The sequence below is a fragment of the Corvus hawaiiensis genome, chromosome 8, assembly GCF_020740725.1.
Source record: "Corvus hawaiiensis isolate bCorHaw1 chromosome 8, bCorHaw1.pri.cur, whole genome shotgun sequence".
In the NCBI taxonomy this organism is placed as follows: domain Eukaryota; kingdom Metazoa; phylum Chordata; class Aves; order Passeriformes; family Corvidae; genus Corvus; species Corvus hawaiiensis.
This window is the reverse complement of record NC_063220.1, coordinates 7,287,800-7,531,646: the sequence shown is the minus strand read 5'-3', so window position 1 is coordinate 7,531,646 and position 243,847 is coordinate 7,287,800. Positions and strand designations below refer to the sequence as shown.

The window sequence follows — 243,847 nt, the reverse complement described above, 5'->3', positions numbered from 1 at the left end:
TCAGAAGAGGTATTTTAGCTGAAGCCTCTCCAGTGATGCTTTCTGGCAGGGCTGACTCCCAGCAGGGCTGGAGATAACCTGTGGCTGAAGGATTAAGTGCTGCTTGGATCAGCTCATTGAAGTACCTTCAGTTGGCACTTGCTGGGGACACACTTTGGAGTTACTTTTCACACCAATCTCCTTTGGCATGGCAGGGTGGGAGTGAGCTGCATTGCTTAAGGCTTACAGATGTGGTAACACGTGTTCCCATGACAGACAGGGATCTGTAGCAAGGCCCCTACTCTAAGAAGGGGGTCTGTGCTCTACAGCTGCTAGTGCTGCATGTGATTAGCCAGCCCTAATGCTGAGCTCTGCAGATTAATGTGTTCCTCTTCTCCCATTATATCCCTTCTCCATGAGGCAGTATATCTCTTGCATCAGTAATGACCAGCTGCAGAGCCTCAGGGTTTTCTCCAGCTACTTTTAACTGATCTAGCGCTTCTTATTTTTTCCATGCTCTGCCCTTTCCTTGATTAGTAAATTCCCCAATGTCTTTAATCAAGCTGTGTTGAGCCTAGCAGCTCTGGCAAGTTTTGTTTTGTTTTAATAAAAGGTGAGTTTGTTCCCCAGGCAGGTTCTGCCAGCTCAATTTCAACTATTGCACATTGGTCTTAAAAAAAAAAGGGGCCTCCCATCTCAAAACTACAGGCTATACAATATCCTGGGTGAACTCCTGCAACCTGCCCATTCCCCTTCAGAGGAAAAAGGGACTTTTCCCTCCCATTTCACTGAGGTCAGTGTTTTGCTGAGTGCATTCTTCATTTACAGCTTCAGGCTAATGGACTCAAAGGGTTTAGTTGTGTGGCTGCTGTTCAGCCCAGCCTTACATCTCAGATGACCACCCGGGCTCTCCAGAAATGTCCTCACTTAATATTACTTAAATCTGCAAAGCCAAAGTTAGGTATTCTTGAGGTCTCCATACCTGTCTCAGTTCTCAGCCTCTCCCTTTTTTAGGCATTTGATCAAAGCTGGGAGAAATGTTTCAAGTAAACGGACTTTGGAAAAATTCCCTGAAAAGGGAGACCAAGATTTGTAATGAGTTTTGTCAGCACAGGTGAGTGGATTTGGTTAGCAGATTTTTTTTTATTAGTAGTATTTCAACCTCTTCTTGAGATGCTACCTTTGCAGCAGCTGGTTATGGAACTGGAGAGCAGGTGAGAGGAATCCCAGATAACTCATGGAGACTGAGAAGCCATAACCCTGCAGCTTGTCCTGGCATTCCCTCTAGAATATGATGTTCCTTCTGACAAGCTTGTTTTAAAAACCTTTTTCAGATTTTATATGGTTTGCTTTTTTTAATCTTCCAGGTAACAGTAAGACCAGAAAATTCAAAGGTAAGGCTGATTATTGGGAATACTTCCAAAATTTAGACACTGGAAGTGTGAAAATTGCTATTAAAAGCATCTCTGTAATTCATCTAGCCCTGTATAAATTGAAGTAATAAGTCAAGATGAGTGCAATGTAGGGCTGTTTCAGGCAGAAGAAATCAAAATTGAAATATTGAAACAAACGATGTGAGAAATCACCAAAATTTACAAAATGCAGTAATTTATTTAGTTCCATGCTTTCTGCATAGAGGAAGACGACCTCATTAAAAATTAATTGAGTGGTTTTGCATGAAGCTGTTGGGTCAAAGGTAACAAAACCACCTAACAGCTCTTCTGAGAGTCCTGGCTCAATTTTTTTTTTCCTCAGATGCAACCATCAGGAAATTTGACCTGAATTCAGGAATAGCTTCTGGACAAAAGAAAATGCATTTCTTGGTGAGTTTAGTATTGACTGAAAAAAATATGTTTACCCTGTACCACAGCAATACAAATAGCTTTTATCTCCATTACAAACAGACTTATTTTATCTATCAGTGATGTACTTTAAATCTCATATTTCCATTACAAACAGGTTTGTTTTACCAGTGACTTACTTTAAATCTTGTAGTAGAGTTCTGCCCACCTTAATTTTCTTTATGGGCAGATGCAGAACAAAGAAAAATAGGTGCTATATACTCCACATTCACAATCAGTGAAGTAGCGAGCTCGGCAAGCTTTCCTTCCCTGTCAGATTTTGTACGGAACAGAATGAGAGGGAGATATTGGTGTGATTCCTGAGGCTTTCTAGTTATGGAGGAGGGGGAACTGGAGTCAACATGCTAAGTTGGGAAGCTCTGCAAACAGTGAGCGAGGCAGAGAGGAGCTCATGCCTCAGCCACCGTGCATGGCTCCAGCAACTCCAGTGCTCCCCCTGCATGGGGCCCCAATTACGCAAATGTCATTAGCTTTAGGACTCAGTACGTCTGCACAAATAAACCTCCCAGGCCCAGATCAGGAAATTATTGCACTTGCTTTCTGAGCAGAACAAAGCTCAGTGCAGTGATGAAGCTACACACTTAGCATTGAAGACATGAATGTATGAAGTCAATTACAAAAGGGAAGCTCTGTGGTGCGCAAATAATTGGTACAACTACAGTGGCTTTTCTGTGTGGAATACATCCTTGGTGTATTGCTGCAGCCTTCCAACACAACCAAAGCAAAGTAACTGACTGGAGAGAATAAACACACCTTAAAAAGTAAGTGGGAATGGACAAAGATGGGAAGTTTAGGGGTTAGCAGTGGGATAGATATTAATTAATATTTTGAAAACCTCAACGATCATTTTCCATGCTTTGACATATTTGAAGTTCTTTTAAGTACAGCCAGAACTCAGAATCCTCTTAGCCATTAATGACTGTGGTGATCATTAGTGCTGGGCACCCAGTGAGTTCTAGAAACAAATAAAGACAGTTTATGTTCAGAACTATTTACAGTATGAATTGAAATAGAGCAAAGCAAGTGGAAATGATGACCAAATAAAATACAAGAGACTGGTTGTTCAGTCGGAGTTTTAGAGGTACTCCAAAGTTTCAGTGAGGCTCCTGTAAGTGTGCACGTTGCTATGGTATTGCTGCATCACCTCTCCAGTGGCCAGAAAGTGGCCCCAGCAGAAAAGAACTTGGGGGTGCTGCTCAACAGCAGCTGAATATGAGCCAGTGTGTGTTCAGGTGACCAAGAAGGCCAGTGGCATCCCAGCTTGGGTCAGGAATAGTGTGTCCAGCAGGACCAGGGAAGTGATTCTTCCCCTGTACCACCACTGCTGAGGCTGCACCTGGAATCCTGTGTCCAGTTCTGGTGCATCATTCGCTGGGTTTAACATTCGGGATGGAGGATTTCAACAGCTAGATGAGATCCTGGGGAAGTTTTGGTGCTAAACAATGCTTGATCACAGCTGTATCCAGACAGTGTAAGTACTGCATCCCATGCCTCATCTGTTATTTGTCACAATAACAGGGTCATTTTAAAACTGTTTAAAACCCAAGGAGACTCCTGCTTCAAGCAGCAGAGGAACACAAGAAGTAGTTAAACAGTGTTCAGTATCCAGTACTAAACTCAATTTGAAGAGGGTTCTGTGCCTAAATTCTAGGCAGCCTTTTCCATGGCCATTTAGGATAGACATGGGGCTAGCACAATGCAGACAAGAAATGAAGTCACTATTAAAAAAGATTCAAATGACATTTCAAAGGAACTCTAGCTGCTGATGTAGTCACTTGCACAGTGGATGCTCCATCTGGCAACTCATTAAAAGTCCGGAGAAAAAGGGAAATGGGAACTGAATAACAAGATGGTACACATTTTTTAGACTAGGTGAATTATCAGCCCATTATTGGATCATTATCTGACTGGGTTTTCCTCTGTCTCTCCCTCCTTGTTTTTAGGGTTTATAATTTTGTCCACTGTCATAGCTTGAGTAGATTTGGTGGAGTCTTTGCTATGTCTTGGTTTTGGTTTTTTGGGTTTCATTCAATACCTCTCTCTCCTTCCTTCCTTTAGAGGTGGGAGGGAGAAGTGCTGTCCTATTTAGGCTGGAAGGAGGTGCTGGAGCTTGAATGGCTGAAGTGGCATTTCCCATGTAATTTTTGGCCATCTCCTCTTCAGTGGAGGATGGTGACCATGGAGGAGCCCCCCGGTTAGTTCCTATCACAGCTGATTGCTCCTCTTCAGGAGCAGAACCTGGGCAGGCTGTGGAGCTCTGTCAAGGTCTCCTGGCTCATAGGTAGCACAGCAGGATTTGGCCCACTTTTTACCTTCCTCTGGTGTTTCTACAATATGAGAAACATTATTCTCTGAGCTGCCCTGAATCTGTGGATTTAAGAAGAGGTTACAAACAAAAGTCTTAATTCCCTGTACAGCATGGAAGTAGCACTCAACATCCGGTTGCCAGGGAACAAAGTTCTTCCTAAGAAATAATGGACAATGGAGAAGCCAAAAAATACGATTAAAAACTACTTGGCAATATACCATATTTTTACTTTGTCTCAAGCCTTCATCTTGTGATTGCCTTGATAGAGGTGTAGAGCACAGAATAAAATGATGGAATGGGAAAGGAGCATAGATCATTTTTTTCCAGTTCTATGTCACTGCTTTGCAGAGAGGATGTTCCTGCCAGGGGACATGTTCATCATTTTTCAAGTTTTGTGTCAGTCTTCTAAAGAAGATATCTGTTGATCATGCTCAAATTTATCTAGGGAGTATATCTATCTCAGCAGAGAGAAAAATAATTCATTCTTTAGATCTGCCAGTCAGAGCAAACATCTGTCCTTACAGTGAGGAAAAATTATAGAATCCATATCCATATCCTCTTTGACAAGTTATCCCCAAGGAAGGCATGAGTCTCACTGTTAGCACGTTCTACAGGAGAAACAGTGGTAGGCAGCAGAAACAGGAATCAACCTTCCTAAACCAAAGAATATTTATCCGTAAAATATCTAATTTACACTCTGCCTTACTGCTGGGAGAATTTTACACCATTCCCAGAAAACCCTCAACCCTTTTTTGTGCTCATTACTGTTCAGGTTTAAAGGAATTATTTCTCAATGAAAGATGCCTCACAAGCTGCATGAGAAGACAGACTGCAAGGAGACACTTTCTGTCTTTGAGTCCCAGCCACAGACTTTGGACTTCCCAATCTTATCAAGATGTTCAGGACAATAGAGTGTCTCTGAAAAGTAAGCCAGGCCTTGAAGGAAGAGAAAAAGCCTATGATGTCAAGCAGCAAAACACAGGAGCAAAGGAATAGTGGCTTAGGGGAAGGAGAAAAATAAAATGAGCTATCATCAAGTTGTCAGGTTAACAGTTTTATGATCTGTACAAGCTTAGTAGAGTTAAATAGAGTGGAAATCCACACCTTTGAAGCTGCTGTTGGAATGCATATTGCCTGATGGGGTTAACTGAGGAAGGCCTGAGTTCTGTGAAGTCTTAATAGTGCCACTTAAGTGGGTAAAATATGTATTCATTGTTATGTTGACAAAATAAAACAATTAAAGCAGTAGCTCATGGCTGTACTCACACACTATCTGCTGCATATTATCTTATGCAACTTTAGAGTGTTTTTCTTTATCCTCCCTATGTGCTGGGGCTGTCAAACCCCCCCTCTCCCACTTTTCTGGTCCCTTTTGTAGCTGGAGACACTGTTTTCCTCTCCTCCCCTCTCTCTGCCTTCAGCACTGTGTTCTGTTCCTCCCTGTCTCTCACCATAGACTGTGGAGTGTGTTATGTTTTGGAGTTCTAGTTGTGAGAGACAACACCTGCTTGTAAAGCTCTGGAAAGCCCTTTGCCAAAGCTATTGGGATGTCATATCTATCATTAGTGGCTTTGAAAGTTTACACCAATTTGAAATAGAGCTATTGATGCAAAGCCTTTATTACAGGAGGAAACTTTAAACTTGAGAAACATGGGAACAAGTATGGCTATAATATTTTGGGGAGGTAGGAGGAGGGTTTTATTGTTTTTCTCAGCTGACAGTTTCAGTTTTGACTTGTTTTCTCCTTATTGGGCCCGTTCTGCTAATGCTTCCCAAGGATATACTATAAAATTATAATTCTTAAAGCTCCCTAGCTATGCAGTCATATTTAGACTTTTGAAAACAAGCAACACATTCTTAAGGGCTCTTAAGTACACTAGTGATAATGTTAACTGAAGCAGTGAGAGATCTTTCCTTTCTTGGCTAAAATATTTCTGCAGGACAGTGCCACAGCCTTGGCTGTATTCCATCAGTCTCATCTTCCCTGGCTCGCTGTCATGGCTTGCTAGTCTGGAACAAAACTCTCAGATATGTTGCAAGAAATAAAAAATCTTACGGAGAAAGGGAGTTAATGACCACAGTCAGAACTATTAACACCAAGCAAAGCCGAGTTAAAGGAACATGTGGCAGATCTTCACACTGGACTCCCTTTGTGACTCTTTGATCCTGTGCAGCTGTAGAACAATTCAGAGTAGTAACACCTGCTGTAAAACAGCTCAGCGACTGTGCTAATTGCTTAACTGAGGAACAACAGCATTAAATAACACGAGGGTGACCACGCTGTTTCTGTCTTTAATCATTCAACAAGAGATCAAACACCAAGCCCTGCTGTTGAAAAGCAGTGAGAAGGAACAGGAGACCTGGCACTCATGATGTACTTAGGGCTTAAGTCTCATCTAATACCCTCAGGGGAAGAATTTGAACATAACTTAAACGCATTTGGGGTGTTTGGGGGCCATCTTTCCTGTGTTTCTATCAGTGCGTATTCTGATGGATGTATTTGGGGTCTGGAAGGAAGCAGGTGTCTGCAAAACCCTAAATGCACATCAACCAGCCCCAGTTTCTGAAGAAGGCGAGTCAGTGAGGAGCGGTGAAATCAGCTTTTTACAGACAAAACTTCTGGCCAGAAGGAGTTTTCTGGGTAACAGTTTCCACTCTGCTGTAAGAAGCCTTTAGGCAAAGAGACCTGTAAATTTTTTTGTCTGAGAAACAGAATGGTAGGTGCTGAACTGAACTACACTGAAAAGTGTAATGGGCACCTATCACAGATGTGGATACTTATTGTTCAAAACACAGGCCATTTTTTATTATGAAATTAAGGTAGGTTTGAACTAATGGAGTGGAATGTTACTATTTGTTCTTTGCAGATGTGTAACAGGCAGCCTTTTGTCACCCTCAGACATTGCAGGTGTTTTCACTGTAAAGATCTGGGGGATGCAAGAAGATGGAGACTAATTTTCAGGTCTTACCTAAAATAGCCATGTATTTTAAGCATTCCTTCCAGTTTGAGACAGTGATAAATTAGAAATCCCTGCCCTGGTAAGGCTTGTTAGTAAATCTGATATGCAGTTAGCTGACAACTCTGATGCATGGTGTTTCAAACCTGCTCTTTGGAAACCCTGCCTTCTGCCCACCTCCCACCTCCCTGTGAGGAAGTATATCCATCAAATTTTACATGGGATAGCTCATATTGCTATCTGGATGATAGGAACAACATTTTCTGCATTAGCAACTCTCAACAGATAATGTCTTGAGGATTGAGAGAGGGAGATTAAGTCTGAATAAATATCCTGTGTTATTCATATTTAATCATTTTACTTAGACACTGTCTAATCAGTCAAAGCAACAACTGTTACTGACATATAGGTTCCATAAAAATATATACTAAACTGAAGCACTAAGCCTTGTCCCTTTATATTCATATTGAGCCTGTAAGCAGATCTCAGACAGAACAAACCGACTTAGAAATAGAAACTGATGGCTGTAATGAAAGAACCATGTTACCAAGGAATGACAAACAGGAACTTTGGACACATCTACATTGCTGGAGGAAGGGGGAAGGAGAAATTGTCCTGTGAGTAGCTTGGTCTGGTAAATAGTATATCTTTGTAACCCTATTATCTTCTGAGTTGGGACAGATTAAAGGTGTGAAACCTATTTGCCCAAGTATACATGTTTTAACGTCAGCACCTTAGAATCCTTTTCCCTCCTTCATAAATACCAATAGTATGGGGGAAAGGGGGAAAGCAGCAGCAGGAGAAGGGATGGAGAGACTAAAATGTTTCTGTCTCTCTGGGTACAGAACTACAATACTTGGCAAAAGGCTGGGAAACAGCATTTGAGGGAGGGAGGAAGAAAACAGTGAAGATGAGCTGAGAGGGGGACAGAGATGGGGATTTGAAAATTTCTAGAAGAGACAGAGCAGATATATTGCTGATGTGCTGCAAGTAAAGTGCACCATAACCAGTTCGGCTGAGGTGAGCTGGCATGTGCTTTCACAATGAAATTTGGCTCCTCCATCACATGAAATATTCTCTGGTTGCTGCCCCATCATTTAGCTGCATGGCATTCTACTTAGAACACAGCAAGCTGTTCTCTACCTTTAGAGACAGTATGTGTAGCAATGCCTTGAATGTTTTCATTGTAGCAGAGAGTAGAAAGCCTCTCCACTGCAAGCATTAGCAATGCAATTTCATAACTATCTGTTCAGACAGTGCACAGGAGCTTGAAAAACTGCTTGAGACACTTTTTTCCCCCTGGGAAATGCCATCCGAGAATATGTTAATCTGACAAATATGCGAAAGGCTGTCCCCTATTGGTGAACCATGAGGAAAACCACCTCCTTTTTTTCTGGGTTTGTGAGATGTGCTCCTCCCTGCCAAGACTGGAGCAATCCTTACCGTCTCATCAAACCAGACAGCTGAAAAGTATGGAGACATTGTGCTGCCTCCTTCGACTTGCAATGTGAATTTGATATTATCTGTACCACCTTTGACAATGCACTTGAAATTAATCAGAGGAGAAATGTCTTATTTGATTATATTTGACCATGAACATTGATCAGTTGCATGCAATTTTGACTTCAGATCTGCATGTCCAAAGTCCTTTCTAAAAAGGGCAAAATATTACCCAGAGATACACAGGAGCTTGTATTATCTGAGTCTCTGAAAAGATACTCTCAGGGGAAATGAGTGTACGTCTGGGAAATTAAAAATCATTTGCTACGAAACTCTCAGTGAGAGATGGACAGTATCAGAAGAGAGATTCCCCAAGACATCAATCCTTTGCCCATTCTCTTGTCATTGCAGCTGTGTTAGCTCATCCTACTTTCATATGCTTGCATTAATTTCTGGCAGACTAGAAATTCCATCAGTCCTCTGAAGAGACCATGGCAAAACCTGCTGCTCCTCATTATCTCAAGTGGCACAGGAGGCATCTGACTTCCCTATCTGTAGTCTGAAAAAACCCATGGAGACTATACAGTCCTCTAGTCCTTTTTCAGGCTTCGTTTCTGCACAGGAGAGTTGCTGTGGGCTTGGGTACAATGATAATTTGGTATCCTTAGGGCAGATTACTCAGAGGATTTATCAGGCAGATTCAGAGTTAGGTGAGCCAAGAGCTCTACACAGTACTCTGCTTGAAGGCTTTGCTTTGGATGTTTTCTGTGTCTCCTAGGTTAGAATTCCCACCAAGAATGCTGTTAAAAGCTCTCCAAAGGCCTGGTTGTTGGCTCAGACCATCACGTCCTCCGTGGTGGCCATGTCTGGTCCATGACTGGACCAGAGCCTCAAGTTTAGCTGCCTCCAAAAGCTCTGGACCTTCCATGCACCAAAACTTCTCCACAGACTGAAGCAGCACAGGACTGCCCTGCTTTACTGAATGAAGCAGTTCTGTTCACAAGTACTTTGTAGGATGATACTGGGAAACTTTCTACTGTTATTGCTTGTATCTTAAATGGGTAGAGATCATCACTTGCCATTTTGGCCCTTCCTCCCACCCTGTTTCTTGGGCTAGGGTAGATCACCCAAATTTAGTCTATCCCATGATGCTTGGATAGTCCAGCACTTTTCACTGCTGAAAATAATTTAAATTAGGATGAAGAAAAAAATAAAGAAAATAAATGCTTATTATTGCATGTAGCAGGATAGTGCTCTGATGTCTGCTCTAGTCTAGAGCTTGTGATAACTCACACCACTCAGCTGCATGGAATCTGTGAACTCAAACAGCACACAGGCTCAGGCAACTCCTCTTCTAAAAGACGGTCAGGATTGCCACAGTCCCCACACCTCTCAGAGATTTCAGTGTACTGAGCGAGATTTGCATGTCCTGACAGGTTTTCCTTGACTAAGATTCATCATTCCTTTGTAAAGGGCAATAGCTTTTCTTACCTCTCACCCTGTAACCTTCCTCTCTCCGGACACCCAAAGGGTCTTGGATGGCATTTTCTGGAGGGAGTAGAGTGTCTTAAGCTGTTTTGCAATAGGTTGTTTTTTGGCCAATAGGTTGTTTTTTGGCTTTGGTTTGTTGGGTTTCTTTTTTTTTGGAACCTGAAAAGGAATTAATATTTCACCAAAGTGACTGCGTGGGTGGACGGGGGAGCTTGAATACAAAATCCACTTGTTGATTGGGATTCTGGGGTGGGAGTAAAGGAAGAAAGCATTGCAGGGAGTATTTTCAAGCTCTTAAGAACATGTTTTTCCAAGTGCTGTTCTTAAGCATAAGACTTTTAATAATAAGAGCACAGTAGGGTAATATAAATGACACAAAAGGCACACTCATTGCAAAGCCGAACAGTTTGTGCTTTAGTAGATTTTTATGATAAAAGAGACAAAAGGAATGAAAGTTTTTTCCCTCTCAAAAGCTACCATGCCTAGTAACATCTTTTACTAATAAAAAGATTTCAGCATCCCCCACCTCCTGAGATATGTTCTCACCCAATTAAAGTCCTCCTGAAGATCTGTAGACCTATTGAGAACTTGTTCCAACTCATTAAACTTGGTTTGCTGCCCTGTTACAGAAATTACAATCCAGTGCTTCTTAAATGATCTTAGTGTTTATAAGTGGCAGAGGTGAGGGCAGTTTGAAGACTCTCAGCCTCCTGCCTGGGATCTTCATTCTGTCTCTCCTTCATCTTCCTCTTTGTTTTCCCTTCCGTCTTGTTTGTCAGCAGCAGGGCTTAGCTACCAACGGGAAGAGATTCAGTTTTCTTTTGTATTGTAGCAAAACAACTGTTGTTGTTGTTTGCCTTTTATTCTTTTTGCCAATTTGCCCGAGGCAGGCTGGAGGTGAGGAGCTCTGAAGTCTGCAAATTTGCCACAAAGATACACAAAAAGAGGTTGGTGTCTGTGAGCACATGGAGAGGGAAATGAAACTGTGGGAAACAGTAACCAGCATCCCTTAACATGAAATTGGTCTGTGAAATCTTGATGGGAAGAAGGAAATCCTTTTCTGTGCGGAACACTAGGAGCCTGATTCTAGTTCAAATAATGAAATCCTCTCAGAGTAGACCTGTAGACAAGCTGTGCAAGCAGCGTTAATGCCAACTATCATTTCGCTGCAGCCCACCAGCTGGTGCAGGCTGTTTGTAAATCTGAGTGTGCTGTGGAAAGCGAGGCAGTGTCCCCCATCAGCAGTTCAGTCACCTCACACGAGAGTATGGAATCCAGAGTAAACTGGCTTCTTGCCTTTTTCAACAGAAACAGTAGGAGCAGAGGCTGTCACAAGTTCAAAAAGCTGACTGGTTAATGTTGTGTCCTCCTCAAGCATGGCAAAATCCAAGGGTGAAACCACATGGCCTAAAGGTTAATATATGACTTTAATCCCACTAGAGGGCTTTGTAGTCATTTCCCCCCTCTCACAGACCATGTGAAAGGCTTGGGTGGGTACCTGGTACAGTTTCTGTGAGCCACTCAGATGTGGAACTCCCGCTGAAATCAGGGGAGAGGCCCTAAAGTCTTTTAGGATCTCTGCCATGATTTTTTTTTTTTTTTTGATATATATAAGAGAAATTATAAAATTTTCAGGTTTTTTTCCCTGTTTAGATCTATATGTTCCTTGCTGAATGAGCTTTTTCCAGCACAAGGAGATCTCATCTTTTGGCACCACAGTAGTTTTAGGCACAGCTCTACTCTCTGGACAGAAAGGCCAAAGCAGTTTGTAGCCCTTGAGTCACCAGGATCTACCACAACACTGGCAGCAGAACACTTCATCTCTCTGCCCAGCTGTTGAATCCATTCCTGACCACACATCTGGTACAGTAACCCTGGGTGGATCACCCACGGCTCTGTAAAAAGGCAGGCACGAAGGAAAGAACTGTACCTTGCTGTGTGGCTCCAGGGCAACCCACTCTGCAGCACGAGACAAAATTCCTAATTCAGTATTACTTTGGTCTTTGTTTCATTTCTCTGATTAAAAGCAAACCTTGTCTCTGCTGGATGCATTTGTTATTGCTAGTTCGCTGGCTAGTGCATATACAGCTGGTTTTAGCCTCCATTTAAAATGCAGGGAGTTTAAGCATTACGTGTAGAATACAGCAGGATAAATAAAGACATACTTGAGCAAACATACATTTAGTAATTTATTTTTCTACCAGCAGTTTTAGAGAGCTGTGGGGTTTGTGATTTTTTTTTTTTTTCAATCTACTCCATTCAGTCAGCGGTCTCAAGAGTAAAAGCTTCTGCCTCAGCTTGGGGTTGATGCTTGGTCGAGCCTTAAAGCTTCATGGTTTTTTGACACTGCACTAAGTCTGAAGCTTTGATGTCTGAGGCTGCTGCCTGCACAGCGTAAATCATATTTTAAAGTTTATTGGTACAAAGAGTGCCTTTCCTCAGACATACACATGTGCATCCACACACAGCATCTTTCCACTTTTTTTAGCTACCTACAAGTTTCTGTAGGATTAGAGGATTCTTTCAGTTACTATTCCCACATGGATGTTGCCATCTTTAATTGAAAGCTCGCAGTGTTTGTGGGCTAAGGTAATACATACTTGTGCTTGGCAGTGCTGGTTGAGGAACAAAAGAGAAAGGAAAATGTTTTTCTCACTCCGTTACCATAGCTGCTGGTCCACTTTGGCTGTGTGTAAAAGCTGTTGCCTAAGACGGTGGGACTAAAGTGAAGGCCAGACTTGGTGCACAGAGACCAATAGTGACTTTTGGTGTGTGGATACAAACCAGACCATCTTCCATGGGCCTCCAAGGAGCTCTTTTATGATTGGCACAACAGCTGTGCAGCTCCTTTGGCTGCAACGTTTGCTGCTCCTCTTTTGGCTGGGTCTGAGGAGATGTGTGAGCCACCTTTCTGAAGTGTAGAGTGCCACTAGTGAGGAAGTTCAAGTCTGTGTTTCACAGGCTGATGGAGCACACCAGGACATGGGATTAGCAGGATTAGCAGGATCAGTGTCTGAGTTGTAGCTGTTCAGAGCTTTCTCCAGTGTACAGATGATTGCTGGCAGGAAGGAGACGTGGCTCCCTGTGGGAAGGCCAAGACACTGACTAAGCACTCGTTCTTCTCTTCACTCTGTTACAGTCATTCTCTGTTCCCAAATGTGCTTTATACAAGGAGCAGAAAGTACAGTTTGCACGTGTGCCTTTGTGCCAGATGTAAACTTTCTAACAAGCTATTCAAGCCAGTGGCACTGGTGATTGCCTTTGTGTATCTCCTGGTTTCCATCCACACAAGTGAGAGCACACAAAGAGATTGTGCAGGCTAAAACTTGTGCTGAATTTATTTACACAATGTTATAATTCAAAAAGCAGCACCCAACAAAATTCAGCACACCAAGTGTGGGTGAAATATGTTGTTATCAGTTCAATGTCTTTGGAGGAGGCACTGGAAGGATGGTATCATCAGGGAGAGAAAATAGAGAAGAAGGCTGGAAGTGTGAGTTTCTTGTGACAGAACAGTTCCAGTCCCAGCAACTTGTTTCAGAGCCCAAGAGCCCTCAGAAACATGAGGCCAGGACTCTGAAGAGGTGACCGAGCAGAACTTCATTCCTAGCAGAACTAAAAAGACTCTTAGTGTAATAAAAAATTAAATCTAATCTAACATCACCTGCAGTTATGAGGAATAATGCAGAAAATCTGCTGTTCCAGGTGTTAATTGTGGTGTGGCATTTCAGGGAAAGCCAAGGAATGCAATTACCTGTCAGTGGGACTTAGGCTCTTAAATACCATCAGTGCTTTAAAAAAAAATCCTCACTGGCCCCCTCAACCATTGCAGTTACCACTGCCAATGTCATCTGGAATCTTTTGCACCTACAGGGAATCCCTGGAAGTTCTCAGGGCAAGAAATAAAGCAGAGGGTTTGTCGTCTCCTGTTATTTTTAATAAAACTCTTTATCAGTCATTCTTTAAAGAGCTGCAGTACTCTCTCACACCTAGTGTCTGCAGTTGTCACCTAGAGTAAAAAGCCAAGTATTCAGGTTTTTCTCTCTTTCTTCAGAGTAGCTTCAGAGCTCAGGGACAAGTATATTGAAATACATTAGTAACACAGAAACCCTCATCCACCTACTCTATCATCTCTGTATTTTTCCTCCAGCTTCTACTTATCATCTATGTATAGATTCCCTGAATGAACAAAATTCTTCAAGAATTCATGATTCAGGCTGTAGGGCCAGGAGGTAACTGGGGGGAAGGAAAGAAATGGCAGGCAAAACATAATTAATTGTCCATGCACTGCTTCCCCTCAGCCATTTATACAGCTCTTTCCTTTGGAAGTGGTCATGCCTTGGTATAAAGGTCCAGGTATTAGTGCACTGGGCAGGATTCAGACAACCTTTTTTCAATTTCTGCTATTGACTCCCTGTATGACAAGAGGTAGGTCCCTCATTTCTGTCTGTCTTAGATCTCTATCTGTAAAATAAGGGTAAGTGTATTTCTTTCCATTTTTCTGGTCTATTTGTCAGCTCTTTAAGCCTTGGGCGTTAGGTGTGGATGCAAACACACCCACACCTATGGTTCTCAAAGTGTAGTGACAAATACAAATATGTAAGACTGTATCTGAGCACAGTTTATCTGCTATTACTGATTGTTTTTCTTACTTGTATCCTTCTTTATCCATTAAAAACTGTGATTTTTGAACAGCAAGCTGGCTATGAGCCCATTAGTATAGAGAAGGAATTTGTGATAATCTTAAGCCACTTTCAGACCACTGAAGATGGGAATAAACTTCCCAGCAGCAGGTTCACTTGCAACTGCATCTTTGGGTAAGGTCTTTCTTTAGGAAAGTCTTGCTGGCCAGTGTTTATAACAAGGCACTGGAGTACAGGGATCACAGGCTGATGTGGCACTGCATTCCCTGTCGTCCTCGCAGGTACTGTAAGAAAATGTAGCAGAAAAGGGTATGCTATTTAAATTCACAGCAGTAACAGCAGTAAAATGTTTAAATGTCTCCACAAACCAGCTTCTTAATATCCTGTCAATGCTACTTCTCTCACACCCCTGCTGTAACCGAGAGGAGCAATCAGAGAGACACGGATTTCCACAGCAAAGCTGGCCAAAGACGCGTTTTCCTCTGGCCAAATTCCACCTCCTCCTTGCAGTTCATCACTCCTCAGCTGTGTTGATACAACAGTTTATTATTAACATTATTTTCAGCTGGTTCATTTCAGGAATCCAGGCTAGGGCTCAGCCCCACAATCCTGGTGGCACAAGTGAGGCGTGTAGGACGCGGTGTCGGGAGGGGATGTGCAGCTGGGGAGCAGGGGCTTGTGAGGCTGGGCTTGCTGCTGTGCCAGGGTGCCTGCAATGAGCCAGGTCTCACTGTGTGCAACCTGATGTCCTGTTTGCTGCAAGAGAATGAGTGTGTGTGCTTTCCTAAGAAGCTGGGTACATAGTGAGTTCCTGAGGTTTTCATGGCACAGCATTCCTTGGGAGAATGTGCTAATTCAAATGTTCGTCTCTCAGTGTGTGGGGGTTGGAGTCAATGCTGGGAAATATAAAACTTGCGACACACTGTGATAATGGGGGCATTTAACACAGACCATTGAGAAATCGTAGTCAGGGAAATCAAACAAGGAAAACTATATGAGATGACTTTCCATGAGTTTTTATTTTCCTTTTGCTCTTCTTTAGAGGGTGAATGACTGAGGATGGCGGCTCAGTTTCTGGCCTGTAAGATACAATTTTAACAGTGATCTTACTAAAACATTGTTGAACCTCATTACACCTGAGTTACCAAAACTGACTCCAATTTGCATGCTTGTGCAGAAGCTTATGCTAGGTAGAAGAAGAGCATTTATGGTCTCCAGATGGCAGCTGTTTTGATATATGAAGGTCACATCTTTTTATATCCATTTATTTTGTATCCGTAGACAAACTGGTTGAGACCTGAGGCTTCTTGGAATCAGAATGAATGGATAATGAATAATGGAACCTCCATTTCCATGCAAGAGAAGTAGTCTGTGAGCTACTAAGGATCCACCTATTGATCAACAGATTGGCCAATGCCAGCAAGCACTTTTTTAATCAGGAAAATAAAGACATACCTAGGGTTGCATGCTATGAAAATTACTATCAGAGGGAGGAAGGTATTAACTTCACAAGGAGCATACTGATAAATTTATTCTTCCCCAAAAAAATTGTGGAGATAATCCCATTAACGACCTTCTGTTTCTGCTTCTCTTAGTATTAATTTTCTCTTTCTTAGTTGATAATTTAGGAAAGCATTTAATCTCTTACAAATTATATAGAATTTTATGCCTATTTGTCTACTTACTTCCATTAGCAAGGTTAGAAAGAACTTTTTGTCAGTTATGTCATTAATCCTGGGCTTCTAGGCTTGATTTGACTATTGTGAATAGAGTAACTTCCAGAATCTCTTTGAAAATGTACGTATCCATTCTCTTTTTGAACAGAAAAATTGCTCAGCTTTCTGAAAATGTGTGTGCATAACGTCCAGCTTCAATCTCACAGGTGGAACATGGGGACTTAAAGTGACAGAATCAAAGCCCAGGAGAAAAGAGCAGAACAAGGCTGAACAAGAACTGACTAATGATAAGAGGGGCCTAGAAGATCTGGCTTTCAGCTAGCTTTGAATGTCTAACCTCTGGAGACTTAGAAGCATTTAAGATGTCTCAAACCTGAGCCAAAATTATCTTCAGTCTGAAGTTTGCTCATTGAATGTTCTCCTCTCTTTTGGGCTGATGACTTCATTTGTCCCACAGGTCCTGTAACAATGCATTTCCATATCGTGCCTGTGGTCCTTTCATCCCGCCTCATTTCCTGAGAGTGATAAACTACTTGGAATCCCTTTCTTTTTCCAGTTTGAGAGTTCAAAGTATGAATTTGTAGCAAATTATTCCGGATGAGTGGTTTCATTAAAAGAACAGAAGGGAAATGGTTCTAAAAACCTTCTGTGTTGAAGAGGAGAGGGATAGTGAAATAAAGTACAGCCTCAGACAACACTGAGAACTTCCCAGAACTGTAATACATTGTTTCTTGTAGAATTAAGTGGGTGGTTTGGACATGCTGCTATATCTCTGTGCTGAAATTAAGATGAGCTCCACTAATAAACACAGTGCCCTTCCCTGTTCACAGGGGGGATTTTCCATTGTGGTAACAATGGTTCACTAGAGATGGGACAATTTCTCCACAAAGATCATAGACATAGAGGCAGAATTTTAGTGCATCTCAAGCCTAAGAGATTCATTAAGAGATTATTCTTATGAGAAAATGCAATGTTTCCGTGCATTTTAGTTGTTGAGCATCCAGTACAGTTTCTTCCAATATCCCTGGGGAATTGTAGCTGTACACCAGTCAATAAACACAGTGAGACTTCCTAAGCCTGTGATGCCATCAGCCATTGTCTTCATGAAAGACATGGGGTCTTGTGAAGATTTTCAAATTCTTATTTTGGTAGGGTCAGATTAATTGTACTGTATCTAGAAGGCAAGACTAAACTGGGAGAGTCTGGGGTGTATAAAGCTTAGAAGAAAGGAGAGAACCACTGGGTCAGACTCTCAGAGAAGTCAAAAAAAGGGCTGTTAATAATGGATTTTCATGAGTTAACCTTTTATCTTGTCCTTTTCAAAATTCTGTCATGTAACATGAGCTATGTTCTACCAGATAATTTTCCTAAAGTGGTTGCAGCATGCACCGAAGATCGTTGCACTCTTTGTACTATCATTTCAGAATACACTTTAACTACATATTCTGTAGGATATAGCCACTCTGGCAATCTTTTAGAGACACGATTCACAGCAGACAAATCATCTCTTATGTGTAGTCATGCAAAGTGAAATAAAACAAAGTAAGAAGGAAGGTGTCAGCTGACTTTAAATGTATCCGAATTCTTTCTCCCAGGAGAAGGCAAAAAGGCAGTGGTTCTAATCTTGCTGTAGCTTGTACAACACTTACAACACTGATTAACACTTGTTCATGTTCTCCCTGATTTCAGTGGAAATTCCGTGGGGCTTCTGGGAATTCTGAAACCCTCAGATGAGGAATTCGTGGAGGCTTATCCAGTACAAGGAAAAGACAACTAGCTCAGGCAGCATTACTTCAGCACAGAAACACAGCATGGCCCAGCCTGGCTTTGGCTAAAGCCCTGTGGTTTATACTCCTCTGAAGGGCACAGTATGAATATGAACCTTTTTGGGCCAAGTAGGGCCTGATCTCTGGGTTTCCCTCATTTTGCAGTTGTCTTCAAGAAATGGAAATTAGTCAATGGAGGCAGCATGAGCTCAGCAGCCCAGGCCAGCACTGTTCTCCACCAAGAACCTGGGCAGAGTTGAGCTGTTTTCCCATCTAACCCTGAAGTGTGAAACACTTTAGGTTGGAGACAGGCGCCTTTCTGTTCCACCCAGGGAGATTTCCAGCATGCAAAAGTGCTTAATGAGCTCTGGAGCCCAGGATGAAGGTGCTCACTGAATTAAATCATCTTTGGGACTACGCAGTGTAGAGAGTAAATACTGTACATCACCATCTGAGAGCCTGGCTCCTAACTTCAATTTAATCCCTATTTAGACTGCTTGAATCTTTATGTTCTCATCCATAAAATGGATTTAACAGCATTTTCCTGCCTTTCAAGGCAGCTGGGTAAGCACACAAAGATATGTGCCTTAGCACTAATGAGCTCTTATGAGTACTGTAAATGAGAATCATCTAGATTAAAATGATACAGGGGCTTTTCTTTATTTTGCTGAAAATAACTGAATCGCTAAGCATTTATGAGGATTTTTTTCAGTGGAAACCTTTATATTTTGTGTAGGAAAGAGTGGGGCCAGAATCCATCAAATGTAAAGGTGCATGTATAAATATGCATAGAGCAGGCCAACGTTTTCACCCTGAGGAACTACTGTATAAAACATTTTATTATATTTTATTTTGTTTTATATTTTTTTTTTTTTCACAGCAAGAAGGGTCTAGCAGAGTCAGCTGCACTAGGGAGAGACCTCAGATTGCTGTCTTTGGACTTTGGACCCCAAAAGTGATGGAATAATTCCACAGAAAGAGAAGGTTGAATGAGAAGACAAGAAAATCTGTGGTTTGCACACAAAGAATTTAATCCAAACCCACCAATTATTACACTATGATATGTGCTTGTAGACTTTGACTAGTATAAAACATGGCCACATCTACTTTTTGGACATAATTTATTTGTTGTACAGAAGAAGGGGCAAGCATGAGTTTGAACTGCATATGTAAGAGCAGAGGTACAGAAGAGCCATTCCTCTCACTCTTGCTTCATCTTCTGCCCTTTACTCATGGGTGTATGCCTTGCTATGCTTGTGCCTGTTTAAAGGAATAAATTCTTAATTCATGGCAGAATTAGAAAGCCCCAACTCCAAGAAAGAGAGGAATATCATGGTATAAAAGGACTTGAACTTGAAATTGTTACTTAGGCTTGAATCCAATGGACTTTATTGCTTGCAATTAGAAATTGAACATAGTACTCTCGTCTTGGGTTGGTTTTTGGTTTGGTTTCTTCTTGTTTTGTTTTGGGTTTTGTTGTTGTTGTTTTGTTGGTTTGGATTTTGTTTGTTTTTTTCATCAGGTGTTTGAAATATGATCCTTTGGAGCATCCTCTGCTGTTTATCACAAAACCAGCTGCAGAGCTGAAACATGTGAGATGTACAAGGCAAAATTAAAAGAGATTGTCATCCTTTCTGGTTTGTCTCTTCCTGTAGGATTTCTGAGGTTCCCTTGCAGCGACACCAACCGTGTGTGATTACAGTGAGTATGATTATGTCTGGATGCTTAGTACCAATTTCCAAGCTGAAATTTTATGTGTATTATTTATTGTGAATTATTTATTGTGTATGATTTTATTTTGTATTATTTTATTGTGTATTATTTATAAAGTTCCTGCTAGGCCTAATGCTTGCTTCATGAGAGATCACTGTTGAATATTTGAGCTGAACCTTTCATTCCACTTAACAACTCACTTTATCAACACACTGTCCACAGGTAATGCTGAGCATACTTCCCAACAGGGTATATTTTAACTGTTCCATTACTTTATCAGAAGACTGGCCCTCCTTGTTGGTAAATACCTTCTTGTACCTTGGACTGAGTACACCACCTGACAAGAGGGTCAGGGTTTCCTGTATGCAGTTCAGTGCTACTTCACCACCAGCATTTCACTCTGGAAACTTTAGACTATTCTCAGTTTTCCAAGTCAGCAACTGGATCATATTTATTTAGAGCTGGCTGTGCAAATGTATTGATTTGTAGCCTGTTATTGTTTTGTGCCTTGTATTTATGTGGTTCTAATGGACTGAAAGTGTTTCAAAACTGAAGGGGATTAAAATATAGAGCTTTTTCTCTGAGCAAGTATAGGGAATATTATAACCTGAAATCTGTTCTAAAATGTGAATTTACAGCATTTATATACTGTTATTTTAAAGCTAGAGATACCGTGCCATCCAGTAATTGAATACAAAGCCATGAAAATAGTAGAAAGAAATGAAGGTACAGAGAGGAAACAATGAAGCTGGAAACACAAACCCTTGTCGTATGTGAGGAATGAACTTTGAAACAAGCTCTGACTTTGCCTCAGCATCACTTGCTTGTTGAATAACCTTACCTGTAGGTTAAGGGTGTGGGTTCGGCAATCACGGTGGGCGCCAGACTGTAGGTTACGGGGGTTCTGGGGTCCAATCGGGACGGCCGGACGTAGACGGTGACGGATGGAGACGAGAGATCTCTATAGGCAGGTCTTGGGACACAGCCGGTTTATTGTAAAGGGCGTGGGTATTGGGGCACTGCTCAGAGCTGGTAGACTCAGCTCTGAGCAGGCCCAAGAGAGCAAGAGAGTGAACGGGTGAGAGAGAGAGAGAGAGGGTGTAAGAGCAAGAGTAAGAGCAAGAGTAGAAGTGGAAGAGAGAGAGAATGAATAGAAGTGGTAGTAAGGAATGTCTGAAGTCCTGGTTACAATACAATAAATCATCTTCTGTACTGAATATTCTAATTGTCACTAACCAATCTAATACAAGATACAAATCCTATAGCATTTACATACAGCCTATAAGAGTTCTTATATTACCATAGAGTGTTACATCTTAACTTCTAAAAACTACTCTTTGGACCCCTTCTGCTGAGATAGTAGGGTCTGCTCTGACCCTTGGACCTGTTTGCAAGCAGAGGGTATTGTTCCATCAAGAGGGGATTACTTCAGTGGCCATACCATTGTTTTCTAGTTGTTCAGTAACTAAGACTTGGTATTTCAAAAGTGGCTTTCATTTCGATGTTGCCTGCAGTTTTCATATTCCCAAAATCTTTTGTCAGGCAATCATATTTCCAAGGCTTTCCTGTTTCATCTTCCCCAACACTTACCCCCCAGCCAGATGTCACCATAAGACCGGTGACAACTTCCAGTTAAAGGCCTATGGTGTTTATCATCTCCTTTTACATATGGATAGAAAGCAGTCCTGTGACCTGCCCCTTGCACCCAAGAGGTTTGTGCTCCTTCTTTAAAAGATGTCTGTGCCAAGACTCACTCCCATCCTTGGTGCTGTAAGTTTCCAAGCTCAGTTTTAGTGTTTTGAACCTTGTTCAGCCACTGCCAACTCTGAAAACTGGGTTGAGCCTGCATCTCCAGCAGTCTCTAGGTACTGAGGGTGGTTTTGGAGAAGCTTAGGTCTCAGCTTTTGACAGTGCTGAAAATGTCCCTGTGCAGTGGATTCAAGCCTCACAGCTGCTTTGGCTGCCCAATTCTGCAAGGGGCATTTTCAGAGCACGGCTACACAAATGTGAATGTTGTGTTGTGCATCTCAGCTATGGAGCAAGGAACACACTGCATTGTGACAGCACCAGTCACACTTACCAAGGAGTCCTGGCACCCTTAAGGAATGAGGGACAGGTGCTAATGATCCAATCAGCTGCTCATCCTTGATATTGCGTAATGATTATGCAACAGATTTAATTATAGGAGTTACTTTGGGTTTTAAGTTAACTTTTATGCATGGCTGGGCTTTACCAGTAATCCTATACAGTGCCTGTATCCAAGGCACCATTCAGTGGCTTCTTGCAAATCCCTGCAAAGCAATTACTGTCCTCTCTACATATTCTGGAATTGTCAGTTTCAGGTGCAATTAAAGCAAAATTGCTTTCAGTAGGTACTTGGCTGTGATGACTTTTGCTGGTCATAATTCTCTCTACACTATGTTGTTTCTTCAGATAAAAATTATATTTCTCTTGTGCCCTGGAATCTCAAGCTCATTTTTGACCCAAAGTATCCTCAGAGAGTTGTAAAACTAAGATGTTATAACTGCACATTACCTAGTAATGAACATTGTGAGAGTAAGGCCAGGAAGATGAAGAGAAGAGATATGAATTAATGTTTTAATAATCTTCCTCAGATCAGTACAAGTCATACAGGCAAGGATTCCAGTAACTGCTGGTGAGCAATGCAGCTCCTCCAGTATGGTCTGATATTGCTGTGTAACTCTCCAAGGAGACAGTACTCAGTGTCTGCAGAGACAGATGGTCACTCAGCTACCAGTACAGTTTTGACCTTGTCTCAGCATGTTGGTGCAGCTGTGTACTTTGGACAAAACTGCTGCTTACAGTGCCACAGCTTTTGCTGAAGGTGTAGGAAGCTCACTAGTTTATTTTTACTTCTATTTAATCCTAGGCTGTGAAGACTATCCTTTGTACTGATGCACGGCGTCCCCCATTTTTATAATGGAAAGCAAAGACCTGTTCCATTTCAGACTAAGATTTGAATTGAAACACAGCTGTGAATCATGCCACTTGGTTCTACAGGGCCAGGGCAGGAAACCTGTGGAAGCAGCATCTCTGACTGCACCATGCTGGTGTTATCCTTCTCCAGTACAGGAGCCAACCAACATGAGACATTTTGCAGACCTGCACGATGCCAGTTCTTCCCACTTCCATGTGTGCTGCCAGTCAAGATCTGCTAGGATTCTTCCATGGGTGAAATAACCAGAACAGTGTCCTGTTCTTGCATTTTAGAATACAAAGCATCTCCAGTGACAGTGCAGAGACTCTACTTTAATATCTCAAAGCAGAAACCCCAAACACCACAGAACTATATCCTAAAGAAATAGGTTGAATAGATTAAGAGGCTGTCTTCTGGCACTGTGCAAGGTGTTGGACTTGCCTGAATCATTCCTTGAACACAGCTTTTCTCTGGGAAAAACACCTTGTCTGGTTTTAAAGATTTTGTTCAATGGTGGAGAACACAGTACAAATCTTGTTTACTTGTTCCTGTGTTTACTTACACTCTCTGTTAAAAATACGACACTCTTCTATGCTGAACTGGTCTAGATTTAACAGCCAGCCAGCCTTGTTAAAGCTTTGTCTATGGATGGAAAAGTTTCTATTTATTTTCTAATTTCTGTTCCTTGTTAGGTTCCCACAGTCAGTGTTCATGACAATACACAGTGGGTTTGTGATGAGATTGCACTGCTAGGGATGTACTATTAGCCATGCTTTTCACAGACACTTAGCATCACCCTTTTGGCTCTTCTTGGAACCGTATCAAATTTTTCAGCACCAGTTTGGTAAGATTTACTGAAAAAGGACAGTGCAGCCCCAGATGGCTTCCCACCCAGTGCATTCAAAAGTGGCAACAACTTCCATGTGTGTTACTATAAATACAGAAAAAAAACACTTAAAAGGATTTAATCTTCTATTTTTAAGTGCCTGACTGCTGTGAGATGGGTGCAATGCCACAGAAGTAGTGCTCAGAAAAGCCAGTGTGCCTGAGTTGACCTTATTCCTCCATTTGGTTGGTCCAGAAAATATGGTTCAGTACAAAAGGGAGTACATTTGCTGTGACTTTATCAGATACAGCTTTCTCAGATATCAGTAAACCAGAAAATTGGGAACAGGGGGAAGTTAGTAGAGAAACTGTTATCACTGCAACCTCCTTTGTTTTCTTTAATATACCCTCTGCTATGTTCTGTGTTCAGAGCTACCTTCCAGTTTTTCAGTCACCATTAGTCCAGCTCCTGGTTGTGGGGTGTTTAAAAAAGTCAGTCAACCAATAAAAACCTGAGCCAAGCTCCGAACGAGCAGCTGGCTGTGGTTGTTTGGATGTGTCTGTGAGTAATGCCAAGCTACAGGAAAGCCAAGCCAGTATTCAGACATCAGTTTTTGGAAATGGGATTTGTTGTGTTATTTATCTTCTGTATTAACGGAGAGGGCCTGGCTTTTGTTTTTTAACCTTGTTGTTTCAATGCCAGAACAGTAGAAATATAACCCAAGTTAAAACAATAGCTCTTAAAAGATGTGATTTTTTTTTTCATCCCCTGTTTAGTAAGCAGCCTTGGTAGTGTCATTTCATATAAAGAACTGCAAAGTCACAAGGTCCAGAAATACAATAATTCCAGGAATGATGAAAAAAATGACCTGCTTTGTCTTTTTATTGACTGTAACTGTGGTGAAAAAGGCCATTCTGCATCCTCAGCCGTAACTAGTTAATTACTTTCTGTTGTTTTTTGTGGATGTTTCTAACCAACATTAAGTAAAATGTACATTGTGGAACAAACCATCCATACAGTATATGCCATAATTACTGTTTAGCAATTTCACACTAGCAAAAATTTATTAAAACTTCACGACTCATTAATAGTAAGTGATCATAATCGCTTAATAGAAAAGGAAACTGAGCTAATGATAGAAGTGCTGATTAATGTTTTTGACCTTAAGACAGGAAGTCAAGTGAAATTAATGTCATTGGGTGTTGAAAGTTAAGTTATTGTCAAGTGTAGGTAGCCTGTAATCAAAAGAGAAAACCCACAACTACACGAATTTTGTGTTCTTCATTAGAAAACTATTGCTTTTCTATACTCCAGGACACTTTTTAAAATCTCATTGCCACATTTCAAGTAACAAGATTGACCCATTTATTACAAAAGTCAATTAAAAAAAGGAAGTTACATAGATAGATAGATACAGCCACTTCAGGAGGAGATACCACAGAAATACTTAATATGCTGGCAACCAAGCAGCATTATATGTAGCTATTTATCTCTCTTTTTCTGGTGAACAGCATTGCTTTCATGAGCTCAGGTTAAATATTTTTCAAGAGAATAACAGTCCAGCTGACCAGTCAGTCGCCTCATCACACATCAGATGCTTGGGCACCACTGGAGCTGACAGGACGACTGTCTTTGCAGCCAGCTGTATGCCTGGAAAGCATCAGCCTCAGCTTTGCATCTGGCTGCTTCTGATGCCCACTGGGGCTGTCACAAGTGGTGGCATTTGAGGTGCAGCAGGCACTGGACTGCACCAGGAGGTCTTGTGGCCAAGCTCAGGCCAGATTAATGTGGCAGTGTAACATCTGTGCAAGGGTCCCAATCCCTGAGGTAACTCAGGTACTGGGTTGTAAATGGAAATGACTCTTACTTCAGCTGTAAATATTTTTTATGTGCGCTCTTTTTTCATTTTTTTTTTTAAATGAGACATTACTTGAAAGCAGGATCACCAGGACATACTTGTTCTTAATTATGCCCCAGCCCCGTGTGTAATGTTTCAGGAATAAGGGTATGGAGCCTCTCACAAACTGGCCTAATCCTGTCCCACTGAAAAGGTTGAATGGAGATGCCTCAGCCTTCCACCTGAGAAGGCAAACTTCTTTCTAGATGCTAACTCAGGTTGTGAGCACTCTAAAATTCAGTCTGAATAACCTTCTCTAGATTATTCAACAACTCCCATGATGGGCAGAGAGGGAGGGATGGTTTCTTCCAAGTATGAGCAGAAACCTGGCTACATGTTAGTGAGCTTGATGTTCATTTGACATCAGTCAAAGTCACAGAGGGAAGGACAATCCCTTTTTAATAATGTCACTCAATATTTAGCCTACCTACATTTGTATTAATAATAAAGCCTTCAGGCAGTGAGTTATGTGCAGCCATTGATCTGCTCAAAACAGCACTGAATTATTGACAAATGCTGTTTTGGAGACAAATAAAAGTTAAACTGTATTTATATCCACCAGATTCTGACCTCTGACAAACAAGCAAATGGAACTGCACAGCCAGGTTAATGCTACCTTTGAGCCTCTCCAAACCAGAATGAAGCCAACAGTGGATTGGTGAATGCAGATTTATATTTAGATTTTTGATTTTATACTTTTGTATCTGTGTGTGTACTTTGTAGAAGACTTTCCAACTGCTTCTCTTGAAGATTTTTGTGTTAACATCTCTTCTGAAAGCAAAAGGGATGTGGCACACTTGCAAACCTAGAGATAAATACCATCTGTTTAGTTAACCTCTCTGAGAATCTTGGTGGAATGTTGTTCTTTTTTTAAAACATATACACAAGAGCAATTCAGAGACTTGAATTGCAGGTCCTTCCAAAGCAATTGACTACAAGACTTTATTTTATAATGCTACAAAGCACAAATGTATTTTTTATTAAAGACTCTGTGAACTAGGCTTTTTACCTCAGAGCAAAAGATTTTTTAGCATCCTCTTTGGGGGGGAAAAAAGCCAAAAACAACCAATCCAAAAAACCTTCTGCACAAGTACTATGTAGCAACACTTCCCAGTCCCTATTTTGGCTTTTTCCTCACTGTTGCTCTGCAGTTTTCTGTAGTTAATACAGATAAAAAATTCTGGCGACGCAGAATTAGGGGGTGTAATTTGTATTTGGAGCCAAAAAAGACATGCATCTCACCAAAACAATTGAGTTTATTGTTACCAAAAAATTGTTTCAGGAAATCATACTTCTGTCTCTGAAGGCAAACCAGAACTCAGCATGAAGCAGACAATAACAGAGACAGGGTTTTCTGCCAACACACAGGAGCAGTGCAAGTGTCGGGGCAGGCTGATTGCTTGGGCAGAGTGTTTTGGAGAGCTCTAGGATCATGCTTGGAAAATGGTTAGGATCACCTTTCAAAATCCTTTTCCTATGCAGCTTAGAACTCTGCTGATTTAATGGCACACTGGAAATGCATCTCCAAGAAAACTCCAGGTGGGAAGATGTCAAATTTGCCCTCTAACATGTCCATCTTTGTCCACCCCTGCTTTGAAGATGCCAAACCATTCATCTGCTTACCATGATGTCATTTAAAATGTCTCTGCACAACTCTACCCATTTAACTGAAATTATTCTATAAATGCCATTTAAAGCAGATAACCCCACTTCTCTGGGCATCACTAGACCGTACTACCATTCATTCCTAAAGGAAGTCAGCCAGACTGCCCAGTGTGATGAGTGCTGTTCAACACATGGCACCCAGGACAGTGGAGAGAGAACTCAGTTTCTTCATGAGGGCACTGGTCCCCTCTGTCATGACAAGAGACGGATGCTATGAGGCATCATTCTTTATTAGCAGCATAACCTAAACATGTGGAAGAAGGGCGGTGTGATACAAAGGCTCATGTTTGTGCACCTTCTAGGCAGTCCCTCGGTACCAACTCACCCAGCCTTTGCCCAGGAAGAGCAGCCCTACTGCCATGATCTCTCAGCCCAGAGGGAAGTTGCCAAAGGCAGCTGACATGTAAACAGTAACAATTAAAAGCAAGAACCCCGCCAACCCTAAATCAACAAAGCAAAAGCTAAAAATCAAACCCACAGATGAGGCACACTGAAGAATCCATCTGGTCATGGATAGCTGGCTGCTTAGTGATGTCAAACAGCTTGGTTTCATCTGTCCCAGGAGAGGTTGCTCAGCAAGTCTGTCATGGAGCTGTACCTCTTGAGTGGAGGCTTCACTGCTGTTCCTCCAACCTCAGCCTCCTCTTTCACAGCGCTGGAGCTGTGGCAGCACAGAGAATGAGGGAAAGGTAGAAGGAAAGTCCAATGCTAACTCATACTGGAAAACATTTTGATTGCTTTTGTGCACCACATTCTCCAAACACGTCTTTGAAATGGTTAAACGTTTGGAAGATGGCACTGCAGGAGCTGAAGAACCTGCAGCACTTTATGCACAGGACTTAATAGCAATAGAATGACTCCTAAATCCAAGCAACCTCAATAGCTGGCCCAGGAATTCAAGCTGAGCTGTTGGATGCTGCCAAACAGAATGTGCTGCTTTCCCCTCCCACCTCCTGAAACACAGATAATCTGAGTAGCAAATGATGCCAGGACAGATAAACATCTCCTACTTGCATCACCCCTGCAACTCTAGACCCTCCTGGAGCTGCCAAAGCACGATGATGATTTAGCTGGAAAAGTGTTTTCAGCCCTAACTGAGCAGACCTTTCACCTTGGGTTTTGTGCATCTCTACCACTCCCACCTCTCCTTCTTGCACCCTGCCCCCAAACCTTGCTTCTCTCTCTGAGTAACAGCAATTGAAATTGTTTGGCCTTAAAATGGTGGGAGGCTCTGGCCCTTTGCTGAGCAGCAGCTTTTTCACGGGTGCGTGTGATTGCTCTTTGCTCATAATATATTCGTTAAATCTCAGTTTGAACATGAGTAAATGCTGAAATCATTTTCCTGGTTTTCAGTCACCAACATGAGGAAAGGCATCCTGAAAGCTTGTTTATCCACCTTCCCTTTCCTCTCCCAGCACACTCTGCATTTCCTAAAATACCCTCCTGCAAATGCTTTTGTCTTCAAAGCCTTTGCAGCTCTTCTGCTGCCATTGTGTGAAAATAGGAGCGAGTCCTTTCTTTCTGGCCTGGCAGGATGAAGGGGTGGGATGGGTGTGGAGGCGTCTGTGCATGCCAGAGAGTGAACAAGCATGAATAGGGCCAGCTGGCCACTCTCCTGCCTGTCTTTCCATCATTTCCATCTGATACTGCCTGCTCATTTGCAGGCCACATTCACTAACACAAAAAGACTAGGGAGCAAGAAAATGAATAGATATTTAAAGGGAAAAGCTTTATTTCTTATTTTCTTAGATCATGGTAGACTGCAAAACAACAAAAATGAGATCAGCCTTGTTTTCCTTTTTTTTTTTTTGCCAGTCAAGCTTCCTTTTTTTTTTTTTAAATAAAACAAAACAGAAGAAAAACAACCAGGAAATTGTTCTCACAAAAACATGCTTTTTAATAAAAAAGAGAATAATGTTTATTGAGAGGGATTGTTTTCTGGATATGTACAATACTAATGCTGGAGGATTATGCTAACAGAAAACGCCAAACATCATGGATTGACTTCCAAAGTGTGGACAGTCCAAAGAGCAACGTCCTCAGAGCAATGTCTAAGTAAGTCAACAGGAACAAGTGAACAGTGGTTTTGGTTTTTTTTTTACAACAAATTACCAGCCATTATGACTGAAGACCTGACACGTAATAACCTGCAGTGAGATGTACAGAAATCCATAAGACAACATAGAATTTACACAAGAAGGTAACTGTTTGTGTAAGAATTTCCTCCAGAAAATGGAAGCATGTTCTAGACAGTTTTGGAAAAAGACAAAGAGAAAAAAAAAAGGTGAAAGAAAGTGCAGGAAAATACTAACATTGGATATCCTCAGATCACAGTGAACGTCAGTCTTCCTGGGTCCAAATGCTACCTGTTACCTTTATCTTCACCATACCTGCTTACCCTCAATTAATCGCTTTATCATCACGATGTAAGAAAAATTACTTTTATGTGAGCCTTCCCCTGCTATTTCCTTTTTGCTGCAGCTCTTGTCAACTTGTAGTTTACACAAAAAGTGCAAAATTCAACATACCCTCAGGTGAAAGACACATATACCTTCCCAGCCTGAGCAGTACTAATCACAGCTAATCATTTCAGTACTAGGTAATGCTACCCAAAACATCACACAAACCCTGTCAGAGCAAACTCAGTAGCAATAATTTTGGGGGAGGGGAGAATGTGGAGATTAATAACTGCCACCAGTTAGATTTCCCACATGTTGGAGTGCTTTGAAGCAATTTCTCCCACTGCCTGCATTCTGGATTTATTTCTTGTTCTTATTCAGAAACAATGTAGGGTACTGGGAAGAGGTAAGAGGTTGATTTTAGGCATCACTTCCCAGAGAAGTGGTAATATAAAAATCAAGACCATATTTTTCTTTCAATTTTTACCTGCACTTAGTTTTTATTTTAAGCAATGTGTGACTCAGCTCAGTCTGGGTTGTGCACCCCCAGCTGCCAGATATAGTCCCCTGTGAGGCTTTGTTCCACCTCTAATAACCCTTACAGACATTCCTTCTGTCTCAACTTTCACTTAAAGGTTAAAGCCTTTGTCTCACCCCAAAACATGCAGAGGATGTCACTGCTAATAACCAGGTCTGGGGATGTGAGGGAGACCCTGTGCTCCCAGCATTTAGGTCAGCATATTCCCAAAAGAATTGCTTCACTTCTCAAATGGGGGAACAGTTTCCATGGGCTAATCCACAAAGTCAAAGAAAAAACCCATGATTTCTCTGTTTTATCCTCAGTGGGACACACATTTCTCTCTCTCAGCAGTGTGCCTTCTGCAGTATCTCCTGCTAAAATAAATGGTGGTTCCCTAAACAGTAATTTTTGCATCTTCAGGCTTTCTCCTGTTTCTCCACCTTCCTTCTGTCATATATCCTATTCCATAAACATTACCATGAGAGGACCATGATGTGTTAATCTTGTTTTGAAAATTACCCCAGAGTTTCAGTAGATTTGCTGGCTTCTGTGCTTGAAGGACTTTACACCTCCCTGTGGCTCAATACATCTGTGGGGTTTAGCTTTTGTAGCACTTAAGCTTTGACCTAAGGACGAGTGCAGTGGCCAAAATCAACTCCTTACTCAGCTGAAGAGCTGCAGCTAGAGAGCCTGGCATGACTTATTTGTCAGCATGTAGCTCTGACAGGTTTGTTAGAGTGGGATAAGCTTCCCCCCAGCTGGACAAGCCTGAGTGAGGGAGCAGACATAAAGGCTTTGGAGGACAGAAGTCTGTCAGAAGTCAAATATTTTGGTATTTTGGAGGGAGAAATTTGAAGAAAATTGGCCTTAAATCTAGGACTCATTTTCTTCTGGATTCTAGGAAATTCTCCTTCTGACAGATTAAAAAGCAGTGCCAAGGAATTATAGTGCTGGAATCACTACAAGAAGGTGAAAAGGAGCTAAGGTTTGGGTCTTTTAACCTCGGCAACAATCAGCTCTAATTGTATGTATGGCAACAGCTATTGGCACCTGAATAAGATAAAACAGCAGAAACTGCTTTAACTCTGGTTAAATGTGCTCAGAGGACTCTTGTGAGCAGTCTAGACAGTACCAATTTAGAATATCACAGTCTAATACTGGTAAGAAATGGTACTGAGAGATTTGTTGACTCCTTTAAGATTCAGGTAATTTTTAGGCCACATCTTGAATTTGTTGCTCACACTTTTATGAATGATAAAAAGAGATGGAACACCTTGTAGGAGTTGCAGGAGTTGGCTTCTGACTGTTGAGGTGTCCACATCTAATATGCATCTATTAAGTATAAACATTGCCTGGAGGCAAACATAAGAGGAGAACTTGAAGCAAGGGTGTATAAAAGTCAAGATAATATGGAGTTAAAAATGGGAATTCACCATCCTCCCTGATTTTACCTTAAGAACAGGGCCATCAAAATTTCCCAAAGAGAATTCTTACTCTTGTAAGAATTCACTACTTAGTGAGACTTTATCTATTTGACTGAAATTCCAAGTGAAAAATACATTAGAAGTATTTAAATATTTCTAATAGCTTGTAAAGAGTTTGAAAGTTTTCAACCCTATTCAGTACCAAACTAGATTTTAAATTCCATCTGGGGAATAACAACACAATGTTTTAGCTTATTCAAGTCAAACCGGTGCTAAAGAGATAAAATGGGAACTTTAAATTTCCTCCCCATTACAGGTGTTCTTAGTTCAGTGGAGACATATTCCTGATCACATCTTTTTTTCCTCAAAAGTGAAGGCTGTAATTAAAAAAGAAAACCAGAAAACTAGCACTGAAGCAAATCTATAAAGTTAAATACTGTAGAGTTGGACAGAATGATCTTCCAAAGTTAAAGAGAAGCTGAAATAGCCAATAATTGAAATGTCACAGGAAGAACTGGCTGCTAAGAAAAACCAAATATTTAAAGATGAGAAATATTTAACAAGTCACTGGATTAATTTCTCTGCCAAGTTCATCAGAACCAAACATATTTCTATTTGATGTCAGGGACATCAGGTACAGTCTGACTAACCTCATGGGCATAAAACAACCCTGGAGGCCTCTAGCCCACAACACTTTTAATGCAGAACAGTTTAAAGCAGAAAGAAAGAATGTCAGTGAACATATATTTTTCAGTGAGGTAGATCCACCTTGGTATTGAAGACAAAGAATTACATTTTACGAAAGAAAGTTGTAATTGTTGTATGAATAACTGCTTGTCAGAGATACTCCTGTCACATGACACACATAAGATTTATGTCCCTTCAGGGAGCTGTTCTGAGTTTTGCTCTTCTCCTTCACTGGTTTCTCACCATCTTTACTCCATGGAAATATCATAGTGATTAGCCAACAATTGCAAATTTTAATTAAATTGAGATTTCAAGGTGATTCCTGCTCTGTTTTCTTCATCTCCAGCCTAATTGCACAAGCTTAACAAAAGTAGATACTTTCATGTTTTCGGTCTGCTGATTCAAACTGCAAGAAATTGTGAACACTCATATTAAAAATGCTGGGTCTTGGAGGGACATAATTTCCTTGGGGAAAAAAAAAAAAGAAAAAAGCCTGGGAATAGGTCTCCAGACAAAGTCTGTCATTCTTTGAAATTATTAAGAATTCCACTTCCTCCTAATTCTTCCTACCTCATTCCCATCCTCTTGAGGGAGCTGGGATCTCAGGGAGCCAGGTCAATGATGCAAGAGATGCACCCCTCACCTCTGACCAAATCCCTGCATGGTCACTCCTTGGGGCTGCTGCCCGTGGGTGGTGTCACCACCCACACTGGGGCAAGGGAAACCCTCAGCTGCTGTTATTTTTGCCAATATCTGAAAGGTTCACCTTCAGTGCCTCTTTCACTGGAATAGCTTGTGGAATCAAGACTGCAAAACCTCAGCCATATATTTCAGTTCAGTCTGAATTTTACCTTTGTGTGCACTACTTTTAAAAAGAAGCATAAACATGCTATCAATAATACTAATGACAATGGCTGTTCCAGTACAAGATGATTTGGATATGTTTATGGTAGCCCATGATTTAATTTACATACAACTGAACTGGTTAGATTTACAACTGGAACAGTAGATCATCTCTATGTACATCTTGATTTGGACAGCCTCTATACTATTGTTATATGGATAAAATGAATCTTTCAAAGGATATATAAAGCCCAGCCTAAGCTTGTTAATTAAGCACTCAACACATGATATTTTAGTGACTGAAAGAGGAAAAAAATTAAACAATTTATGTAATTCAGTACTGCAGCAAACGACTGCATTGACAAGGTCACCATGCTAAACTGACATCATCCACACCACATCCAACTTTGAAAAATCCTCCATTGTTTGCATGGTGATGACTGTAAAGGGCTTTTCTTTTCCTTTCTGCCTGTTTAATAAGCAATTAAATTTTTTAAATTAGCACTTCAGTATACTTTTAATTTACAGGACAAAAAGCTTAAGTACTCTGTTGAGCTTTTTTGGCTACCTGTAAAAACTACAATTTTTTCCTCTACTACATCTGCATTTTATTTCCAAAGGTAACTCTCATTGACTCAGATAACCAGCAGTTTCTTTTGTAATCAAAAGCTCATTAGGTTGTTATTTACAGTATAAGTGATCAATAGTTTTTATTCTGGATCAGACAGTGTCAAAGCATTCTAATAATTGGTATTAAATGTAAGAGAGATACTGTAACCAAACCAAACATTAAAAAAATTTTCAAAAAGTATATACTATACTGGGAGATTATTAAAATTCCCAATACTGTCTAAAATGTTTAATGTGCTGAATACAAATGATATTTTAAAGAAAGCTTTGTGGATCAAAGATGAATTTAATAATCATAATGTTTAGGAATTTGTTTTGAAAATATTTTTAATTAGATAATGTCAGACTTCTGAATTACAATGCTATGTTCATTAGCATTTCAATAGGTTATACTATCAACTCCTTTTGACATAAAAGAATTTGATTCATTTTTAAAATCATGAATCTCATAATCTTTTTTCTGCTGCCCCTGGTTTTCAATAATTTGATTATCTTCTACAAGAAGCGCAACAGGAACCACATGGGCTTTGCTGGTAATGATGGTCTATATATCTCTTCTCTGAAAGCAGCTCTGCTGCCTTGGAAAGTAATTTGCAGTTTCTTATCAACACAGAATTAAAAAGTAATATTGTCTAATTTGTTATGTTCAGTGGCACAGAATATTGTAGAATTCTATCACATACAAATCGCTTTGAAACCTGTATTATGTGACCATAATCAGGAGTACATAAATGAATTTCAAAAATTATGGAAGTGTTTATTATTAGCCAAGAAAAATCTCAAAAGATGAACTTGTCAATAGGTTTAATAATCTCTTAGCAAGATGTGTATTTTGCACACTCAAACCTCAGTGCAGTTATAAAATAGTAATTTGTACTTTATAGTTGTATTGCAAATAACTGATCTGGACATTTCAGAGCAGGACAGGGCATAATTGTGTAAGTCTCAGAGTAAATCTCTACATCCAACATGATGAACTCCTTGCTTGCAGAAGTGATCTTCTACTTCCAATAGGAACAGAAACTGATTACTGTTGATCACTTAGACATAACTGCTTGTAACAGTCAACAAGCCATCACAGTAAGGTATAAAGACAGCCCTTAGGAGAAATGCTGCCTATCTGATGACATTTAAAGCTTTAAAGAATTCCTTCTAGATACTGCGGGAAACCATAATGAACCAGCACAGGCTGCCAATGTCACTGAGTGAGAACCAAGTGATTAAATCATGTCTACTGGTAATATCACCATCCAAACCATTAAATTAGTTTATGGAGCTGGTCTTGCAAACAGTTCATCATGTCAGCAATGCCAAGGTCTGTGGTAGGAACTACCAGGGCGAGATAAGCCTGTCACATGGGTACACGTGCATGATGCTGCCTTTTAACTGGATCAACCATCCTTCTGTGTTGATTTTAGCAGTTCTAAGAAACAAAACACAATTTAAATGTTATCCTACTACCTCTTGGCCCTCTACAATGTTTTGATAGGAGAAGTAAGGCATGAAGTTCCTGTAGCTTTTTGATCTGACATTATCAGGTATGTATAAACAGATGATGACTTTAGTTTTAGTAGAGCAAATAAATTGTATGTAATTTTTTTATTAAACAAAGAGTATAATAACTGGACTATATTATCACAATGGAAGCATAGAAGACCATAGACTGTACAGCTGAAACCCTGTAGCAAAATTTTTTCCTCATATTTAAAGAAAGGTATCTTTATCAAGCTTTCACAATGGCTGCTTCTTGCTAATTTAAGGAATCTTCACTCTTGTTAAGGCTAGATGATTATAATTAAAAGATAAATGTACTGTTAGAAGGTTCTACGCCACACTCTATTTTTATGAGAATTTAACTGAAAGACATACATTACACCTGTATGTGAATTATAATGGCTTCTCAGCAGGGAACGCAGAATCACTTACAGTACGTAAACATTTAGAGAGGAAAATGCTAACACACTGAAAGAGTTTAACATCAGTAGCGATTTATCAAATGAAGAAGTTTCATAAAGTCCATTTTCTGGGAGAACATTCACCATTAGACAAAAGCCTGGCATCCTTGATAGTCTGAAGTTCAATCAATTTGAAAACCAAAACCATTCAATGAGATAAACAAGATCTTAAGAAAACCGTCATCTTCTTTCTCAGGTAAAAGCCAGAATTAAAATAATAATTATTAAAATAATCCAACCAGGTCGCTTTACAGGCAAATTTACACACTGTCTCTTTAAAACACTGCATGCCCAAAAAGCCTTTTGGGTTTGGAATGTAGCACTGCACCAAGTATTTCACAAAGCCTCTAAATATCACAAGAAGCTTTTTTTTTAGAGAGAAAAAAAATAAAATTCCAGCTGAGACTGTTCTAGCAGGAGTGCCTCAGCTTAGCTCCCAGACCTGGAATTCCAGATAAACAACAGAGGACAGCAAACAGATTTTTTTTTTTGATTATTTTTTTTTTTAACACGTCCTTTTGTAATGCAGCTACAAGACGACTGATGAGCTTAGGGACAAAATGAGTGAGAGTGCAAGTGTCATCAGGGTGAGCTGTGTGCTTAGATAGAAGCTGGTAGGAAGAGCCAGGGAATTCTCTGCAGATATGTGACTGGTGGAGACTCCCGCTGTGTTGTCCTTCCCGAGAGCATTCTGCAAGATACAACACCTGCCTTGGTCACCATTACAACATTTTCACTGCAAAGTATTTAAGTCTACATCATGAAATGCTTTTGTTTGCTCATGTCCCACCCTCCACTGATACCTATACATCAATCTCATAAAAGGAAAGATAAAAAAGGCATCAAAACAGATGTCAAAATGACAGTATTTTGAAATTAGTTAACATCAGTACTGCACACTTCAAAAAAGAGAAGAAAGTATTAAAAAATGCTTACTTTAGCAATGCTTCCGTGTGTAAAAGTATGGCATTTCTTTAGGGATCCATGTTTATCATGCCAGCTTATTTTATAACAGCAAAAGCAGGACCCCCAGAGAAACTTCACCTTCTGCACAGTCAACAGAACAACTTTGTTTGACAAGTTATTTCTGTATAACAATAAAAAAACCTAAATCCTTGGGTGCAGATTATTAAATAAGTATCCTTGCTAAGTGCAATGGTGATTACTATGGGATCTCCCTAAACATGTGTTGTACAGCTACTGAAATATAAAATCAGCAGAGGACACTTTGAGCCCAGCTCTGAACTTCTAAGATCATTCTTTAATCCATTATGATATCCAAACATAACAAAACTGACAAGACACATGTGAGGTAGCTCATGATAATCTTGACAGAACATCTTTTCTTATGGGGAGGCACGTGTGCTGTGAAATATCCAAGATCCACACTCACCTCATTAAGACAGAGCTCTGTATCTACAGATTCATTGGATTTTCGCTTCTTCTGTGCCTATGAACAAATAGAAAATTTATTCCCTGTAAAATTTATACATCCAGCAGCACAAAGCACTTAGATATTTGCATCGGTTGTCATAATCCTTATAATTTTGACAGTGATTTGCACATGATTAGCAAATAAACTCCAAATGTAACTGCATGTTTTCCAATAACATTCACATTCTCATTTGAATTTACAGCAAAATTTCAAACAGTCAGCTAAGGGTACTTAGTAATTACAATGATGAGTGCCATCAGCTGTAGAGAACATGTTATCTTCTGTGGCCACTTAAAAATGGTGCTGGATATTCATGAGAAGAAATTAAATATGACAGTTAATAATTACCATAATACCACTGCATATTAACAAATAATCTATGATATGCCCCAGTTTTAGGAAAATATGCAACACTGGAGTATTTTATCCTTAATGATTCTTGCAATTTTCCCAGCTATTATGATAAAAATACAAATACTGTTTTAGTATATTTCATGGCTGCCAGAGAACCTCTTCTACAAAGCTGCAAGAAGAACACTGACTCAAGCAAGAAGCACTTCAGGTGATATCATCCAAAATGGCAGCAGCAGCCTGCACTCTGTCCAGCAGCAGGAGGTGTTTAATATTTCCATTCCTCAAGTGAACAAGTCTGGGCTGGGCATTTTCTGCTTTTCTTCAAGAGCAGTACTAATCCCCATGGTGTGGAAGGAGCTCCCAGGAAACAGTGCTATGGTTAACTTGAGCACTTCAGTGGTTCTCAGTATCAGTTTGTTCTTTGCATATTCCAGAAACAAACCCAGCACCCTTTTTTAGGAGGTAACTGGGCTAAAGTAAATCAGTTCTTCTAACAGAAGACTTGGGTTTACAAAACTGCTGACTGCACTGGGCACATCCGATGCTTCTACCTGGAAGTTTTGTTGGACCTGCAACTTTTTTACTGCAGAAAAATGAAGATCTGAATCTCACAGTGCTGCATTCATTTTACACCGCAGAATCTCACTGGTTTAGGCAGTGATGGCCTGGACTAAAGCTGATGTGAGAAGGTGCTGACCAGTCTGATTTTATGCCCTCAAAAGATTCAGTTCCACATACAGCTATTCTACTTCATATCTGAGAGCCACTGGTTCTGCCAATGGATACAAAATAGTCTTTGACCTAATTACTGATTTTAGAAACCAAATGAAGGAACTGAACTTCTTGTTAGGAAACACATTCTCTGCTTTTGATGATACATGAACATATTACAGACAACTGAAAAAGTGAAACAGCTGGGATTTAAGAGAAAGACAGCTCAGCTATAGTAAGAATACATACTGAATATATGTTGATAGTTTTCATATATATGAGAAAACAATAGCTCAATTTTTTAATAAATACCCTCCATAAAATTTCCTTCTTATATACCCTTTCTACTAATTAGTACCATTAAAGTGGTTATGGTAAGCATAAATTTAACTGTCTAAATGGAAAAATAAGTGCCTGGAAGTAAATTTGCAACAAAAAGAAACATCACAGTGAAGCCTTCCTGCCCTGTTTGTAGTGGATAGGAAACTTCTTTTAAAGGCAACTGGGTAGCTTAACTCCTCAATGGCTGGCTCCAAGGAAACAGGTAAAGAAGGAGAAACTAGATTTAAATCCTGATTTTCTTACATCCATAACATCCACACTACCTTGCATTGAAATGTGAGGCTTCAGATAAAGCCTCTGGATCAGAGGTTCAGTTCCTGACAGTGTAAACTCTAAGGATCATACAAGCGTCATATTTCTCAGTTTGTCACTCATTGCTAACTTTCCTATTCCCACAAGTGTCTCTTTATTGGAAACACTGTGCTTTGATGCCTACATCTCCTGTGGATTCATGGCACTGTGCTAACTACAGGTCTACAACTGGTAGTTGGTCTCAACACCAAAGTTAGAATTTATAATCCTTTTGTACTGTGTTTATCAAATGAGAAAAGAGAAAAATATCATTATTTTGCCTCTATGCAGTAAAGTCTTCCTTTACTTACTTCAGCCTGAAAAACAATGGAGTGCAGCAGCTAAAACATATTTACCGCTGAGAACACTATTTTAAGGGTAAAATCAACAGCTAGAAAAAGAACCACCATAAAAAACCTCTTTTCAACCATTTTGATAAACATTCACTGGTTTTCTTTTGGAAAGTGATACTTCTCTGCACCCATATACTTAGTGTAGATATTGTAACATCAACAACACTTATGCACATGCATCCTCTATTATATTGTCCTCCTCTCTTAGCACTGAAAAGCAATTTTAATAATCAGGCAGGCTTTTCCCTTATCAAAACAGAAAGGACAGTATCTTCTATTTAAAAATACAACAAAAATGCAACCTCTTATTGGGAGGATGGCAAAGGGAGAGAAAAAACTGTCATTTTGAGGATGAGATGAGACATTATCTGCCAAGTTCAAATTGGAAGAGTACATTTTTAGTGTTGAGTTATAAACCAGTGAGAATGGGTTATAATGGAAATACTGGCATAGGCTGCACTACTGGAATACAACAGTACATCACTAAATCACAAGTAATGGGATAAAAAACCCAAACCTGCATGCTGAAGAGAGTGCTATAGAACGTGTATGTCCTTTACTTACAACTCAAGGGGAAAATTCTTCCTGCCCTGCTCCTGGGCAGAAACAGCTCTACACGTGGCAGAACTCTTTGTGCTACAGTGAGTGAACATCTTATCGGAGCTTTAAAAAAATCAGGGTTTGGAGGTTATGCTGATAGCCCTGGTGGAAATACACTCAGGCTGGGAGACATGCCTTTGAATTAAAGAGGATGTCTTCTGCTGTTGGATATTTTCCTTTCCAACATCTTCCATTATCCTAAAAACTCAAGAGAAATCAACGTCCATCACGTACAGCTGCAGACAATTCTGGAATAACTGCACCATCACTTAATTTGGGAATTGAGAGCTGTTCATTATGCAAGATGCCAAGGATTCACTGCCAATCCCATCTCAGGCATCCAGCTTGCCTACCAAGGAGGCAAGAAGGTGTTTTCAAATGTTCTAGAAGTACCTAACTCCACCGGAGTAAAAGAGCACACTCAAATGGCTAAGTTGTCTGTATTCAAATTTGTATTCTTTTAAAAATTTATTGCAAAGTTGTTATCTGGTGACAGAAAGATCTATGGGGATTCCATCATTAAATAAAAAGACAAGTAGGGCTGGGCTGATAAAAATAACTTTTAAAAAAAGTGAAAGAAAATCAGCTTAAAATTAGTGGCTAAGAAAGACATATGAGTTCTTTTCTACTGAGGAAGAATACCATTTGCTAATGACTTACTTAATGACACACTGAGCTGTGACATATCTGAGACTGTAAAACAAAGTTGCATAAGATGGGTTGACACTTACTCCTGCTTTGCAGGGAACTGTAATTCATTAATGTGAGCTACTCTGATGAAGCTGCATCCATACAGCCAACAGGCTTGAACTCACTTACGCTTTTCCATTTTTTAAAAATGAACACCTGCTTTCCCAGAGAATCTTCTCACTGTATCAGCACAAGCAACAGATGATATTTAGAGATAATTGTATTTAAGTACCTCCTGACGAGCTTCAGTATCATGTCTGCTAGTCACGTACAAGCCTTGTTTTGGTCTGAAAACCCTTAGCTTTCAATATCAGAACTAAAATATTGGACATAGTCAAGGGCTGATAGAGCAACAAACAACATGTCCAGAAAAAAAAAAATTCTTATTATGAGAAGCAAAATTTTACTTCTTTCTTTCCTAGAAAGAAAGTTAAATCAGGGCCAGCAGAAGAGGTTTTCTGAAATGAGAAAGAAATATTGCTTATAGAGGTGTTTCTCCTTCAGAAGTCTGTGTGGACCTCCATGTTTCCTTCTGATCCCAATGCATCCTACATGAGTTCAATTGCATGTCCCTAATTAGTCTTCTCTTGCCCTGCACCTAATAATTAGCATAAGATCCTCCTAAAGTAACTCCCTTCTTTCCACCCCCAAATCCCTCTAGATCCATCCTTTGCAAATACCATAGCCCTGAGTTTATGCCCAGAAATGCTATCTTGCCATTATGCATCCAGTTTTTGCAAATCACAGCCCTGCATGGTTAATACACGCATTGAACACTGCAGCAGTCTCACGAGGAGTCAGTACACACATTCATGGCTGTCTACCAGCAGTATTTTTGTATGTTCACTACAGCATGAATTTCTGTTATTCACAGCAAGGAAAAGTTCTGACTGGGGATGTCTCCAAATGGAGGTGAGCTTTAATTTGGAGGGAGGGAAGGGAAGAAGAAGGATGTAAAGGGAGCTGAATGCATTGGCTCTGAAAGCAAACAGGCACAGAGTGCCAGAATTCAGAACCCAGCCCCTTTCTTTAGCCATGGATTAATGAGCTTTATGGAGGGTATTGCTTCGACAGGGAGAGGCAACAGAAGCATCATTAGGACAGATATCTGCTATCTAGGCTGTTTATACAGCTGATCTTAATGAGTGAGCCCTTGTCCTCTCCTGAGATCCTGGTTAGTTATGCCCATATTAACACGCCTTTCTGAAGAAGAGGGACACATCTCCCAGGATGCATCCTTGAAATGACCACGCTTCTAACAAATAAGGGTGTTTGTTCTTTTTGCTCTTCTCCGGTGTTGATTAGAGAGATTTACTATGCAACTAACCTGTTTTTCCCAATAGCAGGACACAAACAATAAGCTGAGAAATACACAGACTGAAAAAATGCAATCAGTTTAACTCTTCTGTGCTCACTAAATGGATGGTGCATCTACCACACCTGTCAATAGTATTTTCTTATTAGCACAGGAGTACTATGCCACACTGGAGTATAATTACTTTCAACAGGGAAGATAAGAAAAGTGTGGGTCACAGACACAGGGTACAATTCAGCATGGGGTAATCCTGAAACCTGTACCATCCATCCAGAGTGCAGAGCTATTTAAGCTATAAAAACAAGCAGCTCTGCACAGTCCTATAACAAAGCAGCCAGATCTTTTTAATGCTTCTTTTTTTTTTCCTCTCTGCTGAGTCAACCCTCAAGACACAAGCTTGAGGCATGAAATTATCAATTGTCATTCGGCATAAAAGCACTACAGTTCTGTCATGGCACTTTGTACAGAGAAGAAAGTATCTTCTAGAAACAAGCATCATGAAGACATTACTGGCACTATGCTCCAGAGCTACAGAGATAACACCCAGCACAGACAGAAGAAAACCACAAGTTTTTTAGCTGAGAGACATTAAATAAAGTAAACCAAGCATCCCGTTGTGCCCATATATGCACTGGGAAAACACACACTAAGGGTTTTTTTACAGCATTCCCCTTATCCCTCAACATTAATAAATTCTTGCTGGATTTGATGACTTAAACATGAGAAACAAGAAACAGAGAGCAACCTTAAAGCAGGGAAGTTTGTTTTCTGGACAGGAAAGAGAAAAAGGGATGGCGGGCCTCCTGAGATTATTTTCGTGGCTTCCTCCAGGAGGAAAGTGGTTGAAAAGAAGTCCTCACCCCAGAGCAGTCTAGAGGAATCCTCTGGGAGAGGGGCTGGAACAAACGTAGGTCCTTCTTCTGCTAAAGCCAGCTTCCAGCTCTTCAGCCACCAACAAGGGAGAACTGCCCCGTCCTTCTGGACGGGGCCAGGTGGGCTGGGAACAGCATCTCCTTCCCAGACCACAGAGTAACAACGTGAATCAGATCAGCTCTGGTCTAACAGACACTTGGGGCTCCTGACAGATGCAGATGGAAACACACATAGCAGCAGATATCACTTCAGAAATCTAAGAAACGGGCTGAAGAGCTGATAAAAGTCTGGTAGGGATAGAGGAAAAACTCCCTTCAACTTCTTCAATTTGTGAATTGTTAGAAAATTTGATTGAAGGGTAAGAACTGGAAGTAATCCTCCCAAAAGGGGCTGAAAAGAGTGTGGAAGGAAGGAAGGATGACCTATATGATATTAATTATTGCTGGACCATTCCCAGATCCTTATGTTAATAAACATAAGACCTCATTAAGCTCCATCTCTCACTGCACTTATATGGCTGGGATAACATAGCACAAAAATTGCCTAACAGTAATCTTAAAGATTTTATAAAAAACAGATCCTATCAGAAACACCAAACTGATCAAACAGCTTACAAGGACCAGACACAGAGATCTTCAAATATTTATTTCAAGCAATTAGTCTCCCAGTGAGCATAGCACAAAATATGACACTCAGCTAAGACAACTGAGCTGACTTACCTTTCATGGCAGTACAGTAACTTGCTAACAATTTTGTTTTCATCTTCATTCATTTAGCTGAGTAAAATGAATTTCTATAGTCCCAGATTCTTGCTTCCTATTTTTAGGGGATATTATGCAATTCTCCTAATATGGTCTTTTTATGGATTTGCCACAAGCAAATATTTTTGCATTAAGAAGGGCAGAGAAGGAAACAGAATACTAAAAAGCAGAGACTGAATAAGTTTTATTAGGTTAATATCTCAACATCTCAGGCTGCCTAGGTTGTTGAGTTTTTTCTTTAGTTATAAAACTAAACATCCATGTAATCCAAAGTTGAGTTGTTTTGGATTTTATTATTAAAATGCATTTCCCTAGTGATTCACCACAGAGATCAACCCAGTGCCACGGACAGCAGGTACAGGTAGCATCTGGCAGCTGAGCAGCACCTGAAGAAAAGCAGCAGGAACACAAAGCCATTGCAGTCTCAGTTGAAAGACCTACTCAGCTTTTAATTTTTAAGAAAGGTAAGTAATTGAAGCACTAGAGATCCCACAACACTTCTCCATGCTGGTGTGAGTGGCCTCGCATGTCCAAATACACAAACGAAGTTGTTCAGCTTGGCAGCAGGTGAAGTTCCTGCCTCCAGGATTAGGCTGGGCTGTGGTGCGCTGGAGTGTGGTGGTGGGAACACTCCCGAGCAGCTGTGAGCCACAGCTACTGCGGGACCACCTCAGCCTGCACGGTGCTAACGAGCCTTGGAAAGAGGCACCACATCCATGTGCCTGCAGGGCTTCTCCAGGGCAGCAACACCTCGAGGTGCTCCAGGACAGGCAGAATTCCCTGTGCCTGCTCCTCGCCGGAGAGTCCCCTCCACTGCAGTCACACACCAGCACACTGTGCAGCCAGGACCCTGCTAAGGGAGCCTCCACAGCCGAAAGCAGAGCTGCAGGAGGGCAGCTCAGCAGGGATGCTCGGCCTCATGAGACTCCCAGCTCGGAGCTGGCGGAAGGTGGAAGGGATTAAGCAAACAAGGTCAGGCGCTGCCTCTGCCCGCCGGCAGCAGGACCAGGGGTGCTGCTCTGTGCTTCTGCAGCTGCAAGGGAAGATCAGGCAAGCTTGCTTGAACACCAGTCTGCATGGGGCCCCGAGCTCAGCACGACACGAAGCTTCCCTTCGTGCTATGCCAACCTTGAGCAACTGGGATTACTGCTGGTTTTCTGAGCACCGCGCTCACTCATAAATTTTAAAAGAGAAGGCAAGGGGACGACCATGAACATCTGCTTTTTGTTAAGTGCCTAAAAATGTTAAGGACTTTCTATTAACAGTACGTGTATGGACGTGTGTATTGTGAGTACTGGCATGGTTACACAGAGAAAAATAACACGGAGAGCCTTAAAAGGGTGAAAACACTTCAGGTAAGAAGTGGCTTTTGCTGCAATTACAGAGAGGCAAAGCAAAGGCTACAATAAAGTAACAATGAAGTAACCTTGAACACAAAGGCAAAAGAAACCAGTTAGCTGAGCAGCCACCCCACAGCCGTGCCCTCCCTGCCTCTGTTTAGTTTGCACATTTCAAGCACAATGTATTTATTTCCACAGTGGCGTGGTGGTGTACCCAAGTCCCACTAAATCATGGCATGATTCACAGGCTAGTTCTTTTCTTTTAAAGTAATCCACTCTTGAACAGCTGTGATTTGGATTAATTAGTGAATTTTGCATTTTTGGCACAATCTGCTCTCCAGAAGTGCCACTGAAATAAAAAATTAAAGCATTCTCTCCCTTCTCTAATCCTGTAGCTGAATTTTGCAGGTGCACAGATGTATCCTCAGAACTGGCAGGGCTGCAACTGTAGTGAATGTGCTGCAGTACTTGTCTCAGTTCCTTTCTAGCACTGACAATACCATTTAGAATAAAAAATAAAACATTTTTTTAAATAGTGGAATTAAATCTAGCAAGGTGAGTATTTAAAAAAAACCCAACAGGTTATGGTAAATTGTGGCTTTGATAGGCAGCTATGCCTCAAGAATTCAGCAAGAACCATAACATGAAAATTTTCACCCAAATAATTAATGTTTTGGATTTTTTTAATATGAAATGCAAGACAACTTCAAGCATAGCTGCTAGCAATGTCCATGACAGACTATTTTTATTTTCATTAGAATAAAAGCCTTTAAAAGTGTGTAGGAAGGTGTTCAAATTCACTGCTAGCATTTCTTTTTAGTAAAATCTGATAGCCTTTTAATTTCTAAAAGTGAATTAATATCATACAATTTGGACTACTGCCATTTTATTTTCTAAGGCAAGCATATTTTTCAACATATTTAAGTCATGACTGAAAAAGAAAATATCCAACTGGTCTCGTCCACAGATTTCCATTAGCTAAGCTAGACCTTGGTTTGTCCTGTCAGCTTCCTAAATGTTATTAAAAGGCCCTTGCAAAATGGGTCTTAAAACTCAATACTTGCGAGAGACTTTGAGGTAGCATCCAACATTCATTCTCCCCTTGCTGAAGTGAGTGACGGAGAGAAAAATCACCCCTTCTCAGAAATACTATCAGTGAAACCCTGACAGTAATTCTCTTTAATGGGCTATCCTACAGTGGACCATACTTTAATGGATGGTATTAGAGTGGCCTTCCTCATATCCCTGATTTACACATGAACGATGCTCTCACAAGCAGCCACACTGTAATTAATGAAGCTATTCAAAAAAGCAGAGAAACTCTTGTAGCAGATCTCTGCAGAATCATGGCATTATTAGAAAGGTGCCTTATTCTTTTCTGTCCTGATCCCACCACACCAACAGGAATTTTTCCACTTGCCAGGCAGTACCAACTGAAAATCAGAAGTAACTTCCTAATATCATCTGCATACATGGCCTCAAATTTGAGAAGTAAGAAGTATGGAGGATTTTTTTCCATCACTGAAACAATTTGTTAGACACAGAAAGAATGTTAGATGTTTAACAATTATAACCCTGTTAAAACAAAACTGTGCCTATAATGACCAGATTATGCAAATAATTATCAGATTATGCAAAATTGTATTCACAGGATATAATCCTTTGTTTCATCCCACAAGTTCTTCACAGAAGGACAGAAGGCTTAAATTTATGTTTACATTTAATAAGCTGGAAAATAAAAACAGATGAATGCTAATAATGTCACTAACGCAGATCAACAACATCACTTTGGGTATATTTTGAAACATTTCCATACTAAACTGGAAGAAGCTTTAGAAGCTTAATTGTGACTAGTTTGCCTACTTTTTGAAGAATTATATTGTGGTAGACTGGATAGTTCAGGGGATTATTAATGGGACATACAGACTTAAATTCCAAGGTAGCTAGTTTAATCTAGCTCAGGTCAGTACTGAAAACTATTCTGTTGTATTTTTGAAATGAGGAGGTGGTTCTGAAGCACTCCAAGAGGACAGGTTCAATGCACAAAAGCGGCACTAATTTGCACCTCAGGCAGTGCACTTCATCAAAGAGACTGAGGAATTAATGGGGTACAGGTTTGTAAGGTCGGAAAGCATGCAGGATGTTTTCCCATGCCCTTCACTTCCCTTTCTGTGAGATGAGCTGTTGTGTTACAAAGGGGCAGTCCCACTCTGTCCTCAGATTTTTCTAAATCTACTGCACACCCTACAAGAAAAATCTTGAAGGTGCCCTCTGCCACCAAATTTTACTATCCTTTAATGGAACTCAAGAGAGAGATTAGAAGGTTTCACCTAGAAAAACGTCTTAGGAGTGCTATCTGAAGAGAATCTTGATTGATGATGGTTGGCAGCAAATATTTCCCTGAGTGCATAATGGTTTTATTAATAGTTCTGGACTGAGCTGAAGCAAATAGAAAACAGACCAAGTGAGGGGTGTTTTTTTATGATCTACCTACTCAGATGCATCTAATCCTCACTAGCATCAGCTCTGTCTTCCTAGCAAGTTTCAGTGTCAATACATTGTCATCAAGTATCCAGAGAGGAAGCATTAAAAAAACACCCACAACTCCGTGTGTGCCAACCATAGCAGCAACATGGCTTCCTGTGTTACTCCTACCTACAGAGCAGAGGGTGGAAAGTCACAAGGATGACAGCACTGCTAGAAATGAGGGATGGTTGTGATGCAGACAGTGCCTACTGTGTATTAACATACGCTACTGTATATGGACACCAGCGCTGATACCGCACTATTGAACAGTCCCAGTCAGAAGTGAATTTAATGGGATTAAGAGATGCCTTGTTCACTGGCCAAGATGGCCTAAGCCTCTCTAGTGTTTGAGGACAGCATCCTTAAAAGGGATTTGGGATCTCACTGTGCTGCTCCCATTCAGTGACCGCTTGAACAGCACGAGACATCCCATCGCTGAGATGCTGTGCACAGATGAATGTAACTGCACTCCAGCAGGCTCTGCACAGAACAAAGGGCAGCAGATGATGAACGAGGACTTGCAGAGCACATATGAGCAGATGTGTCTCGCTGGCGTGGAGATTATGGGGAGCTGAAGCTTTGCCAGTTGCTCTGTTTAGATGTCCATGAAGCACCAGAGTCCAGTCCCCTGTTACAGGGACATAAGGCAGCACAACTTGCATTTCAGGGCCTGTCCCTGTGACATGGACCCAGTTCAGCTCCCAGAGAACAGAGCTCTCTCTTTTACTGAGGGCACTCACCAAAGAGCTACACTGATACTAAATATAACATGAGCCACCAGCCTGAAGGTGAAAAGCCTCTGCCTAATTAATTATTCCTAAGTATCCTCATTAAGCTGTTCTCTGGGTATAGACAGAGTGTGTTTTTTATCTAAACCTGCTTAGTTGTGCCTACGACAATCTGAATTTTTTCTCTGCATATAACCATGACTGAGTGCTTAGGAATAATCAGGAAATCTTAATCAAAATTAACAGGGGTTGGGCAAACTCTTGATGAGAGCAGGATTCTGCAAACATTTGCAAGAATTTCTCAAAGTTCAAAACCACTATGAAAAAAAGGGATAATTATTTCCTACTGAATTTGCATTTGGATTCTGAAACTGTATGCAAGCAGCTAGGTCCCTGAAGGAGCAGATCCCTAAATTGGCCCTGAAAACCAGACAAGTGCAGTGCATACATGACTGAGGCGTGCAGAACAGCACTCCAACACAGAAATCATTACAGACCAGCCAAGATGCATGCAGCTGGTAACTGACTACGTTTCCTGCAGAAGGTGAGCCATTGTAAAAGCCATATGGAACACTGTTCATCAGCAAAGTTCTGACCAAACCCCCTTTTATTGCATTTGTGCAGGCGCAAATTTAGGAATGGGTTTTCACGGATTCTTGTAACTGCTTTGCTCTCGTCTGTGCACACCTGATTTATATGGCCATTTATCCAACCCTCTGCACAGATTAGGTACTTAGGGCTGCAGTTAGCTATTTGGAGCCTACCTGGTACATGTCTTACCTGCCACACACGTAACAAATTCAAATGCACACATTTCAAATCTGAGCATGAATTCAGAGCATCCAAACGTTTAGGGTCATGTGGTAATGCGTAACTTGCCTTGAATCAGAGGCTACTTGAGGCTTCTGAAAATGTCAATCTGGAAAACTACAGCACCATGTAATGCAGCATTTACTAAATTACTGCCTGAATACCTAATTCTGTTTTAAGAAAGACATGAGGGAGGATAATCCTATAATTCTTTAGGAAACATGCTGAGTGAACCTACGAAAAATATTCTATGTTACGCGCATCAGTCTATTTACCTGTGACTCATAAAAAGAGCAAAGCACGCAGGAGGGCTTAACCTGAGGAGGGATTATTAGGCCAAGTTCACTGATTAGGAACAGGACTTGGTGTGAAATAGTTAGGCTCACCTCCAAAGCACAGACTAAAATAAACATTTTGAACTCCTATTGATTTTGACAGCAAGGAACTGAAATGGGTGACATTGTCTCATGTTCTGGAACGCAACAGCAAATTGAAAAATGCTGTAGAGTAGATGGTTGGAGGCTACATAAAGATCTATTATTTAGGTAAGACAGCTGATCAGGACTCATAAGGATAAAGATTAAATAGGAGATAAAGGGTGTGATTTATTCCAAGTATTTGATTACTAGTGTACAGTAAGTAGAGTTACAGACTGTAAGTAAAATGAGCAGACAGGGTAAGGGCAGAACAAAAATTTATGTTCAGCTGTTTTGTTATCATTAATGGTTTTTTTATTAAGAGTATAGATTAGCCAATTTGGTTAAAAGATTGTGTTTCATTTTCTGTCCTATAAACTTGGTTTGATTACTTGAAAAATTAATGAATGCTATGGAAAAGGTTCCAAATTTTAGCTCTTCAGCATTGTACTATTTGTGCAGCTATGCTGCCTCGTCAGCAATGTATGGGTTAGAATGATTACTTATTATTGCATTCTAATTTCCACTGGGCTTTTCTATATTTCATTTTCTGGTGGTAACACAGAATAAACTACTCCTAAAACGTCTTCTTTATTACTCCTGAAATGATTTTGATCTTATCTGCCACATGGCAACTGAGAGTCTGGGTAGTTTATTTTTTAAGAATGTTAGTTTCTGGGTTGCACAGAAATATCAAAGAATGATGTGCATGTATGTAAGGCGTAATGAATAATTACAATGTACACTTAAGGATAATTGCAATACATACAACTGTGGAGCTACTCCCTTTTTACAAGTGTATAAACAAAAGCAGACTTTGATTAGGTCATGTGATTGCCTCCTTAAAATCAAATGACTTTATATGCATAAACATACTTCAGGTACTTGGGTTTGCTGTTGGCAGAGGAAGGCAATGAATCCTCCTTAATCAAGGATAAGGAAGCAGGATTGATTCAGACATTTTACCCAAATCAAAATGCAGACTTCAATCTCAACTGGACCCCAGTATGGCCACCACCCTCCTTTGCCTTTCCCTGCTGTGCCTTCTAGGGCAGCCCAGCCAGTGATGGCATGGAAAGTACACCAGGACCATAAAGGCTCAACATCCCTCCAGCTCAGTGGTGCAGATTTTCATGGTTTTTCCCCCTTAATCTGCATTTAGCCATTAAATCATTGGAGGGAATACACAAAAATAATATAAATTAATTTCATAGCAGATTAAGCCTATGAGGCTGTTGAGTGTTCAAACATTACAGAATGGATCTGCAAGAAGAAAGGACAAAACAACCCAAACCAAAAGAAAAGAAAACAAACAAACAAACAAACCACACAACATGGAAAAACAACAAAAACAAACCAAGCAAACAAAAACAGACAGGAAAAGGATCTAATGAAGACTAACGGCTAACTGGAAGTGAGGTTTCAGAGATGGTGTAGATATGCCAGTGAGCATAAGACCATGAACTCTAATCAACACTTTTCTGTAGGATTAGACAAAATACAATCAAACATTTGTCCCAAAAAAGAGCACAGGTTTGCTGTGCTCTAAGAAATAGATAGCTCATCTATGGAAATAACCTGCTGATCATTAAGAAAGTGTCCAACAGTTCTGCAACAATCAGACTTCAAGAGCCATCAAGGGTGACAGTAAATGAGAAAATTATAGCAAAATCTGAATGTAGTTCCCATCTGTGAGCTCTTCTCTACCCACTCATATACCAAGGACTCACAGAAACACCAGGGAACAACACTTTTGGGAAACGACTCTGGGGCAGGCAGCTCCACACCCCTACTCCAGGATCTAGGACCGTTTCTCCCACCTCTGAAGACTTCAGGGAACATAACTAGAGATGAGGCAAACCCCTTGACTCTGCATCAGGACTGTGCACCACTCATCAGGATCCCTCTCTGTTAGTGAGCCTTCTCCACCAGGGAACGAGGAAATTGTACAAGTTGCTACCCTGCTCCCCTAAATTGTCACCCCCTCTACACCATCCCCCTCCAAGTGGGAGAAGGCAGGTAATTCATAGAACTGTATGCATCTGGGACTAAAATGCTTCACTATCCAGAATTTTTCAGCCTCCACACTGTCATTTGTCCTAAGCCGTCACGCTACAAAACAAAACCGTCAATACCACTTCAATAAAAGTGTTTAAAAGGACATTTCAATTATAGAAGTCTGGTGAAATCCTTCTGGCTTGCCTAGGAAAGAACAATTCTTTGCAAAAATGGCAGAATTGATAAAGATTTTATTTGTTAAATTTTGATATATTCTGGCGACTGCTGAGCTATTTTTATACCTTAGCAAGAAACATCTCTTTATTGACAACTGTATTCATTATCTGATATAACACCAGTCTTTTACTTTGGTTTTCCTCATGAATCTCTGTGGATATATTTTTTTGAGGATAACCTAGTGCATTAACACAGTTTATAACAGTAAAATATTTATTGTTTCTAAAGCACAATGTGGTTTTCAGAAAAAATGAAGGCTATAAGGTGATAGCTGCACTAAAGTTAACAGCAATTCACTATAAAGTTAACAGCAATTCACTAGGTTTTTAAGGCCAAGAGTATCTTTTCATTATGAGTTTCTGGAATAACTAGTATGATGGGATTTTGGTGTATAAAAAGGACTCCTTGAAAGCTATTCCTGTTTAAAAAAAAAAGTGTTCAAGATTTCAAGGCTTCTGCTCTTGATTTCAAGGCTTCTACTCTTGATTTCTTTTCCATTAGAAACCTAGTGGCACAATCCCTTTTGCCTACTTGCTTTGCAACAGGGTCAGCCTGCTGGCGTAATCAGAGCCACTTTCACTCCAGCAAGTACAGATGGGAGCAGAGACATGACTAAAACCTAATATTTGCTAATAGCAAACAATATGTCTTAAACAAAGCGCTTTGTCAGGTCCCATAAAGGCACAATATATTCTGAACTCTGCTTCCAAAGACAATATGATTAAACATGTACCATCGCAATGCAATGACCCAGAATTTTTATTGGTAGTAGTTAGGCCTTAAAATTAATTTATAATACTGTACTCCTTTTTATGGCTGTTTTTTGCAGACTGTAGTGAGCTATCTGTTTTAAAAGGGAAATACATGATGGACTAGGTATTTGATTGAGAACTAGAGTTGGCTGACATTAGGAATACCTTTAATATGATGAAGAACCACATAAAGTAATAATAAGGGCTATGAACAGTTTGATTTGGCTTATCTGATGTGATCCAATTTTCTGATTCTGGTTTATTCTAGCACTTTTGCATTTTTGTGGTATTTTTATAAGAGGATGCTCATGTGAAACCTAGAAACGACTGTGGCTTAGGGGAACACTGCAAATGCAAATCTGCTTTTAGTATCAATAATTTGCAAAATTTTTTCTGAGGATAGAAACTATAACCTGTCCATAGAATTTTCAATTTTCTGTAAAGGTGTGCAGTGCCTTTTCATAAAGCTGTATTTTTGTAAGTCATTAAATTGGTTTTTAGTAACCTCATACTCATTTTCAATTGAACAATTATTAAACTATAAAACAAAATTGCACAATTCCTAAAACTGTAGTCTGGAGTTTTACAGTCTGCTATAAAGTGCTGCATTATTATAATACACCAAAGATGCTCAGACTATTACAACTTTTTTTTTTTTAAATGAACCATAAAAAATTTTATCATTGATGAAATAATTCTAAAGTATTGTGCTCTTCAACAGTATACAAGCACAATATTTTGGTCTCATGAAAAGCATGCTAATCAAAAAACCACAATTTAAACTGTAATTCTAATATGCAACATAAACCATGTCACTTTCTTTCAGTAATAGGAGTTTATTACACCCAACTTCAAACATTAAAAATCAGAGTATTGATCATTAAATATAAGGTCCAGTCTTACAGAGAGATCTTCATGCCAAAGAGACTGAGTGTTAAGCAGTGTAATAACTGGTGATAACATCAGAGATGTGATGACTTTCCTGTTGTGAAGTTTTAGCCTGTATTTCACTCCACAAATCACGACTGATCTTGTAAGGGGGCCTGATGTTCAACTCAGAAGTTCAACCAAGCCTGGTAAATGAGAACAATTTTCTCCTGACTACTGATGGCTGATGTGTCATAGCAACACTGACAGTGATATGATGCATCTGCACTATCGGGTTTGATCCTTGGCTACATCCTCACACTGTTCCTCGCTGTTCAAAAGAGAGGCAAAGGACTCCCTGTACTTAGAAATTAATCAGCTGTATGAATCACGTCTATAACTTCAGCAGGATTACAACAAGCTTGAAAACAACCTGTCTTGTGTGGGGCTGAAATTCTTTGGCAAAGACGGTGAAGAGCCCAAGCGCATCCTTGCTCCAAGTGGGAACACCAACGCAACCATACCATGAATACACACACGTGTATGTGCACATTCCCTGCAAACCAGCCTGTGCCACTGGGATCTGCTGTTTGCACAGCAAAGCAGCTGGGTGGGGGCTACCTTCCTGCCTCAGAACACCAAGATTTCCGCACAGACTGAAAACCCCAACATGTCTCTCACTCGTGGTCCCGTCACCTTCCCTGGATCTTGCACACATGCAAGAGTTGTGCAGTAAATGACTGCAGTCTCAAGGAATTGTATGTCCATACTTTTTGAGGACCCACTCCAGCATGGTGGTGAAGAAAACAAGGATTAACCTCCTGAAACCAATGTCAATGAAATCAACAGTCAAAACAGTATCTGTTGTGGCAAAACAGAATTTCGTTTCGTGCTCCCCAAATTATAAGATTAAAGATGAAACTTTAAATTAATCCTGGCCATGAGATTTTAATCTGTACACACAAAGCACTCAAGACTTCTTTAGGTAAAAGGGAATTGCCACTAAGGCAAATTAAAAACATTGCTTTTTCAGGCAGAGAAGCTGCCAATAGGTGCTCTCTAAATCACTTGTACCAGCAGGCTGATCCCATTATGTCAGCTAATCCTGGAAATACAGGAGGTAGATTTAAATCTTTTCATACAAAACATTAAGTCTATTTTTTTTTCTTTTCTTTTGGTTCTGGCACAGCATTGAGAATTTTATATTGCTGTCCATCTTTTGCCCCAGGCTGTATCTTTCTGTGTAGTTGCAAGGCCCAGAGGAAGAGGTCCAAGCATGACTTTTCCAAGGGACAGAGCAGGCAGGGCATTTGAAAGAAAGTGCTTCTTTATCACAAACAGTAAAAGTTTACAGGCTGTGTGAAGGGATGGGGAAAAGAAGGTGCCAGGTGTATGGGTGAGTTAATATTGGTGCTCAGGGGATAAAACAAGTTCCCTTTGTCTCTACCCCAGAGCTCCTTCTCAGCAGTTGTGCCATTCCCTCACCTACACACTGCCTGTGCTTCCAGCTTATGTTCACCCACCGCCCAATTACCAGTCCATGGAGATCCATACCTGCTGTGTCCTGATCCTCAGAATGCTACACTGGAGCTTTTAACCCTCTCCAAACATCTACATAATGCTTTAGAATAATGATATTTAGCACATGGAAAGCAACATTAAGCAGTTATAGAGGGTACTTAAACCACCAGATTAGCAGCTCCCTGCACAGTGCTGGAGGTCTGCACAGACAGATCTACATGGGAAAACAGATTCATTTTCAGCCGGAGTCACGTTTAAATCCTGCTCTCCTCAGAGTACTGTGAGCCCTCTCTCCTGGTTTTGTCCTAAGATTCACCATTATAAATAGTTTTTTAAATCACAAGTATCATGTGTATTTTGTGGAAGAATGCAATATGACCGACATGTGCTATAAACACTCACTAATCTTACATGCAAATAGAAAGAATTGACCTATTTAAGGATCTAGATTTCTCTATTCCCATGTTCCCCACAAAATGTTTGATACTTTCAATTTCTGTCTCACGGTTTTTAAATTCTGCTGCTGAGAGCACAACAAACTTTTACATACTGGACTTGTCTTTAGTCCAAAGGACCATGTAGCTCAATTACATGTGTCCACTGCTTCATTCTTCAAAAGCACAAAACCCCTAAGTTCTCTTTGAACGCTGAAAATTCAAAGCAACAGCAAGACATAATAAATACAGGAAAACAAAGTATAGAGCTAGCTAACAAGATTTTGATGCATCCATTTACTTAAATGTCTTTAACCATCTTGACTTCTACGATTTTTGTCTTTTGCAAACCATCCTTTAAAATATTACAGAAAACCCAGTGTCAAACTCTTAGTTTTTTATTTATCTCTGCGATGACCCAGGAACAACTGGTCTAATCTAGTCTTATCCATCACTTGAGGTTCACTGCATTATCATCTTTCAGGTCTATCCATCCCTCCCAAATGCAAAAGTAGCCTTTTTTTTGAAGAATACATGGTGTGAGTACACATCCAAACTCATTCTTTCGTCCCTTTCAAATAATCCAACATGATGGTTCAGGCAGTGCGGATAGAACATGAGACTGAAAGACCAGAACCCTTTTGTGACTGGCATACTGAATGCAAGTTATGACTGAAAATGAAAGATTAACATCTCTGTCAGTTAAATAGGAAACACTGGAGTGAAGCTACCAGGAAAAAAGGTACAGTTGGCAATCACTTAATAAAATCTGCCTGCATAAGGTACATGCTGTTGGCATTCATCTTCCCTTTGTTCACAATATTTGATGTTATTTTTAAGTGGTGCTGAGGATCCTTTGCAGGATGTCAAGCACCTCAAATATACTTAAATTTAACATTTTGTGTAAAACTAACTACTATTTACTCTCTGTGTTTAGCAAACTTTGTTAGCAGTCAGGTTTGTAAAAAGAGTTTAGAGGATTCTTGACAAAATTAAGCATCTTCCTGGCAAAGATGGAATGCTGATTTATTGAGGGACAGAAAAAAAGAGTATATTACACAACCAGTGCATATGTAAACATAAGGAAAACATATATCAAAAATAAACATTTTGCTGTATCAATTTGAAATAAGAAAATACCCCATAATATGAGAAATGAAAATTCTCATAGCAATGGTAAGTTGAAGTGAAGAACAACTTCTAAACAAAATCACTACAACAAATATTATTTTAAAGTCCAAATCTTCAACAATTTTTTGAGGTAAATACTGAGCACACGTAAACAAAGAGTATCTCATATTTTCTTTAAGCATTCACCACCTTTCCAATTCCCAGCTTTGCTTGTGCAGAGGAATATGGCACAGCAACAAAACCATCAGTGCACTCTTGCTCTTATATGACCATTTTGAACAAGTCAGGAAGAGATGTATCAAAAATTGCTCAGTCAGTGACGCTCTTGGCGGATTAGTGCCCTGTATTTTACAGCCCCTGGAGGTTGGGGTTTGCTCATTTCTATGGCATATTATACTTATCAATCACTTCCTGCTCTTTCTTCCTGCATTGTATTTTTAAACCCACTAACTAGAATATGCAGCCCTGTTGCATCTCAATGACCATTTCCTTAGCCCCTCTCTGCCACTGTCTTTTTGTGCTGAGACTGATGCTTGTAATTTGACTTTTCACAGAGTTTAGGCTATACTGCCTTTTACAAACCTTTCAGCTCAGCTGCTAAGCATATAAAAAAGCTTTTGGCTGCACTAGTTCATGTTTTGAAAACACTACAAAGGCATATTTTCATGGGAGGAGAGACTTGGAATGAATACCCTTCTACAAGTGCAATATGAAAACCAGTTCTTTTATAAAATTTGCATTAGGGTTTAAGTGTCACATGCAAAGTGGCACCATACTGTCCAAAAAACATAGGTTTCTTTTTTAAAAATTGTGGGCTTGTTTTGGCTCTGTTCATAAACTACTTTTTGAAAAATGCTTTAAAATATTAGAGCTTTGTTCTTTGTGTTTCAGTTCTGAGAGAAGGAAGCAGTAAGCATAGAATATTGTACTTCAGAGGAATAAAACTGCTTGATTTACATAACTTCAGTGACCTTTTAGTGCAGACCTTATCTATAGTTTCTACCAAACAGCAGAGATCATTTATTTAAAGGAACCTCTTTTCCCTACAGACCTTTACTTCTTGTGCCAAGTACATCAGGAGGGTACACTTGAAGTCATAGCAGAGTTTTAAACCACAGCTGATAAACTCATGTGGGATGTGACTTCAAAATGCCAGAGTAACAGGAGCAAGGACAGAGAAGAATTTAAGTCATTTTCAAAATACAGGAACATCTATTCAGGCTTAAGGAGCATTTGGAAATTGAAGTGAATCCAATGGGATTTGTGGTCACTTGCCATTTCTTCAGTTCTCTATTTATTTTGTGTACTTTGGTAGCATCTGGAGGCCTTACTCTACAGGGGGCTGTACAAACACTGAAGGAAAATGTGATCTCTCCCATAATACAAGTTTTTAATATAACATGAAGTGACTCAATAATATCCCATCAAGGTCTTTTTCTAAATGCAAGAGATTCCAAGTTTCGTGTTAAAAAGGCTGCGTTTCTTTCAGCATATTCTACTGGTTAAATGACTATTGCAAATAGCAATATATGCCTCCAACTGTCTCTCTTACCAATAACTTACAAAGCTTAAATAATAGTGAATGCACAGGTATGAAAAACAGAATTAAAAAAAACCAGAAGGACCTAAACTCAGCACCATGTATCATTAACCCCCTATACTTTGTGACTTTGTAATGTCCCTAATGTTGATTCAGATACAATTTTCCAATGCAAAATAAATGCAGGAACTGGAAAAGGATGAAGGAGAGAGAGTAGTGCAGGAAAAATTAAGAAGCAAAACATATCTCTGAGAAATAAAAAGTTTCTAGTTCAGTGCACATGGAAACTTTGATACAGTTTAAGACAAAGAAAAAAAAAGAATTTTTTTATAGGGAAGTAAAAAATCAATGCTTTAACAGTGGAAAGCCAGAAATCCAGAAAAAATTATCTTGGTATCAGCTGAGACCTTGAAGTTTGGACACTTACATTTGTGTTACATAGCAATTTTCCTTCTGTAAAGACAAAAATAAACAGGACAAGCTGATCTATCCCTGCCTGACCTAATTTTGCATTTAAACCACCAGGAATTTTTATAGCTTGATTCTAACCTGGCCTAAGGTTGTTTTCATTTTACATTTCCTGCTACCTCTTTCCTGCCTTGATTTTGCTGTTGTCTCCTGCCCAAGTCCTTCAATCTTTCAAAGAGCTGCAACAACTGTCTTCAGCAAGTGATGTGCCTCTAAATCCAAAATCAACGATCCCCTATCAATAGCCTAATTTAAGTGTCAAAGAAAATCGCTACAGCCACTGGCCAAAATCACATCATGACCTTGACCCCAGTTCTAGAAAGTGCCTGATTCAAAATAGTTTTATCTTTGCCCAGCTTCTTCACCATGTAGTTTGTAGCACCACATGTTCTCTAATATCCAGACCTACTCAGCCAAAAAACCTTCTTGAGTTTAATGCCAATAACGTAAGAAAGAAGGCAGCAGGACATGCTAGCTCACATTAAGGGTTCCCTCTGTATTTGGATTACTCAGGGGATTAAATTAATCTGACATATCCTGGCAGGATGTGGAGAGTGCCACATTCATATTCAAACCTGTGATAAGAAATTAAATACCATCCCCTGTTTCTGAGTCAGCAACTGGCAGTAAAGTCCACTTTGAGATAAGCAAATTTCTGATTTAAAATAAGAGTGTCTGATATCTCACAATATATGCAGCTTTTAACCATGGGAATAAACAGATATTCCAATTTAGGCAGGCATCTACTTAGGCAGTGGGAGACTACTCTACAGGTATTTATGAAAAACTTTCATTTTTGCACAACAACAACTACAAAACTCTCTTACCTGCAGGTTTGCACATGCTGGTGAATCATTGTGGGAGGGTATTTCATTGTTGGTGGTCTCTGACCCTGTGTTTTTGAGTCTGGAAGCTGTCGTAGTTGTGGCTGTAGTGGTCTGTACTGGTAAGATTGGCTGCCAGACATTCACATCAGTGCCATTGCCAAAGGCCTGAATTGCATTTTCTGTGAAAATAAATTACAGGCAATTTTCTATTTCTAAAAAAAAAAGGCAAAAAGCAGAACTGAGTTGTTTTTTATTACCATTATAATAATTATTACATTTAAAATATGTATTTAAAGAAACTCAATTTTATGCTGAAAAATGTGTTTTATTTTTGAACTGATTAGAAACGTGAACTGAAAATCTGGGGTCACGTAATTCTTTGGTGCAGCCTCTTCTTTGTAACATTTCCAGTAATTCTTGACAGAAGCTTTAGGACTTACCATAATCATATTTGTTACCATCCAAAGGACTCAAAAATTTACTTTCAAGATTTAAAATACAGTTTGAATGTCACGTCCTAATTCAGGCAGGTAATGTTATATAGCAAACTAATAACAGAGAACAGGATAAATATTTATTTCTACAGCTTGGTGTAGTAAAACTAATATGCCTATAACTACAAAATAGTTTAACTGAGGCAATCTTTTCCTTACCATTTTCAATCAAAATCTGCATAATTGGGTGAGGGAAACATGGTTAAACTAAAACTTTAGAATATAAAAGTTAAAAAGCTTATCACAGTTTCACAGGATTAAAGAGTGTGTTTACAGCAAGAGTAAATTGGTTGGAGTTTTTTATAAACAAATAGAAAAACAGTTCTTAATCAGGTCTTTGGGGATTCACAAGGATTTGGGGATTTCTTATTTCAAATTCTTTGTACAAGAAATCAAACAATTTCACTGGGGACTAACATGTGGAAGTTATTAACACTTCTTCTCAGTGGCATTCCTTCCCTTATAAAATAATTTACATGTAATTTTCTTCTGAAAAAGATGTATTTTCTTCTGATATTAGTTCTTAGAACTCCAGCATGCAAAGAGAAGAACTTGTAAAAAGCACTAGAATGAGCTGCATTAATGGAGACAAAGGGGGAAGACGGATATGATAAGTTTTCTTGTGTTTCCCTGAATAAGGCAATATAAAAAGCAGTTATTTCCTAAATTCACAGTAACTCTTTGTTTCCACTGTTGCAAGAAGGGTCACAGAAATACCTGCAATCCTTCCAGTTTTCAAAGCAACAACTGGCCTTTGAAATTAGTCTTCTTCAATTATTTCATACAATCACACTCGATGATCCTTATGAGTCTCTTCCAACTTGAGATATTCTATGACAGAATCACAGAATTGTTTGGGTTGAAGGGACCTTTCAAGGTCCTCTCATCCAACCGCCCTATAATGAGCAACTTCAACTTGACCATTATTGTAAATGCCCCAAATAACAGGTTCATTTTCCTTTTTGTAGGGGAAATATACTTTAGTGAAACAGACCAGCAAGAAATTCCTAGTTTCTTCCCATCATAGAAAAAGAAGTTTCTGTGTTGTTTAAAAGAAGTGGGAAGGATTTTAATGACATTTTCTCCAGGCAGTGGAAGGCCCACTAATGAAAATAAAATTTTCTAAAAATTGCCCTTCTATGTGAAAGACAATGCTTCATATAAAATCCAGAAACAACTTTAATTTCTTCCTGAAGAAGACATATCTTGCAGCTTGGATGACATAATTTGTCTCACAGTAACCTCCAATGTCTTTGATTTGTCTTCATTAATGCTTTTGTACTGATAGCAAAAGAAAGGACAAGGAATCGCTCTGTCTTTATGTTCTAAAAGGAACCTGTAACACTCTAGAAATGATTACATTCACAAATGAATAAAATCTGAGGTATTGCAATAGATATAAATGGCAACCACCATTAGGCTTGAAGAAGGTCTGATGGCATATTGTTAAATTTTACCCCTTGTAGTTTTGAACTCTTTTCTCTTTTTCTTTTGTTAAATGATCTTGCGTAATTGATTTGTTCTTCCAAAGCTTAATAAATAGTGTATCACAGAGCAACTCAGGTTTTTGTGCACAAAACTCCCTGTGTCTTCACTACAATGCTGCCTCTTCAGAATCTACCAATGGGGATTTTCAGAATCTCTACTAAAATACTGAACACTGTATTAGCATCAGCTCAAGTTTGTAGGGCTGGATGGGCCAGTCTGGATCACTGAGTTAATTTACTGTTTTTGAGAAAAGCAGTGATGTCTGCTTCTTTGCATAAGCTGATGAAATATGACTTTTAAAACCACTTTTACCCTCAAAACTCCCGCTGGAAGCCTATTTCTTAACTTTAGTCTGATGGTTAAAAATTTTTCAGTTTTGAGCCTAAATATGTATGGTCAGTATCTGCATTTTTGATCTTATGCCAACGCTGTCCTGCAGGTGAAGCAATCCCTTCCCCTCCCTGGGCTTGCCCCTCTAATGCAATTTCAGAGGACAATCACGTATCCTTTCAACTTCTGTTCTGCTAGACTAGGGAAGCCAAGCTCTTTCGGTCTCCTCATCTATCTGAAATTAAAACTCTGATGCACACTCCACATCATCCAATTATGCTGCTCCAGGCAGACAGGAAATTTGAAAAGAAAACCTGCCAAAATTGACTCCACTGAGCCATTCTGAAATTTATAATAGTCCCTAATTTGGAAGTGAGTCCGACAGGAAAAAAAAAATCAATAATTTAACAAAATCTTTACAATAGTTACTATCCAAGCTTGTGTTAAAACCAGGCATCTGAGATCAAATATCCTAAAAAAAAGGAAGTTGGCTGTAAATTGCAAGCACAATCAAATTTATACTTACTTATGGCAAATCCTTCATATCCTAAACTACATGTCTTTTTTATATAAAGTTCTTAAATTATACAGAAACCCCTCAGGTGTTGCAATTTCGTGATAAAGATGCTGCCTGACTGTCAGGGTCCAAATATGACCTGTGATGTAAACGTATTTCAGTACCAAACAACTTTGGATTTTGATTTTTTTTCCGAGAGCTTCTCACGTTTGCAATCTTGGCCATAAACCACAGTATCAGGCACACTTGCTCGTTCTTTTAATTTTTACACCTACAACAGAACCACGCTCAACAAAGTGCAAAGTGATGGCCTTGATGTATCATAACACACTTAAGCAGTAAAGGAATTATAGAAAACATCCTGAAACACATTAAAAGACATCTAATTTTCTACTCACTAAGGCATATGTTGTCCTTGAAGAAATTCAGAAATTTCCGGCATTCTTCTATGTCGTTGCCGCTGTTGCTGCAGTCGCACCACGGGGCCACGCTGAGGCTGCTGGAGTCGATGTAGTTTGGTGTCATCACGGTGCCTGTCAACAGAGTGAAGCACAGCACTGTGGGCCACCTTTGCACTGGAACATTCCTTCCACCCTAAGATGGCACACAGCCCTTGTTAAGTCATGTATTCGGGGCTGGATTCACAACACAGACCCACAGCAGGGCTCTGACCTCCAGATTTAACAGTTCCTGGCTGCTCTCACCCTCTGACACCCAGCCCTGTGCCATATTTCACACCCTCTGTGGTCTGAATGCAGTCACTTTAGGGACTGTAACATGAATCACACATTAAAGACACGTTTCTTCCCTCCAAAAAGGATTCCCACAGAGAGCTGCATCAGCAGAACTGACAGGTAGAAAGCCGTGGCAGAAGGGAGGGAGGGGTTGGGAGAGGGTGAGCACCTCTTTAAAGGGCTTTGCTGCCAGATCAAACACACGTGGACTGTATCCTTAAAGCGGCACTTAAAACTCCGATTTTCCTTCCTCGCTTGTGTTTTTTCTGGTTTTAATTCTAGCTGAAAATAAATGGCAGAGACCAGGTACCCAGACCTGTGCTTCCTCCTCAAGTCTGCAGCCAGACTGAAAAACCATTTCTGAAATGCATGATCGAGGAGAATGCTGGTCATGCTGAGGGGAGCCCTACTATGTCTTGGAGCATGGTTAACCCCAGGGTGCTCATGAGGGACCTGCCAGCAGCCTGGGTTATGGTGATGAACAGAACAAAAACCAGCAAGCATGAAAAGGTACAGCAGATTCTCTGCAGGTAATAAATTACTATTAATCCTGATATCTCACTACTTCTCAGTACAGTGATTATTTCCTAAACATTGTCAACAGCTTTCCAACCACAGGGTGATTTTAACTGCTACAAATTCTTGGGTAAATATTCTCCCATTTATATGTCAACTCAAGGCAACCAAGAATGAAATTAAACCAAAGAAGGCATTTTGTGTCCTAAAAGATGTACAGCAACTGTGCATTTCTCATCTGGATCAGGAAACTGTTGTATGATGAGCATTTGCTCAAGCCAGCAATCTCACTGAAGGCATCACTCCAGCAGGTCAGATATTTCAAACTTTCCACAGGATTGAGAAGTTTGAAACTTTATTTTATTTGTCTGACCAAAAGGGAAAAATTAAATAAAAACGGGAAGATATTCCAGACCTGAACAGCTGCCAGCTGCTTCAGGGAACATGTTCCTCACTTGATAATCTGCAATTCTAGGACAGGTCATATATCTTGAGGAAATGTGATCACATCTCCTCAAAACTGACATCAAAGTAGTCATTAAGAAGATGGAAGAGATGAAGGACAAATGTTAGAGACCCAAAGTGTACACTAGGAGAGAAAATTTGGCGCATAGGTCTGGGGTCCAAGAATCTGCAATAACAGACGGGAAGGGGCTATCAAACTCCAAGCTAAAAAAAGAAACATTAGAAATAACACAAATCACAGAGTGATGTCTAATAGCCTTTCTGTCACCAGGCAGTGCTGGGAAATGAACAAATCAACATGCAAACTGCTTCATATGTGACGTGGGAGACAAAGGAGAAGAGGCACTACGGCTGGCCTGAGAAAGACAGAAATGGATGTGAAAATGAATGTGGTCCCATTGTGAAATTCCCAAAAAGCATCTTTTGTCTTGTTTTGGGGTGTTCTTAAATTTGACTATAATCCCATACTTTTGTCTACTTGCAGCATTTAACAGATAGTTGGACTAATACTTGCTCAAATTCTACATGAGATTAGTACATGAGTAAACAGCATGGCTCAAATTTCATTAAATGGAGGTACAGAATTTAGTAAAATAGGGAAATATAATTTGCATTATTAATGAAAACTGGACAGTAGATAAATAAGAAGAGGAATGATATTAAATTAAACACATTAAAATGTCTCTCCCTCATCCATTTGATGGTTCAGAACACTATTTTAGCCTTGCAACATGATCTGAAAAGAAGTGAAAGAAAGTGAGAATCAAGAGGATTTTGCAAATGGAAACAGTAGGCTGAAAAAAACTTCTAATTAGAAAATGCTTAGTGAAGGGTTAAAAAACAAAAAGGTATTAAGGAAATTAAAAAGGTCACTGAGGTAAGACTGTCTTATCACAAAGAGGTAATAAGGTAATTATAATGGGTTAAGACAGGGGTTAAAAGTGTAACAGATACCAAGGTACAATTAGGGTTGATGAATACAGGAAAGACAGGACAAGGAAAGTGTGTACACAGCACACAAACTGTGCATCCAGCAAAAACAGAGTGGCTGAAAGAGCAGCTAGTAGAAAATCAGTCTGTCATTTAAACCTGGGGGCAGATGTGAACCCAAGCGGATTATATGCTTGCTTTCCTGGGGTGGATGTTCTTTTTTCCCTGCAATTGTGTGTGCTCTTCCCTTCCCCCCTCCCCACTGGCTGGCATCTTGGAAATTCTGCTGATGGACACTAAGGGATCAGAGAAACCATGGTGGCTGGCAGGAAAATAGGACATGTTTGGTTTTCTGAACTCTGGGTATCAAACAGCTCTTTGATGGTCTCAAAAGTCAGCAGTCAGACCTCCACATTTTAGACAAAAGTAGAGCTGGCCTAAACACAGCCAAGAGGTTGCTCAAATTAGGGTGAATTAATAAGGAGATGGATGGGGCATCTAAGAGAAGGGGCAAATGGCCAAAGTTTCTTCGGCCCAAAGCAACTCCAGCTTATTCACACAAACTCTCATGGAATTCCTGGGAATTCCAGGGGACTTGGATGGATTTTGCTCAAGACAAGGGAAAATGTGCCAGACAGTGAATGCTAAAGCAGATCTTGAAGTCAGCAGTTAGAGCAAACCTTAATTGATGTGGAAGTGCAGAAGGTCCAGATGCTGTAGTGAGGCTGTAACCAAAGCACTGACTCAAACATGGCTACCCACAGTCTCCTTTTACATTTAATAATTTTTTATATTTTTCTGTTACTTAAAAATATGTATTCATTTATCCCTATACTACAAGGAGCCTAAAGCAATGAATTGAAGTTTTCAAAATTCCTGTGAAGTGTACATATCTTTGATGCAAACATTAAAGCAGCCCCTACAGATCATTCTCCATTTAATTGATAAAGCATCTCGTATGAAAACTGTGCCCAGCTCTATTTCCATTGAAGATTTTAGGTGGGATTCCACTAACTTCAGTGAAGTTAACTCTCATTTACATGCCTGTATATGAGGAGAGACTCACATTCACTATACCTTCCATAGAGAAGCCTCAATTTCCTGAACAAACTCTGTGGAGGTGCAATTTTTGCTACATTTAATGAAATGGCTGAACAAGATAATATTTTATTTTAATGATCAATATTTTATCTTAATTAAAAGGAGATCCTGAAGGTGCGATGGATGAATGGATCTGTAGCAGCTTCTTACCCACAATCTGACTCTTCTTCTTGTGTTTTATATCTACTAAGCAGACATTTGAAAGATTATACCTCTGATTTCTGCCTTACTCCACTTTCATATCAGATTGGTATCAGAAGCAGGAATTTACTGCTTCAGCACAAGAAACATTTTGGTAATCTCTTGGTTTAAAAGAATTAATACAAAGAAGTAAAACTCTTGTAACACCAGTCAGCTCCTCTTTTGCATGTCTCTAGGGGCTAGCAGGAAGGAAGAAAAATGTATATTTCTCCCTTTGAAAACTAGATCTCCTTTTGATTTGAACTCCTTAGGCACCCATTCCACATTTCTGATGTGTGACAGCAGCATGGTCATCCCCACTAACACAAAAACTCCTCACAAGAGGAACTGGGTCATCTTTGGGGTTAAATTGAAAAATGAAACCGACAAAACTGCCAGCAAAATTCACCAGGTCCAGCAAGAACTTCTTGGCAGCTCTTACCCAGAAGTATCTGTTAGTAACAGTTACTCCTTGCCAGCAGCCAGACTTCTTAATCTCATTGACAAGATCAGATTTCAAGGCTATTCAATTCTCTGTTTCAGAGTCAAATGACAGTCTGTCATAACTGTTCAGATGTTATACCCTTTCCATACTGTCTTAATCTCTTCAGTGGTAGAAGAATATCCTTTGAAGCCATCACATCTCATTTTACCCATTGCCACATGGACTTACCTCACTTGTTAGCTGCTAGAGTAATAAGAATGGTAACAATAAGCCACTGAGTATAGCTTTCAGTCATTTTTCAGCAAACCCAACCTATTTTAGAAATATTTTCATTTCAATATCATCTCCAGAGACATTTATTTAACAGCAGGATCAGCTTCAGGGCCTGAGCTGGCACCTTCATGCCCAACAGAAGGGGATATTGCTGCACTGTGGCAGGTGCAGGCTGTAAGCTTAAAAACATCTTATCTGGTGGCCTTTCAAATTTGTTTGTTTCAGAGTTTTGACATTCACTTATTATTTATGGCCCAACTATGATATTTCTACAACACGTTCAGCTTCTTGACATGTTATCTCTCTTTCAGGAATCAAATACTGAGCGTGGCATGTGGAATCTGGCTTCCATAAAGGCATCCTTGTGCCTGTTGACACTCAGGAAAGTGACAACAAACAAAAACAACTACGTTGGGGAGGGAAGAGGATTTCAGATTTGTTCTCAGTTCATCTCATTGACAGGCACTTCTGAAAACACTGTGGACAAGAGTGGACAGAGGGATATCAGGGAAAAAATAGCAGGTGGAATTGATAAAAGGCTGGATTGTTCTATTGTTACATACCTCAAATTCAGGTATCTTTCTCTGAAGGTGTTCATCCCAACCTGTGATGACAGCTGCAAAATCAACCAAGCTGCACTTCCACTTGTTAACTTCCTACTCCTCTGTCCTACATTCAACCATCTTAATAGGCTTTACTTTTTTTAAGCTTGAATTTACTTCAAATTCAAGCACCTTTCTCTCCTTATCTTCCATCCTTAATTTTCTTGTAATGTACAAACTTACCCCAAGAATCTCTGTAAGGCTAAACAGGGCCAGTACATGTAGGTGGAGAAACTGGCCTAGTATCATATCATACAGTATTATATTCCAGTTTTTATTTCACATGGGCCTTCAAAATGCAGTTTGGGATTTTTTCTCATGAGCAAGCCTCCACCCTTCCCTGCCCTCTTACCAATAAGCCCCGAGTAAGCGAGAAGGCAGTCAGCATAGTTCTCCTTCAGACAACTACTAACAGAGCGTGACTCAGGCTGGCAGTTTGTGAAGAAATCTGCAAGGCGAGATCTGCAACAGGAAGAAAAATGTGTATCTTTAAAAATCAAGCCTGAAGGCATTCTTACCTTTTACACTCTCTATTTTTGGACAAGGCTTAATATTCTTTAACTTAAATGCATATTGGACACATCTCAGCCATTGAGAGTCTCTTTCTAACATGCATCTCTTTCCAGAATCTATTTTTGAAGTCAGAACAAAAAAGTGTAAGAAAACAGTAAAAAAGGAACAGAACAACAGGGAAATGCCTGCCCTTTAGTAAAAGAAATGTTCTGCATTTTCATGCCAGGAAAAAAAGACAAAGAGTTATTTTATCATATGAGGAGTCATTTTGCCTGGATCTGAACTCTAACTGGAGTCTTTTCCCCAGAACACAGTGTCTGCTGTTTTACTGATTACACAAAACTGTATGTTTGTGCTCACAGAGTAAGCAAGACTCATTGCAAGACTTGAAGCAGGACCTGCTTTGGTGCTGCCCTGAGTTTCCAGAGAGTGGGATCACCCCTGCTCTGGACTGGCGTGCAGGAGCAGCTGGCTGAAGTGGGGCAGCAGGCAGGACCAGCTGGCATGGTCTCCTTGGCCCCCCAGAGCCATGGCACTGAGAATCTATTTGTTCTCATAAAATGTACATTCATCCAAAGTCCAGAGTATTGAGTCCAGGGCTGAGAGGAAAGGAAAGTGTGCTCTGCATTGAGTGCTGCTGCTGAGTGGCCACGTTATCTTCACTTACCTCATTCTGCCCATGACCAAGGAGGGGAGAGCACTGATTACATACAGGAGGTGCTTTAAGACCAGAGTGAAGCTGTATTGTGATCAACTGAATACTACTATGTTGGAAAATAAAAGGACTAATACACACGGTCTCTTCTGGTTATTTGTGACTTAAAGGCCACGTAATGCTCCCATTCAGGTCTGTAATATTTGCGAGGCATTGATGAGGTGAGGCAAGGTCCCACATCCTACAGGCGCTCCCCTGCTCAGCTTAGCCTTATAATCTTGGAGTAGCGACTTTTGTTTATTTACAAAGTCTTATTTAGACCTTTATCTGCATGGAAAAAAAAAAAAATCACCTCCCTACTTCAATCTTCTCTTCTGTGAAATAGGTATAAAAATGTTCCTTTTCATCTGACAACCCACAGTAATGTCTCAGGATCAGATGCTTAATCTTTGCAAAGCCCTCCCAAAATCAGAACAGTACAATCTGTGAATTTTCATCACTGCTCCAGCATTATGCAGGTTTGCAATATAAATGCACTTTTTCAGTTTTGCAACAGCCCCACAAAAGTTAGCAGAAACAAGTGATTTGCAAGTGATTTACTTTATTTGTTTACATGCTCCAGAGACTCATTATCTTTGTTTGCTTTATTGTTTTACCTACCCCGGAATGGGACTGGATACACATCATTAATTGACCTGAAAGTAACGATGGGCAAACATCAAAAGGTTCAGAGGCTTAGTTTGAGAAAGCATCCTATAAATAAACTCCATGCAACCTATACCTGAATTTATGGGAGCTGTTCTGATGGCCTTATTTCAGTTCCATCTCTCGCTAACTGTACTGACACCAGCAAATCCATGGTTGCCTTCATGTCACAGTCAACTCTAAGCTTCTCATTCCCTCTCTTGCCTTATTTAACCACTTAACCTTGAGATGAAAATCTGTACCCACTTGCCTTTAATAGCTTTAAAAAAGTCAATCTCTCTACCGAGCCTTCAGGATGCCCTACTGCCCTATGTGTATGTGTACATAAACTTCTAAATTTACATAAACCCCCTACTTAGCTGGTGAATATAGACTGTACCTACCAGGAGACAGGCTGAGAAGAAATGGGTCTCAAGGTATGGGAAGAGATAAATAGCAGCACCATGAAGAAAGTCTGGGAAAGGAAACCCTCTGTCACTGCAGTGATTCCTCTCTTTGTCAGTAATTAAGATAGTGGCTCAAATCCAGCTTTTGGATCAATTGGGAACAAAGACAGTTGACAGTTTCAAAGGATTTTTCTAATTCTACTAATACCCGGATGAAGTCAGGTTCAGAACAGAATAGAGCCTATTACACCTATCTAGTATGAAAAACCTCTGCCATGTATAAACAGAAGGGCAAGCCTTCTGTATATACAGTATTCTTGCATTTCTAAAACAAAGTAGCTCCTCAGATCTAAATTTCATTACTTATGTGACCACAAATAAATCTTTTTGGCAGTGGAATTATACAATCAGCGTCTCAATAATCATGAAAACACTTCTTGCAATCATTTCATTCTTCTTAAATGTCCAGCTCTCCCTTAGGTTATTAGATGCATTGGTCCAGAGATCATTTAATACACTCCTCTTCTCTAAATGTTTTTAAGGACTGATAACTATGGAATAACACCAGTCATTTACTACCCAGCCTGCTTAAAGAACTTATTTGTTGTTCCTAAAGGAGGTTAAAAATAGCTCTGCTGATCTCTTTTGCATACAGCTTGATTTCCATGTGAATTTCTGAAGAATTTTTTGCGGTCATAAAAAGTAATGATGTGACAACACTGCACATTTCAGTTTTTGTAAGTCAAATATAGTTCAGATAGCTCTGGTCTGAGCATTACTGGACATTATCACACACCCCTTCCCTAGCAAGTCATCCAAACTTCACACAATCCAAGTTCTCACCCTCTCCTGAGCTGTTAACTACACCTGATACTCATGTGGATTCATTTGTACAGGAGATAAATTGAAGGCCAGAAAATAAAACCAGAGACCTCCATCTGCCATAAAATACTCCAATACTTTCAGTGCAGATCTGCTGATTAACACCCACTGAAGATGTAGCCCGAAACATTTCCAGTCGACTGGCAGTGAGGAAAGTGTGCTCATCAGTGAACACCAAAACAGCGGCATTGCTATTTATCTAGAGAGAAAGACAAATTAGCCTAATGAGAACCATTAATCCTAAAGTATTGCACATGAATATTAAGAACTGTTTGGGTAAAAGAGACAATGCTTTTAGGGATGTGGAATCAGAGCAACCTGATAATAGCAGCCCTATAAAAAATAGGCACACGGTGTTAACTCAGTGCTCCTTCAGCAGGAGGCAACTTGGTAGGCACTTCAGTAGGTGGCAAGTTGGGAGTTTCTAAGCCATGACTGAGCAGTTTTGTTATCTAGAGAACAAACAGAGCTTGCCACATGTATCTTCAAGTGTGCACAGTTTTACATCTGCAATGTATACAGACATATCTCACTGCTGGAGAGAGAAAGACAGGAAGTTTTATATTGTTCATACCACGTACCAGGACCACATTTAAAAGGAACTATTAATTTCTTTTTCTGTCACAAAATCCTCATTGTGCACAGCAGCATTTATGATTTCTTCCCTTTTCCTTGCATAAATAAGGGGTACTACCCAGAAATCTTTCTCCCAGGAAGAGTTAGAAAGAAAAAAAAAAAATCTCTTTGTAGGGCAGAAACTGCACAAATTAAATTAGTCCTATCTTAGCCCTGGAAAACCTGCAGATGTTCTGAAGAGCTTACTTTAAATATTTTGTATACCACTAGCTGGAAAAATAAGAATAATCCCATAATCCCATAGGCAAATTCAAAGAAAATCTGCTCAAACAACAAACAGCCTTTCTGAAAAGAAAAAAATCCCAAACCTGCTATTCTCTAATGCTTTGTATTAGTACCAGTAAAATAATTTGTAATAGTTAAAATACAAAGGAAGCAAAGTTAATTTGCTTTCCTTGTGATAGTGTCTCTTCAAATACTCAGCTGGATAAATCAAAACTTTCATATTTTGCTTACAAATAAGCTTTGTTAATAGCAGTATTGTATTTAATCTGCATATAATTTTTGAGGCAATTTAATTTTATATTAGCACAGCCCGTTGCATAGGTAACATTGATTAGATTTTCACTACTTTTTAGTCTCAAGGTTTTGTGAAAGTTCTTTGATGTCCTGAAGTTATCTTTGATATTTATCAGTGCTCCCTCTTTAAGGCTGGTCAATTCAGCTTTAGCATTGGTGCAATACTTAAAAGTATGATATAAATTGTGAAGTTGCAGAAAACTTTTATACTTTTTAGTTTGGATTGGGTGCAAATCATGGCCTATCAGAAAGCAACTCTCTGAGTCAGAATCCTCCCCAAGAAGTACCCACATTGCTGGGATGGCAGGTGTTGATTGCTCTGCTTTTTTTCTCTCTGACTGTACTGTTGGTACACAAGGGCTGAGCCCCTGAGGAGAGAAATGTCTCCACCTTGCCTTGGCACTGGTGATGTTCAGACCAAGCAAGACACTGAACCCAGGTCTCCTGCTGGCTGCACACATATTAAGTTGTGATGTCCAAGAGAGTGGTTACAACCACTCACCCTGGTGGGAATGCAGAGAGCAACAGCTGTCCTGTGCCACACCTCAGGGATGTCAGGTGAAGTCTGGGCATGCTCACTGCCACCTCTCCTTACATTGCTGCTTGTGTTTAGGCATCTATTTATAGCAGTAACTTAAAGAGTACGTAAATGCCAGAGCTGAGAGACTTGGGGTGACTACGCTAATTAGTCAGAGCTGCTCCAGCGTCTAGACACCATTTGGCAGTGCAGTCACGTAAGGGAAGTGCTGCATCAATATTCAAAACAGAAAAGAAGTATAAATCCAGCACTGAAAAAAGCAAGACTAAGTCAATGAATGTGTGTCATGGTGATAAACGGCACCATTACAGAAAAAACAACAAGTCAAAACACTTGTTCCTCTTTTGTGGGGGTCTACTGCAGTGTCCTACTCTGGCTGCAAATAGCACCCATACAGCTGGGGTGGTGCTGCTTCTGCTGGGATGCAAGAATGGCAGGAGGGGTTGGTGTGTGGCCAAACTGATGGCTTCATTGCTGGAGAAGCATTTCATTTTCCCTTTCATAAACAGTGAGAAAATGAGGCAAAGGCCACATAAGTAACTCTTTCAACCAGTGGGACAAAAAAAGCCTCAGAAGAGCTCCGTAACAAGAGACGACTCTCCCTGCATAAAGTAGCTTTGATCCATCTTTTTTTTCATTAAAGGACACTAGAGCTGTGTAATATTAATAAATCTCACACCTCCTTAGCTGTCTACACACACTATTGAGCACCTGTGAGCAACTACAAATTTTGACATTTTTATCTAAGAGGTCACTTTCCCATGTGTTTATTATAGAGCAACCCTGCTAAATTTTTCCAACAAAAAGGTTGGTTTCTGTTTGGTTGCTACCCTCCTTCTCAAACAATGACAGTGTCCAGGCTCTGAGGGCACTTACGATCCTGCCAACCCCTGGGGCTTCCCCCACCCAGTTTGTGACCCAGGACCCCATTCAGCCCCTGCCCCAGTGGTCCTGTAGGACCTCAGTCTCTATTCTGCCCCCCCCCCGCCCCCGTCCTGCCCTGCCTACTCAGCCATGGTCCCTAATGAGCCAGGTCTGCTACAGGGGATGTCCCAGTCTGTCCCCAGGGAGATGCCCCATGCCTGGGACTGCCCTGCTCCCGAGCCTGAAAGGTTCTGTCCTGCCCATCCCTGGAGTCCCCATGAGCCCCAGGAAGCCCCCACCCCATGCTGCACCCTGACACCTAGCTCAGCATTTGTACCTTTTGGGGAGTGGGAAGGGTAAAAAGTAGATTTCTGATGGCAAACCATTTGCCTCCCAAGACCTGAATATTGAAGGCAGTTTGTCTCACATGAGCTGATCCAAATCTTTTCCAACACTGGCAGAAACCATTACAGGATTTTAGACCCAAATACCATCGACTAACTGAAAGAATCTGGTTTTTATCAGGTTTTGCTGCTGTTTTATTATTTTAAATGACTGGAAGCCTAAACCCAAGCAAATATTTGATTCTGGATTCAATTATCTCTAAAAACTGTGTTGTTCATCTGGTACCAAAATATGGACAATCCCCAGTTACACAGAGGCAGCCTATTTGGATTGTGGGATAACTAGACACAGGATCAAACAGCAGGGACCACACAAGATTCATTGAGATGCCTTCTAGCAGCACGAGGGCTTGCTCAGAGCATCAGGCCCAGGCACAAAGCCCACCAAGGCTGGTCCCTCCAGAGCACCCACACTCAACCCAGCTCGCTGTCTGTGCCATGTCCCCACACACTTGCCAGCAATTAGTTACTGCTCAGGCTTCGTGTTTACCAGGGGCCTCCTGGACATCTAATACCGCATAAAATGGAGATCTAACTCTTTGGAATTCAATCACGCAAAATGAAAAGCATTTCCACCTATGCATATCTGTATTTTAAAATTAAAAGTACAAACATTGTGTTCTTTCTATTTTTCTATTAACAAATTAGTACCTTACACCCAGTTCTTTTACTGAACTTAGTGCAAAGCAAAATAAAGTAAGTTCTATTAATGTTATCTGTAAGTTCTGTTATTATCCTTTCCCCTTTGCTCGTGTCATCTGCTGGAGACCAGTTAGATCTTTTTACACAGTACCTGCTATAGAAAATCAAAAGAACTTAACAAAACACTAATGTCATAGTTTATCAATGGTAATTAAATCCTCTAAGCAACTCAAGACCATGCATGAGAGTAATTTTAATTTAATATATTAGATCTCCTTTGGGTTTAAGGGAAACTACTAAGCTCAAAAGTGATTCTAAACAAGTATGATTTGTTTGAAATTGGGTTATGTAAATATTTATATACTACTGACCTTTTGTATAATAAAGCCAATTTTGAGAAATATGGTGAAAATCCTGAGCACAAGGTAATGCAATAAAGAATTAGAACAGTGATTTTTCAGATGCTGTGACACAAAACAGAATTTTCTCTTTCTGTTCGCAGAAAAAAAATTACCTCACATCATTTTTTAGAGGCCTGTTTGAGAGAACATCTGGAAAACATTCTACAGGAAACCAAACCTATATTAAGCATGTTTTGCAGGGCTCTGCTTCCTTGCATCGACCTTAAGCATTCATAACGTGTTTCCGTCTTCTCAGCTGCAAAGAAAACACTTCTGTCAGAGTCCTCTACAGAATGACAGGCTGAATTGTCAGCCTGTGATTTTATCAGGGGATGCTGGTAAGATTTCTATTTAGTCTACCTGTCTCTGTACCAAAGCTCTCCAACAACATGAACAAATCCACCAACTGCTTTCCAGCTACCATGAGTTTGTATATTTTCATTTTGTTTAATTTCCTTTATGCTGTTTAATTTGAAGCTTCTAAATAAAAATGACTGGCATTTTTTAAAGATGCCCAAGCCTCAGCGTCTCCTGACAGGATGCTACTCAGAGAAGAACTACTGCATTATGGGTAGAGAGTAGAGTTGTTCTCACTTCATCAGCTGAGCAAAGAGAATGGTCTTTGAATTACAGGCTGGTAACCCAAGAAAATCACTGTCACTCTCAAAAAGCAAGCCAAGGAAAAGTAGTGCCACTGCAAGTCCTTGAGTGTGCCACTGGACGCTTCAGCGTTTATTAACAACTATATTGTGGGTGCACACTGAAAGGATGTGGTTCCAAGTACCTGAGAAAGACATCCATGGCAATAATATTGCCTGTAACCACTTGAATAAACTATAATAGACTACTACTAGCTCAAGCATGAAACTGATGGGAGTTTGGAGATGGAAAATAATCTAAAAAGTCCAATACAAGTTCTCTCTTTACCAGAAAAGTTTTTGTTGGTAGATGAACTGGAACATCAGGTTTCTTGAGGTTATACAGTGATGCTCTTTGCATAAGAAAATATCTCAATGGTATGTGTGGTGACATTCCTGAAGGAAACAACTCCATGTCCCCTCGTCAGAGAGGTGGCTCAAGGAAAGAAAAGGTGTCCAGTGTGTGCTTGTACTCAACTGAGCAGGGTCTGTAGGCAGCCAACATGGCTGAAACCCATCCTGGAGCTACTCCAAATACTGCTCCGACCTCGGAGTAAGACAATAAATACAAAACCAGAAATATAGAAGATAAAAGCAGAGTAGAGTCTCTTTCGTGTGAACCCGTTTTTTTTCATGCACAGAACAGCCCCACCAAACAGCAAGACGAGAAGTTCTGGCAGCAGCAAACTAAGAGAGCATTGATCTTATTCAGCATGTTTTACTTACTTTTAGAAGTAATATGGATATATAATGATAGTACAGAAAGCACTGATTTGTAGTGTAAAATTGGAAAACAAACCATTTTTACCAGTTAAGGATGATGTGCTGTCTTAAGAGCTTTGTGTTTTGACTCCACTCTCAAAAAATCGTGAACACACGAGGCGGAGAAAAAAAATGTGAGGCCGAGAGCTGACAGCCTGTGATACACACAGACATTTACAGAGGTTGTTCTCAAATGAACTGTCCATTCTGAAAAATATTTTGCAATGTTGCATGATGGGCAGTTACTGAGATGTATCTCCACCATTTCATAATGACTAATTGGCAAAGGGAACATCGTAACTGAGAGGACAACAACTGTGATTTATGCTTGAAATGGAACAAAAGAAAGTGAATTAACATTCAAATAATACAGTTTGAATTTAACAGAGTTCTTAGTCGTTTGTGCTTTGCAACAGAAAAGCTTCCTTTAATGGTTTATAGAATGTGCTTGAAAAAATATAATGTAAGCACAAATGTGTGCACGTAAGGTCATCTATTAATAATCTTAGACAAGGGTCACAGATAGCTCACATAGAAAATCTATCATCAACAGTAAACACACACCAGAAAACCCTTTCTGTGTCACTTGTTTTAAAGCCAGCAGGTCATTAAAGCAGAGGAAACAACCACCACCTCTGCTGAGAACTCTTTGCAGACACTGGTACATTTACATCTGGCTTCCACTTAACAGGAGTTACTCCAGTAACATGGTAGTTTTTATTAATATAATGAAATCAATGCAATTTCTATTCAGTAAACATTAGAATGCTAAAATTTGAAAATATGCATGTGGCTGTCACTTGCTCTGTTGAGAAACAGAGTTTTATTTTTAGCTCCAGTGCTTACATTTTCTTGCAGCTATTTTAATAGATGGACTGCCACCAGAAATATTCTCTCACTGGGCCCTGATGTAGAATGATATAAATAACCTTTACAAAGTCCAGCATAATGGAATGGTAAAATCAGTTGACATTATCCTAATTAGCATTGCCTGAAGATTTACCTACACAGAACAGGAAGAGCCAAATATTCCCCTGGAATAAATCCACTGAAGTAACTGATGTCAGAGGAAGTACACTGGGAATGGACTTGATAGAATAGATCTGTTACATTAAACACAGAGCAGCTTCTTGCCTGCAGCATAAACATGGCGTGAGGTAAACACAAAAACCATTTTGATTTATTAAAGAAAATGCATGCAAAAAGGTGTGATATATACACCCATTCTTTGTCCCAGGAACAGCAAGTTGGCCAAATGTGACTGGGTGTACATAACACATCTTCTCTTCACCACATCTAATAGATCAGGGGGTGGAAACCACTCATGCAAACCAGTGGATGCTAAACTCTTCTCTACAGAAACCTCTCAACTAACAATTCAAAAGATCAGCAGTAGCAGTACTCTTAGTGGAACCCCATCCAGCAAAGCAATTAAGTGCTTGCTAAATGGTAAGGACATGAGTAGCTTCAAATTAAGATCTCTATTAAAGTTTAATGCCAAATTTAACTGTCCTGTATTTCAATATTTTTGACTAAACATGTGTGAAACTCCTTAATTAACATTTGTAGTTTAATCTCTCCCCCCCTGATAAATCAACAAAACAAAATGGGTCACATTAGCCCTGCTGTAACCCCCTTCCTGGCTCATGTTCCCAATCTGCAGTCTTCTTATTTCTTAAATTATACAGGCAGCTTTTCTTTTCCACTTAAGTTAACGAAGTAAGGCTTTTCAAACAAAATGAACATTCAGGGGAGACCTTATTGCTCTCTACCTGAAAAGAGCTTGTAGCAAGGTGGGTCTCTTCTTCCAAGTAACAAGATGAGAGGAAATGGCCTCAGGTTGTGCCTGGAAGGCAGGGAAAGTTTAGATTGGATACTAGGAAAATTTTCTTCATGGAATGAGTTTTCCAGCACTGCAACAGGCTGCCCAGGGAAGTGGTGGAGTCACCACTCCAGGAAGTAGTTAACAGACCTGTAGATGTGGCACTTGGGGACATGGTTTAGTGGTGGGCTTGGCAGTGTTTGGTTTATGGCTTGACCTGTTGATCTTTAAGGTTTTTTCCAACCTAAACAGCTCTCTGAAGGACCACATTTAGATAATACAAATGCCCCCAGGTTCTTAGAGCTGAAATGCAGTGGTCACAAGTACCTCAGTCAGCTCACTGAGTCGTTTTGACAAGAAAGAGACTGCCATGCAAGCAGGGTATCTAAATACAGCCTATAAAACCTGAACCACTGGTATCCAAGTTTATTTTGTGATTGTTGTATGTTCACACATGCACACTTTATTCCCACTTTCACTTCTTCAACCGTGTAGGCAGGTAATCTGGAATATTCAGCGCCACAGGTTATTTTTAACCTGATCAGCAGAGGATCCACCTGACTGGAGGGATGCTGCCTGGAGAGTTTTGAGCTTGCCTGACAAGGGACCTCAGCATGAAGACACTCTCTAGTTACTGCTTCTTGGAGCATGAACACTCTTCATTGGTACAGCACAAAGCCAAGGGAAAGTTGGGTGCAGGACTAAAGCAGAGCCCTTTTTCTAATTACTGTATCCTTGTGTCTCTCCCGCTTTCAGAGAAATGTCAACCACCCAGCAAGCTTTTAATCTTCAAGCCCCTCTTAAGCTGAACAGAGAGAGTATAAAAGAGGGCCAGCCAAGCAGATCTTGGCACTTGCAGAATGAGATCCATCCACACTTCAACAGGGACAAAGCAGTCTTATTTTGCTGGATGTTTGGATTTTTTTTTACTCCAAAGGGATTTATGGATATCTTATAAGGAGGAACTTCTTGATTCGTTTTGAGTTTTACTCAGATGGAAAAAATTTTAAATTACCTTTGTTTCTGTGGGGGAGGGGAGAGCAATATTATGTCTATTTACTCTGCTAACAGAAGACATCAAAGTAATGAATCATGTAAGGGACTGAAAGGGAAGAAAATAATACAATATTGCAGCATTTTCTATCTTTACTTTGCCTTTCTTGAAAGATTTTTGCTTATTTTGCAGAGACTGCATTAATATTTTTTTCCAGGCTAGCAATTCCCCACACACATATTCTTCTACACCATCAGGTTTCCTCTGCAGAGTACAGCAGCTTCTTTCCCACCTCCCCTCAGACCCCATTTTTTGAATTTTCTGGACTGTCACCATGCCTCACTATTAGTTCATTAAAATGAATGAATACCTGGTTGGTTGGTGGTTTGTTTTTTTTTTTTTTTTCACTTAAATAAATAAACCTCTAGCAATATATACATATATGCATACATTTACATGCTTGTATATACATATATGCATAAAAATCACTCTTCAAATTCAGGCTATTGTGAGGTGAGCTTGTGGGCATGGACCAAAAGGTAGATTTCCAATTTTTTCTGTCCTGCTTGGTATTCTAGAGACACAGGAACTCTCCTGAGTGCAGGTGCAGAGAGCTCAGGCTCACCCTACTACACTGCAAGCATCCTACACCTACTGCAGGGTGAGTCAGGCACGAGAGGTTTTGCACCCACTCCCTGACTCAGTCTCCAAACACAGAATGCAGGCACACCCGGCACTTCTCTAGAAATCAAGTGTCCTTTTCTTAATGTCCTTAACAGCATTACAAAAACTGTGCTGTTGTCCTGGTTTTGCATAACCACAGCAAACCAATCATCTCAAGGAGCTGCCGGAGTGCTCCAAGTGCCAAATTGATATAAATGCCCTGGAGGGACTCAAACCCAGCTCTGTTATCCATAACTGTATAATGCTACTGAGTCCTTCATGAAAATACCCACCAAGTGTGCTTTTAACATGCAAAACTAGAGTCAGGCTGAGAGTGAGCTTGCAGGCTTTTATCTGACCAACTGAATTGTCACCAATATCAGCTACAAGGCTCAGAAAGGGAGGCAGCACCTCTGTTTTCCCTCTCATTTGCTGAATTACAGATGATCACTGGACCGTGGCAGGATGTGGAGGGAGGAAAAGCGCAACATGCAGAGAAGCAGGTGAGGAGGCACCGTAAGTGGCTGTAATAGAATTCAACCATGTCAGAGAGGCGCTGAAAGTCAGATAATTGCAGGAAGATCGGGAAAGAAGAGATGAAAGGAGACTAAGCGAGGGGAAGAGGCAGGGGGAAAAGAAAAGTAAGGGGAAAAAAGTGAGAAAAATGGAAGAGGAGTGTGAGGAATAGAAAAGTTGAAGAAAAGGGCTTCTTCTTCCCCTCTTCCATCTCCTCCCACACATCCCTCCAGTGCACTGCTCCCTGTTAATGCTGTAACTGAGGATGGCTCCCTCCTAACACAAGATGCTGGGCTCCCCCCATCCTGGAGCAGGACAAAATTGGTTGCCTGCACATTTATAACATCTCACCACAGACTTGTCTCTAGTGCTGAACCACGAGGGTGCAGGGTTTGCAGTCAGCAGTGGCACTTGCTGCAGGAACAGTCCACAAGCCTCACACAGAAGCCACTTTTACCAACAGGTTACAGGGGTAAAGCACCTGCAGGTTTTCACGTGCCTTATGGAAAAGGAGCACAGACACAGTGACCCCCTTTCCAAGGTAAATGATCATTAAAAGTGTTCAACAGAATATCATGAAGGAAAATTATTTCCTTGGCAAGTTTCTGATGTTTTCAGGAAATGCAGCAAGCAGCTGAGCTTCTGTTCTAACGTTTCCAGTGGATGAACTCTTCTCTGCACTGACAACGTTTGCATATCTTCACACAGTGTTCTGATACCTGCAGAAGCAGATATCTTTCATATAGACGTGCATGGGTGGTTGCAATTAAATTAAGATTGGATAGGACAGGTGACCAGAAACTGGTCAAGAGGTAAGAACACACCAAGGAAAGCGCATTTGTAAAGATTTGGCTCTCTGAACACACAGTGCTGAAAACATTTTTCAATGTATTTTCGAGGAGATGACCCATGTACTGGAACCTAATTGGATATTTCATTATTATCCTTCAGCTATCCCACAAGAAGAAGTTATTTAAATATGTTATGCAACAATTTTGGGGGTTTTTTGTGTAAAACAGCTGCAGAGAGCAACATGTACTTTTTGCAGAACTAAAGGCAAAAAATTAAGAAGACAACTGTCTTCTGAAGTTAGTTAAGAACTTCTTTCCGGCTATTTGAGCTTCAAAAATGAGCCTCAATGATTTGACCAGTCATTTTGAGTATAATTATTGTGGAGGACAAGAAGCATGCTCTTACTAGTTTCTTTTATCAGCAAAAAATGCTGCCATTCTTTTCTGATCTTTGCACCACATGAATGGATTGATAGCATTATTTCAATAAATAATGTGTCTGTATCATTATCATTCTGGTCAGTGCCTTCTGAATATATCCAGGAAAAAAACCCCTAGTATGCAAATTCAAAACACAGATTATTAAAAAGACCAAACTAATGACTCACACTTTTATTACTAAGCAAAATAGTATTTGCAGTACTGTCAAATGTGATAGTGGCAAATATGAAGCACCCTGTCCTGCATTTACAACAGGATGATATTCTTAAAACATGCCAGTCACCTTTCTCAAGTTTCTAATTGTTGGCTGAAGTGATCAGATCAAGAAGTTCCTCAGAGGTTTGTGCTATTCTAAGACATCACTGGTGAAAGTTTTCTATGGTACATTGACTTTTCTTAGATTTGTTTATGCTCACAACAAAAAAGAACTCTAATGGCTTCTTCTTGGATTTTTTTGCTCTTCTTCTCACTGAGCATTGACAGCCATGCCTGAGAGACTACAATTGTTTCAGAGCTGGATGTGGACTGGGATACAAGTAGAGGCAGCAGACAAATGATAATGAAAGTGAACCATTCAGCATTCTGATGAAGTTGAAAATTAGGATTGTTTACATAAGTCAGAACATATTTGCATTTCCTGACATTTCAGGTCTCTTCTTCCCCTTGATCGAGAATTTGTTATATAACAGATAGATTAATGAATAAAAAAAATAATAAAAAAGCAAAGCATCCTGCCATCTCTGTTAGTGGTACCTACAGTTTGGCCAGATTGCTTCCCTGCTCTTAGCTCTGTTTCAAGAACAGATTTGGTGATACATACACCAAGATAAAGCTTTTCAAGAGCATTCAAAACTGAATGTTTAAATACTTTACACAGGCCCAGTTGATATCTTATACAGAGTACAGGCAGACTCACATCTTGTATTTCTGAGTAAGAAGCATTCATAAACCATTTTATGAACATATTTTCAGGAAACCTTTGGAACTTTTACCCCTTGTCTAAACTAGCATTATGAAAAGGCTTTAATAGGTGTAATAGGCATGCAAATAACAGTTTCTAAATTATCTGGCTTCACAGTAGGCAGAACATATTTTCAAATTATTCTGCCATTTAGATACTCTTTCTGATTACAAAATGAAATAGAAGTTATCACAGTAAGAATTACACACCTACTGATTACTGTTTTAATTATTCTAAATGTATCTGGAATTACTATAAGGACTGATATTTATCAGTGCCAGTAGTTTCAACAGCAAGGAGGAGATCTCCCATTTCATTCCTGCCCTGCCCAAGTCCCTGTTTTCCTGCAGGACCAGGAGAACAAATCTCACCAATTTCCTTTAAATGCAAGTCACAGAGAAAAGTCTGTGACAACAAGTCACAGAGAAAAGATGTCTTTCAGTGCCTTATAGGCTGGGATAGCTTTGGTGCCAATTCCTCCTCTTCATGACAGCAGTGAGGGAAGGTATTAAACCACCAGCAGTTTAGAGAGCCCAGGAGGTTGTAACACCAACGTGAGGTGACTCTCAGCAACACATCCAGCTTGCTTGACGTCCACAGGACCTAAGAGCTGCACACACGGAGTCTGTCCCAGACCCTGCAGGCATCTGCCCACCCATTTCCTTGTACCAGTGTTCCCCCTCACCTTCATAGCCAGGTCTCACTGAGCCTTGGAAGAGCCAAAACTTTTTAATTTTGACATTCTAAAGCAAAAGAAGCCACCGTTTATTTACAAATAAATCCATTTTCATCCCAGTGCTGGCTGCAACTTCAGGGAGAGATTTTTACCAAGCTTTCCTCTGCTACATTGCAATGGAGAAAGCACAACACCAGACTCACGAAGCTAAATTAAACAAAATACCATTAAAAACTTAACTGCTGGGACAACATTAGATCAAAACTGATCAAAGAAAAACACAGTCAGGAGAGAAGTAATGGCATTAATTTAACAAGTTAATTCCAGAACACTACGACCCAAATAACAGGGAGAAGTCTCTATATAAAACCCTCTCTCCAATTTCACACTGACAGTTTGGCAGAAAACACACGAAAGATACTGTAACTCTACTAATTAACAAGACCTGTGTATAGGCAAGGCAATACATACAAGTAAAAATACTAATGGGACAACATGGAAATAGAAAATGGGTTGTTCCGAGCCTACACATACCCAGCTTTCATAAACTGCAGCAGCATCAGCAGTGAAGGTGCTGAATGCAAGTCAGACTGCTCTGATTTAAATCTACTCCTGCTGTGGTCAGTAGGAAACGTGTCTCCAGATTCCCCAAAGCCATGGAGCGAAGGGCACTGCTCACCTCCTCACCTCTGAACAACACTTGAGCACATCTGAAGTGCTACTGCAAAAAGCTTAAGACCAGCAGTGGAAATCTCATAAACAAACTTCAAAGTAAATATTTTACCAGGCATAAGTAAGTACTTATTAAGATTTAGATCATATCTTCAGTGTCCTTGACATTTTACAATAGTGTTTATCTCTCTTGTTTGCTAATTCACAGAATTGGATAATCTACAAGAAATTTACACATTAGAAATGAGCAGGATTCTCAGGCACGACTACATAAATATGAAATTAGCACAACAATGCTCTAATATAAACATACACAATGCTAAGTGGGAGCAAAGCATTTCCTGAGGGCAGAGGAGGCCCTGTATGCCACTGGATAAGCGCTGTGTGACAACCTGCAGGGACCCCACGAGGGGAAAGGACCCAGTTTGTCCCGAGAAGCAGGGCTGTGCACTGCCAGAACACACAGGGACAGAGGCTGGGAATTAGGTCAGTGAATCAATGACCCCCCAGCGGCATCAGCCCAGCACTCTTCTCAGGGGAGGGGAGATAAAACAATTTCAAGGCTAGACCAGCTCTATGAAGATAGTGGGATTCTGTCTACAATGTGGATTCCTTTTTTTTCCAGTGAATTAAAAACACATGAGTAGTCTGTGCACTGTGACTATTTATAAAGTACAACGTGAAGCTTGTATGCCCAATTATTAATACTCACATGTACAGTGAAATTAAATCACATTACAATGAAAAATTCTATTTTTACCCAGTCACTAATGGGACATAAAAATCAGAATGAGACATCATTTTGTAGAGACACCCAGTGTTTCCAACAAAAATCTGTAAAAATTAAGCTGGGGCTTTAAAGACTCCTCCATAATGCGAGGGAGTAGCTGTGAACAGTTTTAGAGAAGGCACACACTGTAAGCAAATGAGGGCTCTTGTTACTCTGTTAAGGATGTCAGAGGCATTTGATTTTTTCCAACTCATCCTTTTCCTTAGTGGGTATTCTGACCCTTAGTCCTGGCAAATCCATCAGCACCAAAAAGTTCTATCTAGTACCTCATTAATCACTCCCCTGCCGTGTGCTATCTTACCTGCAGATGTAATTCTTCTTGCAGGACTCTTGTAAATTCAGGCAGTTTGGTTTCTCCCTGTCCTCATATGAACACACAGGAACAATAGTCTGCCGTCTCCTTTCTGTACAGGCTACGTCTCGACAGGAGCAGAAGAGCATCCCGTAGCTGTGCTTTGGGGGGACCTTGTCAAAAAATAGCCGGAGGGCCTTATGACATTTCCGCTTGTTACAGATTTCATTAGACGTGCTGCTGGTGCAGGGGGTTATGTAAGCAGATCTGAACCTCTTGCAGGTATCATTTAGGTTACAAGCTTTGGCTGCATCCAAGCAATTGTTCCCCTTTGAAAGTACTGGCTCCACTAGAAAAAACAACATAACAGCAGTGAGAAACGAGTCATATTTACACTGTGCTTTGTGGTTATTTCACTGTTAACGAGATCCTGAATACATATATTTGTTACATACAAAACTTTCAGTGCCAGATGCTGGGACCAGTCCTTCTGTTTCTTGGGATAATGGTTTAACAAGTGAACAAGAGCACAGGCATGCGGTGAGGGCAGAATGCTGGCAAGCAAATGACACTCTTGACAGGCTGTACTTCATCTTCTTTGTAGCAGACATGCAGGGCGAATATTGGGTAAGACTTGGTCTCACTAAACAGCTCTTAAAATCCTTGGTAAATTGGAAAGCCTATGTCTGGCACAAGAACACAGCGAGAACATGGGCTCCTAACTCTGGTTTTGTAAAGCTCTGACATTTCCCATTTTTTTTTTCCCTTGAACAAGTTAAATGACATGCCGTGTCAAGCCCAGGTGACATTTAAAAGTAATCTGTGTACTGTGCAGAAAGTAAAATAGACATACCCATTACTACATTTTTTGCAGTCTGAGAACAGCCCACCCAGCTAGGAGGGAAGTCAGGTGCAGCCCCACGACCAGGAGCTTTCTAAGGCCACCCACAAGGCCTGCAAGCTCCATGCTTAGGTAAAACACTGCTACAATATCTACAGATGCCGCCTGAACCCTGGAAAATTTATGAACTTTACAAGCTTTGAAGAAGCTGACATAAAATTAAAAGGTGACTGTGAAAGAAACATTTTAAAACAAAGAATATATCCCCTTCTCACACATACACATGTACACACTACAAGAAATTACAGGAAAAATTAAACTCAGATATAAGTTAAGGCTATAATTACACATTTAATTTTGCAATACATTATCCAGATATTAAAACCCAATAGATGCTTTGCTTGAAAACTAAGGCAACTGGCGAAATTCAATTAAGAATAATCATAACGCTACTTTGGATATTAGGAATGCCAACATCACAGATCCAAGAAAATACATTAATTTCTCACAGCTACAGAATCTGCAAGCTGAACAAAACACTTTGCAAATATCTAAAATCTGCTGCAACCTCTTGCAGGGGGCTGGCCAAAGAGAAAACGCTTCAAACGATCCAAAGCTCTAAGTTACTCCTAAGAAAAGGTTTTTTTCCCTAGATCTTTCACCTTTACCCAGAAACTCAGTCCAAGGTCCTTCTATAACTCAATGCCACTCATCTCCATTCTTCTATCACTCTGCCTCCCACTCCCAGATCAGGACATCAACCTTTTCTCCTTTTCCACGGCAGGAAAACACGAAGCAGCTTGGCTGAGATGCTGCACTGAGGTGCTGTATTTGTTGGAACACACTGTGCCCAAGATGGGCCTTGGCTGCTTGCACACACTTCCCATTATTCAAATAGACCACCTTCAACTGTCCCATGCATCTTATGTACCCCAAAATAACACAGAGCTAAGGAGCACTACATTTGTGTTTCCCTCTAGCAGCGTGCTTAACTATGTTCAGTGGGTTTGTGCATTTAACCTTTATAATGTAACAATCATGCTCCAAGTCCTTCCCAATCTCAGCTGCTTGCACAATAAAATGGCAACTTTTTGCATCTTATCTTCATAAATTACAAACTTGTAAACATGCAACATTTGACTATAAATTAAGAGACAAGCATTTCTTATAATAGCATGCTACAACAGATTAAGCAACACCAGATGCAGAAGAGATGAGATGCCCAAAATACAACCCCCTCATAAAATGGTAACATTTTTATATAAAATGTTATACTACATTAGCATGCAACTATAATATTAACTATGAACTCTCAAGGTTTTTTTTACATAGTATATAGAATTATATGTTTAGTACAAATATAATTACTATGTAATCTGCAGGGCATATAATTATGCAATATATGAATAGTATATGCTAATTACTATGTGATTGCAGAGTAATTACATGGTTATTTTTGCCTGGGAGTCAACTGCTGAATTCCACTCTTTAAAACAAAATTCTGTGGAACAGCTTCGAATGGGGTATTGCAATATGAACAAACTTCAGCTTACTTATTGGTATATGCTGCTGCAGAATTGAAAAGCACTGTGAATACCAGCACCTCAAAAATCAAAAGGGACAGGTTAATCAATCTTGTTTAAAAGGCAGAACATAAGCCAAGTCACTGACAGTGCAAAGAGCAGCCAAAGTTATCTTGGGTGAGAGTTGAATTAGGTGCAAAGTGCTCACAAACGATAGTTATGCATATTCATATCTGTCATTCAATTTATATCTGCCCAAGACTCACATATCTCTACATGTCAGCTCTGAATACAGACTGCTTTTGGGGGGTTTTGTTTTTTAAACCTGCCCTGGCTGTAAAGTGCCCCTTGACTTTTCTGTTTTGATAAATATATCTCTAGCTATTGTTTCTGGCATACTTGTTATAACATTATACAAATTATTTTTACCTTTTAAAACCAAGATTAAATGTAAAAGAGATGCATCAACTTCATCTGAATTAAACCAGACTGTCTAAATCAATTCTTCTCATTAATACCAACTTCTCTTAAGCTTTTAAATCATATTCTAATGCAAAATTGACAATCTGCAACACATTTAATGCTTTGTTTTTATTGCAAAAACGCAACATCATTATTCCTAAGTCCTGTGGTAACTACAAATTAACAATACAGGGAGTGTTCCTGAGGATTACTTATGCAGCAGTAATTTATAAGGTCAAAATTCCACCCAGCTTCTGTTCCGCAACGCTTGAATTAATAAGACAGTCAGAAGTTTGGCTCTTACCAGGTACTGACTACTTTAAAAGCAAATGGATCTAATCCAGAGCTACTCTTTATGAGAGAATCCTTTGGGAAAGGTTTGTGTAAGGAGAACCTTTTTCGGTTTTCCCCTCTCTTGGGGCATTAGGATACGGATTGGGGGCAGTCAGGACAGGAGGAGCCTGGGACAAGTAATGATTTCTTTGCACCACCATTTCCCAACCCAGAGCTTCCTCTCTCCCAAATCTGCTTTGCCTGAGCCCATTCTGGAATTCTCTGCCAAACCACACAGCTCTCCACTCTTGCCAAATCACCACCGCCTCCGGGGAAGTCACTTCCAGGCAGGTGATAGGTGACGCCTCATGGCTGTGAGCAAGGCCCTGGGTCCCGTCTGCAGCACGGGGCCCAGGAGAGCTGAGGATGTTGCTCTGATGGGGTGCAGGCAGAGCCCAGGCAGAGCCCAGGCAGAGGCAGGAGCTCTCCCTTGGTGGGAAAGCAGCAGCTCCAGATGCCTGAACCCACCCTCGCACCAGGCAGCTGCTGCACAGCACACACACAGACTCTGGGGCAGAACCCCTGGGTACTGACACTGACTTGCCTTTACCTGCACCCCCAGCTCTTCTACTGCACATGTGACACGTTTTCTGATTATTTTTACTGGTGAAAAAGCAGACCTTGTACTACGTAAGGTCCAACCACTTCAAAGTTTGTTACCTCCTGCATCTCACCCCACCCTGGCCCAACACTTCTACAGCTGCAGCAGTCCTGGACTCAACCTCCCACAGACCACAGAAAGAAGACAGCCAAAAGCTCCAGTCTTTTATTCAGAGGTGCTCCTAAAGTTTTAATAGGGCTTCCTCTACCTTGTTTGATCTTCCTCATGCTTCACCCTCTTTCACAGTCTCTCCACCTTAATCTTCAATTTCCTTGCACCTCCATTTCTATTTCATTTCTGCACCTACTGTGTCTCCTCAACTCCTGTTAACCCATCCCATGGTGCTCAAGAAGGGATTCTCAATGGATACTGGGAGCTTTTTATTTGTGCTCCCACCAGACAGAAGGAGCACAAGGAATATTAGTTGTTCTATAAGATTCTTATTAAGCAGCAAAATGGACACTTAGTTTTCAATTTTCTTACAGCACATAAAAAGCAATTTACTGAGGTTGTCGTTAAAATTACCATTACTATTTGCAAGTAATTAGCATTAGTAGGTTTTCAAGTGGATATAGTGAAGGGAATGCTGTAAAGAGAGCAATAAATGTTAATGTGATGGAAGGCAAAATTACAAAGTGATAGAGGTGACCACATGGGTATGGGCCTTCTCCAACACAGGTGCAGAATATGGCATATAGGAACCAAAACCTGACCAAAACTGAGAAGAGATCCATGATCCCACTTTAACAAAAGTGCTGCTATGGGGTTCAGCAAAGTACTTTTGCTTTGTAAGAAGAGCAGATTAAAAAATAAGGAAAGCATAGCAAATATTGTCATCTGCATTTTAATGGATTAAAATAAACTACCATTTTCCTGGACAAATTATTTCTAATCCCAAAGGGTAGCCAAAAGCTGAGTCATCCCCAAAAAAATCCTGAGACTGATATAAAGTGTTATTCTGAAGTTCTCTTCTGCTCAGCATTTAGAGCACAGGTGGCCTGTTTCAAACCTTTTCCATGATCTTAATAAGCAGGTGACTTAAAAGCTCATACATTATCAGCTATGACCAGGGCTTTCAGAGTACTACCACATACAGCAAGATGCATGTTGAAATTACAGTTGATGGCACCAGATCTGAGATGAGACTGATTCCTGTGTGCCTGTGAAAGGTACAACCAAAGCTACAGCAACAGAAAGACACAAAAATGCCTAAAATGAGAATTCAGCTTCCTAAGACCAAAGCTGAAACATTTTATATTCCTGGTTAGTCATTAAGTCTTTGATCACAAAAATTGCCTCCGTCTCTAGAATTGTTTTCTGAATACCCCCATAAATCCGCTTGAGGAGATAAATACTATCTCCTGTGCAAGCCATTTAGAGATTGGGAACAATCATGTTGCTTAGTATGAACCAAAAAGCATGATTTGGAAGTGTTCATCTACCATGTTATGTTTGGAAGCGTTCAGCTACTGTGTTATGTACAACTGCTGTGTCTGAAGTCTTTCCCAACACTCCCTGGCCTTTGTTTTTATGAGACTCCAGTGGTGAATCGTCAGCTGGGATCTTGCAGACTTTGGTTCAATGCCTTCCATGACATGAGAGTCTCAGAAACACTGCTCTTATTTCCCAGAAGAGCTCTCAAACCATCTCACTGTGGAGGGTTCTCAACAAGGAAATGGTGCCTATTGCAAAACAAAGAGGGAGCAAGGTGGTTCAGCCCAAGAAGGAGAGCTCTCCCCGGCAGGCAGATTGCTGGGTCCTGGCTGGCACCCAGGAAAGAGAGTTATTTCTCTTATAAGAGCAATGACTGGAAACCATCCCTGAAGAAGCCTCTATAAGCCTGCAAAGGCACAATCCCACTTGTACTCCCTACTTCTAATCCCTTCCAAAAATACATAACCCTTTCTTATACCACATCTCCTTCCCTTCCTTCTAGACCAAGCTACTGCCAAACCCACGAGGTACCCTCCCAGGCTTTCTGAAATCCCACAGAGATAAGCAGAGACCAAAGACACCCCACGTGCTAAGGACTGTTCTGATCACTACCTTAGTGACTGAAGCACCACAACATCTTGCGCGGGGTGCCCATTAAAAGAGTGGCTGTCTACCCCCAGGAGCACACACTGACTACTGCATGGACAGATGCACCTGCCTGAGGCTGGGAGTCTGGCTCCTCAGGTCCAAAGTCTTCCAACAAAGCTCAGTTTCTGTATTTCTGTACACCTTTCACTAGACCAGGTTGCTCAAACCCCATTCAACCTGGCCTTGTACACTTCCAGGGATGCGGCAGCTGGTATTTCTCTGGGCAACCTGTGCCAGTCCCTCACTATCCCCTTAGTCAAGAGTTTCTTGTTTCTTTTTTATTTGCTTGCTTGTTGTTAAAACAGTTTTCTCTGTGTACTTTATAAAGATTCGGAGCATCTTGCTAAGGTTTTTAGATATCACCTGGAAGCAGAGGCTTCTGACTTTCAGGTGGATGGATGTATCTCTTGGTCTGTTCCTGGGAGTTTAATTCTATGAATGGGGCCACATTCTCTAAATGCTGTGGGGTTTTTTGTCCAAGATCACCACTGGATCTGGGCTCTAATACTCAACAGGGCTCTTGCCTATATTTAGACTTAGATCCTGCTTCAGTTGACCAGTACCTGGTGCATTTCATTGACAGTGCAAATAAAGGTTGCAGTGAAATTGCAACTCCTGTGCTGAATATGTATTGATTAAAAAGGGGGGAAATTATACCTTACCATTTCTTTAATACTTTAATTCTTTACTGGGGAGGAATGGGGAAAGGCTGAGCAGGGAACTCTGAGGGGGCAGAGCCCTGGGGATTGACTGAGGGACATCTGCTTGACTTACAGGTTATGTAAGAGGAAAGTCTTATAAACCTACAGTGATCTGGATTAAATTTTAGTTTCAAAAGGGTAGAGAGGGAAAGGAAACCCTGCTCCCCAGTGTTAACAACACTGTGCTGTACACTGCTGAAATTCTGTCTTCACTCACAAATACCCTAATCTATCACCTTTCATTTCTGTTACAAATCTAATGACAGGTTATGCCGGGGTCCCTAATTTTCCACACGGCACTGGGGACAGCAGTTGTACTTTATATTCATGCCAGCACAGTTAAATCTATTTTGTTCACTGCAGCTATTCTGAATTTTCAATAGTTGAAGTTATGAATTTGGCTCTTTAAAGCTACTGTTACTTCTGTCCAAAGTATCTCACTTAGGAGGCAGAAAAGCATCAATAAAGTCAGAGGCTGCTAAACAAAGAAACTACAGTTGTTGCAAACTGATCCAGCCACTGTTTCTCACATTACTGCACCAATGATTTCTGTTCTACCCTAAAGAGTTTTAGGGTGTAAAGATCATTTTAACCTATCTACACTGCACTAACACCAGGGATGGATTACGCATGACTGAGGCCATGTACAGCATACATTTCTTTCTGAGGGATTCAGTCATTCCACATACAATTCAAACTCTGTACTGAGTGAGAGGCTGGGTTTGTGATGTGGAAGGCTATCACCAGAGTTTCAGCTGAGTTCTTCTAATTAATTTCCCCTTAAAAATAGTCAGAGTGCAAATGTGTTACTGTATATCTCTTGTTTTATACAGTTCAGTATTTTACTATTAGCTAAATACTAAGTCAACAGAATTAGGAAAGAACCAGCAGACACAGAAATAAAGAATACATCTGTGAAAACATTCAAACCTACATGGTTGCCATGAGAAGTGATTTACTGCACACTAGTTCTCAAGACACAGGGAGGGACTGTTTTGCCAAAGTCATGCCAATTTACAGGGCAACTTTCAGCATTTCTTTTTATTACTACGGAATTGAATTCACAACTTGTTTCCTCTTTTCCTCAGACTTGATTAATTACCATGTTAACATAACTACTATTCTCCTGCTTATAATGGGCTCCCTCTAAAGTGCTGCCCCAGCAAAATAAACCAGGAGACAGCTTCTAGCTCTTTGCTCTAGCATTGCAATCCTTTCTAATCTCACTATTTTTCAAATTTATGTCCCATTCCAATAAGGCTTGTGTGAATATTACAGCAAATCAGATAATACAAGGTTATGACCCTTGTAATTGATCCTTCAAGGTTCTCTTTTCCTTTTTTTTCCAGCTGACGTGGTAAAAATCACATTTAGCTGTGCTTGTTGACACTTGAGAATTCACTTTGTTGGCCATATACACTGTTTCAGAGAGATCACATTACATAATGATGTATTTCTAGTGCTTCATTTCTTCTATACCTACAACCCCATTAAGCTGTAAGCAAACCTCTCATGGGGCTGTAAGACTGCAAGTATCAAGGGGGCAATGCTCCCATCCTGTTCAGAGGGAGCACGGTTGGAGTAGTGTATTATGTGAGGATAACAGGGTTAAACATTAGCTACTACTTAAATAGTTTCAAATAAATAATAGCAGCTTAAAATAAAAAGTTAAATTTCCATTTGTAGAAAAATACACATTTAAATGAACACAGACCATGTATCCCAGCACTAGGAATCATTTTTCTGGAGCAATGGTTTCTGTATCACACAACCTCTGGAATAAAGTGATTAATTGGACTGTCTCAGTAAATGCGATCATTACACTTTTAATTAACCTTTTCAACCTCTAACACCTTTTCGTTTTGTTATGCATTAGATTTTTACAGTTTTCCAGTTATTATGCTTGACTACACTTAAAACAATGTGGAGTTCTGTTAGAAAGATAAGAAAAACAATTGAAACAGCTCCTACTGTTCTAAAAGGAAAATGCCACTGATACTGTCATCATCAGGGTAGTTATAAATCAGGTGGAGGACAGACATTTGGAACTCTGTGGCTATGTTCCCACCTAATTTTTGTTTTGGCAGCACACTGTTATTTAATGGCTCTGGCTACCAGGAAACTAGCTTTTGAAAATTCTTTCTCAACCTAGTTATAATTACTCCATATAAATCATACAATGATCAATTATAATAATCTTAGCTTCATCCATTATTTAAACTTAGCATTTGAATCTACACAGCAGGAGTGCAGGAAATTCCAAAGTCCCTTCTCTGCTCACTCACAACTGCTTTATTCCTGAAGCCATGCCAGCTACAGAAAAGAAGGGGCCAGATACGCTCTTAGCTATGACATCGAAACCCGAACTAACCACAGATTTCAGACAAGCAGCGGCTTCTGGCTTGGTTTTTGGCTGCTTTTTTTCTAACCACACTATCTTACAGTTGGGGAAACTAAATTCAACATGAGATTTTGCATTCTTTACTTTGGTGGACCAGAATCAGAGGAATTCTGCAATTATATACACTGACAGCACAGAATATTCTTACTTTACAATGGCCTAGGTTTTCCTCACATAGATGCATATAGACACATTTGAATACACACATATATATGTACTAGAATGTTTCAGTACTATGTGCCTTCATGTCTCATCTCACAAGATAGCTACTGTACATTTATTAATCAGCATGAGGAAAAAAATAAAAATGTTTTTGTCTAACTTAAGGTTGATCCTAAGATACTTGAGCTCAGTGTGATACCAACACTAAGTCTGATGGAACAAGGAAAGAAGCTTAAATGAACTTTCACAAAGGCTCAAGCAAAACATCCAAACCTTTTTCAGAAAAACTTCAGAACTATAACTGGATTTTGAAATAGTAACAAGGATTTTTAGAGCTATTTAATAAACTGACTATATATTTTTGATTATGCAAAACATTTAGCTAATTATTATTACTTTTTTGCATCTTGTCCTATTTCAGTCAGCCATAATATTTGCTATCCAATGTAAAGACAGTGTCCGTTTTGAGGTTTAATGTTTTTAAATTTCCAACACATATTTTAGTGTTTCAACTACATGCCTAGAATTGCTTTGTCAATAATGCTATATTTTTCTGTGCTTCTCAGCTAAGTCTGCCCAAAGCCCCTCAGATTTTGCAGCATTTAGGCTGAAGCAGAGAAAGGAGATGACAAGGAAGGAGACCTTGTCAGGGCAGGAAGGAAATTCTAGAAATAAAAGGTCTTGTATGTGATAAAACAAGTATTCATATCTGATCTCAGAATCACAAGGTTTTTCAGTAAATCCACAGCCTCTCCAAACAGCTATCCAGTATTCCCAATGCATCCCTTTAAAATTTTTTCATGGTATGTTATCTAGCACTTTCTGCAACATAATTCCCCTGTTTTCTTCCTAAATTTACTCCTTTCCTCTTAACAGTGGCTTTTTAATTTCTTGACGACTCTCCTTCTCCCATCACTCTACTCATCTTCAAGTTAGTCTCCCTGATATTCTTTCTTCACAACTTAAATCACATTTTCTTGATATCAAAAGTTCTGGTATTTATTCTCAGATTGGGGGGGGGGGAGGGGGGGGGTGAAGAGGGGGGAAGAAGAGGTTATTAAAAAACCCCCAAATCATTGCCCAAGAGTTTCTGTATGAGTTGTACTCAGGAGATTGCTACAGACAGACAAAACCTGCTAATGCAAGAGTTGCTGAAGCATGGCTTACTCCAGCCTCAAGCAGTATTGGTGTAGGTAGGGATGGTTTACACGCATTGACTGTCTACTGCAGGAGTATATATTAGCTTATCTTTGACAGCAGCTTGCTCCTGATGGCTATAACCTGAAAAAAAAAAAGTCAAAGTATATAAAACCTTAGTAGAAAAATTATCCTGCTTATTCTGTGGTATTACTCTTTCAGAAGGAAACCAAGAGAGGACAGTGGGCTGCAGAAGTGATTGTGAATCCAGTCTGACAAGAGCAGCTGATGGGATAACTCAGGAAACAGTTAAAAGCAGAGAAAGGGGAAAGATCCTCTCCAAAATAACAAGAGGAAAGCTCCATCCTTCCTAGATGGGAGATTCACAGATGTCTCAATGGTCATGACAAAAGCCCACCAGCACAAATGAAAGAAGAGGCTAAAACCACAGTGAGAGCAGGGGTGACAGACAAGGGGCAGATGCTCAATTAGTGACAGCAGCAGCAGGGGTGGGGTAGAGGGTGCCATCCTGGCACTGGAGAGAGCAATAGAGACAGAGAATAGCAAAACCCACAGCAGCCGGGGAGGCACCAAATCACTCCCCCCGCCAGCCCCCCACCCCTTCTCTGCTACCAGTGAAAACCATTCGAGGCAATTATCTGGCCTATCGACCAAACAATACGAGCCTCATTCCATTAATCCACCACCAGCTGCTCTTCTTTTCTCTATCATTTGGTCCCAACGAAAAACTGTTGAATATAAATAAATTCACCACAGTGTGAAGAGGGCAGAAATGGTAACTCTTGTCTGTTCATGGATTTGGTTATGTGAGCTTCAGTCACTGTGCTGCTGCTGACTTCATCTGAAGTCTCATTGCTGAGCCCAAGAGCCAGTGACAAGGAGATGTGTGCACTGAGGCAGGTGTACTTAATGGATCAAGGGAAACAAGATACTTTGGAAATAAGTAACTTCAATGATACTGCCCTGGAGATTTAATAATGATTGTGACGGTCCCCATCCTACTGTGTGCCCAGAAGATAAAACAGTACAAAATGAAGGTGAGGCAGCTGTGTATGATAAATGTCACTTACCAACAGTGCAGCTGGGGGTTTGTTAACTTGAGATCTCTATGGTATTTAATAGATTACAGCACACTAACAATTAGACCACTGACTACTGTCTAATCTAAATTACCTTTCACTTTCATTTATACCACGTACAACATGTGGCAATAGACAGAAAGCTTCTTTCTGTTTTGTCTTTGGTGTTCTTGGCTTTCCCCTGTTCTGCACAGATCCCTCTCCTGATATAGTCTGGTTACCTTTCCTTAGCTCTTATAAATGGCCAATATATCTTTTTTTTTTGCAAACATAAAAATATGGTTCTTTCGGAAAAAAGGCAAAGAGAAAATAAAATTATTTTGACTTGTTAACTACACTGCATTTGTGTCTCCTTTTCGAGGTGCTGCCCCTATGCTTCTGCTGTCATTTAGTGCCCAGTTTGAAGCTCACTGAACATAGTATTTTGACTTCCTTTTGCTTCAAAAACCTCTGAATCCAGGTTTTACACCCAAATTTATCTTGTCTTTTAAACCCATTTAGATCAACTGAACATTTGATTAAGTGCTATAGGCAACTGGACATCAGCTCATACATCAGCTTATACTCTCCATGGCTCCATTTTTAACTCTAAAATACATATAGAATATACTGGGTTTTATTTTGCACACATGTTTGCAAATACGGGAATGCACAGGTATACAGGACAAAAGTAAACACAGCTGAAAGAGAAAAGCAGTGTTATAACAAAATTAATTATTTTGGTGTTCAAATACTTAAGTCAAATGAATGTCTTCCTAATTAGCGAGGAGTGAGCCTCACTAAGTAAAATGACAACACTATTTACATTTAAATAGTCTATTTTATTCAGAATCACTTCACACACATGCACACTACTGAACTGCAGCCAATTCTGCAGTGGAGAATAATAACTAAACAGCAGCAGTAGCCCTGTCCAAGAGGCACTGGAGAGACATGGAGAAGAGATGAATCAAGAGTGTATAATGCTCCTGTAATCAAAATTATAACATTTACCCAAATACCTTTTTTTTCATTCTCTTTTCAACATTCATATTCCTGACACTGATCAGGTAAAAAGTGTTACTGCTGCCAGGAATTCCTATCTTGAGACTGACATCCCAGTTCACATCCTGTTAGGATGCTTGTGCAGTATTGACTTAAATGGATGGGTCTGAAATAGTAATTGACTAGTGATGTATGGCTTCCAAACAGGCAAATTATGTTTAACATGTCTCAGTAAGTGAAGAACCCATTTCAAGACACCATTATTATTCAACACTATTAATGTATTAACACATTCCCTTCCTGAGGGTGCAGCCAGTGCAGGGCTGCAGAGGGAGCAGCAGTGCAGCTCCCAGGAGTTGTACAGTGTCACTCCTCTGGCCCACAACACTGCCCACTGGTCACTCCATGACGTGGGGACATGGAGACTACAGCTCCTGACCCTCCTTTCGTAAACGCAGCTCTGGCTCATGACTGTAGCTCTGAGTCACTGAGGCCATGGCTGCAGAACCTTTGTATTGTTAATTTCTGCCTGCAAACCTTGATGCTTAATCAAACTGAGCTGAAAACGTTGGTGACCTTCAGCTTCCCAGTCTTTTTCTACTCTTTCTCTTGAAGAATTGATTCAGTAACACTGCTAGGAAAATGCTGAGAGATGGTTAAAGTACTTAGAGCCAGTGTCCCTCACAAAAAGGCTGATGAGGAGTTTCTTCTCAGCCCTGTTGGAGACAGATCAACACAATCCCACATATATTTGCTCTTTGTTTTTATTTACTCGTTCCTTCATCCCCATCAAAAACACAAGAGTTTGTTTATATACCTGATTAGTGTCAACAGCATTATTTTACTTTTGAATACACTTAAAAATGCATACATTCAGTTAAAAATAGTACTCATATTACAGCCTGAGAGCTAAACTAAACCTGCATCTTGAAGCTAGTGATGTTCTAACATTATTGCCATGTGTTAGAGAGACATAAAACAACAGAGCCCCAATCCCAGAAAAAGCACTACACATGGAAGCCCTGAACAGAGAACAGAATCTCAAAATTCATTACACGTTGGATACACACACATTTCTCAATCAGCAGCAGCTCCTGCTCTCCAAGGCCCTCCTACCACTGGGAAAACTTTCACATGTCCAGCTAAGTGCACGTCCAATACAACAGCACAGTTCCCTCTGAAATTCAAGAGCATAAGAAAGAATGATTAAGAATGCTATTGAAATCAACACCAAAACTTCAAATAAAATGAATCATGATTAGCTGTTGAAACTAGAATGATGCAGAAAGGTGAAATATCCACAATACAGCAGTGCACCAGTAAATAAATAACGTACCAAAGTCCCACATATTTGACATTTGAAGAACAAAACTATCCATCAATGTCTTGGCACGGATCGATCAAACAGAATGCTGCTGACGAAAATCTAATAGTATGATGGTAATAATGTAGCCATAAAGCCTCTACTCTGTAATTGACTGCTTCCACTTCAAGCTAACATGTCTAAAAGAGTGACTAATGTTCACCTAAAGATTTCACTTGCATTGAATGACAATCAGCTACACCTCATGCTATTCTCCATAGATTGCTTGCGCTGGGTAATTGCTGAGGGAGAGGAGCCAGAGGGGAAATATTCTTCTTAACTAAGGAAATTTATGTGAAGAATGGTATCATAATCTCAAAGGAAAATATAGTTTCCCATCTGATTTCAAAACACAACACAATAATCCAGCCATAACATTCCTTTCCTAAAGCAGAAGCATCAGTGGTGACTCCATAAACAGGGCAGAGTAGGTTTTATATTTAAAATAGGTATTTAAACTTTCAACAAGATTTTAAAAATACACTGTATGCTTCCCAAAATTACAGCCCAAATTCTTTGAATAAAGAACATATTTCTCAGAGGCTACAGATAGATTGTATGCTTTGGTCAGAATTTCCATTTCACTGAAAGTCAATAGAGTTAATTAGCATTATAAACTGAACAGAACCATACCCTTCAATGACATGTCTTTATAACTTACTTTTGTGATCTTACAGAGCAGACTATTTTACAAATAGTGTGAATTAATACACAGTTCATGTAGATCCAGTTCAAGAGACTAAGATGAATTTAAGCTCATTTTTGTACTTTGCTAAACAAACCCTGAAAATTTAAAGAAACAGTTTGGTAGGCTTTTAAAATTTTTTCAGGCCAGAATGAGAAATTTAAATTTCCTTTGTAAGTTTCACTGAATATAAACATATATTTATAATTAAAATGTTTGGAACTCTTTAAAGGACCATGACTGTTACTCAAATTGCTCTGTTGCCTTTGATACATACTTAAAGGTAATTGGCTAGTCTTAGTGATGTATTTTTAAAGAGCTACCTATTGATTAATAATGTTTCAGTATTAATATAACCACTTTGTATGGATCAAGAAACATCAATAGCAGAAGCCCATATTTATCCACAAATTAACTGGATATAGATCTGTTGCTTTAAGCAAAATGGGGTGCATTCACTCATTGTTTTACAAGAGTAATAAGATAACCGTAAGAGTGAGAATTAAACCAAAATTTGGGTTTATATTTCAGCTGCATACATTAGATAAAGTTCATTTTTTCTGCTCTTGCAGAATGCATGAAAAAAGGACATAAAAGCAAAACTCCCAACTGCAGGAATATGTGGTACTGTAGTTTTGTACTTTTGGGCCTTCAGGTCAAATGCTGGACAAAATGAAATGTACAGTACTAACAGACGTGGCTTTTTTTTTCTTTAATCCAGTTAAAATGGATTAAACCAGTAAATGATCTTGTAATTGAACCATATAACCAGGCCCCTTACAGCCCCACTCTTCCCACTGTCACCAAACAGGTTCCATAAGGACACAGAGGTTTGCTGATTTATAAAGACATTTGAAAAGAATGTCCTGGCCTGTGATGAAGAGCCAACACAGAATTATAAAAACTGCATCAATTGATTTGCATAAGAAATGGCAGAAAAAGAGAGTGTTGTGCCTTCCTACCACAAACATGAATAAATAAATTAGGGAATGCCTCCTTTTAGGTAGCTGACCAAGCAGTTCAAAACTTGTGCATTGAAATTTCAGGAAGATCAGACAAATTCAAGGCTGACAACTGTAACGGCTATCTAGTTCATCCTACTGTAGCAAGCCAAAATAAGTCCATCCTTTGCAAATGATCTGTCCCAGTCTCCCTGTGGTGGGGATGCTACAGCCTCCACAGTATTGCATACAGTGCCTATTTATCTCTAAAGTTAGATTTCTTATCTCTAATATCTAACCTAAACACCACATACCACAATTCAGAACAATTGACAATTACCCTGTCACAAAGGATATTACACTGCTTTGACATTTGTTCTTAATGAATCCACACTGACCCTCCTTATCACCTCACATCCCCTAGACACTTTTAAATCATTTTTTTTTAATACCCTATTCTATCATGCTTCCAAGCACTGTGTTTGGGAACTGGTTCATAATTCCCTGGGCTTTTTTTCTAGGTCTATTTTCTCGAGGGGGGGGGCGGGTATGTGTGTGTATATATATATAGATTTTTTTTTTTTTTTTTTTTTTTTTTTTTTCTTAATAAAGTAGCTTCTATGTTAGTTTTCCAGCAGCCCCCTTGGGCCTTCTTTTTCTTCCATGAATTCTCAAATTGCTAATGGTTTAGTGACAGCTTCAGTTTATTAAGTACACTAAAAATAATTTAATTAGGCCATTGGAAGGAAAAGAATCTAACATCTCTTGAGTACTTGTCTTCTTTTCTATTCAAGACACAATTTAACTTGAAATTTAAAAAGAATTTTTTTTTAATGCCACATCATCTGATGACATACTGCATGTTACAGGTCAAATAGCTTAAAACTGCCTTCCTAAATTGCTTGCTGAGCTATGTTGAACAGTTTTAGATAGTCTTTTATCAATAAAGAAAGTAGTTCTCAAAGTCAAAAATCTGTCTTTTTACCTCCAATACACACAGGTCACCACGGGAAACACAGAGCCAGGAGTGAGGCCTAGAGAGATTGGCAGACTCTGTCTGCAGTGGTTTTGCTGTTCTAGAGAAGGAAGAAAACCTTTCAACCCAACTGAGAAGTTAAACCAGATTTCTGATGGCTTTGTCTCACTACAGTGGCCTGGAGAAGTAGAAGCACTCTGATAAATTCAGGCCTTTGTTATCATAAAGTTGGCCAAAACTTTATTGCTGTTGTTTCCTTTATGAATAAACACATAGATGGAGAGCCTCTCTACCTACATCAACAATACCCTTCTACAGCAAACCCAGGATCTTCAAATGTGCACTCACACCTTCAGAGCCTGAAAGCCCCAAGCTATGAGCAAAGGGTCCTTAGCGAAAAGAGATCACAAAACCACCATTTTAGGACAATCCATCCACCCCCAGTGTTGTGATCACCCTCTTAAATGTGTACAGGACCACCAGGAGCAATACAATAAGGAATTCCTAAATCTGAAATGCATGAAACTGCTTGCCTTCTCTCCTATTGTCCTGAGCAGGAAGATGGAATCTCTCTTAATCTCTCTTCTGGTCAACACATCTGAGCTGGGGCAGCAGTGGCTAAGGCTCCTGCTCTAAAGAACGTGATGCAGCTAAAGAAACACAGCAAATCCAGGTGGAAACAAAACAACAGGAAGCAAAACAGCACAAAGCAGACCCCTCACTGCCCACAGCAAAGAGGGTGCCTGAGTCAGGATCCCCAGCGCTACACGGCTGCGGATCCAGCAAGGCAAGGACTTCCAAAATCCATATTTGACAGTCAGATCAGCAAGGGGCTTTGTCTCAGCATCAGCAATGAGAGTTTGTTGAGCCTTACAAATAGGGGCTCTTTTATCTGTTCAGGAAAGCAGTGAAGACGGACTAGAGGAGCTGGTCAGCTCCCCAAAGCCCTATCCCCACAGAGCTGTCAGTCAGCCAGAGCCTGGGGAGCTCCAAACCCACTCTCCTAGCATTTCCCATTCATCTATAAAATCGCAGGAAGCCAGTGAAGGGACAGTGCCAGGAGCATCAGGTTCCATTTCTGAAGGGCTCCTGGAAGAAGTGTCAGTCTGCTCAGCCTTCAGCCCCTGAGCTGCAGGGAGCTGAAGAGAGATGGGGCCAGGCAATACTGCACCAAATGTAACCTACGGCCTTCGGATGAGGGCCACAGCCATCACACGATCCCCCCAAGTGTGAAACTCTGCAAAGCCTGGCTACAGACTCAGGAGATCTAGTTCCTGGATGAAGCACTTTGTCCTTCCCTAATCAGTAATTCTTTTCAAGGCAAATTAATGTAGAATAGAGCTACTAGAATGTTAGAATGGCTCTTAGAAGAGCTTCCTCCTCTAAGTTTGCAGAAGCTTAGGATAAGCTCAAGACCAGAGTATCCACTCCATATCTGCCATTCTCATTTCACAGCTGGATCCCTCAGGCTTCTGAAGCAGCAGGAGTAGGAATGGGACAGCAAAGGAAGCACAATTTATCACAAGCAACAACTTACTGTGGATCTGAGCATCCTAAAATTGCAGCTACTGCAGAAACAACACAAGGATTAGCTGCTTCAACAAACATACACATTGCATAAAAATTCCCATTATTATTTCTTTCCTAAGAATAATTCTAAGGTAATTTCTTTCCTTTCTTAAATTTTAAATAATCAACTTTTCTAGTTTGTCTTTATCCAAATAGTTCTCTAAAATTCATTAATGATTGTACCACTTCTGAAAAAGTTCAATTTGTATGTAAAGCTTGGTGCTAAGTAAGTTGTGAAGAAGTAACATGGCACTCTAATGAAATTTGACATTTTCCTACTTTCTTTTAACCAATCTCACATGGTGCTTTAAATTTTGTTGTGGTGTTTGCATGCAATGCAGAATCCCAAGTAACAATGACCTACCCAAATTCCCAACGAGTTAAGCAGATACATAAGAAGCCATTCAGAAACAAGCAGTAACACTAAGGAAAAAAGCCATTAAACATGAAGAGAAAGCTTTTACCAGGGCATAGGAATAGGTCAAGTTGTGCAAAAAGGAAATATAAGGAGCAGTTTAATGGTCTTAAATGCATCTATAATTTTACAGCATTTGCTTTTTTTTTTTTTTTTTTCACAGTGAAAGGATGTACTCAGTACCTAAAAGCTACTATATTTAACTGGAAAAATGAGTGACCATTGTTTACTACTACAAAATCCATGTACTAGGTCCACGACAAAAAAAATCTGTATTTACTTCTAATCAACCAGCTAAAAGGCTTTCCTATATTTCAAATACATATTTTTCTGAAATTTCATCCAAGATTCCTTGCTGTCATTTTTGAGAAATTAACAATGAAGTCATTACTCTTTTTATTCCTGTAAATTCCATGAGATCATGAAACAGAAGCACAATAAAAAATCTTTCATAACAGTTGATTAGAAAATATGGCCTGTAGAAATCTAGCTCTCTTTTGCACTTTGCACATTAAGAATCCAAATACATTACCAAAGCTGGGATTTTAACCCCCCACAGCTTCAGCACAAAGAAGCACATTAATAAGTTACACTTTAGATTTGCATTTTTTAATAAGCAAGGGGATCAAAGAAAATATGAATGCTGAAGGGATGCTAAATCATGTGCAAATTCAAACATCAAGGTATACTACAGAATGAAGACACATTTGCACTAAAGTGAGCATAGTAAGGCTTTCCAAAAGTTGTGGCAAACAAAATGAACTCTTTTTGAACTGTTTGCAGCCACCCAGTGAGTCTAGGAGAGCAGCAGATGCACTGAAGTTTCACCAAATATTTTGTATATTTGATTCTGAATATGTTAATGGTTGATGGAAAATTAGCTGGGATGGTGGAGGACCAGCAATGAAAGGATTCATCTTTTTAATAACCAGTACTGTTCTCATTAAAGACCCTGAGCTGTTTCTACATGAATGTACAAGTATCTCAACAGACAAGTATTTCCATGCAGACAGGAGGATGGCCCCCCTCACTGAGGCGGCCACACCGCTGTAATTTACTGTGTGTAACCACAGTCAGGTCACACAGATCAGTCTGGGCAGCCCAAGCACCAGGGGCTGGTACAAAACTCTGCTGAGGCCCTGCCATTAAAAAGGGCTCTGTCTGCACATCCTCACACCCCACGAGGAGGCTGAGATATCTCCCAGCCAGCAGAATGCAAACCAGCACCAACATTTCAGCCGCTCCTACACACCCAGGGCAGTGACAGGTACATAAACGGACATACAGTTGTTGAAAAGGGCACCAAGAAAACAAGGGGGAAACAGCCTTGACAGGCTAATGACAAACATTCTTTTCTGTAAAACTGTTTTACATTTTTTGAAGAATTGAGTTCATAAGCTTTAGCTGCCTCCAGGCGTGACCAGCATTTACTCATCAGATCTCCACAGGCCTCAATGACCTTGGCAGTCTTACAAGGATCATATTTTTACATGGATGAACTGTTCCTGAACAATTTTCCCAAACAGGATTTCTATCAATGTCAGGCACACTTCTCTTTTCATTCTACTTCCCTTTCCCTGATTAAATATATCTATAGTGGACATTAAAGCAAACAAAATGAGTGTTCACCAACATGCAGATTCAGTAAAATTACATCAGTCAATCAATCAATCAATCACAGAACTAAAACAGTATCTGCAGTTATCACACTCCTCACTGTTGCATGCTTTGTCCCTCTGCCATCCTGGCGATTTACTTTTTAAGTTCATCAGGACAGGGTTTGTCTTGCAGTTGTGTTTGTGCACAGCCTGGCAGAATGGTGCCTTGTTCCCAAATGGCTCTTGAGCGTTATGTAATAGACATGATTCACATGTGGATCATCTCCATCACTCTCACAAAGAGGGGCAGAAGATAATACCTTCTGAAGGGATCACTTTCAACACTTCAGTGTCAGCATGCAGCAGTGGTCTGTGCTTATTTTACGCTTCCAGCCCAGGAGTTTCCCATGAATTTAGAGGTAAACTGCTTGATTTAATTGGTGTATACAATGAACTATATTCTCTGCTTGCAATTAGACTCAAAAAAATTCAGAGAAACTTTTTTGTTCAAAGAAATGACAAATTCTGTCTCATTTCGTAGACTTTTCCTATCTTCAGAAAAGACCAGCATAGAACAAGGAATCTAATTTACAGCTCCTGAAGCATCACACTGATGAGGATGGTATTTATTCTTTGTCAGTATAAGCAATGCATAACAGAAATCTATATATTAAATGGAAGAAGAAGTCTGTTCTAGTGCCCATGGAGAAGCCTCTACTTAAACACAAATACTGAATTTATAAGCAGAATTTAAGATTTAGTTCTTAATTAGCATTGTCTACACTGTACTAACAGCAAATTAATTTGATAGCATGTCACATACACACCCATCTTGCTCCAGTGACTTCTATGGAGAGGAAGAAGGTAAAAAATGTCCTGGAAAGCAGCTTTTATTGGTTGCTGTCAGACAGGAATAGATGGACAACCACTCTGATTCACTACAGAAGTCTTTCTGTTCTTAATTACTAACACATGCATAAATCATAAGAGGCTGAACAGAGAGATTACTCTATAGCTGAACAGGTTTTTGTTCTTTTTAGTGGAAAATAAACTTGGACAAAAACATCACCAGAAAAACTTGTAAAAACTTGCCCTAATGATTGCTATTTCCAATAATATATTTATTAGGTCATGTTTTCATTCATAAAAATACAGTAACAAATGGACAAATCTGCCACCTTGAAAGCAATAAATGAGTTAAATTTCTCAATTCAACAATAAGTCAGCTGGTGCCCTGTGAAAATTTTAAAGCTTGGCTGCCTGACTGTAAGATGTCACAGGTATCTCATCTCTGGTATCACATGGCACAACAACCATCTGAATACAAACCTGTACCACTCACTGGGTCAGACCTATCAAGCTTTATGGACTTGGTAAAAACAAATGGCTATAAAAATCAACTTGGGTTTATGAACCTGGCCCTCAGAAAGTAAGAAATAAACATTTATGAAAATCAGTGTCCAGTACAATAGCTGAAAATGAGCAACAGACAATTTTAAAAAATGGTGCTTGATCTAGTACTATTTGATATATTTTAAATATTTTGTAATATGCACTGTTATATGTCTTCTTCAAGAGGGATCCATTTAGCTGTTGAAACAATACAATATATTCACACCAGATCTTAACAAAAGCTGGTTTAGTTCAGCCAAAGGAGAAAACAAAAAACCCCCATAAAATTCTAATTTTTGTAAAGCACTATCACTAGATACAGAGCATGAATACTGAATTGTAAACTAACTAGAATAACAGAAGCACCCTTATAATGAATGTAATTCATCATGACAATGTCAATGTGATTCATGTAATGGGGCCACATGTCAGAAAAAAGGAAATTACAGGTCATTAGGGTAGGTTAAAATTATGTAATGGATTTGAATGATTTTCTTCATTTTGCTAAGAATTTCTCAATTTTTTCTTTTAATATCTTAAGTTTTCCTTTAGAATCTCACACCATCCTTCTAGACTCCAACTAGTTTTAGCTTGGAAAATGATAAGCATGAGTTGTAAGGCTTTGTCTGATTAAATAACATCTGTATCAATTAGAAAAGGAATGAAAAGCCTTCATGAATCTACTACAAAAAACCCCCTTCTTTTTGTTAATATAACTGTACACACAAGTCCCTTTTTTTACCATGGATTTTTAGTAAACATACAGCTGGGCAAATTTTGTGCCTTGGAGATACAAACAAAAAAGACAAGCAAGACAAGGCACAAGAGTTTAGAGGACAAAAATGAAGATTTTGTAGGCAGAGAAGGCAGCTTAGGAATAGTACAGTATAAAAGAACAAAATCAGAACACCATACAAAAATGTGATTTATCCTAAGGTCTTAGTTAACATCGCAAATAAACGGACCTAGGCAATGTCCCAAGCCTTAAAAGAATGTCCCAAATATTAGAAGAATGATTTTTTTGTGGATCCCCAAATCCAAATTCTAAGAAAGCTCTTAATGTAACTTTATGCATTGTTAAGAAAACACTTTTATGCATTCTAGAGGAGAAATTTCAACCAGTCTTGAATGATGTCCGGAGTTTGAAACTTGTATTTCATCCAGTTAGTAATTCATCAGTCAAAGCCATGTCCCCAGTCTGACAGAGCTCCCAGTAACATTTACAGAGGAAGACAAGGTTAATTTTTTTCAAATGTGGACAGTTCAAATGAACTCTTACCCCATTTAAGTCTTTTCTTCTTAAAATGGTCATGACAGTTTTTTGAGGAAACAAATTTGAAAAGGCTGAACACTTTGCTTGCCGGTGGTGAAACAATGATCCATAAACCATAAACTAATATACAACTTTATACAGCATGACAAAGATTACTTTTAAGCCTACTCTGCTGTAAGAGTTATAATGCTAAATGGGTTATAAATCAATGACCATTGTGCAGTTTTTAAAAAAGTACATATACTCTCTTTAAGCCACCATACATTTAGAAATTTCAGAGTGGTATGGACCACTAGGCATTCAGCCATACACAGATTTATGATACTCTTACGCCTACTATTTTTAATTAGTTACTATTTTAACATGTTCTCTTTGAAAGCAGAAAGGCATGTGTCAATAGCAACCATGAATGATTAATTCTGTTGCAGGATCTTAATTTACTAAGCAGGTAACATGAATTTGTCTAAGTTGAGTCCTAAGGATATTATGAATGTTAATAGATGGCCAGGTCACTGTCTGCTTTAATTTGATAAACATGGTGATGTTTTTCATTATTAAAATGTGGTTCCCTGAAGTACAGATTTAAAAAGATGAAAGACTAAAGCAAAGAGAGATTGATGAGATTCAGCTTTGTCTTGCATTGCCTAGAAGTAATCTCAATGGCATGCAATCCAGGACTGTTTCAGAAAAAACAGATGAAATATTTGAGTAGAACAAGCCTCCAATAAGGTGACCTCTTTCCAGGTGTGCATTGTAGTGAGAGAACTCCAGGGAGGAAGGAGTCGGGTGCAGGACATCTGCAGGCAAGGGGTGTGAAGACAAATTGCAGCAACAGGTTAATCACAGAGACAGGCAGTGCCCTGCCAAGAGGTCTGGTGGCATCAGGTCTGCTCTGTGGGTCTTTAATTATTAGCTCCAGCACCTAGGGAACAGTCAGTGCCCCAATCAACCAGAGACAGAGAGTACTGAGTGCATGCTAAGTGAAACATGGCCTCAATAGAACAAAAATATATAAAATTAATTGGCATTTGGGAAAATTATTTCAGTGTCTTTGGATCCTGTAACAATTCTTAGGAAACTAATCAGATTCCTATTTGTCATTAATATTCTTCTATGGCAATACTATTTAAAAACTCTCTTTGCATGCTCTTCAGTATTCCAGCTTGGAATGATATGTTGCTTTCAAGAACAGTCTTTCAAACAAACCTACTCTGAAAAGTAAGGCAAACCACTTTGTGGCTGAGATATGATGTAAGATATTCCCATCCATGATCAAAACTCATGGCTACAGAGCTGCCTTTTCTAAGATTGTTCAGTTAAGCCATACTTGGGCTTGGAATGAAAAAACAAACAAACAAACAATCCCTAAAGCTCTACTGACCATGTTTTTACCAAAATGACACTTAACAGATCGTGTTCTTGTTACGCATAAATACATCAACATATGGAGACATCCACACAGACACACGCTAGGTATCCAGCAGAATGTGAAACTCATCACTCTGCTGTCCAGTAACATTTTATAACCAGGATTAAGTGCAGTGAGACTTCACATTGTTCAGCTGCTACAGCAAGTGAGCTGATAACGCTGTTCCTCCACTCCCTCATGAGAATGTAAGTACCAAAGCACAGCAGTCTCTGCTGTAACATGGAGTACAGAGGGAGACTGAGAGACAGTTGGAGGAAGAGTGTGAAAAATGGCAGAGGGCACTTAGTAATGAATAAAGAAAAAACCCCAACGCTGCTAATTTCCCAAGGGGTGGGTATATTTAACTGTCACATCTGGAGCCCATGTTTAAGTATCATTAAGGGAGTTGGTTTTCAAAGAAGGTTATAAACTGAAGTGTTCTGAAATCACTCTGCAACAGTGTTTACACAGTAGAGTGGCTGCAGGTTTTACAGCTGTGAGTCGGATACCGACAGCCACAGGAACCAGTAACCCCACAGGGATGCTCACACTGATGTTCTCCCCGCCACAAAAAGGGATGCTCACAAAAGCAAAGCAGCTTAACACCAGCCAATGAGTTTGAAAGTCTCAGACACGGTTCTAGAGCTATTAGTACAAGTCTCTCCTGGGCCAAAATAAAACCACTTCAAAGTACTGCTTTACAGATTCTCATCATGATAACTACACTTCAGGCAAGGGAGTGGGTGAAAGAGCCACAAAAGACAACAGTAGGAGTTGTAGTGGTGTGGCATTTGAAACTCACTTCACATACAAAACAGTCTTTGTTTTCAGAGGTATACCAAAATGTAGGTCTCAGTTTACTCAAGAAAATTTTTACTCCAAAAAACATCTTCTAAAGGCATTCAAGGTTACTGGGGACTCTGTATTGGTAAAAGGCTTCAAGATTCAACCTTTATTCATCTGTGCCTATGTGCACTTCACATTGAAATCAAAAGCCCCAAAACAAACAAACAAGCAAACCTCAGTTTTTGTTGGGTTTTTTTTTTTTGAAAGGTCAAAAGCTCTTTAATTACAGATTGCTGAAGAGCTCTGGACTGCTAGTGTAAACACCTTTAGCATTGTGGTAAAAATGAAAAGATAGAGAGCAGCAGACAAGGTACAAACAAAGACACTGAATTTCTTTTGCAAATGCATATGTAAGTTCTGCATGTGCCAGTTTGCTCCGAGATATGTTAGGTCATGCTGTGTGACACACATTTGATTTGATACAGGATTTAGAAGGACACACCTATCAAAGTACGTTTATAAACTGCCTGCAGAATTAGTCAACTGAATTTTGCCTATATTTGAAGTAGATGTGGGATGTTTATTTGTAGACCCAAAGGCTAACCTAAGTCAATGAATGTTGCTGGATTCACTGTTTTTGTAGGAGAAACAACTGGTGTTCATTATATTGCCACCATATTTATCACTATTTTGTCTGAAAATGGAACTTGGATATTTAAGACTATTAGCATAATAGAGTGCAACATATTTGTTTAATTATTGCTTTTAAATTGTAACATGTCAGAGAAAACAAGAAGAATTAAAGCCCACAATGAATTGATCTGTTTATATGTGTACACAGGAACACTGGAACGAATGACATTGCCATTATAAAACAACATTTACGCTTGAGTAAATGAGGTGTTGCACTCTATTGGAAGAATAACTGTATCTTGGAGAGCACTGTTTAAAAGAGCTGCACACATTGTTTGTGTTTATAGAAATTCATACTTTCATGTCCATCTAGTAATGCATGGTTCTGGACCAGCCAGTTTTTACCTGATGAAAAGGTGTTCCCAATAACATCACCTGTGGGCTTTCATCTGTTTAGAGATTTATTTTGTGTCAACGTCCTCAGAAAGGGGACAAACAACAACAAAAAATTGATTGGAAGGGATTACTCCTATATAAGGGTAGTTTAACATACACTCCCATCTTCCTTTGTGTGGTGTCCTAGTTTGGATTGTGTCCATGCAGTCAAGGACCCACAAACCCCTTTCCTTGTGGTATTTCTAGAATGAGGTACCACACACAGCCATGTTGGAGCTGAACTTCTCAGGCTGCAAGAAGAAAACATGCTCTGCAGGTGACATCTGATGGATGAGGGTAATCTGTCCAATTTTAATTTAGTTGACATATCAGGTTAGATTTTTAATTCTGTGTTTATCTGCAGACAAAAGACTACATTCTTAAAAACAAGCCTGAACTGTTCAAGAGAAACAGAGATCAAAATGCTAATTGAGTCTTCTCCCAGAAAGGTTTTGCTTAGATCTGTGAAGTACAAAAGGCCAGTTAATCGAAATATATGCAGTAAATTTTGTTTATTCAGTTCAAATCATATAGACAGGTTAATTAAAAATTCACAAAGGATTTGTTTTCTCTGTATCAAGCCTAAGGGTTCTTAGTGTTGTTTTAAACAGGTGCATATAAGAGCAATGAGTATGATATGATATGCATCCTGAAAGAGGAATTTTAAAAGAAAATCAATATCCCAGGCAAGAGAATAAATGGAATTTGTCACTTGTGCATGCAAATTAGAGGGTAGCTGGGATAAGAGCTAATGCAAATTTCTTATTCCTTTTGTAGTCCAGTCCATTCCGAGATTTCAAATTTCAGCAGCTATAATGAGCTGATAAAGATCTGTATCATGATGTGCTGGGTTTGGCTCCAGAACACAGGAGCAGCATGTGAGAAGTAGTGCATCCCTCCCACAGTGCACAGAGGCCACCTTGCCAGGGGGCAGGAGGCTAAGGGCCAAATAGGGCTAGACTCTACCCCTATCGAGCCCAGAGAACAATTTATGCACTACCAAGGAACAGGTAAGTTAGGTCAAATTCCTTTTGGAATTCATCTGGGATAACAGAACAGCCCAATTTGGAAGTGACCTTGAAGGATCATCTGGTCTAACCTTACTTAAGCATATGCAGGACTGGAGTGAGTGTCAAGAAGGGACTGTACCTACCAGAGGTACTACAGGTCTGACACTGAGACCAGCTCCAGTGGAACCTGGTCTTTCCACACCCTGAAAACACCTTTTAAATGCAAATAAATATTCTTATTTGAGATGTATAGCTATAAGTAATTACCTATTCTTTTGTCCAGATCTGAAGCATGTACGCTCCCAAGAGGATGAAAACTTTGGGGCTGGAACAGCAGCTCAAGAGTGCAGGTACCTTTTGATTTCAAATCACACCATTTTTTCTCCCCTTTTTCACAAGTAAAAAATTTTACTACCTACCACCCATTTTTTACCATTTCTCTGGACACTGTAACAATATTAAAAAAAGAAGTAGGAACAATTAATATCCCAGCAAGCACAGACAGTTCTGCTACTACAGGCTGAGCTGGAAGCTCTCTTTTGCAAGAGCAGAATTGCAACCATTAATTCTTTCAGAATATAAACTTTTATGAAAATAAAAAGCACATTGAGAGGGAACTGGTACACCAAGTTACCTCATGTCATACTTCCCAATAAAAGCAATGTTTTCTTGTAGAGATATTCAAGAAGCCAAGCTCATCTTGAGTTAGTGGTAGCTGGGGAAATATGGCAACTCTGAAAATCACTGTGTTCTGAGTACCTCGAGAGGAACTGAAATGCATATCTTCATAAGCACAGGCTTGACAATTTTGTCCACTCTTTCCCAGCCCTTATAGTTACAAAGATAACCTCCCAAATGCTAAGTGCAGGTAAAGCAAATGCAGAATTTCCTTGCTGAAGCTGGGGTGGAAGTGTTTGACACAAATCAAAACCCCAACAAAAAAAATAACTGTGGAAAGAACACAACCACCTCTCAGCTGCTGCTTACAGCTTTTAACGTGGAAAAAAACCCCTAAAATTGACAACACTTCTGTCACAATACGTTTGCTATTAAGAACTATGCAAGGATGCTGCAAAGCTTTCAAAAGTCATGCCATTTTCATGCAGCTGTAAACTGGGGGATCTGGGAACTGAAGCACAGGTTAGCACCAACTTCACTTTTTAAAGAAAAAAAACCAGTAGAATTGGAACCAGAGGACTCTGCAGTGGCTGGGACCCCTCCTTTCCAACTCCACAAAATAAAGCAAGATTGAACATTAAATATAGAGGGGTTATGATCTTTACCCAGTCCAGAAGGATTGAGGAAAAGGTAGAAGTGTGAAGGCAGAGAGAAATAATCTGAGAAGGACACTTCACTTTCCATTTCAGGGGTGGGTACGCAAATCTGAGAATACAGACAGAAGAAAGTGCAAAGATGCAAAAGAGCTGCCAAAAGAGGTGCAATATTTTAGAGATTAACACGTAAAAGTTTGTGTCAAATGTAGGCTTAGAGGGAGCTGGTAAACAAAGGTGGCAAAAGTTACAAATGCGAAGAAGGAAGATTACATCCCCTCCGAGGCGCTGTCAGGTCAAACTTTTGGGCCTTGGTTTCTTAACTTTAAATGAAGTTCTCTCCTAGTAGTCACCTAGAATCAGTCTTTCAGCAATCTTTCAAAGATATCTGTGCTGGCTTTTAGCTGGAAACTAAGCACTTAATCCAGAATTACTGAATTCCAGACCCCTGCTCAGCTGCTGCTAAAGAGACACACAAAGTCCGTAAGCACTTTATTTACAGGTCCAAAGTTTTCCAGTGTTTGAGGTTAGACCTTGGGCTTTTTGTCATGGCCAGATTGCCTCTCCCATGTTGCTAAACTGCATTCCAAGTTCAGTCTCTGCACTTGTCCATAACCTCACTGCTAATGGGCAAAGCAGCTTTCCATTTAGTTGATAACAATGTCCCTCAAGATCCACAAAGGAAATGTTCTCTCTCTCTCTTAGGCCTAAGAACCTTAAAGTCTACTGGAATTTATTTGAACTTGCTTAATAAACTGTGTGCTGTTAAAATGTGGTCATTTTAACACGGCACCGGGACAGAAAATGAGATAGTGGCAGTCATCCGATTCAATTATTTCTGTTAAATGCAAAAGCAATCCTTGGAGCAGAACTGGAACTGTACTCCACTTCCCCAGGAGAAGGCTGAACACTAGGTTAGAGAATCATTATCACTCTTACATCCTCTCATCTTCTTTTTGTCACAGGATGTAAGTCCTTATGTGGATGTACAGCCTAATTAATTTTGCTACCCTGACATAATGTAAGTGTCCAAATACATTTATGCAGCTTCCAAGTAGGGGGAAAAAAATTTTAAAAAATTAAGAAAGGAGGATACTTGAACCTAGCAAAACTACCCTCCCCCTCAAGTTCTTGAACTGTATCCATCATGGCACTGTCTCAACACTTGAGGGCACAGGAAAATCCTGATTAAATGGACAGGGCTTGGAAGAAATCCAAAACATCAAACCTCAAGCTTAGTTTAAAAGTACCTACTATTGTGCAGGACTTATTCTCAGTCCTATGCAGATCTTAACTAAAATAAAGACAGAATTGTAAGCTGCTTGCTCAAAAGAAAAAACCTTATTTTTTGGGTACAAATTGTATGTGACTTTAATGGTATGAATTCTGTCAAGTTGTCCATAGAATAAATTTGCACACAGTTCAACATAACATGTGCACATTAAATAGGATTTGGCATTAAAAGACCCAACATTGAATGGAAATCGAAAATAAATGCCCACATTCTCCCCAGAAGACTATTCACCCCAAGGCCTTAGGCATTAATTTAAGTGAATGAGGAAGCCACTAGGGCAGCTGTCGGTAGCTTATTTGATTTGTGAATAAACAATGGCTTCATTTTAAATGCTATTTACTCCTACTACATACTAATGTTGGAATCAAAAACACAAAAAAGAACAGACTATTCAAAACCACACATTTTTAAGAAATCTTTTATACTGCAAAGTTCTTCATTTCAACATGGCAGAAAAATAAAATTATAAGAATTTCTGCTGCATTACTAATTTTAACTGCTGCTAATGTTAAGAAGGCCTGAGATTGTATCTTATACTTAATTGATATTGTGCATTTCGCTGTATATTAATGAGAACTTAGGGTATCATAGGTCATTCCAATAAAATCTTTGGGCTTGTCAGCTTGAATTATGTATCTTTACATCTGCAGAAAACAGTGGCAACATGATAATTACAGTAGTTGATATGTGTTGTTATAACTTGCTAGTATAATCAGGTACATCATGTCCAAAGTGCAGATGCCAATCCAGTCTGGCACTAATAATCCATCAAACAGATTATTAATTAAGAACAGTTTCTATGCAAAGAGGAGCATTTAGCTGCACAATGAATTTTCAGATTGGAACACAGCAATTTCTCCTTGATATTATGAAGACTTAATTACAACACAAAACCATCTCCCTGGCACTCCAAGATGAAAATGGAGACCTTTACCCTATACATCCATAAACACAATGCTGAACTTTACGTGTAGGTGTGCCTGTGGGTTTTCAGATAATTACACACAGAACCTCATTCAACTATTTAGGTTTCATCTGAAACATTCTCATAATACCAGGATTCGTATTTATTTGTAGGTTTTATGCTGGGCAGGGTTCAGAAAGAAACTGCCTCGAAAGATGCAGTTCTGTAAAGCCTTTCTCTAGCAGAACATCCACACTAAACACTTTTGGGTTTCCATCTAACTTTGTAACTTAAAAGACAATGAAGCCCAGCTGCCCTTTCCTACTATCAATTTCTGTTTCACATATAGACATCTTGTCCGGTGATCAGACTCTTGCCTGACATGTAATAGAGGTATGGGAGTCTAAGAAAAGACAAAGAATTTACATAAAAGGAAAGGAACTGTTCCAAACAATAAGCAAATTGTATCTGCTCATGAATGCAAAATCTGACTATAAAGCAAACCGAGTGCACAAGTTAATTATGCCTTTGTGCAACTGGCACTTAAAACAGCTGATAACCCAGGACAAAACTGTCACTGAAAGCATTGCACAGTCAGTCTATGGATAAATTGTTCTTGAACAATTTCTCCAATATACATTAAGCACTAAAAGGTTCATTTTTAACACACACACCATTCAAGTTCAGCCTTCTTGGTTTTCTTGGTAAATATGAATATTCGGGCTTGCAAAGAAAAAGGAAAAAGAAGTCCCACTGAGCAGTTCCCATGCTGATCTCTGCTTCTAAGAGGCAAACCTCCAAAAATTGCACTGAGATCCAAAAGCTGCTGTGAATTTACAATCTGTAGTAGCAGAATCCAGCCCTATATATCCAAGGCCATTGCCTCCAAAGGCCTCAGCCCCTAGGCATACAACATAGGAACAAATATTTTTATGTTATTCATTTAAATTCACTCAGGCTGTCCAGCACAAAATATCAGGGTCTAGAGAAAGAAAAATCCCCACGAAGACAAATTGCAGGTACTCGTGTCCACGTGCTATGAACCAGCCAGCAGCTCAGGGTATTTCCATGCACAAGTCAGCTGTGCAGCACATGTGGAGGGAGGGAATCCAGCCCTTCCCAGTGTCTGCTGTGCATGGTTATACCAGATCTCATGTGCACACCAGTTCCAGCTGGGCTGCCAGATGTCTGAGATTAATGGACATATGGCAGTCCACACAGTAGCCTCTAAACTTTTAGGACTTCCACAAAACCCAGACTAATCTGTTAAACTCTTGAAATCTATATGAACAGTACCTCTGTGTGCAAAAGGGAGTATGTCCAGGAGCATGCAGATGACTGGTGCCTGACGTAGATTAATGGCCCAAACTATCTGCAGTCTCATATCCACTGAAAAGTCATGAACTCCTCCATTTTTTCTTTCTGAGTTATGAAGCAGAGCTCACCAGGCTGTAAAATGTTGTATTTGATATATTAAAAGTGTATTGGCTGTAAGCACCCTTTCTTCCTCAGGTATTGCTCAAGTGGTTCCACGTTACCTCCTACATTGGCTGATATTTAGCAAAGGAGGTGCAAAGGAGCCCCACTGGAGCAGAGCTGGTGTATTATGGAAAATAAGTTGTTGCATCTACAATAAAAGATGAAGACAAGAAAAGAAGGTGGAGTAGGTTGCTTGAAAAATTTCTCTTTCATCTATGGCCTCAGACCTACCCTTGTGTTCACACTACACAGCGTTTCAGCACATTATTTCTGGTGAGCCCCAGTGGGGGGCACCCTCTGGGGAGCAGCATCAGGCAGGGCAAATTACATCTGTCCTTAACTTCTGAACCACAGCTTTCTGGGCCAGGCTGCAGAGAAACACAGATCACAGCTGGGGGAGGAGTTCCTGGCCACTAATAGGACTTACCAGAATGATGCTTCTAAAGCATCTGTGTTTTGATTTCCTATTTTGGTTCAAGTGTTTAAGAAAAAGAACTCTGCCTCTGGGTTCTTGGATTCCAAAAATTAAGCACTGAGTCTGTATTTGAGTACCTAAACAGAGCTGCCCTGTTTCTCAATATCATCAAAGCTGTACACTTTCAACAAGTGCTTTTCAAGTTCAACTGCTCTTTCCCAGTCTTCAAAAATTATTCATCATTTTCCTTGCATAAAGAATGCTCAGATTAATAAGACAAGGAAGAAATGCCCTTGTAAAAGAAAAAAGAGGTTCGAACATACAGACACCACACTCACTCAGACCCCAACAACAGACCTTTTCATTAATTATCTTCCTAATGATGCATTCTCGAACAATACTGTAAAATTTCCTTCAAGAATTGAGCTACTCGCCTGGAAAGAGTATATTTTATCTTGTTCCCTCAAGAACTCTGAAGCCATCTTCCTCATATTTATATTCTAATCTTTCTATGCTCACTTGTAAAAGCTGATAATTAGGAAAGCCTCTTTGATGGCCAGAAGCTGCACACTATTTCCGTGTGCATGGTAACAGCATGAATCACTGGCTGCACTAATCCTGTAAGAGCGTTAAAGGTCCCATGTGACACTTACCCTGAATGCTAAACCTGTCCTATATTATGCTATTTCCCACTAATCCTGAGAAAATTAATGTTAATTTATCATGAAAAAAAGGTTAATTATACATTTACTTCTGATTTAGCCACATTACACCAGACTCACAAATAATACTGGGGGCTTTTGGTTTTTGTTCTTTTTTTTTCTTTCTTTCTTTTTAATGGAAGTTTTCTCTTACAGCTTGCAATCAGGGACTATATCCCAAAATGATACCAGGTTGGGAGGCAGTGTTGCAGAAGCAGGACAATGTCAAGACCCACTGGTAATTCTAATGATCCCTCTGATTTGGTTTGTAGAAACTTTAGCTTTTGTTCTTTAAGCAAAACTTGCACACAGTGTCTGATTCATTGTTTCTGCTGGTTGTTTTCAAGTATACATTGAATGCCAGCTCTGGTTCAGAAAACAGATTCAAGATATTTAATTGCCAATTCATTGCTTATTGAAGTAATAACTTATAGAATAAAATTTGCTCCTTTAAGAAATACTTTACTGTAATTAAACCACAGCATTTACTTGAAAATCAAAAAACCCAACAATGACATCCTACATTTTGAATGATTTATTAATATGAGTACGCTCTAATCCCTAAATACAATCCTGGCATTTTACCCAAAGTCCTGCAATAGCTGCATTACACACTATAGAAACCAACTTTGAGAGATTGCCAGGAGACAGTACCAGTGGCTACGCCACTGCTTCCAGACAGAAACCCACAAGAAAAGCAATAATGTACATCACTAATATTTCTGTTACAGAAGTTAAAACTGAATTGATCATAAATGGGAGAAGTCAAACAGACATAAAGTATAGAATTTACATATATCTCAGAGTTTTTCTATGGTAAACCTTAACTTCTCCTACATTACTATTTATAATTAAATGCATACTTTTACCAACAGGATGTGGATGGGGTCGAACCAATATTACTAAAATACCATTTACATTTTTCCTTATTTTTGTATTAGCTATGCCATCATAGGGGGTCATGAAAAACCATTTCAAATTCAGCTGCTTTTCAGAAAATTTGTAACAACCAGTTATTAAAGATGGGGTCTGTCCTGTTTCCTGGATCTTCCAATAGACTTTTGAAACCATTTCTCTGCTTAATATCCTATAAATTTTTCTTAGAAACATTCTTCAGTGTCTGTGATAGGAAAACTGTGCAGAAAATCAATTATCGCCATACTTCTTTGCCTGCAATACCTTATATATCAAAATCCTGTTTAATAAAAGTCTAAAATGAGCTAAAACAGATTCAATTTTAAGATTCAGAATTCAAATTAATAGGTTTTAATATAAGAAGATATCTGACACTGTGAATAGGCAAACAAATGGATTAGATTGTCTGGTTTTATTCCTTAGGCCGTAAGTGTTAATCTCCCAACAGAACCAACATAACACATCACTATAGATTATCAAAAGTGACTACTTGCTGCCATGAATTATTCATTTGAAAAGTTATGCACCAGTGACAATATGCATAATATGAAAAATATTCATATAACATTTTAATAAGCTTTAAAAATTATTTATTTCCCAATGTTTAAACTAAAAATAATATTTAGGACCTCAGAAGGAATTATGGACTTACTGGATGTGTTCAGAAGTCCTGCCATAAGGTTTCTAAGACTTAGGGGGAACTGATCATGTAAATGCTCTTTAAGATGTACTTGCTCCATAAATTAGAGGTAATACATGTACATTTCTCTCAAAGGCCTCTAAACAAAATAACTCCATGCATGTAAAGAGCTGGTCCTGTTAAAATGTATTTACAAGATACTCTAAAATTGAGATCAGTAAGGTTTCCATTTCTGTGTTTGATTTGTGGCTGAGCAAGCAACACCTCCTCTTTCCTACCTTAGTTGTCCAGTGTAGGAGTCAACACATCAATGTTTTCTTTTCCTTCCTTTTGCTTTCACTGATCTCCAGTGGAAAATCTCAGCCAGTCCTCCTCCTCCTTACTCCTTTCTCAGCAGGTTCACCTGCCCTCAGCTTCCAGCACCATTTTGACACTGATGAATCACCGATCTTCACTCGCATCTTTCATTTCCCCTACGTTGCAGGCTATCTCCCTTCTCTGCCTGCTTCTCAAACACACAATTTTGATGTCAAAGCCAGCCTCCTGAAAATTGAACTTCTTATCTTTTCTTCCAGTTCCCCCCTCCTTGCCACTGCTGCTGACAAGATCACTATCTTTCTCGATTCTTGAGATTTCAAATTTCATGGCCCATTCAATTCTCTTCTCCATCCCTTGATCACAGCTCAAACTGTCACTGTACTTCTCTGTGATGTCTCCAATATGCACCCTGTCCTCTCCAATCCTTCCACTAAAATACTTCTGCGGGGTTTTGCATCACTTCTATCAGTTACAGCAAATTCCTGTTTAAGGTCTTATTCCCAACGCTCCAATACAGCTAAAATAGAGCTGCTAAAACAATTACCCTCCTTACCTGCATTGACCACTGTAATTGGCCATTGACCATGACTTTTAATGGTCATCCATGAAAAGAAAAGTTACATAAAGTTAACCATTACTTTCTTCATTAAGCTCAAGGTTCTGACTCTTCCAAGGTTTAGTTCATCTCCCTCTTAATTAATTTTTCTACACTTTCCTTTTCTTCTCCTGTTTCCTACAAATGCACTTCAGCTTCCTTCTTGCTTTTCCCATTTCCTCATACAGGCCACCACAACACCGAATATACAAAAGATTTCTTCCCTCCCCGAACACAACTCTCTTTTATGCTTTCCCAGGTATCTCTTCTAAAAATGCTTCCTTCAACCTCAAGTTAACCACTGGAACATAATCCTTGACTTTATTTTGAAAAAGGAAGTAAGCATCCTAATTGAGCCACTTCTTATTCTGTCCAGAAGAGTTTTGCCTGGAGTTTTTTCCTTTACACAAATATAAGCAAATCATTCCATGAGAGTGACACCTTCAAAGATTTTTAAAAAAAACCCCACAACCAAACACAAAAAAACCTCAAAACCTTCCCCGCCTAAACAGAAATAATCAGTTTAATTCACTGTGTATCTCATTGAAAAATCAATGCTTACTAACAACTAGAAATCAATATTTCTTTAGATAAATCATGAGATGGTAACATGCAAAGCAAAATTTAAATCAATTATTCAAACTGAGTCTACTTTAAAGCCATGATTTAAATCAAGATTGATTAATTAAATTAATCCACTCCGTCCCAATATACTACCATAGCAGGTTACTTCACTTACATAGCACTGCACACATTCAAAGTCCTTTTTATGAAGTTGCACACACAATTTGTCATGAAGGAAAGCTGAATAGGTTTTATTGCCATCAAACAGATTGATAAACTGAGACAGAGAGATCAGTCAGTGAATCAGTAGCACATCTAAAGCTTTGAACTCAGGTCTGCTGCCTTCCCTGAAGAACAAGGCTGATGGTCACCAGCTGAGCCCCTGTGTCTTTGGTCTGCACTTTTGGACATTGCTACTGAGCCAAAAATTAAACTTGTGAAACCTGAACAAAGACTACAGTAACAGGCTAACTTCCCTATCATATAGCCATACATTTCAGATCAGTTATCTGAGCATGGATATACAATATACAGAAACAGAGTTCCGTGCAAAACATTCTCAAAAATGAGATGCTTCCCCCCAAAAAATTCAACTCCAGGATTTTGCAAGATGGCAAAAAATACATAAAAATAAATTTCAGTACAGTGGTCAAATCTCTTTTTACACCACAAATCCAAGTAAAGCAATAAAACCTGAAGTGTACTGCCCTGCAATTAAGTCTTTTACTATTTCATTATTTCAGAGGTACAACCCCAAATTTTAATACCACAAACATTTAATTCTAAGGTTTTTCTGGCTATGAGAACTCTATTGGGCACTAAAGCAAAGGGAAAAACAGATCTAAACTAAAAGTGCAATGAAGTGATTATGATGGTTATGAATCAGCCTTCCATTATTGAGCCACTTTAGCAGCATGTAATAGATTCTGATTAAGCTCTTTAAGCTGAATTACAATGTACTATTAGAAGACTACTCAATTAGTATTTTTCAAGGCCTAGAAGCTAATTTTTCCAGCATCACTAATTTTTACCAAGGTCTGATCAGACCTTACCACAGTGTCCTCAGCAGGAGCCATGAGCCAACTCCAGGTTTACCAGACCTGCTAATAAAAAACCTCAGGCTGACCTCAAACCTCAGAGCTCTGTCACTGTGGGGAAGTTCCACCCCATGTCACAGGTGGGAATTCCAAGATTCCCCATGGGAATACAGACATCACATGCTTGTAAGAGACTGGAGTTTGCCATTTCAGAAGCCCAGTACTACTGTAAGGCTATTAAATGCCAACACAAACATTGAGAAGTGGAGACAAGAGCAACTCAAACAAGTTTTCTAAGCAGTTTATAGGTGCTCCTGGCAATGGAAAGTGTAATCACAGCATACTGCTGCTCCTTGACTGCACAACAGATTTCGAAACACTGCAATCATTCATGTTCCTGTTGCAAGACACAGTATTATCTCCTGTTTTCACCATATAAGCAGGCCTATTCACATCTACTAAAAATGGCAAAAAACCCAAAATGAAACAAACAAACAAAAAAAAACAAAAAAAGAAAAAAACAAACTCACAAAAACAAAACAACAACAAACCAAAAACAAAAGCAAAAACAAACAAAAAACAAAAGCAAACAAACAAAAAACCAACCAAACAAACAAAAACCAAACCAAACCAAAACAACCAACCAAAAAGAAAAAAACTACAACGGCACTGCAGCAGCTCCATCTACAGAAATCCTGGGTAGGAAATGATTGTGTCTGCCTTAGAGACAGCCAACAGCTCGCTCTGACCTATGGGTCATATTAACATCTGGGAGGAAAAAGGGTTTCTTTTATGAAACTCCTGAGAAGATATCTTACTTTAACATTGTAGCTTAATTTTACCTGACAGTTTTCATCCCAGTAAACATTAAGAATTCTTAGTGTAGGTATTTCATTAATAAAAACAAGTGCATTTCCCCCAGAATGCTTCAAAACGCTACTTTTTGTATTGAGAGTCATGTAGCAAAGACAGCACAAGTTTAGCATTCAACAAAGGTTTTTGCTCCAAGTTCCCAGATGTACTTTTGCAGTCTGGAGTATTTACAAGCCAGTGAGGTTCCATGGCTCCAAAATCCAAATTTAATTCAAATGTTTGCACACTGAATGCAGTGTAGACATAGGCAATCTAAACCAAGATGCCTCTCAGATAAATGTACGAAGCAGTGCACAGTCATACACCAATTCATGTGAGACAGATCATAAAATCCCTTAGCCTTGTAATAAAAGGGGCTCCTCAAGGAGGTCTGTCTACATAGATTACCCATAACCATCTCTGAAAATGTACTGAGAAGAGTTTACTTTTCCATTCTACTCAACCATCATCTATTTCTGATAGTACTGTAGTTATTGTTTATGACTTCTACTAAGTAGAGCCTTTGAAGCCAGGCTCTTCAGTTGGGTGGTTTAACTTTGCTGCTATCTTTTTTTCATCTTGCCTCTGAAAAAGTTCATTTTAGCTTCTAAGTAATTATCAGTAATTGATAAAATATGTTTCAGCATCTCCTTTGGTTTATAGCATTTTCTTTCCTGGGCTTTTGTTTCACATGGAGCAATAAGTAACAGGTGCATTTTCTCACAGTCCATAAATATTTATGCATTGTGAATAACAAAGTGCACTGTTTTTAAAAAATCCTCTGTCATATTTTACATACAACAGGAGGAAAAGGAAATTTCCCCTCCAGAGCCCATGTGTGGGAGTGAATGTCTTGGCACTGTGTGTCAAGGAACCACCTGAGACCAAGGGTTGATTATGTCCATACTCTTACAGCCATCCAATTATTCATTTATATAGGTATGCGTGTAGGTCCATGACATCATGCACCTTTAATACATTTCCTATTAATTCAGGCAGCTGGTCTTTGAATCAAGTTAAGAAAACCCACCAGCCTGGAGACAATAGGAATTTGGAGTAGATGAGCATGCTGTCCTGGGAATTTCTCAAGTCCTACACTATTATTTCAGTACTTTAAATTTCCATTAAAAAAGAATTGGGAATAGTTCGTTTACATAATAAAACCATATTTTAGCGCTGGTTTAGTGCCAGCTAAAATTTGTAGAGTCCCCAGATATTCACAGCTAAACAGTGGCTGGAATACACTTCAGGTGATCTGCACTCATGTAGCACTGTCCGAGGCTGTCTCTCAAGGAGAGCTTTCTAAACTTGTATCATCAACTGTGGGGTAAACCAGTGAAAAGGGAGACAAAGCTGCCTTTGGAAAGTAGTGCCATCTACTCCCTGAAGGTGTTACCAGTAAGTAATGTGAAGTTACCCCTAAGCAATGTGCACACTTGCACTAAGGACTATCTGTGAGCTTCCAAACAGCCTTTGGAGTTACCTCAGTACACCTGGGTGCCCTGCAGTACCAAAATGCAGCATTCATATGGGTATAAAGGAACTGTTTCACAGAGAAATGGCTACAGTGAGCGCACCGAAAAAACAGAGTCAATATTTTTTTAAAGGCTATTGTTTACAAATCTGAATAGATGTAAATATCCTAAATCAGCTCTGCACTGTCCTCTCCTCAGCATGGATGGCTTTATGTGCCTCCCAGATAAATGGTTTTATCTTCATTTACCAGAGTTATCTAATTGTCACTTGGGTTTTTATCTTGTCTAGACTTCAGACAAGCAGATCTGCACCACCACCCTTTTGAGTGGAAAAACAAGGCTCAGAGTCACCCACAAAATGTTCAGCACTGTTCACCTACACATCTCTCTGAAGGAAAAGGGAAATTCTGCAACCTACTCCCACTGAAGACCACAGGTGGGTCACTAAAACCTGGATATCATTGTCACAGAGCTGCTGGAATGTTTGCAGTAGCTTTGATTTAAATGTGACTCTTTTAATAATAGTTTAGTTGAGATTCTGTTCTTTATATAAAAACTATTATAAGGAACAGGATAAGCTTCTAAGCACGAATTAAAAATAGTTTTGTGCAATGTGCCTGACCCTAAATCTGTCTATATGGATGTCCTGTCCTTCCTTTGACGCTCAATGGAAATGGAACAGAGCCAGTGACGAGAACCACGCACAAAGTGCTGCTGCACATTAAACACACCCTGGAAAACAGAGGAGCTGTGTCTTCCTAAAAGGTGGGTCTGCAACAGCACAGGTCTGCACAGACACTCTTTTGATCTGTGAAGAAAAGGACATTAAAACACTATCATCTCTCAGGATTGTCCACCTTATTTGCAGATCGGGCTTACAGCAGTTTAATGATTCCTGGTGACTGACAGACAAAACTTCCCTGTGCCCATTCTGCCTAATGGATGAACAGCTGTGAGCTCAGAGAAGCCTGTCTGCCAAAAAGTAACCAGCAAATGGCTTTCTATTGACTTTCTAAGCAGGTTTCAATACAAATATTCCTTTCAAACAAGAAAATTTTTGTTTCTAAAATACATGTTACCAAACTGTACGAAAACTAATTACATTAAACACTACACAGAGAGGGCTGCTTTGCAGATGTGTTACCTCAAGAGCAACCCCTCCAATCTGCCAACTGGATAAAAATACGTGTTTGTAATTGTAAGTATAAAAACGCCACACTTCCTTTTGTAATATTTTAAAAATTCTACATAGACATCTTGAAGTGTCCAACTATGTTTGTACTCCAGGAGAGATGAATGTGATGATTTTTTTTCCCCCAAATATCAAAGTAGCAAGAGGAAGAAAAAGTGTTATTCATATACAGACAGTGACAGTTTCTAATTATCAATGCATCACTAAGCAAGGTTTTGCTAACAGCTAAATGAGCTATTGCACTTACAAAATGAGGGCACGTGGCATATCTGATTAGTTTTACTTATGTCTGTGATATTATGTAATTCTAGAAGGTTGGTAAGTCTTTATCTTTTGGAAAAATGTGCCACTTAAAGGCATTAAATACCACGTTATTTTCAACACAATTACCTTTTGTTTTCAACAAGCAAATGGAAAAATGCTGAGTGGTCATTTTAAGTCCTATACATCATCATAATTAATTGTGAGGTAGCTTCTGCTAGTGCTTGTCATACACAGAACATAAAAGAAATTAAAAATTCTTGGCAAAAGAAGGTAGAGTATTCCAAGAAATCTGCTTTTTGCAAACTAATGAAACTACTTTTAACAATTTTTATTACAAGCATCTGTGAGCTCCCACCAGGCAGGAGCACCAGAATTGTTTCTGCTTATATTGCTCAGATTCAAGCTAATATCCCCTAAAGCTGTTAGGCTGAAAGCCAAGAGAAGATATATCCACAAAGAGACCTGACCCTTACCCCTGCAACTAATAATGTCTCCTGGAAGTTTTAACTTAATAGTCTATGTGAGATTCTTATTAGTGAAACTTTGCCTTTTTTTCCCAGCCACATTTAAAGAATTATACTCGTCAGGCAGTAGAAATCATGGAATCATTTAAGTAGGAGAAAACCTCTATGATCGTTGAGTCCAACCACTAAACCAGTATTTCCAAGTCCACCACTAAACCACTCCCCAAATGCCACATCCACAGGGCTCTTAAATCCTTCCAGTGCTTACAACCCAACAGGTGAAGAAATTTTCCCTAATATCCGGTCTAAACCTCCCCTAGTGCAACTTGATGCTGTTTCCTCTTGTCCTGTCACTGTTTTTTTGGGAGAAGAGGCTGACCTCCACCTGGCTACAACCTCCTGTCAGGTGGCTGTAGGTAGTGACAAGGTCCCCCTGAGCCTCCTCTTCTCCAGGATAAACACCCCCAGCTCCCTCAGCCACTCCTCATCAGACTCATCATGTACAGGAACCAAACACTGACATAAAAGAAACAGACTGATGGGAAATTCTCTAACTACAGAACATTTAAAGCCTTCTAAATAAAGGACATCAATATCCACAATTGTCTTTTCCTTTGTTTTTTACTAAACATGGTTTTACTTCTCTGCTTACCAAATCTCAGAAGGTCATCTCTTGAGTATTTGTGTGTCTGTGAACTCTGTTCTTAATTTCTTTGCTCCCACTCTTCAGATACATGACAGAATATTTCTGTACTATTAGGTAATGTAAGAAGGTCTCAGTCACTGGAATACCCCAGTTGTTCATGTGTTGTGATTTAGGGGCTTTTTTTCACCTGATTGCTGGAAAGATTCTAGCAGCAGAGGCCAATGCACTGACCCTTATCAATGCCCTTTTTCTAGAGACAATTTTGTATTTCCACGACTGCAACCACAAAAATTGCTGGACAAAACAGCATCTGTACCCTCAGTAAGTGAACTGAATGACTGAAAATATTTGACTTTACAGTGGGTAACTTATGTGTTACTTAGGTGGGTAACTTATATGTTATGTGGCTCTGAAAGCTGGAAACTAAAGAGGAAATGAAGCCAAAGAAACCACAGAGGTCAAGACTTCTAGACAAGTCCATATTTAAACACTTAAGCAAAGAGTTGTTTCCTCTACAACAGCTTTGACCTATACCTAAAATGAAGGTAATTACAAGTTTCTGGTTGTTCAGTTAATAGCTGAATTCAGAACAGAATCTAGACTGGTGACTCTGAGGCCAGCATCCAATCTGTGGAAAAGCAGTGTCTAACCAGGAATCATTTAATGCATGACTGTCAGTTCCTCTCACAGAAAGAGAGAGGTTTAAAAAGATAAAAAAAGGAGAAAAAACCCAGTAGGAAAAGGAGCTGAAAATATCATCTGCCTGAGCCAATGTGATATGACAACAATTTCAAGGAGTGGATCAATTTCTAACATAAAGCATTACTTGTAGGCAAGATCTTTCCTCTGAATACTGTCTCCAAGAAGGTCTGCAAGAACAAACTTCTTGTCCCCATATGCAATAAAAGGACGAACCAGCTCAGCCATCTCTGAAGCTGCTCTTTGTACCGTGCTGTAGTGCAGAACACCTTGCACAGGACAAGGGTATTTGTCAAGAGTTTGGAAATTATGGTTTTCAGAGCTGGGGAATAACTCAAAACTGCATTTTCAGTATGTGAAAATTAATGCAAAGGACTTCCAACAAGTCTATCACCACAGATTTCGTAGGAATGGGATAACATCATGTTGTGCAAGTACCTGCTCATCTCCACCTCTAAGTTATTATCAGTGTTTACTGATAAAGAAATGCAGATCACATGAGAAGATAAAATTAATGGGATTTTATTAATTTAACCCAAAATATATCTTCCAACTAGTTATATAGTGCAAGTATACTTCTAGAGATTAATCAAAATGTGCACCTGCAGTTCTAAATTACTTTGCTTGCTCAAATTTTAGGTGTGCAAGGTTTAGGAAAGAGGGCATAGACAATCCTGAGGCTCTACAGCTGCCAGAGCGGAACAGTAGGTTATTCATGCCTTGATCCTGAATATAATCTAGATTCAGGCTTAATTTAAGGGATCATTTATGTCCTGTGTTTCTTTTTAAAGAAAAGCTCTTAGCCCATACTGAAGGATTAACAGATATGCATAAAATAACTATAAAACCAGTTTTATAGAAGGCAGTAACATTACCACCTGAGTCTCGGCACAAGGCTGCATGTGAGTTTTAAAACAAACCAAAAAGAGGAAACAGCTTGAATATAATGAAGTACAATTTATTTCTGTAGTGATCAGATTCCAACACTAAACATTCCCAAAGGTACAAATGTCAGGTAGGCACCTAAGTCACCAGTGAGTTTTCAAATTGCCATTCCTGTAGTAAAACCAACATCACTCCCAGAAAACAGAGGAAGATGTGGCTATTTCACTTCTGCTACATCCTCATGAAAACAGATGATAAAGATCTGATAAAACAATGGAAATGTTAAGATTTAAAGCTTATTCTCTTCCCATACAGTAAGAGAGCAAGTGCTCTGTGCAGAACAGTTTGGCATAAATGAAATAATTTCTGGATAGTTGCCAGTGCTAAGGTTAAAATGCAGGATTACAATGCTTCCATGAGGACAGCCTACAGGGAGACATTTGTTGAAAATTGCTTTACCTATCATTCAGTCAGCAGAAAAAAGGAAAAAAAACCCAAACTTTGCAGTACTAGTTACATTAGGGGTATGTTGAGTCTGTAGCTATAAATGTTACAAACTGTAAGCTTATAAAGCCCCCATACAGGTGCAATCAACATAAAAGCCTAGCATTTCTCCTCGTTTCTTTTGTATCACAAAGATCTATATATTTTCACCATATGCTGTTCCAGTAAGTGCATGTAATTATAAAGGAAGCATGACCTAAGATTTAGATTCAAGTTTCAGAAATTAAATTGATTTTTTTTTCTTGACAACAGGCAATAAAGTTTTCACCGGCTACGCTGAGAACAAGCAGAAGCCTTAAATCTTGCAACATCACGTAGAACAACATGTTTTAACCATACTCTTTTACTCTGCAGGAAATGACAACTTAGGCAGTGCAATACTTACTAAATTGTAGTATTTTAACTGCGCTATACATGTCTGCCTTTGAAAGTCCACTAAATATATGAAAGTCTTCTACAATAGTTTGAAAGAAATAAGAATAAAGAACTAAGTCTCAAATTTTCAAAGAGGTCCATACAGACTGTCATCTGACTCTCATTTAAATTAATGGGATTCAATCAGCTGCTTCCCAGAATATTGCTTCAAAAACACAGGGCTACATGGTCAGAAGGTTTTTCCAACATGGTTAAAAAATTAATATTCATATTCTACAGGAGCTTTTATCTTTATGTTATCTGTTACTGACAAGGAGAAATTAGAATTCTGATCTGTGTTTGGGTATCACTAAGTGATTCAAAAAAATATTATTTGTAGTTTCCTTTTTAAAGAATTAGCCAGATCTGCAAGTGAAATGGGATTTAAAGTGATTCTAATCTGTTATCAATGGGCAAAAGTTAATGCATATACTGCATCAAAATATGGTTCATTTTGCAGCTTTTCTTATTCTTCTGGAACAATTCTAAGACAAAACCTTGTGGTTTTGCAACTATTTCAATAATCCAATTGTTTACTTGTATCCACAACACGTGGAAAACCTCTGCAGTTGAGTGTTATCACTGGGGACCCAAAGTGTGTGCTGATCTTTTTGTGTTTGTTTTCTTTTTTTTTTTTTAAATTTACTTCCTACCTCTTTCTCGAGAAATCACTATTTTTCCTAGAAAAATGAGTGTAGACAGTCTAATGATGAATTCCTAAATCCACAGAGAATTCATAGCTCTGTCACCAGCTCCCCTCTCTCAAAGGATTACTTAGAAAGATTCTCTCCAACGCTTGACTACAGTAAAGTAAAGCAGTAAAAAGTGTTATTTGGTATGAATAAAGGATTACTTTATATTAGATGGATTCATCCTTGTGACAACTGGATAAGTGTTCAGTGTAACTCATATAAAGCCAACAGAAAAACTATATAGCACTTCAAGCATAAATTGGTCTCTTAAGCCAAATTATACTTGTACATGTCATATTTCAAATAAAGGGAAAGACAAAAATGGTTGTCTGATGCTGGTCTCAAGTTAATATCTGCTCACATGGTGTAAGAGAGAGTCTGGTTCTGTGGTAGCACATACTATAAATTTCCCTGTAAGAAACAGGAATCTCTAATATTGTTGGGGTTTTTTTACACCACTGGTACAAACCATACTTGGGTGTTAAAGCAATGAGTTTTCTTATTACATGTTTATGGAAAACAAATGATAAAGCAACTTGGTGGAATTATTGCAATTTGAAAATAATTCTTTTTCACAAGACTTTTGGGTCCTATTGGGACCTCCCATTGTTATGAATCCATACTTTCTGCACTCATAACTATGAAAAAAAAACAAAACAAAACTGATTCTGCAATTCCAAAAATATTGGTATGGGTTGTATTTGAGTTCAATTCATATTCTTTATCAAGTGTTTCTATCCCTAATTAATTTGTATACCGAAGTCCAAATTCAGCATTCTACAAATAGCTAAAAATATGGTGGTGTTTTATCTACATTTACACAAAGTGATGTTGATCCTAAATTTGACCTCTCCTATCATACCAATCAGCCAGTGACTGTCAGCCTTTTTTAGTTCCCTAAAAGCCATGAAAAAAACCCAAATGTCAAATCAGTGCCACCATCCACAAACTGACTAGAAATGGATACAGAGATAGAGGCAGAAATGCTACATGATACTGACAAATTAAATCAAAGAGAAAAAAACAACCCTAACATTTTATGTAGAAGAGAAGACTCTAAAATTAGTTTTGTACAAATAAACCCTGACTTGACAAGAAGTCAGGCAAATGTAGCTATAGTGGGTGACATGCAGCCATGACAAAATTCCAGCTAAGAAGTTTCTTTAAGGAGAAGTGAAGACATTTCCTCTTTTTTTCAGATGAGCATCATATAAACACAAGTGAGAACAACCTTTTGGGCCTTCGGGAGAATCATTCCTACTGCTCTGTATGGCTGTTAACTCCTTTGTATGGATATCATCACCTCCTTCCACTCAGGAATGTCTTTTTCCATAATGTATTTTCCAGCTGGCTAATCTGATTTGGATAATACCACTAATACAAAAACCCAAAGAAAGTTTTCCTATGTCCAACTTTTCAATTAGTTTGGGTATGTATGCTTTTATTTTAGAAGGAGTACTGGGAAAGAAAAACATGATGGAAGGAGAAAGTAATGGGGAAAAGCAGGATTGTGGTGTCAGGGAGGTGCATAAATAAAGGAGGAAAACAACTGGTGTCACTCAGCCTGGAGTCCAGAGTTGCAGAATTATCAAGTGCAACATCAGGATATTGTTGGTATTAACCAAGAAACTGTATACAGAGAGGCTGTTAGGTCAGAGAGCCCAGAGCTCCTCCCCTGAGGAAGCAAAGCTCAATGCAGAGATTAGGTAGGCTTCACTCAGCGTATGACATGTCACAGAGCAGGTGGAACAGCTGTGGAGCCATGACATAGCTATGCCTGCTATGTAGAGGCTGTGCTGGGGTGCCAGCCAGGGATTTGTAATGCTTGTAGGCTCACCCACTGCCTCTGCCAGCCTTCTCAGCATCCTCAGTACATCGTGGAAGTTACCAGCTCTCTACTGCTTACAACTATCCCATACATCCAAATGCTGCAGCTGGGATGTTTTCCATACTTTCAACTCTTGCACTGCAAGGGCAAGTGGGACTGGATTTGGTACAAAGGATGTTACATCTATATGCTTTTAGAAAGATGAAGTAGGTATCAATTTCACTCTGACCCCTAGTGTCATAGAAGCTGTCACCAAAAGATATTAAAACCAGCTACACGTAGGGCAACTGGAAATGAAAAAATAGAAAACGAAAAACCCAAAATCCACTGGCTGCTGCACATACAGTGCATTTAGTCCTGTCTTGATTTTATGTGGTTATTGTGCTGCTGTAATGCAGAAAACACCTCCAGATGGATACAGGCTTTGCTCATGGAACACATGAACACACACGCCCAGAGCCAAGCAGCCTCCTAATTTAGGCTATTACATACCTGTTATTACACTTCAGAAAACACACCTCTGAATGTATTTCACACTGGTCTAAAACTGGAGAAGGGCAACAGGGAATGGTGTCAAAACACAACAGCCCTTTCTCGGTGAATGAAAAATGGCATCTCTAACACATGCAACTCTAAAACCTACAGTCCTCTGGCCCCAGCACTTAAAAACCAATCGCAGGGAGTTTGAGAAGGATATGGATCATGAAAGGATCTCTGTGACAGCTTGGCAGAATTTCTAAACTGAAGAGACATTGGGATGTTATTTATATTCAAGAGTAAAACACACACAAACATACAATTACAAATAAATACTCCACAGGCACCATAGTACTTAATATAAAAATGAAGGTAAATCACTGGTAGGATAAAAATAGGCAGCAGGAAGAAAAAAAAGGGGAATTCACTTACATTTTATTAGTAAAATAAATACCAATGAAATAAAGTGAGTTGAGTAAAAAAAAGACTCCCTTTTCCAGATCCTTCAGGCCTTGTCTCAGCAAGTGTTTCCACTGTTTGTACAGGGTACTAAGCATACACAGACTCCTCTCTCACAATGACAGTAGGAGTAGGAGACAAGACAACCCCAAGCATGGGGGCTCCCAGAGAGAAAATCAGGGATCTGCTGTGTTGAAAAAAGAAAAACCAAAGTAATCACTGATATTTTCCATGCAGGCTAAGAGCTGCAGCTACAGATGTAAGTAGAATTTCAATGAAACAACAACAAATACTATTCAACATCTTGCTTCTCCAGCAGCGCAAAGCACAAACCCGCCAAATCCGTCCTTTTTTACAGCAACGCAGCAGAAGCTGCTCTGGGGATGCTTTTGGCCCAAGGAGGGTTTCTTTGCAGAGTGCTCAGCACCAAGCACAGCAGCAAAGTCTGGAGCAGAGGGTACCAGGTGGTACCAGGCTGCCCGACAGCGAGGGGAGCGCAGATGCCAAGCGGCTCCGCGTGCATCCTGTCTAGTGGCCGACGGAGAGGCATTTCCAGCAGCCTCACAGACTGCTCAGCCCAAACACTGGCCAGAGGGCAAGTGCTGGTTACGGCAGCTGGGAAGGAGTGTGTGGAGAGGGGAAATAAAAATGGGGAAACATGAAAGGTCTCTCTAGCCAAAAGAGATAAACACACACACGACACACAAATAATCGCTGCAGCTTCACAGCCCGCTGGAAAGCCGCACTAGGCTGTGATTTCTGGATCTTTCTGTCATATTCGTAATACTCAGAATTGGGCATAATGGAAAAGATTAATTTCAGAGGATTTCTTAAGTTTGCAATATTAACTGGGGCGAGAAGAACGAAAAAGCCCTCACAAAGGACTACTGTAGGACTTATGCAAATATTTCCATCTGGGTTTAGAATAAAAATCAAAGCCCTGAACCAACCAGCAGACAGTTTCATGCACTGCTAATGAAGAGAGAATTCAATTCTCCTGTTTGCTGAAATGAATACTGAACTTGTATCTTAATATTTTACAAGAATACAGTATGTGTGTCAAAACAGGAGTTTCACAGACAATTGCAGGAGCACTACCAACTTCTCTTAATGTTTAAGGGCTGGATCACAGCTTCAGACTGAGATAAGTAAAGGACATTGAGTAGCCATGCCTCTACCTTGTAATATTTGAAATTCATACAGTAGCAGATGAGAGGGTTAGGTCCTCGTCTGCCCTTGGCAGGGCCCCCTTCCCTACTAAATGGATGATACACACATACAGAATGGGGTACATTTCACAGCAGCACAAGTTAACCTAGATGCTAACACATGCTCTGGCACCTGAACCTGCCAGCTATTTTCCTCAGAAAAAGGATGGGGAAGAAGCTGAGCTGCATAGAGCCCATCCAGCACCTAGGGAGAGTGACAAAGGGCCAAGTTCCCATCACTGGGCGGCAATGGATGAGCCCGAGCATGTTGCTCTTACAGCAGCCTGGAAATAGACAGCAAGGGCAGGGTTAGAAAAGGAGGGGAAAAATCTGTTGTTCCACAATGGTGATAGAAAAACCAGGGAAAAAAAAATGGTAGGATGATAGATGACTCACAAAAGTGTTAGACTGCTGCCAAAAGCAGCAGATTTGGCAGTGATGCAGGACTCGGTGCCTCGGGGGAGCTGTGCTCCAGTCCTTCCTGCAGTGGGGGAGCGAGACGCATGAGCTCCCATCCAGGGCAGGCTCCTTCCGCCCGCCGCGGGCTCTGCCCCAGCGCCCCGAGCCTGCTCCCTGCAGCACCAGGCTGATGGCACCAGCCTGCCTTCCCCTCTCTGCTCCCAGTGCTGAGACAACACTTCGAGTAACCATCTGACAGTAAATTAATAAATGTACTCCTACACCGCTAAGCCTGAAATGGTGTATAAATTCCACTTTTTTCCCCTTGTCACATAATTAAAACTCTGCCTTCCTTCCACCCTCCTTCACTAAAATCTTTTGTAATAAATTTTGCCATTTGTGGCACGTGGACTTGGGATGCTTTCCTCATCCCCCCACCCCCACAACTGTTCAATATAAATCAGACAGGCATTCGGGAAATAAAGGAGATCTGAAAAATGAGGGGAGCTGAACTCTTGGAGATACGCCAAAAAAAACCTCAAGACAAAATTAAGGCCGTAAATACATATTGATTACTCAGGGGAAACTTTTTACAACGTTTTATCAAAGGTTACCTGCTCCCAGTCCTTTCTATTCTAAACTCTGATACTGCCAAACCACAACAGTGCCTCAGCATCTGTCCACTCTTTAAATATAAGCCTACAAACTAACTTTCACTCACCCCAGGCAGGCAAACAGCTCAAGATACTGCTTTGCTTCAGATGCACATATGCTGACTGCAAGAGTCACCCACAACTTTCTCAGTCCTTCACCTATAAATGCAGGTTACTGAAGCACTGGTACATTAGGAGACCCTGGAATATCAGGTTCCGTATCTGTTAGGTGTTTGGAACAGGCTAACAGCAAAAATGTTCATTCATATCAAAACATATTTTACTATCTTTTTGTAACAGGCACTGCTTTGGCTACAGAGCTGCAGAAAATGCAGCAAAAGTAACATTTCCTGCTGGCATTTGAGAGCATAACATTTCTCAAAGAGTCTCCTGAAACACAGTAAGCAAATGGTGTCCTCCTGGTATTCTGAAGTGGTTTAAAGTAAAAATAAGCACCTAACTGGGTTGATTCTTCTGTATAGGTCATGGGGTATGAGGAGGAGACATCGAGGGAGTCAAGGACAGGAGAAGTTTCATGTAGCTTCCAGATTCAGGGAAAGCACAAGTCCACTTGTACTCCTTCATCCACGTGAGGGCTGTTGTATAAAAGGATATTAACAAAAAGCTGAGTTCACACCTATGCTTATGGGGTCTCGCAAAGCCTTCTGGCAACAGTGTCTAATCGAAGATTCCTTCCTGGCATTAGGAACTACCCCCTCTTTAGCTGGCTTCCTGTTTCACACACACATTAGAGCAGAAACCAAGTCAGCAGCCCAGAGAGCTCCAACTTCAGCAGCTGCAGTTATGAAGGCTCAGCCCCTGCCTTGCCTCTGAAGTAAGAATGAAGCAGCTATTGCAGCTGAAAGTGACATATGCTCACCACTTTTAAGGAACATGGACACTGATATCGCTATTCTGCAAGCTAAAGGCATCTTTTGTGTTGTTGAATTTTTGGTACTTCCATTTGGAGCCAAAGAAAACTCCTGAAAGTGACCATCACACTCTGGGCTTTCTAGCCCTGGAAAGCTCCAGTGCAGGTGATGCAGCAAAGCAAACACCCTACAGGCCCAAGTAAAGCAATACATAACTTAAAAAATTACACAAATACAGGCAATTTCCAAAATTTTTATGTTTCTCAAAAACTACCTCCACTTGCCAGTCTTCAGGGGCCTGGCTATGGCCCTTTAATTGAAACACAACCCCACCACTCTTCCTTGCCTTCCTAATATTTCTTCTCTTGGAAGTTCAGAATTAAGCTGTCACTGCATAAAAAATTTAGATTTTATGTGATACTGCCAAACACCCAGCACACAACTGTGCAATGTGTCATTCAGAAAGCAATTGTATTTATAACTTTTCAATTACGCTTGCTGAACCTAACACCAGCTTTATTTGGGTTGTTTTTTCAATGTTCTAAGCAAAGATTGAATTAAAATAGTGAGAGCAATAAACTGTATATCAAGCCCAACAACTCTAACTGCCTTGCATCCCAAAACAGAAGAAAACCATGACAGAATTTCTATGCTTTTATACAGCACTGCCTTGTACAGAGTAAAAATTTTTAAAATGTTTTTCTTACTTTAGTGTTTGTAATGCTCCTTCCAATAGGAAAACTCTTCCCATATAATCATGTGAGAAAGTAACAGTGCAACAACTGTTCCAGTGTTTAAAAAAATGATACTGACTTTCCAATTACGAGAAATTTTCAGAAGATAATGCTTAACAGCTAATCATGTTACTGACTGGCAAATCCTATCAACAGAATGGCTAGTTTTACAAAGTATGGCAAGCTATTTAGTAATAAACCTAAATTTATTCTTTGCACTTCAGTGGTGCTCACAAATTATGCACTTAGACTTTATCACCGTAAGTGATAAATCAGTCTTGTGTTTTGCACACAGAAAGACTTTCACAGTACAAACAGATACTGTGGTAACATAAAAAGTACAGTCTACCCTCTTGGCTGTGGTTATTTCTAATTTATGAAACATATAATAGCCAAATCTGCCTAGATGGCTCAAGCCAATTAGAAACAGTCCCAAAAGACATGCATTCCTACAACAGATATTTCATTTAAAAACAAGCCTCATCCCCTTTTCGGTTTTGTTTGTTCAACCTCAACTAACTACAACCTCTAATGCAACTCACAGGATGCTGGGCTATATACATTACACAGAAAGTCTCTGTAGATAAAGAAGTTATTACCTAGCCTCTGGAAATAAATAATGTACAGCCTACAAACAGTAAGCACCTTCTTTCCCATTCCATATGCCCCCAGTAATCATTGATACATCCTGACTTTCAAGAGACAGACAGACAACTGTGTAAATAAACAGACTCTTATGAACTGCATTTTGATAGCCATATAAATGAAGAGTGCATTCACTATTTAATTAATCTAATTAACGAACCAGCTTCTCAAATCTTTGGGAAAACATCAACATGCCTATAGCTATCCCTTCCCAAAATCTGGTTATTTCATTTACTAATCTTAAAAGGATGTCAGAAAAGGGATGGCACAGATCTGCGGCCTTCACCACTTGCTTGGTGGATTTGTTCTTCCCACCAGAGCACATTCCCTTCTTTGAGGCGTCTCTGAAACACACCAAATCAGGGAGAAACATGAGCCATCCTTCTCTGTGCCTCTTGCCCTCAACGTCCTTGGAAGACACAGTGAAAAAACACTCAGGCCCAATCTGATTTGATGAAATGTTTTCTGCCCATTGTACACAGGGACAGTGACTCCATAAAGCAGAAGGCAGTAGAGACTATGACTCATGAATTGTGAATGAGAATTCTGAACCTCCCCTCTGCGGATGGCAGGACTTGCAGTGACTTTCAGCCAAGAAGAACTGGCCTTCTATTACAATCTGTTATTCATACAGGGAGTGATGCCATACTACAGCATAACGAGATCTGTATATTACATCCAGATACCATTTTGGAAAAACAGTTTTGCCTTATTTAACAAATGCAGTATACACACATTCTCAAATGTTGTCGATTGTTTGTTCATAAAAATCATAGTGTAGTTCAGGTTGGAAGGACTCTTGAGATCTGGATACAAAGCACTGCTAAAAGCAGGATCAGCTGCAGTATCAGACCTAGTGGCTCAGGGCTTATCCAAATGTTTTGAAACTTCCAAGGATGGAGTGTGGACTTCATTGCGTACATTTTACAATCAATGTGCAGGGATGTAATGGAATGGACAACCTTTGCATTTGGCTTAGCAAACACTCTGTCAGGGGGCAGCCAGGAGACACACTGGGCAAAACAGCCAAGGAGACAAATTCAGTTCTTTGTCTGTAAGGTGCATTTCCTTTTTAATGGCCAAGTACCCCTTACATCTCTGGGAGATGCTGCCTTGTCTGCTCTGTGAGCACTAAAAGTTGTCTCAATCTTCTCTGTAAATCAAGATGACACTTACTGTACATTGACACTGCCCACTCCTCAGAACCCAAAAATTTGTCTTTAAAAACATCAGAGGAACAATCACCACTCATGCTACAAAAGCACATTTCTGCTCTTACAAAAATATCCCCTTACTTACAAGAATATCCAAAATTATAATTGTGACCAAATAAAAGGAGTCTTAGACAAGAATAATCCAGAGCACAGCTTTTCTCTCAGAATCTCCCTTTAAGTGGGCACTGAAATAACTCCAATCCGTAAAATTTTCTCCTATGTTCTCATGCAATAATATCAATGGAACTAATAAATCAGGATTCATTTGTCCAAAGATCCATTATTGTATCAATAAAGCTACTGGTCTCAAACAAAGAAGGCAGTATGAAAGCATGAGCACAAGCTTTATGCATGTTGAATAAAGCTTCTGAAAACGTTTTTCTCTAAAACAAATGCTAACAATGTGAAATTTGATGACCTTAGCAGCAAGCAATCATAGGTAACTCTATATGGAACATGAATTCTAGGCCTAGGGATATGGGTCTTTGAAGACAAAATATCCATTCCTGGACTCCTTCCCAGGTTCCTGTAGAGAAGTTGTTTCAAGAATTCCTTCTTTATGTATGTCCAGTGAACCACAGACAGCTGTATACAACAGTTACAGGATTTTTTAGATTTTGTGAGGTTTTTCTGTTTTTTTTTAAATTTTTGTTTTCTTTTACATTTCCTTTGTCTCTTTCAGATAGATTTTGTCTGCATATGTTTATATGGGTTTTATATCACCTGTCTCCTCTTTTCAGGGTGTAGAATAATTAACATTTTCTACAAGAACTTTCAGCCTCGCACCTTCACATTCTGTGTCTAGTAATTGATTCTCACTCCCACCCAAGATCTATTAATTTCTGTAATGGTCAAGAGAATACACAAATATTTCAAACTGCTTTATCTAAGAAAATTTTGAGATTTACCATGACAAAATCTCAGAGGTCATTCATGTTTGGGAACAGAGATGCAGCTCTCAATGAACCACACCTCCTCTGTCCAACTGCGATGTTTAAAAAATTCAACCTAGATCTGGTTTTGTCTGTCCTATACATGAATCCTCAAAGTGCAGCTCTGTGAAGAGAAGACACACATGATTTCAACCATTTTGGTCAAAGAAAAAATGCTCCTCTCCAATTTTAAAAAGATTCCAGTAAATTGAGTTGTACATTTGGACACTAAGTTCTCTGTCTTAAGCCACATGATCCAAGAAGCTGGAGTAGCAAGGGGAAGAGTTATGCTGGACAGCAACACGAAGCCAGTTCATTTGTGTGCCAGATGAGTTTGACCTGATGAACAAGGAGACTTCCTTGCTGAAGGAGTATCTCCTCCTTCCACACTGCAAACCAGCAAAGCTCAACCTTCTACCCTGTAAAGAGGGGGGTATATAAAACAGACCAGGGAAGAAAACTTTCCTTTTTCTCCAAACTGATGTGAATCCCAGACCAAGCTTTCAGCCTGTATTTAATCATTTCCAAGAACTGCCCTATTTTGAGTCTGCACAAATTACACAGTTCCACATGCTCTTTTACAGGATCTGTGCACTTCACACCACTCCTTGTTGCCTCTACCACACAATTATTCTCATTCTCCTTTTATCTAAGTCAGAGTTTAATCACATTTGCCAAGTAAGCAAGCATTAAGCTGTATCCCTGGGTGAGTTTCTAATGCTAACAGCATGCAACAAAAGGAGAACCCCATCACTTTATTGATTGTCTCCACACAAAAGCAAAAACCTGATTTAGCATGAATGGAACCATTTCTTATGTTTAAAGGCTATATCAGAATGAATGCTTATACTGCTTCTGAACGGGATCTGGAGAAAAGAGGATCACATTGCTCAAATGTATAAACACAATTCACATTAAAACTATTTCAGAAGTTCCCCAAAACTGGCTAATTATTTGATTGCAATGTGGGAAATCAACTAAAAAGGTACAAAACAGGATGATAATCCATCTTCCAAAATAAACTACACTCATTAGAATATTGATTAATCCACTTAGGACGTTGTATCATAGAGCACCGAGCTACAAAAGCTGTAACTTCAGATAAAAAAGCCCAAGCAAACCACTTTTCTTAGAATAAACCAAAAGGTATTTCTAAAATAATAACATAAGAGCATCAGCCTAATGCTTATTTTACACTTGGATGCTTTCTAATATCCAGACAACTTCAGTGTGAAAATTGGTCAAGTTCACAAAACTAATTAAGAAGATAGGATAGAAAATCTAGACATTATAAACATTTTAGGCAACTGATCAAGCTTCTTCATCTTTTCTTAATAGGTCTGTTCAACTATTTTTCCACCCACACAATCATCCGGAAGAAAAATTATGGAACAGGACACATTTATAAACAAAATAAAATAAAAATATGAACCCAAAAGACAACCACGTTTTCAGTTCATTTTAGAAAACAAGATTCAGAAGGAAATAATACAAGATGGCACAACAGAGGAAAGATCACCCTTTTGCAGATCATTACACTATGATTTTATGGGGTTCCTGACAGAAATTAGTTGTATTAAATGGAATTCACTGGTGATGTAATTTAGGGATGAGAGATAAGGGGGCTGTGAACAAGGGGGAGAAGTAATTTCATGTAGGGGGCATGGGTGATTACGATACTTAACACTATCTCCCAAAAAGTGATAAGCACGTTTTATCTCTGCTGCAGACAGCTGATTCCTGCCTGCCCTATCCCCTCCTACTGCCTGAGAAGCAGCAAACCAGGCAGTGTAGCTGCAGAGATGGTCAGCTCAGACAGATGTGCTCCCAGCAAAGGGCCTTGCTCTGTCACACCCCACTGCCTGCACCCTGCTCCGCTCACGAGGCGCAGTTGCCTGTGGCAGCTGGTTACAGATCTGTAGATGGATACAGATGAGGTGTGTGTATATATAAATACACACACACAACAGGGGGGACCGAGAGGGGGAGGAGGAGAGACACTGAGAAGCTCTGTGTACTGAACTACTGAATGCAGCACTCCACAATATCAGGACGAGCTCTTCCCATACACACAGAGCGCTACAAAACAAATCCCAGCTTCACTGCAGCTGGCAGCCTGGGAGAAGAATCTCTTGTCCCCACTGTATCCTACAGTGGGGAGACAAAGCTCTGCCAGCCTTCTTTGAAGGCCTAAGTACACTTTTAAACATTGCTCAGGATGTGTCATTTGTACAAAAATAAATCATTAAGTAACCTTATTCCTTTTTCCTATTATATTTTGGAGAAATCACAGAAATTTTCATGCACTTTTCTTTTTATACAAAATGTATCTGAATGAAGAAAGGATGAAGTTGGATGTCTCAGTGTGGATCAACACAAAATAAAAGAGTATCAGTGCTCAATATCACCTTACAGCGTAACTACTGACAGAGCACTCTGCCCAGCATTTGAGGCCCTTACTGAGGATATTCAAACACTGGAGCAGGGTGATTTCTTCACAAGGACACAGTGAAGCAAAGTTAGAACTTTTTACAAGGCCATGTAGTGATAGCACAAGAGGGAATGTCTTCAAACTGACAGAGGGCAGGTTCAGATGGGATATTAAGAAGAAATTCCTCCCCGTGAGGGTGGGGAGGCCCTGGCACCGGTTGCCCGGGTAAGCCCCATCCCTCAGAGCCCCATCCCCTGGTGTCCAAGGCAAGGCTGGATGGGGCTCTGAGCATCCTGGGCTTTTGGAAGGTGTCCCTGCCCATGGCAGGGGGTTGGAACGAGATGGGCTGTAAGGTCCAACCATTCTGTGATTCTTCCTCTGGGTACTCAGGTCTCCCTTTGTTCTGCCTCATGGAAACCAATTATGACAGTACTGTTCCATTTTTTCTCTGCTGAATTATCATGTGTTTTGATACGTGTTGTAAACAGGTTTGCCATTTTTTTACTTTTGAACTCCTTTCATTTTATGATTAGGAACAAGCCTCTGCCTGCCGTTTGCTTTGCTCTGGCATCTATTCTGTCTCCAAGTATCCTGTACAATTGAAGATGTTTTCCATTATCTCAGCCCAGTGCTGTCAGGACTCATTTTCTAGACATTTTGCTAGCATCCCTTGCAATTCACAAGTTTCAGAATATCAGACCCAGATCACTTCCCATTTTCAATATGATGCAATATACAATACATACATAGTTCCATCTTTTCCTTCTCCAAATCTTTAAAGTAGAATTCTCTATTACAAGAGCTATAAAGGCTATCTGTGCTTTCAAAGAATCATGAAGAAAACGTATGACCAAAAGAAATTCCACATACACTTGCTTATGCTGAATGGATTGCTTTTTGTGGGAATGCCTTATAGGTTTGATCTTTTAACAGATTATATATGTAAAAGCAGAGTAATAAAAATAGCAGTGAACTAGTAATACATTTACAACTTTTATGGAAGGCTTTCATTGTTATGGATCATACAAAATTTACAAGACAGCCCTATTTAGTAGTGGTGTTTTTAAATGAATACATTGAAGTGCAATGCTCTCTTTGGTTCATAAACTATAAGCCAAATTCAGAACCAGGCATACTATTATTAAAATTATGAGAATAACACAATTTATATCTATTTAGAATTTCTGAAATTGAGTTACTTTTTAATTAGAATACACGTAATTCAGGCATAAGGAATTCAAATATTATTAAACTCTCTGGGCTATAAAAATATATTAAACTCCATCCCTCTAGCAGCTACTGATGACTTATCTGAGTCTAGCAAAGCAGTATAGATTACTTTTCTTCCCAAATACCTTGGCAAGGTCACTTTTTTGAGAGTTGAAATGTAAATTACTTATATTAAAGCAGTATCCTCAAAAGTTTTTCATTTTGTGCATTAGCTCTACCTCATTCCTTCTATGCTATTTTAGGATTGTGAAGTCTGAACTGCTTGTTTTCATAAAAAGACGTTAGGGCAGCACTGAGACAATCTGGAAAGTGAGTTTCCCCTAATGCTACCAATATTAATCCTTCTTCACCGTTCTTCACCCTTGCCCTACAGAACTCCGTATTTATGGAACAGTTAATCTTCCTTTGTTCCCCATGGCCTCTATTCTTCTAATCTCTCAAGGTCATTGCATTTTTGGCCTGGGCACAAGTCCATTCTTGACCCATCTGGTTTTGTGTCACCAACAAATTTGATCATTGTTGAAACTGTATCAAAGGAATACCCAACAAAGAAGATGTGAAGCAGCTGCAGATCAGACAGAAAGCCAATAGTTTACAGTTTCTGTCATGAAAAGAGTTTCTGTAAATGCAGCTCTCCAGAACAGCCACACACTCTTGAGAACCAGTGCAAATTTCTCATGTATAACAGATGCAGTACACCAGCATGGCCTGTCATGAAACTTGTCTCCAAAAAGGCATGTATTGTGAGCAAGATCTTTCCCAAACTCATGTCACTGACAAACAGTGTGTTTCATTAAATGATAAACAATGTGATATCCCCTCTGAAGATAAAAACACATGCAAAAAAGCCAAACCAACACAAATATGCATTTATAATAAGACCATCTTCTTTAAGCACCCTGTTCTTTAAAACAGATATTCCATTTCTTCCTCCAAAACCACAGGCCAGAGGGAAATACCTCTGCAGCACAAGTGATATGTCCCAAACCAACAATGGATTCAAGTTGCTAAACTTCACAGATGGTTTTTTTCTAATTTTCTGAGAAATACTCTTTCAGCTGTATTTACAAGACAACTGGTAATTAAATCACATCTATATATATTCCCTATGGAGAATACATGAGTTATTTCAGAGGTCCTATTTAGTGTTTGCATCAAGTAAGCTCTGAAATCAAATAGGATGGTGACGGACACTGCACATACTGTCTTCCACTTACTTAGCATTTATTTCAACACACTATTTTAAAAATAAATCTAAAAGACAGCAACCATTACTATACTAAACTGGCACCAAAATATTGCATAATCAGGCTCTCTGGATGTGAAATGCAATAAAAACTTAAATACTGCTTCAGGTTCTAGTATTGAATCCTTATTGTCATGCTCTGGCCCTAATCAATACCCAGGAAGTTTTACTGGTGTAAATGATAACTTTGTTGATAATGATTTTATACTTATCTATCACATTTCCTTCAGAAAAATTCTCAGTATTCTAGCAAACACACATACATTTAATGGGAGAATCAGTTTATACATCACTGATACCCAAACATTTTTTAAGTGGTGCAGGTGATACAGTCCTGCTACACAGCAACAGGTCTAGAATTCAGACAGCTGCATAAAATGGAGCTGGAAGATTCCAAAAGACAGAATAAAAGCCACAAAACTTAATTTGGATGTGATACCACATCAAAGATTTCACAGAGTAAGGAAATACAAATTGATGGTCACTTTAGGAAGTATATCAGAACCAATGAGTAGTTTCATTTCTTTTCTGTTGAATAAATTCTCTGCCCAGTGCTACAAGATGCAGATGGTTTCAGCAAGTCTGTGGGAGGATGATCTTTGTTTTTCACACATACACTATCACAGCTCTTCTTGAGCAAGGAAATACCAAAGACAGCAGCAGCAGCTAAACCTAAATACTAAGAAACCCCTTCATCCCCCATCTGTCCCAACCACTGGCACCTCAGCCAACAGTTAGGATTCAGTCAGTTTTCCTTGCCTCTTTCTTTCCCATTCTTAGATGTTTTAATCCTAGAACAGATTCTCTTTCTAAAACTGGAAACTTAAGGACTTGTTAGTAACAGTAATAATGGCATTAAACTCATAATATGGCCAGCCTAGTCCCTTGGGCATTTTAATGCAATTCTCATAAGCTTCCCAACACAAACACGAAAATGTGCTGGCCCTGGAAACAAAACAGAAGGAAAGAAAAGGAATGCAAATTATCAATGTGCCCTTCCTTTTTTTCATCTGTTTTCCAGTCTATGCAAAAGAAAGACTTTTTGTGTTAAAGTGTTTCAAAAATAACGCAGACACAATTTTTTTTAAACTTGAAAATATTTTTATTTTTGCTTAATCCAGTCAGAAGTAAATACTAAACGTGGACACTTTACAAACCTTTAAAAGCTGTTCTTTATTCCTGAAAGCAGTATGTTTTCCAAATCCTAGAAACTGTAACATGCTCAATTTGTCCACATCAGTTACGTTTCATGGCTTTACGTGGCGAGGCGTGAGACAATGTGCTCAACTACACAGCAAGCTAAACAAATGCTTGAGAGAAATGAAACTTCTCCAGAAGTAGAGGTGAGAAAGTAAAAGCCTACAAAATGATTTCTAAAGTTTTTTGGTTATAAACAAAGACAACTCTGGAACTGAATCACCAGACAATGACTGAGAAGATCTGGTACTTTGATGGAGAAGGGTTTGTGAGTATCATAAATCTGATATAGTCTACACCAGTGATTACACACAGTAATAAGCACTGAGCACACTACTGATGAGTTTTATTTAGCTTGATATGGAAGCAAACCCCCTTCGAAACAATGAAAAATACCTGAAAACTCAATAGTATTGGCAAAAATATAACAATAATTAAAAGTCAGTGGAGGAAGGAAATGCAATTGCCAGGTACCTCAGAGAAAGAACACTGCTGCCCTTATGCTTGCGAAGTTTGAGCTCCATCAAGCCTGGACATAATCAGAGGTGCTGGGGACTGTGCAGTGACAGCCAGAGCTGGTGCAGGTTCACTGCAGTCTGTAAACTACAGGGGAAACATTCACAGAGCCTCCTCCTCACAATTAATCCACTCAGATCAGAGCTTCACAAAGTCCTTATTCTACCTGTGGCACCTTTCCTTAGTCACTGAGCTGATCACTGGAATCACACGTCCTCTACTAGAGGGTAATTCCTACAGTCTGCATACATGATACACTATGGCACACACACCAAATACACACACTGGAACAGTGCTCTGCACACTGCCCACTGCACTGCTTGAAACAATTCTTAAACAACAGTGGTGCTTCTTTTCAGTTAGATCCTGTAAGTGGCCAAATTTAATTGCTCTCAGCCCCTTTACTAAATGTAAGACCTTGGCATCATAAGGTGTGTCTATACAGTTTAAATATACACTGAGTAACTCATGTTTCAGACAGCTGCATTAGCACTTTGTTCTACTCCAATTAATTAGCCCTACTGAAAAGATGCATTTTCTCCCACAGCTTGTGATTCAAGTCTGGCTTCTGACTACAACTCCAGTTAGAGTTGAATAATCGGATGCTATAGGATACTAAACTTTTTTTCAACACATTTTTTTAAATAGAGAATTATTTTATTTAGACTCTAAATGGTAATTAACTTAGGAGTACACTCAGCAGTTGTAAAATTCATGCTGTTCTGCATTTGCAGAGGTACAAAAGGTCCCTTGTTTGCAGTACTATGCTGGTTGATTCCTGTGGTAGAGCTGTTGATTCTCTGCATGAGTTTTCTCAGATAATACATGGCCTTTTAAATATTGGTGCACAAGGTATTTATAAAGCATGTATTTTCCAAAGCTGGGCAAAGAAAGCTTATTGACTTTGATAATTTTCTGATGTTTGATTTAAACTCTATAATTTAAATCAAACATTGAAAAATAATCGAAGTTTTATACAACGTATTTTCAATTATGAAGGCAAGTTTTATAATTACAAGAATGACCAGTATCAAAGAGAAATCTATTACAAATAACATAAACTGGAAATTTGAGGTACCTAAAAAGCATAGTTGGGATAAATACACTCAAATTTGCTTTAGCATATCAAAAATAATAGTGTACTTCAGCTGACTAAAGCATCTTGAACTGAAGCAGCCATAGGAGAGCTGTCTTAATTTTCCTTTGGGTGTGTGCCAGCATAAAGCCGGGCAAGAGTGACTTCTAAGCTGCAGTGTTTTCAGAGTGGTGGCATGAAAAGTGCCAACACTATCAATTAAACAAAGATGGGAATACAGCTCTCCCAGAGCACCAGCTCTGGATCAAGCAGCTGCTTACTTTACAAATACGAGCAGCATGTTCTGTTTCAGAGCCTTCTAACTTTCATAAACTAGATGGTTTTACAAACAGGACAAGATGTTTCTGAAGTTCTGGCAATAGAGGAAAATACGTCTGCTATCTGATTGCTGAGCTATAAACTGAGTTTTCCACGTAAATAATCCTCTCCATCTGTAGCATGAAGTGCAGGTGAAAAACATAAGGCTACCAATTCTGCTCTATAAAATTCAGGCATCACCTTTATGAATGAATTTCATACAAGGTCTCAGTTCTATTTGTTCCTGATAGAGCAAGGCATATAGCTTTTATACTATAACTGTCTACAGCTTGCTTGCTCTCCTGAAATGAATACCAATTTAAGAGCCAGAAGATGATCACAGCAGTGCTCAAAATACACACAAGATGCATGACAAACATCACAAACAGGACACTAAAGTGCTCCATAAAAACCTGTCTTGTGTCTAAAAGGGTCTTTGAGATTTGACCAATATGAGACAAGAGATCATGAAGTGAAGTATTGAGCAGTGACACACATGTGCTACTATCAGATGAACTTCTATCAGTGGAAGAGAGAGCATGGAACATTCTGTGCATTGTAAATAACTAAAGAGCTTTAAAGTTCAAGAGTTGCCCACATGGAAAATCTCCTGTACTTGGAAGGAATTTTCTTGACTCTGCATGATGTAGTCTCCTTATCAGGCTGCTCAAAGCAAAGAAGCAGTAGTCATAATGTGAGAATAATTATCAAGAACAATCCCTGTTTTGTGGAAGATATCTCCTAAGATCTTCTGTCAGAGGCGTCAGACTACCGCCTAAAAGCCTACATAAAAAACTAGAGCTTTTAATCCATATTTTTCATGACTAATAAAAAATAACATTTAGAATTAGACTAAAGGCTGAAAAAATATTTTTTTTAAATGTTACAGAGCTTAGATATATATCACAGAAGGCAAACACAACCCTCTTTCCTCACATAACTTAGGGGGAAGGTAATAGCTGCGTCCCTTTTATGTGCGAATAAAGCAGGCACAACACACATATGGAATTCCAAAAGATGCAATTAATCAAAACATCCCAAGGTTCCACAGACAAAGTGTATTTGCAACCTAGAATATACAAAGCTCCATCATTGTTGAGAGTGGTTATATCCTACAGTTTGCTTGGGAAAGCTCCATGTGATCCTAGCAAAAAATTTTACCCAAGGAGGGACTAAAAATCTGATCCAGTGAAGCTGATTTTGATTCAACTCTGATGGAAAACAACTGGAGACTCAATGGTAGCAGAGGGCCTACAGTACTCATAATGAGATCCTGATAATAGAATGTAAATGGTATCCTGTGACGAAAAGCAAGAGAAAACACTGCTACAGTTAACTATAAAACATATTTGTCATAATTTAATGCTCTGAATATGGGTTCTCCAGCTTAAAACAAATTCTTTCCAGATGAAGCAGCAGAATAATACAAAATGTATTTTGCTCCAGTGTTCCACCATACATGAATGGAAAAACAATGAGAAGCCAATTTCACAGTGGCTGATACTACCCTCACAAACAAAATATAATCTGTAATTAAAAGAAGTAATTGGCACACTACTTAATTACTGCAAAATATATTCTTCAAATAACAATGTGACCTGCTGAAATAAACAGGTTTAAACATGCAAACGTCACTTTTCTCCCTCTGCCAAGTGCCCTTAAGAAGTATTATTTAGCTTGCAAAATAGCTGCGACAATTTGACTGGTGTCGGTATAACCTGATTTCTCCATGATGGATCTCCAAGTTTCCCATTAGCAGCCAGCTGACAGTGAGTGAAAACAACAAACAGAAGAACATTTATACTTCATTACACATTAGGAGTGATTGTGTAAGAATATAACATAATACCAGAGTTTGTGGAATTCTGCCACGTCAGAAAGCAAACTGGTCATTTCCTTCTCTGCAACAGCAAACAGAGGCACTACACACTCTCCTCCAGGAATATGTTGCCAGCTTTCAAGTTTTGGTACTCAGTGGAGTAGCTTTTTGATACACATGAAAGTAGAGTGAAAACAAACAGAGGATTTTCTGTTTATAGATGTATTTTACACTACCTGAAGCTCTCGAATTTAGAGTTTGACACATTTTAGTTTTATTCGCACACAAGATGTTGTCTTCTTCCCTTCTACTTGTCTGCCTCATTCCAGATGTTACTTCACTAAAAATATATTTCAATTGATTATTCAACATTTTCTTGTCACCAGTGCAGAAAAGAAACTGCCGAAAATGCAGGTATTTAAATTCTAAGTACAGCATAAAAATTAATGCTGTATGACAGTCATCACAGGATACATTCTCTAAACACCAAAAGACAGATTTTCCTTATGAAGCAAATCCAACTTGGTTCTTCCATGTTTGTTTTATTAAATAAAGCTTTGGTGTGATTGTCTATCTAAAGTGCAATTCACTTTATTAACTCTAATAAAATAAATGGCCTCTGAATGCCAGATGTGAGATGGAACTTGTGCATCCTTGCTTCTTACCAACTCATGTCCTTGAGCTGATTTCACTGTGAGGCAACAGATACAGACAGAAGAACTTGTAGCAGGAAATAAACTGTGATATAGGTTACAGCAGCAACACACTGCTTTGAGAATATTTGGCCTTATGATGGTAGTGCCTTTAAACACGTGTGGAGCTAAAATCCTCTGGTTTAAGGGCACCACGTTGTATTACGAACTGAAACATTTGGCTCTTCACAAATTGCACACTGCTGGTCAGCTCTGTGAACAGAAATGTTCACACAGCTCCTGTACAGTACAAACTGCCACCAGTGAAGGTTTTGAAAACTCCTAACAGGAACTACAACGCAGTCTCACAGAACAACCAATACAGACTAGTCAGGAAAGAGAGGATAACTGCATTTTTTCCAATGGAAAAGAGCTATTTCTGGGGAAATGTCTGGAAGTTTACACATAATGAGCCTCCTAACCTTTCTTTCAGTAAACCTGCTGTTGAATGATTTATGAAAAGAAACTGTCCAGTCAGCGAGGGCCAGAATTAAAGATGTGTTTCTACCTTAACTTTCCCTGTAATGCACGTATCAGTCAGATTTTAACTACATCAGTAAAGGTGATCTTAGTCACTGGTACAGCACTTCACCAATTTTGCAGAGCATTCAGAGATGGAAGGGACCCACAAGGATCATCAAGTGTGATTCCTAAGTCAATGGCCCATCCAGGGATCAAACCACATACCTTTGGTGTTGTTACCACCATGCTGTGACCAACTGAGTTAATCTTGGGGCCACTGGCTCATGGAAATGGCCCGAAGCTGTGTCAGGGGAGGTTTAGGTTGGGTGTTAGAAAAAGGTTCTTGTCCCAGAGGCTGGTTGGACACTGGAATGGGCTCCCCAGGGCAGTGCTCACAGCACCAAGCTTGGCAGAAAAAGAATTATTTGGACAACACTTTTGGGCACACAGTGTGACACTTGGTGTGTCCTGGGCAGAGATTGGAGTTGGGCTTAATGACCCCTGTGGGTCCCTTCCAACTCAGGAGATTCTGTGACTCTGATACCACATCCTGGAAAAGGAGTGTTTGAATTCAGTTTCAAGCCCATGTCAGAAAGGAACTGTACAGGAGAGAAAAAGCTCAAGTCTTAAGTTTCCTGACCTCCGAGTGCTTGTGAATACCAAATATACATTAGTTGTGCTTTTACATTTAATATGAAAAAAGCTGGAGTCCTGTCAGCACCTATTCACTCAAGTCTTAAAACAAGTAAGGATAAAACAGTCAAGAGAATGAAAGCCACATCCTCTGCAACTTCACAGCTTCTTATGCTGGTGCTGGACGCAAAGAGAAACAACCTGGGTGTTATAATGTGAAATAGACAAACACTTCATTTGACAATTAAAATGAGCATGATCTTCCACAGCAAATACCAGTACACCCCCCACCTTTCAGGTGAACTCAGTCATTTCAAACAAATCCGGAGTGCTTCAAACCATACGAAAGAAATGTGAACAGCAGGAGTCCCCCAGTGGTAAAAATACCTCAAAGAAACCTTTTCTTCCTCCCAGATGCCTACTGTACAACACTTTGGGCAGCTAGCCAAACCCTTGTCTCTAAGTAGCTGTAGAGTGATTTAGAGATGTATTTTAATACTTTCACGACTCTTTAAAAATCAACAAAATAATACATTTATTGCACCTTAATAATACACATCTGAGAAGTTAACACTGTTAAAAAAAAAACCTTTCTAGCTTTCCTGTTGTAGTATAATAAATCATTCCAAATATGCACAGTAATTTCTAGAATTTTATTAAAATACTTTGCTGCTATTGGATCATTTCACACAACAGAAAGTCATTACCCAGAATTAGACGACTGCACTCAGCTACAATCTGGGGAAAAGCTGATTTGTAAAGTAATACTCTGAAATACCAAGGTTTTCTGAGTTTAAACATTTTTCAAATATTAGAAATACCTTTAAAATTCTGAAAGTCACGAGGAAGGATAAGTGCTAAACCTTAATTCTCTTTGACATGCTCCTTGAGAGTCTGATCTTGTTCAACATGTAGCATTTGTGCTTAGGAACATTATGAATTGTCACCCTAAGCTATTGGCAACACTCTTTGCCACAGAAGAAGTACAACCTGCTCAGGAGACAGAAGAGCCATCTATCCATTACAAGCACTTTGCACATCTCCCATTCTGACAGCTACAGTGGGAAGCAGCTCTTCTTACCACAGTCAGGTCCAGAATTATTTATTGTATTTCTCAGGCTGGCTAAAGACAGGAACTAGTCACTTTGAGCATTCTACAAGCCTGAATATTGACTCTTACAATGCAGTCCTTCAATTAGCAGGCCTCACTGCTCAAGTGGAGCTAACTATTGGCTCTATTTTATTCTTTTTACAACAGAATAATTTGTTCTGTAACTTGCAAATTACATTTCTCTTCACAGTCTACACTAGATATTGCATACTGCCTGCATTACAGAAATCTGTGATTTTTTTTTTTCAGAAGATATTACTAAAAGTAGCTCTAGAGAAAACACTGCCATTTATGAGATCAATTACTTCTTCCTCCTGTTCATGTCCTAGGTAGTCACTTATTGATTATCTTTTAAGTATGATTTTAATTTTATTATGTCTGTGTAGGATTAAACACATATTTTAAACACTGAGTTAATTTAAAATAATTATTAAAATCAGTATATACAGTTGCAATGCTACAAACATGACTTTGAAAGGCAAAATAGAATAAGGTTTCCTGTTTTCTTAGCCTAGCAGAGTGTTGATATTGAGAAGATTTTCATGGTGACATTTTCCTCTTTAAGGCAGAACCAAAAGTTTGCAACATTTAAATCCTTGACTTACTGCAACAGGAAGTAGATAACTTCTTTTTTAATAATCTCAGGGATTTATAAGCTTACTTGCAATTAGCATAAATGAAAGCTGCTATCAGACTGTATAATTATTGCCCAGCAGTGCACTACCTAAGCCCTAAAAATGACAGCTCCACAAGCGCACCCATTCTCTGCCCACTTAAGTGCGTGATTTAAAGCAGGTAGGAGCAGTGCAGAGTGGCTGCTTGCAGTGGTGTCACAACAAGACACCAGCTTTCAGGAATATCCCTGAAATGTCTGGGATACCCAAACACCAACACATTTTTAATAAGTGAAAAATAAAGCTCAAACATCACAACTATTCACCATTTATGGCTGTGGCTACACCATTAACGATGTCTTTAATATATTGACAACCTCACCTTGGAGTCACCAGTTCAAACACAGCCCGAGAGGGTAATGACTGAAAATACTTCCACAGCTGCATGGGGAGCTACACAGAACAAGCTGGGGTGAAAGGGGCATGTTCAGGGATAGAGAACTGAGCTACAGAAATCACTTTTATAATTGGCACCTTTGCTGGTACCTCCTGCAAGGAGGGGAAGGGCTGAGCAGGGAATGAAAAATGAACTACTTTCCCTTTTCCAGGGCTACCTGAACCTGTGTCCAGCAGCAGGGTGCCCTGCTCTGCTCTGCCAGACTGGACATGTAGGACTGAGAAGTCCAGTTTGCAGAGAGCTAAAGCATTTGGTACCATTTTTCTTCAAATAGGATAATTCTAAATTTATTCTCATTTATGCTTTTGAATCTTCCCACTGCTCTCAGAGAAAGGTCAAGGGCATGCAGATAAGATATTTTTAGCTATACAGCAGAAATGTATTAAAAAACTAAATGAAGCTCCAAGTCAGATTCAAATAGTTCTTTATTTACCAAATTCAAAAACATTGTAGGCCTTTCTCCCTAAACATTAACACTGCTAGAGTTAATAAATTTACTTTCTACCCAACCCAAAAAGAGCTATGTAGGTATTTTTAAAATGTGCAAAAATTTAAAAAACACCCAAACACATTACCAAACACTGTGTTCAACAATTCTCACACCAGTTTATAGACAAGACTCGTACATTAACACACCACATTTCTTTCCAAGTCTCCTTTAATTTTCTGTTGCAAAGGTGGGATGTTTGGCAAGGGGAAGAGACATCTCACACATCAGCAGCCTTGAGGAATGTCTGCTTAGAAACACACACAGTTTGACCTCTCAGAGGATCACATCAGTTTACTTCATCAGGTCATGAGTGTTACCAACCATTGCAAGTTTGTGTCTCTATTTCACTGTTTAGGAGAATAAAATTAAGTAATAGATCATGAGAGAAAGAACTGACACAATTTCTCAGTCTATATGGGCTGATTTTAAAGCTGTAATTTTCATTACTTTTCTTATGAGACTACTATAGGCAGTTCTTATCCATGCAATCCTTTAAAGGAATCTGACAAGCAAATTCATCAATTTCTAATAGAATTTCAAATACAGCCAACACCTCACTGTCTTCAATCATGTCTTGTTTCATAACTGTGTATGTGGAGAAAAGACATGTCTGTCTGGGGCCTAATGGATAACATGATGTACATTCCCGTGGCAATAGAAAATGAACAACAATAAAAATTACAATTTACTTTTCTGTCAGGTGCTGATCCTGTAGGTGTGAAGGAAAGCAAGTAAAGCTGCAGGGACTGGGTTTTGATCTGGTATTGTATTTAAATATTTTGTAGTTGAGATTTAATTGCATCTAATCTGCTCAATAAAATCATCTTCACTGTGATTAATATCCCAGACTTGTGTTATTATATAATCCTGACCTATTTTTTATACAGACATTTTAATCTGCTGCTTAAGCACTCATTAATGCAAAGCCACTGCTGTAGAGAATACATTCTACTCTATTTGCAAGAGGCAAGAATTCTTTGGAACTACTACCAAATGCTAGTGGTTGCCTTACTTAACTTTGTTTATGGCCATACGACAACAAACATCAGCAAAACTTAATCATTAATCCTAAAAATATTCCATCTGGAAAAGAAAATGACTCTACGAAGTGCAGTGTCATTTGTAAACACAATGCGGTATCATCCAGAGTCAAATGCAATATATGTGTTCATATATAACAGCTTTTGGATGGCTCCTTTCTTTCCTGTTTCATTTCTAAATCTGAATAAACAATCTGCATGCCAACTAACCTAAATGAATGAGTTATTTCCCATTTCAAGAATCCTGAGATGCTCAATTATCTCACACAACTGCCAGCCATCAACTGCACTTAATTGCCTGTATGTTTCAAGTCCACTGCATGTTTATTTATATCACTTGTATGACACACGAGATGTTTTATGAGACTAGAATAAGATGAGATATGTCACAGTCTAATGCTTAGGGATATGACAGGAGCTGTATTTGCTTTTTTTTTTAATCATAATTTTTCAAGGAAATCTAAGTAAATTAAATATTAGTCTCTATCTTCTCCACACCCTGCAGCTCCCAGTGATTTCTTAACCCATAGGTCATACTTGAACAAATCTGACAGAGGAATGAATATGAAGTTCTTACAAATTTTATGAAAAACCACAGTTTTAGACCCAAGTAGACCTGACAAGGCAGGCGTGCCTCTGGCTCTGAGCCACTCCAAGAGGGAGTGGGGACCCACAGTCCTTCAGCACAGGTCTAGCACCCAGCCAGCTGCAGCACCTGCTGCCCCACAGACCAGAGGCGTGGGACAGAACTAAGGACCAGGGAAAGGACAAAGGAGCACATGGAGAGGTCACTGCACAGGCAGAGGAGACAGGAACTCTGTGCAAAGAGTGGGGGCATCCAGGGAATGAAGGATTAAGGTAGGTCTCAGGCTTTGTTAGTTCCATCAGTCAGGAACAATTCCTTTTATTAAGCAAACCACGTCTCAAACTCTTTACAGGGTGGGTGAGAGAACGACTAGGAGAATGCTGAGAAAAGCTAAGTTTAACACAAGTTTGCAGCAACACAGAAGGTGTTGCTTCACCAGAAGTCCTGGATGAGGGAGGACAGGGAGGCATTGGGGGATTTGAAGAATGGGAGAGAAGGGTGCAAAGCAAAGACATCAGACAGGACAGCGAAGACAAGCGTGTCACAAAAGGAATGGGAAAAACTGCAACCAGATTTCTGAGGAGCAGCAGAAGTGGAAAGCAGAGCCACTCTGTGCTGCAGTGACAGAGAAAGAAACCCCTGAAGTCCTGCAGCTGGAGGGGATTTGGTGGGGGAGTTACACCGAGAGGAAAGTTGGCAATCAAAGAAGGGAAGGCAGTTTTTGGAAAAGGTACATCAAGGCAGGAATGAGCTGGGATTCTCAGCTCAGGGAAGCAGCAGTGGTTAGCACAAGCCTGACTGCCAGAGCTAAACACAAAAAACACCTGCACTGGGGTGGAGGCTGTGGGACTGCAGGAAGAATCCTTGTGCTGTCTCCAGTGGAGGAGAAACAAGGAAACAGCCATTTCTGGGTTTGCTGAACGGAGCTTTAGTACCGAATTTAGGGTGCAGAATTTAAAAGGAAAAGCATGGAAGTTTTCAACATTTCTGAACCTTGTCAGCTGCATGACAAAATGTTAATGGGAAGATGCATTTTATGGACATCAGACAGTGATAAAATCATATAACCACTGAATGCTGAAATTCATCTTTATTTATGGGTTTCTACTCAAATTGTTTGATACCTTCAAGTCTCTTTACAACCTATCATTTCTGCAAATTTCTATGCAGAAAGAGCTATCTCTGTGCCATTACTTTGTGTCATGCCTCTCTCACATTAAATTTCAAGCTGAGTGCAGATTGTACAGGACAATAGCCTGACACTTACAAAAATTGTCAAAGCATCATAGTAACTGAAGAATTGTTCCAAAAATAACTTAATTGTCGTAATGCTCTAACTATACTGACAGCATTATTGATGCACTAGTTTCATCGATGGAAAATGCAAGAATATAAAAATACTACCAAAAATAATATAAATTACAGAATTACATTTCATGAACAAAACCAGGCACATTTCTAAAACTCAAAGCTGTAAACACATTCCTTTCTAAGGTTAAAACAATGTTAAAACATCTTAAAATAACAAATGTTGGATACTTATCACAAATAAGTATCTGCCTTGCAATCCAGAAATCATTATTTCTTTTCATCACACACAAGCCTTTTACTCTTAGCATTTTTAACATTCTGTCAACTCCTGACAGATAGCACTGGCTTCTCCAAGACTGTCAAAGTTATCCCTGAGAGTCAAACAGAAATAGGGTTATAAAAAAAATAAAAGTTTAAAAATATCTGAAAATGTAAAGAGCCAGGGTGCAAAATGCCTGCCATAAACTGTACCTTGCTGTGCCATCAAGAGACAGTAAGCTGCAGGATGCTGTTCTTTTGGTTTCACCAGCGAAAACAGCTTTAGAAAAGGCATTTTGGAAGCCCTGAAAGGAAGGCTGCCATGGAAATCTGCCTGCTCAATGCAGTCTTCTCTTTCACCCTCACACCAACCTTTATCACTGAACCAGTGACAACAGAGAGGTCACCACATGAACCACGGGGCTTCTGTTCACTCTCACTACAGCACGCCTCCAGCTGCTCCATCAGCAGGCTCAGTGTGTCCCACCCCTCACCCCTGAGACACTGCAGTCTGCAGATACTTGAGAAAACAGGGGACCCAGCCAGTTCTGTGTGTCTGAGGTGCCCAGCAGCCTGTGCCTGTTCCTGCTCACCACATCACTGGAATGGTGGTGCCTCTCCCAACAGTTAACCTGATTCTGCTTCTCTCCTCAGGAGAGATCTAATCTCTCCTCAGAATCCCACCAACACCATTGGCAGTACCTCTGTGCTTTGCTCCTCCCTCAGAGAAACTCAAGTGGCACTTAAGCAAATCAAAAAGCTTCCCTGTAATGGGAAGCAAGAATACAGTTTGCTGCCCAAAAGTGCACATACATATTTGTTCATTTAACATCTGACCCACCACACCATAAGTGAGGCTTTCCTGCAAAGCTACAGACTAAGGGATGGCAGTTCCATTCTCCAAAGATGTTACTCCAGAAAATATGTGGTTCACTGAATATATCATATTTGGTAACAAAGTACCTGGTCATGCTTGTTCAACCAGCTCTATCCCAACACTTTCCTCCGAGGCTTCAGGAAAATACTGCCCAACTCTGAGTTTCCTTCAAGACTTCTAACTGCTCTCTCTTACTACTCCTGGCATTAAGGGAAAGGCTGAATATTCACACATAAATGCTTTGTTGCATCATCGGGTGCCTCCTCCTTCCACGGAACACATTTAATCTTGTTTCTCATGTTGAAACAGGTTGGCAAAGCCTGTCTAGACTATTGGGACAAGCAGAAGCACTACATCTGCTCAAAGCTGTGCATTTTAAATACCTGAGGAACACAGACCTTTTCTTCTGTTTTACAGCTCTTCAAAGAAATTAGCAAAAAGGTTCCAGTAATCTTACCAAGGAAAGCAACATGGACTAAACTGAGAATATTTACATATTTCTATTTTCAAGGCCTGTTCATGATCCTGCTGAAGGTAAAGTGCACAGGTGCTGCCGTTATAGGCCAATCAGTTACTTCAGCAAGGTACTTAATTCCCCTCTCATAACCAGATCTAGCTTCAAGAAATGCAGAAAACAGGATGTTCAAAGAGCTCCTGCAAGCCAACAGTCACCAAAGTGATTTTCCTTTGTGTGAAATCCAATCTGATTATAAAAATGCAGAAGTGGAAATCAGTAACTGGTATCTATGCACCCTCGATAACTTGTTATCTGCCTAGTTGTCTCTGCAAGGAAAATCTGCACTCAGAAATGTCAGAGAACACAAACATTGTACATGCTTAGATTTATTTCTGTCAAACTTTTTTCATTTTGTTAAACACAGCTAAAATAGATGCCTGGTTTGTCTGGTTTTTTCTTGCAACAGCACACAAATTCTCACTGAGGAAAAATAGAGTTAGTCTGGATTTGTGTAAAACCAGTATTAAATATTGGTTCAAGGGCTATTATTTTAATGCATTACTTTATAAAGAAAAATATAGTGTTGTGTGTGACAATCTAATGGAAACTTAATATACGAAGTTTTTACTTTTCTGTTATCAAAAGGTTCGACCTCACATCAGAAAACCAGAACAAAGCCCAAAAAAAAATTACAAGAGGAAACAGAATACATCATAATCAAATAAGAAGATTTTGATATGTTATGCTTACTTCAGTGGGAACAGAATCAGATTGCAAGACTCCTATTAACCTAAAAAGATCTGGTTTATTGTTTATCAACTCGGGTGTACATATAAGGTGACTAATATGAAGTATCTCAGGTTTTTTTAACTAAGCAGCAACAATATGGAGGTTTAAGACCTAATAAAAGCATTGCTAAGTGTCAAGAGAAATCAACATTTTTAATATTTTTAAAATTAGGTGGCCTTTGTAGAAAAGTGGCGTCTCAAACAATCTTACAGAAATTTCATAAAAAGACATAGTGTTAAATTAGAAAAATACATGGCATTTGAAATGCACACAGATTTAGGAACAGAAACAGGATTAGAGGCCTCGGGCAATAGGAATTGGAGATGTCATACAGTATTAATTCATGGGAGAAGCCACTAATTCACACGCCACAAACCCCAAAAGGAAAAAGCAGTGAATGCCTTGGCTAGGAGAGAGATTCTAACTTATCTTTTTGATAAACAATCTAAAAAATGCCATACATGGATTCTACAAATGAAAAGTCATTTACCAGGTAGGAAAAAAAGAAGTAAATAATAATTGAAGTGTCAGGGACCTGCTACCCAGAACACAGCTCTTACATCAGATCAAGAATTACAAAACTGAATAGGGAAACACTCCATTCTTGATTAAAAGAATTTTGGGATTTTGAAGGTTTGGGGGAAATTAATCACTATGACACAGCTTGTTCTAATTCTACAGCCCCTCTTTACAGAATAGCAGGAAGAGAAACTATGAGGAGAAGACAAGGAAGCCCTATTTCTCTGAATCCTGGGAATTCGGATTGAAAAACCCCAACCCTCCTCCTCCACCTTTGCTGATGGCAACTTTTCCAAGGAAACATCTGCAGTTCATTCTCAGTGATGTCTCTACCGCATCCCTGAGAAGAAAAATGTAACAGGGAGGAGGCAAATAGTGGCCATCAATACTCAGAACAGGTTTTATGCTGGGGAGAGGGGACTATTCCCTTATAAAAGTCTGTCACATCCCCAATAGAGTGTTTTGCACACTGGATTCGTACTTTCCCTGCAATCGACTTAGTGATTTGTGAATAAATTATTCAAGATGCCCAAAAGACTTTGAAAAACTCCAAGGAAGGTGAGAAAACTACTGAGCAACCTCCTCTCCTTCTGAGCAATGGAGAGATCCTAGAGGGAGACCCAGAGCCATCCTCATACATCTGACAGAAAGAGTGTAATAGCCACCAGCACACACGCACTCCTGAGACTCCAGCACTGACGAATTTTACAGTCTCAACTTTGTATATACAGTAAAAAGCCACCTTACATTTTGTTTCTGTTTGCATTTACAGCTTAGTCAGTGTGCAAATCAAACCTTGTAACTTCATGTGCTGTGTTCTAACGTGGAATGATACACTCCAGCAAGAAACCCAACATGCTGTGCTGTCTACTGAGTTCTTGGTTTTAATTTAGAAGTTTACCGTAATAAATATAAAATATCCCCATTTCTAAATATAAGTTTCCACATACCTTTTATGACAGAAGATGCCCAGACTTTTTAGATCAGGCAGCCTCTAATGAGAACAGCAGAATCAGGGAAGAGTCCCTTTGGCACACAATCATACAAGCCACTTTCTTTCTCTCACTTGTTAACGATGCACAAGGCACTTTGCAAAAACAATTTACTACACTAAGAAGAAATACTGGCAAAATAATTAATTTCTACCAGTCCTGTGCTTTACCAACTAGAAGCAAGGCCTAACTAGCAGCATGTAACCAACCAATTCTCCACAGATGAACGGCAAAACCTCCACATTTTAACAACTGTTCTGATTTATGTAGCCTGTTCTTTTAAGATTATTTCTGAACATAATGGATGTAAAAGAAAGAAGATTCACAAAGATAACGATGACATAATAAGCCAATGAACAACCAGGCAACTTAGAAGTGAATCCATGGGAGGAGAGCATTTTGTCACCCTAAAAGCATTGATCTAAATAGCCAAGCCTTTTTAACACTGAGTTTTCTACTTACACCACTTCACAGATGTGGCTTAAGGCATTTTATTCAGATCTGGTGGCTCTCCCTTTTGTGTTGAAATGAGAGACATTTCAGAAACACCACTTTGTTAAGTATTTCTACAGGTATGTGCAGCTACATTTTCTATGCACGGTATTTTCTTACAATGTGCCCAAGATGACCACTACACTGTATCAGCTAATACCAAATAATAACATTATCTTCCAGTTGCAAGGCTCAACGTCAAATAAATTACAAATTTAAGAGGCAAACAGTTCTCCAGATAGTAAAAAGCCACAGATAGCTTTAAGAAGTTACTAATTCAAGCATGTCTCCTTAATGTAGTGTGAAACTCACTTCTGAAATCTAATCAACAGATTTTGCATTTACTGTAGTTGTGATAGAAGTCAATGGCCTTAAAACGTTTTCACCTCTCTAAAATGGCAAAGGTTCAAGGAAAAATGTCTGTTTAAGCAAAATCTTTACATCATAAAAACTAAACCAAATCTGTTACCCTCCAAAACACACAAATCTTCAACAATTTGAAGAGCTGATTAACAGGAAGAAATTCACACCCTTGAGGCAGAAGCACCACGTCTGACACAGTAGTTACAAAGAAAATTCAAACCCAAAACAGAAAACAAGACAGCCCAGTCTTTCAACTGCGAAGACTCAAACTTAGTAACAGGTTTAGCAATATATTCCTGACTTTTTTTCTAAATCAACACATTGATGCTTGAATTAGAGAGACTGCAGCCTCCTGTCTCCATAGGGGAAGCAATTTTGAACATCTATCAGAATAGAATTACATCAACTTTAACTGGTTTTAAAAGCTGTCCTTCATTTGTTAGGCTTACGTAGACTACAAAAGACTTATCTGACACAAAACAATCATCTCAGCCACTGACTTCCCCTTTTACATACCACAGAAGAAAAGTACTGTGATTATTTTATACTATTTAAAATAAAGACAAAAGGGGGCAAGAGCATTCTACTTGATATATACCAAATCTCACAGTACCACAGAATGGGCTTTGTGATATGAAAGGGTTAATTGCTGATTTTAATTACACACAAGTAACTTTAATGGGAGTGAACAATGCAGCAACATTTATAAATACAATGTCCACATTAGCAGAACACCAGTTACAAAACACCTGTCAATGCTACCTGAACAGGGATTGTTCTGTTTGTTCGTTTTACTCAGATTTTACCAAGTTCTGTTGTATTTGCAGAGCTCTGCAAAAAACCTGTAAGACTGAAGAGCTTTAAAGAATACAGCATGCAATAGTAACCATGACAATAAGAAAAATGCTTTTGCTAATCTTTCTCTTTCAGCTGACAGTACTTTCAAACACTGGTGTTTTTCCACTGGATGACAACTTCTGTTTGTTGCTCACTGTGAATTCTAGGCCTCCCATCCTTGTAAGCCTGAAATTTTTGACCAAGGGAGCAGCAATTTGGGGTGCACTGGTAACACAGAATGAGACCTAACTGTGGTAGGATGGACACCTGTTGGCAACTATGTCTTACTTCACTGTCACACAGAACGGGCACATGAAAATTACATCTTTAAGGTAATTATTCTGCAAGTAAATGGGGAATCTAAAAAAAATAACAGAAAGGAAGAAAGCAGATTGGGTATTTCTCTGCAGATCATAAAACTGCTGAGGTAGGTTAGAATTTGGCCCCAGGCAGGCTGATCATAAACTTTAAGAAAACAGCCTGGAACTCCTCTGCACTGATTTTGTCTTGGTTTTATATTAAGTTGGAGTTTTAAGCAATAAAAAATATTAGAAATAAAGATTCTTCAGAGATTTATCTTTGCTCTCTACTATTTCTCCAGCAGACTGGCTCACCAAATAAGACAATGCTTTCAAAAGATGTATGGCATAAGGATCTGAAGTCACATATTGAAAAGTGACTAAAGGGACAATTTTCAAAGGCATTAAGACACATAAAGATGCATTAAGCACTTAGAATTTTCAAAACTGCCTGGGCATCTAACGCCTATTTAAATCACTTAGTCCTTTCTGAAAATCCCAACGGGCAGTTATCTACATTTTATGTGTCTATGTGCCTTTGAAAATCTGTACCATTAAATACTTAACAATCTAAGTCCCCCTGGCTTTTAATGAGACTTTGAGTCCTAAAAAGTGTAAGTACAGCTAAAAATTGGTCAAGCCACTCTCTCTGGTCTTTTATTTTTTTTTCTTTCTTTTAAAGAGGTACCTCCTAATGCTTATCCAGAACCTTTCCATTAAGTACAGCTTCAGCACTGTCCAACTTACACACTGTACCATGCATAGTTGATTTGTTTTATGGAGCTAAAGAAATAGAAGACCAGAGTACAGACTGCATCCTCAAAAAAGATTTTCTGAAACTCCTAAAAAGAAATTAAATTCCAATCCGTAACACCAGCGAATGCCCCCCCAAACCATATTTTCAATAAATATGATCCCAAATGAGTATAATTTAGGCTGATAAAGAACAAACATCATTGTTTAATCGCCAAGCAACCTATTCAACATACCACAAAAAAGTTCTGAAAGGCAGCCACACAGCAACAAGAAAAAAGGCAAGGAGGTGGAAGAAAAAGGAGGAAGAAAGTTGTGAACAGGCTCTTTAAAAAGGCAGCAGTTCCAGAAAAGAAGACAAGCCTTAATTCTGAATTTTCTTTTTTTACAGAACTGTATGAAACTAGAAAGCATTCCCTTATGCAAACATTTGAAAGATGTATCTTCTGATTTCTGTAAAGTCAATAGGAGGTAACTTGCACTGACCAAATTCCCAAAAAGGAAATGATTTGTAAATTGGGAACACAGGGAATCAGATTGCCACCTACAGGAAAATTTAGCATTTATTGTCAAGAATGACTCAAAAAGAATACAAATTGCCATCCTGCCAAGCACTCTTTCACTTCAAAACCAATTAGCCTTTTCTTTTGTGCAACTATATCATGAGCTTCCTAAATTCAGGAAGCCATTATAATTTCTTTTTAGTTATGAGTACTGCTTGAAAGTTCCATAATTCAATTATAAAATCATGTATCAGTTAAAGAATTTTAAGTCTGCTTACCTGATACAATTGGTGCTAGCCTGAATATGTCTGATAGTCTGCTGTTAACTGGCTCATAAGGGGAATCTTCAAGCAAGTCATTTCCTAAGGACAAAAAATATTTGCATTTTTTTCTTATACAAGAATTTGGGGTAAGATTACTTGTTTACTTTTACTTAGTGAAATGTACTCCCCTTAAATCCATTTAAAAAGTTTATATGGCTACTTCTCAAAGAATTAGCTATAGAAACACCTAAAGGAGCTGATTGTCCCTGTCACAGATCTTTTCTCTCCTTCCTCCCTGGGTAAGGTCATAATTTGCAAAGACAGCCTGTGACATCACAGGGACTGTCCCATCTCATTCCAGTGGGAGAGAAGTTGTAGCAAGGATGTTCCTCTACATTCAGCATTAACAGCAGAGCTCTTTTCCAGAGCAGCTCAGCTAACAGCCAAAAACTAGCATCTTTGGTATAAAACACTTCTAACAAGATGATGTTGGAAGAGAAGCTTTTTATGATGCACAAAATGTCCATTATTACAGTTAGCAAAAATATATGTCTGGACTCATTAACACATATGGATATGTGGGATTACTTCCCTTATTGCAAAAGCAACTAAAAAAAAAAAAAGAAAAAGCACACTGAAGTGAAGGACTGCACCTTCAACTCCTGGGCCACAGCAAAACAGGGCTAGAAATGCTGTCTCATATGAGGACCTGACTATTCTCAGCAGACTAAGGGAAATTTGCCTTATGAATATGAGTAGCAGAGGAGTCCTGAGTCAATCACTGTCATATCCCTTCTAACTGGCACATCTACATGCTCTAGGACACATAAACTTTGGGGTTTTTTATGCCTCAGCATGTCCAGGGAATACTGCTACTAAATACAGGAAAGGAAAAAATAAACTTTTACTTAAAACAATCTCCTCTTCATATTATATTTAACTTTCACCAAAAAAGCTAAGAAACTAGTCCCAGTGCCCTGTGGTCTTGTTAGGTGAGTCCTAATTAAGGAGTTTTAATATTATTAAGAAAATGTCTCCAAATTACTGTTTTTGTGGCTCTTGCACATGCTAGTGCCCTTATTTTTTGACTGTGGTTTAGAAAGGTCAGCTGGGTCCCCTGGAGGAAGCTCTCACTGTCCATTCCCAGCCCAGGACCGGAGCCGCAGCTGCGCTGGGGGCGGATGGAGGCTCCTCGGGCGGCAGCTGACGAGCACAATGAGAGCTGCGGGGTCAGAGCCCGGCTGGGGCTCAGCGGCAGGCGCAAACCCGCACCCTGCACTGGGGGTTCTGCGCTTCGCCACGTACCCTGCAAGCTCTGGTACATGCTCCAGTAAATGCGCAGGCAGTTCTTCTCCTTCTTCATGCCCCTCTTGCAGCGGCAGTTGTACAGGGATTTCTGCTTGAGAGCTTCCATGGCGCTTCTGCATTCGTCCTTCGCCTCCAGGCCCGTGGTCCGGCTGAAGTTGCTCTCTTTGCCGGCTACACACTGCCTCAGTGTCCTGAATTTAGTACTACAGCTCTGCTCCTTCAGACACTGATCGCTGGCTTTCACGCAGTCCAGGCGGTCCCCTCCAGGCAGCCCGCTCACTTCTGCAGACAAAAGTACATCTATGGAGAGGAGACACAAACCAACACACGCTCTTTGAGGGAGGAGGGTGGGTTCTACCCGAGCTCCAGAGAAGCATCTGGGAAGCACGGGGCACCTCCTCACGCAGCACATGTAGCCAACCCCAGGAGCAGCACCTTGCAAACCTCCTGGCTTCATGCTACACCTTAGGAAAAAGCACACAGGGTTTCCATGGGCTTAGATCCACTTTCGGGGGAGTCCAAGGAAACAGTATTTTTTAACCCTGATGGCTGATTTATGAGGAAACACAAAAAGGAAAGAAAACCCAGAGGGGTTAATGTGCCTGACAAAATTTGTTATTCCATAGATCCATTTTGGTGAAACAAATCAGCGTTCCAGTCCAGATTTTAACTGAGGGGTTAAATATTCAGCCTCACTTTCCACAAGAGCTTTGCTGTTATTTCACTTACATCCAGGAAAAACCCGCTGAGGGAGATAAGTATCCTCACTGATTGATATTAGCCTGTCTTTGCGTCAGTCACTTTTTAAAGGCTGTACACATTTTTTCTTATTCTATATGTATAAAGGTAGAATTTGTTACTTCCCCCCCTCCCCATCTCTCTCCACGTATGATGCTTTTGCAGGAGAACAAAGCAAATTGCATTAACTCTCTCCTCTCCATCGCGCCCCCGTCATGCTCCCTCAGACACATGCGGATGGAAATGCAAACCTCTCCTGTGGAAAGGAAACCAGTTTGGGCTGCAAACCACTACCAGTCGGGCATGCTGCCAGGTTCAGGTGAAGATGTAATCCTTCAGCTGGCTCTTGTCATCCCCCACCCTCCCCAGGCAGCCTTATTTTATTTAAATGAAAAGTTTCCCTGTAACTTGCGAGGACCCAATTTAATAAGAGGCTAGACAGGCAAGTACCGAAGTCTGCAACCTCACAAAGCTTTAAACGTAGACCGGGCTAACTGATGTGAGGCAGAGCCATAAAAACTACTGGAAACTTCACTGTTCTGCCTAAACAATAGACTGACAACCATCAGGCTCCCAGTCCCATAAACCCTATGCTCTGCTTTATGAAGCGATGTGCAAACCGAAATCAGGCACCAGCAACTTACCCACTAAGGGCAAAGCGAAGTACAAGAGAACGAGAAACATCTTGCTGTCTTCGGATGGTTTCCCCAAACGACTTGATGTGTCACAACAAAGATGATCAGCATGTAGATATTCCAACACCGCCGAGGTCCAAAGGCTCCAAGTTCAGATCCATTGAATTCAAGGGGGGAAAAAAACCCACCAAGGAAAAAAAAAAAAAAAAAAAAAAAACCACAACCCCCCTCCTCTTCACCGCTACCACCACCGGCGGCAGGAGCAGCGACGCAGACGCTGAGCTTTTCCTTTAGATTTCAGGTCTGAGCAACCTGCAGGCACAAGCACTGACTCCAGTGCGGGAGCGAGAGGCGCACGCACGGGTATATGTGTGTGTGTCTGTGTGGGAGCGTGTGTGAGTGAGCGAGCGGCAGCGGGGCAGGAGCGCCGGTCGCCTCCTTGGGTGGGCAGCGCCTGTTCCCAGGGAGGGACCGAGAGCGCACGGGGGGCGGGAGGGGGGTGCACACACGAGACCCGCAGCGCCCGCCCGCCCCCGGACCCGCAGCCGGGGCTAGCCGCTGGCAGCCCCGAGCCACGGCTTCCCGAGCCACCGGGGCAATTCGCTTCTTCCACCCTCCCGACCGCAACTTTATTGACGCGCCGGGGCCGGGGCGGTGCGCGGGGCCGCGCAGGCTGCGCGGAGCGTTGCCGCCGGGGCGGAGGGGGGGGGCCGTGCGTGCGGCGCTGCCGGCAGCCAAAGTTTGCCAGGGAAAACTGGGACGGGCGGGAGGCGCGGCCGCTCCGGTTCCGCCGAGCAGAGCGGAGCGGAGCCCCCGCCGCCCCGGGAGCGGCCCCGGCGCTCGGCGGGAGCGGTTCCGACCGGGCTCCGCCGGCAGCCGGGCGAGCCGGGGAGAGGCGGCGGCCCCGCGGGGCTGCCCCGCTCCCCGCCCGCCCTCCGCGGGGCTCGGCGGCCGCGGCCTCCCCCTGCCGGCCCCGCCGCCCGCGGGGGAAGCCCGGGGCGTCCCTCTGCGACCCCAGGGCGGCGGGAGCACCGCCCGTTTTTCTCCGCAGCCGCCGTGGGGCGGGCGGGCCCCGCGCCCGCGGAGCCGGGAGCCGCATCCCTGCAGTGCGCGGTGCGGTCCAGCCCTCGGCCGGGGCCGAGCGCAGTGTATCGGCTTCCACTTGGCTCCTGAATAAACAAAGCGAACATATGTCCCATATTCGTGACAGATGGTTCAAACAGAGAACTATTTAGTGGTTTTCCCACAGTTGCTACTACGTACCGCTCCTCCGAAACCCAACAAAACGCAATTAGCCTAAAATAGCTTCAGCTTCCAGATTTCCTTGTTTTCATATGTGGAAAATTCTGTTCAGGTGGTTTTGTGTTCTGGCTGCAACCGAATGTGTTGTTTTGGGTTTATTTTTTTCTATTTTTCAAAGTCAGTATATATGTTCCTTGGTAGTTTTGTCAACAAGCTATTTGGCCCATTTGACTTCAGGAATTTGCTTCTCCTTGCAATAAATTTTGCATAAAGGAGTTTGCCTTGCTTCGTGAGATGGGAGATTATCCGGCTGGCCACTTTTAGAGCAAAAACTGGATGGCAGATGGAGCTAAACTGTTGTAAGGTACTTCAAAACACTTATTTAAAAGCTTAGCATATGCCAGGATATACAGAGAGTACAACATTCATAGAACCCAAATGGAAAGGGCTTATTTTTGTTTGGTTTGTTGTACGGGGTTTTTCTTCCCTGTGTTGCCACTTTTTCTTAACAGACAGATTCGCATTTCTACCCAAAAAAAACCCCAAAACCCATGACACACAACAAAAATAAAACTAAACAAAACCCAAAAAAACCCCTGTGCAAAGTACTGGTTCTCTCAGTGAAATTGTAGTATTGATAGGACGTTGCAACTGATTTAAGTCATAAGTTTGGTGTTTTGGTTGTTTAATGTGAAGAGGCATTTACTATGATATGGTTACGAAGTCTATTATCTGCTGCACGTCCAAGGATGTAATTGGAGAAACAATGACCAGATTTCTGGAGTGTTTCATGATAATTAGAAGGTGCTACGTTGGTGATAGCATTGACGATTCAAGACAGCTTCAGCTTTTTGAATAGCTGGTATTTAATGAAACAAGTTGGTCTTCCAAACACTTCAATAGAAATTGAACTGGGTGATACAGAGAGATGATTATTTCTTCACTGGTAATTTTGACATCATTATGACACACCATAAGCTCGGTAATAGGAGTTATCTGTGTATCTAACATGAAGGCAGCATAATTCTCCTATCATTTAGAAGCCTAAGTCAAGAATAGCTACAACATTCACAGCAGAGGATAGCAACTGAAAATCAGGCTGAAAACCCAGCCACTTTTTACAAAACCATTCATGTATTGATGTCCTGAATGCATACATACACACAAATTATTTGGCATATAAAAAAGCAACACATTGAAAATCTCTGCATTAATAACTACTTTCACTGTTACAAAACACAGCTTTTGTGGGGTGTTTACTGTTACAGCAAAACTGAAATTACATTTTAAGTGTTAAACGTTGAACAAAATGTCGCTGACAGTTCAGAAATAAGAAAACAGCTGGAAAACGTTCATCCAAAAATTCTGAATACTATCTAAACACTCCTCTTGCCAGTATTTTGACTCATCTCTGGAAAACTACCACCCAAGGTGAAAAAAGGTTAAAAGGTTTTAATGGGAAAGAAGTTTAAAATGCAACCATGTTTGAGAAACAAGATCCAAGAAGAAAGTCCATGCTACATACAGTTGCTCAGAATATCCAACTGCTACACACTCTTTACCAGGACAATAGGTGGGAGAAAGCCTCTTAAAAATCACAAGGACATTTGTTCCACAGCAGAAACTACTTTTGTTTTTCTTTTTCTTTTTTTCTTTCAGAGATGGAATTATTTATAAATTTTTGTTGCAGCCAAAATCCCATAAGCCACTCTGTCGCTGGAGTCACAATCCTCTGGGTCTTTGCACAGTGCTTTCCAAGTGCCTTTTACCTGCCCTGGGGTAAAACTAAGTCACTGAATGTTTTGCTGCTGATTTCAGTCAAACCAAGGTCTGCCTTACAATTTGTATCTGTCAATCATTCAACACATGAGTCTCTTCAGACAAATGAAGAATAAAAGAATAAGCCATATGGACATTAATGCAAATATTTTAAAGATATTTAAGCTTTTAAAATATTCTGCTGGGTGAGTTTTATAGAAAAGTTTCAAAAAAATTAATGTAACATAACATATATAAGGTTCAGCTGGTAAAGACAAACACTTCATTAGAGGAAGGATGACAACACAATCACCACTGGATTATTGTTTAAAGGCCATTACAGTATAAATAATGTGGAAGGCAGAACCAAGTACTTCAAGATACTTGCTGCCAGTATTAACTGCCAGTACTTCAGTCTTTATCTACCTGTAATTACTAGTTTCTTTCTAGTTGGAAGCTGTTATACAATAGCAGGTTTTCTTTCATTGAAAACTTTTCACAAGGAAAAGGCAAAGTAATGGGGATAGTGGAGTTATTTGATACTAAAATTTCAGTGAAATCAGCTCTTGGAACCCTTTTCTTTCCAAGGAGGTTGAGGTAAGTGTAACCCCTAACACTGGGCAGTTTTAAGCTTCCTGTCGCCTTGCAGCCTGGGCCCAAATGCTCTGAATGCAGCAACAGCATCGAGCAACAGCAGCTTGTATCTATCCAGGCCATCTGCTCCTGGAGACCAGGCATACACAGTGAGCGAAAGCAGAACAGGAACTTCGCTGCATTCAGTTCTACTGATGTCCTTCTGCATTCTCCTTTGCATGTAAACTAATGACAGCAAACTCTCAGGAGGTATCATGCGCAGAGATGCCTCCTGCAAAGGCGGTGGATGTTGCTTTGCAGCCAGTTCCACTTGCAAGGGCTGCGGTGTTGGAGCACTGCGTTAGGTTCGTCTGGCTGGCAGTGGTTCAGATGCCAGTGAGCGGACAAGAAGGCTGAATTAGTCCATTGCCTGGCCCAGGGTTAGTCTGCAGATTCCCTTTGCCATCTCTGCCACAGACCTCCTTTTAAAGACTGAACCCTGGAAGAAAATATTGAAGTTGGAGCCGCTGAGCCCAGGGAACATTACACAGTTATTATCTGCAGTGCCGCTAGGTATGTGAAGAGAAAGTATGCTGAGAATAAGAACAGTGCCATGAACTTTAAATACAATTCTTAGGGGAGTGAAGAGGTGAAGCAAAGCTAAAGCTAAACTAATGAGTCATATCTAGCAGGTGGGGGAGAGCAAGCAAGTGATGGGAAAAAGTCTGTATACCATGGGAGCACAAAAAGTAGTGTTTACACAGGAGGCTTTCTTCAATAATGAGAAAGGGAGAATAGAGAAGTGAGAGAATTACTAGGGACTGGGGGAACAGCCTGAACTGCATTTTTTGTCTTATATTTATCTGGTTACCGTGAAGTCAAAATGCCTTTTGGTGGGAATAAGGCAAGAAGGATTTGCTCAAGGCATTAAAGTTTTGTAAAGGGCAGATTAAATAACAGCGCTCCAAAAATCAATTTTGAGGGGCTTATGAAGCCTTGAATGGGCTTTTGGAACACAAAAGCAAGATTGAGTTTTTACTGAACCTGTCATTTATTTGGGTTTAGAGCTTTCAGTAAGTATCAGAAAAAACATAAAACAAAAGCAAAGTAAGCAATGAGTATTCACACAGCAATCAAATAAAAAACCTGTGGAAGTGCAATCCCGATTACTAAGTGACTTAATTGATTCAAAAGTATAAGAAAAGAAATTCACTGTGCCATGCCTGCCACCCCCCACCCCCTCTCCCTGTGCTTTAATCAGACTGGTAGTGAATTCCCACAGCTCTTCTTGGCCAGGAAGTTTTTCCTAAACTCCTGTGTCCCTGTCCTCGCCAGAGGTTGTGCAGATATAGTATCAAGCCACCTGGAAGGAGGAAAAAAAAAAAAGGAAGAAAAATAAAGTGACAAAATTCAGTAGAATAGATGCAGAAACACCAAGTGTGCAATGCAATTCAGAGTTTGTAGTTAAGAAACACAATATACTGGTTACCCCTAAAAACATGAAAATGCTGATGGAACTGCAGCTACTTGTGAAGTTCAGTATCTTATAGAAATGATTCCGTTTAAGTAGTTCTATTAAGGCACAGACTGTGATAGTTTGTCCAAACTGGTAAGGAAAGGGTTGTTAGGAGAGGCCAATCCCTGGATCCCTGGATCTGGGGCTTTTTGCTTTAAAAATGGGGTAACACCGCCCCCTAGCTGTTGGTAGGGACAGTGCAGGCTAACGTGGGAAGGGATTCCTGCCTCCGCAGAAAACAGGGCGCAGAATTCCATGGCAATAGAGGATCCAGCAGCACAGAGACTCGATGTGGCGCAGTGAGGTAAAAGTATAAAAGATGACCAAAAAATGAAATATCGTCTATTAAGTAGTAGTAATTCAGGTGCTCAGGGAATTTGGAACAATACAATTCAGATGCTACAACAGCATCCTTTGAAACTTCAGCCTCCAGATCACTTGCTCCGAGCACAGTGCTTAGAATGCCAGGGTTATGGGTTCGACCTCCGTATGGACCATTCACTTAAGAGCTGACTCAATGATCCCTCTGGGTCCCTTCCAACTCAGAATATTCTGTGTGATTCTGTGAAATACACCAGCAGCATCAACCTTCAGCATCCCCTGAGCATTAGCAACCAATGTGATCCAGCCAAGGCCACAGTTTGGTTTGGTAACTTGAAAACTTCCTTTTGTGTTCAAAATTTCAGTGATTTCCAGCAGCTTGGTCTTGAGCATTCCATTTGATCCTGAACCATAGGACAGGAAACCCTACCTTATACTACATAAAATATATTTACATTAATGAGCCTCCTCATTTTTTCAGAAAAACTAGAGCTAGAAAATTACTTACTCCAGTTGTCTATTCTGTAAGAATATAGCATCCACACTGCTTTACAACATAGCCACATGAGCATTTCAGAACATTGAAATCATATTCTAGATCAGCATCTGAGAAAATCCATGTTAAAATGAGAATGTTGGTATCTTGTATTTGCATACTGCTTCACTTACATGCAAATTCATTTCCCTCCCATTTTTAATTGAAAGCGATGAAAATGCTGTGTATAGAATGGTGTTTAAAGGTGGTGAGATTTTCTGTTCAAACATGCACAGCTCTAGTGATGGGTATTCAGCTTTTCACTGCTCATGCTACACCGGATACACACACATTTACAGAGCAAAGCATGCTAAATCATGGAGGAACATTTTGCTTTCGCTTACTGTACATATCTTCTTCTAAATTGTGGGACCAAATCTGCCCTGACACCTGCCCTGTGTAGGGAAGTCAAAAAAGATGTATGGAGGTTAAAGTCATTTTAGAATTTAGTGACCAAAGGCAAAATTATCATCTTGGATTTTCAAAGCCGTATTTTCTGTACATTTGCTAGAATGGCCCTGACGACTGAAAAAAATTTTTCTCCTGATGGTATCACCAAAATTGTAATTTTACTGGAAGTTTCTCAAAAGGTTAGTGACTCTGTCAGCGTTAATTTCTACAATCTCTGTTTCATCAGTCTTCCTCTGAGGTAAGAAATTTTGGGTACAGAATGTCACAAGATATTTATATTGGAGGTGAAAGAATATCAAGGGAAAATGGAAGTGGAAGAAACTAGTGTTGTGAATGCCTTGAGAAACCAAAACTGATTATTCTCAGATATCTCTAATTGGCTGCATGTCACAGAATCTCTATGAAAGGTGCAGCAATATTGGGGGTTTATTGTTTGCGTTGTGGGGTTTTTTTGTGGGGAGGGTGTGAGGTTTTGTGCCTTGTTGGGATTTAAGGAGGGATTGCATGGTTTGGTGAGTTGGTTTTTTTGTTTGGCTTGTGGTGGATTTTTTTTTTAATTTGGGGTGGTTGGGGAGAGGTATTTTTTGGTTTGTTTACACAGTTTTCAGAATAGCTGCAAAAACTACAGAAAAAAATGAACAAACATCAGGATTTGAACTCTGCGGTTTAGTCATAGAAGGTATTCAATAAGTATGGGATGAAAAGACAATATTTCTTGAATCATCAACAGTGTCTCCTTTATTAACACATGGGGTTTTTTAATACAGTTTAGGAAGAACCTTATGATGAGATAATTCTTCTTTAATCCAATTGACTATCAGCTGGAAACAGTGTTGAAAATCAAGACCTGTTTGTTCTATTAAAATACCCCATAATTCCATTACTTGGCTTCTCTGCTGCTACTGTAGAATTCTGATGGAGCAGTGCACACACAAAAGCAGTGAACTTGACTGGGCACGGTTCAGTGTCAGCCAGACTCCCAGCTGATGGTATTTGCAGTTTCTTCCCTTTTCTTTGAGCATTCATGACGCCAGCTACAGCTCTGTCTGTCCAAGAACTTTTCCTGGTTTAATCATGTGATGCACAGTTAAATCTACAGCACTTGCTTTAGAGGGATGGAGTTACTGGCAACACCAGTAAAGAAAGCTTTTTTGCATGTCTGCATCCATCGTACAGTTTTAATGGCAGGCGTAATTCATGTGAAAAATAACAATGCAGACTTTTAAACGTGATCCTGAGAGTCATTATCGTGTAACAGTATTCTGAATACCCAGGAGTAAACTGTGTCCTAAATTGGGAGTAAAAGTAACCACGTGTGAAGGACTTCACACTCCACCTGTCCCTCTGTGAGGGATATGGATGTGGAATTACCATTTTCTCCACACCAAAGCCATCCCTGAGGAACATTTCTAAAGGCCATACTTTTGAACTCAGCAATGGCTGCAGACATGAGCAGTTGAGCTGTATAACTTATTTTATAAATGGCAAAAAGACTAGGAATATTCAGCCCCAAGTAAGGGAAAGAAGTAAGTTTCTGATGAACTCGTTTTCATAGGAATTTCTGATTTATTAATTTATGAAAGAAGAAAAAACTGTTTGCAGACAAAATGTTAAGATAAAATGTAAATACAGTAAATTTAAAGCTGTAACAAATTACCTATACACTCACAGTGTGACCCCTCCAAGTTTCTGACTTGTTTAATTATCCAGTAGAACACTATTTATAACAAAATAATGCAGACTTGTTTAAACATGTACAATGATGGCACCTTGCCAGAATGAAATGTAAGCATGATGTTCACAGAATCTCAAAAATCCAAAGCAATAGTGATTAATATCATGGTTTCTGAAGTTGATTACATTCTAATCTTTATGACTGGAGCTAGTCAGAGTTTTTTTCTTTTTTTTTCTTAAATTCTTTTAATTCTAACAATATTTTCAATCTTGAAAAAATTTTAAGGTAATAGGTGTCACTATCTGCAAGTTCCACAACATCACCAAAACAATGCTATTTCCTGTGATTTTTGAATTTGCCCTTTTTTTGCAGAGCTTCAATAAACATCCAGTTAATATTGCAAATATCAAAATTATGTTCTTTCTATAATTAAAAGAATATAATTTAACACATTTATGTGCTTTGTGAGACTTGTCCATACCCACTTTTAATCTACTATAAACAGACTGAATTAAAGTGATATGGAACCCTAAAGTACAAATAGCACAAATTTCAAAATTATTGATTTCTGACAGTGCTTGCAGGCATTAAGCAATGCTTTTTCAGACATCTAAAATAGTTCACTTCAGCACAGAGACACTATTGAAGAAAAGCTGAAAATGTACTGACTGCCCAGTCAGTATTAATTTAAAATTGAGGTTTAGATCTTTGCTAAAAGTGAAAAAAAAATTAACTTAAAATTTAAAACTCCTTTTATCCCTTGGGATACTCATCTTCCTCAACCCAAACCACCATATTCTTACCATATTTCAAGGCCTCAATCCAACACTTTTGCAGAGAAACCCAGTATCTTGGTGATTAAAATGAGCAGTGAAATACTGTACTGGCCATACAAATACCTTGGCAATTAGACATAGTAGAGTTAACTTTCCATCTTGTGGGTGGACTTCCAAATTCAGCCCTGCTTGGGTTTCCAACAGGGAGCTTTAAAGAAGGTGACCAAACACTTTGCTCCTCCATCTGAGGTGATCTATGGGACGTGTGTACAGCATACAAGCAAGAGCACAAGAAGGTGACTTCCTGCCAGCAGAGCCTGGTGTCTGCTTAGCAGCAGGACTTTTTTGATACGAGGAAATCAAGGCTTGAAAGCTCTGATGTATGTATCACAGTTTTCCTGTGGAATAAAAGGAAAATAAATGTTTGATGACAATAGCTTAGACAAGAACAATAGAGGCTGGGGCATGTAGGAGAGGAGTATTAGGGTATCTAAAAAGCTAAAATGACATTGCCTTCAAAAAGTCCTGTGTTTCTAACCAACAAGCCAGCTTAAAATGACCATTCCAGTTTTGGCTGGGTAGAGTTAGCAGCTGATACAGTACTGAGTTTGGATTTAGGCTGAGAATAACATTTATAACACACTGATATTTAGTTGTTTAGTTGTTGCTGAGCAGTGCTTACACCATACAAGGACTTCTTTTCTCTACCCCATCAGCGAGGAGGCTGGATGTTGGAACCCTGGATTCTGAGAATTTCAGCCTTTCAGTGCTGAGAGGCAGTGATCCTCAGAAACACACTGTAATCAATCCAAAACCCTGGGAGAAGTTTCCTAAATTGTGTGATAACGCTGAGGTTGTTGCTGTGTAATTAAAAGTTATGTCACTGGGTGAAATATGTAGAAATGTAGAAAATTAGGTTTAGAACATATAGGTAAGAATAGGTTACAATATGGAGGATTTGGGGTGTGGATGTGTGTCTTCTTTTTTCTCCTTCTTCTTCACATACCTGAATGTTCTGTCATTGGGTCAAAAGTTCCACACTGCAGAACACGAAAAGCTAGTATTTGGATTGTAAGTAAAAACATATTACTTAGCATGTCATAATTGGTTAGTTTAGACTTTAAAAATCTTGGAAGAGTAAAACTCACGGCCGTTTTCCATCCTTCCAACAAAGAGGCACTCTCTGTGCAGCTGTGTTACTGATAAGATATAATAAACAAGAATACTCAATCTCCTGCATCTCAGTTCAAACTCTGAGTTAAAAGAACTCGAGATGAAAAAGTAAAAGAAGAAAAAGTAATAGCTGGGGGTGCACAAGAAGCTGGGAGGGTCAGCCAGGACAGCTGACCCCAGCTGACCACAGGGATATTCTATAGCAGGGGTCATCATGCTCAGCATATAAATTTGGGGGAAAGCTGGCTGGGGACAGCTGCTCAGGAACAGGCTGGGCAGCATTCTGTCAGTGGCAAGCAATTGTTTTTCATTTACATCATGTGTTTTTTGGGGGGTTTATTTCTCCCTTTTTGTTATTTTCCTTTTAAATCCAATTTATTATTCTGATTTTAATTATTAAACTGTTCTTATTTCAACCCACATGTTTTCTTACTTTTACCTTTCTGATTCTCTCATCCCACTGAGGCAAGCTATGTGGTGCTTAGTTGCTGGCTGGAGTTAAACCACAACAATGACTCAACAGAAAGTTTTCAGCTTAAATTTAATCACACAATTTATTAGGCGGAAAAAAAGCTATTTTCAACTGGATTTATTAATTAAGGATGGTGAAAAGAGTTTAGCTTTATTTTACTGCTGTTCCAGATGGTACTCAAACGGGACTGAGAAGTGCGGGAGAAACCATTCTCTATGAGGAATTTGAATTTAGAAAGTTCTGTATTCCAGGCAGTTGCCAACTATTTTTTACAAGGTTCCATGGCTTGTAACCCTGGACTCCTCAGACACAATGGTATGAAAAACAAAGGAAAACTAATTTGGTGATTTTGCTGTTTGCATCACCAGCAGACAGCTAAGCATTTGCTTAATTCAAAGTAAATTGCACAAGAGGATTTTGGAGGACTGGCAGATTTAGAGACATAAATATTCTATAGATGTCTCAGGCCACCTCTTCCCTGAAAGGCAACTTATCTTTCAGTGAAGACTTATGTATAATAGTAATATAGATAAAATATTTTTACAAGATTTTTTATGATTTGTCTTAAAAGATAATTTTTCAAAACAAGACACAAAAAAGCCAGATACGGACTAGATTTGACCTGACTTATGATCTGCTATTTTCTTTGAAAGGAAGTATAAAGAGAGGGACAGACTGAGTAGCAGTAGATTACACTGTCATTTAGTAACCAAAAAAAACCCTCTCAAACTTCAGCTTCCTGGATTGCAAGGCATAAATAAACCTCATCTCAGAACTTACAGCACTGTATAGGTTATGAAAAATAAACTGCAAAATTTCAAAGTACACTTATTCAGAATTCAAGAAGTAATACAGAGATGCACCACGTATCTTGTTTTCATTAGTAGCAAGAAAGATGTCAACTCAACCACTACAAGCATAGATATGAAAGTCAATAATTCACACTGAATTACTCAGTAGATTTTTTATACAATTATGGCCTGTGTGGCCTCCATTTTGAGGATCCATATATGTGTAAAAAGCAATCTTTAGAATTAAATATTATAAATACAGTAAATTTACACCCCGTCTGATTGTATCTACTTAACTATGACAGGTGAGTTAGGAGCCTGATTGCCATAGGCCCCCTACACATTTAATGAGATAAAGCACTACCACTTTTCAGGCATTTCTTTCCAGGTAGCAGTTGTCAAGAAACTGAAACTGGAAGAAAAACAATGTGTAAATGGATTTTATAAAGTCTGAAGAATCTCAATCATTTAATAAGGTGAGGCATCTGTAAGTGTATTAGTGTAATACCTAAGCTAAAAAGCCCTTAGAATCCAGGTTAACAAAGTATGAAATCTTCTAAAATGCTTTTTGGATTCTTTGAGCTAGAATCACTGATTATAGGACTTTCCTGCTGTAAGGTCCCAGGAATTTCTGGTTCACAAAAATTACCAACTTTTTCATTTTCAAACTTACCAATACTTATGAAGTATCCTTGACTACCTCTTATTCATCTCTTTGCTACCTCAACAAATGTAAAATTTTCTTATTCAGAGGAAACTCTTGAAAAATCTGAAAAAGCAAACCTTGATCAAACATGTAATGTACTGAAATAATCTCCTACATTACAGTCACACCCCCTCATACCTCAGGAGAATAAAAGTTTGAAAAACACTGGAGGACAGTAGAAGATATTAAAGTAATGAGATTTCTTGATCAGTCACATCTTACCAGTCTGCAAGAGCAGATACTTCACAAAGAAAACACTCATATACCTTTTCAGATAGTTTCTGTTAGAGAGGAATACAATATCTTCCATAACCCCAACCGCTATGACTTGGAGAAGAAATACTTCCCAGTCTCAATCAGGTGATCAGTTTAACCCTGAGCATATAGGTAGGTTATATCTTGTTAACACCTGACATCCTAAAAAATTGCCCCATTTTAGCCTGCTTCTAATCTTACCATTTAAGAAAGGGCAGTCCCCTTCTCCTGTACTTTGCACCAAAAAGGAATATAAAAGTCCTGGTGAATGCAGAATAGAAGGGCTGGCACATGGACCAGTTGGAAACTTTTCTTTTTAGGGACTGTATAAAGAAAGTACACAAAAAAGCTTCCAATTAAGCTCCTCTGGCAATGTCAGTAGGTATCCAAAGCTTTATATCACAAACTTTATATTCTGACACATGATCTCTTCATCATGTCACACATACCCCTTATTAATTTATAAATTTCCATCTGGAAGCAGTTCAGGGCCCTGCCTCCACGACCTTGTCTGTAAGCAGTTCCAGAGCTTTGCACAGATTGCCATGAACCTTCTTTTAAATTTCTCATTTATTCATAATTGTTTGTATCTGATCTTGAAATAGTGTTATCCTTTAACATAAAAGTTGCCTTCTCTCCCATCTACCCCCACACATACTTTTAAAGACAACCATATGCCCTTTTTCAAGCTTTGTTTTGCCAGATAAGCTATTTTCGTCTCAGCTGAGAAAACAGGTACTCCTTTCCCCTAATCAGCCCACTCTGCACCTGCTGTGCATCAATGTGGGTCATGAGAACTATAAACAATATTCTGAGAGTTGTCTTACTAATGCCTTGTAAAGCAATATTAACACTTTGTTGTCTTCAATGAAAATCCTTCACCCAATTTACCCTGAAACTGCTGCATGGCCATGACAATGATGGCTCATGTCACATCACAGCTGATTAATGCATTAAACTTCTTCACCTCCCTATTGACACCAATTATCTGGACACCAGGCTATAGTAAAAGAACATGATCTTAATCCCCAAGCACGGCCCTCTAATTTCTATACTATTAGATTTCCATTTTGTCAGTCCATGAGGTCATTTATTTTTTCTGATGTGCTGGTCATTCCAATTTTGTGTCATCTCTTAATGCCATACCCATTCTCTTACATTCACCAAGTTAAAAAATATCACTTAAATCAGTGCCAAGATCAGTCCTAGAGGAATTCTGCTAGCAAGCTCCTTTCATTTTGATATTTTTAACAGAACCATATTTAATATAACCCTTTGCTCAGTTCCTCTTCCACCTTCAGTGCTTGCACTAAAGCTCATCTTTTCCCCCTTCCATAACTTGCTACAACAGACAATATAATGCCTTATTTCACTCAAGGTAGATTAGGTCTACTGCATTACTCTTCTCTGGGACAATTATCTTATCAAATAAAGATATTAAGTTAGTCTGATACAATCTGTCCTTGATAAAAACATGCTGTAGTTTTTCCTGCTTTCCACTTACTTCTAGGTTCTTGGTAATTTTTTTTCCTTCAAAATCTACTCTTAAGATCTTGCTTGGTGTTGAGGTCAAAGCATCATGCCTGCATTTTATTTGACCACCTTTTTTCCTTTTCGTGAATATGGGGGATAACATTATTAGCCTTTAGTTGTATTGAGTTGGCCCTGAACTGAACAGATACACATAAAATCCCTACAAATGCATTCAGTGCAAATCAGCATTGCAGGATTCTTCCAGTGCCCTGAAATGTTTAACCCTCTCCATTTTCTGGCAGTAGATAGGCTCTGTTTAGCTGATAGCTCATTTGGGGAAAATTCCATTGCTCTGTGTCCCTTAAGCACCTTATTTTTATTCCTTTTCTAAATTCTTTATTTATCTTTTTTGCAGCACTGGAAGATCTAATAGCATTCACAACTAACAACAATTGCTTCGAAACTGGCATTTAAGATATGTTTATTTCTTTTAGCAGTGGAAAAGGAGGGTTAAAAACAACATCAACAGCAGCCTAGATATGATGTATTTTTTAAAAGAAAGAGGAATAGGCCAAAGCATGCATGAAAACACATATGAAAACAGTGTGTGTTATTCACTTTTATAAACTCTGCAGCCTCAACTATGGATATTAATTTTGTATTCAAAGAACTGACTTAGTGCAGATATTTTAAATATTCTGATTTAATTTTCAAAATGGGAAAAAGGCAATTATTTTAAAAGGAGCAGTATTTTTGCTACTTATTCTAATTCACTTCCCTTCTGTTATCTTCTTTCTCAAAAGACAAGCTGTAAAAAGACAAACCCAGCAGAATTATTTATATACTTTTCACACAATCTGTGAATAGATATGTTTAATACTTCTGGAAAGAAGTGACTGTAATACAATGCAAATTATTAATTTATGAATGCAGCACAATTGATAATACATGCTTAGTGCAGCTGTGACTTTCTACTCTACTTGAATGGAATGCTTTTATTCTCATGCCTATGCTCTGAGTCCTGGCAGATGTATGCAGATGTGTGCCATGAAGCCTTTGAAATTTCAGGATTAAAGGTAGCTAATCTTCCAGAAGCATCAATGCGAAGGAATATGGAAGGGATAGAATCCAAACTCTAGGTTCTCCTTTTTTATGCCACCTTTAAAAAAGATGAAATTACAGCATAGCACCAGGATCAATAGGCAGTAAAGTTTATGTAGTGTTATTTATCACTGTTAATTCTTTATTAAATGTGTACCTCTGCCCACAAAGGTCTGTGCAGAAAGAAGAGGGCCCTGTTTTATAGAGATTTATTTATTAGATTGGATTTTACAAAGCAGCTTTTAAAACCTGCAGGTAGAATGTACCTTTTCCACAATACCCTCAAGGAAAACAACATTCTGAAAACTGGTTGCAGGTATTTTGAAGGAGTAGGGACAATAGATTTTTTTTTTTTCTGAATAAATGATTAGAATTGAAACTTTCTTAGAAAACAGTTTGTCACTAAAAAATACCATCTGGCCGTATTTTGATAAGAGGTTTCATGAGACCATGCAGTTTCAATACAGCAAGTTTTCAGATTCAGGATATATGTTTTAGTCAAACTGAGACAGCCCTTCCTCAAACTTTCTTGGTCTGGGCATTTGCATGGAACGTGAAATAATTTCTACTGCTGCCTAGTTCAGCCCATGGCTGAATGTCTAAGGAAGTTGTCACGTTTTTAAGAGGGAACACAGATGGAACCATAAAATTAATCTTATGAAAACTATTATCAGAGAAGCCTAAAAGTGTAATGGACGACTCTTGGTTTCACATGAGAACTATTCTCAGTATGCAAGAAACTCATTTGGCTTTAATGCATACAGTGAAAGTATAAAAGTTATCTAACCTAGCACTAAATAACACTCCTGTTATGAATAAAGACAATAAAGCCATTTCATTTCAGTCATCTGCACATATTTTTCCTGCAAGTGCAACATCTAATAGAAATAGAGCTTAAAGAAAAAAATTATTTTAAAATCTGAAATATTTTAGAAGAAATAATAACAGCTGCTCACCTGATAATTTAACAGGATTGTATGTGAACTTCTGAGAATAGACTGAAATGGAAAAAAATAAAAGAAAATTTCTTTTCTTTGATTAACTAACTGTAAAATTATTACTTTTTTTTTCAGTGTTTATTAATATTTTTCTATGCTTAAGATAAAATTTGTAAGACAAAAAGAGCTAAGCTGGCATACTGGTGTTATATGGTTATAGGAGACATACCATAATTAATCAATTAAAATGAACTTTCCAACAGACTGTTTAATGCATTTCAATCCAAGATTACTTTCTTGCATGAAGGTCGCAGTCCTCAAAGTATTTCTTTAACAGCCCATTTTTCAGAGGATTTAATGCTACCACCCATCTTCTTATAGGATGCTACAACTTGATGGATAATTCATTTACGTTTCTGCTAATACAAAACGAAAAAAATCTCTTTTATAAATGGAAGATACAAACAATGTAAAAAGTGCTTATTCTCTGTTTCTGTTGTAGCTTCCATTGGGTGCCAACTTAGGGGCAACCAGTATTGATGTAAAGCAAGCTACAGTTTCCCCATATAAATAATTAAGAAAATTTACTATGAAAATGCAAATCCAAGGCTGTGTTTTGTACTGTGATATGCACTCCAGATCTGAAAAATTTTTTCTTCATTAGGCAAGTCACTACCCTTATGCCAAGATAAATAAGAGCTCTGATATATGTTTCAAAATGAGAGCCTCATTTGTTGCTTATCCAAATAGTACAGAAGAGCAGAGTATAAAAGTTTTAGGATAGACTCTCAGACTCAGTAAAAGAAACAAATGAAATATATTTAAGACACTAAACCACTGCAGAGGAACAATGTGGATACCTGTATAACAGCACAGTAACCAATCAGCAAAGAAAGCAGGTGGTGTGTTTTTCTGATCAAATTAAAAAGAAAACTTTGATTTAAACCCATAAAAGAATAATCTTTGCTTTAGTAAGCTAAAGAGATGCAGTGAAGCCTTTCCAGATGGAATTAAACAAAATCTTGGATATAAGACTCAAACAGAGATATCACAATGCAAATAGCAGGCTTTGTCCTTATAAAGAACATCTGTTGTGGAGTTGTTTACATTCCTACCAAAGTGGAAAAGGGTATCGCTAATTCTCCATTGCAGCCAGGCATGTAATGGTGGAGTACAAAGTTACTGCTTAATAGTTTTTAATAAACACACAGAGCTTTTCACTAACTCACAATTTTTTCACCTGGAAAAACAAATAGGGACTTGGGGCAAAGAGAAGCATTCTCATTTCTCGTGATACTCATTTCCATATAATTTGCCAGGGATTTATTTCTCTATTTTCCATTATTTTATATTTTATTACATGGATTTTGTAGTCTATGCCCTGCTGTTACGATGAGGAAACAGGGTGTCCTTTCATGACTGCCTTGCTGAGCACTCTAGTAGAAATGGAGAGCTTCCAGCCTGTGGGTCAGCAGTTTGCTCTCACTCTTCCAGAGATAAAAACTAGACTGTTCTTAGCCTGAGTTCCTCAGGAAATTTGAGATAGGCCATAAATTATAGGTTATTACTGCATTTTAATGTTTCCCTTCACTGTTGTCTTGCTCTAGGTTTTCCGAAGTAGTTGAAGTAGTTAAGTGGTTGCCAGCAAGAGCAGGAGAATCAGCGCACAAAATGCTCTTGATTTACATTGAAAACACTTTGCTTGATGTTACCAAGCTACACTGCTTTCTGAATTTTCACAATTTTAACGAAGTTTTAAATAGTAGAGTTAAAGCCTTGCTGTTTAGAAGTGGCATTATAAAATTAATTTTTATTACGTCTGATTTTTTAAATGCTTATTTATGATAAATAATTACTGGGTTTCTCACTGTTTGTGGTTTCTCTCCAATAGCATTGCTGCTCAGCACTACATTCCAAGGGGTTAGAGCACTTTCATATATATTTTTGTTTTTAACATACACACACACATGCACACACATATATAGGCTATTTCCTGTAAAGGAAATGGCACTTCAGCACTGAATGCAAAATGGCAGCTGTGAATTTATGCCACAGAACAATTTGACTTTATTCCTTCATGTGAGGTAGAAAAAAGTTAGTTCAAAAATAGTTGTCAAATACAAAGACCACCAAGAGCAAAGGAAAACCAGAGAGATACAGGCTGGTAAGAAGGTTTGCTATAAATAAAACAGTTCAAAAGTAAGCAGTGTAGTTTGTATATGGAAAAAATAATACTAACACTGCTTAAGACCAAAAGACAAAATTTATTTGTAACTATAATCCTACAATTTCTAGCTCTTATCATGCTCTTCTTGTGGTGAAGACCATATTGCATTATCAAATTTTTATCCTGCCACTTCTTTACTTTTGCCTCTTTTTTTTTGGCTTTTAGAAAAACAATTCATGAAACAATCTGAGTGTATATGATTTAGAAAGAAGTTACAGTAATAATTTTTTTATAGTGTCTTGAAATTACAAGCAAAATCTTTCTTTTCTTCTTCCTACACAAACTAGAGAAAACACTTGTAGAAGAAACTTTACAATTAGCACAGCAGCCTGATTACAAAGGGCAATTAGTAATTTTGAAGAACACTAAAAAGACATGACCTGATTACAGCACAGTGATTAAGATACAGATATAGATTAAGATTAGGATGTACTGATATGACCGACAGAATGAAATTAAAGTCACCTTTCTAGCAGCTAGTGATCTACCAAAGGTCTTGTGCTTTGCAAAAGTTGGAGTCAAGCGAAGGTAATGCACATTTTACTTTTATCCTGAAACATTTGGTTGAGTGCCATCTCATCCCTTTCCATGGGAGCCAGCAACTGCACACCTTTGAACTGATAGCCTTGATCCTGATTCTGACACCACTGGTGTATGTTTCACATGCATGGTTAAATTTATACAATCCTGAGTTATTATTGTGAGTAATTTACCATGTAAAAACCACGGACATGGCAAATAGCTGCAGGAGTCAAAAGCTGTGAAGCTTAATGTCAATTACTTGTCCCACTGAATTTTCTCAGTCTCTGAAGGAGACTCTTAGAGAACTGTTAATCATGCTGAATGGTCATTCTCAGACAGTGAGAAGTGCAGTTGGAGTCAGACTCCTCTTTCTGGGGAGAGCAGCTCTTTTGCCATAATTAGAGGCGCTGAAGCACCCTCCACAAAACACAGTCGTTCTTTTAATAAGTGACACTGAACTCTATCCCAGCCCACAACAGCCTTCTCAGCTTGAAACACAAAAGCAGTCAAGTCTCAAAAACTTCAAAGAAAGCTTTTCATTTTATTTTCTCCTTGATCCACTGATAGAACGGTTCGTTTTCTTGAATTTTGTAAAACGACTTTTTCACTCATCAGACCTGTGTAACAAATCACTGTCTCAGTCACCAAATGTTCCTGTTTGACTCATCTGCTTTTCCTTTGGCCTTTGGGTAGGAAGCTTCACTTCTGAAGCATTTTCTAAATTCACTTTTGTGAACTCTACCCCCTCAGTTGCACTTTGTTCCACTTTAAAAAATAATTTTATTTCTTGCAACATAATGTGCTAGTTTCAGGGGTTTAAATTTCATCAGAACCCACATTTTCTTTCTTAGAGCAATGTCTTTCCTTTAAAAAACATCATTTTATAACACACTATCAGCTGTAACATGGCACCTTTTAAGCAGTAAATGCTATAAGATTTTTCCAGAATTGTCAGTTTCATTCTGCTAACTTAGAACAGCTTTTTCATTAATGATACATTTGCACTCTCATTGTATATTGTTTTGGTTTTTGATGGTCAAAGATTTTCTAATTTCTGAACTTTTCTGCTGCAGAGGAAAACTATAGCAACACAAGACTGTCAATAATCCTAATCTTTTTCAGTGTTAAAAAGGCTGGAAATCTATAAAGTTCCATTCCTCCAGGCTTTTTCTGCCTCAAAGTAAATAGGCAAACTTCACATAGTTATTCTCTGCAGGGAATATAGTCAATCCTTCCCAGGATGTAAAAGCAAACCCTGGAATGTGAATTGTATTTTCAACCAGGTGCTTACATTTCCAGGTGTACCATCCAGTAATGTACAAACCAAAACTTTGCAGGAACTCAGAGCATTGTAAATTTGTACACAACTGTGCTCCAAAAGAGCACAGGAGGGGCTGTGTTGTGATCTTTGCTTACTGGGACTAACAGGAACAGAAACACTGCCCATTTTACACTCATGGTGAACTGCAACCAAGCTGAGTCTGATCACTGTAGGTTCCATGGAGTTAACTTTACCATGTTCTCCTCTGTGATAGGAGATTTTAGCCTACCTCCCTAACTGCTCAGGTTAGACGTCAGTCTTCAAAAGACATCTTACTTCAAAAGGTAAGTAAATGTGAGCAGATGAAAGGGTGGTGGTCACTCCATAGAGAAAGGAAGCAGTAAAGAAAAACAGCTTCTGAATGACAAAACCAGGATGGAGCACATGGTCCTAGGGAATTAAAGAAGTCAGAGCTTGTTTGACTAAAACTCCCCAGATCCTGAGTCAGAACCAGTCTGACAGGTGTGCCCAAGTTTGACATGATTCAGTATCAGCTGGCTTTTTCCTTACCAAATATCTTCTGTCTCCTGCTCCTACTGTGCTGCCTGCCCATTCCCATTCCCTGTTTTCCTTGTGGGCTCCCCTAGCCAGTCACCCACACTTCCTTCTTCTTGGGGTTTGCTCTTGCCACCCTTTCTGCAGCCCTCACCTCCCGCTCTGTCCCTGTGTCCCCAGGCCTCTGTCCCAGGCCCAGGGAGGCCGAGGCGGAGGCCTGAGGGCAGGGCTGTGGGGACCCTCCGGGAACCCTCGCAAAGAGCACGGCCCGCAGAGCCCACAGGCTCCGCGAGAAGCCAGGAATGAACCTGAATGCTTTGTTCCAGCAAATCGAGTTCATGCAGAAGCAGGCAAGGGAGAAGAGGAACTTCATCCAACAAGGTTGGCCCCATGGGCGCCATCCTGAGGGGCCTCCCCATTCCCAGGGGATGAGTCCCGCAGGGGTGTCCTGAGGGGACTCGTGCCAGGGAAAGCTCGGCGGCAGCCAGCATGGCTGGTTCTTGTCACTGGCACGTTTCTATCAGGATGTAACTTTTACAAACTGAGCACACAGTCTTACAGGTTTTTGTTGGCTTGCAGCTAAATGCGACATAAATAGAAGTTACGAAAAAATTAACCAAACAAAAGAAGAGCTGAGCACTGCAAAAATTAACTTAGAAACCAAGGTGAGCAGGCATATTTATAGTGTGCATAATAATGAAATACGTTATGTTTACAAATATACGACCTATTCTTTCAGGAATACATCCATAAGCACTTTTGAGGAGTGTGCTTCACCTGCTGAGTAGCAGAGTGTGGAGGAAACCTGCACTGTGCCTTTCTGTAGTGAATAAGGTGTCCATCAACATCCTTCCTCCCACAAATCTCACCCTTCAGGCTGGCCCTGGCTGTGTTCGGGGCAGGCTGACTCTTGGGGCACAGTGTGAGATACCCTGTTTTAACAGTCCTGCAATTTGTTACACCACTTTCCTCCAGTGTACAGAAGCCATCCCTTGCTTGCCCAATGCCATTCATTAATGGCCTTTCACACAAAATATATGGAAGTATTCCCTGTGTTTACTTCACAGGATCTTGAGTCATATACCGAAGATCTTTCTGTGAGCTTACAATTAGGGCTTACAAGCCCTGAGTGTTTTTCTAGGGAGGCCAAGGACAGAGGGAAGTTTCTGAATCTAAATAGTGATTTTATTATTCTTTCCATTTAATCAAACTGCAGATGTATTTTCAGATGAAGACACTGGTTTTGCAGATTTTTTCACCAATAACACCTGTGGATGCAAATTATTTAAAAATCCATTTGCTTGTGTCTGAAAATTAAGTCTAAATACCCTCCCCTGTGCTCTTAAGTATCTATGCTGACAGAATGTGTATTCACAACAGGAAGGCATGTGGAGCCTCCTTTGAAGTCAGAACTGTTGGATGCTATCATTTAAATAAACAACTTCAAGAACCTTTGGGAGATTGCCTCATGTAGTTGTGAAAATAAATGTTTGGGGGATGATTTTCATCCTTCCTAAAACAGTCTCTTCTGCCTTTTGCAAAGGACTATTTATATATATATATATATATATATATATATATAATATCAACATTACTGAGAAGGGATCAGAATAGAACTCATTCACAAGTATTTCCTGGTTGCAAACTGAGACTATAATCATGCAGGCAGTTACTCAGACACTCACATTTATGCATGCCACAATCTCAGAGTCCAAAGGTGCTTTAAAATAGTAACGTATTTATCCAACACAGATTATATCTGGATGTTGCTTGTTAGGTGAAGTCGTCAGTAGTCTCACTCATAAATTTATTTATGAACATCAAAATTTTATGTTTATACTACTAATTTGTTATTGATGCATTGTGATTTATAATCAAGGTTTATGTGGTAGGTACAGAAGGTCCCGAGAGTAGAGCCATTATTGTAAATGACTAATGGGAAGAGCTGAAGAACTATTCCTAATTAAATTTTATGTGCTTTACTGACCAGTATTAATAATATTCTCACTGATGTCCACAAAAATACATTTTACTTGCTTGCCTTGTCTGACGTTGATTCATTTATAGATAGGAAATGATACAAAAAACTAATGGAATAGAAAAATGCATTTCAATCAGATTGTATTTAGGTTTAAAGATTATATAGTTATTGACGTTATTTAAAGTAATTTATTTTTTGCTACAGGAATTAGGCTTACATATGTCTGCAACAGTTCTGTAATTCAAATAATATTAAATAATGCTGTTCAGCTGCTTCTGTTCAATTTATCCCACCAAATAACTGCAGTTCTTTATAAGCACGCATATCCAACCACGTGCATGCACAGTAGGTGATGCCTGACCAAGATGATGAGACTGAGTTCAGAAGTTTTTTGACATCTATTTCACAGACACTGCCTGTGGTCAATCAAAGAGTCCTAGGAAATGCAATTTTCCCCTCTCTTCTGTAAAACCTGGTAGCATGTAATTAGAACCCGAATTATAGCATTTTGCTGTTTGTAGCTCAATGATTTCTTTAAAAAACATCGGTTGCAAATGCATAGATGAATTTGGCATCTTACAGATGGAGAAACTACACTGCAGCTAGTTATGTCCAGTATTACAAATACAGTGGTGTAAGCCCATCTACTCTCTTTGAATTAATATGTAAAATAAATTCTGAGCTAAGCATGTCCTGCACACTTAGCACACTGGACGTACCAGGGATGAGGAAAAAATCTGGTCCTTTCCTTTCCACCTCTCACATTCTAGTCTTTGGGCGTTTCATTCCACTATCCTCCTATTTTGATCAGATGCACTTTATCTGTGCCCTCTCCACAATCATGTGCATTATTAAATTTCAAATCTTTTCATTTTTACCACTGTAATACCACTCTTATTTGGTCTTTTGTGCTTCTACACACACAAACACTCATGTGTCAGCCTGACTGTTCCATTTACTTCCTGACACTTCCCCTCTGCCTTTGCTGTCTGTGGGCAAATCTAACTTTACTTTCCCTACTCATTGCTCTGAGTCAAGAGAATTTGACACTCCATCAAAAGATTGATTCTCATCCTTTAAGACTCTACAACACTTAGCTGTTTCCGATTTATTATTGTTATAGTTTAGCCCACCGTGTATCTGCACTTAGGTTAGATGATGATACAGTAGATGTGCTGGAAAAATGAGAAGTCTTCAGCAAATTTGGAAATGCAATGGTTGAAGAGCATACCCTAATATCAGATAAACAAATGGTTAAAATTAATAAAACTCTAAATAAACCTGTGTGCAAAATTGAAGTTTAGGGCTTGGGGGGTTTATGAGCAAACTGTCCATAACCAATGGGCTAATTCCCATTACCCTTCCTTAGCTAAAAATCCCAGAAATTGTGCTCAGAAAAATATCCCGCCCTCCTTTGCATATTCCATAGAAGCTTTGCAGAGTGGATGACATGTACAGCCATTCAGTCAAAACCAGGATGCTGGACCCCTGTCCCTCTGATACTATTCTGATACTATTCTGATACTATTGTCTTGTTTGGTTCGTGATGAGCTTTCCACAGTAAGATGGAGAACAGGGGATTATGTTGGGGAAAGGATCCCATGTGGTCAATATTTTTCCTGGTTTTTACCTGGAAAAAATTTCTCCTAAACCTAGCAGACTTTAAAATGCCATTTTAGATAGACAGAGCACCACTAAATGAGTCTTTTAAAGAAAGGAGACTTTTCAAAAGCTTGGTAGTATACTGAAAGGTTATTGAGGGAAAAAAAGAGCTGTTATGCTTTTGTTAGTCCAGCAGCTGTGCCAGCTCTTTTTAAACTCGACCAAGATCCTTGTGTACAATTTCAGAGTATATGAAACAATTAAACAATAACCTTACTTCATAATCTTTTTTTTTCCTTTTGGAAGGTTCAGCATCTCTCTGTAAAGCAGTTCCACTTAGAAATTCTGAAGAAACGTGAAGACAGCTTAGAAAAACAAAAAGCTGAACTTATTAATCAAAGAACCAATCTTCTTAAAATTTTGGTATGTTTCCAGCTGTGTTATTCACACAGCTCTTTTCTATTCCACAACAGCAATCAGCTTTAAAATGAAGATCTGGAAAAACTAATGTTTTAAATCAGGAATTTTTTTTTTCTTCTTATTTTAGCATCTGTAACAATAGAAATGTAGATAAATTCTCACATTTAATTTAAACCATGATCTAAGGTAGTGTATGCTGCATTTTATCTCCAAAGCTGATTTTATATTCTTGACTTCATTTTCCAATGTTTGCTGTTGTATGACTGAACTCCAATTCTGACAGATCATTTCCTTTGTAAAAGTAAACTAGGAAAGCATCGCCTTAAATTGGATTGCCTCATCCACAGTAAAATATATTGAAAAGGATCAAAGGAAAAACCCAGGGATGCCCACACCACATTTTAGCACATGTGGACAGTTTAGCAATCCTGACATAGCACACAATCTCTTTGATGCCAGACACACCTCACCACCTCTTCAAAGGTAGCTACTTAGGACAAGTTTTTCCGTTCTCTCAGATGCTAACCTGAATATTTCCTTCCTCTTACTTTGTTGAGGCTTCAACAATGAAGAAATGCCACAGAGGAGCAGTCTTTTCTGCATATGTATTTGCCCTTTAAATCAGCAGAGCTAAATTTTAAGCATTCAGTACAAATGACCAGTATTAAACCTAAATCTTGAGGCAGATATCTTTTTAACTATATACATATTTCTGCAACACCCAAAGTATTCCCAGTATATGTGTGAAGTTTGATATATAGGTTATCATTTCTTTTTTCTTGTATATAGGTGTTATTTCATTTCACGTAATTTAGCAATCAATTAAGATTTCTTGGAAGGAATTTAATATAACCTTTCTCTTTTGAATATGTTTTTTCCCAGAAAATTAAACAGTGATTTTCTATCAATGATAGCTTTCTTGTTAGTTATTAAGGGAGTTAAAGGAAGTCTGCATTCTGCAGAGGATTAAACAACAGTTTTATTTAGTTTAATTATAAACTAAAAAGAAAGAACTGCCATACTATGCTATTGACTTTAAACAGAATTTTCTATTTTCAGTAAGGGAGTTGAACTGAAAGGCTGCTGGTTCAAGTCTATAACATAATGCAGTGATTTTTTAAATGCTCTATTATCAAAAATAGACCCTTCATTTTTTCAGAAAAAAAAGTTTAAAACAACAGGCATAATGATAGAGCTGTAGACCATTTTCATGTGCTTATAAGAAAAAGTAAATATTTTCTTTACTTTTACATTTATTTACTTTATTTAATTTTTGCTTATTTATTTACTTTTCTACTACAAATTTAAGGATAAAAAACAACAGTGTGTTTCAGTCTGCCTAGCTTAACAAAGACTTTCATTTTTTTTTCACCTGAAAATTCAGTCTTTCCTTTTTTTATTTCAGGAAGATGCAAAGAGAAAAATTACTGAAGAGGAAGATAATTTTACCAGAGAAGTAACCGAGTTTAACAATGAATATGGACTAACAAGTAGTAGAGATCTTCTTATTAAAAAAAAAGTCAAGACTGAAATAAATGATTTAGACAATGAGGCAACTCTGTTGAAAAATGGTAAGTCTTATATTAAACCAGTTTATCTTGGATTAATATAAATCTATAAAATATAGCTGTGCAAACTAGTAATTTTAATTCCATTCTCCTGCTGCCTGGATCTTCCTTTTAGCACTGAACTGAAAGAGTGTGGTCTGACATACCAAGCATAATTAAAGGTTCCTCTGTTCCCTATATTCTTCAGCCTTTCTGATGTGAGCACTGTGAGGAGAAGCAGTCGACCTGTAGAAGTGGCTCCCAATGTCTAATTCAGCCAGCACAGAGCTCAAAGACATACCCAGTGACTGAATTAGGTTTAGAACCACATGTGGTTGAGCTCTGTACATTTCCTTAGCTTCTAAAGAATTGTATGCACAGATGTCCTGTAGGATTGGTCCTTTACTGCCACAGTGCAGCTTGATTTTCAGTTAAGGTACAGAGTATGACATCTCTCAGAGCACAGGGTCACACTGCAGAGCAGTCCTTCCGCAAGGAAATCAGGGTCGTCATGGATCACTGGCTGAACATGAGTCAATGATATCAGAATGCCAACACCACGCTGAGACACAAACACAATTCGACCTCTAAGACATGAAAATAGTTCCTCCCTCTATTTGGGGCAGTTAAACTCTGAGCTGGAGTACTGTGCATCTCATTTTGATCTTAAACTTCAAAAAAAAATTTTGACCAGCTGGAGAGAATCCACATAGGACTAGTGAGAGTAATCAGAGTTCTGGAGCACATGAGAAGGAAGAAAATGAAAGAACTGTCACTATTTAAGCTATTAAGGAAAAGACTAATGAAAGATGGATCCTAATCTTCAAATTGATAAAGTATCATGTAGAAAGGAAATGAACATATTCTCTATAGCCATAGTGAACTGAACAAAACGCAACAAGAGTAAAGCACAAGAAGGGAGAGTCTGACTGACAGCTTAGGAATCTTTCTAAGAACAGTGGATAATTGAAGCATTCTGCCTTAGAAGATTCCATTACCAAAGGAACCAGGAGTGTCCGCTACCAAAGGTCTTCAAAAAAAGGTCAAACCAGCGTTTTTCAGAAATGACAGTGGTACAGCTGATCCTGCCTTCGGGAGAAGAATACAGTAGATAACCCCTCAAAGTTCATTCCAGCCTCATCCTTTTTCAAGCAACAGCCCTCTCAATTCTCCATATCTGCTATAAAGTTACTGAAAAAGGACTATCCATTTGAGTTTGCACATGGTAGTACCTTCTTTCTTGTTTCCTGTGGCTAATCTACAACTGAAAAGTCTGTATTTGGTGTCAAGTGCTACTTTTAGCATTTTATTTTTACATATTCAGGCAGAGGTGGGCACTTAAATGATCAGTAGTACCTGAAAGGTGACTAAAGTTCTCCAAGTTCAGTTGCCATCTCGATTCCATACTTTAATTGCACATTTCTTGACGTACAACTTGTCTTTTTGTCTGCTACGTTCCTGGGCACACTGACAACTCTGAAGTGAAAAATTTAAGCAACTCGTAACAAGGAAACTATGTGAAGACCTCCTGCTGTTAGAAAAACAATCACAATTAATTCCAGATGCTGTCTAATAGTAAGGTTCAAATATATATAACACTAAACAAACTAAGAAGGGGCTTTTTTTCAGTCTTGCTGAGAGGTGTCTGTTCTCTACCTATTCAATCAGTCATCTTCCTTTCTTTATAGCTGAAGTAACTCTAAAGCAAAACATTCTTTTTATGCCCAGTCAACAAAATATGTTGAACAGCTCAATAACATTAAAAAAATAATTTTCTTTCATAGCTATGAATACATTATATGACATATAATTTCCTGTGAACTGTGTTTTATATGAATTATTTTAGTTTATTTTGGTTTTATATTTAAGGTTCTTTTGACTAGCTGAAGATTGGTAGAAGTAGTTAAGAATATTTAAGATTGTATCATGAATGCTAAACTGCAATGCATTTTAATTTGAAACGTATTTTTTCTTAGAAATGGAGTCAATGGAACATAAAAATGTTCAGTTAAATGCACTCCAGCTGCAGAAGAATGAATTAAAGCAGGATTTATTTACTCTCCAAAGTGAGCTCAAAGGTGTGCCTGATAACTACTTGTTATGATAATTATTTCTGGCTTGACAAATGCTTTTGAAAAATCTTTTCTGTCAATTTTCTTTTCTCAAGAGAAAGGAATCATAGTAAAAATATTTTAATTTATTGTTACAATATGTAATACATGATTTTTAAACTTGGTTATAAAAAATATTGTGGATTTCAATGAGATTTATTTGAAATGTCATTGTTACTGAGGTCCAGAGATCTACTGAATCATGAGCTGTAAATATGAAAGCAAGTTTTACTTTTGCTGGTCATATACTTAAATGGAGAATTTAATGTTTCAAAGAACTTAAAATCAACATAAATATTGTTTAAAATCTTCTGTGTCAAAGGTGATCACAGCAATAGGGAATATTGTGAAATCTGGATTAAAATAATTTAATCTGGAGTGCTTTAGTGTCTTTTTTTTCAGATACCTAAGTAACACATCAGAGTAAGTGCTAAGAAAAGCAGTAAATATGATCCTAAATTGTTTGGGAAAAGGAGTGAAATTTTCTAGATTGCAATATATGATTACAATAATAATAAAATAATTCATTTTCTTTATTTAGATGCCTTTACCCTTCAAAGAGTTTCATGAAGAAATATTAGAAAATATAAATTTAGAATATGTAGAAGGTCTTTGAATATGGATGATTAATATATATTTATAGGGTAATTCTGATTTCATGTTTAGACCTTGAGAAAGTAATCAGGGAAGCTGAAAGAAAGACAAAAGCCTTAGAAGCAGAAAAAGTCCAAGTCACTGAAAAACCTCAGACTGATCCTGAATGTTTACGGTAAGAGCCTCGTGTTAATGAATTCTTTACTTAATTTTAGGAGTGTAACTGCAGTCCAGTCCTGGTGGCAATGACTATTTTACCTTTCACGTGCAGTATTCCTTCTGAAATCAGAAGAACCATTCATTTTTCATTAGACAACATCAATTCCTGTTGTTTATTACAGCGCTTCACCCTCACATCCACACTCCAATGAAGTAAAAACTGGAAGTGTTTGCAGGGATGCCAGTCAAACTTGGAGGGAGACAAAATGCTGCTGCCTGGGTGGAAGACCAGCTCCTGAGGTCTTGTAAAAATGGTGCACAAAGTATTGATGAACTACCCAGTGCTAAACTTACTTCTGCTGCCTGGCTGTGCAGAGCCTGGTTGCAACGCGATGGGCTGGCCACAGTCACCTCCTGGGATAGCTAGAGCCCCTACTGGAGCAACTAAATGTAGATTTGCTTTCTCTATGATCTCTGCTATCAGTTCTAGTTTGCCTTCTAATTAAGCTGGTTTAGAACAAAATTTTGAATACTTAACCAAGACAGAAGAGAAGACCTTGCACAGTCTTTCTTAATGGTGAAGATTTCTTCTCAGGAACTGAGTGGTAACAACTCATTTCTTGTCAGCATGCTTAGAGTGAAACATTAAGTTTTCACTTCACAGAAAATTATTTAATTTTTTTTAAAGAAATCTCTCAATGCAGAAAGCTCCATATCACAGAATTGACCATCTTTTTCCTATTTTATGATGTTCCAGATGAAAGTGCCTGGGAATATTTAAAAATATTTAATAGACAATGTGAAGGAACTCCTTCTGATAAAGCTAGTCCAAAAGATTCTCTAATAGAAATTAAGGAAAACCCAACTTATATTACCATCACAGGGTTTTTTCCTATATATGCCTAAGCTTTTGACAAAAATAAATAAATATAGTGTGGACTTTTTTAATCTGAAAACTTTCAATGGAACGTTATAAATTTACAGAGAACCCTGAGCAATTTTCTGAAAGACGATTTGGTAATGACCCATTTTTTGCTGAATATCAATTTTTGAAAGAAAATGATATATCAGCCCTATTACTAACTCTCTTCAACCTCTTACATGGTGTTGAGACATGGCCAAAATCCCCTCAGCATAAAAATTAATTAGCTCACAATCCTGCATACAGTAGCAAAAAATTTGCATTCAACATATACATAGAAGACACAGTGTAAATAATAATAACAGTAAAGATTCTCCAGGACAGCACGTTATAACTCACTCATTTCCATTATTCATTCAATCGTGATATATTAGGGTTTGTGATGCATGAGGCTGTCAGCTTCCTTCCAAATAACATACTTCCCTTGGAATAGTTTATTGCCATGATGCCACTGAATACCCAAATTCGTGTAATTAGTTTTCTATAATAGGTTTCCTGTGTATAAGGTACAGAAGTAGCCAACATTATCATACTTTTAATCCCCAGCTCTGCCACTAAGATCCTAGGGATCAATTAAATCCGTGTGTGTCTCTCTTTCTATGCAGTGAAATTAACTTACAACTCTGCAGAATGACACTTTGGTTTTCTCTGGGTGGAAAACTGGATAAAACATATTAAATTCTATTAACTGCAAAATCAGCAAGTGTCATTTGCAACCAAAGCAAAAAGGATGATGAGATTTTCTTATTTCATGAAATGCCTCCTTTTATGGTCAAGATAAGCTAACATTATTTGATAATTGCATGTAGTGCAAAATATAAAGTGCTCCTACTGCTATTACCACTATCACAAAATGCAAGCCCTTCTCGAAGGCTAGTATTATATTGAATACATTTTCTTATAATTGAAACATTTTTCATTTTAGATACTGGGAAGAAATTTAGGACAGATTTGCCTAAATCATATTTTTATCTTCACTTGCATTTGATCAGAAAAGCTCAATGCTTTATAGAGAGAGATAGCCCTGAAAAAGTTAACTCAGATGCCAGAAGCAACAGAGCTGTGCTACCGTATTTCCATGTCAGCACTATCAGATTCTGCTTTTCAGTAGAGCCAAGCAGGCAATCCTCATTTGTCTGCATCTCTATGTCACTGCTGGGTTCTTTAGAAGCACCCCAAACCTTATCACACTCATACAACTCTAGCAGTCGTTTGGGTTTTTTTCAATTTAACAAAGCCTAGTCATCACTTCTTGGTTTGGACTACTGAATTAAGAGATGAAAGGGGATTTAAAGTATTACACACCATAAAAAGTGCAGTATATAAACAGTCCCCTGGAAGCTATCTGATCACTCTCCAGCACCTCCACATCATCAAGAGGACGGAGCCAGGATCTGCACAGTGCTGCACAGTAGGAGAACAAAATGCAAAAAGCAGAATTTGAAACAAGAGGATTTAAAGTGAATTTAAGGAAAAAGCATTTTTATCATGAGGAAGCACAGGTTGCTCAGAGATGTTGCATTCATCCTTGAAGGTTCTTCTTCTCCAGGTATGCTCATATACTTGTGTATATCTTAACAGGAGTCAATTTTGGTCATATTAAAATCAATGAGATTGAACCTTCTGTGTCTGAGAAACAACCCTTCTCTAGCCTAACAAGATCAGAATTTTTATCCCCATACAGAGTTTATTGCAAGAATAAAATTCTAGTTTTCACTGAAAATCATTTTTATTATACATAAAGATGATAATATTTTGACGCAAGTAATGTAGCTCAAAAATACATATTTTTTTCTATGAAATAAGCACAAAATATGATTTTTTTTTTTTACAGAGCTGGAAACCACACCACTCTTTAAGTGGTAAAAATACCTTTTTTTTTTTTTTTTTGATGCTTCTTTAGAACAAATGTAAGAGACAGTCAGCATCAATAACCTGATATATGTAGCTCCCAGATCACCCTGCAAGTCTGTTACTGTATCACATCCCTAGTCCCAGCTTAAAAATCAATATCAAAAGTAGCTGGCAAGGCAAGAATCTTCATTGCAATTAAGTATATATCTAATAGTAAATTGCGTTTCAGCTGAAGAGTGTAGCCAGCTAATTCAAATTATAGCAATTCATCTTTGATCTGAGAAAAATGCCCTATACCACGTCTGCAGTTTCATAAAATTTCTCTGAAATCCATCAAAGAATTACAAAGGGTCATGAGAAGCACACACTGGTATTTCCAGCAGCTGTTGGGGCTGCAGTTAGATGCTTGTTCTGATCCACCTCGGATGCAGAAAAAAGCCAACCAGGATTGGAATGTTAAGCACAGATGTAGTTAGCAGGCACCTTGGAAAATGCAAGTCTCAAGACACAGGTGCATAATTCAGAGAAATTTTTAAGAAAAGAGGCCTTTTTTTCTTTTTTTTCCCCTCCCTCAAAGAGAGTTGCAATTAAGATCAAAAGCCTTGTTTTAATCACCTGTTCTGCCAATGCCATCCTCAAACACAAAACAGCAGGAAAGAACTTTGGCATCAGCTCTCTGGAGTTCCATTTCCCTGGCAGGTAGCAAGTAACATCACTTAAGTGGAACAACACAGGAGTCAGAGACTGACTGATACCAGTGAATTCCTAACTATGTCATTTCACTGTTATATTCATTGTAATTACTGTATTAATTATTTATCCTCTTTCACATTTTAAATTTTTGTGTTGCCTTAAGTAAAACAGCCTAGAAATAATTTTAATTGAAGTTCATTTAGACTAAAACCAGAGCATTTCTACCTAAAATAGATATTTTTCAACCTATTTAAAAGGTAGAATAAGGATAAAACACTTCTTTGAAACCTGAATTTCTCTTCTACTTCAGAAAAGTAGCAGAAAGGAAATGCATGAAATCTGCTTACTTTGTAAATATTTCACAGCTTTGTATACTTGTCTAAATCCTAAAAATATAGTATTCCTTCTTATTCTTCATAATCCAGGAAAAGAAACTCCATTACCAAAATTAGGAAGGAAAAAGTAATTTTTTGTTTTACACAAATCACACAGGAAATATACTCCTTAGAGCTCAACGAATTGCTCATGCAAACAACAGACTGCCTAAGCCCCATGCATGCTTCTGGTGGGTTAATTTTTTTCTTTTTTTTTTTCAATTTATTTGATGTTAAATTTTATAATCAGAAAATACCAGTACCTGCAGTAATATATGTGGTTCAAAATGAGTTTTTCAATGGCAATCTCCTCATTGATTTTTTGAGCTTTTCTTTTTAATAGCAGTGCCTAGTGGAACTATTATAGCTTGAATTATGTTAAAATAGCTTTCCATTATGAATTGCGGTATGGATTTACAAAAAGTAGATCAAATCTGACTAATGATGCCTTTCTTTGATAAGACAACAGATAGGTTAGACAAAGAAAATTCCAATGCCATCCATCTAGACATTAATAAAGTATTTGATGTTATCCGACATGGAAAAACACTAGTTAATCTAGGGAAGACATATTAAAAAAATTAAGTAAAGAAATGACTAATAGTAACAACAGTCATAGGTCTGCAATTAAAAATTCTGGGACTCAAGCTAACAACAGTCACAGTTGGTCTTGCTTAATGTTTTAAGTAACTACTTTAGAATAGAAAGTGTTTTAAGAGAACAGTGTCTTCATTAGCAAACTCTACACCTTGTAGAAGAGTCACTAAAAGAGGAGGAATGTAATTATATACAGTGTAAGTTTATCTACTTGTACCCAATTAAGGACTTCAATAACAGGTACCTGGAAGCAGAGAGGTCTGAGCATACTATGTGAGCAAAATACAGCTATAAACATCAAAAGAAAATATAGCTGTGGATGAGATAAAAGCAGGAGTTATTTCCAACAAAAAACCAGGAGGGTGTAAGAATACTTCGTACAAATCTCTCACCTACTTGTCAAAAGAGATGCATTCAACCTGGAAGCTGAGCAGAGCGTGGAGAGCCCATAAAGCAGAATGAAACAAGGACAGTTCTAAATCCTTTTTAGCTCTGAGAGTATTATACACATGAAGAAAGCAGTACATAATAGAGATACTAATTTCAGCAACAGGGTAGTCATATTAATGTACTCAGATTAAGTTGTAATTTTCTCTGTCCAATAAAAAAATCAAGATAATTGAACTAGAAGAACCATTGACCCCTATTTACTTTCCCTGCCTTTCAATAGGAATCTTATTGACCCCTAGAAACACATTTAATTTCACATCTCACATTCATGCTTGTATATTTTTTCTTTCCTATGTAGCTCATTCTTACAGTTCCTATGAAAATTAGTCCATACAACTTTGTTTGCTGTCTGCACAAAAGCAAATCTCATCATAGATGTGCAATTTAATTTTGTGTCCCTTAACCTTTCCATGTTTATTCACCTATTATTATATATTCCTTAAAGATGTCTTGTGATGTTTTATGTATTTGGAAAATACCACCACACTTTTCAAGACCTCTAACTACTCTTATAAATAGTTGCCTGGCAGCATTCACAAAATGCAAGCTTTAATCAATGATAACTATGTATTTTACATTTAACATTTTATCCAGTACAACAAAAGCAAAAACTTTCTTATTTTACTTTAGGCAACTCCATTTCTTTTAATTTACATTTAATCTCCATTGTTATGTTGTCTAGTACCTTCTTTGTGTTCATGTTTCTTCTTCATGCTAGAATTTATTATTACTATTAGATCACCTGCTTAATTTTTATTATCCTTTTGCTCCATCAAGCACAGACTTTTATATTTAATTGTGTAACTCAAGTACTTGACTTTATATTTTGGAATACTCAATTCCATTAGGACTTGTTTTCCCTCTTCCTCAATCAATTGATAATAGCCTGAAATTTATTGACTTCTTCAGCTGTATCCAGAGCATATTCTGTTTAGTAGTGTCAGCAAATTGTAAATACCAGAAAAATCTTGCTCTCTCTGTAGAAATATACACATTAATTTAATCCCAGTACTGAGCTGAGAGAGAATTACCTCAATGTCTTACCTCTACTTGAGCTTGAAACAATAAACTAAAGTCTTCAGTACTTTTCTTCAGTCCCAATAAAGTCTTAAAACCTTGATAAATGTATCTCCTGATGTTTATGATGAAATCCAGGAAAATCAAGATATGTACTCTCAAGTTATATATAACTTCTTAAGGAATTTCATTTTGTACCATCAATTCTATGCCCTGTATATCAGTGTCAAGCAATTCTGTTTTAAAATACACCACAATGTTTTCCCTCAAATTTATGATTAAAAAATAAAATGGTGGTCGTAAACAAGGCAAAGACAAAAAGGAGAATAAGAAAAAAAACTTCTACCTGTGTCAGCAAAACATAACTAAGAGACAGTCTGCTCCTTCTGCAACTCCAACAGCTAGGTAGGGTCTTTCACCCCCACTAGAAAAAAAAAAATGACTCTAAAATCACATATTAATCCTACCTTCTACAGAAATTATTTGTCCTTTGAGACCTCTTTACATAAAATTATTCTTGGAATGCAAGTTTTGGATACGGAAGTCGTGATCCAGTAATTTGAATCTATGGATGATTTTCAGAGAGACCTGTTTGACAATAACATTATTTTCTTCAGAGTTCAATTTATAATGCTAGCATGTATTGATTTCAAATTATTTTTCCTCTTTGCCATGTGCATATAGTGCTGAAATTCAAGAAGAATGTGTATCAACCACAAATGCCAATGACATTTAATAGCTGGGCTCTTTTCAAAGCAGCAAAATCAATCATCTTCAGTGATCTCCTCCTTCTTCATCTCTGTCACTTCTAGCATTCAAGACTAATGGAAAATGGGCCACTGATAGCAGAGCTCAGTCTAGGACAAGATAGCATCCAAAAAATGCTGATGTTGTCCCACCTGCTTGATTTAAGGCTAGGTTTAGCTATTGCAAATATGGCATTTCAGCTCCAGCTGTTCATTAGAGCTGGTGATGCTGTAACTAGCCAAGACACTGTTAGTCCAGTGCAATGACTTATTTTGAAGCTATATTTTATTGTCACCAAAGAGAAAAAAATGCTAAAAATAAAACAAAACCAAAGGACGTGGGGAGCCAAATGCTAATGTGATTTTTCAGATTATTTTTTTTTAGAGATCTGGCTTTTTTCATAGTTATAAAAAGGGTATAATTGTCAAATTAATCCTTGTTCTAGCAAAAGGTACATCTTTTTCCATTTTCAAAGGTGACAGAAAACCTGCCTTCCATCTAGACAGTATAGTTTCATGAATAATTGGTTTGCACATTCAATCTGATAGTGGAAAGATGAATATGAATATCCTGCTTATCTTAAATATAAAATGAAAAAACTAAATCTGCTTTCAGGTTAAACATTTTTTTTTTTAATAGTTCCATTGTCTCACATTCCTTCTGGTAAAACTTCATCATTTATTCAGTAACTCAGGCATCTCCAATGCATTAATTTTGTAGACTGTAACCTAACAGACAGCTCTTATTTTGTGAGTATAATATTCCTGGCACATACTGTAATTATCTGGCTTCTAAATAAGAAAGAAGGAAGACCTGAAAGCAGAATCAATTGATTAATGTAAGAATTAAACACCACATTTGAATGAATGTCTTTTATCACCTCTACCTGATGCTATGTAAGGAATTGTGCTGTCACTACATTTAAAAGTTTTATAAAATATTTGAAATAAAATTTTAAAATTCATACACAAAATGTTAATTTCAAAGCAGATCATCAATAGAAATTAATTCACAATCCCAAAACACAGATAAACAACTCCTACTTCTTATCTTCTGGTTTTTCTATCACTAATGTAAACCTAGCATGGACTGGTATCATTCTGAGCTAACAGTTAGCAAACAGGCTGTGCATCAGTTTTGCCATGTGAAAGACAACGAGAGAGCATTCTCTCTGAGATCAACACACTCTGTCTTTTCCTAAAGTAAGTTAGGCAAAGTCGGGCTTTAGTTTGTCTCAAGCAAATTAGGGTTCTAATATCACACTAAGAGAACACAGAGAGAAAAAATGCAGACACAAGGCAATGAAGTTAAGCAGCTTTAATCAAGATCACAAGCTGATCTTAGACCTTGAAGTGAACTTCTCTCAGTGAAATGTACTGAAAACTGACAATGTACTATAGTGCAGTAAAAATTTCATTTCTTAAAGCATAGTTCAAAATTTCCTTATATTTGATACTTGTATGTGTTATGAGAAATATCTCTGAAAGAAGGGGCTTTTACTCCTTTATAATGCAAGCACATAGAGCTCATGCTTTTTCCATATTGATGGTAAGATATTTGCATTTTCCAAAGGAACAGCAAAATCAACTTCTAGTCCAGTCTTATTCTGTTATTCTAAAGCTGCACGGTGACTAAGCTATTCCTCTGTTTAAAGATATATGTTTTATTTTTAATAAAGCCATTTTCTTTTCTAGAAAACCAACTCTCTCTGCACTGGGACAGCTAAGAGGTGCATCATCTGTATAATAAAGTCAAATAATTTATTGTCTATTATAGTCTATAAAAGCAAAAGTAGTTGCTATCTTCTGTTTCAACTTCAGAAGTAACAAGGTCCTGCTTTGATACACTGGTTTAGCTATTTAATGACAAGCAGAATATTTTCAGTCTGTTTATATGTTCCAGAATTTTCAGATTGTTTTGTGAAATTGTGTTAAGGGTAAACAACTTTATCTTTTTCATTATGCTTTTCTTATGACAGCCATGGAAAGACTCAGTATAATCTCATCACCTTGTGATCAGACTTCTGAAAGCTCTGACATAGATTTCTCTGGGCCTACCAAGTATTAATTTAAACCACTACAGCCATGGATGTGCAGAGTTTAGTTATCTCCTTTTAGCAGGAGTAAACGATATTTTGAATGGAGAAATATCTATATTAAAAGTAATCCTTATTGTAGAAAAGTTGGAGAACTCCTGGCTGAGATTATTGGGAAGCAGTAAGTGCTGAAGAATAGTGGGAGCAGTGGGGAGAGAACAGGAATAACAGCTATGGAGTCTGTGGAGGGGTGTGGAGCAATGCTGGCACAAGGTCAGGTAGAGCACCCGTCTAATCCAAAGTTCCGTCTCCAACTGAGGCTTCAAGATGACACCCAGGAAAAATAAGAACAGTGACATATGGTACTTTCTAAGTATCACCATTCCAATTCACATGTTTAAATAAGGAAAATGATGACTAATGAGGCCATATATCTTTCACAGTTTATGGAAACAGCACAGTCCAGAAATTTGTCTAACTAGCAAACTTAAATCCTGACCAGGAAACTAGATCAATGAGGCTTTTCTCACACAAGTCGAATTCACTGTTGAGACCAAAGCTGAAAAAATAGTTACCCAGCAACAATTCTCTGACCTGAAAATTTATTTGGTTTTGGACACAGACTTAAGAAAGAGCTGGAAAACTGCAAAGATAATAGTTGGGAAAGTGTCTGTGAGACTCTTCAGACAGAAATTGAAATTCTGCAAATGGTATGCTATTTTCTTTATGTATTTTAAGTGTTTGATAATTTCAGTTTTAAATGTGTCCTTTAGGATGATTAGCAGTGGTTTTAGATAAGCAGTTTTTTATACTATGTACACACCTAAACATCCTCTCATTGCAGACACACTCCAATATTCATTTCTTTTAGCTTATTTCCAAATGTCCAGAAATATAATTGCTACAGAAAAGGAAAGCACAAAGAAGAATTTAAAGATATGCTTTTAGCACAAGAAGGATGTACTGGGGGGACAAATATAAATCATTAGTATTGAAAGCTGCAAAAGATTATGCATTTAGGAGCTAAATTAACATTTACCGCTAGCTGCCAATTAAACAGAAGATGGGAGTATGGAGAAATAGGATAATAATAACATCCTTTCATCTAGTATTTAATTTTGTCCACTCACAAATTTCTTACAAAAAGTTAATAAAACTTATTTTTCTCTAAATGGAAATCCTAACTTCCAATTTCTTGATTGTCAGTCTGTGTCACAATAGAAAGAGAAAAAATATTTTTAAGTCCCATTTGGGAAACAAAGAGGTTTTAAAGGTTCATTTCAGAGCCCTGATTGAGCTGTATGAAGACATACCTGCCACTACCATCAAGCAGAATGACAGTCCTGAGAAATTTGCATTACTCACTCTTATAATCAGTTTCAAGTTTCTATTGAAGCAATGTAAGTTACTTGTACTTTATTTGGGGTTTTTTTTCATTAATTTTTACAGGAAGAAAAATAAAAGAGCTCAATGTTTAAAAATTTCTCTGTCAAAAACATACTAAACTCATAAGATTTAATTTCCTACAATTCCATTCTTTCTCTTTTCCAGAATTTATCACAAAAGAAGTCTTCAGGGAAGTGAATAATGCGTGGCATATGATATGGAGTGTCACAGAAGCAAGTCTGAGAATTTTTAAATTGTTTTACTCAGGTTCTATCAGATTTGCTTCTATTTTTTGTTTGATTAAATCACAGTTTGTATCTGCCTTTACTTTTCATTCCAATAAAGTTTTATTCATTTAGAAGTGAGGGGAGGTTTGTGTTTTATCTGTCAAGTTCAACAGCTGTCCCTCTATGGGTTCCTCTTTGTGGCCCATGGATCACAGTACACGGTAAACTACACATAAAGATCAGTTTCTACATTATTAGCTCTTTTCTACACTACTAGCTCTATTCTTTATGTACTATTTTTCAAATGAATTGTCTCCTATTTTTAAAGATAGTGACATGGTCTTATTTGAGAGGAAGTCTGCTATTACTATCAATAACTGTTAACAGGAGCTGTGACTACTGAGTTTATTCCTTGACAATGCAATTCTGTAATGAGCTCCCTGAAATAGCTCAGCTCCAGCAGCACTGCTTGACAGTCCAGAAAGGTTTCCAAATCTACTGAGCTCTAGGTGCCTCCAGTGGTGGTAAACCAGTCTATTATTTAGCACTTGCCTTCTGATAACACAAAAAATCTTTTCTTCCTCTCCCACAACCCACAAAATACTGGGTGCTAACTTCAGCACTTGAGAGCAAAGATAAAACCTTATGCTAAATGAAAAGCTCACATTTCTAGAGAATTGGTGCAGAGTTTTGGTTGAATCAGAATCCCTATTCACTCAAGCATGTAGGATGTATAACTGTACCAGCAGTTCCCAACCCCACAGTGGGAACTGACTCTATCATTCAGGTGCTTACAGTAAAACCATGTTAAGAGCATTCACTCTGCTCAGCTCGATCCACTCTGTGGCCATCGTCTCATCACATCCCACTGTGTGTGCAAATATTTTCAATGCTTCCCACCTGGGGGTGGGATGGATAATTGCTCTTCACTAGGTTCTCTACACCCAGAGCCTTCCAAGCTACAGTGTCTGTCACACATAAAATTGCAAAAGATATTTTATTGAGAAGGGAGGAATAAATCACTTTTGGAAGCTGACCAAATTCTGCCTTAGATGGAGAAAGTTTTTCCTCTTGGGACACAGCTGCAGTTTGAAGTTTGGCAAGGTTTGATCTGCAGCACTGGTATCAAAGAGTCTTCTGATCCACTGGGTTAGCTAGCAAAATTCCAAGTGGTTGGAATTATCATTCTTGATAACCAGTGCTGTTGGAGCTGACATCCTTGTAAGACTTTTTTTTTTGTCTCTTCCCTAAGAGTGATCCTCTTAGGATTGCTTGATTTGAAAGAACTTAGTCCCTCTGACTTTCAAAGTCAGGCAACTGCTGCTTGTGGGTTTTGATCAAATCCAGGGTGTACTGCAAAATAATACAGTTACATATCAAAACATCTGCAGGCAGCTAAAGCAGTGCTATTTCTGAGTTTAATTGATGAAACTTAAGTCTGGGATTTGCTAGAATGGCTGTTTATCTTGATCATTTTATTCATTTAAGGGAACTTGCTTATGTTAAGTGTATTTGGTAAAATAGGAAAAACTCCTTTTTAAACTTTGTGTTTGTCTAGTTATAGTTGCTTTTATTTACAAGAATCCTTGAATTTCTTTTGAAATAGTCTCATATTTATACAGCTCTTTGGTCCATGTAGATTAAATATTCAGATAGGACATAAACCAGAGCTCAGTGGCTTGCCTCAAATGTATATTAGAAATTTTGATGTAAGTGGAATGAGTAATAGCATCCAATAACTACCAACTAATAGTATAAATTAATGCCCTGTATCACCTGAAAAATCATCTGTGGAAAAAAAAAAAAAGGTAAGCTCTTTTCAGGGATTTCAGATTCCAGCAAAACAGTTGAAAGTTAAGTTTTGCCTGTTTGCATCTTTTTGTGTTGGGTGTGTGCATGAAAGTCTGTGAAAGTCTGACTTCTTGATTATTGTAGTAGAATTACAGCATAAATATAGCAACATTTGTAATAACCCAAATGGCTAAAGCTTTCAGAATCAATATAAGAGAAAAACACAAGAATAAAGATCACCAAAAAGAAAAGCGAAACAGAAATCAATACAAATCCTATTGGCCTAAACAAATCCCTCAACAGCTCTGGAAAAAAGTAAGCCAGACTAACCCGGTTGTTGCAGGGTGAATGCAAGACATACTAATTTCTCCAAGTATAAAAATACATTAATCACCACTGTCTTAGAACTAACAATTTTGGGCAAATACAGTACTTCTGTTTTTAAGACTCAAACTAAAAATTAAACAAAAATTTGTGTTCTGTGGATTTTTTTTTTAAATTCTCAAATTTAAATTCTCAAATTTAAATTCTGAGTATGAGTAATCTTTTAAATAATGAGTGAAAAAGAACCAAATCCTTTGTTATGTTTAATAAATACAAAAAAAAAAGATAAGAATTGCCAGGTTGCCATGAAAACACATGGAGTTATTATGAATAAAGTAATTGTTTCAGAGATGACATAATAAAAATATCTCTTTAAGTGCAGGTTGTGTGTTATATGGATGTAGTTGTCCCTTTTTATGACCAAAAAAAAGATGAATTACAGAGAAAGAAATACTTGAAAAAGTTAGTGACAAAGAAGAAGATAGTCCAAGCAAAATGTTGTTATTCTAGAGGAGAGAAAAAAAGGCTTTGGGAAAACTAGCTATGCTTCTATGTTGGACCTGGGAACAGTTGCCTCTTGGGATCAACAGATAAAAAGTCTCTCATTTGTGAAGAGAGACAGAGAAATACTTTAGATTACTGCCTTGCATATTAAGAGCTCTGACAAGCATCATGTCCTACCTCCTCTACAAAAGGCTTGTTAAATGCACTTTCACCTCCAGCTTCCAGTGGCACCACAGTGCCTCTCTGCTCCTGTGACCACACACCTGAGACACAGCTGGGCAGCCCGATTTTATCACCAGCTCCCAGCCATGCTTTGTAAAAGGCCCTTCCCAGCCTAATGCAACCAGGTTACTGCAAAGGAAAATCCAGGATCCATTTGAAAAATTAGAAGAGGAAAATAATCAATTCAGGCCATGGACATGAGACTGCTTGGAAAAAATCACTGGAATTTCAAAAAGAGCTTTCCAGCCAGGGTGATCTCATTCTTGACAGTGAGTAAGGACTGAGTACAGAGGCCCTAAGGAAGAGTCGGTTGAACCCTCAATCTACAAGATCACAGCCTTAAGAGTTTGGAAGTATAGCAAGGACAAGTGGAGGTCAGGAGCCAAAGAAACTGGGATACAGAATGACAAAATCATGGTCAGAGGCAATGCTGAGGAACAGAACACCCAAGAACCTGCATTCCCAACAAGCCAGGACACGAAACACAAACCATATGGCTTAACTGTGTAAAAACTGCCCCCATGACCTAACGTTATTTATCCAGAGTTGTAGCTCTTCTTGAAGCAAGGAACAGCTACAATGAGGGGGGAAAACACCATACGAATAAAAGGAATTAAAATGCAATTATTTTGTATCTTATAAAAATGATTTAAGCTACCACATTTTCATGTTACTTTTTTCATTATTATGAACAGTTTATTATGAACATTTCAAAGACTAACAAGAAAACCACTTCAAAACCTGACCACAGAATGAAATTACAGATAGCTAATGCAACAGTGCCCACACAAATTATCTCTAATTGGTTGACATTAATATGATTGAGCCGCAGATAGTGCCAAAATAATGTCATAAAATGAACAACAGAAAGAAAAAAAACCTCATTAAAAAAAGTCTCTGTAACTGAAGGACAGAATGAGTTAATGAGAAAAATTTCATATGTATGACACAAGGCAAATGCATCAACTGAGTTCCCATATCCTTGTTCAGATGTCCCAGCTCATGGGCTCCTCAGTCACAGAGGGAGCTGACAGTCTCCAGCTCCAGGGCAGGTTGCCTGCATTGAGCTTGACAGTTCAGCAGTTGACTAATCTAAAAATAATTAGACACCAAGATCTGTGTGGACCTGTTCAGGTGCTTTCTGCTCTGATATCACAGCATCCAGCCCAAGTGAATTTGGATGAAACTATGGGTATCTCTCTATATTGTCATGCTGGTCCATGTTTAACCTCATCCCAACTCAGCTCAGGTGCAGAGTGAGTCAGCTGGCTTAGCACAAGGCATCTTCAGTTTGATAGTGGTTTGTGACACAAGAAAGGATTTCACCACTGACTGAGCTGAAGTAAGAGATAGGGGCCTTATTAAAAAACTCCAGCTGAGTTCCATGAAAAAGACAACAGGCTTTGCAGCTATGCTACACACCCATTTTCAAGGATGACAATGCAATAAACAGATACTGGCTAAAGAGGACCAGCAAAACAGTTCCAGTTCTCTGCTCTGAAGTTAAATGTGACACTACAGTGTGGTAACTGGGTAAAAGATCAGATTCAATGTCTAATAACTTATGCCTTGCTTGTCAATGGAGTATTTAAGCAAGTAGTAACTCTGCTTCTTTTATTGATTGCCACTGATGTGTAGTGCTTATATATTGTAGTGATAGCCCCACCTTCCAAATTCCCATCATTCTTACTTTTCTGCTTAGAATTTGTGAGCCCCTTACCCAATGGCTTTTGCAGTTATTTGCTTGTTCAGTTGGTGAATTTTTGGGGCTGATTTTATCAAGTTTCTACATGCATTTTTTAATATTCTACACCAGGCTGCTGTTAGTAGTCCTTTGTGTAGCAAAGTATCTGTATTCTGGGCTGAAAACCAATTATATTTACTAATATCTTCTTCTGCAGAAGGACAGTTTTCACCTGGCTCACTACTAAAGCTCCTAAAGCCCAAACTGTCAAAAACACTTACAGACTCTGAGTTCCAATCCAGCTCCGATTCTCTGAAGGGCCAAACTCAGGGCACATCCAGACATTTACAGTCACCTTGAGTCACCCTGCTGATATGTATAGGATTTGAATGTGTTTTCAGCATGAGATTGTCATCAGCAGAAGGTTTGCATTTCTTTTATTTTTTGACTACAATTTTATCAGAGTGCATAATACTCTATCACTTTGAATTTTAAAACAAAAATGTGTTACACTATGGTATATACCCTTTAAATTTCTTCAACCAGACCTATATATTAATTCCCTTATTTTATCACTTTCACCATTCCTGGGATCACTCCCACAAGTTGGTCAGCCTGAATAGTTGAGGATCTTAAAATTTTCTGGGAAAATGTGAAATGGGAGCTGATTCCTTTCTTCCCACTTAATGCCTTGAGTATTTAAAGGCATCATCTATTTATTTGGAAGAAACAGCTTCAAAGTGATCCATTTTACCTGTAAATAATTTATTATATAGATGACATCCCAGAAAAGAGTCTTTATAAATACACAGAATATTTCTTGCATCTTACTGGAACAGTAATTCCTGTTACTGTGTGTTAATAAAATTCCAGGCAGTTTTGATGCCTTGTCCTAGTCAAAGAGGAACCCATAGCCTCTATTTCACTTTCAAACAGAGAATTGCTGTTATTAATTCAACTAAATTTACTCTAGAAGAAAGGCAACAATGCCTAGCCAGAACTCCATATTGTAAAGAGAATTTAATACAATTTGGTACTGATTAAGTTCCCTTAAACAAAGCCTCCAAACATTTAAGTGCACAAATACAATCCAGATAATCAAAACAAACAGTGAACAGTATATTGTTTACAATAAACAAAAAGAAAACTCTTGTCTAATATCAGAACTTTATGTCTCTTGGAGCCTTCATACTGTGGTACATAATTCCTTTTAGCCTTGATTAAAATATTTGGATAATGAGGCTATTGGTCAAAGTGAGAAGAATTATAAAGGGATGTTTCAGTGCCATCTAGTGGGTTTATCATGTTAACAAAAAAATTTCCTTCTTGTATGACAATTTTCATTTTATAATCATAATCAGAAAACACTTTTTGCTACTGCTCCATGCTTCCTTTTTCTTCAGTTTTGTACATAATGACATTGGACACGTTATCATTAAAATACTTGTGTTTATTGTTTCTAAGGCCATTCTGTTTCTCTGCAAAAGTAAGTATCATGCAGGGTGGGAATATACTGAGCTGTATTGTGTACAGGGAGGAGGCATCATAGTCTGAGTCCAACACCAATAATCTGGTGAGGCAACCCTCCCCATCCTTTGGAAAGAAACAGCTTCAGCTTGAAGATTCCAAGAGTGAGGATGGATCAGACCTGTTCTGTTGACTAACTGATATCTCGATCTTCATCTAATTGAGAGTTTGAATGTATTTGCTGTAATTTCTAGCCCTTGTTTTTCCTTGTATTTTCTTCTTAGAGGTAAAAAAGCTTTTTAATTTATTCTCTATGTGTTGGTACTTCTGTGCTATAATCAATACTTACCTTTCAGAGTCCTTTTTAATGAGCTTAACAAATTGCTTTCATTCTGTCCTTTACAGTAAGGCTTTTTTCCCCCCAATATTCAGATAATCTTTGTGGCTTTCTTTTTACACCTTCTCCATTTATTCCACTGCCAGAAACACTTGACACCTGACTTGTAAGCAATATTCTAGTACTGGCTTCATCAGTGCTTACATAAACAAAAAATTGCCTCCCTACTCCTACACCCTGCCTTCCTGAATAGATTTACAAATTCACGTTAATCCTGTTTACCTCACACATCACATTAGAAGTGTGTGTTGACTCAGTTGTTCAAGATGATCTATGAACACTTTTCAAAGTTGCTGTTTTCAAGGATACCATCCTCCCCTCCATAGTTATAAGTTTGGGTTTTTCAGACATACAATTCACTATGTGAATATATTAAAACACAGGCAATTGCATGGGTTCATTCTGTTTACCAAACTAACCATGTTACTCTGTGCAATTTCAGCATCAATATCTGTCATGCTTTTAACCTCTGTGTCATCTGCATATTTTATCTATGGTGATTTTGTTTAAATCAAGAGATGCATAAAACTAATATCACTTTCTTTTGAGCACTCATCTTGGGAAGACACAGTTTTAGACAGCCTCACTGGAGGATTATTTCTCACTAGCATTATTTTTCTAATCCATCAGTTTCAGACTGTAGGTGCTACAGTGGCAGCTGTTTTAGATGAACAGTAGCACACCATGCTTGCTGAATGTTATCTATTAGTTAAAGCCTATGATACCAACACAGTATGATTGCATCTTTAATCTCTCAAAGAGTTAAATCAGGCCTATTAATTGTATTCCTATAGTTTAAATCTTTATCACCAAAATCCTCTGCCGTTCTCTACTATTTTAGCTGGATCATATCAGGTTAGCTACAAGCCTTTTTTAAATTCTCATAAGTTATTCACAGCTTTCATGCCTCTGCAATTTCCTCAGCACTCCAAAATTCATCTCAAAAGCTGTTGGTGTACGTGAAGTGCCTTGGCCAAATGTGTTTTCTTTATGGACTTTCAGGTGTGAATAATCCAGGTTTGATCATTTAAAAAAAAATCATCCCAAATAGATGCCAAATTTCCTCCTTAAATATTAATGAATTCAGTGGAATTTATGCATTAGCACCTTTTGTTCCAAACACAAGAGAGAAACAATGCATTGAAGCTCTTTGCCCTTTCTGCATCCTTCTAAATAGCTGTAATACCAATCCCTCTGAGGAGTCCACAGGAAATGTGTATTTGGGAGCACAGCCCAAAATCTTAAAGAAAATTCACCTGGAGCTCTATGGCCATCAGTCACAACTTTTCACTCCTCTAGAGTTCCCAAGGTTAGTCCACAAGCACACCTGCCTGCCATGGAAGCACAATAGAGAAACCAAAATCAGAGATACCACATGATGGAAAGAGCCACTGCTGGTGTGGTGGGCAAACTGTGACACCAAAGCTGATGTTTCTCTTAGCAGCATTCACTTGGCCAGAAAAAGGTGATACAGCTTCTAGTGATGTACTTGCAATCCTACTGCTTGTAATTGTTACTAAACTGATTTGCCTTCTGCTCATATTTGAGCCCCTTCCAGTCTCACTAAAATCCAAGGAATTATTCATCAACCACCAATATGTCCCTTTAAGCCTGTAGCTTAAGCTTTGAACACTTAGCTTTACATGTGGGCAAGATCCCTTTGCCCAAATCACACTGGAATTCCAAATTAGTGACATTTCTCAGCTATTTATGTGCTTATAGGGAGATTGATCCTTCTGATCTCTATAGATCTGACTTTCAAATGAAAGAGACACAGAAAAGGGGAGATCTGAAAGAAAATACTTTTTTATTGAATTAAAGTGTATGTAGTTCTCTCAGAATTTAGTTAGTCCATAACCAGAGCTACTAGGAATAGATTTGTTTTATTTCTTTATATGAAATAGGTATATATTCTTTATTTTAAGGCAAGGACAATTACAGCTAATATTAGAAAAATCATATTACACAAAGTTCTGCTGCACACTAAGTTAACTCTCTATATATTTTTCCTAAAGAGCATTTAAGTAAGATTGGGGAATTAAACAGAAAAATAAAAAACATCAACTTGAGTAACTTCTTTTAAAAAATTATAATATCCAATTGTGACTCTAAAATAATTCAGTGAGACAAATGAAGATTCCAATATATAAAAAATGCTAACACCCACACCCTTTGCAAATAGACAATGGGTTTATATATTCTTTTTATCTGATTATTATTTGTATTATCACATAGTCATAGCAAGGAGCAGCATTACATTCTGCCTTTAAGAACTTTATTTAAATAATCCCTATATCATTTGAGGATGCCTGTTGGGCATACCTTTTAAAAAAAATGGATTGTTTCACAAAAGAAGTAGAATAGCACCAAAGTAATAGCTGCACACTAGGAATTAGCAACATTAGCTGGGTAATCCATATTCTTTGTTAAAACCAGAATGCTAATTCTTGTGAACTTAGAGATTTACTGGGGGTTTGCATACCACAGCACATGAGATCAAGACAATCTACCCTCCTTTTCCAAATCACACTTCAAATATTAACAAGGTGTTTGTACAAAGCAACCACTGTTCATTCATATAAACCCACAGCTGCATAATTCAGCAGGAGTGTAGGCATGTACTGTCGTGCTACAGAAGGCTTGCTATCTTAAAATTGCTATATACATGAGAGAAAATAAGCAGATTAAACATGGAAGTCAGAGTACTATTTACAGAGGACTTACAGGAAGAAAACCCATCATGTTCTATGTCTGTTTCTTTCATTAATATAGAGCTAATACTACAGTCAATAAGTAGCTCAGGTAGATTAATTATTCAGAGGAGTTCATAAATAAGAAAGACATCAGACAGAATAATACTGTTGCATTGGAACAGGAATTGCACTAGGTGGTAGTGTGAACTTGCTCCTCATGAGAAAGTGATCAAGGATTAACGGTAATGGTTGTGATGCTCATTAAAAAAATGTGCTGCTTTCTTCAACCAGACATGCTGTACCCAGGAGAAGTTACTAAGTTGAATGGGGCAGCCAATATCAAGAAATGGAGAGATTTTTCAGAATGAGCTTTCAAAAAAACCCCACAATTTAACCTCATCTTATATTCATGCCTGTACCTCTATAACTAAACACATGTGAAGTATCTTATTGCTTCCTTAATACTTACAAGTCAAGTACACAAAAAGGAGACCAAAACAACAATGGGTTCTATTCTTTTTTTTCAAATCCTTAATCCTTTTTTCACTCCTTGAGAACAACTTTTTCATTCTAAGTCTTCTTATTTTGATCACTTATTTTATGGATTTTTTTTTCCCCCTGTTTGTTCACCTTATCTGCCTCAATCCTCAGCACCATCTTTCAGGTGCTCATGTTAACAGGTTTTTTAAATTTGTCTGCTAGAGAGCATCACAAAGTTCAGAAGAACACACTAGATTTTGAAAATCTATATGATCACCAAAATGGCTCAAATTTACCTCTCTGATGGTGGCTCAGTTCCAGCACCCCCTTGCAGCATTTCCCTTGGAGGCTCAGAGACTTTACAGCAGGTCACTAGAAGTCACCCACATCCATTAGGGTGGCTAAACTGCTCGATTAGAGCTCACTAAAAGCATTGGTATTTATTTATGGCACCTGGAAGTGAACAGGTGCCTCATGGCACAGACGGATTACAAAGCATGACAGAAGAGCTAAAAATCCCATTTCAGCCCCAGCAGGAAGAACAAGAGCCTAGTGAAGGCAGGACAAAGGATTACCTGCAGTGAGGCTACAGCTTCCCTGAGAAGAGCTGAGGGCATTGTTGTGATACTCACACAGGAACCCCATGTGCAGGTGATGTGTAGGAAGGGGAGAGGAGGTGAGAGCACACACTTGGGCTCAAGTTCTAGGAGTAGGAGTGGCTCAGGAGGAGGATGTCCACCACAGGAGAGGTGAACAAGCCAAGGCTGGCATTATTGGCTCAACAGGGATTGGGGTGGTGCAAAGAGCACAACAAAGTTGTGAAACTAAACAAAGAGTTATGTTAATTCACTTCTCTGAGGTAACCAGCCATTAAAAAATTTTTTAAAAAAGCATCAATAAAAAACCAAACCACCTGACTTTCACTGGAGGATATTTATGAGTATCTGCTGTTATCCCTGTCTCTAACACTCAGAAATGTGACTTGTAACTCTGACTCCTGGCTCTAACTATGCCAAGACCAGTGAAAACACTCATCAGTGTATATTCATTTTATTTTATAAAACAAAATAACAGAAATAAAGAAATAATAGTAGTGATAATAGAGTGCAGTGAGTACAATCATGCTGAAGTCTCCAGAGAAACAACCTCAGCCAGTAGACTACTTAAAAAAAAGTAAGAAATTTAAATTACTGTTAAATCCTTTTAACACAGTTCTCTCTGACTATATCCTCAATGCAATTATTTGAACTAAGTGGTCAATGCTTGTGCTTCTCAGAAGATATTCAAGCAAATATGATACAGGAGATCAAACATATTTATATATCTTTTTACTCTGTGTCTGGTTTATTCCTGTGGAATTGAATGCACGTGAATAGAACTTTTTACACCCTTCAAGGTTTCAGGTAACATAAATTGTAACTCTACCTGGTAGAAGATACTGGAATATGCCAACTGTGTGGATACACTTTAGGGTCTCGAATGCACTGATACACCCTTATATCCTAAACTCTATTTACAATGTGCAGCTGACATTGTAGATGTATGGTTGCATTCAAATACTGCTATCCACTCGCCAAAACTCACAGATTTTATTTTATTTCACTCATGGTGCTTCAGTAGTATGTGAACTCCACGGAATGGCACCAAGATGTTTTCAAGCAGTATCTGATTCTCTACTAGAAAAGTGGTTTCTCACTGTGAATTCTGGAAGGAAATAAGTCATCATGTTTTTACTCACTCATGGACAGCAGGAAGATGCAGCTCATCTAATTTAAGAAAAGTCAACCAGCTCTAACATTTCATATATGAGAACCCAGGTATAAACTAGAATAAATTTCACAGAAGGAATGTCATGAAGCAGTAAATATGAAAGGACAAAAATATCAGAGTAGCTGTCACCTCTGCTTCCTTTAAATCCTTCTAAGGGATGCTGCAGCATGATTTTACCTAGAGAATCCCATTAACTCCAGACAGCTATGGGGAGGCAGCAGTGACTGCTCTCATCTGTCTCAGACTTTGCTTGGTTCATCACTGTCAGGCTCTGCTTCCTCCAGCCCTCCTGCTCATTTCAGCTGTTGCCTGCATCAGGATCGGGATTGTCCCCTTTCGTCTCTGTGTACCTCTGGCCTCTGGGTACTGCTGTGATGCAGCTGGCAGTAAGGATGATGGAAGTGACTCTAAAGTGGAGTTAAAAGGTGCATGCAAAACTGCCCTCAATTTCACAACTCTCTCTATTAATATCTGAACTTTTTTCTTCTGCATAAAATATCTACAGGTGGTTGTTGATCCTGTCCTGAGTAACAAAATGCTTGCACTGTTCAGGTGTTTCTACAACTGTAATCATACTTAGTAGCTTCATAGGAAACTCCAAGCACATTTTGAGACCCAAGTAATAAAGTTCAATTCACAAGAGTTTCTTTCTCTGATTAGTATATGCCTGTTATATTCTTTCACCATTTCTGAGCCGTCATGGAGTGTTGCAGTACTTCAAGGCCTTAGATTCTGTTTTGAGATTAATATATGATAATAAAAACTACTTGGAATTTATTTTTAAGTAGATATTTTAAAGTCTTTTCCCTTTAGGCAGGTGGTGAATTGATCTGACCATGCCAGTGTCAGTAAAATGACACTTCTGTGGCAGTCATAGCATCTCACAGACCGAGCCCCATGGAGTGCCACCTTGTCTCAGGTGTGGATCTCTGAGATAATGCAAACTCCAGAGGGAAGAATTGCTCACTTAGTTGTTCTTGCTCTAATTTAAGATTAGCTTCAAGTATCTCGTGCAGGGCCTGGCAGTTTGCATTCCTGGTTCATGCAAGGCTTCCTAGGAACACCAGTAATGCAAACTGGTTGTAAAAATAAATGTGTTGTCAGTGCTACCATCTTACACACTTCATTATCCTCCCCCAAAATATCATCAGATGCCCTTTGATCTGAACACAAGAAACGAGGAGGCCAAGTTTGCCTTACACCAAAGCAAGAGTGTTTTCAAGTCATCTCTTGATCTACTGTACAACAGGAAATGCAACCAGAAAAGTGATGTTCCTAGGAATTTACTTTCAATTCTGCTGATAAAATGCCTGCATATATCAGTCTAATGGGATTAACTAATGAGACAAGCTGATAATTAATGCGTTGTTTAGAGGCTATGATATTTTAAGGCAGCAATGAACTGCTCAGCAATGCAATGCAGGCTGAGTTCTTTTAAGTTTAGTTTTAAGGACTGGGGAGGGGTAGTGCCCCACACAGCTCCATATCCCAGCTGACTGCAGTGTGAAGGCAGATGGTGCAGGTTGGGTCTCACCCCTTGTTTAATGAGAGCGTTGTCAGGCCACAGACCCCAGCCTGGGAACCAGAAAATGTTCCTTCCTGGGGCCGATGAAGTAGATGAATCATCAGACATAATTAGGGACCAGAATGTCTCTGCAAATCAACTGAAAATAGGGGTAGACAGAGCTTCTGGTAGAAGGTTGACACATCCACCTGGCTGACTGTGGAAGGACACTTCAGCTATTCAGGGAGCCCTCTAATAAAATGAGACCCTGATTCTTCTTACAAAGTAATCATTTTTTGAGATATATTATCTTATTTTATCAATTCTCTAAATGTATATATTGCATCAGTTTGAGACATATGAACATTTATGGCACAGAAAGGCAGAACTCAGGGCTTGCTCCCTCTCCCAGTTCAGTAACTGAGATGGCTACTCCCCTGCTGCTCACTGTCCTGAAGTTGTTCATTGCTGTACTTTTTCTTTATGAGTAGGGTAGGAGAATGAATCATTAATGAAAGAAATAAGTTTATCTTATCTTGGGATACCAAACGTGCCATGACTTTTTGGCCTTTGTGAATGACAATCTCGTAAGTGCTCCTTGCAGATGGGGAGGGCTGTAATTGCTTCTGTTTGAGACCCAGAGCTCCCTGTAATCAGCATTTACACAATGGAGAGGAGGATTGTGTAAATCTTGAAAGCACATGCCTAACTCACTCTCTGCCTGTGGATTCTGCACTTGTCTGAAAACAATTCTCTCTTCTATCACTTGAATGATTTTATTTCAATAGCATTAAAAATTATGCCCAGTAAATGTCTTACTCGTGTATCATACAGACTCACACACAGAGTGCAGCAAGCAAGTTAAAAGGCATGCATGTACACAGTAAGAAATAATAATCTGTTATTAAATTTCAGCTGTCTGTAAAGTTTTGCTGCAGGACAAGAGAAAAGCTTCAATATAAAATCTTTCTGGGATAAACAGAGAAAAGCAGAGAAAATCTATAAAGGCAAAACCAAGGAATCCTGAAGCGACATGTTACTGTATTTAAGATTTCATGCCAGTGAACCCATTTCCAATTATTGTAAAAGCAGTGTTATACTAAAAAGACTGTCATAGCCTTTATCTTCTGTATTGCCTTAATTTTGTGTTATAAATTGCAAATTAAATAAAGAAAAAGTATTAGCTTACCCCACCTGGTAAATTTTCTATTTTAAAGCAAATAGAGAATTATTACTTAAAGAAGAGACATGAGGTATGTGAAGAACAATCCCTTTGATGTGTGTCTTCAATGCTGGCAGGAAGTTTTTCAGAGAAACAAGAGCTGGTTTCTCAGAACCCATGAAACTGCCAGTGATGAGGATGGCATTTGATTTCTTGTCCAAATGCTGCATCTTCTTGGGCCAGGCTCTGATATCTGGGCTCAGATCTGGAGGAAGTGGAGAAAGCTGCCTGCAGACCCCTTACTTTTTATTACCTCTGAGCAGGCTCTGACTGCTGCTCACATCACCAGTACCCCCAGGATTTTGGAAACCCCTGGCTCCCAATGCCTGGCTGGCAGCATGTTCTCATCCCAAATCAGTGTTTGAGGCTCCCCTTGTCATTTGACATCCCAGGCGTCATTTGAGTCTCACCTCTGGTAACTGTCAATAGCTCTAGCTTTGATCATTAGACGTTTTACATTAAACTCAACGAAGTTAAACTGTAGTCTAGCTGGAAGTAACAGAGCAGATGATGGTTGCTTCAAAGGTTTACATACATTGTGTATTTGCTAATGTTGCAAATGAGCAGAATAATCAGCGCTGCCTCCTTTGCACGTACCAGCACTGCTCAAATCAATCCAGGGTTAGCATGTCCATAGTCACATTGTGGTAATGCTGTTTAGAAGGGTGACGAAATAGCCATTTCTTTTCCTAAGATTTACATGTTGAATAATCTCAAAACAGGCACAGCTCCTTGAAAAATCAAGACCTGCACGCTGCCATCACCTACAAGTGATGTGTTCACAAACCACCCAACTGGTTTTCAGAAGCAGGAAGTCCACACAGAAACCAGCCCTAAGGCTTCTCACTCTCCAGTCGTTCACCCTTAGCATTTAGTGCCCATCCAGTTACAGATCACTGAAATATCACTGAAATCTGACCATTTTTTCAGACATTTGTATGCAGTCAGATACAGCTATATACACCCTGGAACACTGCATAACCCTGAAATCAATACTGCAGTGCTGCCTTGTAGCCTTGCTTGTTGAAAACAATGACAATCACTTCATCTGACTGAAAAAGAGGCTGGGTTGGACTCACATTGTGAAACATTCCAGTTAAACTTATTAAGTCTAATTGGTGTGGTAACCTTGAGTGCTGTGCTGGTTGCAACATCCCACTCCCACATTCCTTAGGCTTAAAATGACTTCATGCTTTGTAGCCCTGCCTCATAACTCTCATTTAGGGAAGATCTTTAAAAAGCTTTCCTTGCTCCTCATGATTGTTTTAATTTTTTTTTTTTTTTTTTAAAGCTGTGGTCCTTAACTTCAAAGCCAAAAGCCTTAAAATCAAAATGATAATGCTCAATTTTTCTGAAGTAATTTTGAATGTGATTTAACTGTCTTGTAAAATAAATGAATTACATCCTCTAGCTTTTTCATTACTTCATTTACAGAAAGATGCTATAAACTAATTACTTTTCGTCATAGTCTACCCTGTATTAGCTGGCCTCCCTCAAAGGAGTTTTGCAAGACCTTCCAAAAATAGCAGAGGGCAAAGGTGGTGCTTCATTAAAAGCAAACTACTGGATTTAATTCCAGTAATGGCCAACAAATTCTTACAATTCTGATAGTATTCTCAAAGTATCCTAAAAATCCAAACTGCCTGAAGAAACAACGGTACTCAAAAACAAAATAAAGAAGCCCTCCTGTTCACAGTCAGCCTTGTATCTTGCTCTTATCAGCAAATATGATAAAGGAGTATTCCCTGTGCAAGTCATCCTTTGGTACAGGGAGTGGCAAAGCCAGTGAGAGGTGCCAAGCAGACTTTGGAACCATCCATGTGCTGCTTCTCCTTCTGCCGGCATTTCCAGGAGTTCTTCTGAGGAAGAAAGCTCTAAATCACAGCTCCAAACTCCAACCTCCTGTCCAGACACGACACGAATGAGGCACAAACACAAGCCTGTGGTCACAGGTGGAGAAGATACCACAAAACAACACAAAATTTTATGGAAGCATTACAGGTGTTGCCACACCACAAGTGGTGAAGAACATATTTATAGTGGCACAAACATAACAGCGCCTTGACGGAAACTTTCTGTGCTCAGCTGAAGTTAAAGGGAATGTGATGGAACAGAACCAGTGCCTGCAAAACAACAATTAAACCCACAAACACCAGGCCCCATATCACAGCAAAGGTCTCGTATGAAACCATCTGGGGTTTTTGTTATGTGTTTCCATTTAATAGCAACTAACGGCTTGTATAATTTAATACAATTCCTTTCATTTATTTCATACTTTTCACTGTAGTTTACTAATTTACATCCCAAAAAATTAGATCAATGCACATAGTGTTCATAGGCCTTAAAATACCTTGCTGTGGAAGATGTAAAATTTTCTGTTTATATCATATTCCTTAGGTCCCTATTTTGGACTTTTAAATTCAATGTTGTCCTCAGAATATGCACTGAGCACAAGAGTGTTTTATCACAGAAAATGATAACCAGCTAATTCACCTGGAATGCTGTTTTGATTGCAAATGAAGGCATAACTGCAGGAATAAACATATTTTCTTTATTAAGATACAAACTTCAGATCTTACCTGGTGTAAATAAGAAAAAAACTTGGGCTTCCATGGAACAAATGAGTCATGCAACAACTGTTAGTTTAGATGGTATTAAAATACAAAGTAAATGGAACTTAACATTTGGTACTCTTTCTTTAGCTAAGAAGTATTTTATTCTATGAGTCATTCCATTGGGATTGGCATCAATAAAAGTATTAGAAGCTGGATCATAATAAAGGCACAGCAGATATAAAGAGTAACAATCCCTTCATATCTTTTTCAGCAGCCAAGCAGACTGGAATGAGTAGAAAAATACTTTCTGGTATTTAATTTTTTTTATTCAAAACTGTTACAACTGATGTGTTGAAAAAGGTGACCTTTATTTTACTGTTACCATCTATAATATTCACACATTATTCATACGCCCAAAACTGAATTATACACCCTGCAATGTGCATAGATAGGTAGGTCCCTGCCCAGAAAATCTATTCTCTCAATTAAGATTTGACAGTGGGTGCAATTAAAATTAAGAGAAAAGGAAAAAAAAAACCCATAAATAAACAGCCTGCACAATAACTTGCCTGAATTATCCCTATTAGGCCTATTTTTTAATTCTAAGATATTATATGCACTTTACCTCATCATGTAAGATGATTACAGATGCTGCTAAGGCAGGGAGCTTTTAGGAGAGAATGCACAAAGCTATGTTTAGCTTTGTTAGCTGCAGAAAGAACCTTCTACCACATTTAGCCACTTCATCCCTCATGAAAACACATTAACTGATAAAACTTCAGGACAGAAGGAGTTTTCCTTACTGGTTTTGGTAATAGAGAGCAAAACACAGATGTCCATCTTCTCCAGCCTGATGGAATAAGTAGTCATTTTCCCCTGTACCCCAGCACATAAGAGAAAAACAGAAGTCAGCCAAGAACAGAGATGGAGTTATGAATGTTATCTATAAAATGAAGAGGATCATGGAGAGGGCAAATACAAAATGACTTGTACTTTTCCTTCCACAGTGGTAACAGGGGCCATGAAAGGAAGCTGGCACTGCTCACCTGAAGAGAAAGGAAAGGAGATGATGCTCCTCACACTTGCACAATGTGCTTGAGACAGGATGCTGGGTGTGCTAGAGCTGTGTGTGAGTTCAGGGGCAGCTTGGACAAGCTCATGGACAAGAAATTCTCAGGAACTTCTAAGGGATGGAGAGTCAGCATTTTGTTGCCTGCTGCTTCCTCACCAGGTCCCTGGTAAAACTGAAGCAGTTAACCCCATTAAAGTGCGAAGATTTCTAGAAGCCAACACAGAAGTGCTGACGTCTGACAATGCTGCTGAGCTATGAGCTTTCCTGGTATTAGTAAACTAGCATGGAAAACCCATTTCATGCCTGTCAGCTGGAGTAAATCCTGTGACTAATTTGTTACAAATATGAGGATACCTTGCTCTTCCAGTAACCTTGTCTTAAACGCTGGAGGAGAGCTGTGGTGTCCCACTGACTGATGAAAGGCATCAAGAATGTCACTAAAGAATCACTTCATATGTTCTGAGAAAAGCTTGGGTAAGTTAAATTTCATTTGATGCTCAATATTGGCTGGAATGATGATCTGTAAGGATTGCCTAGCACATGTTTACACCTAGGATGTGACACAGCGATGTCCTCATCTTAGGTAAAATCAAAAGCCCTTCAATATGTTGTTGTTTTAATTTTAACTTGGCGAAGTCACAGAATCTTGTAAGTGATCTGAAATCTGCACCACCAGACTGCAGTTGAGTCCATGTTGCAGCAGAGGTTTCAGGTATGGTTTGGCACTATAATACCAAGTTTGAGAAAGATCTCTTAATGTTATGGGTTATTCACATTTCTTGAGCTCCCCTGAGAAGGTAGGCACCAAAATACTCTGAATAGGTAAAGTCTATGAATTCAAATTATTCAAGAATAATTTATTGAATCAACGAGATTCATTTAAAAGTTTGAGTGACCTGTTTCTGCAGTAAACTTTCCTTCTGAATGTAAAGAAATTGTGAGGATAGAATGAAATGAGGGTTTGGTCCAATATTATATGTAATAGAAGCAGGTAAGATTAGATACTAATTTTCTGTGGGGCCCTTAAATTCTAATGAATCAGCCTGTCTTTGTCTATGAATTCTTGACGATATAAAAAACAAGCATTAAGTCCTTTCAAATGTGATGCTTTATCGGAGATCTGAGTATACCATACATCACAGTTCTGAGTTCCATTAACTATTATTGAACCCAGTTTTTTCCAGGATGACCTAGGATAACTTGGAAGCAGATTATTTTCCATGTGCATCCTTTAAACTTATTTTCATTTTTTGTTTACTGAGCTTCTGTGGGTGACTGGTTAACTGATCTGTTTGCAACCCAACAACGGACTTTAATTATGTGAGCAGAGGATAACTCAATTTTAATGTGACTAATTCAACACTTTACTGGACTAACTTAGTCTTGAAGAGATGAATAGGAACTCCCTGAGCTACATACTCACCTTGATTCTTAATTTTCTGCTAGGGACACTGAGCAAAGAGTTGGAACATATATTTGCTTCTACAATATACAGCTGAAGAAATTAACTTCTCAAGGCTAGCTTTATTAAAAAAAAAAAGGAAAACCTTGACCTTGAAAATGCTTTTGTACCTAGCAATTGCAAGAATCTCTTTAACCCAGTTCATATTTTTGTGTGCTAGATATGGAGTAACTCATCAGTCAGTGGAAAGGATTATACCAAAAGGGAGTCTCCCCTTCCTGTACACCCTTGTCTTAGGAGGTGTCAATAGTCACCCTAATACTTAAAGGGTTTAACATTAAAATGTGGAGATGCAGGTTTCTCATTTGTGTCTACACAGAATAATGGAATCATTTAGGTTGGAGAAGCCCCACATACACCTACAGGAACAAAGATTTCTAGGAAAGTCTGATCAGAAACGTGAACATAATAGTATAACAACAATATAGTACTATGTGAAATGACATCATTATCAAAACACTAAAAAATAAAATTACTGCAATTAATACAATTTAATTATGAAGATTCATGGTGATTGAATGTGGTGACAATCTGCCCCACGAACTATTCTCCTCTCTTTAAAAGCATTTCTGTCACCTTTTCAAAGAAGCCAGGTAATTCATCCAGTAGCAAAATTAGAGATAAGAGATCTACAAGATGAACAAATAAAAAGTGACAAACTAAGCTATTTAGGTTTTTTATTATTTTTCATACTTCTTTCTGCATTTTCTCCGGTGACAGTTTGAACCTTGCAAACATGTGCTAGCTCATCCCAAAACACCTTTTTTATGTCTTTGTCTTGCAACAGTAGACTTAGATATCAAACACAAACTTGAAAACGTTGCTTAAGACTGTAAGTTATTTAAGGCAGGGATCAGTTCCAGGAAGGACAGTTTTGCTATTAAAACTGTGGAGTGGAATGCAAAGGATGGGGGCTCTGCCACTGCCATGGGGTGTGATGTTAAGTCACAATCTCAACTCAGCATCGCACCAAGAGGAGCAGCCCCGCTGATCCTGAAAGGCCCTGTGTTTGTTCAGTGTTTACATCACACTTCCCACCAATTTTTAGCTTTGAAAATAATAACCAATGGAGGAAAATAACACCCTGTTTGAAACTTTGCATCAGGTAGGTGGAGTCACGCAGCAACTGGTTGGACCTGGTTGGTGTTATCTTGGATGAAGGCTGACAGAAGGAGATCTCTTTTGGCATTACCCAACAGAGCCACAGATGCAGCTGGGAATCCAAGCATTGTGGAGCAGCAGAGGGCAGGCACAGTGCTGTCCTGCTTCTCTCCAGGTTCCTCAAAGAGCTTCTGCAAGGTTTGCCACAAGCACCTGGGAAGCTGACCCTGAGAACTTTCTCTGAGCCTTGCCAAGGTAAAATGGGATGCACTGGAGCCAAGAACATCTAAGGAACTGAAATAAGGATCATGATGATGAGGTGTAGGGTATTTGGTGAGTGGCTGGAGGAGAGGAGATGGAAGCAGGACATGCTTGAACCTGCACTTGGTTTCACAGGAGTGAACTCTTTGCTCCCAACAGTGTATTATGGACTTCAGGGGACTGGGAAGACTGGTCAGGAAGGGGATGCAGGACTCTGCCTGTGCAGCACTGGTTGGATGATCTGGGCATGACATTAGATTTTTTAAGAATTGTCTATTTTCCTCTGAAGATAAGTTGCTTGTGGTAGTAGTGAGGGTGTACTTAAAGACTTTCCCTGCTTCCCCTTGGAGTAAATGATGGGTTCCATTTACTCCAATGCTTACCTATCAGCTGGTGATCAAGTGATCACACAGATGAGGGCTGATAAGCATACATGGCTGATAGCAATGATCAAAATGAGTTTTCAAGACTATCTGTATGATTTATGAGCACAAATTAGTTTTGTTCTTGGGGGTTTTTTTAAATATAGTCGTTGAATGACAGTTCTGTGAGTAACTTTTCTATGAAATCCTAGGACAAACTTCACTCTGTAAAAATATGTTGTTGTAAATCCTGTAAGAATTTAATTTGCATGCCCATAAACTGCAGATCTACAGAGAAAAAAAAGTTTCTGTTTGTCAAGGACAGGAAGATGATCTTCCTAAAGGATACCATGATTATGCAAAATCTCCATGGCAAGCAGAAATAATCCCAAAGCTATTTTCTTGAAATCTTACTATGTTTGAGAAAGTGTGGATCTAACTCAGTAAATGACTGAAGTACTAAGTTTCAAGGGGGTTTAATGGGTTAAGGGAACCTTTAGGTGAATTCCCGTTTCTAATTTCAGTTATGTTTGAATTGTGTTCTTTTTCACTTCAGATGTTTGCAGTATGGATCACTACTCTTTTTCTTCTCAATGCAGCCAGAGGTGAGACATATAATGAGTAAACTCTATAAACAGTAAGAATTATGTGCAACTTACACCAGGATATCCATATTCTAGAAAAAGTATGTTCATTGGAAAGGATTTAACATAATTCTTCATTAGGACCACTGAGTCATGTCATGTCTTTCCCATATTTAACCCACTCCTCTTTAATTCTGTAAAGGTTTTTGCAGCTAGCAAACAGAACAGGAATTAGAAAGGTATTTTTATATGTGAGTTGATAATAAAATTCTTCCAGAACATTTTTTCCCTACCCGCCCTTAATGCACTCATGGTAGCTACAACCCTGGTAGTGAGAGCCTGGGCACCTACTCTTCACAGTGCTATGCAGAGAACAAGAAAATAGTCTTGATCCAAAATACCTCTTTAATGACAGGAAAGAATAGTCTTTTTAATAGCAATAAAAATTATTTGGGATTTCACAGCTGTTGTGCTGTAACAGTGTGGAAGGATGACAATTAATGGCAACACCTGCATGTCATATTTGCACCATTACTATATTAAAGGCACAATAGAAATTGGGAAACCCGTCCTTCAGGCACAGACCACACTTCCTGAGGCAGTGCTTTGCTCTGAGCTTCCATTCAAATTCCACTTTACTGCTTCCACTAAAACCTTATGGTGATAAAAAAAAATAAGGGAGATGTTTAATGTCCATTGTGGAGCAACCAGAGGTGTCTATTTTAATGTTTTGGTTTCTTTTTGCTCCTTCATGAACTGTTGTGCAAGAAATAACAATTTAGATAATCCCTGGAGCATTAGAAGTGATTTGAAGGGCTACTTTGTGCTCACAGCAAAAGCTGGTTTCTTCTCTGGATCAAGATTTTATTGTCTTTTTCCAAGGGCTGTGGTAACAATGTGTTTGACTAAACACATCCTTCATTCTCCTGAGTTTACCAAGCTGAGCTCCAGGGTCTGTTTGCAGCAGGAAGCACTCCTGAAGTTCAAGTCCTTGCTACAAGCACCAGAGCACAACTGAGCCCCCTAATGAAAAATGCTCACAAGTGCCATCATAATCTGAATCAGGCATGTTTGTCTTTCCTGGAGTAAACACTCTCCTGCCAGCTTCATGTACAGAACCTGTGACATTCCCAGAACACTAACACCTTTCTTTGTGTACCCCAGGGAGGGAAGTTTGCTACAAAAGGCTTGGATGCTTTTCAGATAGCCCCCCTTGGGCTGGGATCCCAGGGAGACAACTGGCAGGCTTGCCCAGCTCTCCAGATGATGTGAACACAAATTTCCTCCTTTACACCAGAGATAACATGGTGAAATACCAAGTAAGAAACTGCTTTGTTTTCAAATACTGACTGTGTATAATACATTCAACAAATTCTAGGGACAGTTTCTTTTCTCATATATGTTTGCTCTTAAGACTCCCAGGAGAACCTCCAATTCTATATTAGATACATGATGATTTTCTTCCATCTTTTTTCCTTTTTCCTCATTTCAGCTCTCTGAGAAGCCAGGTATATTTACAACATATTAATCACAGCCCTCCAACACAAGTTATTACATGTAAAAGGCTCCAGAGTTAAGGGGTTTTATATAAATGGCAGACACAAACAGTGGAAGTGTTTATTAAGTCACTTCAGAACAAGTCCAACTCCTCCAGCTGAGAGGGCCGATGAGGTTTTAACAAATCAGTCTTTCACTGAAGGTGAGATGTGTGCTAATTAGTGCATGACATCCGACTTTTCAATCAACAAAACCATAACAAAAAATATGTAAGAGCTAGTACTCAGAATTTCTTTAAAAGAAAATAATGTCTTCTTTCTCAATGCACACCAAAATACCTACAGCCTCTGACTTTGTAAGCCTGGTGGGCTTTCCCATAAAATATAAATGAAGCAATGAAGGTCTTATCTTCAAAGGAAAAAAGAAAGAAAGATAGATATAGTTTCAAAGTCAATCACATAATACCTTTCAGAAGATGCTATCTTTGCATATCTACGGCCAAGTTTGATAAAATCTTGTACTTACATAGCATGTTGTACCAGTATATCACAAAGCAGTGTGCAAAAGATGCCAGTATCATTAGTTCAATTAACCAGAGGAAGTGAATCATTTGTTGAAGTGATTAATTGATTTCCCCTCAAAAGGCAGTTTAGGAATGAGAAATAAGACCCATCTCTTGAGGGTTCAGATCTATGCCTTAACCATCGGGGTACTCTGCCCTTTATCAAAATGTAGTGGGATGGAGCAGTCACATCCTTGTTTTGTTTGTTGGTTGTTTGGTTTTTTTGGCACAGAAAATTTCAGCCACAAACCCTTCAACTATAAAAGCTTCGAATTTCCAAACACACAGGAAAACTCGCTTCATTATACATGGCCACCTTGCTGGAGCAGATCTCCCCTGGATAACAAGCATGTGCAGGGTAGGTACAACTATTGTTTGACAGTCATTTTGTATTTGAAAAGTCTTGCATTTGAAAGTCTAAATATCCACCTCTGGCTTAAAATCCCCATGTGAAATTTACAGCTCTGTTCCCTTGTTAATTCAGGGCATATATAAGGAGCACAAAAGTCAGAATGAGGCCCAGTTCCACATGACCACCCTCTTGTTCCCGGCTATGAGTACAGTGCACTTGAGCTTTCTGCTGAATGCCCGTTTGCTGCATTCACCTCCACAGGGAAAGCTATAATAAACTGGTTTTTCAATTCCTTGCCAATAATAAAGGGGGAAAAAAGAGTAAGTTTTCTCACCTCAGCAAAAGGTCACAATAAACATGTCAGTTTCAGTGAGACATTTGATCTAATAAAACCAAAAGGCTTTGTTCAGCAGATTGGTTTCATTTTACTCTGGCACATTTCAAAAATGAAATTGTGTCAGAATAAAAAACAAAATCAGAAAGTTCCATTGGCAGAAGTAGATAAATAGAATATTTTGGTTATAATGTATGAATTTAGGGCTGAACAATGCAAGCACAAATTTGAGAATCCTTTTAGACAATCCAAGCCAAAAAATTGAAGAATAAAGCCTGGACCTCTTTAGGTAACAGGGGTACTGTCATCAAGAGAAGTTGGTACCTTAGAGCCAACCAAGGTGTCTGGAATGGAAAAAGGAGCTGAAGGAAGCTTGTGAGTGTCCTCTAATCACTGGTTCCACTCTGCCTCCTTGTGTTGATCTTCAGCATCAGTAGGAATTACTAAAGATGTGTCTTCACTGGTCGCACAAACGGAACAAAATATAGTTTACATATGCCCTGCTACAATTGTAATTAATTCCTGTTTGCTTCTTCTCTGTTGCTTTCCTGTTCTCCACCAGTTCATGCTCCACACTGAAGATGTGAACTGCATTTTGACAGACTGGAGGGGAGGCTCCAGTGGTCTGTACACGGACGCCGTCAACAACGTCCGCATTGTGGGGGCCGAGCTGGAGTACCTGGTGAACTTCCTCGAGGTAAAATATCCCTGGAATGTGAAAGCCAGTGCATCTTCCACGTGGTAAAGGTTGTGCTCAGAGTGGCACCTTCAGGTTTGATCCAATAGAGCTGGGAAGAACAAGAAGTACCCAGTAAAACAGCTCAAAATATTATAAAAGGGCTCTAAACCCACACTAATGAAAATACCTGCTTTAGTGTCATAATCAATTTTGAAAACCTACTCTAATATGACTTTTCAGCAGTTCAAAAGTTTAAAAATCTGAAATGAAGAATTGAATCCCCTAGATTTAGTATATCAGGACAAGATGGTAAATAGCCATGAACACCCTGAGAAGGAAGAGGAGTGGGATGAATGGGAAGTTGCTTCTCTTTAGGCAGAGATCCCATCACCCAGAACTGTAACTTTCCACCAGGACACTCACCTCCATCGCCCAGTGGTCTGGCCATGTCCTGGCACTGCATGGGAACATGCTGCAGTGTCACTGGTTTGTATCCCCACACTGATTTTTTTCCTTTCCTTAAATCTTCACAGAAAGACTATGGCTACTCTCCTGCCAACATCCATTTCATTGGCCATAGCCTTGGAGCACACGTTGCAGGGGAGGCAGGGAGGAGGAAACCTGGCATTGGAAGAATAACAGGTATTGCAGCCATTTCAGCAGATAAAACTTTGTATTTTCACACAACTTAAGAGAACTGAAGAATCACTGCTGCTTTATAAACATACAATGCAGACTGCAATGTGCTGGCTTGTCATAAATAAAAATGTCCAGCCAGATGGAGGCACACAAGTCATGAAACAGTCACACATCACTTTATTTTAAAAACTCACTATTTTCTGTTTTCCTTCTCCCCCAGTCAGTTCTTTTCTCTGCATAGACATTGCTTTGTCTAAGCCATGCACACAGTGAGCAGTCACACAAGCAACTCAGGGAAACTGGGATCAGTGCTGTGTTTCTTTATCTCCAAAGAGACCTCACTGACACTGAAGGGAAACCATTTTCAACTAAGATATTCTGGAAATAAAAATAGACTTCTTGCCAAAAAAAATTTTATAAATAAATCTACATGCTCAGAGTAGCATAAGAAGATCTCATATTTTTCAATAAAATGACAAAAAAAGCCCAACAAACCAAACTTCTTCTTCTATCATTGTTCCCAAAAATAAGCCAAGCAACATTTTACTGTGCTGCAATGCCTTCAGTCAGCTTTCTGTTAACACCCTGCCAGTTTTTCTAGCTGTGGACCACAAAATGGATTTTTAGATGTGGAGTAAAGGCAGAAATGTAATGCCCTATAGTGCACACAACCTGCATGTTATATATGTACAGTATTACTTACTCAATCAGATGTATCTCCATTCACTTAGGTTTGGATCCAGCTGGGCCCCTTTTCCAGTACACTCCCACAATGGTTAGGCTGGATCCTTCAGATGCAAAATTTGTTGATATAATTCATACTCATGCTGGCCATCTTTTCTTTGACTTTGGTAAGTTTCCATGCAAAGGCTGCCATTGGCTCATAGGTTGGCCACAGAATACCTGAGAGTGATCTGCCAGGATCCATTGTGCATTTCAGCTCCAGGGATACTTCAGACTTGTGGGCATCTGGATTTTTACCCAAATGGTGGGAAGAAGATGCCAGGATGCCACCAGCTTCGTGTGCCTCCTGCAACTCGGGATATCAATGACCTGATGAGAGGTAAATGTATTTTAAAGAAGTAATACCTCATTATAAGTTACAGTTAGAAACAAAGGCTAGAATAAGGTAAGACCTTTGAATGTATATGTTATTTATATAGCTCAGATTTGGAATAAGGAGACAATGCTCAAAAATGGAACATTTAAAGCTGCCTCTGAAATACCCTCCACTTTTCTTTTGTACTAACTAAGGCAAATTCCAGATGAAAACTTCAGTTAAAGCATGCAAAATTGTTCATCACAAGCTTTATAAGAGCCTGCCACTGTGCTGACAGGCTGACCTCAGTGGGAATTCCTCACACGAAGGACTGGTAAAATTTCATTCATGGATAATCCAAAAATACGTATTTCAAAATCTGAGCTCTTCTTCTCCCTAGGAAGACATCACTCCCAATATTACTGGGATTCATCCATGCCACTAAGCTTTAGTCTCTTCAAAGGGAACAGCCCAAGGTCAGAAATATAAAAGATGATAAAAAGACTGCTCCATTAGTAGTTCTTCAAAGAAAGCTGGGCAGTTAATCAGAATTACCCCGGGATCCAGTACAATAGATCCACAAAATCCTGTCTTCTGATCCTAAACTACAGAAATGAGCACATCTGTTATTCACAGCTAAATGTTTAGAAATCCCTACCACTAGTTAAATAATTTGCTTTCAGAAATGCTCCCCCTTAGAACTGGTCGAGAACTTAATAACAAAGAGAACTGAAACTGGCTGGGCTCAAAGTCACTTAGAACAAAAACACTTTCCAACTGGAATGCATAAAAATGTCTGCATTTTCATAAAAAAATAAATATTTTCCAGAGACATTTCACAAGGCCCTTTGCAATGTTTTGTCTTGAAGGAGAAACTCAGCTTTACTGAACTTGAGCAGATGGAGTTGGTTGTTCATGCAGCTCCTAAAAATAGAGTCAGCCTTAACTCCCTCCTCTTGGTTAAACCTTACTTTGTTTGGTAACCTCTCTTTTCTTTGCTAATGTTTACATTTATGTAGTGCTTTTATGTATGAAGTGCTTTAGAAAGAATAGTTAGTGACTTTTTTCCTACAGTTTTTGATGCAGTAGAGAGACTCTAGGTGTTAAGTGAATTGGCCACTAACATAATTGAGCCAGCTGTAAGAGCCGAGGGTTTAAAAGCACAAACCCTTCTGAATTAAAGAAGCAGCTGTAAAGAAAGCATACTCAGGAAGCTGTGATGATGCAACTATTCTCAAGAAAACCAGAAAACAAGCACTTTTCAGAGAGGTTTTAGTATGTTGTTTCTTCTTTCCTTATGTAAAGAACAATGTGCCAATGGGTCAACACCAACTGGTCTATCTTTAAGATGCATAAATATTGCTATTAAAGGAAATTTGATTTCACTATAAACTGTGCTAGCTTGCAACTACTTCAGTGCCTCCCAGGCTTCTCCCTGTGGTTTGGTGAGCCCCCACCACATGCTGAAGCAGAATAGAGCCCATTTCCATACCACCAACCTAACATTAGTATATTGTGTTTTGAAGTAGGAGAGACCTCGGAATCAAGGAAGACAACATTTGCTATAAGGGATGTGTAAATATAACCCAAATACCACTTTCTTCTTTCCTTACTAAATGCTTATAAATTTCAGTCTGATGGGAAAAAAGTCTTGTTTCCAATAGTTCTGACAAAATCAAGGACACGCTGCCAAACATCCTGCTTTTCAGAGAATTTCACAGAATTGCTATCAAATGATGGCAGATTTTCTAGAGCTTAAAACCACCAAAAGCCACTGAGTTTAAAATAATTGCTAAAATTACCTTTAATTCTAGAAATTAGTGGAAACTGTGATTTTACAGAATACCATGTTGTGGTAACGGTGAATAAAGGAAAACTACTTCATTGTAACTACCGTATGCTTTACAAAAACTGTAGCTGTGAAATATTCCTGTCTTTGAAATATCAAAGGGGAATACTCCTAAATGCTTCTTGTTTCACCTTGGTGCATCTCCACCTCTCTTAAAAACTACCTCTTCCCAGTAGAAAAAAATACATGTAGGCATAAGTACACTTTCTTACTACAAAACCAAATAATTCACACTTTAAATGTTTTTTTAATTATTACTATTTTTTTTACCTGAAACATCAGTCTATGTGCAAGTGATTTTGAGGAAAGGAGACCCATAAATGTTGCTCTGGCATGGACTTTGTATTAATGTATAGCTTTAATCGCTTTTTATCTGTTGGGTTTTTTGTTGGGTTTTTTTTTCTCCAGCATACAGATCTTTTGGATGTGGACATAAAAGAAGTCTCAGGTATTATGCTGAGAGTATCATCACTCCAAATGGATTTGCTGGGTACCAGTGTGACACATACCGAGAGTTTGTGCTGGTAAGTACCAGGACTGTATTTATCTGAGGGCCTATGGCTCTGCCCTTCTCCTTTTAATAATTTCTGGGACAACTTCTACATTTGGGATCATGGGATATGGGCACAGGGGACATTCAGAACTACTGACTAAGTTCATCCAGACCATAGCCAAACCCAGGCAATTTCACAATAGACAAGTGATGATGATAATTTAGCCTTTATTCACCAAATGCACAAATAGCCAAAGGTCCACAAATACCAGTTTGAACAGAACCTCCCACATACCAAAACTGAACTACCTAAACGTAGCAATGCTATTTTTTCCAACTGCAATTAATCTGCTTTCTTGCTTATCTTTTTTTACCTTTTTTTTTTAATGGATGTCAAGGTCTTGATCTGATTGTCTGATCTATGTAGGTAAATTAATTTCATTAAGGTTCTGCATGGGAATAAAGTTTGAAGAGCAGACAGAACAAATCCCAAATTGAAAGCCCAACCTTCAGTATTCCTAAACATAAATATTTTTACCATATCAGTTAGATATCCAGCCAGCCCTCCTTGGAAATGTGGTTACTCATCCTATAACTAGCAGAAAACCTTCCAGTGGACCCCGTGAAAGATGAATATATTACCTGGATTTTACAGGTCAGGTAGCAAGGCACAACATTTGTTATGGTATTTATTTATGGTCTCTGCAAGACCACAGGGAATTAGGCCAGATTTCCAACCTGTTTCTCTCTGATTTTCAATCAGATGAAATAAGCTGACTGACCATCTCAAATTTTTTTCCAACTACAATGATAAATACTGAAGATATGATCTGAACTGAGAAGCAAATACCTCTTATAAAAAAAAAAAGCTGGGAAAAAGCTGAAATACCCTAATTTCTTAAAATTTAAGAGGCAAGATTAAAATAGGTAATATCTTATAACACACATTTTTATTTTCCCCCCAGGGAGACTGCTTTCCATGTCCAGAGGAAGGATGCCCACTGATGGGTCACTATGCTGATAAGTTTTTAGATAAAACTGGGAAAGAACAGCAAAAGGTTTATTTAAACACAGGGCCTTCCCCTCCATATGCTCGTAAGTGCTCATTTTGTGGTGTATTCTAAAGTGGCAATGAATTATGTGTGAAAAAGGGCCTTACACTTCTGCAGAGCTGCTGCAGTTAACGAGTTGCACTCAATAAAACATCTAGAATTTTAGGTGTTAGGAACATGCAGTACCAGCATTATTTGGGAAAGCTGAGATAATTGTAATAGCAGATCAACTGATGCTCACCTTTGGGTTAAATTTGATTGTTACATGATGGCTTCAAAACATAAAGCTATAAAGCTGAAATTGGGAGAAATGTTATCCTGGAAGTGCATAATTTCAAATTTTAAAATGTTGCATTGTTTTCATTGGCAAAAGTTTATAAAACTGGAGCATTTCAGGATACTTTTGCCAAGCTCATCAAGTCAAAATGGCAGGGAGCTATAAGAAACACAGTTTTAGTTGTGATTAATGTAGAAATAGCCACAGGACTGGGAAATAGGAAAATTAACAAATAAACTGTAATTCATCAGAGGTGTTTGCTTATAAGCATATTTATGCAATCCTTTTCTCTCTCTTAGAGACACTGAAACATAAAAGAAATTTTCCCCTTAGGAAAGAAATCTCCTTACAATCATAATCCATTTGATTCTGTTTTCAAAGGCTGGCGAAAAGAGATACATGTCAAAGTCTGTGCAACAGAAACCATGAAGGGAAATATAGACTTAGCCTTGACTGGAACTAATGGGATCAGGAAGAAATATACCATTGACAAGTAAGTTTAATGTGGCTGTTGAAAACGTGGCTCTATCATTGTTATCATATGGAATGTATACACAGCTATTTTTACATGCCTCACCTTGTTCTGTGTGGTCTGTGATTTGCACTGGTAATAAAAGTAGCTGTTAAGTGATTGAAGTTCCCCGTGCTACAGATTGTGGTAAAAATCTGCTTGCTGGTCTCCATTTTTTGTTTGTTTTCTGAGGTTGATGTTAGTACAGCAAAGTGGGCAAGAGCTCTGTGGCTGCAACTGGACTCAAATATGATTTGGTGATCTCTGAGAGGACAAAGAGCTCAGTGATGCACAGTAATTTAATCATTCCTCTGGGGAGTACGTGAATAAGAAAGTTGCAGCTTGCCCATGAACTGTGCTGGAATATGGGATTCCTGTCCACTCAGCCTGGCTTTTTCCAGTTAATGTGAATTTAAATCTCAATAAACAGAGGCTGGTCAGCAACCCAGCTTCAGTATTACAAAACCAACCTCCTCTGTGTTTGAACACAGTCCTGTAACGGGTCTCTGGTTATAAATACACCACTGCAGCAATACACCTGCGGATAATTTCAATGTTAATGCCACACTGCAAGGTGTGTTCTGTTAGAGTAAACAGTGATAGCACAGAAGGCACAAATGTAAACTATAATTTTCAATTTCCTTCATGGTTGAGAGCAACCAGAAACATTGAGAGAACTTTTTGACTTGGATTTATTTGAAGATAGATCTTATTTTTCAAAAGTAATGTATAGAATAAACCACGGCCATTCTGACAAAGGCTAACTGATAGAAGTGTTTTCATCCTGAAAGGCACAGGAATTTCAGCAACTCTATAAAAAAAGTTCATAAAATTATGACGATAGTATTCAAAGCTCCAACTCCCATGGCAGCCCACAGCTTATCTCCCTTACTGCCTATACTCAAGCTTTTCTTTTCCCCATCATTTGTGTAGAACACTGAGCATCATTTCTGTGCTTTTCCTTTGGCAGGGGAACTTTCAAACCAGGCAACACATACTTGAACTACATTGATACAGAAATTTCTGGGAACATTTCAAAAGTTGAGTTTCTCTGGAAAAAGCATCTAGGTCATGCAGACAGAGGCTGCATGGGAGCTGAAGAAGTCACAATAATATCTGGGGAAAATGGACATATGTAAGTACATAAGCTAATGGTGATCCAGAAAGGTAGAAGTTTTTCTCCTAAATTGCAGTTTCATGTGCCCAGCTCTCGATTAGCACACAGCACAGCACACAGAAACATCTCTGCAGGGTTCAACATTGTACCTGCCTGGGCAGGGTACTTCAGGCTGACTCCAACCTGAGCCCATGGGCCTGGCAGCCACTGGCATTTGCAGGACATTAGATACACTTTTGGAGCACACCTCTTGTTTAGTTTTAACCAAAATTAACCCAGTTGATGTGTCCACCCCACTCTGTCATGTAAACCAAAGTGTGGTCAGTGGGGAAAACAGAGTGAGCAATTCCCTTCCAAAGCACACCCCTGTCCCAAATGAAAATGCTAAGGGAGCCTGATCATAAAGGCAAACACATCCTAAAAGTTAATAATTAGTCATTAACTAGTAAGTCTTAAAAAAAAAAAAAATTTGATACCATACACTTGATATTCTCAGTCTACTGGAATTCATGCTTTGACCTAACACGAAATAAAAACAAAATTTATATTGGCTATGTTGGGCTGCTGCTACGATAATGTCCCATTTTACTGACAAATCTTTTCCCCCCTTGTCAGGTCCATGTTCTGTGGGTGTGGAGCTGTGCAGCCCAGCATGTGGCAAGCCCTGGCTCTTTGCTGAGGCTGGGCCAGGAATGCCTGGAATGCTGTGGCAGCCCTCACCAGCTGGAAGAGGACACTGCGGTCAGCAGCAAAGGGTTAATGAGGCTCCCTCAACAGACTTTGAGAAATTTGCCCAGCCCACTACAAAAGCTCTATTTCCCAGTTAGTGCTGTCAGCCTTTCTCCACACAGGGCAGTTACACTCCTGTGAACTCTAGTCACGATGACAGATAACATGTATGTTAATAGGAACTAGCTGGGATTCTTTTCTGTGCCTGAAACAGGCATCTTCTTTATCAAAACTGTACTGTGCTACTGAGAAACTTGAATTTTCTGGCAGCCTTCAATAAGGAACTATTTTCTCTTTACCAGTGAAGCTGGATTTTCCAACTCTACTTTGCCTTTGTGATGAAACTGAGGTCAGGCTTGAGCTACATTATTTGCATTAGCATTGCCACTCCAAATTTGTCAGAGTTTTGATTGTACCAATTAGCAAAACCGCCAAGTGTTATCAGCATCAGCCAAAATAAGCTTTGTTTCAACACAAGCTATCCACAAAAATTCTTTCATTTTTTAATTACCAGCTGTTGTCTAAGGCATGCAACTAATTCTTGCCTCTGATGTGAGGTTTATCATTTGGGTGCAGAAATTATGTGTATCAATCACATTGGGCAACTCTGTTCTGTCCCATCCCAACACCTAGCTATTCCAGCACACTTCCAGTGAGGTTCACCAAAAGGTGTTGGTGTGTTACACAGGGCGGAATGTGGCTGATGAACAGGTGTGTTTCAAATTATGCAGCAAGACCTTTGAGATGTCAGAACCCCGTCACCTCCTGTGAAGCTTCCCGAAGGATCTTGCTCAGGATATTTGATAAATCAGGTGTCTGCCTTCTCAGAGCCACTCCTTAGTACCCTTCATTTATCATCTCCCCACAAGCAGGGTGGGACCAGAAATCATCTTGAGCAGGAAATTCATCCTTCTTTACCCCTTAAGGAAACTTCTTGGCAAGATGCCCTTCTTGAGCAAGAAGGGGTTCCCTCTTCTGTGCTCCCATGGAGATGTAAAAGAACCCCAGATACTTCTACACAGATGGGAAAAATCTGTAACTGGTAATTACCATAAACTGCACGTGGCTCTCTGCCCCAGAGTTGCACAAATTAAGGAGACTCTATTATTTTGCCTTTCTTACAGTCAGGAAATGAAGCCAAATAAATGTAAATATTTTCCTCAGAATCAAAAAATGTGTGCAGCAGGGCCAGGAACTGGGTTTAATGGCATGAAGAGGAGTGTGATCAGTGCCATGTAAGGGATCACTCCTCACAGGAAGGAAACAAAGTCCTATTTGGATTCAAGATTTCTCTAAAGCCCATCCTCTCCTGGCTCCATACCTGACTGTGCCACTTTTGCAATTCTAAAAACTAATTTGATGTTTTTGTGAATGATAAATCATATTCTTTCAAAAACACAAGTTTCATTTTGTTTAATTTTAAGCTATAGATTTCAACAGCATTCTGATAAAATGTGACAGTTCATATAGGCTGCTGATTTGTGCTACAAGTGTGGTACAGCTGATTAGATCACTTAAAAATATGCATTTTTCTCACCCAGCCAGTTCAGCTAAAACTAAAACATTGCATTATTTTCTTCCCCTTGTGTTGTTCTGTTTTCATTCTTTTCATATGGTATTTCTTGAGTTAATTTTTATTCTTTGGTATAGTAGACATCAACACAGCCCTTCTTTGCTAATGTATTTTTAGACAGAACAAAAGAGATTTATTTTTATAAGATAAAGGTGAAAAAAAGCACATTGACAGCAGCTGTGTGTTGCTGGTAGCAAATAATCTTCCTCCTTATTTCTTTCTCTATTTAAAATTTTAAATTGTTCCTTGTATGATATCTTTGGATACTAACACTTTGTATTAATGGTGCTAGTCCGAATAATGCAAGGGTTTGATATTTCATGAGACAATCTGCCTTTGACAAAGCCCTGGACAGGCAATTCTTTCATATCTTTACAATAAGGTAAGCCATCTTTTCAAAACAATTTAAATTGAATCTTTAAAATGTCAAGTGAGACACACCGTTCAATATGTTTGGCTGTCACGTGGAAAGGTAGAGCTTTTTAAAATCAAATGTGCCTCATTTCTCCAGGAATTTAAGGACATATTATGATTTGCATTCAGTCTTTTACATTATTTAAATATTTTGACAAACTACAAGTGCTTCAGAATGACAATAAAAATTTAATTTTATGCTACTTAAGCATGTGTTCACTACAAAAATTATGCCAAACATCAATTGATAAGAAAGCCATTATGAAGATTTCAGCCTCAGTCACTTCTCTCTTGTGACACTCTTTCAACAATGGAGTAAGGTAAAACAACTACACAAACAAACCTCTTCAGCCTTTTATAGAAAAAGGGACAGCAATAATTAGCAACCTAAAATATGAACTCTCTGGTCCACTTACATCATCTTTATGTACTTTAAATGTGACACAAGGAAAATAGTTTTAGGAGAAAACCTATGCTTGTCATAAAGGCATATGTGCAGGTGTGCTAATGAGAAAAGGGCCATTTTTGTCAGAATTCCCTGTTAACAAAACCCAAATACTTTACTGCATAGAACAGCAGTTTTTCTTCTTTCCAAAATCACAGCCTATCAAAATGCACCTCATAAATATTTGTAAGCCCAGAACTAAAGTAACAAGAATAATTAAAATTAACTGAATAGGACTAATAGGCAGAGATCTCAGCATTCATATTGTGCCTCTTTTCCTGCTTTTGATCCTATCTTAATCTGTGACTTTATAGAATTTTTTCTGCTACTCTAATAAACTACAATATATTATATATATATTGATTAAATCCTCATAAAATAACCAGAAATTTGCATGACTAAGCCTACCAGGGTCTTTTGGTTTTTCATCCTTGTTTTTCTTTCCTAAAGCAGGCTCCAATTCTCAAATATGTGTCTATTTATAGAAATTTTAAAAGGCCTTTGGAAGGTAATTTTCCTGAGACTTTAATGCAGTCAGGGTATTCTGTGTAGCCCTTGGGTCTAACAGTTGTTTGACAGGCTGCTGGGACAGAAGCAAAGCCAAAAATCTTTGCACATTCCCAACATTTGAGTTATTCTTCCATAACCAAAGCTGACTGAAGTTGGAGTTGCCACTAAACAACTGACCTATAACTGACCTATCAGTAAATCTGTCTGGATGGAGTCCCTACAAAACTTGGGGCTCTGTTATTCTCCTTTTGTCATAACACAGTATCAGGGAACTTTGTAATTTCAAGTAGTCTCCAAGCTGCTTTAAGTTGCTCTGTTTCCAGTAATTAGGGAGCAGAAGTTGATAGCACGTCCAAATCTCTTTTTGTGGCATATTTCCAGGACAAAACAGAGCCAATAATCTGCTCCTTATCTTCAACTATCAAGGATATAAAACCTTCCAGAAAGAACATGGCTCATCACCAGCCCTTGCACAAACAGAGCACGCCCATGTTGCTGTGCTGAGGAGCACAAACCTCTCCTCCCAGCTGCCACAAGGGTCTTGCAACACCGGAAGCATAAGCAATATGTGAAAATACAGGCTGGCAGTGGTGTCATCCCAGAGTTTTTCCCTTTTTTTGTGGCACTAGGAAAGCTTGGGGCCAAATGCAGATGTCCAGAGCTCTAGATGATTAGCTTTGTTCTGAGCCACTGGGCTGTAGATGAGCTTGCCAGAGCCCTGCTTTTATGAAAATACATATTCAAGATTTGCTTCTGCCTTTCCATTTCCAAGGCAAATCTATAGTTATTCCCTTTTCTCTCACCCGATTCTTTCAAACAAGTTTAACTCTCTAGCATTAACAGGATATAAAGCATTCTGAATAATGAACTTCACCCTCTTCCCTTTAATTCTGCCCATTACTTGTAAAGAAAATCTGGCTGTACCTAAGGACTCTCCTCTGCCCTAGATTACTTTCACCATCTGCTCTAAAGTTCCCCTTTCCTTCAAATACTATATTCCATAAATCTCCAGCTCACAAAACCAATAGTTAATATTATCTTTGCTTGCTTTCAGTGATTTAATTAGCAGCCAGCATGTATTATGGAAAATCATAAATATTTATAACTTCCAAAACATTCCTTTAATTGCTGTTGTGTGATACTAGTAAGGATATACTAAGGCAAATTGGTCTTGTCTCTATTCAATTTAAAATTTGTTCACTTGACCAGAAAGAAAACACTGGAGTTAAACAATAGAAATATCGAGCAACTCTTTTATTCTTGGCTCTGCCACTCAGATACTGGAGGTAAGATTCTCCAGGGAGCTGAGTGGTCTTTGTCTATACATATCAGCAATTCCCTAGGGGATGGAATACACAAAGCTACTTCCACATGACCTCCATCCAACCTAAGAAATTCATTAACCATCGTCAATCTAAAATTGAAATGACAGCGAGAAAAATGTTGCTTTTACAGTTTTATACACTTATCCTTCTGTGAAAGCCTCAGTAACTTGTACATTGCTGTACTTGAAACACAGTTTCTGAGATTCCTTTGGAGAACATGATTCTCAGTGAGTGTTTTGATCCTCTTTTTCCCACCTATGTGAAGGCCACTGCTACCAAAATGCATTTATGTCCTTGATAATTCTCAGGCTGACATTTATAAAACCACTGGATACGTTCACTTGCACATTGTCAGAGGCAGCTGCAAAAGCCAGACTTTTCTTCCTGCCCACTAAAATCTGTTGTTCCTCTTAAGACATAGAAACAGGCCCAGAAAAATTGACCATTCCTAAAAGGAGCTATGCCTCAAAACCCTACTACATGGGTTAGAAATTATTTTTACTATTAATTCTGGCTTGTCATAGTGGCCTACATTAATTCAATCACACCACTGCCTATTCTCTCTGAAATACACTGACAGTGAAATTCAGTGGCACTGTTTCAACACTCACACACAAAGACTAACTCTATGGAAAGAACAGCAAAATATTTGAGCATATCCAGCAATCCTGGTCCCCTAAAAAATGTTTCAAAGGGGTCTGATCTCCACACAAAGGTGTCCATCAGATTCTGAAGATGTCTCGTCATAAATAGAGGCAGCAGTTTCAGTGGCTGCTTTGCATTTAACTTATGGGCCAGAATTTTGACACAAGGCACATGAGGGCAGATAACATTGCTTATCTCTTTTCCTTGGCTCCCCAAACTCATTCCTCCCCAGACTTATGTAATGAGCTGCATTGTTCAGAGGAGATACGTGTCCCATAACTGCTGCCAAATCTCCATCTTCCAGTCAATGAAGGTAGACTTGAGGGTTGAGAATTTCTTATTAGCTGGATCTCTTCTGTGTTATCAGAAATTACACACACATTGTCAACATAAGCAGCAATTAAGTATGAGATGCAGTGCCTTACTGGCCACTGCTTCCTCCACATTCCTTTGAGACTTCTTTCTTTATTTTCATATATGGCACTGCCTTGTACCACTCTACTAACAAGAACCAGACCCAGACTCAACCACTGCTGTAGGTGCCGTGTGCCACAAGGAGTGACAGACACTCCTGACTCGGTTTTTACAATGCCTTGCAGGCTGATTGCCTTGCATACCATTCAGCATGTGGAGAAACACTTTTTTGGTGTTATTTCTTCTGGTGAAATATCTTCTTTCAGGCAATGCACATATCTCAGGACCACAAATTGGCTCCTTATGTGAACCATAGATCCGGCCCAAGTTACTTCCTGCCCTCAGGCACTTGAACCACTCCTTAATTAAGGGTGACAGTCCTACAGAGTTGCCTGAGCAGGTGATTATGGCAGCAACCATCCTGCAGATAGCACTGTAGGAACTTGAGGCCTTGCTCAGGAACTGAAAGAACTGGGTTCTGACATGGCTGTGACTCACAATCTCCAGAGCACAAAAGAGTATCTGGGATTTACATGATGGACAAGACATGAAAAGATGAATGACATGATTATCATCATCCTATCCTTCTCCTGAAGCGATTTTGAATGAAAGTGCCTGTGGTTTCTCTGATCTGAGTGGATCACAATAATGTCAGTTTACACCAGTTATATTCAGAGCATGCCAGCTGATAAGAGAGCTTGGGACAGAGACACATAATGTGTAAATCCCCCATGGCCCAAGAGGACATAGATTAGTCAAAATGGTAGTGGGTAGAGAGAGCTTGTGCAACTTCACTAGTAAAAGCTATTAAATGCTCAGATATTTATTTTGTCCCTAAGTTGTAAGACTACTTTTGTTGTTCCCTCTTTTTAAAAGAAGCTAGTCTGCCCTTGATTAAAAAAAAAATAAATAAAATTATTAAGAGGTTTGATCATATGAAAATGTACAAGGGTTTGCTTTGACAAGGCATGTTCATCAGACAGCTAACAAAAAGACAGC

At 39.1% G+C, this 243,847-nt stretch overlaps 3 protein-coding genes across 3 annotated transcripts; 2 read left to right on the top strand and 1 right to left on the bottom strand.

Moving 5' to 3' along the window:
- Positions 1 to 29,034: 29,034 nt before the first annotated feature.
- On the bottom strand, positions 29,035 to 166,530 carry GFRA1 (GDNF family receptor alpha 1). The gene is given in 10 exon segments (XM_048311413.1): positions 29,035 to 36,310; positions 37,013 to 37,069; positions 58,940 to 59,118; positions 62,167 to 62,301; positions 67,367 to 67,476; positions 84,187 to 84,526; positions 163,275 to 163,358; positions 164,565 to 164,867; positions 165,950 to 165,998; positions 166,001 to 166,530. Coding segments are annotated over 10 exon segments (1,470 nt in total). The 5' UTR covers positions 166,052 to 166,530; the 3' UTR covers positions 29,035 to 36,148.
- A 19,993-nt stretch (positions 166,531 to 186,523) lies between these two features.
- Positions 186,524 to 204,908, top strand: CCDC172 (coiled-coil domain containing 172). The gene is made up of 8 exons (XM_048310585.1): positions 186,524 to 186,602; positions 186,801 to 186,886; positions 190,111 to 190,227; positions 191,630 to 191,795; positions 193,748 to 193,849; positions 194,549 to 194,651; positions 203,947 to 204,034; positions 204,876 to 204,908. The coding sequence occupies exons 1-8, from the start codon at positions 186,524 to 186,526 to the stop codon at positions 204,906 to 204,908; spliced, it is 774 nt and encodes a 257-aa protein (XP_048166542.1).
- A 20,383-nt stretch (positions 204,909 to 225,291) lies between these two features.
- LOC125329634 (pancreatic lipase-related protein 2-like) lies at positions 225,292 to 237,557 on the top strand. The gene is made up of 13 exons (XM_048311835.1): positions 225,292 to 225,440; positions 226,365 to 226,413; positions 227,557 to 227,711; positions 228,684 to 228,809; positions 229,700 to 229,834; positions 230,350 to 230,458; positions 231,187 to 231,306; positions 231,396 to 231,518; positions 233,752 to 233,867; positions 234,802 to 234,931; positions 235,547 to 235,658; positions 236,647 to 236,811; positions 237,409 to 237,557. The coding sequence occupies exons 2-13, from the start codon at positions 226,365 to 226,367 to the stop codon at positions 237,470 to 237,472; spliced, it is 1,404 nt and encodes a 467-aa protein (XP_048167792.1). The 5' UTR covers positions 225,292 to 225,440; the 3' UTR covers positions 237,473 to 237,557.
- The last annotated feature ends 6,290 nt before the right edge of the window (positions 237,558 to 243,847 follow it).

Coding starts and splice junctions, on each gene's coding strand:
- LOC125329634 (XM_048311835.1), top strand. CDS start 226,365: ATGTTTGCAGTATGGATCACTACTCTTTTTCTTCTCAATGCAGCCAGA. Junction 226,414..227,556: donor TCTTCTCAATGCAGCCAGAG/GTGAGACATATA, acceptor TGTGTACCCCAG/GGAGGGAAGTTTGCTACAAA. Junction 228,810..229,699: donor GGATAACAAGCATGTGCAGG/GTAGGTACAACT, acceptor GTTCTCCACCAG/TTCATGCTCCACACTGAAGA.
- CCDC172 (XM_048310585.1), top strand. CDS start 186,524: ATGAACCTGAATGCTTTGTTCCAGCAAATCGAGTTCATGCAGAAGCAG. Junction 186,603..186,800: donor GAGGAACTTCATCCAACAAG/GTTGGCCCCATG, acceptor GTTGGCTTGCAG/CTAAATGCGACATAAATAGA. Junction 204,035..204,875: donor AAATTGAAATTCTGCAAATG/GTATGCTATTTT, acceptor TCTCTTTTCCAG/AATTTATCACAAAAGAAGTC.